The sequence below is a fragment of the Dunckerocampus dactyliophorus genome, chromosome 19 (genome assembly GCF_027744805.1).
Source record: "Dunckerocampus dactyliophorus isolate RoL2022-P2 chromosome 19, RoL_Ddac_1.1, whole genome shotgun sequence".
NCBI classification, from domain to species: Eukaryota; Metazoa; Chordata; class Actinopteri; order Syngnathiformes; family Syngnathidae; genus Dunckerocampus; species Dunckerocampus dactyliophorus.
Window position 1 is genome coordinate 15715198 of NC_072837.1, and position 242397 is coordinate 15957594.

The 242397-nt window shown below is 40.6% G+C and overlaps 1 protein-coding gene across 1 annotated transcript; it reads left to right on the top strand.

Annotated features, from left to right (window-relative positions):
- Window positions 1–85753: 85753 nt before the first annotated feature.
- On the top strand, window positions 85754–242181 carry man1a1 (mannosidase, alpha, class 1A, member 1). The gene is made up of 12 exons (XM_054760921.1): window positions 85754–86466; window positions 145404–145500; window positions 169366–169481; window positions 176498–176578; window positions 212033–212127; window positions 225941–226064; window positions 226151–226244; window positions 233921–234036; window positions 237779–237998; window positions 238062–238234; window positions 238326–238441; window positions 238535–242181. Exons 1-12 carry the CDS (start codon window positions 85957–85959, stop codon window positions 238662–238664), a joined length of 1872 nt encoding a protein of 623 aa, XP_054616896.1. The 5' UTR covers window positions 85754–85956; the 3' UTR covers window positions 238665–242181.
- Window positions 242182–242397: the final 216 nt, after the last annotated feature.

Here is a 242397-nt window from a genome sequence, read left to right on the forward strand (position 1 = left end):
AATCAGACAATTTAAAGACAAATCTTTGTGTTTTTATTACTTATTATTATCATCAGTTTAGCTTTTTCAGTTTGCTTAAATATGCATACTTTTTGTCTAATACTGTAATAGGGAGCGATCATTTATTATTTAATTCATGTTTGAAAAACTGCGATGGCGTGAGGGAGCGATGTTCAAACCGTGATGCAGCGAGTGACGACTGAATTTTTTGCCAATTTTTGCTGTGATGTTGCTGAACACCCAAAAGCTACACAGGGTGGTTTGTAGCAGTCAAAGCGTTAGCTTGCGCAAACAAACACAGTCGTCATGGCGGCCGAGGGAGTTGTCCCAAAAGGCAAAAGCAAGCAGCAGTAATCCAGGAGCCTTTGGAGGGATTTCACTCTCTTAGTGGATCACGCACACACTATCAGTCCCTGTGCATGTGCCAATTAGAGAATTGACAGTGATTGATTGATTGGCTGCCGTTCTCTTCAGGCTTTCCATCAGTTAGCTCATTACTTTACACTTCACTTATTTGGATTGCTGCTCACATTGGACACTAGACACAAACACACACACACGAGTGCTCTCATTTATAATGCATACAGCCTAATGCAGCTCCCCTAATTAGAGGCTAAACTATCTTGTAAAAGTTTTTGTCACTTTTATGTTCGTTTGTGTCGTGCAATAGTGCGGGCTATTGAGGCAGGTACTTCAACTAAATGAACTTGCATGGAAGCTTACTCGGAACAAAAAGACACGGGAAAAGACAAATATGCGTGCTCACGTCGTGCGCGACGGTGGCTCTGGCGGTGAGTGTGAGCGTCAGTTAGCTTAAAGTGGGACCCTGTGTGAGAAATTGAAAGCTACTGTTTTCCATGGTTAACAAATTACGAATGCATACCAAAAAAATCTGAAATGCAAATGCAATGTACATACCCTTACCTCAAAATAAAACTCATGTAAATAAGTGAATAAATTATAACAGTAATAAATTACAAAGACGGCAATCAACATGAACAATTTAAATAACCGCACAGATTGCACACAATAACTAAGCTATGTAAGCTTCGCTAAGTTATTAAACTACATACACACTCTGCAATAACTATATAAAACAGCTGTATGGATGATCTGTATGCAAAAAACTATGTTGAAAAATGACGTGGGGAGTGAGGAGATGTGTTATTTGTAGTAATAACAATCGAGCATTGTTTTACATTTGAATCAATGTGAGCTTTTCCATTTTAAGAGTTCATAGTAATTACTACTGTCGTTTTAATTGAATTATATCGAAGGTGAATTTTTTTCTTGATTTTTTTTTTTGGCACCCCCGCTGGCCATGGCACCCTTAGCATGCGCTGATATCGCCTAATGGGCCAGCCGGCTCTGATTATTGCCTTTGTAAAGGCAGAATTGGTGCATTGGATCTTATTAGCTGGTGTACCTAATGACGTGGCCTCCTCCACAATCTGTTGAGTCATTCGTGTCTTCATCGTTTGTGACACGCCACTGATTTCTTCCAACTTCATGCTCGATGTGCTATTGAGAGCCTCCAAAAGTAAAGACGCGCCCTCCTCCTAGCACAATAGATTGCTTGCAAACTATCGATTTTAGCCCGTGCTGCTCAAGTAGACCTCGTTAGAGACGCTCATTAAATCCTCTTGTCACTGCTGAGGCTTCTACAAAGAGCATTAACCTGCACCAACACGGACAGCCAATGAGCAGAATTCTCAAACGTGGACTATGGGGTGTTTTCATGGAATCCTCCCGGTGGCTTCCCAGCGGCGCCCCCTTGTTGTGGAAGAGGACGTGGCAAAAGAAAGTGTGTGAAAATCCCTGGAAAACTGACGGCGAGGAAGGAAAAGGGCATGCGAGATAAGGAGGAAATCATCCATAATGGAAACGGAGGGTCAGGGGCACCCACACAGTGTGCAACGTCACATTAAGGAGCGAAGGATGCTCTTCAGTCATCAGGATTTCTCACTCATCTTCAACTTATTTTGCCCCCAAGCCACAGAGAAAGTCACACAGGCTCAAAGGCCGGCTTCCAGCTAGGATGGGAACGCCAGGAGACAAAGATGAGAGGATGGAAAGATGAAGAAAGAACTGTAAAATGATCATGGGCACGCTAGACGGACTTCCTGATCAATTTAGGTCAGGCTTTGGAATGAATGTGTGACCAACCAGCTGGAAAATAAATCCTGCTTTCTGATGCTTGATGATCGGAATAGTGTCTGTCACAGTGGTTGCAGAGTTTATTCCGTAAACCTAAAGCCATTTTTTTCAGCATAGAGTCAAACCTTTGGTTTTCCAACGTCCCAGTTTTTGTATGATTTGGTTTTTTGACGAAAATTTTACTTGAATGTTACCCTTTGCCACACTGAATCTTGTGGCGTTAATAAAAATGCGCATGATACTCCCAGCCTCGCTTGTCTATTCAGCCATCTTGGATCACACACCCAACACTTAGTGTACACAACACTACATCACCCCGTGTAGCACCCTTGCAGCCACTCTACACTCTGTACTCAATCAACGAGAATGGCCGGTGCTTAGCTGGAATTATTTTCTGTCATGCCCCCCACAAATATTTTGAAATACTTTTGAGAAACTGGTAATATCTATTTATTTATCTGTACTATACCGGCTGAATTTGAAACTGAAACCAGTGAAATGCAACAAAATGAGGAGCAGTGAAGCATACAAGCGTATGCAAGAGTCAAATTGCATGCTGAGTGCGGCAAATTCTTACATGTTGGCAAGTCTGCAGTAATAATGAAAGTCCTCCCTGCCTCTCACGCCCCCTGACAGCGCACAGCACTGATTTAAATACAGGCGGATACTACAAAGGTGCACCTAATAAGCGGGTCATTCCAAATTAACAGGCAATGCTACCAAGTTGACTTACACTGGTAGTGGAGGCATTTTTCAGTGTTTCCATGATACAGGGTCCAGGGTTTACAGGGCACATGGTCCCGGGTTTACAGGGCACATGGTCCAGGGTTTACAGGGCACATGGTCCAGGGTTTACAGGGCACATGGTCCCGGGTTTACAGGGCACATGGTCCAGGGTTTACAGGGCACATGGTCCAGGGTTTACAGGGCACATGGTCCAGGGTTTATAGGATACAGGGTCCAGGGTTTACAGGGTACATGGTCCAGGGTTTATAGGATACAGGGTCCAGGGTTTACAGGGTACAGGGTACAGGGTCCAGGGTTTACAGGGTACAGGGTCCAGGGTTTATAGGATACAAGGTCCAGGGATTACAGGGTACAGGGTCCAGGGTTTACAGGGTACAGGGTCCAGGGTTTACAGGGTACATGGTCCAGGGTTTACAGGGTACAGGGTCCAGGGTTTACAGGGTACAGGGTTTAAAGGGTACATGGTCCAGGGTTTACAGGGTACATGGTCCAGGGTTTACAGGGTACAGAGCCCAGAGTTTATGTGGTTGGTTGGCTGGCGTCACAACCGCATGCCTCACCACTTTCATGACATTAGTTCCTGTTCTACAGCCAATAACAAGCATTTAATGAGCTGATAACGTTAGCGCTGACTGCTTCAGGCCCAGAGAACATCCTGATAAGATCATTGCTTTCAACTGAACAACATGTCACAGTAGTTTAGTCCGCCAGGACTTGGGCTGGGGAGCAGAAGTGTTTCCTGCAGTGAGGGGCTGCTTTCATCCCCTTTGCTTTTTGCCCGTCATCGTCGTCTTCGTCACACGACTCCGTTGGAAACTCTTGCATGTCAAACTTCCTATTGCAAAAAAAATGAAGTTGAAGTTTGAGTGAAGCTGTGTTCAAAGCGCAACAGCGGCGTCTTTGTTCCCGCCTTCCAGAGCTGTCTTTTCATTCTCTGTGGTCCTGACACATCTTTGTCCTCGCTAGCGGGACACCCCAGAAGCCTGTGGCTAATTAGCAAAGATAAGACAAAGAAAGAGAAAAAAAAAAGTAGATAAGTCACAGGGGGCCTGTGACGTTCCGCGCTCGTAAGGGACGACAAAAGCTTGTGCAGCGGTCAGCAGAAAAGAGAAGACAAAATTAAAAAAATGGAAGAAGAAAGCACATTAGATCAAAGGAAGGTTTGAGGAAGACCAGTTTTGTGTTTTCACAATGTTGAGGCGCAGGAAGACAAAAGAGAACATTTTCTTGAATAATTTTCTCTCCACAAAGTCAAGGAAGAAATACACAAGGGAGCAGGTGACTGCAGGTACCAGTTTCTTAGTGGTCGATACCAGCAGAGGCTTGTATTGGTCATCTAGGTCAGCACCATACCGGGGCATCAACCCGTGGCTTTCGTAAAAACAATCAGTGCGCTTGTTATAGTTTGACGAATCCATCCATCCATCGTCTTCCGCTGATCCGGGTTGGAGTTGCAGGGGCCGCAGTCTCAGGGGCTATCCACACGGAAACATTTTCAGGTCAAAACGACGAGTATTTTATGGTTTCAGCCTTTCATCCACATGGAAACGGCGGTCTGACCTGAAACGGTATTTTTTGAAAACGGTTTCCGGAGTGGGAAAATCTGAAAACGCCAGCTTGTTGTTTCTGTTTACTGTGTTACAGCAACAATGACGTCACAGACCCGTAGGTGTCATGTGACCAGACGTGAGCTTTGATGATAAGCCAACATAATATCTGAATATTTCCCTTCGTCGTACGTCTAGCTGAGCCTTGGAAAGCGGAAGAAGACGGACTTAAACGCATGCGTTCTTTTCTTCTTCTGTGGTTCTGTCTGCATATCTGTTCATAGTGCCATCCGTTCCCGTCTGGATGCAACTATTTACCAATCCAGCACAGTGTGGACGTGGCTTTTTTTCAACCAGCCAAAAAAAGAATGTCCCAGGAACGTTCCCGTGTGGACAGCGCCTCAGTAGGGAAGCCCAGATTTCCCCGTCCCCAGTCACCACTTCCAGTTCCACCGGGAGGACACCAGGGCGGTCCCACGCCAGCTGTGAGACATAATCCCTCCAGCGTGTCCTAGGTCTGCCCCGGGACCTCCTGTCGGCTGGGCATGCCCTGCACACCTCACCGAGGAGGCGTCCGGAGGCATTCAGAGTAAATGCCTGAGCCACTTCAACTGGCTCCTCTTGATGCGAAGGAGCAGCGGCTCTACTCTGAGCTCCTCATCCTGTCTCGTAGGGTGAGCCCAGCCACCTTACGGAGGAAACTCATTTCGGCCACTTGTATCCGCATTCAAGTTCTTTTGGTAAATTGAGAGCTTTGCCTTCTAGGTCAGTGTCAGTATGAGTGGTACAGCGCAGACACTGCATTGATCCACCTGTCCATCTCACGCTCCAACCTTCCCTCACTCCTGAACGACTCCAAGACACTTGAACTCCTCCACCAGGGGCAAGACCTCGGGAGTGACATTGCCACCACACTGACCAGGGACACCAACAATAGCCCGCTGGCCAGTCACGCTATGACCCTTCCTTCTCCTTTTGGTGAGATTAAACCCAGCTTCATCCATGTAGAAGTATTCATGGGGTCTTTCCATTGCATCCACTTGAAAAAGATTTAGAAATAGTTTTGTAAGTGATACAGAAAAAGTGATTTATGCCACTCCAGTAAATCACTCCTTCCAGTAATCAACATCGAATGTGTCTGCATATACAGTGCTCATCATTTTTTTAGTGCTTCTTTTTTTTATTACAGTGTATGAATGCTGTTACAGTAGAGAGGCGGACACTTGTTGATACCCTCAAAATTGGCACGGTCCTCAATGATCTTCTGAATGTCATGCAGTTTAATGGTGTTCTCACGGACCATATTGACGATTAGGGTTTCTTGGTGTGGGGACAACATACTGTACCTGTCCTCCCACCCCCGTGTGGCAGTCTTTCGGGGTATGTCAATTGTAATAGCGGGTACATTAATTAAAAATGAAAAACAATTAGTGACTAACACCCACAATGACGCCTGAACTCCTCACGGCGTAAAGAGAATGGAGTAGAAAGGAGACACGGTAGAAGTTGGTAATTGCTCTGTGTGCATCATATGACGAAATAATTAACTTTGATGATTATTTCGTACAGTAGGAGTGTTCAATCTTGAACATTCCATTCATTTTAGTGTTCCAATCCCTGCACGCCGCAGCCGTGCAAACCTGTCACTGTGAGTGGGGATTCCCCCTAAAATGAGGCTTTATCATTGGTTGTGCATTTTTGTCCTTCAGATACTGCTTTGTCATGATTGATCAACTATCCCCTTCAATTTGGTATCAAATTAATATGCAGACTAAACCCATAGCCATGGTGAGTGGACAAAAAAGTGAAGCTCAAATTCAAGCCATTCCAGCGGAAGGATGCCAACATCAGGCTGGAATAAAAGATATGTAGGATGATTACTTATATAGTTAGCGTTTCAAACTTCATCAAAATGTCACCATGCAAAATACGCATTTTGCACCGGAATTACAAAAAAATGAATGAACCAATTTATTATCTTGAATATTTCAAGTTAATTAAGATAAAAAGGTGTATATTTTGGAAGTGTGCAGGAGTAGGGGATACATGCCCCCAGGGCAAATGTCTTAAGGGGTACGCCACTGTAAAAAGCTTGGGAACCACTGAGTTAGACTAACCCTCCTTTACAATACGACAGTACAATGGTACAGTGATGTACTGAAACAAGGGCTGTCAATCGATTAAAATATTTAATTGCATTTTGTCCGTTGTTAATTAATCCCACTTAATCGCAGATAGAAATACGTTTTTATCTATCATAAATCGGGGTGTAAATCTCTTTGTGGGCAACATTTTGATACGCAACTACAACGATAAATACAAATTCAAAAATTAAGATACAGTTAGAAATCCCACAGTTTTTGCCTGTCCCACTTTGTTTGACAGTCACTGAACGCAGCATCTAACTTGTTGCACAGATAGACTACTATACTGTATTTTTCCCCTTTTTCACAAATGCTGATGCTAAGTGGGAATGCATAAAGGTAAGATTTGATGTGCTAATGTGTTTGGTGCCCCTTTCTGAAAAACAAAGTCTAGGCTCGTACTGGTGGATGGTGGCTCTGTATTCATTGAGTGCTTTTAATTTGATGTTGTTCCTGTCTTAGTTTTACACAATACATCATAAGATCAATTAGACGGCTATAATGTACGTATCTTTCGCTGATGCGTTGAACATCTTCTCCGGTGATGACCTAGTGCGCTGCTAATGCTATTTACATCCATTCTCGTCTTGAGCCATGGTCACATTGAGACAAGCCCTTAAATAGCTGTCCAGGCTATGCCTGCCAGTAAATAGCAGCGTGTAACCCAAATTTTAGCTTGCAGTTCAAAGCAAAAAATCAGACGAGACATGGCTCACATCCAAAAAACACTTGTTAGTCGGGACACTTGTATGCCAAGATACCATCATATAAATGACAATATAAATACCGGCAGTGCTCCAGTAGCTTCTTGCTTCGCTCTCTGGCAGATGGCGTACTCCGTGACAAGTGAAATCACAGTGACAGTAGATACAAATAACATTGGTCTTGTTGCGAGAGCCATCTGCCAGAACTCTGAAGCTAAATTTAACAATCAAAAAATGGCCACACAGTCGCCGGTGTTTCCTGAAACTACGGTGTGGCTACAGGACGTGTGCATGTTAATCACGCGTTAAAAAAAAGCAACCTTCTGGGTTGAAATAAGCTATGAAAATAAATGTTACAGAAATAAGTGTTACAAAAATGAGTATTTGAGTAATTTGAGTAAATGAGTATCAGATTTTCGTACAGTACGTTCCCTCACATTATTTGCCACAAGTGGGATCAATTTTGAATTGTTGTGTTCAATCGGTGACACTTGTGCTTTAATTGTGTGTGACTTTTGCCACCTGTGCTCACTATTATGCAACACAGGTGCATTGCAATGAAAGTGTGTTGGCAATTTGTGTCAAAACAGGTGAAAAGAGACACTGATTCAATCAGTGGGGACGGGCAACTGAGCATTTGGTTCAGACAATAGGGTTTAGAGTTTTAGCAGTTCAGAAAAACTGTGTTAGTATCAACTTCACTGTTTTGCCCTTTTTTTGCAATTATGCTGTTGTATTTATTTTAATTTTCCAAATATTTTAACTTTTTTCTTAAATAATCTTCTTAAATGTTCCTCTCGTAATAGTGTGACTTTGTCATAATATTTAACGTTATTCCCGTAATATTATAACATTTTCCCAAGCCTAATTTTCCCAAAATTACAACATTATTTTGTTTTGTTTGTTTGTCATAATATTACAACAAAAAAGCAATATTTTTCTTGAATATTTCAACTGTATGCGACTAAAATGACATCATTTTCCCTCATAATATCACACATTTATTCTCACAAGAGTGCAGCTTTTTTTTCTCTTTAGAATGTGACTTTTTCGCTTAATATTTTGACTCTATTGTCATAAAACTACAGCTGTTTTTTCCATTTCTGTTTTTTTTATTTCAACTTTCTTCTTAAACAATTGTCTTCCATTTTTTTCGTGTAATATTTATTCCCATAATGTTATGACCTTTTCCCCAACCTAACTTTCCAAAAACTACAACTTTGTTTTGTTTTGTTTGTTTCTCATAATATTGTCATAGTATTACAAGTATATTTAATTTATATTTCAACATTGTGCTACAAAAATGAGATTATTTTCCTCATTATATTACAAATTAATTCTCACAAAAGCGCTACTTTTCTTTTCGTTTTTTTTCTTTAATTATTAAATTAAAATTTAAAAAAAAATCATTTTAGTAGCATAAAATTTTAATTTTATGCTACTAAAATGATGTTATTTCTCCTTTTAATACAGTGTTCGTTCCTCTATCGCGGGGAATAGGTTCCCAAAATAGCCCGCAATCAGTGAAATCTGCAAAGTAGCCATATTTTTTTTTACAATCATTATAAATGTTTTAAGGCTGTAAAACCCCTCACCATACACTTTCTCAGACAGGCAGTTACATTTTTTCAAATTTCTCTCTTATTTAAACACTCCAAAAAGTTCAAACAGTCGTTAGAATTTTAATGATCAGCCTACAGGTTGGACACAAAGAATTAGTAAGTGACTCGCGTGTATTTCACTCCTCTGACCATGCCTCGACATCCTGGCACCGTTCCGCTGTGCTGTAGCGTTTTTGTATCCTTATTAAAACTGCTAATACTGCTCCTGTCGTCATTTTTTCATTTTATTTTTTCATTTTTGCGTTTGTTTTTTTGTGGGTATTTCTTCTTTAGGTTAATTGTTAAATTAGATTTTCAGAATGTGCCGCGGGCCGCACGTTGGGCACCCCGGAGATAGCAGAATGGAGATGAAAAAAAGCTGTGGAATCAGATTATTTTTTTGGAGCAGAATGAAGCTCTTTTAGCGGGTCTGCTGCTCGCTGGCTGGATCTATCAGCTGATGTCGGACATTTCTTTCACATCTTCTTTCTTCCTCTCACCTCTCGTCATGACGGAGCGGCTGTTCATTCCGACATCTCCTACCTTCAATTATCTTTTTCCACTCATCAACTGGAGTGACAAAAAAGGAAGGCATGGCCAACGCTCCCTCGCCTCCTCTCACGGGACTTAATGGGACTCACACCCTGAAGGCCAACTGCGACATGAAAGCAAGAAAAACCTGCTACTGTACTGTACGTGCTCATTATTATGATTATTATTATGCTAATTATTCATTCATTCTGCTGAGTATTCTCACACGGTTTTTGCCGACGTCTCAGAGAAGTTCCAGCAAGATATAGTTGGACTCACCTCGACGCACAGCAAGGGCTCTGGAACCAGTCCTCTCGAGAGGGCTTGGACTTTATTCCACTGTGGCGTTGCCAGTAGTGTGAGGCGACGGGCTGGCGTGGCAATTCCTGTTGCCCCCCGGCTCAGGGTCTGTACGTTGGAGTTAAACCCGGTGAACGAGAGGGTAGTTTCCCTTTGCCTTCGGGTGGGGAGATGGGTCCTGACTGTTGTTTGCACTTATGCACAAACAGCAGTTAGAATACCCACCATTTTTGGAGTCCTTAGAGGGAGTTTTAGTAGTATAGAGTTGCAATATGAAAGAAAAAATACAGAATACAAGTATCGATACCTGCTAGCAAGTCTAGCTAACTAGTGAACTGCTGAAGTTCAAAGAGGTTGCCTAGCAACAATGCCAAACACAAAGGAAAATGATTCTGGCTCTGAATTTTCAGAGGACGTGGACATAAAAAAAATTCCAGGAAACCTAGCAATTGAGAATCTGCATTCAATGGAGATGCATATTGCTTCATTTACAGCTATAAAGGAGGCTATATCGATTCTGGTAATAGAAGTTCAAGCTTGCAGCCTCCTTGAAGTCATCATGGATGTCAGTAATAGTATCACAAATATTATGGAAGAAAATAGAGCACAGAGCAAGTTTATCACAAATATTGTGGAAGAAAATAGAGCACAGAGCAAGTTTATCAGAAATATTGTGGAAGAAAATAGAGCACAGAGCAAGTCTATCACAAACATTATGGAAGAAAATAGAGCACAGAGCAAGTTTATCAGAAATATTGTGGAAGAAAATAGAGCACAGAGCAAGTCTATCACAAACATTATGGAAGAAAATAGAGCACAGAGCAAGTCTATCACATACATTATGGAAGAAAACAGAGCACATAGCAAGTTTATCACAAATATTGTGGAAGAAAATAGAGCACAGAGCAAGTCTATCACAAACATTATGGAAGAAAATAGAGCACAGAGCAAGTCTATCACAAACATTATGGAAGAAAACAGAGCACAGAGCAAGTTTATCACAAATATTGTGGAAGAAAATAGAGCACAGAGCAAGTCTATCACAAACATTATGAAAGAAAATAGAGCACAGAGCAAGTCTATCACAAACATTATGGAAGAAAATAGAGCACAGAGCAAGTCTATCAAAAAACTAAGAAAAGAAGTCAACAAGTTGTAAGATGAAAATGCAGACCTGGGTGCTGCTCTTAAGGAGCTTAAATACCCTTTGGAAGATATCAAGGCTCTGCAGGACGATATTACGGAACTGTTAAATGACAATGCTGCCTTGCGCTTTGCTCTTTAAAGAAGCGAAAAACCGTCAAGAAAATACAGCATTATGCAAGGATGTTGGGGTTCTGCAGGATGATATCAGGGCATTAGTGGAAGACAACGCTGCCTTGTGCACTGCTCTCAAGGAGGCTATAAACCCTATGGAAGCCACCTCAAGTACTGATCGTAAGGACGCTAAAGACCCCGGGGAAGAAAATAGAGCATTATGCAATGATATCAACATTCTACAGGATGACATCAAGGCACTATTGAAGGATAATGCTGCCTTTCGCACCACCCTTGAGGAAGAGAAAGAAGCAAAGGAGAATATCAAGGAGCCAATTAAAAACTTCCTTGACGAGATGGATCAGATGGCACGAATGAATGATGTGGTCCTCACAGGGCTCCAAATCACACCCAAGTCAGGAGATGTTCCTTCAGTAAAGCAGCAGATTGCTAACTTCCTACAATGGAAGGAGGTGGATGTCGATGTCAACAGTATTGACACCTGCGTCCCACTCCACGGCAGGAACAACACCACACCTGTCATCATTACGTTCACCAACAGAGAATTCAAAACTGCACTGCTGAAACAGGGAAAGAAGCTAAGAGGCACAAACATCTACATGAATGAGCATCTCACAAAACACAATGCCGACATCGCCAGGAAGGCACGAGACCTGAGGAAGCAAGGAAAGATTCAAAACACTTGGAGCACTAACGGGAAAATCTACATCAAACTAGAAGGAGGTTCAGGAGTTGCAAGAGTGCCTGTTGTCCAAGATATCAGCGATCTGGAAGCATATTAAAGATCACATTAGTATGACAATAAGCATAATGGAGGAAACACCCTACAAGACAGACCAATGCAACGAGGACTACATACTAATACTAATTCCATACTAATAACCTTGGCATCATTAATAAAAGGAACTCTTGCATACAAACCCAGCATCACTCGCAGTGCTATACCGAAGAGGATGTGGATATCAGCAGGAGAGAAAGGACAGGATAAATAAAAAGGGAAAAGGAAAGGAAAAGGAGAAAAAAAGGGGAAAAAATACAATTATTTTTTATTTATTTATTTTTTTAACCATGTGTGTACCTGTATACTGTATATGTGTGTACTGTATATGTATATATGTGTGTACTTGTGTAGGTGCAGATGCATGTGTATATATATGTATGCGCATGTATGTATGTATTCACATGTATGTATTAGCAATTGATGTACTACGAAGAGGGGGTAGGATTAAATAAGCTCTGCTTCTTCCTACTCCTTTTCGGACATATGCATGTTCGAAAATTAAACCAAACCAAACTTGTAATGTTGTGAAACACAAACAAAACAAAATAAAGTTGTAATTTTTTGGAATATGAAGTTGGGGGGGGGGGGGGGGGGGGGGGGGGATGTTCTAATATTGTGGGAATAAAGTCAAAATATTATGAGAATAAATCATAATATTATTCTTTAATATTTCTACTTGTTACAAAATGATGATTTGAATGAAAATGACTTTACCTCATAATATTAAGACGTCATTCTTGTAAAATTACAACTTTTCCTGTCGGATTGCAACTTTTCTTCCCTTAATATTTTGACTTTATTCTTGTAATCACGTCACTTTATGAAAGAGTTCCTGCTGAGAGCACCTGAACTCATTTGCTAACCAAAACAGCAGCACCCACCATGCTTAACACTCTCTCAAATCATATTTCCACCGTTGTTTGTCAAGCTATGAGTGCACCCTGACGTGTTCGCGGTCTTCTGGCCGTTGCGGCGTCATGGCTCCAGTCTTCTTGAAAGATGAAGGCGCAAAATCAGTCCGGAAATGAAAGCTGACATCAAGAGAGAAACCGCTCTGCCACCCCCCCCCCAGAGACTGGGACTGTAGTCCAAATGTAGTTGAAGTTAAAGTGGCAGGACGAGGCGAGCAACATCCCAGATGTGGCTCTTCATCATCATCACCGTCATCACCGTCATCCCGCACGCATTATGTATCGCCATTCAGCTTTGGATTTGGCAGCGGGGTTGCAAATGGCGTGGGAATATTTGGGAACGGTGTGGGGGTAAAGTCCCCTAAAGATGGAAGAACACGAGGGGCATCATGTTGTCATGTCTTCCGAGGTTGTAATTACCGCCTGACACGCTTCCTGCGCCCGATGAAGGCAACACTGTTGAATATTTCAAAGCTTGAGTAAGAAAACATCTGTTTGGTTTTCCGTCACGCTGCCTGGAGAGCGTCTTTAGTCCCGCACGCTTGGAAACAAGAAGTGAAGATTGTTTTTGTCAGCTTCCAGTGTGATGAGGGGAAAACCCGCAAGGAGTCTCACAAGTCACAAGTCTTCTATCGACACCTTTTTATTCCGCCTCATTGCTGCAACAAATACACTTAAAGGACGCACACAACGACATCCAATGCAAACGTTTTGCCTTTATGAAGATGAAACACTCTTACTGCCTCAAACAGGTGCTTCTAGGGTTGCGGCATTCCCAGTTTGGGCGTTTGGCGGTTGAGTACGCTCACCCGTAAATTCCTAAAAAACGGAATTTTGGTTTGTAAATCTCTTTCATGCAAAAACAAAACAGGCAACAGCAATAATAACTACGGCAGGGGTGTTCAAAGTGCGGCTTTTTATTTAAAAAAAACAACATCAAAATAAAAAAAAAAAATCAGCTGTAGAAGTGATTTTACAACAATAAAATCAAAATAGTCCGAGAAAAAAAAAATCGTAATTTTATGAGCATAATGCACAGTTTTTATTATGAGGAAAACTAATTTGAGTGGCATAAATTTTAAATATTAAAGAATTTTTTTTTCTAAGTTGTAATATTATGAAAAACAAAAACAAAACAGTTGTAATTTGGGGGAAATTAGGTTGTGGAAAAAGTTATAATGTCATGAGAATAAAGTCAAAATATTTAGAGAAAAAAGTCGTACTCTAATGAGAAAAAGTGTGGTATTGTACGAGAATAAACTGATACTGAGTTTCAATATTAAAAAAAGATGTTTTTTTAATGTTGCACTATTATGAATAACAAAACAACAAGCTCAAGTTGTAATTGTTTGGGAAATTAGGTTGCAGCAAAGGTTATAATCAGGGCTGCAACTAACCATTATTTTAGTAACCGATTACTCGGGCGATTATTGTTTTTTGATTGATCAATAATTTGGGGGGCGGGCACTTGGCAGGGTGTGATGAGTTTTCCCGGCTTGCAATGTGATCGTCAGTCGGGCGGCGGCTAATTAGACAAAACGTGGGACGTGTGCCCGTAACAGCGCCAACAGTGGTTAGATTCGTTGGGCTGAATGGCCGGCCATCATCGACGGTGGAAGAAATCAGGTTTGCAGACTGCCTGGCGTCCTGCTGGATGGCTTCTTGAAGAAGGCACCTGACCCTGGAAGCTTCACTAGTGATTTTGAAAAAGTACGTCAAATAGATTTTTGTCAAAATTTGAGTTCCCCTTTCATATCATATAGCCCAGCGGTCACCGTGGGAGCCCCGTGGGAGCCCCGTGGGAGCCCCGTGGGAGCCCCGTGGGAGCCCTGTGGGAGCACCCCACGACCACATGAGGCACCTGCAAGCCTGCTTTTCATTCAGGTTTTCAGTTAATGTGAGAACACTAGAAAGAAATGCATTCTGAAATACAAAATGTGAGCTGTGGATGCCAGCTTTTATTAATGTTAATGTTCTGGTAAAACAAGCATATTAGCTTTGTTTGGGTTGAAATAAGCTAGGAAAATAAATTGTTTTTTATTTAAAAATTCACACTTAATCTATGTGGTCAGTATTGGTCTCGGCCGATTTCACTCGTCGATGATCGGTATCGGTATCGGTATCGGCAGCATAAAAACTTGATTGGAGCATCCGTGGTGTGAATATCTTGTTTTGGCTAAAACACAAAGATAATAGGTCTGCTTTCATGGATGACTAAGGAAATTAAAAAAACATTTGAGAGGCTGAAATCAGGTGATATTTTCATATTTAAATTAAAAAAAAAAAAGATTACAAAAATAGTTGTTTCTCAATTGGGTAATCGATTTACCATCGATTCACCGAAGAACTGTTGCAGCTCTTTTTTGGTTTCAAGAATGAAGTCAAAATGTTCTGGGAATAAAGTCATAATTACAAGAAGAAAATGTACAAGAATAAACTTGAGATAGTTGCAAAATTAAAGAAAAAAGCTACAGCAGAAATGGAAAAAACAGCTGTCATTTTACGAGCATAAAGTCCAAATATTAAGAGACAGCAGTCGTATTCTAACAAGAAAAAAAGGTTGCAATTTTACTAGAATAAACTTGCAATATTTTGAGGAAAATTTATGTTGCTTAAAAGTAGCATATAGTTGAAATATTTTTTTTAAATATCGTTTTTTTTTTAAGTTATAATATTATGAGAAACAAACAAAACAAAATAAACTTGTAACATTTGGAAAATTAGCATGGGGGAAAATGTATAATATGGGAATAAAGTCATAATATTATGGGAATAACATCATAATATCACACGTTTGTTTCAGAAGGAGGAGTGAATATTTGGAAAATAAATTACAAAACAGCAAAAATATGAAAGAAACAGCAAAGAGTGAAGTTGACAGTAATAGGAGGCTTTCTCGCCGGTATGACAAAGCTGAGATGCACTTTTTTTTCGTGACATATATAAAACCTCTCAGCATATCTGCATGTGATGGCAAAGTTGCATCCTTTCATTTGTCACTGCCTGGCCCTCGCTGGAAAAACCTTTGGCCACTTGTCCTAATGTTTGCCATTTCATTTTTTGTTAGGCTCCATTCAAATGTAACCTTTGACTAAAGAGGAGATCTGAAAGGATGATTTTCAGGCGATGTGTTGTCGGCGGCCGTCTCCTCGGACACAAGTGAAGAAACTCATGAATTCCATTAGGATTTAGCAAATGTTCTCAGTCAGGGAACAGTGACCAGGACATCTGCCCAGTGTGTGTGTGTGTGTGTGTGTGTGTGTGTGTGTGTGTGTGTGTGTGTGTGTGTGCAGCTGTTTAATCACTGGACGACTTTTAATTAAAAGGCTGCCAAATGACTTGAAAGCAAAGAGTGGGAATTGTAAAGACGCGTTACTCAAGTGAGGCGTTCAGGACAACAAAAGGGAATACTGACATCTGAGTTTTTTCAATATTTTATAACTGTTTCACGCTCGGCTTGAAGGAATTCAAGGAGGTTCATGGTAGGTAGCTAGTTACTTAGATTTGTTCACTGATTGCCTCTTCACTTTGGATAGAAGGTGGCTCATGGGCTAAAAAAGAAAAAGAAACAAGGATTTGATTTTTTCACATTTGGCAGTGAAATGCGTTTGCACTAGGACCCAAATGGGGCAGCCACCCGCCCCATCCAGCGGATGGCGCTGTCGTGACGAAGGCTCAATAAAATGAGTCATCTGGACATCCAGTTAGAGCAGAGCAGGGGTGCCCAAAGGGTGTTCCAGCGAGAGCCAAATAGTGAAAAATGAAAGTATGCAACATTTGCCACGTTGATATTTTGTAAAGCAACACTTAGATATGCTAACAAGCTATGCATCTCAGCTTTGTCATTTACCGTAGGTGAAAAAGCACATTATTAATATCAACTTCACTCTTTTCCCCATTTTTGCTGGTTTTTTTTAATTTTCCACATATTTCAACTTTCTTCTCAAATCTTTGTAAGTTTTATTCTCGTAATATTATGACTTTGTTCCCACAATATTTGGATCTCGTTGATTTATTTCTATTTATAACTTTTCCCCCAACCTAATTTTCCAAAAATGCCAACTTTGTCATAATATTACGCATTTAAAAACAACTCTTTAATATTTCAACTCTATGCTACTAAAATGACGTGATTTTTTTCTCATGTTTACAGTACGTGTGTGATTTTTCCACACGTAAGTGTGTTACATCGTTTTCGCTCGGTGATGTGTTCCCGATGCAATCCGGCACAGTGTGAATGCGACTTTTTTAACCCGCCAAAAAAAAATAACAACCAAAAAACCAAGAACGTTCCCGTGTGGACAGGGCATGAGAACGCATCTACTGTATTTGTTGAACCAGTACCCTCTAGAAAGTGATGTGAATTGGCGCCAAAAAAAGCAGCGTTTGTTCCCAAACTAATCATACCCTTTCTCAACACTTGCTAGCCCAATGTTGTCAACTCAACGTGGACTCAAGTGCAGAGTATTTTTCTAGGAGTTACCAGGATAACTCCCGGAGATGTCATACACTGTGCAAAAATATGAATCATGGTCAACATGAAAATGATGTTATCAATATCTCTGAGCACAATGTCTTGCAATCCTTTGCTACGGCGACACTTGACCCTCTCATACTGCCGACACCCCGGACCTCACGTACGGATCCTTCAGACGCATTTCCATTTGTCCTGCTTCACATGCGGCGCGCATGTAAAATCAGAGATTATCTCACAAACACACACACACATGCACGCACACACACATGCACGCACACACACAGAGGCAAGTGGCTCACCCCTCTTCCTGCTGCAGACACAGTAAATAATAACCACCAAAGCCATCAATTTATGCATAAGGAGGATGTCGTGCATGAAGAGATGCACATGCACACACACACACACTCACACACACGCACACACACACACACACACACACACACACACACTCCAATCTGCAGAGTGTGGCTCTTGTGGGCACCAGACATTGAATTACATTGCAGTGATTGAGACAGCACAGACATGAAATCCAAAGTGTGTGTGTGTGTGTCGGGGGGTGGGTGGAGTCACTCAACAGTGATGTTGTTTGCATCGGTGTCAAAATCCAAAGTTTTGATGCTTGGTTTTCACAAATTGCACGACTTAAAGGTCCCCTATTACGCATACAGTAATCCCTCTTTTATCAGTGATAAGTGAATTTTGATGAAGTAGGATTCCTTATTAATAAATCTAACATTTTCGGAATTAGAGCTCATGAGCAAATATGAGTTTTAACATTATTAGAACTCTCGAGACATAAACTAACACCCGTATAGCCACCCGCACACTCGTATTACACAATATTGTCAATGTAATCAGAAAAGATAAGCCATTTAAGACATGAATAAGACTCGTGCTCATGTGTGTTGCGGACAGGAAGTGGCGTCGGGGTTTCACAGTTTCGTTTTAGCCGGAGTAATGTAACAATCCCATTTCCTTTCAGAAGTGTCGGTGCTACAACGCAAACGACGGGGGTCGCGGGAAAAATGCTCACCTGCCTCCAATACGGCTGTTTAATCAACCAAATTAATCCCGCATATGACATTCGTTGAAAAGTAGACATTCGTCCAAAAGTAGTCGCCGACAGCGGCTCTCACAAAGTCTGCCATGATTAGTAGTAGGGACGTCCCGATCTACATCTTTTGGCTTCCGATCCGATCTGTTTTTTTTATAGTCTTGCCGAGCTGAGCCGATCCGGGACCGATCCTTTTTTTCTTCTAATAAGCTTTTGTTACAAACATGAATTTGTGGAATGAAATATGGTTATGAAAACAGCTCTTCAAAGCATTAAAAATAATGCAACCGAAGTATTGCTGAATTTCCTTTGGCTTTCGTAACAAACGTCTGTGAGTCAGGTCCCTAATCCAATAAAAGATCAAATTGGAAAAAATGGGTGTTACCTTTAGGGTAGGACTAATCATTTGACACTGTTATAGATCAATTTGTGGTGTGATTTAAAATGTATTACTGTTTTTAACAAAATCTCTTCATGGGATGAATAGTAATTTATCGACGGTCCCTCGTGTACCACAACAACCACCACCCAATGAGACCATTACTCACATAGGGGCGGCAATAAGTTGATACCTGAAATGTCGAGATGGCCAGTGGGGTGGTCGGAGAGTGACCAAGGGTGGCCACGACCACCACGTAGCTCGGCCACTGCGTGCCACTGGTCACATGGCACGCTTACATCATCGCCAGGTTTTGGGACGTTCAATGACAGCTTGGGTCGTCATGGCAACATCTTTGCCGCCATTTTACAACTTCCCGATGGGGTAGCAGCGTGCAGGTGTACACCTCCGCTGACGAGCTGCTAGATGATGCTAACGAGGGACGCCTCCAGTCATGTGGACGGCTCCGCTTTCTTCTCCGCGTGATCGGCCGTGATGAAGAAGCGTGAGAGGCAATATTGATGCGAAGCCGCACTTTGACTTTGACGTGTTACATTCAGATACATATCCCCCCACGTCCCCCCGCAGCAGCGGCGGTGGAAGATAAAGCGCAGCGACGCCGCCATCAATTTGTGGATAAAAAAAACCCCGAGCGCCCATGTGCTGCTGAGCAGAGCCTCATCATCGCTTATTAACATTTCTATTGAAAGATGAGCTTCCATCAGCAAGCAGCTGCTAAATTACACTGCTAGCATACAGCATGTGTGTGTGTGTGTGTGAGAGAGAGAGAGAGAGTTTGTGTGGAAAAACAAAGAAAAAAAACGACTTTACTGCGACATGGAGCTTATTTTAGCAAGGCAAAGTCATTTGAATTACTATTTATGAGGCACAGCTTCCAACGTGCTGCTCACATCAATCAAACACAACTAAGACGTCCCTCCTCCTCCTCCTCCTTGTTGTTGCTGCACAGCTGATTGTCATGTTCTCATGCAACATCTAGCGATGTCGTTAATACACTAGAACCTTCATGCTGACATCAAATGTGAGAAGCAAAGGTGTCATTTTTATGAAAAATGCGTCTGATTGTGTCGACAGGCGTTGCAGTGTTGTTAACTTTATTCATATAAACAAGAACGGCAACAGACCTGCTGCCTACTCACACATCATTACAATGTACGCACACTCACTTCCTGTTCAGCGCAAAGTAAGCTTCGAAATAATTAACCTAATGAATGAACCTGGATTCTAACAAAATGCACGCATTTCATTTATTTTTAACACTGTTAACTATTAAAAAAAACACGTGTTTGAAAGTTTCATTGCCACTGAAGTTGTTAGGGCCTGCCCTCTTAGCAGCCCACCGACATTCTTTGGTTCTACCAGCTGTGAAATAATGCTAAAAGTCTCAAGTAAGGTTTACAATTTCATATTTAAAGGAGCAGATACAAGCGACTGCAACACCAGCGCTGGAGAGAATGGTCAGCCCACTAGCCAAGGTCGAGCGAGGTCCAAGGGGGTTGAAACCGAGCTCCTCTTCCTCATAAGCCTGCTGAGGAGGCGGAGCCAATGATCAGGTGTAGGTGCGGTTGTCTGATCTGGTTTCAACCAGTCCTTGGCTAGATGGCTGAGCATCTCAGCCTGGAGACAGAAAGGGTGACTCATCATGAAACTGTGTGTGTGTGTGTGTGAGGGAGCGAGAGAGAGAGTGCCTTTGTTGCCTTGTGAATGTGTTAGCTCTCTGCAGTAGTCATAAGCACATAGTTGTTGCAGTCCCCATCCAGAACAGAATGGAAAACATTCCATTCCTAACACAGTCAAGACATCCAAGTAAATTTGTGCAAAAGCGCTGATAAACGAGAGTATAACATAATATATGAAAACACAAGAATCTAAATAAAAATATGGACAAATGGAGGATAACCATGCCAACAATGCCAATTTTTGCCATTCCCCCCCCCGCTGGTAATCGCTTATGAATACACGAGAATGCAGGAATAATGTCATGTGCCACTGTTAAAAAAAAGTCCACAATTTTGACACGTTTGACAAGCATAGTTGCTGTGAGAAGCAAAAGTGAAACTTGTAATGCAACTTCTCATTCCATGCGTTGATGGATCATCTTCCACGATCATTGCCTAGTGGTCAGTAGCTCTACATTTCATACCTTAAACGTGCGTCAGGTGTGTGTTTTGCCAGAGTTTCGCATGGGGTGAGGAAGTAATTACCCCAAAAGTAAGCGTCTCTTCAAAGGCAGATGCGACACACACTGCTGTCATTTATCGTGTCATCCGTCACGCCGTGTGCGTGCTGGTAAAAGCTAGCTAAAGAGCCGCATTAGCGGGATATGGAGCAACAAAGGGGTGGATTCGTGTCACAGCCGTTTAAACGTGAGCAATTTTCTTCTTCCTTTTTTTTTTTTTATCAGCGCCACCGAGCATGTTGGGAAGTGGCTTTCAAATGATTTGCAGCCTATCAGCGCCTCATTTGTGAACATTAATGACTTGCCCTGCGCTTCTCCCCCGTCTGCCCTCTGTCACTCGTGCCGATAAAGCATGGCTGCCCCTACGCGCCTGTCAATCATCATTCAGCACTCAAATTACATTCGCCAGGGTCAGTGCCACTTCTTGTAGCACAACCCTGGCTGGCTGGATGGAGCAGATGTTTTGGCTTCATAGAACCTTTGGAAAAAACCTTAGCAGAAAGATTTCAAGGGAGCATTTGGACTTTTTAAGTGTTAAGCCAGTGAGATCAACTACCAAACTACCTCATCTATCATGAATTATGATCTCATTTGTGATATGAGTAAATACTGCTCGGGACACTTTCCATGTTCACTTCATCTAAGAGATGCATTTATGTGCCTCACTAGGCGCTGCTGTTTTGGGTAGCAACAGTGGTCAAATATACTAGGCAGTTAACTTGGGGGGAGTAGTGGTCTATTTGGGGAGAGGCACGCCATGTGATTAACTGACGCAGGGCATCGCTTAGCCAATCAGAAACGAGACATAGTTTGAAACTAATTTAGGTTAAGCCCAAATGAATAGAAAAATATCCTTCTTTATCATTTTTGGTATATTATTTTGGTATATATTTAGATTTTTGGTAAGTTTAGCTTCACAGCCCTGGCAGATGGCTCTCTCCAAAAGACCAAAGTTATTTTTCATCTACTTTCGCTGTGTGTGGAATGCACAGTACGTCGAGTCTCAAATGCCACTTGCTGGACTTAGATGGAGAAACTGAAGAAGCTAGAGAATGTGCTGGAGCGCTGCAGGTATTTTTTATTGTCATTTATACAATGCTACCTTGGCATGCGAGTGTCCCAATTATTTGTGTTTTGTAATTCACGAGCTGCCTCTCAGCTAAAATTTGGGTTAGGAGCTGCTAGTTACCGACAGGCATAGCCAAAGACAGCTATTTGTGTCACCTTAGTATGTAGGGACAATGGCGGAAGTGAGCGAGCACACACACAGCACTCAATGAGATGGCAGCAAAGGTGTTATTATCGTTAATTAGCAATTTATTAGCATTTGTGCTTGAGCTGCTGTGTTTGTCCGAGAAGACAGAATAAAACGTGCATGTTGTGTCATGCTTCCATGACTAAGATAAGTTTGGTAAAGTGTGTGTAAAAGAGGGTTTGTGTGTGCGTGTGCGTGTGTAAAATAGTGTTTGAAAGTGAAGTCTAAGTTATAGCTTGACGCTACTAAAGTTGATGGGTGCAGTCCTACTTCTGTAAACTACTGACGCTTCTTCAGCACTTTATTTTTTGTAAGTTTTCAATATTTATTTTTCTAAAGCCTTGTTTTCATTTCATTTCGTGGGTGGGTGCAGAACTTTATTTCTAATGTTAGGGCCCTGTCACACCTTGACGATTTAGCCAGCGCATGCCCGACGTGATCATTTTGATGGCATACGTTGAACTGTGGACGTTTTTCTCAATTTTGGGAGTACGCATAGCGTATTCATAACGAGTTCGACGTATACATGACGTATTAGTAACTTAGATAGAACGTTTCTATAACTTATAGACAACTTATACCAACAAATGCGTAGCGTGTTGCCGGCGTTCACAACTAATGCCCAACGCCAGTCTAACTTAAGCAAACCGCGCCGACGATCACGTGCGGTAGCCTATAAAAAGGCTGCCACTTGATGATGCAAATCATAACCTCAATAGACATCGCAGTGTCAACATCGCCATCATGCCGAAGAAAATTTCAAAGACCGCTGCCAAGAAGTATCAGGGCAGTGACGGAGGGCGAGGACGTGGACGTAAGAAGGATCTATCACCACCCTCTGCCTCCCCCTCGATGACGCAGGTTCTAACGCCTCTCAGGCATTGTCATTGGTATCGGAAGCTGCTTCCCCAGTGGCCTCCATCTCCTCTGAGCCAACCCTTGCCAAGAAGAGACCCAAGAAGACACAGTTTTGTCTCAATGTCCAAGAGGAGCAGCTTATGTGTGATTTCCTTCGTGAGAACACCATCCTCTGGGACACCAAGAAGACTGACTACCGGAGAGTGGACAAGAAGGCGAAGATACGTTTGATATTATCTTGACGTATTAAGACTTGTGCGTAACTTACAAATCACGTGTGTGAACGGGCGTCAACAATCGCATAACTTATTGCCCGCGTATGCGGGACGTATGAATCATACGTTGACATACGTCGAAAAGTTTTGTGCATGCACAAAATTTTTGGACGACTTGGACGTACTACGACGTATGCCGGCGTGCTTCAGCGTGCTCTTAACTTATACAAAACTTACCCATAACTTATTCGACGTACGCCAGCGTATTGGCCAAATTTTTCATACGTTGCCGTACGCTGGCTAAATCGTCAAGGTGTGACAGGGCCTTTGGTCACAATGATCTTTTGTGAGATGATTAGCTTGAAGAGAATGATACAGTATTCGAGTGATTGACGGTTTACCTTGTTGTACGTTGCGTTTGTTTGTTTATACACTGAGGTCCATTTTGTGTTGAGCAGTTTGAAAAGTTTGCATGAAGCAAACATAGAATCCTGCCTCATGTTGACGGGTGTATTCAAAACTTTAAAATGATCTTTCAAATCTACGCTTATTATAGTTTAAAAACGTCTTTCTATCTGCGATTAATTGCGGTTAATTAGGAGCTAACTATGGACAAAATGCGTTTAATCACAATTAAATATTTTGATCAATTGACAGTACAAGAAACCCCCCCAAAAACAAAGAGCACATGTCCATGTGAAGAAGAAAAAGAAGCAAACAGAGAATATTTTCCCCAAATGAACCCAATCAAGTCATCTCCCTTCAGGAGTGTGAGCCAACTTCATTTGTTTAAACTTCATTTGGCCGAACAACAAAGTCCAACGATCCGTGTTTGTTTTACAACGTATGTGTGCGTGTTAGCATGTGTGTATGTTAGCATGTTTGCGCTCTCCTTAGAGAGAAGGTCAGCTGGGATGAAAAGGCATTTAGCAGACTCTCTCTCCTAAGTTGACACCTAATAAGTGCACACACGTTGCCAACCTTTGTCAGCTTCCTGTTCCAGAAAAGGGGGCGTTTGACCTTTATCAGATGGGAGCACTAACACGTTAATAGCTCATAAAAGCTCACATTCTAATCAGAGGCGGCGAGGAAGTCACTGGCCGTATGAACCAGTGATGGCTCCAATATCAGACGACGCAAGAAGATTTGCGGTTTTGTATCATGCTGATTTTATTTCATAAAAAAAAGAACATAACATTGTTAGCATGGCGAGGCTATGTAGCAGGAAAATGACTCTCTCTGCCAAACTAGTGCAATCATTTGTGATTTATTATAAAACTCCACAACTGAAATAACAATTCCAACCCGCTGGCAGACAAAGCGTATTCTTCTTCAAGTTTCCATCACATGTTGCTAGGCTGACTTCATAAGGCACATTAAAAACACCTGGTTTACTCTTCAATTGAATGCCTGCTCTGTATTACATATAAAAAAAGCATACTGGAAAGACAAAACCCCCCCTCTGCTGGCGGAGTCGTCGTATTGTACCCTCCACTCCTCCTATCGTACTAAAAATAGAGTGCGAGCTTTCAAAGTCTCAAAGTGGAGTACACACTTGGTGAAAAAGATCATTTCAGGGCATCTGAAATCTGAAAAGGCGGCTTAGCCGGCTCAGTGCCGCAATGTCACACTCAATTTGTGGTTGTGAGAGGACAAAACCTTGGAAGTGGATCCGTGTGTCCCACAGGTTTCCTTCTCAAAGTCAATGTCGTTATTAGCACGCTTTCAACATGGCTGCCTTTCTTCTTTACTTGTCCTGGCGGTGACACCTCGCGGCATCTCCACGCCGACTGGCTGGCAACAAGCAGGCTCCTCTTGATGATGTCATCAGGAACCAACTGGCTCGTAATTGGCGTTTAATGATCTCGCTGCCGATGCAGCCGGGCGCCGTCTCCACGGATGCGGCGGTGTCCTGCGGGCCCATCATGGACTTCTGGCACCAATTTATGATCGCTTCCAGCCTTCATGTTTCTATTGATTTTCCTGCACAGTCACTCGAGACACATCCTAATTGAATATCACATAACTTTATGACAATATAACATCCCGAGGCGCCGCTCGGCCCAGTGAGTCCTCCACAAGATGTCCACATTTGTTCTAAATGTCACAAGAGTCCTTGTGCTCTCGCTCTACAACACACAGATAGGTCCAGAAAACTACAGGAAGATAACATCTAGATAAAGGAAAACACTAAACAAACTCAAAACAAAACATCAGAGTAACTTTTGGATAACATCTACATAACATCTGTAAAACATCCAGAAACAAGCAAATAACATCTAAAATCAGCTGAATAACGTCTACTTAAAATGGGTCTAGTATCCAGAGAGCATGCATTTGGATGTTGATTACAGCTTCGTAGCATTAAAAAACACAAAAAAACCTTGAGGGTGACATCCAAAAAACATCTACAAACAAGATAACGTTCAAAAAAACAGCCAGAAAACATCACAATACTTTCAGAAAGTATCTGGATAGCATCTCAGAAAACATCTGTATAAAATCCAGAAAATATTCGGTGTAAGAGCCAGAAAATATGCAGATAACGTCTCCGAAAATATCGGTATGACATCTAGATAACATCCAAAAACATCTGTATAACATCCAGAAAAGATATGTATAAGATCTACAAATATCTGGATGACTAATTCATTTTACACAATACACATAATTGGGTAATAAACTACTTTAAGACAGCAGCAAAAATCTGGGGAGCCACTTGGGAGCCCAAAGAGTCGGCCCTTTTTAGTGAGCTGTGCCAAAAGAACCGCCTCTCTAAAACGAGCCGAACTTTCCATCACTACAGCAGATGTGTGTGCGTGTGTGACTCTCCAAGGTCCTGAAACCCATGAAGAATTCATCAGAACCAAGCTGGAGCTTCCCTCTTGCATGCTGTGTGATCTTGAAGCGCTCATCCGCAGAATGAGAGGAACCACTGGAGGCGATCGATTGAAAGTCCTGCAGGGCTAGCATCTTTTACTTCCTGAATCACAACTTTTTTTTGTAACTTTATTAACAAGTACAAGTAAGAAAAAACTCATAAAAAATATCAAAATCACAGCATTGTCACATTAGCCGATCAAGTTGGTCATTGCCGTGTTATTAATAATAATTATTATTGATTTGATTTCTATAGCGCCTTTCTAGACATGTTAGCTTCTTTAGCCTCTTTGTCACCGTCACCATTTTTTTTGCTTGCTGTTCTCTGCCATTTCCTTTATTTTGACTCTGTTGTTGCCTCCCTCTTTTCATAAGCGTGTTGGATCAATGGTAATGCTGGTCTGCGTTATTTGGAGGTACTTTATAAACTGATACTACAGTAGAGTGCTAAAAAAATACACGGCCATCTTATTAGCGTGCCACCCCGAAGTCCCCTTAATCGGAACTTTGCGATGACGCAGCGCTCATCCTACAGATAAAACTTTGACGGTGTGGGGTGTCACGGTGTGGTTCATCGAGTGTGATGCAAGAAGAGACGCCCTTGGACTTTCAAATCGTGAAAATTCCCGATTCCGCACCTTCATGTGGATCCACAGCAATGTCTTTTTATGCAATTCCGAATGGGAATCCATTCAAAACCTGAGTGTAAAAATGAACACTTTTGATTGATTCGTCGACCACATGAACAACAAACAGCTCTTCATCTCGTTTCTGATCAAAGATCAGCTTCAACTTTGTTAAATGAGGCTGTGTTTGGAGCACAACCCCCGCTGAGGCGCCAGCAGCCCGACTTTTATCTCCAAGAGTGCGCAAACAAGACGTCGACATGAGGAGAAGAAAGGCTGCTTGGCGCCATAAGAGAGTTTATTTTAGTAATGAGCTCTTGTCTTGCAGCGCCATGTTTGTGTTCTTGCGGCTGTGCTGGAAGCTCACACGCTGGGAGCTGCTAGCTTGCTCTCGCTGGGATTGTTCTGCTGCCTTGCAGACACAAGTGTGGACGTGTCCTCACGAGGCCCTCTCAGAGTGGAAGTATTACATTTGGCCCCTGGCAGCATCAGCAACGTTGGACTGGAAAGTACTTTATGGCCAACCATCTCTCTCAGAAACATGACAAATCTACATTAATGCCGTGCGCACTACGAAAACATCACGTATTTTATCAGCAGATACAGTAAGTGATGATGTAATGTTTGGAAGGCAGTGACGTTATCCTTTCCCTACAATGTGAGGGATGACGAAGAAGCAGGCGATGGTTTGCTCTTATTGTCTGATTTATTTATAAGCGGCAGCAACATATTGAAAATAAAAAATATGCTATTGTGAGTCCACAGAGGTTACGTGTTAAATTTAGCCCGGGAGGAGCAGCAGCAGCGCAAAGTGAGATCAAATGCGAGCAGGAGGAGAGCACAGCGCCTCAGTGGGACTCGAACAGGCGAACATGAATGATGCAACACTGCAGCATTCTTTGTTCTTCTTGTTGGAGTCGTCCTGCACGTGCTCGCATACATTAGCCGTCAGTCAAACAGCCATGTTTGTTTGCCATCGTAATCCTAAACCTAATCTTAATCTGAATCTATATTTATAATCTACACCGAATCCTGACCCATTTGTAAGAATAATCCAAACTCAAAACCCACCATGAACCCTCGACCTAACCCTAACCCAACTTCTAACTGTAGCCCAAGATCTAACCCTAGTCCGAACATTGATCCTAACCCTAAGCACTGCACCGCATCCTAACCTTAAACTTATTCCGAACTCTAGACATAACCCTAACCTGACCCCTAACTCTAGCTCTAGGGTTAATCCTCGTCCTAACATTGATCCTAACCCTAGCAATGAACCTCATCCTAATCCTAAACCTATTCTGAACCCTAGACCTAACCCCACCCCTAACTGTAGCCCGAGGTCTAACCCTAGTCCTAACATTGATCCTAACACTATCACTGAACATCATTCTAACCCTAAACCCATTCCGAACCCTTAGACCTAGCCCAACCCCTAACTCTAGCCCTAGGTCTTACCCTAGTCCTAACATTGATCCTAACCCTAGCACAGAAACTCCTCCTAACCATAAACTTAGCTCTAGGTCTAACCCTAGACCTAACACTGATCCTAACCTTAGCACTGAACCTCATCTTAACCATAGTCACGATCATAATCCTAGCCACAACTGTAATCTAAACATGAGCCCAAATCTTAATCCTAACCCAACCCTAACCTGCTAACCCTAATCCTAGCCTCAATCCGAATGCTAACCCTAATCCTAATCCAAACCTGAACTCAAATTTTAACCCTAGCACAAACCCTAAACCAGACTCAGCTCATGCAAACTTTAAGCCTAGCCCAAACCTGGTAAACCTAACATTAGCCTCAATCCAAACGCCAACCCTAAACCTAACCCTAACCCATTCCTAACCCTAACCCTGACTGTAATCCAAACCCAAATTCTAATCCTATCCCTAATACAAACCCTAAACCAGACATAACTCATATCCAAACCCCAACCGGAAACTTAACCTAACGCTAGCCCAAAGACTAAATTGTGTCATACTTATGTAAAGTTGCCCCGCCTCCCAATTTTCTCTTCCCTGGTTGGTTCCAAGAGTGAGTTCTGTTGGCGTGGTGGCGGGTGCCAGTGGTCGTAAAGATGACTGATGCTTTTTACGATCGGCAGCGCCACTTCGTTTAAGTGTGAATGAAATTGATGGGCGGCCATAATTGACCTCTGCAGTGCTGGAAGCTACTCTTCCACTTTGACCGTCAGAGGAACTGCAGTTCCTCTTTGGGACACGTCCAACCAGGCGCTGCTGAAGGGTTGCTCATAGAAAGGAGGCTCTGTGAGGCCTTGTTTTATGTATGATTCGGTTTTTCATGAAAATTTTCATCAGAATGCTGTCTCGGTTCTCGTGTAATGTTGCGGTTGGACTTTACCTTTGGTACGTTGGATCTTCAGCTGCATGGCTTGTTTATTCAGCCATCTTGGCTCACACACCCAACACCAAATCTGCCCATACTTATGTTCACTGATGCATTTCATTCATTTACAATGACTTTGTATGGCATTCTACATGTAAAACTATCATTATTCTCTATAAAATGTATTTTTTGGGTGCCTTAAAGATATTCATTGGGTTTATATTACATTTCCTACGGGAAAAAATGCTCCAGATTTTGTACGTTTCCGTTGTTGTTGCCCTTTTGGAAGATATTAATCATGAAAACCTCGGATGGGCCTTATTTCCAAATGAGTGGAGACCAAACATTGTATGTACGGTGCAAAAGTTTGGAGACATTCTCATTCAACGGCATGAGCAAGTGTATCCAAACTTTTGACCGGTGCTGTACGTACTTCCTGTATAAGATCATGTGGAGGCAGTAAAGGACAAACTTAAAAGTTGTTGTTTTTCCCCCCTCAGTCAGCAGTCAAGCTCTTTGTTTGTTTGTCTCGGGTTCCCAGCGTTGGTTGCGTCGTGGCGGCGACAGACGGTCCCCTCCTGGCTTGTTTGCGCCCCCGCACACTCGCTGGCGTCCTCATGAATGAAACATAAGACGCGTTGCATTAATACTGCTTGATGCACACACACAAAACATCGCCTCCATTGATGTGTGCTTAGCCTGACATTTGCTAACCAGGCGCTCCTCGTCTCGCCACTGTCGCCCTGAATTGTTTGTTTTCATCTCTGTTGTGCGTGTGCATTTGTGTGTGTTTGTGTGTGTGCGTGTGTGTGCGTGTGACCCGTGCCGCTCCTTACATCGATGGGAGCACAGCTAATAAAACCTTTATGTGTTTCTACTCCTTCTGGTACCAGGACCTAAACAACCCCGCTGCATCCCGGTACCACATTTGATGAGACTGGTTGTCATGGCGACGCTGCTGCAGCATCACCTCATCTGGGACACTAAACAACAAACCCGCACAGGTAAAGTCAAAGTCAAATAAAAAGGGATGACTTGAATATACAAGCTTCCTGTCGGATGAGATAGGAGTCTGCCATCGTTGGCAGATGAGATGACAGAGGCGGTCGGCTGGGCTGACATGAGTGGAGTTTAGCCGCGGCGTGTTTGTAATCAACACACAGCCAGCTGACACGCATCCGGATTGCTGTGGTGACGCGTCGTCCTCGTTCACGTCCTCAGGAGCGTTGTCGTATGCCGAGCGCGTCTTTGGTGTGTTTGTCTTCTCCTGACAGGACACATTCATCACTGGCGGACATGTTGGCTCCTCGCCTCCGGCAGAGCCGCCGCGACAGTGACGGCTTCCACCGAGGATGAGCGCTCCCATCTTCTTGGCATAGAGACGTTTTTTCTCTTGTTGGGCTGATGATGTGCTGTAGCTTAACGCGGGGGTGTCCAAAGTGCAGCCCGGGGGCAATTTGCGGCCTGCAGCTGTTTTCTTATTCGCTCGCGGCACATTCTAAAAACACAATCCAACAAGAAAACTCAATAAAACTAAAAAAACGACAGCAAAAATGGAAAAATCTGCAGTAATCTGACAAGAATGTGTTGTAATGTAACGAGAAAAAGAATAATGTAATATTAGGGAGGGAAAAAGATGTAATTGTAGTAAATATTAAAGAAGAAAGACATTGTTTTGTAAAAGTCGTAATATGAGAAACAAACAAAACAAGAAAAAAATGTAATTGATGTAAAAGTAATTTGGGGAAAAACTACTAATATAATAACATATTACTAATATTACGGGAATAAAGTCAAAATATCAAGGGGATAGAAGAAAGTTGAAATACTTGGAAAATGTTAAAAAAAAAAAAAAAGGAAAAATGGGAAAAAAGAGCAAAGATTGAAGTCGGTACTAACAGTAGGCTTTTCCACCAATATGACAAAGCTGAGATGCAGTTTTTTCTTGAAATGTACCGTATAGAACTTCTCAGCATGTCTACTATAATATCAAAGCGGCAAAGTTTCATCTTTTCTTTTTTAACTATGTGTCCCTCGCTGGAAAAAAGTTTGGACACCCGTGGCTTAGCGGCTAGCCCTGACCTTTTCTAAACAATAAAGAATGTGAATTTAATGCAAATTTATTACATCAAGTTATCGGAATTTACATCATCCCTGTCCATTGAAAAATGGATGGTATGAACGGTATCTTGCACCAGTCGACTACGTAATGACTTAAAAGTGCACAGAACACCTCAAATTACAGATAAGACCACAATCATCAGAAATGGGAAAATATCTGAATCACAAAGAATCAAAAATGCCTTTTTGTCAATACGCATGATAAGAAAAACAATAATATTGAAACCGTGGATAGATGATTGGTACACGCCTGCTACAGACATGATATCATTACAAAGAACTGCATTTACATGAGATAATAGTGAGTGTGATCATTTAGAAATATGGGATCCATTATATGAATTTGTTGTAACTATTAAACAGATTTCGAATATAAGTATTCTTCCTTATGTATATGACTTTAAAATACGGATGAACGAATGAACGATGGCTACGGTGTGGCGCTCTGGAGAGCTTGCAAGCGTAAGCCATTGTGACTGTTATTGTTATTATTAGTGGTCGTGATGCTAGTGCTAACATTTATGGTGGTAATCATAATGATAACGGTTGTAAGGCTGTTGTAATTTAGTTCTTTGTACTTTTTTTTCTTCTTTGCTTGTTTGCTAGTTGGTTTAATACTTTTAAGGGGGAAAACGATATTGCTATTATTTTCATTGTCATTTCTATTACAGTAATTATTTGTTATAGTTGCGATTATTGTTATTTATGATCATAATTATCATTGTTTTATTGTTATACTTGTTTTTGTTTGTTTTTTTGGTGGTGTATTTGTGTGTCTGCTCTTTTTGATTGTTTTGCGTGGATTTGCATCTCTTCGGGTGTTGTGGAGCTTGACTGGGGTGGAGTTGGGGTTGTTGTTTGTTTCTTTTTTCCTTCCTTTGTCAGTTTAATTCATTTAAAACCAAAAAATAAATGGGAAAATATCACGTGCGTATGTAAAAATGTCAAAAAGCACAAACCAATCCACTCTAAACCCTGCAATGTGCATACCAGGCCCGGCGGTGACGATGCCCTCCATTTTTACGCATGGCTCTTTTTAACGTTTTTAACGTAAAAAACGATTACTACAGCTATTATATTACAGTGGAGCTGTGTTTTTTGTCATTAATCCATTCCAAAAAGGTCAAATAAGAAAGAAAATATACGAAAACTGAGGCAATTCTTCCTATTGGAAATCATGTAAATCAAATGAATCCCTTCCAGACACACACAAATATTAATTTTATAGAGAATAATTATAGTTTTTCCTGCAGAAAACAATGCAAAATAATTATAAATGGGGAATGGATGGAATTTATTGTTGATGCGGACTTCCCGTACATTCTGGTGAGATTGAATTCAATCGTGTTTCTCACCTTCTTCATCAAATCGCTGCCACTCGCAACTTTTTTAGCCCCATGGCGGGTTATTTAGCAGCCTCACTCAATAAAAATATGCACGGATGATGAGCCAGCAACGCGTAGGGTGCTTTGTTTGGGCACTTGATACGGCACAAAGCAAACGGACTAGTTTGTTACGTGCACTATTGTGCGAAAACGCAGGCAAAAGTTTTGCGAAAATTCCCAACAGAAATGAAACCGTACAAAATCTGAAGTTTGACTCAAAATGTTGGCGTTTTGCACCTCTAGAAACGCCGTCTTCATGTCAAGAACGGCAGTTTTATGATTAAACACTTGATTGTTTTATTTATGTTAATAAAACAGATCTATTCATGTAAGGGAAGTGTTTATGGGAGACTGTGACGTGCTGGAGGAAGCGTCATGGTTTTTTTATGTGCAAGAGGATGTTTTACATACAGCAAGTAATTTGCAGCAAGGACTTTCCTGTGTGTGTGTGTGTGTGTGTGTGTGTGTGTGTGTGCGTTTGTGTGTTTGTTGTGTGGTCTTCTCATTAGTCATGTTTTCTTCCAGTCATTCTCAGCCATCCATTCTTTCTCATCTTTTACTCGTCCACTGCATCATCAATCTGCATGTTTTCCCAGCGGGTCAGCTTGACAAGGGCATACAAAGTGTGTGTGTGTGTGTGTGTGTGTGTGTGTGTGTGTGTGTGTGTGTGCGTGCGTGTGTGGACGTGCACGAGACAGAAAGACATATTGAAAGAGTGTGCACATCCCAGGGCACACGGCTGCCATGATCGAAGCGCTAAAGTGGAGACTGGAAGGTTCCATCAGTGCACTGAAGACAGTTCTCTCGTCTTTAGTGCAGCAGCTTCTCGTTTGGGATGGAAAAGATATGAACAGACACGACGTGCAAACAAACAAAGTCATGCATCTCATTAAAACCCAGTAAAGAAAATCTTGCAAATGTTTTGTAGCGCAAAATGAGATGTTTGTCGCCAGGAGCGTGCACAGCGCTGATTGCCGGCGTAAATATTGGAAAAAGATGAAAGTGCATGAGACTATTTACGCCGCTGTCTTTTTTATGATTGTCTTATTGACAGAGGGATCAACAACGTTAGCGTGGAGCAATAAAATGTTCCAGTTGCACGTCGATGCCGTGATTCAAAGTGATTTTTTGGTTGTTTGCAACCACCCGTCTGCAGTTTGGAACGTGCTCGTACCGTAGGGGACAACCCATTTCACTCGTTAGTGTGAATCGCTAATCATCAAAATATCTTTCAACACGCATTCCTATCTTCACTAGAAGCTTAAGGTGTTGCATTGAAATGTCTGTCACAAAGACACTGTAACTGATTGCGACAAACGACCCCAATCACAGAGATGGTTGTCACACACTAATAGTTGAAGATAAGAAGGTACAACTACTGGCTTCGAATCTCCGTTGGGCATCTCTGTGTGGACTTTACATGTTCTCCGCCTACTCCGGTTGCCAAAAGCATGCATGTTAGGTTCATTTGCGACTCTAAATTGTGCATAGTGTGAATAGTGAGCGCGCACTGCGATTGACTGGCGATCAGCGTCCAGGGTGTCCAGCATACCCTGGTGAGGATAAGCGGCATAGAAAACGTATGGATGGAAGTCGGCAAGTAAAGATAACTCCCCAACCCCATCATGGTTGTCACACACTGGGTTGCGTGCTGACGAGTGCGGGACCCCAGGTGCAGAGGCGGTAAGACAACTTTAATAATGTACAGAGAGGGAGCAATACAGCAAAGGGCGATGGTGCGAAAAAGGCAGCAGCTAAAAAGGCACCATGAAAGAAGGCTAACAAGGAAGGGCTGGAGGGCAGGGAGCAACCGCGCCATCTTGTTTCCGTGTGTTCCACAGCGGAAGAAGATGCGAGCGTGATAAGAAAAATACATTTTGACCGTTTAATTGCATTGAGAAGTTGACAAATACATAACGTAGTGCAGCTTAACACAAAATGAGCAAGGAGGATGAAGAGGAAACCCATCTTCAAGCCAGCCTACTTTACGGTACGCGGTATGTGATATAATGTTCCTTTTTTGACCCACGGACCGGCTTGTCTTCCCACAAATCTCCCACAGACCGGGTGGGTCGTACATTATAGCGATCTAATTTAATGTATCTTATCATGTATTGTGTAAAACTAAGACATGAATAACATCAAATTAAAAGCACAAAATGAATGCCGACCCACCATCCACCAGTTCAAGCCTGGTGTTTTTCCAGAGAGATTATTACATCGCTAGCATGAATTAACTTGAGACAAATGTACACATTAGCACTCAATAAGTCATCAAAACTTACCTTTATCATTCCCACATAGTATCAGCATTTGACACCAAAAATGAGGTGAAAGAAAAATGGTAAAAATACAGTAGTAGTCTATCTGTGCGGCATGAGAGAAAGTTAGCACACGCACAATGGACATGCGTCAAGTGAGACGGATGGAACAGAGAGAATCCGGCCACTTTTCAAAATAAAACATCATTAAGACTACAAATGATTAGACTACTTGATTTTTTTTTTAAATAATGGAAATGATTTTTTCTTTCTGTGCCGCCCGGTACCAAATGACTGGACCCGGGGGTTGGGGACCACTGCTGTATATGAAGCTATGGGTATACAGTATGTGACCAGCAAACCCAAATGGAATTTCTTGCCAGCATCAAGGCTCACACTCGGGTCAAACTAGATCATGATCAGAAAGACTCTGGCCACCTTCAAGTCCATTTAGATGTTCAATAACTAACATTTGGAGGCTTGTGGGGCTCAATTTGATGAGCAACTTATAAAATTGAAGCCAAGTAATGTTCAAAACCGAAATGAGGCCGTAAAAAGCCTAGAGCGGCAGTAAACCCGCGGGGTAAAGCAGGGGTGTCAAAAGTTTTTCCACCAATGCCCGCATATTGAAAAAGAATGCAGGGGGCCACTTAGCTTTAAATATTCACTCAACCTAAAAAAAAGGGTTGCATTGTCTTATTATTAGTTATTTGTGTTTCTCTTTACATTGTGCTTATATGCACAATTTTTCGCATTTTTGCTGGTTTTTAAAATGTATGTACAAAACTAGCCGTGGACCAAAAATGGCCTGCGGGCCACAGTTTGGCCACCCCTGGGCTAACCAAACACCGAGAGAGTGAATATTTCCAATTGACATGAAAAACATGACTTGAGCTGTCTTCCTCCAGAAAGGACGACGGCAGGTGAGCTCTGATCTCAATTCTATGCATTTCAACAACCACAATTTGAGACAGCGCCCTCCGGTGGTGAGATGTAATGACGGTGACAACCAACCCGTGTGACGTTCACCCCTGTTCTCCGCTACAGAGTTGTTTTTTCTTCATGAAGGGCAGGTATTGACATCTGTTTGGACATGTCTGGCATATTTGCAGCATGATTTGACTACAGCAACACTAAATCATCTTAAACCACCTGAAGGTGCGAGCAGAAAGACCAGGCAGGAGTCCTCTGGTGGCTCCTTCTTCTCCTCTGGATGGCCGTCCCTCAGCAATGGTAATGCATCAAAGTACGACGCTCTCAGCATCTTCTCCTCCTCCATCAGCACAGCTTCAAAGTGTAAGTGACTTTCCAATTGAAATCATGATGGAAGAAGATACCTCTTGCAAGGCTTCAACATCTGTCACCTGTGGAACCAATACAGACAGCAGCAGAATGTCTTGCGTAAGAAATAAGGAGCTGATGTGATGACGTTAAGCTAATCATGATTTACATTTCCGCCATGCTTGTGAAACAACAAACATAAAGAAAATATTTCATTTAAATCAGAGAGGGTGTTCAAAGCAGCCAATGAATAATTAAAAGCAAACATGACGTGCACAGCGTTCACGAGGAAGACCCACAGCCTCCACCCCCACCCCCTGCAGATAATCATCTGTGAGTGCAAACAGTCAAATAAGTGCACGATGCATGGAAATCCGATTTGTGCAACGCACATGCACAGCTGGCGCTCTGCATGACGGCATCACGTTGAAATACGACACAGGCCATGAACACAACAGGTTTTATTTGTAAAACGTCTTCAATGTTTGCAAAAGCATCATCGTGTCCGTTAATGATTCTACATTGCCTTCCATCTTCTAGGAAAATACACTCCTAATCAAAATGTTAAGACCAGTTGAAAAATGGCAAGAATGTTCCTTTTGCACTGTTGGATCTTGAGGAGGTTCTAAGTAGAGCTTCAAAATGCAAAAAGAAGAAATGGGAGCGAGCCAAGAAAACAATTAGTGAGGTAATTTATTGCAAACAAGCATTCAAGTGAAATAGGCTGTTCATCAGCTGATCAGATGTTTAAGAGCACAGCTCAAACAACTTGAACCCCCCCCCAAAATAGAAATAAACTGTTGAAAAAAGGAGTGAGTAATGAGCAGCTGTGCCATTCTTGTTAATGAGCTGAAAAATGGGTTTGGGCATGCTTTGATGCCAGTGTTGCCAGGAGGCTAGTAGGGATGTTGCTCCAGGTGGTGAAGATGGCTTCACGGAGAGCGTCCACTGTCTGGATCTGATGGCCATTTTTGTAAACATCCCTTGCCATCCATCCCCAAATGTTCTCCATTGGATTTAGATGAGGGGAACACGCAGGATGCTCCAAAAGAGTGAGCTAATTCCTCTGGAAGAAGTCCTTTGTGAAGTGCAGCGTTGTCCTGTAGAAAAAGCCAGACGAGGGCCTTCAATCATGAGGTACGCCCCCTGCAACATCTCCACATAGCCAGCTGCCGTTCGACGCCCCTGCACAACCTAAGCTCCATTGTTCCATTGCAGGATCATGATGGCGCCCCCGCCACTGTGCCGTGTGGAAAACATAATGTTGGAAGCCATCAGAGAATCATTTCTTCTCATCAGAGAATAAAACTTTCTTCCACCTTTCAATGTCCCATGTTTGGTGCTCTCCTGCAAATTCCAAACGGTCAATTTTGTGGCGTTGAAGGAGACGAGTCCTTTGAAGAACTTTTTTCTTCTGAAAAGCCTTCTCTGGCAGATGCCATCTGATGGTTATTGGACTGCACTCGGCACCAGTAACAACCGAGGATGTTCCTGTGTCTTGACGGACAGCTAATGGGATCCTCCGGCTCACGGCTGGAGACATTTTTTTGGGTCTACCACTTGATTTTTTTGTTGCAGGATCCTCAGGATGTTTGAAGAAGTTTCAAATGACTGACTTACTGCGTCCAACCTCAGCAGCAATGGCACGCTGCGAGAGGACTTGCTTATGCAGCTCAACAATCCCGCTGCGTTCAAAGAGAGAAAGCTTTTTTGCCTTTGCCATCAAGAAATCATGACAGTGCGTCTGTGTTGGCTCTCAGTCGTACAGGAGTTGTCCATCGAGGGAAAGGCTTCTTGAGACATCATCTGTACTTCTGTGAAGAAAGTGTCGAACATTTCGCTCCTCATCCGAAGAGCTTCGTCAGCGAACTAACAAGTGCTGGTAGCCTAGGCCTTAAATACAGTAAGAGAGGGCGGAATTGGTGTGCCAACACCCTCCTCCTATGGTTCCTTACACTAAGACTGGGCGGAGTAATCCTGCCATTAGCACCTCCGAACAAAGGGAAGAGTAGCTCCCTGTAGTTGGGTATGAACGACTCTGATACTGGCTCGTTAGCATCTATTGTTCTGGCTTGGCCCTGGCTTCACCTCATTTGCAAGACTAAGAACTGTGGGTTTTGGTCTCAGTAACCTGCTGAACACAGGGTCCAAATTAAACCTCAAACCACCATTCCGATTCAATGATGGCTTCTGTTGTTTGACAAAAATAGCTTCCTTTACTCCTCTTTCAAACCATCTGTTTTCTTTGGCCAAAATCTTTACCTCGCTGTCCTCAAAAGAGTGATTGGTTGCTTTAAGGTGTAGATGTACTGCTGATTGAGGACCACTTGAATTGTCCCTGCGATGTTGATAAAGCCTTTTTTGGAGCATTTGCTTGGTTTCCCCAATGTAGTGCTCTTTGCATTCCTCATCTTTACAGTGGATGGAATAGACCACATTGCTTTGTTTCTGGTTTGGAGCCTTGTCTTTAGGATGCACTAGTTTTTGTCTCAGGGTATTTACTGGTTTAAAATAGGTTGGAATTTTGTGTTGCCATAAGATCCTCTGGAGTATTTCGGAGACCCCTGCTACATAAGGGACTACCACTCCTCTCCTTTTTGCTTCTGTGGGCTTTTGGGTTTCTTTCCCTACTCTCTTCTTTTGACATTTGTTAAAAGCCCACCGTGGGTACCCACAGGTAGAGAGCGCTCTCTGGACATGTTGTGTCTCCTTATTCTTTCCCTCAGCACTAGTTGGTATTTGTTCCGCTCTATGTTGGAGGGTCCTAATAACCCCTAGTTTATGTTGTAGTGGATGGTTTGATTCAAAAAGCAGGTATTGGTCAGTGTGTGTGGCCTTTCTAAAGACCTCTGTAAGGAGCTGTCTGTCCTCTCCTATAATTACCTTGCAGTCTAAGAAGGCTAGTTGGTTCTCTTTAGTGTCCTCGCGAGTAAATTTGATATTGGTGTCCACCGCATTGATGTGATCTGTGAAAGACTGAATTTCTTGTTTTTTGATTATGACAAAGGTGTCATCCACGTATCTAAACCAGTGCCTTGGTTTTGTCCCTGAGAAGGAAGTGAGAGCCTGTTTCTCCATCTCTTCCATGTACAGATTCGCCACTATGGGTGAGACTGGTGAGCTATGGGCTCACCAGTCTCACCCATGACATCATGACAATCATGACAGTGTGAATACCTGACACTAAGTCACATTCAATCCACATTGTTTTGCCTTTTAAAGGCTCTGCTCTGCTCTCTCAATTTTTGATCAGCTGATGAACAGCCTATTTCACTTTCATGCTTCTTTGCAATAAATTGCTCAGTCTAAACCGTTTTTTTTTGTCTTACTCCCATTTCTCCTTTTTGCATTTTTAAGATCTACTTAGAACCTCCTCAGGGTCCAACAATGCAAAATGTAAATTTTTGACAGTTTTCAACTGGTCTTAACATTTTAATCGGGAGTGTACACGTTAGATGCATATAAGACGTAAAATTATTTTACAAAATAGTAAAACTTCTTAAATGTACACAAAAACGTGAACATTTTGATTGTTAAAGACTCCATATTGTCTTTGCTGTTTGTGTAGAGGATGCTTAGTCGCCTTCAATGTTTACAAAACACGTAAACATCTTCAGGCTAGCCAAAACATGTACGTTGAATTTGTGCATTGCATTGCAGACGCTGAAAACATGAATATTATGTTTGTTAAAGACTCAAAGTTGTCTTTGCTGTTTCCGAAAACACGTACGCTGGGCGTGAAAAAGACACTCGCAAGGCAGGTTGCTGTCCTACTCATTTCGTGTGATTTTAAAATGATATTGAGTCCCAGTGATGCGCTGTAGGGAGTTTTTAAAAAGCCAATAAATATCAGGTTGTGAACCGGTCCATGGTAAACCTGCATTTTTCTCCACTTGGCTGACGTGCTCAGACTGCGTATCCTCCTCCCCCACCTGCCTACTCTGTTGCGATTGGTCAGGGTTTGAGGCCCCTGTGTGTTTTTTGTTGTGGTTGTTGCCTGTTGGCCACTGTAAAGCCTGCGTATAAATACAGAGGTGTGAAAAAGTGTTTGCCCCCGTCCTGATTTCTTATTTTTATCACACTTAAATGTTTCAGATCATCAAACAAATGTAAATATGAGTCAATGACAACACAACTGAACACAAAATGCAGTTTTTAAAATGACAAATGACAAAAACATGGGACAGTGGTGAACCTTCCCAGGAGTGGCGGCCAACCAAAATGACCCCAAGAGCGCAGCGACGACTCATCCAAGAGGTCACAAAAGACCCCACAACAACATCCAAAGAACTGCAAGCCTCACTTGCCTCAGTTAAGGTCAGTGTTCATGACTCCACCATAAGAAAGACACTGGGCAAAAACGACCTGCATGGCAGAGTTCCAAGACCAAAACCACTGCTGAACAAAAAGAACATTAAGGCTCATCTCAGAAAACATCTTGATGATCCCCAAGACTTTTTGGAAAATACTCGAAAGACGAGACAAAAGTTTTAAGAAAATGTGTGTCCCATTACATGTGGCATAAAAGTAACGTCGCATTTCAGAAAAAGAACATCATACCAACAGTAAAATATGGAGGTGGTAGTGTGATGGTCTGGGGCTGTTTTGCTGCTTCAGGATCTGGAAGACTTGCTGTGATAAATGGAACCATGAATTCTGCTGTCCAAAAAATCCTGAAGCAGAATGTTTCCATCTGTTGGTGACCTCAAGCTGAAAGCAACTTGGGTTCTGCAGCAGGACAATGATCCAAAACACACCAGCAAGTCCACCAAACAAATGAAGACTTCGGAGTGGCCTAGTCAAAGTCCTGACCTGAATCCTATTGAAATGCTGTGGATGGCCTTAAAAAGGCGCTTCATGCTGGAAAAGCCTTCAATGTGACTGAATGACAACAATTCTGCAAAGATGAGTGGGCCAAAATCCCCCCACAGCGCTGTAAGAGACTCATTGCAAGTTATCACAAACGCTTGATTGCAGTTGTTGCTGCTAAGGGGGGTCAACCAGTTATTAGGTTTAGGGGGCAATCACTTTTTCACACAGGGACATGTAGCTTTGGGTTTTTTTTCTCCCTTAATAAAAAAAAAAATCATTTAAAAACTGCATTTTGTGTTCAGTTGTGTTGTCATTGACTCATATTTACATTTGTTTGATGATCTGAAACATTGAAGTGTGACAAACATGGACAAAATGAAGAAATCAGGAAGGGGTGGTGTGAACACTTTTTCACACCACTGTATATCATTAATAGACGAAAAGATGAAGACAGAAAGGTCAGCTAAAAGGTGACATCTGGAGAAGTGTCCGGTGAGGAAGTTGATCTTGCCTGAAAGGATCCTCATTGGCTGACATCAATCCCATTCATCACTTCATTAGTGTGGAGTGCAACACTTGTACTTTATTGTGTGTGCGGGGCCCTCCTCCTGCCTCCCCCACTTTGCAAAGCTTGACACAAAGAAACACGCATGCAATGACAACAAAGCGTGCAGCTCGGCTGTGGTTTCCCGCAAGAAGAAAGAAAAAACACGCGCGGGGGAATCTTCCATGAATCTTTCCTAGCGAGTGTTTTAATATTCCACTCACGGCAAAATTGCTGACACAGACGTTTGGACTGTAAATTACCTCATAGATCAGCTGATCAGCGTGAGTGCAGGCAGGGTGCACACCCATTTTTTAGGTCTTAGAATACAAAGTATTATTTTTAATCATATTATTTTTTATTGATTTATTAATGATAATATTTGTATTCATGTTATTGCTATTATGTATGGAAGGCCGTTTCCGCCACAAAAAAAAAATCTCAATGGTAATGGTCATAATTTTGAGATAAAAAGTCCAAATTGCAAAATAAAAAGTCCTAATTATGAGAAAGGAAAGCCGTAATTACGAGAAACAAACTGCTATGTGACGAAGGCTCCACTGAAGAAGGCACATTGGCATAATAGTGCACATGCGGAATTTCAACTTTTTATCGCAGAATTTAGACTTTTTATCTCATATTTATGACTTTGTCATCTTATAACTAGGACTTTTTATCTCATTATTATGACTTTCTTATCTTATAATTAGGACTTTTTATCTCATAATTATGAATTTTTTTATCTCATAATTTTGACTTTTTATCTCATCATTTTGACTTTTATTAGATCAAAAGTCAAAATTATGAGATTAATTGCATAATTATACATCATTAATAATTATAATAATTGCACATGCATAATTTTACAAATGTGTCTCATAATTATGACTTCTATCTCATAATTATGACTTTGTTGTCTCATAATTTAGACTTTTTATCTCATAATTAGGACTTTTTATCTCATAATTTTGACTTTTTATTTCAAAATTATTACAAAATCTCATAAATATGACTTTCCCATCTCACAGTTTTGACCTTTTATGTCATATTCATGACTTTTTATCTAATTTTCATGACTTTTAAAATCTCATAATTATGACTTTCTATCTCATAATTATGACTTTTTATCTGATAATTATCACTAATCTCATAATTATGACTTTTTATCTGATAATTATCACTAATCTCATAATTAGGATTTTCCCATCCCACAATTTTTACCTTTTGTCTCATATTCATGACTTCCTTAATCTCAAATTTATGACTGTTTTTTTATCTCATAATTATGACTTTCTATCTCATAATTATGACTTTTTATCTGATAATTATCACTAATCTCATAATTAGAACTTTTTATCTGATAATTATCACTAATCTCATAATTATGACTTTTTATCTGATAATTATCACTAATCTCATAATTAGGATTTTCCCATCCTACAATTTTTACCTTTTATCTCATATTCATGACTTCCTTAATCTCAAATTTTTATTATAAATTGATTATGTTTTTTAATCTCATAATTATGCTTTTCTTAATAATGATGACCTCGCATTGGGATATGTTTTTCTTTCAGTGCATTATGGCTTCCATACTAATGTTATTATTCCAGAAAAAGCCCCTGTGAAGGCGACACGTCTTGTTTTCTTTGTGTTTGTTTTGCTGCTAAACGTTTGTAGTCGCGTCCGCTTCCTGCTTTGATGCGGTTCTGCGGGTAAAGCGAATGCTTATTTGTTCAAAGAGACAACAAATCAGCACTTGTAGCCGGAGGCCGGCATTGGCAACCACCATGGCACCACGCTGTGATGACTATCATTTGTCAACGCGCTTCCCTAAACTCATTTACTCTTCCCACTGCGGGATTCCCTCACTGCGTTTCTTGCGAGATGAGCTGTTTTTTTCTTATGATGATTTTGTGTTCATCACATAAAGAGAGTCATGTGGGGGCAGGACTGCGTACAGTCAATCATGCGTTAGGCACGTGTTTCACATGCAATAACTGCTGCATGTTTCTGTGGCAAATAAGATTACTTTTAGCCCAAAGGGAGTTTGTGTGGCAATTTTAGAGGTTGGGCTATCAAACACTTATTTAATGAAGACCTCAACTGCCTGAGAAGAATGGTTTTACATTTTTTCATTATTTTTTGCATCGCGTCATTATGCCGACATTATTCTACAGCAGGGGTGTCCAAAGTGTGGCCCGGGGAGCATTTGTGGCCCTCGGATGTTCTTTTATATTTTAAAAACATCATTAAAAACATCAAAAAGAAAGTTGGAATGTTAAAAAAAAACAACAACAACAGCCGAAATACAAAAAGCTGCTGTAATTTTAAGAGAATAAAGTCAAAATATCAAGACAAAAGAGTTGTATTGTAGTGAGAAAGAAGTCGAAATTTTGTGAGAATAAACTTAAAAATAATGTCATTTTAGTAGCATAGAGCTGAAATATTAGATTTTAAAAAACTTTTTTTTTTAATTGTAATATGAGAAACAAACAAGACAACAAATAAAATTGTAATTTTGGGGAAATTTGGTTCCGTAAAAAGTTATAAAATTACGAGAATAAAGTCAAAATATTATGGGAAATAAGTCATAATTCCATTCCATTTTCCTCTGCTTATCTGGGTCCGGGTTGCGGGGGCAGCAGTCTTAGTAGGGAAGCCCAGACTTCCCAGTCCCCGACCACCTCCTCCAGCTCCACCGAGAGGACACCAAGGTGTTCCCAGGCCAGCTGTGAGACATAATCCCTCCAGCGTGTCCTAGGTCTTCCCCGGGGCCTTCTCCCGGCTGGGCATGTCCGAAACACCTCACCAGGGAGGCGTCCGGGAGGCATCCGGACTAGATGCCCGAGCCACCTCAGCTGGTTCCTCTCGATGTGAAGGAGCAGCGGCTCTACTCTGAGCTCCTCCCGGATGACCGAGCTCCTCACCCTGTCTCTTAGGGTGAGTCCAGCCACCCTACGAAGAAAACTCATTTCAGCCGCTTGTATCCGCGATCTCGTTCTTTCGGTCACGACCCAAAGCTCATGACCATAGGTGAGGGTGGGAACATAGATCGAACGGTAAATTGAGAGCTTTGCCTTCCGGCTCAGCTCTGTCTTCACCACGACGGTCCGGTACAGCGACCGCATTACTGCAGAAGCTGCACCGATCCGCCTATCGACCTCACGCTCCAACCTCCAACCTGGAATAGACTTTCCCAGGGAGGCTGAGGAGTGTGATCCCCCTATAGTGGAACACACCCTCCGGTCACTCCTTCTTGGAAAGGGGGACCACCACCCCAGTCTGCCAATCCAGAGGAACTGTTCCCGACTTCCACGCAATGTTGAAGAGACGTGTCAGCCAAGACAGTCCCTCCACATCCAGAGGGATGTTGTATTAAGTCATAATACGAGAAGAAAATGAAAAGAACGAAGTTGAAATACTGAGAAAATGTAACATGGAGTTGAAATATTCAAGAAAAAAGATGTTTTTTAAAATTATTTTTAGCTATCATATTATGAAGTGGCTGCACGGGGGCCGAGTGGTTAGCATGTTGGCCACAAAGTCAGGGGATCGGGAAGACCTCGGTTTGAATCTTTGCTTGGGCATCTCCGTGTGGAGTTAGCATGTTCTCCCCGTGTGTGCGTGGGTTTTCTCCGGGTACTCCGGTTGCCTCCCACATTCCAAAAACATGCATGTTAGGTTCATTGGCAACTCTAAATTGTCCATAGGTATGAATGTGAGTGTGAATGCTTGTTTGTCTATATGTGCCCCTCAAGCATACCTCTGCAACCCTAATTCGGATTAGCGGCATAGAAAACTGATGGATGGATATTATGAGACACAAACAAAAAAATAAAAAAATTGGAAAATTTGGTTGGGGGAAAAAATTATAATATGGGAATAAAGTCCAAATATTGTGAAAATAAAGTCAGAATATTACAAAAAGAATAGTTGCAACAATTATTTAACAAGAAAGTTATCAGCAAAAATGGGAAAAAAGATTCAAGATTCAAGATTCAAGATTCAAGAGAGTTTCAAGAGAGTTTTATTGTCATGTGCATAGTACAACAGCAGTTATACCATGCAATGAAAATCTTATTCTGTTCATTCTCCCAAGAAAAGAAAGAAAACACAAGAAAGAATAAGAACATAAGAAACATAAACACATAAACATATATACCAATAAATTAAGCAACAACAACAGAAGAGACATTAATACAAGTAAATAATACAAATAAATAAATAAATAAAGTGCTATGAGTGTGTGCGTGTGTTGCGTGCGGCGTGTGCGAGTGCTTCGTTGAGGAGCCTGATGGCCTGTGGGTAAAAGCTGTTTGCCAGCCTTGTGGTCCTGGACTTCAAACTCCTGTAGCGTCTGCCTGACGGTAGGAGTGTGAATAATGAGTGTTGTGGATGTGTGCTGTCCTTGATGAGGTTGTGTGTTCTTCGTAGGACTCTAGATTTATAAATGTCTTGCAGTGAGGGGAGGGCTGCCCCAACAATGTTCTGTGACGTCTTGATCACCCGCTGGAGTGCCTTCCTATCACGTGTTGTACAGTTACCGTACCAAACAGTGATGGAGGCGGTAAGGACACTTTCCATAGTGCATCTGTAGAAGCAACTCAGGATTGTGGTGGACATGCCAAATTTCCTCAGTCTTCTCAGGAAGTACAGTCTCCTTTGGGACTTCTTCAGAATTTGTTGGGTGTTGTGAGACCAGGTGAGGTCCTCGCTGATGTGTGTGCCAAGGAACTTGAAGGTTTTCACCCTCTCCACCTCAGTCTCATCAATAAACAGGGGTCTATGCGGCTCCAAGAGTGAAGTTAATACTAATCGTGGGCTTCTTTCACCCATGGCAGTGGTCCCTGACCTTTTTTGGGGATGCAGATGTGGCAAAGTTGCAACACACGCACACCTCTGCAAAATTTAGGCAGCACTCGTCATGCTTCTTTTTTTCACTCTAAATCAACAGTAAATAGAATTATTATTATTACTGGCTCAAAACAATTCAATATCATTAAATATTTAAAATAAAAACAAAAATGTCAAGGCATGATAAGAAGTAAAAAGGTTTTTTTTTAAATAATTAAAAATGATAAAGGCTTGTTTAAAAAATATGTTTCTAAGTATTTTTTTTAAATAGATTAACACCGAGGCAAGGATTTTTTTGTGCGAGGGACAGATCGTAGGAAGGAAAGGAAGAGCATTAAATATAAAGATGTAAAAAAACCAAGTGAAAAGTAGGAGGGAGAAGGAAAGAAGGACAATGTTGCTTAATGAATTCTTTCATAATGAGTCCCACACCAAAGCAGTGACCCACCAGTGAACTCCTCCAACACAAACACTTTGTCGCTGTGCTCGCCTCTTCTTTCTTCTGTTTTTTTTGTATCTGCATGACAAAATGGCCTCTTGCTTCCATTCTTTCTTTCTCCATATTCCACGCCTCTCCTGGCTGATGGTGGGTGTTATTGTTTACATCGTCGCTTTTTTGTCAGTTTGCTAGCAAGATTATGTCAAAACTGCTCAAAGGACGTCCGTCTATATTGTCGACACACACGCCAAGCAAGAACTGATGAAAATTTGGTTTGGCCGTGGGTAAAGTTGCGAAAGCAGTCGCCTAGCTAATAAACACACTAACGGCAGTCATTGGAAAATGCTAACCTGGTACACAATTTGAGACGCCCATAAAAATATTTATTTTGACGCTGCAACACAGGGGTGTCAAAACGTTGTCCAGCGAGGACCACATGGTGAAAAATGAAAGGATGCTTTGATATACTGTGGGTGATTATTACCTATTATTATCAGCGTTGGTCTGTGCTGTTTTTCCCCTCATTTTTGCTGTTGTTTTCCAAAATTTTCAATTTCAACTTTCTTCTTACAGTAAATATTTTTTTTTTATAATTTTCCAATGAATACAACTTTACTTTGCTTTCTTTCTCATAATATTACAACTTAAAAAAAATGTTTTTTTCTTTTTGTAATATTCTGATTTTATTCTCATAATATTTGGATTTTTTTTTCCTCATAATATTATAATTTTTTCACCAACCTTTTTTTTAAATTTTCCAACAATGACAGCTTTATTTTGTTTAGTTTGTTTCTCATAATATTACGACTTTTAAAAAAATATCGTATTTATTCTGTAATATTTCAACTCCGTGCTACTAAAATGACGTTATTAGTCCTCGTAAAATTACAAGCTTATTCTCGTAAAATTGCGCCTTTTTTCTCATTAGAATGTGACTTTTTTTGCTCTTCGTATTTTGACTTTATTTTTGAAAAATTACAGCTGTTTTTTTGAGCTCCAGCGAATGAAAAAGCACCCCAGATCATGATGGACCCCCCCTCCACTGATCCGGGTAGAAAACATCTCAGGTGGGAATTCCTTGTCATGCCAGTAACGTTGGAAGCCATCTGGACCGTCAAGGTTACATTTTTTCTCATCAGAGAATAAAACTTTTTTCCACCTTTCAATGTCCCATGTTTGATGCTCCCTGGCAAAGTCTAAATGGGCAGTTTTGTGGCATTGAAGGAGACGAGGTCTTTGAATTCCTTTTTTGTTTTTTAAACCCTTTTCCCGCAGATGCCAGATGGTTATTGTGCTGCAGTCGGCACCAGTAAGGGCCTTAATGTGGGTCAAAGACCACCCTGTGTCTTGATGGACAGCCAATCGGATCTTCCGGCTCAGTGCAGGTGTGTTTTTTTTGGGTCTACCGCTTGACTTTTTTGTTCCATAATGCTCCATAAAAATGTAGAATGGCTGTCTTACTGCTCCCAACCTCAGCAGCAATGGCACGCTGCGAGAGGCCTCGCTTATGCAGCTTGACAATCCGACCACGTTCAAAAAGAGAAAGCTTCTTAGCTTTAGCCATCAGGAGGGCATGACAGTGTGAATGCCTGACAGAAAATGAACATTTTGAGCACATTTTGGCTTTTATAGCCTGTGGTCTTAAACTTTTGATAAGGTGATAAACAACCTATTTCAGTTTTTTTTTTTTTTTTTGTTGAAATTACAAGTTCCAAATGTTTTTTGTCTCACTCCCCCTTCTTGTTTTTGCTTATTGTAGCTCTACTTAAAACCTCATTAAGATCCAAATGTGCAAAATGCTAATTCTAGCAATTTTTCAACTGGTTTTAAGATTTTGATCAGGAGTGTGTTTCACCTTTATGCTACTAAAATGACATCATTTTTCCTCATAATATGAACACATTATTCTTTTTCTTGTTAGATTACAACATTTGTCTCTTAATATTTTCACTTTATTCTTTTGAAACTGCATATTTTTACTGGTTTTTTTTAATTCCATTTTTTAAATATGTCGCAGGACAATAAAAAAATGGCCCCCTGGCCGCACTTTTGACACCCTTGCTGTAACGCAAACCAACAGGAGATCAGCAAACCAAATGCTTCCCTCACTCACGGTGCAACCAAAAATAATACAACAAGTAACACATTTGGAAGACGACTGTGCTGCACAGACGATGTGAGTATTGAAATACATATACAGAGTACACAGTACATGCAAAGCAATACTATTGTATACTCGTGTATAACCCGCAAGGTATGCTGGGCTTGATGGACAGCATACTTCCTGTTGAGCAAGCGTGCACGTGGCCTTCCCATTAGCAGTTTGCTTGTCTTATATACAATGTAGAGCCTAGCTTGTGTGCACGGCGCTGATGGACGCTCCAGCGGGTCGTGATGCTGCACTGTGACCTGATTGGTCAGGCTGGGAACACAAGGCCACTTTCACTCTCCTCCTAATGGCGTCTTTGGCTTTAATGAAATGTTCCTGGCGGGGGCCCTCTCGTCTCCTTGAGCGACGTCCTTGCATGCTTTTAAACAAAGTAGAAACTTTCTGGGCTGTGACCAGAATAGGCTTTCCTCTCAGGAGGCTGACAGAAATCCCACTGTCATTGAACACCTCACAGATAAAAGCATACATTCAGATCTCGTAATCAATTATGTATGTTTTTTTTCAAAAGTCTTTGCAGTAATGTTCCCGTAACCCCCTGCTGTTCTGACAAAGCCGGGGTTTTACGCCGCCCCCCCATTGTCGGTCTTGGCGTGTTGGGCGTCTTTGGATACACCAGGATACACCAGGATACACCAGGATACGCTGGTAACTGTACGCTCAGTAGACACTCATGTCAGTCGCAAACATAACATGAGTGCAACTCACCTTGGAAGCCTTGCAGTATTCCAACTAAAAACTAAGCTAAGTGAATGTAAACAGCAAGACCGCGATGAGTGCGACTGCTAAATAACCCGTCACGGGGCCAAAGAAAGTTGCGAGTGTCAGTAATTTGATAAAGAATTGGTGAAACACTGTTGGGTTCAAGGAAGAACTCATGGCAAAGTCCGCTTCTCGTCTTCTTCTCCTACAAGACTCCAGCGAAGGCCACAAAGTGACAAAAGAAAGGATTCAACTTTGTCGCTTTGATATTTTGTAAAGCAACACATGCAGATACGCTAAGACGTTATACATATTTAAAGAAAAATCTGTGTCATACAGGCGGAAGCCCGTTATTAATATCAACTTCACTCTTTGCTCCTTTTTGTTCTCCAATTTTTGTCGTTTTTTTTTTTTTAATTTTCCAAATATTTCAACTTTCTTCTCAAATAATCTCTGTAAATTTTCTTTTCGTAATTTTCTGATTTTATTCCTATAATATTTGGATTTTTTCCCCAAAATATTAGAATTTTTTCACCAACCTAATTTTCCAACAATGACTGCTTTATTTTGTTTTGTTTTGTTTCTCATAATATTACGACTTAAAAAAAACATTGTATTTATTCTTTCAAGTTTCAACTGTGTGCTGCTAAAACAACATTATTTTTCCTCAAAAATATTGCAAGTTTATTCTCGTAAAATTACAACTTTTCTCTTGTGAGAATACGATTTTTTCTGTTAATATTTTGACTTTATGTGAAATTACAGCTGTTTTTTTTCCATTTCTGATTTAATTATTAATCTACAGTATATCAATTTTCTTCTTGCAAATTTTCTTCTCGTAATTATGACTTTATTCCCACAATATTTTGACTTTACTCTCATAATATTATAACTTTTGCGCAACCAACCATATTTTGACTTTATTCTTGTAAAGTTACTGCTGGCTTTTACATTTTCTGTATTGCTTTTTTTGTTTTTTTTGTTAAATGATATGTTTAGGATAGCAAAAGCCCCCTGGGCCACACTTTGGACACCCCTGCTTTATCTATTGAATTAATCATTTACGGTTTTTCACGTTGTTTTCTGCATGTGAAAATATAATTCTTCTATGTAAAATGTATTTTTTGTTTATATTTTTACATGTCTAGAAAGAAGTTATTGGATTGACATGACTTCCAATGGGAATAATTGCGTTTTGGGAACAAATGAATCACGAAAACCAAGATTATATCTAAAAAATAAACAAATCCAAATGAAAATATTGACATAAAGGATTGCATTAAGATAAATGTGATGTATTTTTTATGGTGCGAGGATGAAAAGTGTCCTTTCTGTGTAGCTTTGCCATTTTAGGCTGATTTAAAGGCAATCTTCAGAGATGTAAGAGTCAGAGGCAGCTCCCAAGGTGACCTTGAATGGATTGTGCTATGAGGTGCTTATGGGGGTGTCGGATGCAACTTTTATGTTGACAAAGTGGAGGAATGATGTCAAAAAAAGGGGTCAAAGTGTGAAAGTAATCAATGTTATTGTTTCCGCCAGACCCGAAATGTTCACGTGAGGCTTTTCGGTGTCGCTATCGGCGTTATCGAGCACACCGGAGCTCTTTTCAGACTCCCTAAGCGTGGTCTAGATGGAGAGGATAGCGAGGCCACGAGGAGTCACGTCGGAAAGCCTCAGACGCCTCAGACAAAATGGGAGAAAAGGCGCAGGAATCAAAACAGGGCAAGAGGATTAGAAATGCATAAGCTCTCCCGGGAAAAATGATGAAAGTCGGGATAACGGAGGAATGCAATCTGCGTCACGGCTTTGTAATCCCCTCACTTTAGCTTTTTCAGTCTTTTCCATTGTAAAAAACAGATATAGATACTTTATTGAACCCAAAGGAAATTCAAACTTCCAGTTGCATACAGTACATAAGACAGGACATTGGAAAAGATACTCATCTTATCTCCAGACAAAGATAGACATTATGAGAGCACAATATTATGCCGAACACACTCCACCTCCTCATGAGTGTCCTCAGGGTTTTCCAGGATGGACAGGAGTTTGTCCAGAGATCTTTTTTCTTCTTCTGCTGTATGGTGGGGATGGTGTGCTGCTGACCTCGACTCGAGATGTTGTGGACTGGCGGAAGGAATACTTTGAAGACTTCCTCCATCCCACCGACACGTCTTCCGTTGAGGAAGCAGTGCCTGGGGACTCCGCTGTGGGATCTCCTATCTGTGGGGCTGAGGTTGCCGAGGTTGTCAAAAAATTCCTCGGTGGCAGGGCCCCGGGGTGGGTGAGATCAGCCCGGAGTTCCTTAAGTCCCTGGGTCTGTGGGCGTGTCTTGGTTGACACGACTCTGCAGAGTCATGTGGACATCGGGGGCGGTGCCCTGGATTGGCAGACCGGGGTGGTGGTCCCCTTTTTTAAGAAGGGGGACTGGAGGGTGTGTTCCAACTATCGTGGATCACACTTCTCAGCCTTCCTGCTAAGGTTTATTCAGGGGTTCTGGAGAGGAGGATCCACCGGATAGTTGAATCTGGGATTCAGGAGAAGCAGTGTGGTTTTCGTCCTGGTCGTGGAACTGTGGACCAGCTCTACGCTCTCGGCAGGGTCCTTGAAGGTGCATGGGAGTTTGCCCAACCAGTCTACACGTGTTTTGTGAACTTGGAGAAGGCTTTCGACTGTGTTCCTCGAGGAATTCTGTGGGGAGAACTCTGGGAATATGGGGTACTGGACCATCTAATTCAGGCGGTTCGTTCCCTGTATGACCGGTGACAGGCGGACTGGTCCGGCGTCTGCAGTGATGCGGACTCTGCATCGGTCCGTTGTGATGAAGAGGGAGCTGAGCCACGAGGCAAACCTCTCAATTTACCGGTTGATCTACGTTCCTACGCTCACCTATGGTCATGGGCTTTGGGTTGTGACCGAAAGGACAAGATTGCGGGTACAAGCAGCCGAAATGAGTTTTCTCTGTAGGGTGGCTGGGGTCTCCCTTAGAGATAAGATGAGAAGCACTGTCATCTGGGAGAAGCTTGGAGTAGAATCGCTGCTCCTCCGCATTGAGAAGAACCAGATGAGGTGGCTTGGGCATCTGGTCAGGATGCCTCCCGGACGCCACCCGTGGGAGGTGTTCAGGGCACGACCAACTGGTAGGAAGTCTCTGGGAGTACCCAGGACACGTTGGAGAGACTATGTCTCTCAACTGGCCTGGGAACGGCTCGTGATCCGCCGGGAGGAGCTGGACAAAGTAGCTGGGGAGAGGGAAGTCTGGGGTTCCCTGCTCAGGCTGCTGACCCAAGTTCAGATAAGCGGAAGAAGATGGATGGATGAATGAATATTATGACATAATTCTCATAAAATTATGACTTTCTCTCGTTAGATTACAACTTTTTTTCTCTTCATGTTTTGTCTTTATTCTTGTAAAATTGATTTTCACTCATTTTTGCTGTTGTTTTTATTTTTTCTTGCGTCGCGAAATAGTGAAAAAAACAAATCGTCCCTTTGGACACCCCTGACCTTTATATAGGTCAAATAGATGCATGCTATCATGTTCCGCATGACAGTTTAGACTTTGGGTTTGTTTTTTTTAATTTCCGGTTCCGTGCCTTATTTTCTTAGGTCTGTTTCCTGTTTGGACTTACCTTTACTCTGGTTAGAGGGAGCTGGGGAGCACACCTGTCGATGAGTTGTAATTCGGGTTCAGTTTACTTTATCCCGTCTCTGGGTCTGTCTTCCTGTTCTTTGACGTGATTTGTCTTTTCCCTTCCGTCTCAGTGTGTTTACTTGTAGCCCAGCTCTGTTACTCCTTGCTAGTTTTGCTACTCACTACTGCTACACCTGGAATGCCTGTCATTTCCGGTATTTACGCCTCTGTTACTTCACCCCTGCGTGATTCTCCTGCAGAGCCCAGCTTGTTCTTCTTTTTGTGTTTGTTAGAATGTACCACACGGTGCTTGTTTGTTTTTTCCACCCCTTGCAGGGTCGTCCTTCATCAGTTTGTTCTTTCCACGTCTCATTGTTGTGTGGTAGTTTGTGTTTGGACCACCTGCCATTGCTTTTAATTAAAGACCTTATTGATCCAAACAGCCACCATGTCCTAATTGCATCCTGGGGGTACGCCAAATGAAATCATAGCAGAACGTGACACGTTAATGATACAGCCGAACCCGTTTATGTCGACGGCAGCAGATGGACATAGACGTAAGACATAACCCAAAGAAAAGCTATCCAGTGCTTGCACATTTCCTAGTCATTTAGGCGGATTTTTTGTTACTACAATGACAATAAAAGTTTTCATACATCGCGCAAATCTTTCTCAATTTATTTAAAATTTTGAGGCTTACTTTGAAGTCAACAGGAAGTCACTGTGTGCAAGCTTTAATGCTGTGGAAGCAGACAGTAGTTATGATGCTTTGCGCTGCTTCATGATAATGATCACGTTAGCAACGCATGTCCACATAAACCCACCATTTTTCATAGAAATGACCCTTTTGGCGCTCACGTTCTAAAAATAGAATTTAACAAAAAAAACACAAACAAAAAAAATGGAAAAATGAAGCAATTTTACAAGAATAAAGTCGAAAAATGTTCCAATCTAATGAGAAAAAGTAATAATTTTACGAGAATAGCATTGGAATATTATGAGGAAAAATGACGTCATTTTTAGTAGCATAAAGCTAAAACATTAAAAAACATTTTTTAATTGTAATATTATGAGAAACACAAACTAACGAATAAAGTTGTGATTTTTGGAAAAAGTTCTAACGTTATGAGGATAAAGTCAAAATATTATGGCAATAAAGTCAAAATGATAATAAATACATGATGGGCTTTTTTTTTTTTAAGGGCACTTTTCCTTTAAATACGCTTGTATGCTTCACTGCTCTCCATTTTTTTGCTTTTCGCTGGTTTTCGAGTTCAGCCTGTACAGTACAAATAAATATAAATAAAATAGATATGATCAAGTTCTCAATAGTATTTCAAGGCGCTGTCATCTCCCCCCAGTGGGGGCATGACAGCAAATAATTGAGAAGCAGTAGTCTAGCATGATAAAACAACAAAGCAAGCAGACAAAAGCAATCAAACTGAGAGAAAACACACACATTCCAAAGGTTGCTCTTGTGCTTTGGCGGAACAACAAGTTCATTTGTCTGCACGCCTCCTTCCTCCTCGCACGTTTCTTAAGCTAATTGTCTGGTGTCGCTGCAGATTGTTCCGGCCTTTGCCAACTCCATTATCCCGTCAAAGGCGCGTTATTAATTCCGCGCCCGTGCTCGCTGGCACACGAGCGTATTAATATCTCGCCTAACAAGATCGCGCCGTAATAAAGAGCAGCTGCGTCGATGCGTAAATAAAGCCAGCATCTCTCGCTGAATGATGGCAGATTCAAAGTGACTCTTATTTTGACAGCGGCGCGTCGTCGACGACGCGGAGGCTACCTGGAGCGCCGGCAGCTGCGCTCGCCTGCACGTGCGTTGCCCTTGGGGACGGCGTGCATCTGGTGAATGAGCTTGATAGTCGGTGAATGGGAGCTAAATGCGCCTCTTAAGCACCTGTCAGTCGAGCGCCGCCATTTCCTGCAAAGCGCTTTTTAATGCTCCCATTTGGACGAATGCAGAGGAGCTTATTCAAGGAGCTTTTAAGCATGCGCACAAAAACTACACGGCAGATTACATTTTAAGTTGACACCGTCGACATTGAGCTGCCGGGCTAATCTGCTGGAATGTAACGAGACAGAATCTTCGACCCTGGAGGAGGAAATGACTATTAGCGGTGTGGATAAATGAGGGTTTATGTAGGAAAGGAGAAACGCGTGCAAACTTTTTCCACATGCAGAAAAGTCTAAGGATGCAGGTGGCCACTTTGATGTTTTTATAGATTTTTTTAATTTATAAAAGGTGGGGGGAACTATTTACATATATTTAAAACCAGTGTTTGATCATAATTTTATTTTCTACTATGTGCCACAAATGGCTCCCGAATTTTTTTATTTTTATCATAAATCTTGTATATTTTTATTGATTTAGCGCGGACCGTATTTCATTTTATTTTTTGAATAAGCCACGGGCCGACAAAAAATTAGCTGCGGGCAGCAAATGGCCCCCGGGCCGGACTTTGAGCACCACCGATTTAGCACGTCTGAGGATTTTTCTGCACATTTTCCAACTCCAAACTGTCTATGACTGACATGAGGGGGGCCCAACGAGAGCAACACCCTATAATTTACACGAAAACTAAAAAAAAACACAGCCAATTTTACAAAAATAAAGTCAAAATTTTAAGAGAAAAATAATAATTACACTGTAATATTATGAGGAAAGTAATGCCATTTTAAACTTTATTTTCAATAAAGTTGAAATATTAAATACATTTTATTGGAATATTATGAGAAACACAAAGCAACAAATAAAATTTAAACATTTTGAAAACTAGGTCATTGTGAAATTTCAAAAAAAAAATAACAACAACTGCAGAAATGGAAAAAAATATTTAAATTTAGAAAAATAAAGTCAAAATATGAAGAGAAAAAAGTTGCATTCTAACGCTTAAAAAGTCGTAATTTTACAAAACTAAATGAATAATATTATGAGGAAAAACGATGTCATTTTAGTCACACCCTAAAGAAAAGATATGCTTTTTTTAAAAGTCGTAATATTATGAGAAGCTAACAAAACTAAATTTAGTTGCACTTTTTGGAAAATTAGGTTGGGCAAAAAAGTCATAATATTCCCAAAAATGTTACAAAAATTATTTAAGAAGAAAGTCCGTCCCCTCATTTAAATCCCGTAGAGAACATTTGGGGATGGATGGCAAGGGAAGTTTATAAAAATGGCCATCAGTTCCAGACAGTTGATGCCCTTGGTGAAGCCATCTCCACCACTTGGAGCAATGTTAACAGGAGGGTAAAGGTGATTATAGGGGTGTTAGTTCATGTCTACAGGGCTCTAATAATGTTACAAACCCTATGTAGAAGGTTGTAAACAGGTTTTCCACGCTCTAACTACCAAAATATTCTGTTTATAAATAAGGAATGGTGCTTTCCAACTGGTCTGCAGCTAGTATGTAGAGTAGCTGTTGAGTAAGGTGTACTTTTATCATTCCTACAGTAGTAAGATGCGCATGAGTGGTGCATGCGTGTCTCTTGCGTCATTCATGGAGCACAATGGGGGGAGCTTTTACCGTAATGAGAGCTTCTAGTCGTCCAGCAAAGACTAAAAATGTCTCCACACTTCTTGCTGTCTTTCTTCTGTTGCCATGACGACATCACCTGTCCTCCTCCTCTCCGGACTGAAGACTTTGTTGGACATTCTCAGACGTAACACCGCCTGCTTTTTCTTCAAGTATACATAACTTCTTAGCATATTTACAAACCAAACTACTCATTTTAGAAAATGAAAACTATCAAAATGGCCCACTGATCCTTAGATTTGGTCAGTGGAAAACGTTTCGACACCTTGCCTTAATCTCTCTTTCATGCACTAAAGACCGTCCCGAGTGTTGGTTCTTTGCTCTTTCGGCTTGGCCTCTCAAGGGTCACAACCTGATTAGAGAAGTCCATTTGGGCTCCCGGCCGACTCGTCACTTTTATCAAGCCTGACGTCAGCCGCCACTAAAAGTCAAAGACGGCGCTGGAAGGTTAAAGCAGCGCTTCTTTCTACTGCCGCACAAAGTGGATTAGAGCATTCTCTTCTCTAATACCTGTGTGTGTGTGTGTGTGTGTGTGTGTGTGTGTGTGTGTGCGTGTGTGTGTGTGTCACAGCATGTATGCAAATGACACACACACGCACGCACACACACACACACACATATGGATAGTGCTTAACGTAGCACCTGCATCAGCCTAGTGTGTTTGCAGCAATCCATCATCTCAGCCTGCCATCACTTCTAATTAGAAAGCCATTAGCCAACACACACACACACACACACACACACACACACACACACACACACACACACTTGACACTTTCAGAGACTGGTTGCAATGAAGCGTTTATTTAAGCTTCCTCTCGGGCAGGAGTGTCCAAAGTGTTTTTATATTGGCCCACAGCACATTCTAAAAAATAGCATTTAACAAGAAAAATGTTTACAAACAAAAAAAAACCACAACAGCAAAACTGTAAAAATCTGCAGTAATTTAACAAGAATAAAGTCAAAATGTTGAGGGGGAAAAGGTTGTAATCGAATGAGAAAAGGTAGTACCTTTACGAGGATGACGTAATATCATGAGGAAAAATGACATCATTTTAGTAGCATAAAGCTGAAATATTACGTTTTTTTAAAAGATCATCATATTATGAAAAACACACTTTTTGGAAAATTAGCTTGAGGAAAAATTATGGGAATAAGATGAAATTATTATAGGAATAAAGTCATATTTCCTCAATATTACGGGAAGAAAATGTACAAGAAGAAAGTTGAAAGAGTTGGGAAATTTAAAAAACAACAGAAATATAAAAAAAAACAGCTGTCATTTTAACTGTGATGTGATAAAGTTCAAATATGAAGAGAAAAAAGTCATATTCTAGCAAGAAAAATGTTGCAATTTTATGAGAATAAACGTGTTATATGATGAGGTAAAGTCATGTGTGTCACAGTTGCCAGTGAGCGCTGGTGGTTGATGTGCTGTGTTGCATTGGTACCTGCCTTGTCCTGGCCTGTTTTCTCTTTTCTTGCAGTCACACCTTGAGCAGGCTGGAGGCGGGGACGCTGGGCACACCTGTAGCTTATTAGTCTGTACCTATTTAAGCTGACTACCCGCAGCCGGCAGCCGCTGGTTTATTGTCTCGCTACGGCTGGCTACTCGTCCCAGGACTTCTACTACACAATCCTCGTGCTACGCCTTTTGGACCCTGTCGCCTCCCTGCCATCCAGCTTTACTCCCCAAGTTTGTACTGCTCTTCATGGTGTTGCCTTTATTTGTTTTTCTGTTCCTTCTTTTGCCAAGACACCATCGCTTTCTGTTTGTGGAACTGCCTTTTTGCATTTTTTGTTATTAAAAGTTCCTTTACGACCACACAAGCTCTCAGCCGCTGCATCTGGGGTCCGAACCACACCACGGACTTAACAATGTGTTTTTTATTGCATAGAGTTTCGATATTAAATCAAACGTACCTTTTTTTAAGTGGTAATATTATGAAAAACAAAATAAAGTTGTCATTTTTTGAAAATTGGGTTGATGGAAAAGTTATCATATTATGGGAATAAAGTAAAAATTTTACAAGGAGAAAATTTACAAGAAGAAAGTTGAAATAGTTGGAAAATACAACAGAAATGGGAAAAACAGTCGTACTTTTAAAAGAAAAAAGACAAAAGACGAAGAGAAAAAAGTCGCATTCTAACAAGAAAAATAACAATTTGACAAGAACAAACTGGTAATATTATGAGGAAACATATTTTAGTAGCACAGAGTGGAAATGTTCAATAAAAAAATATGTCCTTAAAGTCGTAATATTATGAGAAACAACCAAAACAAAACAAAGTTGTCATTTCAGAAAATTAGGTAGGGGGGGGAAGTTACAGTATTATGCAAGATAAAGTCAAAATATTATGGGAATAAGATTCAAGATTCAAGATTCAAGAGAGTTTTATTGTCATGTGCATAGTACAACAGCAGTAAAGTCATAATATTACCACCATTATGTGAGAAGACAGTAGAAATATTTGGAAAATTAAAAAAGCAGAAGCAAAAATGGGAAAAAGGGTGAAGTTGATAGTAATAATATGCTTTTTCACTCTGGGACGTTAGAAAGCTCCTTCGTCTGCCGGGAAGTCTCCCAGTCCTCCTCGGGTCCTCCGTGTACGATGGCCTTCATTCCGCCTGCTCCTACAATGTAAATCTAAAATGTCTTGCGTGAGTTTTGCACTTGCATTTCGAATTTCAGCTGTCTGAAGTCGTTGACCTCTGCCCTTAGCGCAGCATGTTCCTGCTTTAGCACGTCCACAAGTGCCTTTGAAAACCCAGTGACTGTTTCAGCTCCTCCACATCACGGACACTTTCTTTAATAAGTCCAGGCTTTGTAGTTGCTTTTTAAATTTTGCGGTGGAGCTTCAAATTTCTTTTCGGTCCTTAGTAATGTCGTCAGACTCACTGGAGGGGCTTAGCTGTCGTCGCCCACGCTTCTTCTCGTGTTTGAATGTCATGTTATGATAGCGCAAATCAGTTTGACCCTCGAGCAAATTCTATCTTTCCCCCAGTGGAATTATTCCCCATTGGACACAAATGTGGTCCACACTGAGCATAAAAGTGATGTCACTCCACAACACTCCTCGTAGTGACCATAAAAGAAGAAGAACGCGTGCGTGTGAATAAACGCTACCTGCGCTGAGAGTGGCGTTTTTTAATTTACACCGTGCTAACTTGTTGAGGTGCAATGCAGCAATTACTTTCCTGCTCTCTATTGCGCTGCGCTTTCTTTGGGGTGTGGCGTTTATTATTGCTGCATGCTGGAACAACACTGCTGCAAATGCTTACACTCACAGTATCAGCAAGCACTTTATTCCAGCTCAGAGGGGGGCAATACTATGGAAAGTAAACTCGGATATACAGTACAGTACTTTAGAGTAGTCCTTGTACAGCTCGTATCGCAGTATAGATGCACTGAAAATCACTCATTATTGGCTAAATATCTGGCAACCGTGGGAAACTGGGCGACAAGATAGCGTTTATACTTGAAAAACCTGAATAGCATTTAGAGTAGTCAGTGTACAGCAGGGGTGTCCAAAGTGCGGCCCGGACGCCATTTACGGCCCGCGACTGCTTTTTTACTGGCCCTCTGCACATTCTAAAAATACGATTAAACAATAAAATTTAAAAAACAACAGCACAATAGGGAAAAAAGCAGCAATTTTACAAGAATAAAGACAAAACATTAAGGTAGTAAAGTCATTATATTAACAGAAAAAAACTGCATTAAGTTGAAATATTATAGGAAAAATGTTGTAATTTAAGAAACAAACCAAACAAAGAATTAAGTTGAAATTTTAGGAAAATTAGGTTGGGCAAATGCTGTAATGTTATGATAATAAAGGTAAAATATGAAGAGAATAAGTCATATTAGTATGAGAAAAAAACGTAGAATATAGAATGTTGATATATTTGTAAAAGAAAAAAAACAGTCAAAAAGTAGTTTAACGACAAACAGTTCAAAATAATAATAATATTATTATCACGGATAAAATGGGTAAATATATTTTATATGCGTAAATATACATATATTATATATACATTAAATATTTTGTTTGGGTTGGGTTTTTTTTTATGTAAAAGCGGCCCCCGCATCTTTTGATTTTCCGGTATGCGTCTCTCAGTGGAAATAGTTTGGACGCCCCTGGTGTACAGCTTGTATAACAGTATAGATGTACTATCCACTAAAAACACGCAGCCATTATTGTGCAAACATCTGGCAACACAAGTGAGTAGCAAGAAAAGCGTGTCTTGCCTGCAGTCAAGCATGCTGGCGGTGGCGTGCACGAAGGCTGTACTGGGGGAGCTGTGGTTCAGGCACGGTTTGTATGCACATTTTCATGGCTTCTTACTTGAATTAGTGTTTAACTTTAAGACAAGGACACATTGGAGCACGACTATTTGATAACACAATAAAAATAAATGACGTCACTCACAAAGAGCTGCAGTGTATGTGTGTGTGTGTGTGTGTGTGTGTGTGTGTGTGTGCGTGCGTATGTGTGTGTGTTATCCACTCATATGTAGTGATCTTTGAAGATCGACTACGAGCTAGCTACGCGTGGAAAATGTGATCCTGCGCAACTGGCGATAGCGCTCTGGCATACATCTCCTCGCTCACTGTTAGCGAAACAAGCGAGACCGGCGATAGCGAGTCGTAATGCGGCGTATCACGTGCTAATTTTGGCATTAAAGGCGGCGATACACAAAGAGGGCCGGATTGAGGAAGTCCGTGATGGAAAAAGTAGCAGTTGGGGGAGAAAATGAAACTCTTTCTAACCAAGTCAACCACCATGAACTGGAAATGTCCCATTTAGTCCCTGTTGACATACACACTGTAAGTCTGCTGTCATCCAGTGGTATACAGGAGATGCCAGATATCACATACAACAACGTAACATTAAAGAGCAATGTTATGTTCAGCCTGGCCCTTTTAACCACCATGGTTCTTAATTTAATTTTATTTAACAATGTATTTTATTTGGAGCAATTGTAATGCCAGCGCTGGAGAGAGTCTCTCGCTGACCAAAAACCTAAATGATCAAACTTACAGCTCCCACGCCTGTGACTGACTGATGGATGGTTGGCAGAACTACGGCCGTCACTTTCAGGCATCTAGCGAAGCGTTGGGAATGTCGGGTTTTTTTCGCCTTCATGACATCATGAAAAGGTTTGAATCTTTGTTGGGCATCTGTGGTTCATTGGCGACTATAAATTGTCCATAGGTATGAATGTGAGTGTGAATGGTTGTTTGTCTATATGTGCCCTGCCATTGGCTGGCGACCAGTCCAGGGTGTACCCCGCCTCTCACCCGATGTCGGCTGGGATAGGCTCCAGCATACCTGCGACCCTACTGAGGACAAGCAGCATAGAAGATGAATGGATGGATGGGACATCAAGAAAAGACCCAACTTCAGCATCGGAGATGTTTTTTGGATTTTTCTCAAATTTTTGCTGCTGACCATTCAGGGGCGGAGCTACACCTTCACCAGCACCTTGTGTTTTTACCTGCTTATTTACCAGCAACTTTTCTACCTTTTGCTAGTTAGTATTTTTTCCTGCTACCTTTTTCTAGCAGCGCTTTGTTTCCCTTTAGTGGCTTAGCCCTGTGTCGGATTCGTGACATTTTTCTTTCTATTTTCTATTTTTTATGCCTTTTTACTCCTCTGGACTTCGTTCTTTGTATTCAACTTTTGTTCACATCTGAGCGTGTCCTCTCTGCATCTTGGGATCCAAACACCGCTTACGCCGAGTTGCCACAGTTAGAGCAGGGGTCCAAACGTTTGTCCTGCGCGGGCCACAGAGTGAAAAAATGAAAAGATGCAACTTTGCCACTTTGATATTATGTACAGCAACACATGCACACATGCTGAGACGTTCTATACGGTATATTTCAAGAAAAAACTGCATCAGCTTTGTCATATTGGTGGAAAAGCCTACTGTTAGCACCTACTTCAATCTTTGCTCTTTTTTTTAATTTTCCAAATATTTCAACCTCCTTCTTTAACAATCTTTCTTACATTTTCTTCTCATAATATTATTTATTCCCATTCTAATTTTCCAAAAATTACAACTTTATTTAGTTTTGTTTCTCCACGTCACGCCTGGTAGCCGCGCAGCTGTCGCCAGTTGCCATTGTGGCTGTTAAAAGGCCAGCGTGGTCGGGCGTACGGCGCTGGTTCGTTGTCGTTACTGTTGTCATTGTCACCTGTGTTCCTTGTTTCCAAGCCAGCGCTGTAACCTGAGACATTTACTCACCTGGACTTTTGTATCTGTTATCGCAGAGCCTTTTTCCTCTGTCGCCTTTTGTTTACTCCTGTGATACATCATTAAAGAATCTTTATTTTTTACCAGCCGCCGCCTCGTCTCTGCAGACACTCGACAGCCGCTACCGCCCCGTGACACCTATGCTGCTAAAATAACATTCTTTTTCTTCGTAATATTACACGTTTATTCTCGTGAAATTGCAGCTTTTTCCTTGTTGGAATATGACTTTTTGCTCTGAAATCTTAACATTTTTACTTTTTTTTTTTTCATTTTCTACTGTTTTTGGGGGTTTTTTTTCCAACTATTTCAACCTTCTTCTTGTAAATGTTCTCCTTGCAATTATGACTTTATTCCCATCATATTTCGACTTGACTCTTTTTACAACTTTTTGTTGTTTTCTTCTCATAATATAACGGCTTTTAAAACATAACGTTTTTTTTCGGTATTATTTCTACTTTACGCTATTTTTTCCTTGTAATATTATTATTTTATTCTCATAAGCTTACAGAGCATTTTTCTCATAATATTTTGACATTATTATTGTAAATAATACAAAAAAGTTAATTGACAAATTATATGTTTACAATGTGCCGTGGGCTTTAAATGGCCCCCCGGGCCGAATTTTGGCCACCCCTGTTTGGAACATCATTAAAAAGTCACGTTGGCGTTCATTTGACGATATGTTATATACGACTGTGCTTGTACAGCTGCACTGTATGGACTGAGAGAGGTTTCTAATACGGTGGTACCGCCGTTTTCATTATTCATTTGTTGCAAAAGGTCAGCCGAAAACCAAAATGTACAAAAAACTCAGCAATTTTTCCCCATCATGCAAATCCAATTAACGTTCCACTCACAAATATGAACAAAAAAGACATTTTATAGAGAATAATTTTACATGCAGAAAAAAAATGGAAAATAATTCTAAATGAGGAATGAAAAAAAATTTAAAATGAACATTTAACATCATTTTTACCTTTATTTAAGACTCGTGTTGGCGAATACGGCCACCTTTTTGTACTTCGCAAGCATTTTTTTTCTTAAATTCAGGAGTGTTTCTCACCTTCTTTAGCAAATTGCTGCCACTCACAACTTTCTTTGGCCCCATGGCGGGTTGTTCAGCAGTCGCGCTAAATAAAAAATGCACAGACAACGCCTCAGGTGCTTTGTTTGGGGACTCCATTCTGCAGAACGGTACCGTACGGGACAAACGGACTGCTTACTTATGCACAATATTGTTGGAAAAGTGAGGACTGACCCTCTCTGACATGCTTTATGCCAACAACGTGGGCGATACGTTCTGTGTGTTCTGTGTGAGTCATGTGACTTGTAGAGCCACAGAGCGTCTCATCCGGCCGTGACATTCCTCGCCGGCTTACCCCCTGGCCGAGCGTCATGTGTCTCCTTCGCGTGGTCAGGTGACTCGCGGTCACAATCGAGGAGGCGGCGTGTGACGTGCGGTAAAAATGACCCACTTAAAGAACACGTGGGGGGGTGGGCTAACTCTTCTACTCCTGAAGCGCTGCACACAAAAGGCTGACACTTTGTCCTAACATGACCCCCCTACCCCCACTCCCCCAACTGCGTTACGGGTGCTATTATTATTTTTTTGACAAATACGCCGCACGCTGCTGCTGTTACTGAACACCAAGTTTGACCAGTCAGTCAAATTTCTCGCACAGCTCTACAAAACACCCACTGTAGGCTGTTTAGCCGAAATTTGGCAAACGCCTCTTCGGGGACAGACAAGCACGTGTGCCAAAATTGAGCAAAATTTGCTAAAAAACATGGCCACCATCAAGCAAGACGTCTTGGCAGGGGCAAGGGCGGGACTTAGCAATGGATTGTCCGTAAGTCATTGAGCGTTTGTGTAATGATTAGAAAACTTGTGGTTTCTTTATGAGCAAAGATTTTTTTAGACGCTGATTTTAAAATTTTTTTTACATGATTTTATGCTGAAAACTTCATTGCATAAAAACTGTAAGCAAATTTGAAATTCTTTGAAAATAATTTTTTTATAGTGAATTTTTATGAGCTGAATTTTTATAGACTGAATTTTAAAACAGTATTTTAAAGGGGTGGAACGATTCATCCACTACATCGACGAAATTGGAAAAAGTAGGTGTCATTTTATGAGAATAAAATCCAAATATTAAGAGAAAACTTATTTTAACGAGAAAATGTTTTTTTATGTGAATAAACTTGTAATATTATGAAGTTAAATAATGTAATTTTAGTAGCAGACAGCTGAAATAGTAATGGAATTTTTTTTTTTTTTTTTTTTACAGTTGTAATATTAGGAGAACTAAAATGAAGTTGCAATTTTTTTTTAATTAGGTTGCAGAAAAAGTTACAATGGAAATACAGTCAAAATATGATGGGAATAAAGTCATAACATTACCAGAAGAAAATTTACAAAGAATATTTAAGAAGAACATTATAATAGATGGAAAGAAACAAAAAAAACAGCAAAAATGGGGAAAAAAGAGCAAAGAGTGAAGCAGATATTAATAATATTTTTAATAATATTTTTAATAATATTTTTCATTTACATTTTTCACCGATACAACAAAGCAGTTTTTCTTGAAATATTTATATAACTTGTTAGCATTTTGCTTTACAAAACATCAAAGTGGCAATCATCCCTTCATTTTTTACTATGTGGTCCTCGCTGGAAAACATTTGGACACCCCTGTGCTAGCATATCTTACAAAGCATTTTGACCACAACCCATAGGGGGCGCCACAAATGCCATTAGACAAAGGGACCACGAGTGAAAATAACATCCACGTTCTTGTCGTCTGTAACGCAGCGTCAATCTCTGACTCTTGCCTCGCGTCGCTAACGACGTCTCACAGTAAAAAATGGTGTCCGTACCTGAAATAAAAGGTGAATGAGAAGCGAGGCGAGGATGTCTGCGGGTATGTCACCTCTACCTCAGCCGCTCATTAAGGCGCGTGGAGATGAAACACCTCATCAGTTGGTGACAGATGCCTGCCGCCGTGTTGCGCTCCTCATGGGCAGACGTCTAAATGATGACGTGCGTTCGTGTGATGACTCTCTCCATTCCAAGGTGATATTGAAATGTCGGCAGAGACGTGGCGTTGCCGTACCAAACGGAGAGTTCTTCTCTGACAACATTTTGGAGAAGCGCAGACATCATTCTCCAGTCACCCTTTGTGCTGAGACTTTCGAAGAGAGGCTGAAGAAGCTCAAGGTGCCTTGAAAGACTCAGCAAAGAAAAAAAGATTCTTTTTACGCCAGATGCACTTCCTGGCCGGGAATCGAATCCATGTCCAAAGACGCAAGCGTGTTCCATTGCACCACCAGGGATTGGTTCACAAATGGGGGCCGATTGCACCTACAAAAAAGTAGGAATTCTGGCACTCCTACATATTTAACGTCTCCTTGAACTCATTGACTGCCAGCAATGTTCAGAGCAGAGAGCTCCATACTGCCAGAGTTTTGGGGCATTTTTGCTGAACTTCCAAGACCCACAGAATACACTAGGTCCCCAACTTACGAACATCCGACTAGCGAACATTCATGGATACGAACACAAGCTGACTGGTCTATATTTTATTTTATTTTGCCTTGTAGTCGTTCCATCAGTTTTTATACTGCTACTGTACATGCTTGACCAGTAGAGGGCACTGTGACACTGCTAATGGGACCAACAGAGGCAGCGTTAGAGCTAATGGGACCAACAGAGGGAGCGTTAGACGCTGGGGAGATAAAGCTAAATGGAAAGCTAAATTATACAACCCGGACAGAGCGTGTGATTAAAGTTTATGAAGAGTTAATAGGCCTGCTTAATTCTACACCACCCACAGAACACTACCTCTTTTAGAAGAGTCTAACGACGACGACCATTTGTCCTTTTTTTCAATAACTCCTCCTCCAACTCCACCACGACGACGTATGCTCGGCCACTCCTCTTCAAAGGTAAATAACATTTATCATTACGTATTATTATATCATTTTTATTATTGTTTTTTTCATTAATTATCCTGGTTTAATATTACTACTGCATCCAAACTCATATTTACATACATACACATATACGGTATATGTATACACGTACATGTAGTACCTATATCATTGGTAATATTACCTTTTCCCCTACTTAAGAACAATTCAACATAAGAAAGATCGTCTGGAACCAATTGTGTTCGTAAGTTGGGGACCTAGTGTATTGAGTTTTAGGACCACATAAATATTGAAACTATCTAAACAAACTTTAGACTCTCGTTCATCAGAAAAAAATGTTTGTTTCTAGTCTTTTTGGGCCTTTAGATATTGGCGGTAGAACAAAGGTTACGATCGCTAACACACTACGTCGTCATGGACTGAAATCCTGCAATGTCAAATCTGTCCCCCTGCTTCAAAAAAGCATGTGCAGGCCCGTCTTAAGTATGCCAGTGGCCATCTGGACGATCCAGATGAGGATTGGAAGAATGTCATGGGGTCAGATGAGACCAAAATCAAACTACTTGGTACAAACTCCACTTGTCGTGTTTGGAGGGAGAAGGATGCAGAGTTGCATCCCAAGAACACCATCATCCCTACTGTGAAGCACGGGGGTGGAAACATCATGCTTTGGGGCTGCTTCTCTGCAAAGGGGACAGGACGACTGATCTGCATTAAGGGGAGGATGAATGGGGCAAAGTATCGTGAGATTTTAAGCAAAAACCTCCTCTCAGTAAGCGATGAAACCTGATGATCCGAAACACACCACACGGGCAACAAAGGAGTGGCTTCATAAGATTCACTTCAAGGTCCTGGAGTGGCCAAGTCAGTCTCCAGACCTCAAATCGATAGAAAATCTGTGATCCGCCAGGAGTTGCGTAAGGCAATAGATGATGCTGATTCTGAGATGTCAATGGAGTGGTACCCTACTTATGTATTCTTGACACCTAGGAGAGGAGCATAGCAGCTATCTTTTTGGTTTTGAAAAAAGTAGAAAGTTTCCTCCAAACAAGTGGGTCCACTGCTGCTAGTCCAGACTGTTTCTGGAGGACAACAGCAGAAAAAGTTAGCAATTGCAGCATGAGTCAAAGATGTTTGTGTGTGGAGTGTGCCTCAGGCGAGTTGTTTTGCTGTGAAACATTTAAAGTTCATTGAAGCTCTGAACCGTGCTGGGTTATTTCAAAAATAGGATGTCAGGCTTTTGACTGAAGCTCGACTCTGTCATCACAAAGTGTCTCCAAACGATGGCGGCGTTTGAAGCATCAGTCTGCCACCCTTCCGTGTTGGATGTCTGCTGTCAGTGCATCGCCATGACAACCAGGGAGACAACTTCGCAAGACTTTTTTTGGGGGGGGGTTTATGAAACTAATAATGGGAATATTGTCAGCGGCGTCTGCCTTGGGAATCAACTGTCAGCCAATTTGCTGATGTGAAATAGGCCACACTCTCATTGCCCACATGTTTGATGCTCGCCACACTCCAAATATAACCTCGCCCCCCCATCTGATTCAACCCACGCGGTCGCACCCCCTGAGAGAAAGATGGACTCATTTGAGCAAGGAGAGGAAAAGCAAATAAGCAAGTGAGAATAGAAAGTCCCGCAGAGGACAAAGACGAGGGCGAAGGGGGCGGCGGCCGCCAAAAGTAAGCACCATGACGGGCGGGCGAAGGAGCAACGAGGTCACTAATTGGGTTGAGACGGAGTCCTCTCCTGCCTTCCTCTCAGATAGTATTTAATAAGAGCAAGAAGACGTTCATTTCCATCCTTGTTAATGGAAGTGCTCTTGTTGCAATTACCATCACCCATATTCTATTCTTTTGTTATTCAGTGGTCTACTTGTCATATGCATGCTTGTCAACATACAGTATATATCATATGCATGCTTGTCAACATACAGTATATATTATATGCATGCTTGTCAACATACTGCATATATCATATGCATGCTTGTCAACATACAGTATATATCATATGCATGCTTGTCAACATACAGTATATATCATATGCATGCTTGTCATCATACTGCATATATCATATGCATGCTTGTCAACATACAGTATATATCATATGCATGCTTGTCATCATACAGTATATATTATATGCATGCTTGTCAACATACAGTATATATCATATGCATGCTTGTCAACATACTGTATATATCATATGCATGCTTGTCAACATACAGTATATATCATATGCATGCTTGTCATCATACAGTATATATATATGCATGCTTGTCAACATACAGTATATATCATATGCATGCTTGTCAACATACTGTATATATTATATGCATGCTTGTCAACATACAGTATATATCATATGCATGCTTGTCAACATACAGTATATATTATATGCATGCTTGTCAACATACAGTATATATCATATGCATGCTTGTCATCATACAGTATATATTATATGCATGCTTGTCAACATACAGTATATATCATATGCATGCTTGTCATCATACAGTATATATCATATGCATGCTTGTCAACATACAGTATATATTATATGCATGCTTGTCAACATACAGTATATATCATATACATGCTTGTCAACATACTGTATATATTATATGCATGCTTGTCAACATACAGTATATATTATATGCATGCTTGTCAACATACAGTATATATCATATGCATGCTTGTCATCATACAGTATATATTACTGTATATGCATGCTTGTCAACATACAGTATATATCATATGCATGCTTGTCAACATACAGTATATATTATATGCATGCTTGTCAACATACAGTATATATCATATGCATGCTTGTCATCATACAGTATATATTATATGCATGCTTGTCAACATACAGTATATATCATATGCATGCTTGTCATCATACAGTATATATCATATGCATGCTTGTCAACATACAGTATATATTATATGCATGCTTGTCAACATACAGTATATATCATATACATGCTTGTCAACATACTGTATATATTATATGCATGCTTGTCAACATACAGTATATATTATATGCATGCTTGTCAACATACAGTATATATCATATGCATGCTTGTCATCATACAGTATATATTACTGTATATGCATGCTTGTCAACATACAGTATATATTATATGCATGCTTGTCAACATACAGTATATATCATATGCATGCTTGTCAACATACTGTATATATTATATGCATGCTTGTCAACATACAGTATACTGTATATCATATGCATGCTTGTCCACATACTGTATATATTATATGCATGCTTGTCAACATACAGTATATATTATATGCATACTTGTCAACATACAGTATATATCATATGCATGCTTGTCATCATACAGTATATATTATATGCATGCTTGTCAACATACAGTATATATCATATGCATGCTTGTCATCATACAGTATATATTATATGCATGCTTGTCAACATACAGTATATATCATATGCATGCTTGTCATCATACAGTATATATCATATGCATGCTTGTCAACATACAGTATATATTATATGCATGCTTGTCAACATACAGTATATATCATATACATGCTTGTCAACATACTGTATATATTATATGCATGCTTGTCAACATACAGTATATATCATATGCATGCTTGTCATCATACAGTATATATTACTGTATATGCATGCTTGTCAACATACAGTATATATTATATGCATGCTTGTCAACATACAGTATATATCATATGCATGCTTGTCAACATACTGTATATATTATATGCATGCTTGTCAACATACAGTATACTGTATATCATATGCATGCTTGTCCACATACTGTATATATTATATGCATGCTTGTCAACATACAGTATATATTATATGCATGCTTGTCAACATACAGTATATATCATATGCATGCTTGTCAACATACAGTATATATTATATGCATGCTTGTCAACATACTGCATATATCATATGCATGCTTGTCAACATACAGTATATATCATATGCATGCTTGTCAACATACAGTATATATCATATGCATGCTTGTCATCATACTGCATATATCATATGCATGCTTGTCAACATACAGTATATATCATATGCATGCTTGTCAACATACAGTATATATCATATGCATGCTTGTCATCATACAGTATATATTATATGCATGCTTGTCAACATACAGTATATATCATATGCATGCTTGTCAACATACTGTATATATCATATGCATGCTTGTCAACATACAGTATATATCATATGCATGCTTGTCATCATACAGTATATATATATGCATGCTTGTCAACATACAGTATATATCATATGCATGCTTGTCAACATACTGTATATATTATATGCATGCTTGTCAACATACAGTATATATCATATGCATGCTTGTCAACATACAGTATATATCATATGCATGCTTGTCATCATACTGCATATATCATATGCATGCTTGTCAACATACTGTATACTGTATATCATATGCATGCTTGTCCACATACTGTATATATTATATGCATGCTTGTCAACATACAGTATATATTATATGCATGCTTGTCAACATACAGTATATATCATATGCATGCTTGTCAACATACTGTATATATCATATGCATGCTTGTCATCATACAGTATATATTATATGCATGCTTGTCAACATACAGTATATATCATATGCATGCTTGTCAACATACAGTATATATCATATGCATGCTTGTCATCATACAGTATATATTATATGCATGCTTGTCAACATACAGTATATATCATATGCATGCTTGTCAACATACTGTATATATCATATGCATGCTTGTCAACATACAGTATATATCATATGCATGCTTGTCATCATACAGTATATATTATATGCATGCTTGTCAACATACAGTATATATCATATGCATGCTTGTCAACATACTGTATATATTATATGCATGCTTGTCAACATACAGTATATATCATATGCATGCTTGTCAACATACAGTATATATCATATGCATGCTTGTCATCATACAGTATATATTATATGCATGCTTGTCAACATACAGTATATATCATATGCATGCTTGTCAACATACAGTATATATTATATGCATGCTTGTCAACATACTGCATATATCATATGCATGCTTGTCAACATACAGTATATATCATATGCATGCTTGTCAACATACAGTATATATCATATGCATGCTTGTCATCATACTGCATATATCATATGCATGCTTGTCAACATACAGTATATATCATATGCATGCTTGTCAACATACAGTATATATCATATGCATGCTTGTCATCATACAGTATATATTATATGCATGCTTGTCAACATACAGTATATATCATATGCATGCTTGTCAACATACTGTATATATCATATGCATGCTTGTCATCATACAGTATATATATATGCATGCTTGTCAACATACAATATATATCATATGCATGCTTGTCAACATACTGTATATATTATATGCATGCTTGTCAACATACAGTATATATCATATGCATGCTTGTCATCATACAGTATATATTATATGCATGCTTGTCAACATACAGTATATATCATATGCATGCTTGTCAACATACAGTATATATCATATGCATGCTTGTCAACATACTGTATATATTATATGCATGCTTGTCAACATACAGTATACTGTATATCATATGCATGCTTGTCCACATACTGTATATATTATATGCATGCTTGTCAACATACAGTATATATTATATGCATGCTTGTCAACATACAGTATATATCATATGCATGCTTGTCAACATACTGTATATATCATATGCATGCTTGTCATCATACAGTATATATTATATGCATGCTTGTCAACATACAGTATATATCATATGCATGCTTGTCAACATACAGTATATATCATATGCATGCTTGTCATCATACAGTATATATTATATGCATGCTTGTCAACATACAGTATATATCATATGCATGCTTGTCAACATACTGTATATATAATATGCATGCTTGTCAACATACAGTATATATCATATGCATGCTTGTCAACATACTGTATATATCATATGCATGCTTGTCAACATACAGTATATATCATATGCATGCTTGTCATCATACAGTATATATTATATGCATGCTTGTCAACATACAGTATATATCATATGCATGCTTGTCAACATACAGTATATATTATATGCATGCTTGTCAACATACTGCATATATCATATGCATGCTTGTCAACATACAGTATATATCATATGCATGCTTGTCAACATACAGTATATATCATATGCATGCTTGTCATCATACTGCATATATCATATGCATGCTTGTCAACATACAGTATATATCATATGCATGCTTGTCAACATACAGTATATATCATATGCATGCTTGTCATCATACAGTATATATTATATGCATGCTTGTCAACATACAGTATATATCATATGCATGCTTGTCAACATACTGTATATATCATATGCATGCTTGTCAACATACAGTATATATCATATGCATGCTTGTCATCATACAGTATATATTATATGCATGCTTGTCAACATACAGTATATATCATATGCATGCTTGTCAACATACTGTATATATTATATGCATGCTTGTCAACATACAGTATATATCATATGCATGCTTGTCAACATACTGTATATATCATATGCATGCTTGTCAACATACAGTATATATCATATGCATGCTTGTCATCATACAGTATATATTATATGCATGCTTGTCAACATACAGTATATATCATATGCATGCTTGTCAACATACAGTATATATTATATGCATGCTTGTCAACATACTGCATATATCATATGCATGCTTGTCAACATACAGTATATATCATATGCATGCTTGTCAACATACAGTATATATTATATGCATGCTTGTCAACATACTGCATATATCATATGCATGCTTGTCAACATACAGTATATATCATATGCATGCTTGTCAACATACTGTATATATCATATGCATGCTTGTCATCATACAGTATATATCATATGCATGCTTGTCAACATACAGTATATATTATATGCATGCTTGTCAACATACTGTATATATCATATGCATGCTTGTCAACATACAGTATATATCATATGCATGCTTGTCATCATACAGTATATATTATATGCATGCTTGTCAACATACAGTATATATCATATGCATGCTTGTCAACATACTGTATATATTATATGCATGCTTGTCAACATACAGTATATATCATATGCATGCTTGTCAACATACTGTATATATCATATGCATGCTTGTCAACATACAGTATATATCATATGCATGCTTGTCATCATACAGTATATATTATATGCATGCTTGTCAACATACAGTATATATCATATGCATGCTTGTCAACATACAGTATATATTATATGCATGCTTGTCAACATACTGCATATATCATATGCATGCTTGTCAACATACAGTATATATCATATGCATGCTTGTCAACATACAGTATATATCATATGCATGCTTGTCATCATACTGCATATATCATATGCATGCTTGTCAACATACAGTATATATCATATGCATGCTTGTCATCATACAGTATATATTATATGCATGCTTGTCAACATACAGTATATATCATATGCATGCTTGTCAACATACTGTATATATCATATGCATGCTTGTCATCATACTGCATATATCATATGCATGCTTGTCAACATACAGTATATATCATATGCATGCTTGTCAACATACAGTATATATCATATGCATGCTTGTCATCATACAGTATATATTATATGCATGCTTGTCAACATAAAGTATATATCATATGCATGCTTGTCAACATACTGTATACTGTATATCATATGCATGCTTGTCCACATACTGTATATATTATATGCATGCTTGTCAACATACAGTATATATTATATGCATGCTTGTCAACATACAGTATATATCATATGCATGCTTGTCAACATACAGTATATATCATATGCATGCTTGTCATCATACAGTATATATTATATGCATGCTTGTCAACATACAGTATATATCATATGCATGCTTGTCAACATACTGTATATATCATATGCATGCTTGTCAACATACAGTATATATCATATGCATGCTTGTCATCATACAGTATATATATATGCATGCTTGTCAACATACAGTATATATCATATGCATGCTTGTCAACATACTGTATATATTATATGCATGCTTGTCAACATACAGTATATATCATATGCATGCTTGTCAACATACAGTATATATTATATGCATGCTTGTCAACATACAGTATATATCATATGCATGCTTGTCATCATACAGTATATATTATATGCATGCTTGTCAACATACAGTATATATCATATGCATGCTTGTCATCATACAGTATATATCATATGCATGCTTGTCAACATACAGTATATATTATATGCATGCTTGTCAACATACAGGATATATCATATGCATGCTTGTCATCATACAGTATATATTACTGTATATGCATGCTTGTCAACATACAGTATATATTATATGCATGCTTGTCAACATACAGTATATATCATATGCATGCTTGTCAACATACTGTATATATTATATGCATGCTTGTCAACATACAGTATACTGTATATCATATGCATGCTTGTCCACATACTGTATATATTATATGCATGCTTGTCAACATACAGTATATATTATATGCATGCTTGTCAACATACAGTATATATCATATGCATGCTTGTCATCATACAGTATATATTATATGCATGCTTGTCAACATACAGTATATATCATATGCATGCTTGTCATCATACAGTATATATTATATGCATGCTTGTCAACATACAGTATATATCATATGCATGCTTGTCATCATACAGTATATATCATATGCATGCTTGTCAACATACAGTATATATTATATGCATGCTTGTCAACATACAGTATATATCATATACATGCTTGTCAACATACTGTATATATTATATGCATGCTTGTCAACATACAGTATATATCATATGCATGCGTGTCATCATACAGTATATATTACTGTATATGCATGCTTGTCAACATACAGTATATATTATATGCATGCTTGTCAACATACAGTATATATCATATGCATGCTTGTCAACATACTGTATATATTATATGCATGCTTGTCAACATATAGTATACTGTATATCATATGCATGCTTGTCCACATACTGTATATATTATATGCATGCTTGTCAACATACAGTATATATTATATGCATGCTTGTCAACATACAGTATATATCATATGCATGCTTGTCAACATACAGTATATATCATATGCATGCTTGTCATCATACTGCATATATCATATGCATGCTTGTCAACATACAGTATATATCATATGCATGCTTGTCAACATACAGTATATATCATATGCATGCTTGTCATCATACAGTATATATTATATGCATGCTTGTCAACATACAGTATATATCATATGCATGCTTGTCAACATACTGTATATATCATATGCATGCTTGTCAACATACAGTATATATCATATGCATGCTTGTCATCATACAGTATATATATATGCATGCTTGTCAACATACAGTATATATCATATGCATGCTTGTCAACATACTGTATATATTATATGCATGCTTGTCAACATACAGTATATATCATATGCATGCTTGTCAACATACAGTATATATCATATGCATGCTTGTCATCATACTGCATATATCATATGCATGCTTGTCAACATACAGTATATATCATATGCATGCTTGTCAACATACAGTATATATCATATGCATGCTTGTCATCATACAGTATATATTATATGCATGCTTGTCAACATACAGTATATATCATATGCATGCTTGTCAACATACTGTATACTGTATATCATATGCATGCTTGTCCACATACTGTATATATTATATGCATGCTTGTCAACATACAGTATATATTATATGCATGCTTGTCAACATACAGTATATATCATATGCATGCTTGTCAACATACTGTATATATCATATGCATGCTTGTCATCATACAGTATATATTATATGCATGCTTGTCAACATACAGTATATATCATATGCATGCTTGTCAACATACAGTATATATCATATGCATGCTTGTCATCATACAGTATATATTATATGCATGCTTGTCAACATACAGTATATATCATATGCATGCTTGTCAACATACTGTATATATCATATGCATGCTTGTCAACATACAGTATATATCATATGCATGCTTGTCATCATACAGTATATATTATATGCATGCTTGTCAACATACAGTATATATCATATGCATGCTTGTCAACATACTGTATATATTATATGCATGCTTGTCAACATACAGTATATATCATATGCATGCTTGTCAACATACAGTATATATCATATGCATGCTTGTCATCATACAGTATATATTATATGCATGCTTGTCAACATACAGTATATATCATATGCATGCTTGTCAACATACAGTATATATTATATGCATGCTTGTCAACATACTGCATATATCATATGCATGCTTGTCAACATACAGTATATATCATATGCATGCTTGTCAACATACAGTATATATCATATGCATGCTTGTCATCATACTGCATATATCATATGCATGCTTGTCAACATACAGTATATATCATATGCATGCTTGTCAACATACAGTATATATCATATGCATGCTTGTCATCATACAGTATATATTATATGCATGCTTGTCAACATACAGTATATATCATATGCATGCTTGTCAACATACTGTATATATCATATGCATGCTTGTCATCATACAGTATATATATATGCATGCTTGTCAACATACAGTATATATCATATGCATGCTTGTCAACATACTGTATATATTATATGCATGCTTGTCAACATACAGTATATATCATATGCATGCTTGTCATCATACAGTATATATTATATGCATGCTTGTCAACATACAGTATATATCATATGCATGCTTGTCAACATACAGTATATATCATATGCATGCTTGTCAACATACTGTATATATTATATGCATGCTTGTCAACATACAGTATACTGTATATCATATGCATGCTTGTCCACATACTGTATATATTATATGCATGCTTGTCAACATACAGTATATATTATATGCATGCTTGTCAACATACTGTATATATCATATGCATGCTTGTCATCATACAGTATATATTATATGCATGCTTGTCAACATACAGTATATATCATATGCATGCTTGTCAACATACAGTATATATCATATGCATGCTTGTCATCATACAGTATATATTATATGCATGCTTGTCAACATACAGTATATATCATATGCATGCTTGTCAACATACAGTATATATTATATGCATGCTTGTCAACATACTGCATATATCATATGCATGCTTGTCAACATACAGTATATATCATATGCATGCTTGTCAACATACAGTATATATCATATGCATGCTTGTCATCATACTGCATATATCATATGCATGCTTGTCAACATACAGTATATATCATATGCATGCTTGTCAACATACAGTATATATCATATGCATGCTTGTCATCATACAGTATATATTATATGCATGCTTGTCAACATACAGTATATATCATATGCATGCTTGTCAACATACTGTATATATCATATGCATGCTTGTCAACATACAGTATATATCATATGCATGCTTGTCATCATACAGTATATATTATATGCATGCTTGTCAACATACAGTATATATCATATGCATGCTTGTCAACATACTGTATATATTATATGCATGCTTGTCAACATACAGTATATATCATATGCATGCTTGTCAACATACTGTATATATCATATGCATGCTTGTCAACATACAGTATATATCATATGCATGCTTGTCATCATACAGTATATATTATATGCATGCTTGTCAACATACAGTATATATCATATGCATGCTTGTCAACATACAGTATATATTATATGCATGCTTGTCAACATACTGCATATATCATATGCATGCTTGTCAACATACAGTATATATCATATGCATGCTTGTCAACATACTGTATATATCATATGCATGCTTGTCATCATACAGTATATATCATATGCATGCTTGTCAACATACAGTATATATTATATGCATGCTTGTCAACATACTGTATATATCATATGCATGCTTGTCAACATACAGTATATATCATATGCATGCTTGTCATCATACAGTATATATTATATGCATGCTTGTCAACATACAGTATATATCATATGCATGCTTGTCAACATACTGTATATATTATATGCATGCTTGTCAACATACAGTATATATCATATGCATGCTTGTCAACATACTGTATATATCATATGCATGCTTGTCATCATACAGTATATATTATATGCATGCTTGTCAACATACAGTATATATCATATGCATGCTTGTCAACATACAGTATATATTATATGCATGCTTGTCAACATACTGCATATATCATATGCATGCTTGTCAACATACAGTATATATCATATGCATGCTTGTCAACATACAGTATATATCATATGCATGCTTGTCATCATACTGCATATATCATATGCATGCTTGTCAACATACAGTATATATCATATGCATGCTTGTCATCATACAGTATATATTATATGCATGCTTGTCAACATACAGTATATATCATATGCATGCTTGTCAACATACTGTATATATCATATGCATGCTTGTCAACATACAGTATATATCATATGCATGCTTGTCATCATACAGTATATATTATATGCATGCTTGTCAACATACAGTATATATCATATGCATGCTTGTCAACATACTGTATATATTATATGCATGCTTGTCAACATACAGTATATATCATATGCATGCTTGTCAACATACTGTATATATCATATGCATGCTTGTCAACATACAGTATATATCATATGCATGCTTGTCATCATACAGTATATATTATATGCATGCTTGTCAACATACAGTATATATCATATGCATGCTTGTCAACATACAGTATATATTATATGCATGCTTGTCAACATACTGCATATATCATATGCATGCTTGTCAACATACAGTATATATCATATGCATGCTTGTCAACATACAGTATATATTATATGCATGCTTGTCAACATACTGCATATATCATATGCATGCTTGTCAACATACAGTATATATCATATGCATGCTTGTCAACATACTGTATATATCATATGCATGCTTGTCATCATACAGTATATATCATATGCATGCTTGTCAACATACAGTATATATTATATGCATGCTTGTCAACATACTGTATATATCATATGCATGCTTGTCAACATACAGTATATATTATATGCATGCTTGTCAACATACAGTATATATTATATGCATGCTTGTCATCATACAGTATATATCATATGCATGCTTGTCATCATACTGTATATATTATATGCATGCTTGTCCACATACTGTATATATTATATGCATGCTTGTCATCATACAGTATATATTATATGCATGCTTGTCAACATACTGTATATATCATATGCATGCTTGTCATATATGCACAGCGTTTCAAGCACATGCTCACAGATTTCCAGCAATTTCAACACACATATTCCATAGTGATCAGCCCTCTCTTATGCCAAGTGACTTTTTCATCATGTTCTACCATCGCTTTTCAAGCTACGGCAATTTATCACGTCATTAATGGAAAACACCTCTTTTGAGACCACCTCTGACCCTCTCTTGCTAGCTGAGCCCGCCCCGGTAGATACGCCTAAAAGCAGGCTTCTCTACAATCTGCAGCATATCAATATCATCACCATCAAGAAAAATAAACACATAGTAGTTGTGGCTATATTGCTTGGTAGGGGTGGAACAGTACACAAAAGGTTTTTTGAAAAATGAAAATGAAAAAAAAAGAAAAAAGACAACTATGAAATATCTTGTGCTTCATCAATAACTTTATTAAAACACCACAACTGCTTTTGCTTTGCTTTTTTCCCCCACATTGTTTGAATGAAAACTAAATACACATTTAGAAATACATTCAATGAAAAATCCTACTGTTTGGAATGAAAAATAGAAATTAAAATTGTGCTTTCAGACATTTGTGCTCCCGTAAAATAGTGCAGTAAACAAAACATGCTTCTGCATTGTAGGTGACACCATCTGAGTTTTAAGAGTAGCGTTTAACACAAGGGTGTCCCAAGTGTGGCCCGGGAGACATTTACGGCCCCGGCTGTTTTTGTGTTGGCCCTCGGCACGTTCTAAAAATACAATCAAACAAACCGCAAAAGTGGAAAAAATAGCAGTAATTGTACAAGAATAAAGACAAAATATTAGGTCATAATATTAGAGAAAAAATAGCATGAAGTTGAAATATTTAAAAAAATACTAAAAATGTATTTTTTTCTGTAGTAAAATTCTGAGAAACAGACAAAACAAAGAACAAAGAATACAATTTTAGGAAATTTAGGTTGGATAAAAGTTATATAATATTACAACAATAAAGTTGTATTAGCCGCACAGTGGCCAAGTGGTTAGCATGTTGGCCACACAGTCAGGAGATCTCCACTTGGTGTGGAGTTTGCATGTTCTCCCCGTGCGCACATGGGTTTTCTCCGGGTACTCTGGTTTCCTCCCACATTCCAAAAACATGCATGTTAGGTTCATTGGCAACTCTAAATTGTCCATAGGTATGAATGTGAGTGTGAATGGTTGTTTGTCTATATGTGCCCTGCGGTTGGCTGGCGCCCAGTCCCATGTGTACCCCGCCTCTCGCCCAAGTCAGCTGGGATAGACTCCAGCATACCCCTGCAACCCTAATGAGAATAAGCGGCATAGATGGATGGATAATATCGTATTATACTGTATATATTAATTATTAAATTATATTCATATATTATTAAATAAATATTATGAGAATAAAGACATAGTAAGAGAAAAATGTAGTTTAAATATTTGTAAAAAAAAAATATATATATATATATATATATGTATATATATATATATATATATATATATATATATATATATATATATATATATGTATATATATATATATATATATATATATATATATATATATATATATATATATATATACAGTATATATATATATTTGTAAAATGGGATATATATATATATATATACTGTAAGTATATATATATACAGTATATATGGTGAAAAGATCATTCCCACTAATGGTACTAATGCTTTGTCAGCAGTAACTGCTGAGTAAAAGAGGCTCATCATTTGATTTTTCAGTATGTGGCCCTCACTGGAAAAAGGTTGGACACCCCTGATTTAACAGAAACAGCCCCCCCTTTCATTTCACCCATCATCATCACCAACTTTCATGTTTTTAGCCAGAAAAATGAATTTACGGACGGAGTACGGTCGTCGATCCGCCGTTTGTTTTAATGACAATGTCCCTGTAGAAAAAAGTCACTTTTGGAGTCCGAAGACCAGAAGCTGGGTGGATAACTCTAGCTAGCTAGTTATCTAGCTGCCGCCATTGTTATGCAGAGTGACAGCCAGGCAAGGTGAGTAAATAATGCCAAAAAAAAAAGTGTAATGGCAGTGAGTTTGATAGGCGAGCGATCAGACACGCTGGTGTCAATGGACTCCAGTGACATTTTACAGACTAATTTTGATTCTCACAGTAATAAGGGACAAAGTGCGTCCCTTGTCAGCTCAATACGGGACTCACAATTAGTCGCTGTTGTGTACTTGTTTACCTTTCATATGTTTTATTTATTATTTCATGTGATCTATTTGTTTTTTTGTATTTGGTGTGTACATGTTATTGTCATTATCATTGGTGTATAGTTTTTTTCAACTATACAACTTATTTGTCTCAGAAGCAGAGCTTATTTAATCCTACCCCCTCGCTGTATCACATCAATTGCTTATACATATGTTCACTTCCTGTATTCAACATATACTAATTCACTGTTTACTAATTCTTCCATACAATGAAAGCAGATATATCATAAAAATAATAATTATTATTATTACTATCATCACTATTATCATTACTATTTTTTTAAACCCCCCCCAAACAATCAAAAAAGTTGTTCCTTTCTCCCCTGATGATATCCTGATAGATAATTGGGTTCCTAACTCCAGTACTTTGTTGAGCAGGTCCTTGCAACGATGATATCAAAAGTCAAATGATATTGAATGTAATCTCTCCAACGACATGATTCTGATTTTTTCTTTGTGAGTTGTATCCTCCATTTTCCTTATAGTCATGGTAATATGATTTTTAATATGTATCCAGATTGTTCATATCTTTGACAACAAGCACTCTTGCTTCTAGTGGTCCTCCATTGAGCTTGATGTAGATCTTACCGTTGGTCCTCCAAGTGCTTTGTATCGTTCCTTGCTTCCTCAAGTCTCGTTCTTTCTTGGCGATGTCAGCGTTGTGTTTTGTCAGATGCTCATTGATGTACTATAGACGTCTGTACATTTCAGCTCCTTTTCCCTGTTTCAGCACTGCAGTTGTGTAACCCCTGTTCGTGAACTTAACGATGATGACAGGTGTGGTGTTGTTTCTGCCATATAGTGGGATGCAAGTATTGATAGTGTTGATGTCTACATGTAGGGAGTTGGCAATCTGTTGCTTTGTTGAAGGAACATCCATTTCATCTGGTTCTCTTCTGTTTTGGACTGCTGTGTCTTTTGACCTGGGTGTAATTCGGAGCCCTGTGAGGATCACTTTGTTCATTCGTGCATTCCGATCTATCTCATCAAGTATATTTTTCATTTGCGCAGTGACATTTCCCTTTGCTTCTTTCTCTTCCTCAAGAGTGGTGCGCAAGGCAGCATTAACTTCTAATAGTGCCTTGTTATCGTCCTGTAGAACGTTGATATCATTGCAAAATGCTCTATTTTCTTCCATAGGGTTTTAAAAAAATAACCTCCTTATGAGCAACGCACAAGGCAGCATTATCTTCCAATAACGCCTTGATATCATCCTGTAGAACCCTGACATCCTTGCATAATGCTGTATTTTCCTCCATAGGGTTTTTAGCCTCCTTAAGAGCAGCTCACAAGGCAGCATTGTCTTCCAATAATGCCTTGATATTGTCTTGCAGAACCTTGATAACATTGCATAATGCTCTATTTTCTTCTATAGGGATTTTAACCTACTTAAGAGCAGCGCACAAGGCAGCGTTTAATCTTACAACTCTTTGGTTTCTTCTTTTTGTGCCTTGGTATCCTTGATCAGTGCTCTATTTTTCTCCATAAGGTTTATGACATCACCGTGGACCCCCATGATCATATCGATGAGGCTGTGATTGCAGACACTTAAAATCTTACTTTGTTTGTGATTGCAGACACCTAAATTCTGTCTAAACTTAGCGACTAAGGTTCCCCCAATAGTCTGTCAAAGATGGGGAAGCAGGGGAAGAAGAGGGGAAAAAGAAGAGGGTGAAACAAGAGGGTGAAACAAACAGAAGGGTGTCTGTGATGGTTTTGTATGCTTCAACGCAGATAAATATATTTTAACACTTTATGAGCCTTGGACGGGTTTGGAACCTTAGATTGTCATACAGTATATTGCTTGATTGTTGAAATTGTTGAATGTTGAAAATGATCAGCACAAAGGACACTAGACTTACATTGGACTGTTATTTCTTATCCACTTCTGTAGTATGCCTTGCTTGGGTTTGGCCTCCATGATGGTCAGCAGAATCCACAAACATTGCATTGTAAACATGTCCTCGGTACACTGCCATTAAGCCATTAATTGCTCTAATAGATGGTTCAAAAGACCAGATTGGGTCATTTTTCAAGTTCCCCCAAAACAAATACAGGTATTTATCATAAAAATGTTGTAGATCTGTAACACTCATGGTTGTTGTAAATAAGCAGGACATTGGACAAGACTCATAGTAGAAGGATCACAAAGTGTATATTGTGTTATTCGGTGGTACTCCCATGCAATATAGTTTAAAGGTAATTTGTTTCTCTGGTTGATTCATTGAAATCGTGGCAAGTCAGTGATGATGATGATTTAGGTTATAGTCGATGAAATGTATTAACAATGCCATTACTGAAATAAATGTTGCATTGTGAAAATACTTCCAGATACTTATCCATATAACAAAAGTATTATTTTGTATGTTGATTGCCAGTCATTGGTAACACTGTAAGGAAGGAAAAAAGCCTAATAATGAAGGAAAAAGTTTTTCATTATTTCTGCAGTAAAATGGATTTTTACACATTTATATATGTGCAAATATATTCACTGTGTTCAGTAAATAACATTCATCCATAGTATCAACGTGTACGCACAGTATATCCATAGTATCAAAGTGTAAGCACAGCATATAAATTTTATGCTTTTTATGCTTTTGTATAACTTTTATTCTGCAGTAAAATGGATTTTTATACATTTACATATGTGCAAATATATTCACTGTGTTCAGTAAATAACATTCATCCATAGTATCAACGTGTACGCACAGTACATCCATAGTATCAAAGTGTACGCACAGTATATAACTTTTATGCTCGGCTCAGACTATCGTGAATACGTTGTACACTGTTGTACACCGCCCACCTCTCTTGCTCACCATCATGGCGGACTTTCTGCTCCATGGCGTACTACACTCAGTTCCATTAATTGACTATACCAGCATATTTAAGTCGAGAGTCTTTAACCAGCACTCAGGTGCATGGCTCTCCTCCTGGGCAGTTACGTCTGGTGTAGCCACGCCCTATCACTGCTCCCACTTGGCAGAGGTCGAAAGGTGATTGGCTGTTCATCACAGTATCGTCCCGCCTTTTCCTGTGCTTACTGTGCTTGGGGTTGTTAGTCGTGTAGCTTCGCTATTATGAGCGACACACTCGCGCACTCTCAGCAGCCCCTCCTCAACTTTAAGTAGGCTTTTTCTTTCGTCTTCTCCGGCGTGTATGCTCCGGAGTTGGACATCTGAGCGGATTACGCCCAAGCCAAAGCCACCGTGATCTGATTCAAGCCCAGAAACGATCTTTTTTAGTGTCTGGGGAGAGGAGCAACATGCCTGTCCCAACTCTTTTGCCTTTTACCACCACCCCGAGTCGGAAGTCAGCCAGCCAGACCTCATTCAGGCTGACGGAGAAATTCATCCTGCTTCTGGTCTTCAGCGGCTTCATCACGCTGTGTTTCGGAGCTATTTTCTTTCTGCCGGACTCCTCCAAGCTGCTCAGCGGAGTTTTCTTCCATTCCTCCGCCGTGGAGACCAACACTCGCACCGGTCCGGATGGCGTCGGTGACCTCGGCTCGGCTGGAAGTGACGAGAAGGTCCTGGTCAAGATCAAGAAGGACCATGAAAAAGCCCTACTGGAGGCGAAGGATACTCTACAGAAACGTCCTGATGAGATCAAGCATGACATTTTGAAGGAGAAGGAGAAAATTGCCCAGGAGAGTTTGAGTCGAGGTGTGAAGACCAATGATTTACCTTACGTCGAGTACCGGCGACCCCCAGGGGCCACCGGACACGAACCACTGGACTCTTCCACAAGGGTCAAACGGGCTAAAATCAAGGAGGTAAGAGGGCACCAACTTCACACCGAACCTCATGCTAGAATGTGTCAAATGAGATGCGCATTTGTTTTTTTTTATTCCTGTTACCACTTAGCCGTGCCTGTTTGATACAAGCTACTTATTCATGTACACTGTTTGATTCGGCGTGCACAGTAAACCCACAAAGACCATCGTACCACAGAACCAGACTCTTTCCTTAGTAGACAGCTTGTTGTGCAGTGTCATATCCACAGCGATACACAGTACGTGTATTATCGCATACACGAAGCGGCTACGGAGTACCAAACTTCTCATTTAGCCTGATTTATGGTCGACGGTGTAAAGAACCCACCGGCACCAAATGAAACACTTCAGCACGTCATCGACACATACACTGGCTGCAGGACATAATATAAACTGTACAATGTGTCATGTTCTCAGCGGGATTCGCTACGTTATGTTTTTTTTTTCCAGACATGCTTAACAAGTTACGTTAAGAGACATGGGTCATGTGGTTAGATTTGCACAATTCAATATTCCTGAAAAGGAGTAGAAAGAAGCGGTGCTTCATCCTATCCACACAACAGTATGCTTCGTTACAGTCACGTCCACGCGCTCGGGTCGGTGTGCGTCATCAATTCTGCACATCATTTGACGCATAAAGCGATCGTTTTCATCACTTGACGCATAAAGCGATCGTTTTAATCACTAAGCTTCTTTAGGGCGTCCACTTTTTCTTCCAGTCTTTCGATTTGTTCACAAAGTCTTTCAAGTTGTTTACAAAGTGCTGTAGTATCATTCATCACTTCCTTCATTTGTTTTGTTAAGTCATGTACTCTCTATTTCTCGTTCAACCTCCCTCTCATGTAGTACAGGCTGTCTAAGAAATAAAACTTTTGATTATCTACAAAGTAGAAGCAATTGGTCGTTCATTAAGTGAAATGTTTTATTTTTCTATTTATAATTGATCTTGAACCATGCATAAATGTGTTGTATCCGATTACTCGATGGATCAAAGGACTTTTCATTAGAATACTCGAGTACTAAAATATTCCATGGCTGCAGCCATACTTGGTAGCGATCATAGGCAGTCGTAGCTTGTTTTCTAGACGATAACCCGGTACTTTTTTTCCACATGTTTTAACTCTGGAGCTTAAACAATGATGCGGCTGATTTATGGCAAAAAGAATTGTCATGACGTTTGAGTGCAGAGTCAGGAAGTAGTGAAGTGGACACTAATATGACGTTTTGGAAGTCTTAAGCAGCGATGAGGTTTTGATCTGACGAATTAAGTTTGATCAGGAGTAGAATTACTACAGCTTCTGCTTGGACTGCTTGGATAGCAGCAGTTGTTGAAGTCCGATGGGGAAAAAAGCGTCTCACCGGCATTAACAAGTGACACTAGGAACGCCAGGAAGTGTAGGTAGAATTGCAAGATATAAAGTGTGTCTGTCTGCGTAAATATCCCATTTTACAAAATATAGACACCTGCAGCTTAGACAAGTGTGGCCTGCATTTGTACAAAAATTGTGTCTCTTCAAATGTAGTGGGCCCGGCTCAAATGCAGGTGCTCTCATTAGTCTGGAATTTACATTAGTTGCTTGTTTTCAAGTCAGTGGTGTAGTCAAAGTGCCAAAAATAGTCAGAAACTTTTGAAACTGTGCATAGCTTCTTCAGTCCGTCCGTCCTCACAGGAAGTGACAACAAAAACTACCTGTGTTGTTATTGCCTCGGGTTCATCTACCTGTGTGTCATATTTGATGGTGAAGTTTGTACAGGGATAGTTCTAAACCAGTTTTTATTGTGGGAACCCTGGGGGCTCTTGCAGGCAGCCTGGCAAACACACAGGCTGCTCGTGCACAAAAATGTTTTGCAGACCAATAAGTGTTTTTTGCTGTGTTACGTGAAGGCCTCTGTTGTCTTTCATGTTTATTGTTGGAACTGGTGTGTGTGTGTGTGTGTGTGTTCCCCAGGTGTTTGATTGCAGTCAGATTTGGAGTGTGTATCTGTGCATAGAACACTGTGGAATTCTGTGGAAAGTACAAAAGGTGGTTTCAGGTGACGACTCCACTGGGACACATTAATGGTTCATCCTTTTCACCACGCTGCCTAGGACACATTTCCACAATGTGGAACCACTAAGGTCATCTAGAAACTGCTCGGACCCCCGAATTTAGCATCAGGAAATAATGAGAATGGAATTAATCCTTTTCAGGGTCAAACTGTCCCCATGTGGAACCTTTATTTACCGTAGAGGAAATGTTTAAAATAACGTTTTAGCATTCTGAACTGTCACACAAGTGTTAAAAACAAGCCAGGCCAAAGATCTAAGTCAGGGGTCGGGAACCTTTTTGGCTAAGAGAGCCATAAAAGCCACATATTTTAAAATGGATTTCCTTGAGAGCCATATAATATTTTTTAACATTGAGTACAAGTAAATGTGGGCATTTTTAAGGAGGACCTCTAAAGTTATTCTTTTTATTAACATTGTTACACTGAAGCAATCCAATAATAAATAAATTACTTCTTACCATTAATGCGACTTCTGGTGCTGCGTGCTTTTGCACCGTACTCCGTATCTTTTTCTTTTTCCAGAATTAGCGATCTGACTATTTGATTTAAGGAAGGGAAGTTCATGCGAATAGGCTACCGCGAATAGGCTACCGCATTATCCAGTGATAATCGAATTTTGGTGTTTGACCCGGAAAATATTGGAAGGACAGCTGGCACTGGCTCTGGCCACCCGCATTGTGGTAGAAAATGGATGGATGGACTAAAATGCATAACAAAGTTTTATATTTTGAGTGTTATTTTTAACACTGTGATTTCTGTAATGTACATTAAAAGGTCAGCGAACAAAAAACCAAAAATACATTTTTATCGTTTTAAGACATGTTTGAGAGCCAGATGCAGGCATCAAAAGAGCCACATCTGGCTCCCGAGCCATAGGTTCCCTACCCCTGATCTAAGTAATGGGTGTGGTTCACACTTTTCTGTTTATCAGTCCGACCATTTTCTTCTGCTCATCCGGGTCACTGTGAAGAAGTCCAAATTGGGTCACGGGGGCAGCGGTCTCAGTAGGAAAGTCCAGACTTTCCAGTCCCTGGCCACCTCTTCTAGTGCCACTGGGAGGACACCAAGGCATTCCCAGGCCAGCTGAGAGACATGCTCCCTCCAACATGTCCTAGGTCTGCCCTCTGGCCCCCTCCCGGCTGGGCATGTCCAGAGCATCTCAGCAGGGAGGCGTCAAAGAGGCACCCAGACTAGATGCCTGAGCTATCTCAACTGGCTCCTCACATTGTGAAGGAGCAGCTGCTCTACTCTGATCTCCTCCCGGATGACCGAGCTCCTTACGCCATCTCTTTGGGTGAGTCCAGCCACCCTGAGGTGGAAACTCATTTCGGCCACTTGTATCCGCAATCTCGTTCTTTCGGTCATCATCCAGAGCTCATGACCATAGTTGAGGATGGCAACATAGACTGGCCTTTGCCTTCCGGCTCAGCTTTCTCTTCACTATGACAGTCCAGTACAGAGACTGCATTACTGCAGATGCTGCTCCGATCCACCTGTAAACCTCACCCTTCAGCCTCCCCTCACTTGTGAACAAGACTCCGAGACATTTGAACTTCTCCATTCTCCAGACCTCACTTCCAACCCAAAAGGTACAATCCACCCTCTTCCGACTGCTCAGATTTGGAGGTGCTGAGTCTCAGCCCAGAAGTTTCACAGGTAACAGGCCCGACCTGCACATGGCAGTACTAACCAGGCTCCTGTTAGAGTTGTACATGGACCAAATGGCAGTTTTTCTGTGCAATTTTGTATTTTTCCAGATAACGTTGGTTCAACTCCCGATTTCTTAAGACTGCCAGTGCTTTGAACTTTAGAGGCTCCACAGTGAGGTGCTTTCTAGCCAAAAGGTAGCATCGCTGTAACCTTAAAAAGACTTGCACACATCACACGCTTTTAACGCTGATGACTACACTTTAGTTTGTTCTAGCATAAACAGATGGAACGATTAGATGCCCTCATGTTGACACATGTTGTTCCAGTTTCATGTTGCCATCTTATCTCACATCTTATTTTTGCTTCGTACGCGTGCACCAGTGTGTTTGTTGGCAGGCAGACAGGAAGTGAAAATTGGATTTACCTTTTGAGATGCAAAATAAGCTGGTGTCGCACTTGTGTTTCATTGGAACTTCAGTGCCGTGCTTTATATCGCACTCCTCTATTCCAGATTTCTATCTCTCCACTCTAACATTTAAAACAGCAGCCGGTGACTTGACTGAGGCTGTTTTTGTGGAAAAAAACACTGGTGACACAAATGGTCTTGCTGGGGGATATTTTGTTAAATCATCAAATATTAATAAAGCCCAAGAAACATTACTTTGGCTCAGGGAGTCCATTTTTCATCAGTTGACAGCAAGTGGGCTTCTGTCTACATGCAGTATATTTATGATCGTGTGCAACATGGATAAAAATGTTGATGAATTCATCAATGCAACCTTGCACGTCTTCATCTCAGCAAGACTTTTTGGACTAGAAGCCCACACAAAGAACTAGAAAAGTGGTCGAGAGCCCTCGAGCCCTCTGTCAGGTCTCTCTGGGACGTACGACCTCACTAATTACACTCAATCTTTCAGAAGGTCTTCACAGAAGACTGGAAGCTGTTCTAGCAAAGACATTTTCTGCACTTCCTGCTGTTGTCCCAATACCTTTGTCTATACCACAGGTGTCAAACTCAAGGCCAGGTGGCCAGAGTCAGCCCGCCACATCATTGTTTGTAGCCTGCGAAAGCCTGCAAATGATGCACGTCAAAAATGAAAAAATTTGGACTCCATGCTGTTCTGAGTTTTTGTTGTTGTTGTTGCTGTGGTGGTTTGGCCTTTGTTCCACCCAAAGGACTGTCATTGGCAGGCAGAGGCTTCACTCTATCTTAAAGACTTGTTTTGCGGCACAAAAGAGTGAAACTAGTCTTGGTTGGGGTGTGCCTCTACCTTTGAGAATAAATCCTTGGATCTACTTGTAGCATCATCCTCTCAGAGGCTATCCACACGGAAACATTTTTGGGTCAAAATGGCAAAGTATTTTATTGTTTCAACCTCTCATCCACACAGAAATGGCGTTGTTGGTGTCCTTAAATGGTATTTTTTTAAACTGCTTCCCAAATGGGGAAAATCTGAAAACGCCGACTTGGCGTTTTCGTGTCGACAGAAACAACTAAATCACCGACCCACCACAACTCTGTCGCGGTCGCGTGACCAGAAGTGAACTTTGACGACTAGCCAAAATAATATCTGAATGTTTCGACTAGCCTGACATCACCCCTGTCGACATTCTCCTGATATTTTGTTTGCCTTATACTCCATCACAGAAGTAATATCACTTATATCAATATCACACAGACGACAGACTTATGCACATGTGGGTGACTCTAGGGGTGCTATTTCATGTCTACAGGGCTCTAAATGATAACATTTTATTTCGAAAGTCATAAACAGGTTTTCTATGCTCTTAACTACGAAAATATATCATTTATTAATATTTAGTCCAATTTTGCAGAAATTCACTTATCACGGTTGGATCTGCACCCAATTAACTGCCATAAACGAGGGACAACTGTATTGTCATGCATGTAAATGTAGTTGTTGTCAAGTCGGATTTACTCAGTGGAGTTTTGATCAATTTGAAGACATTGACCTGAAACGAGCAGCATCTGATGCGTGCATTAGCATTGATAGCAGTCCTAGATTGCCTTAATTCATGGTGGGAATAAATGGTCAGGAAAGGTCACGTTGTTCCGACTACGAGGCTGAATGTCAGCGCCACAGATGGTGAAATGTTAGCCGGGGTAAAGTCTGCAACGCCCCCGTCAATACAATTTCAGGTCAGTGCCATCGTTTTGTTTTTTTCTTTTAAGAAAAGCACAAAGCTGCAACTCAGATGTTTTGTTCCAGAACAGAAAAAGGACAGAAATCACAACCAATGTCACTTTTCCAGCCAGCATCTTCCTCACTAAAGAGCTGTACAACCAATGAAAACACTGTTCTACTTGTAGAAACAGCTTTTTTTATTTGGCTTTTATTGCTCCTGCTAGATCAAAGTGGCAGCTGGCTAATTTGTACATAATGACCAAGCACCAACGAATGGACCGTGTGGTCTATCATCATCCCACTGATGAGACCAAAGTTTTTGCATTGTGTCCTCTTAAGACCCTCGGGTTTTTTTCTTAACTGTTCAATTGTCAAGAAGTCATCACTTCACTTTTAATTTCATAACAACGGAATCCCAGCACGTAGGCCATGAGAAGAATGCAGATTATTTACCTTGTACACAACTTGAGATTTATGGAGTATTTTATGAAAAGAAACTTACTCTAGGGATCCAATAGGGCCCCTTTAACTAATTTTACTCAATTTTTACCTAACAAGTGACAAGCAGACAGTAGTGTCTTACTAAGTCTGTAGCTTTTATTGGTTGTTCTTGTACTCCTCTCACTTTTGGAATACATATCGCAAAACAAGGCAGAAGAGTCTTGACCATCACAATGATTGTGCTGTCAGGTTATTTTTTTTGTTTTTTTTGTTTATAAAAAAAAATTGTTTATAAAAAAAAGTTTTGTTCTTTATTCATATTTATTTTAAGCATTTATTTATTTATTGATCTATTATTATTATTATTATTATTATTATTAATGTATATGTATATATATGTATAATGTTGTTTTTTTTCTTTGGGAGGGGTGTCTTAACGTTATCTATTATGTATTATCCTAACTATCACAGAAAACATGGCATGGAATGCAGGAAGTGAACTATATGTACTGTACTAGATGTAGAATGGATGATGGGGGGTAGGATTAAATAAGCTTTGCTTCTTCCTACTCCTTTTGGACATGTGGAACTGTGAAAGGATGATTCATGAGATGTATTCTATTGTAATCTTCATGTTCAAATAAACTAAACCAAACCAAACCAAAAAGATATTTGGACTCCAAGTTGGTGTCCATGGTTGTTGCCTGGAAAAGGGTGGTGTGCCATTTCCCGGTCGAGGATGAGGATCTTGTTCATGGGTGAGGGAAGGATGGAATGAGAGATGGACAGGCGGATTGGTGCGGCGTCTGCAGTGATGCGGACTCTGCTGCTTGGTTGTGGTGAAGAGGGCGTTAGCCGAAAGATAAAGCTCAGTTTACCGGTTGATCTAGGTTTCTACCCTCCTACTGACTTATGGTCATGAGCTTTGGGTAGTGACTGAAAGGACAAGATTGTTGGTACAAGTGGCCAAAATGAGTTTTCTCCGTAGGGTGACTGACTCTCCCTAAGAGGTAAGGTGAGAAGCACTGTCATCCGGGTGAAACTCGCACTGAGAGGAGCCAGATGAGGTGGCTCAGGCATCTGGTCAAGATGCCGCCCGGAGGCCTCCCTAGAGAGGTGTTGAGGCCACGTCCGACCTGTAGGAGGTCTCGAGGAAGATCTGGGACACGTTGGAGAGACTATGTCTCTCAACTGGCCTGGGAACGCCTCAGGATCTGCCGGGAGGAGCTGGATAAAGTGGACAGGGAGAGGGAAGTCTGGGCTTTGCTGCTTGGGCTGCTGCCCTTGTGACCCGACCTTGGATTAGCGGAAAAAGATGGATTGATGGATGGTATTGCAAAAAGAAAAGCCACAAGAAAACTGAGTTAATCCTTCTTTACTAGCTGGCTCGAGCTTTCGGAAGGTACTCTATGCTTCATATAAGAAAGTTTTATGCAACTTTTTTTTTGCCAGAAATTTTGAAATATTTAACCTACTATTTATATTGTGAATTGTTTGTACTCTGCTCTGGTTTAGGATTAACTTGAAATTTCTCACACAGCTAAATGCGCTTTGTAAAACACTCATTGTAACTTCATTTATTGCCGTGCGTCTGGCAATGATGCAACCTTGAAACTCTGAGTGGTCGTCCATCAACTTGAGCTTGGATGTTTGCAAACAAACCCGCGTGTATATAACAAAGGAGTGTGGCTGTGAGGATTCTTTAGCGACCGCTGTCTGAGCCCTTCATTGTTGAGTTGGCCCTGCAGTGTTGGTGAGGTGTGGTGACCTCTCCAAAGACGATAAACATCTTCTCACGAGTGAACACCACAGTCCTGCAATCAGCCAACTGTGTTAGCAATCAAAGGTTCTCGCAGAAGAGCCCGTCCTCGCTGCTATCGCTCAGAAAGCCTTTGGGGGCAAGACCGGCAGGGTTCAGGATGAAATAAACGGGGATAATAAAGGCAGACGTGGCCTCTCGCTGCTGCAAGGATGGCATTATTTGTCATTGATCCTTTTTTTCATCTGTAACACCTTTCTCAGCTGCTGTCAGAGCTGGTGGAAAATAAACATGCATGCCAGTCGACATATTACGGATTAAAACTGTTTGGTGTTTTCATGCAGACCTTTCCGCATGCGCATCACACAAGAAGCTGTTTAGCCACTTTGCTAACCTTTTAGAGCCTGAAATGGAATTTCTCAATCAGCCTAACCCTCCTGCCTCAAAGTCCTATTTCTGTATCGACCACTGAACTAATTACCCCTGGCTTCTGGACCTACTTCTTCTCCACAAGTGTGTGTGTGTGTCAGATAGAGTTACTGCTGAACCCTGAAAAGACTCCGTTTAATCGTCTAATGGCTAGAATAGCTGTGACTCCCTGCTGTATATGGCCCCTGAGTGGTTGCAGTGAGCAAAACAAAACATTTGTAGGCCACAAAGTTGTACTGCATGTATACGACATGAAACCTATCATGCCTGTGAATATTGTTATTCATGCAGGTTTTTGGATTTTCAGGGCATTGAATCCATTGCAACTGGGGTGTCTGAGAAGACGTTGTGCCTCTCATAGGCCTGTACTACCTTGTGAGACTAGTGTTTGTTCCACCTCGTCATTGATCATGGACTATGTCAGAGGAAACCATTTGTCACATCCCAGACTCTACCAGAATTTAGGAGGATTTTGGTCAAATAGTGACGTACGGTAACTGGTGGAAAATAGAAAATTGGGTTACTTGAAAAATGTAAAACCCAGATCCTGAACAAAAACGTCCTTATTAAAACATACATTCAGGCATCATTCATTTATTGTACTATAGTACTATACTGTATTGACGCATTGAAATGGTGATAAACACTGGCGAAAGTTGGCAGAACCTCCTCTTACGGAGCTAGCGAGGTTAGCTTAGTTTAGCATGCTAGCGCGGTTGTGTGTGTGTGTGTGCCTCACCGTTTTAATGTAAGGAGCATTTTACAATGCTGGATGGCTAATTGGGCAAGAAAATTGTCCGCTGATGTATTGCATCAATAAATATGAGGATTTTTGCAAGACATTTTATTCACTAAACCATAAGCTCACACGCTACTCCAGTAAAAATAAAGTGTAAAATGTAAAAAAATGGAATTCTAAAAAATTAAAAAGGGAATTTGAGAAAAAAATAAAACAGAATTTGGGAAAAAATTAAAGTGATTTCATGGGGCCCTATGCATGGTCCAGCGGTGGCAGAAAAAGGCAGAGCAGAGACAACAAAGGAGAGAAAAGGAGCATGGCTGAAGGCGGAGGAAAAGCGGAGACTATATAGACGACGAAATTGTTGCTAAACGGGGAGGTACTGCTGTAATATGGAAGTGGTTTGGTTTTGATAGAGCAGAAGTGGAGCAAGAGACCATAATACGCAAAGTTTGTAAAGCAACGGTGACGGCAAAAGGTGGGAACAACAAAAGTTTGTGCTACCATCTTAAGCACAAACACAGAGTTGAGTACGAAGAGTGTGTCATGAAGCGTGAGACGGAGTGAGCGAGCACATCTACACTTACCCAGTCAAAAATGCAAAATGCTTAGTTTGGTAGGCACTAAATGCGCTTGCTGTATTGTACAGTTTATGACCAATAAATCAATAAATGTGTATTTAATGATATGGATTAAGGTTTGTAGCTTTTTATGCAAGACTCCACTGAATTTAATTATGTCGTCATATCGTGATACATGCTAAGGTCCATATCGCCCAAGCCTAATATATATGTATGTATGTATGTGTAAAAAGCTTTTTAAAGTAAAGTAAAAAGTGATTGTTATTTAACACTAGAACTACCGGCCTCAACCTTCCCACCCTAGAAATACCAGAGAGGGCCAAAATGGCCCTGTGCATTTGGATTAACAAGTTGATAGTCCTCACCAGTCAGTTTTCATATGTAAATTCAAGATTCAAGAAGAGATTCAAGAGAGTTTTATTGTCATGTGCATGGTAAAACAGCAGTTCTGCTATGCAATGAAAATCTTATTGTTCATTCTCCCAAGAAAAGAAAGAAAACACAAGAAAGAATAAGAATATAAGAAACATAAACATATATACCAATAAATTAAGCAACAACAACAGAAGAGACATTAATACAAATAAAAAAATAAATAAAAAATAAATATGAGTGTGTGCATGTGTTGTGTGCAGCGTGTGTGAGTGCTTCGTTGAGAAGCCTGATGGCCTGTGGGTAAAAGCTGTTTGCCAGCCTTGTGGTCCTGGACTTCAAACTCCTGTAGCGTCTGCCTGACGGTAGGAGTGTGAATAATGAGTGTTGTGGATGTGTGCTGTCCTTGATGAGGTTGTGTGTTCTTCGTAGGACTCTAGTTTTATAAATGTCTTGCAGTGAGGGGAGGGCTGCCCCAACAATGTTCTGTGAGGTCTTGATCACCCGCTGGAGTGCCTTCCTATCACGTGTTGTACAGTTACCGTACCAAACAGTGATGGAGGCGGTAAGGACACTTTCCATAGTGCATCTGTAGAAGCAACTCAGGATTGTGGTGGACATGCCAAATTTCCTCAGTCTTCTCAGGAAGTACAGTCTCCTTTGGGACTTCTTCAGAATTTGTTGGGTGTTGTGAGACCAGGTGAGGTCCTCGCTGATGTGTGTGCCAAGGAACTTGAAGGTTTTCACCCTCTCCACCTCAGTCTCACCAATAAACAGGGGTCTATGTGGCTCCTTTTCCCTTGTTCTTGGGTCGATGATCATCTCTTTAGTCTTATCTGTATTGAGAAGGAGATTGTTATCACGACACCAAGCTATGAGGTCCGCCACCTCTCTTCTGTATGATGTTTCAACACCACCAGTGATCAGTCCGATGACTGTAGTGTCATCCGCAAATTTAATGATGCTGGTGTTGTTCTGGGAGGCCACGCAATCATAGGTGAAGAGCGTGTAGAGGAGTGGACTCAGCACACACCCCTGTGGGGTCCCAGTGCTCACAATTCTTGAGCTGGATGTGCGATTGTGGACTCTGACTGACTGGGGCCTGCCTGTTAGAAAGTTAAACACCCAGTTACAGAGGGAGGGAGACAGGCAAAGTGTGAGGAGCTTATTTGTGAGTTTGTGGGGGCTGACTGTATTAAAAGCAGAGCTATAGTCTATAAATAGCATTCTGACATATGTGTTCTGGCCCTGTAGGTGAGAAAGGGCTGTGTGGATGGCAGTGTTGACTGCATCATCCGTGGACCGGTTCTGGCGATATGCAAACTGTAGCGGGTCCACAGTTGCCGCCGGATGCTCTTTTTGATGTGGGTCATGACTATTCTTTCAAAGCACTTCATAACAATAGGAGTGAGTGCTATAAGGCGATAGTCATTCAAGCAGGTCACGTTGCTCTTCTTGGGTACGGGCACTATGGTGGTGGACTTAAAGCAGGTCGGTACAGATGCTTGTGCAAGCGACAGGTTAAATATGTCAGCAAGCACATCAGCTAGCTCTGATGAGCAAACCCGAAGTGCACGGCCTGAGATGTTGTCTGGGCCTGCTGCTTTTCGTGGGTTTGTTTTGTTCAGAACCCTGCGCACATCAGCTGATGTCACCATGAGAGGTGAGTCCTGTGTGCTCCCCAAGTCCAGCCACCCTCTCTGCTCATCAGGAGTTGGGGTGTCAAAGCGGGCATAGAACTCTTTCAACGCATCTGGAAGTGTGGTATAGCTGGACGTGGCTACGCTACTCTGCTGTCGATAGTCTGTGATGTGCTGGAGCCCCGCCCACATGCGCCGGGGGTCTGAGGTGGAATAGTAGCCCTCCAGCTTCTGTCTGTACTGTCTTTTGGCCTCTCGTATGGACCTCCTCAGGTCATATCTGGCCTTTTTGTAGTCCTCAGCGGTGCCCATGACAAATGCAGTCGAACGAGCACGTAGCTTAGCCCTTACATCACAGTTCATCCACTGTTTTTGGTTAGGGTATTTTCTGTAATACTTGGTGGTGGTAACAGTCTCTATGCATGTGCTAATGTAGCCAGTAACAGCAGAAGCATATTCATCCAAATCAACAGTACAATCTTCCCTCCCAGCTGCAGTTTTAAACACATCCCAGTTTGTGCAGCCAAAGCAGTCCTGAAGTACTTGATCAGTTTCTTCATTCCACACTTTAACTGCTGTACTTACAGGGGGAGCTTGTTTAAGAAGTTGTCAGTATGTTGGATAAAGGAATATGGAGATGTGGTCAGCCTTTCCAAAGTGGGGTCTTGGAACAGCCTTCAAAGCACCTTTCATGTTGCAGTAGACTTGGTCCAGGATGTTATTTTCCCTTGTGGGAAAGCTCACATGCTGGTAATATTTGGGGAGGACAGTCCTGAGGTTACAGTGGTTGAAATCACCAGATATAATGAATACAGCGTCTGGGTGTTTGGTCTCATGTTTATCAATGACGTCATGCAGGAGGCCTAGTGCGTTAGCGGTGTTAGCTCGTGGTGGAATGTAAACAGCAGTTAAATACACAGCGCTAAACTCACGAGGCAAATAAAAAGGTCTGCATTTCACCATCAGCAGCTCAATGTCCTGCGAGCAGTGCTTTTCCATCGTCTGTACGTCTGTGCACCACCGTTTGTTTACGTAAACACAGACGCCGCCACCTCTGTGTTTACCAGACGCTAAAGTCTGATCTCCCCGGTAAGCAGCAAATGTTTCCAACTGGATCGCCGAGTCCGTTATACCCTCGTCAGCCAGGTTTCTGTGAAGGTGAGGACACAGCATTCCCTGATCTCACAATGAACTGTAATCCTTGCTCTTAGTTCGTCCATCTTGTTTTCGAGGGAGCGGACGTTGGCTAGCAGCAGGCTTGGTAGCGGTGGCCTAGTCGCTCTAGCTTTTAGCCTAGCATGCAGTCGTAAATGCAGGAATATGGCTCAAACTGAGGGGGACGGTGTGGCAACTGTGGAATGCTTTCCAACACTTGTGTTTCAGTTCAAGACGAAGTAAAATTTTCAGAAGAGAAAGCTTTGTTGGAATGTAAAGTATCTTTTTGCATGAGAATTGGGAGGGGTTGCACATTTTAGTAGTGTGTGTTGTTTTACAATTTTACTGTTTAAGTTTTTTGTAATTTCTTTGTGTAAATTTGTCATTATTTAACCCTTTGCATTTGTTGTATTTCTTTTTTTGTATTTTGTAAATTTTGCTGCAATTTTGCAGTAAGAGGTTGACACATGTTTTCCATTTCTTCCTGTCATTTATTTATGATGCACAGGATTCAAACAAGAGTTATCAGCTTTGAAATTACAACTATGAAATATAGAAAACACGCAAATGCACTATATACTGCAAATACAGCCTCTGTCCTCTATACTGCACAGTCATGGCACTTCCAAACCACCTCCTTCCTGCACCTGCCACAAGTCGACCCATCTCTCCTTCACACCCTAACGCTAACACTAACCCTAACCCTAACCCTAACGCACAGTGTATTCCCGCACCATCTGGTCCATCACATCGACTCCACATTTCATGGCATTGTAGTCTGTCACTGTATTTGGCTTCTTCTTGCCAGTATCGCCAGTCTCCACAATGCTATGCATGCTGCTAGCATTCTGGTGTGGCATGTTGTTGCGCCGGTAGTTCTAGTGTTAAATGAGGGGAACATGCAAGATGGTCCAAAAGAGTGATGTTATTCTCCCTGAAGAAGTCCTTGGTGAAGCGAGCATTGTGAACTGCAGCGTTGTCCTGTTGAAGAACCCAGCTGTTACCACACAGACGAGGGCCCTCAGTCATGAGGGATGCCTGCTGCAACATCTGCACGTAAGCATCCACCGTTTCATGACGCTGCACCACCTGAAGCTGACTGTCTTACTGCTCCCAACCTCAGCAGCAATGGCACGCTGCGAGAGGCCTTGCTTATGCAGCTCGACAATCCGATCACGTTCAAAATGAAAAAGCTTCTTAGCTTTAGCCATCAGGAGGGCATGCCAGTGTGAACGAACGCCTGACAGAAAATTAAAATTTTGAGCAGATTTTGGCTATAGCCTGTGGTCTTAAACTTTTGATCAAGTGATACGACCTATTTCAGTTTTTGGTTGTTTTTTTTTTTTTGTCTCACTCCCCCTTTGTGTTTTTGCATATTGCAGCTCTATGTAAAACCTCAATAAGATCCAAATGTGCAACGTCTACCAATTTTTTTCAACTGGTCTTAAGATTTTGATCATGTCTGTGTCTCTGTGTGTGTGTGTACACACATATATATGATGTAAATGTCTTTGTGAAAGGCAATTTTATTCAAATCTTGATACAAAAGTTACTATACGATTCAAAAATGGTATATTTTAAAACAGGACGATTCAATATGATTCGATGCAGAGTACAAAAGAGCACAGCATGTCTGTGTTGTGGCTCTATGTTTAGCCTGCTGGAGCGACAAATCTTACTCCTGCGGCACACGTCTTCAAAGTCATGAGTATACAGCACCCTCTGCTGGTAGCAGTAGGAGATACAGTAACAGACACATGAAGCAGAGCACCGATAGATCGCTCTAATACGCCACAAGGATGTAGAACACTGTGCGCGTTCATACGCTGTTAAAGAAAAAATACTCAAAATTGCACTTAAAAAATCTGCGAAACAGCGAATCCGCGAAAGGTGAACCGCAATATAGCGTATTTAATCAAGCGTATTTAACGTTGTAATTTAAATGTCAAGAGCATATAATGAACAACACTGAGCGTGCACCATTATATTAACTTTGCCGACCAAAGGCCTCAGTAAGCGTTGACTGCCAGGGTGAAGGCTCTGCTGCACGTGCAGTGATATTTTTTTCCCCAGTTGGGAAAATTGGACAGGATGGTTGTGTTTGAGGTGACATCTCAACGCTTGGCGAAAAAGCATTATCAGTACAGCATAAACACTAACATGCATTTGACATGCAATTTGACATGCCTGTACATGTGCTGTATATTTTACCTGCATTATCATGTATTTATAAATCATTACCCACTGGCAGTGTGAACGAGATGTGTTTTCTGCGGAATAAACTGCACATTTTGGAGAAGCAAAATACTGCAAAAATTGTTTGACCAAAATCTGTGAATGTGCAGGACCGTAAATGCTAAATTGTGAATGTGCGGGGATCCACTGTAGAAGTGGATGGGCATGCTGCAAAGGCCATAATGAAGCGGCGTCCTCTGATTGAGTTGTGGGCCGAGTGCACTGCCAGGCTCGCCCTGGGCTACGACTCAACTAGTCAAAGGTCACAAGAACGCACACAGAATCACCCCATCAGTTACTCAGGAAGTCTATATACCCTCATGCAGCGTCACGGGAGCCTGCAGGCAGCTCGCATAAGATGTGGAATGATAACATTTCCCCCGGCGAGACCTACTCAAACCACCGCCACCCCCTCACATAAGAACACAACCACTGGGCCATCCAGGATCCAGTCGTGATTTTCCTTCCAGCATAGCTGCGCGAATCCACGTTGATGTAAATAGACTTTCCTCCCAGGTGATCCATATATTCGTAACGTGTTTTCATGCAATAATATTCATTCCTGGGATCATTTGATGCATTTTAAACTGCTGGGATGTATCAGGAAGCAGCTTCAAAGATTCAAAGCAGAACAACAGCGTAGGGCTGAGCAATATATCGATATTTTTCAAATATCAATATTTATTTGGAGCATGATATCAAAAACAAACATTATCAATCATATTCGATACAGACTGCATTTGCGATGTTCTTTGGTATCGTGACACGGAGGTCTGTCTCACTCTGCTGTGTGTGTGTCAGCGCTCCTTAGCGAGGCTGCTGCCCCGCCCCGCACCGTGCTCCGTACTAGATCAGGCGACATTCCAAAACCTCTTGGCGACATATTTTCTCAAAAGCAACTAACGACAAATCGAGCTTTTTCTGGCGTCGTCAGAGAGTTTCTGATATTTGGGAACATAAAAGTTAAAGTAAAGCTCCCGCTGTACATTGCAGGATCCACGCATCCTTGACGCGCGGATAGTAATCTTCATTACTACTACTCATTACAATATTCATTACTACTCGTCACACTCATTTGGCCAATTTTTAATTAATGAACTAAGAATGAAGTTTATTTGTAGTTCCAAGCGTAATTAAAGTGTTTTTATTCACGTTTTTGTCTCTCTTACGGGGTCCTGCTTTCTAAAAAGAATAATACTGTTCCAAGTAAAGTATTTTGGATTTGCTGCTGACATTTAAAAATGTCTCCTTAAACTGAGCACTTTGTTTCATATGCTGTTCTTTTGTGTTATTGGTATTAGCTGAGGATTTGTGCATAGCTAAAGGTTTGTTATAATGAAGAGTGATTATTATGTTTTTCTTTTTCTATATTTATTTCAAAAAGGGAATGGACAATTTTAGTTTTTGATTTTTTGTTTTTGTTTTAATGAAACAACTTCACACGCATATTTGACTGTGACTTTGTCTAAACTCACTTTGCGGAAAAAAATATCAATATATCAATATTCGACATAAATGCACTGTATATCGGGATATGAGTTTTAGTCCATATCGCCTAGCCCTACAGCGGGGGCCACCAAACTTTTTCCAGCCTAACCCTAAACCTAAGAAATTAAAGGATGTGGGGGTGCACTTTGATACATTATGTACATTAAAGAAAAATTGCACTTTTTAAAACATTTTGCCCATCATCCACAATCCTTATGTGAAACATGAACACACGTCTTTCTCTTTTCTGTATGCTCCAAACAGAGAAAAACAGCTAGCATGAAGCAGCTAAGAATGCACGTACTGGGTCATACGTACTCCGCCCTCTAAGAAAAAACAAAAAAAACTCAAAAAATGCCAACAACGTTCCATTTACATGACGTTAAGCTACAGCGACATTGTTATCGTAGGAGCTAACACTAAACAACTACTTTTATGCCACCAGCCACTACCGAGCACTGATGTGCGATACCATTGATTTCTTTTCCAATTCGATACTGAGTAAAATTCAGGCTGGTATCGCCGATACCCATCCGATACCAATACTTTGTGCAGATACACCTAACATGTCGGGTACATTTTTAAATATGTGTATTTCAGATCGTAGCATAACTCATGAAATAAGGAATATAAGATATCATGAATTTATTCATTTATTTTAATCAACTGCATGTCATTTAACAAGGTCTCAATCATTTTGCTACTTTCCACTGTGTTCCTGTTAATGATATACATTACTTCAAATGACATATCAAAGTATCCGTATTTTGATTTGAGAATCGATTTTAGAGCCTAAATATTTGGTCTCGGAGGTGTCGCTATTTCAATATCATTCCGCACATCACTACTTCTGAGATGAAATGTAAGCGAATGGCGTTGCTGAGTGGCCTGTGAGTGAATTTACCAGCTCAACGGGCAGCACAAGACTTGTGCTGAAAGTTACAGCCATCCCATCAGTCGGCATTCCACAGAGAAGCTCATTTGTCAATGAAACGTTTAGCACTAGTGCTAAAGGCTAATGCTATGAGAATGGCTGAGTAATACTGTAAGTATTCCACGTTATCATGAATGTGCCTGCTACTACACGCTCACAGCATGGATATAAAACTCTAAAACCTTGTTGGAGGCTTTTGGAGGTGTTCTAATAGAGGGCTGTATAGGCGGACTAGGTGAATCCCATTACGTGCATTGTAAGCTGCCTCGTGCAACAGTTGATCTCTATTTAGAAGGCTAAGAAAAGAGAAAGACGTGTGTCATGTCTCACATAAGGACTATGGATGATGGGCAAAAATTAAAAAAAAGTGCAGTTTTCCTTTCAAAGATGCAAAAAACAATCCAATGTATGACAATATATGCTAAGATATCTGTATAGGAGACAAAGCTAATCATTTCTGTCAGTAATGGTGAATTATTTGTACTTTTAGAACATGCCGAGGGCCAACAAAAAAGGGTGTCTGTCCAAGCCCAGGTGCCATTTTGGCCAGCCACTCAGTTTTCATTGGCCCTTTGCATATTCTAGAAATAAAATTGATTATTAAAAATATATATTATTACATATTAGGCTAATTTACTTTGTCAGCTGGAACACAAAGCTAAGATGCTTACATATTTCTCATTGTACTGACTTCTTATAAAATGTAGCACTGAACCGTAAATCCTCGTCCTCATATAAAAAGCGCTACATGGCCAGGCATCATTGCACCTTAAAGAGCTTCTGTTGCCTTATCAACCTCGTAGCATGCCGCACTCCCAGAGCTTACATTTACTTGTGGTTCCAAAAACTGAACCCCTTGATGCACCAAGCTTCCCTTTCCCCTTCGCTGTCTCTCTCTGTCTTCATGCTGTTTGTTACTAATCCAGTTCTGTTTTTTTTGTCTCTCTCTCGCCCCTGTGTTTTGTGCCCCCTGTGCCAGTGGTGCGGCCAGCAAGACGCCATTACACCTTCACACTTACCTGCTCGTGACTGGTGATGGTGGTGCTGGGAGCGGACCATTACCCTTGCTGCTGTCATCATGAGACTATTATTATTGTTGCTGTACCCACTGTTCTCTCGACACTCCCCCAGTCGCTCAACCCCTCTATCCTGTTTTCTCTCTATACCCTCTATACTCCTGAACACCTCGGCTCGCCTCACAAGCACCAAGCGTGCAGAGGTTGGGAGGGAGAGAGGGAGTGACAGAGCGCAGCGATGTGCCTCAGCATACAACAGTCGTTAATGTATGTTAATGTGGCTCAAAATCTGCCATTGCTACCTCAAAATTAAGGCAAAAATAGAACTCCATAGACGTGCACCTCCAAAAAAACCCTTCAAGCTCTATGTGGCTCGTTTGGACTGACTGTCGTAACGCATTGACCAGCCCCTCTCTCCTCAACCACTATCGCTCGCCCACGACACTTGAGCCAGCAAGCCAAAAAGAGTTGTAGTTTGCGCATAGAGCCCACGGCACAAGCTCGACCCCGACGAAATCTACAAAAGTAGGAATGCCCAAAGTGGGCATCCGCGGCCCGTGGCTCATTTTCCATTGCATCACTGCAGAAACAAAATAAAATGTAAAAAAAAAACGCTAAAATGTAAAAAAAAACGCAAAAATGTTAAAAATAGAGCAAAAGGAACAATTTGTATAATAACTTTGTCTTAGAGCAAAAGGAACAATTTGTATTATAACTTTGTATTTAAAGACAAGGCTTTAACACTAGAACTACCAAGAAGGGGCCAATTTGGCCTCCGGCCCGCGAAATACCAGAGAGGTCTGGTCAGTTTTCATATGTAAATGCAAGTTGATAGTCCTCACCAGTCAGTTTTCATATGTAAATGCAGTCATTACCCGTGCATCAAAACAGTAGGCGGAATATGGCTCAAACTGAGGGGGAAGGTGTGGCAACTGTGGAATGCTTTCAAACACTTGTGTTTCAGTTCAAGACAAAGTAAAATTTTCAGAAGAGAAAGCTTTGTTGGAATGTAAAGTATCTTTTTGCATGAGAATTGGGAGGGTTTGCACATTTTATTAGTGCGTGTTGTTTTACAATTTTACTGTTTGAAAAATAAAATATTTCAAATTTTTTTTTGTAATTTCTTTGTGTAAATTTGTCATTATTTTAGCATTTAGCATTTAGCCCATTGAAGGTTACTCCGCATAGGGACAGCCAGCTGCTCCGGTCCGACAAAGAGGGACGACCCGTTTACAGAGTTTCCTCTGTTTTATCACTCTGGACATGCTCCGTTCTATTCAGCAGTGGACTGTTCAGCACGGACAGGACACAGAGGAGAACTGGTTTGTGTCTGTCCCTGAGCTGATGGCATTCATTGGCATCATCTTCTTGCGGGGAGTTACCAAGCTGCCAGCCAGCGCTGCATGGTCAGAAAAACTGATACTGATTCAGTGTTCTATTTTCTACAAGCAGCACAGTATATGGTGCATTTGCGTGTTTTCTATATTTCATTTTCTATATTTCCTGTGCATCATAAATAAATGACAGGAAGAAATGAAAAACGTGTCAACCTCTTACTTCAGTTTTACATTTGATACTGATTCAGTGTTATATTTTCTACAAGCAGCACATACGTACATGCTATGTTATAACAAATATTGTTTGCACACACACACACTGTAAAAATCGTAATTTTGTCCTTTATTTGTGTTAGTATATAATTGTCAGTCAAATTAGCAGCAGTTTTTCCAAAGTATTGATATAACACATTTTATTAATTGAAAATCTCTAAATTACTCAAAATAGAAGTAATCAAATCTACAATTTCAATGATATCTGAAATATCATTACAAGTGTGTAATTCTGGGTGTGGACAAATTTGCGAAACAAAGTAAAAACAATTTTTTTTACAAAAAGCTAAAATTACAGCAAAATCTACAAAAAACAAAAAAAGAAATACAACAAATGCAAAAGGCTAAAATAATGACAAATTTACACAAAGAAGTACAAAAAACTTAGATATTTTATTTTTCAAACAGTAAAATTGTAAAACAACACGCAACACTGTTTTTTCTAAAGCGGGGGGCCAAATTGGCCCCTTCTTGGTAGTTCTAGTGTTAAATCCCATAGAGAACATTTGGGGATGGATGGCAAGGGAAGTTTATAAAAGTGGCCATCAGTTCCAGGCAGTTGATGGCCTTGGTGAAGCCATCTTCACCACTTGGAGCAATGTTCCCACTAGGGACCTACTGTTCTACTGCTTCTACTGTATCCCCTCTTTGTCTCACTCCAGTACATGCAAATTTAATGGATGCCAGTTGCTAGGGGTGTCACAAGACACCCAACTCACGAGAGGAGATTGTGTCCACGAGAACGAGACGATGTTTCAACATTCATTTTAAGTAGGACTGAGCAATATATTGATATTTTTAAAATATTGATATATTTTTAAGCACAATATCAAAAACAAACATATTGTTGTTATGGATATATACTGCATTTGCGCTGTTCTCTTGTATCTTGACACGGATGTCTTACTCTTCACTCTGCTGTGTGTGTCAGCGCTCTGAGTAGGGCTCCTGCTTCGACCCCCTCCGTGCATAAAGGAGGAGAAGAGATGAGGGTGGGAGCAGACGCTCCTGACGACAAGCTACTTTTTCTGGCGTCGTTAGAGTTTTCTGGTATTTGGGGACTTAAAAGTCCAAGTACATGTTGTTGTGCAGTTTGTGTGTTGTCACTGAGCAGCAGCGGGTTTTCCTGCGTCGCCCACCCCGCCCTTAAAGCAGTCACAAGCCGTCCGTGCAGCCTTCAGCTCCCTCCCAAACACATTTTCATTAAATATTAAACATGATTAATTGGTTAATTCATTTTATAGTAAGTAATTCTGGTTCCAAAATTTGTCTTGTGCATGGTCAAATTTTGACAAGTTTTACATGAGCACTGATAAATAGAGAAGATTTGAATTTCTCTTGGAGATTTTGGGAACCCAGGCTTTAACTCATTGGCTATCGCTGCTTGACTTCACTTTCCTTGTGTGCTCGCCAGTTTGGGCTGCGCTGCGCTGGTGCCCACTGGTGCACGCAGTCATTGAGCGTTGCTTCTGAAAGGACCACAAGATGAATTACACGCATTTAATGTTTGCGCTGTAGGTCAGAGCCAGAGCGAGGCTTTAACCGTGAGTGGGAAGCCTCGTAAGTGTGTAAATTTAAAGTGTGCAGTGAGCTTGAATGCGCTCAGAGACTGTGACCACCGCACAACGGCCAGCCAGCTTGTTTCCCTCGTGCCTTTGGGCACACTTGGGGTGTTGTGATGCATGCGAGTGTGGCCGGGCATCCCATTTTGGACATTTAAGATGTAACGTTTTAAGCGCTCTAAGTGCGTTATTAAATTTAAATGACACATTATGGTGTCGTGTCAGCTGCAAACTGCTCAGGAGGGGTGAATTGAAAGCTGCCCAACTTTTGCCCACTGGTGGTGGTCATGGTGGTGGAAGACTCACTAAATATAAAAGATTTATTCTACGATAAACCACACAAATGGAGTCTTGTTCAGATGGGAACGGCTTTTGTGTGTTCAGGTGATAGACATCCATGCCTTAAAAGACTAGCTAATTGAAATGTCGGTAACGAGCCATCAATAAGTAGGAAAGATTCTCTTTAAATCTCTTCCTCACTTGTTTTTACAACCAAATATAAATGACTTGGCAGGGACAGGAGCTACTTCTCACCCAACAAAAGTAAGTTCTGCGATGCGTGAATAAACAGGAGGTTACAACCATAGGTGTGCCCTACTGCCACCTACAGGACTGGAGTGGAATAAATGACGCTTGATATTGGCTTTCTTACTGATATGCTGATATTGTCATCAATCTATACAGATATTGGCAGCAGCGCTTCTCCCAAACTAATGCCAGGTCACATGTTGTTTGAATGAATGAACACGTGATGCTTCTTTTACTGTGATTGCATCTCATAAAATAAACACAGTCTGTGCAAAATATGCAGTAGCAATCGTAGTGTCACGAGATCTCGCAAGATTAAAACGTAACAGGAGTTCTCATTCAGGAAAAAAAACGTCTCGCAATAATAAATGAATGAATCACATGATCGATGAAGAAGGAATGTATTGCATGTGCATGTGAGTCTGTTTTCCTCGTCTCTCGCCTCCAAAAAGGCAGGAAAGGAGTTCACTCCGTGCATTGGTTCAGCTCCTAGACACTTCATAGAACCACAGCGTTCCACAGTACAAGAGCGAACAGAGTGAGACCTCTTGTCAGTCATTCAGTCACTTTGTCTCTGTGGTGGGATGTGGGGTCACTAGCATACACACAAACATCAAAAGCAATACAAGGTAACGTTGCAGAAGTTAGGAGGGAAAAAGATGCTTGCAAAGCCAAATTCCACAGCCCCCAATTTTGGAATATTAAAATGACCAAGGTGAGCCCATCAACATGAACGAGCCCGTATGTCCAATTTATTTGAAAGTTGTCGCAACATAAAAAGCAACAAAATAAACTTGGATACGACCCGACCCGGTTTTCCCATCAGGAAAATTCCCTTTCCCTTTGTCCCGACATTCATCACTGACTGAGACGTTTGTTTCGCGAAGTAAATACAAACTGAACAGCGCAAAATGGTGTGCATTCACAGAAAGTCATCGCAAAAGAAATGCTGCTCTTTGATACAATTGAAAAGCCAGCATTTCAAGAAATGCTGCAAATGTTTGACAGAGAGTACCAATTGCCTGTGAGAAAATGCCAATTGCACGCCAACTCCACAACTTTACAGAGTGAAAGAAGACAAATTATATACTATTGCATTATTCTGATATATTATTGATTGATATTGTTTAGTGTCAATTTGTGGGACAATCAGCATTTCAAAACACTTCTGCATTGTTTTGTGACTCGGTTAAATAGAAAAGTTGGTTTGTCCGGCATATTGTTTCATTGTCCTTCTCTTAAACTGAATCGTCTCGTTGTCGTGGACCCAATCTCATGCATTGTCTCATCTCATGAGATGGGTGTCTCATGACACCCCTAGAAGACACCTTAGTCCCAACCCCAATCGCTGAAAATTGCAGATTTACAACCTGGAAATAATTCCGTGGACATACTGAGCTTGCAAGCTTGTTGTCTGTGGATCATGACGTCATCATTCGCGTTGCGATATCATTACCAGCAGAAAAATGGATACTGACTTGAACCAATGAATCTCATTGCTAAGCCAATATCGTCTGTATTATCGGACATCCCTAGTTTGAAATAGTGACAGGAACTCTCTTTTTAATGAACGTCTGTGTACTTTTCGTGTTCCCGTGTGTTTCTTGAGTCACAGCTTTATTGCTGTTTCAAACCTTTCAAAGAACTTTGGCTTTTTTGGCTGAGTTCACATCATTGGAGAGAATGAAATAAAACAATGTAGCTTGACTCAGGCAACACATTGCTTTTTGCATCATTAGCAGTCCATAGCGGCGCCGCAGGATTATGAGCGTCCTTCCCAGCCGCCGACACCGACAGTGATGTATGCCGAGCGGCGCGACCCCTCCGCCCCATCGGGTGAACGCAAACATGTAAAATCTACGGGGCGAGGTCGCCATTAATGACCGAGCCCTGCGCGTTTGTTGCCGCCCCGTTGGATTAGCGAAGCGAGGCGGTGCCATTTGTCTTGTCTCCCTCACGACTAACAAACACGGCTAGCTCATTAGCATTCAAGAGGATCGATTGTGTTATGTGTAGCACTGGAGTTTATTTACACAGTGCACATAAAACCCAGGCAAAGTGTAAAACTTTAATTGGTCAAACTTGAAGAGTCAGGCTTTATTTCACATGAAATAATAAATGATGACTCATCTCCTGTGGGTTTTTTTATGCTTCATTTGTACGTAGATCACTTTCTCCCTTCTTTTGCCTCAAAAGTGGCAACCCGTAAGGTTTTGTTTTCTGGCACAAATGAGCTTTGAAACACTTGAGGTGGTTTTGATGTGGAGCCTGTAAGGCAGGGGTGTCAAACTCAACCACACAGGGGGCCAAATCTCAAAACCTACTTTAGGTTGTGGGCCGAACTGGATATTTTTGCATATTCACAGTATTAAAAACCTAAATACATTCTTGTCCTTTTAAGCAACATAATTGGAGAATGAAGCACACTCATATGCATCAATGGTGCACACACAGAGATGCTCGTTTGATGTTGCCAACATGACAAGGCATGCCCCAATAATCCAGGCTGAAAAAATAGCAGTTGGTATGGTCAGATTTTGAGGAAATGTCTCATTATCGCTGACAAATACTGCAAGTGAGCAGCCTGCACACCTTTTATCCCGGTTCCCCATGTGCAGTGCCGGGATTTGAACATACAATATAATGCACCCCTGCTTGCGTTTTCAGGTTGGGACAAAATGCGCATGACAGCTGGTGAATGTGTGTTTATGTGGACAAGCTTTGTTTAAAACTTGTCTCGTGTGAATGGACAGGAAATTTCCTGTCCATTCATTCCTGCTTGAAATCTCTGCTTTTTGATAGTTTTCAGATATACGACTATGGTTGTTTTGACGTATTTGTTTCATTGTTAAACGACCACCTCTTCGTCATTATCCTAATGTCCGGTTAAACGCTACAGTATTTGATATCAACACAAATATATCACTATTTGTGAGATGTGTGACCCGGAACAGGGTGCTTTGTTGTAGTTAAAATGATCAATTTTGTCTGTGTTATGCCTCTTTAAGGTGTTATTTTGTACAGACAGGGTGTAATAGATAAAGTGCTGCCGTTTTTAGTCATGCACAGTTATTATTATTTTGACTTTTGGTCAGAATCTGGCCTCCTTATGAGGAGTGGTTGTGAATTTCGTGCTGTATACAATATTTTTTCCACTTTTAAAATGAAAATCCCAGACTAGTAGTTTATACCGGAGGAAATGCTTAGTTACTGTATGTAGATCGCTGCCAGCCCTTTGTTTGATAAGGTCCGCGAGGCGGGCCAACTCAATGCCATTTTCCAAACAGTTCCGCAGGCCAGATGAAATTGCAGCATGGACTGGATTTGGCCCCCGGGCCTGAGTTTGACACGTGTGCTGTAAGGGTTTGTCTCGGGCAGATATTTAATGCCTCTTGATGGCGATGCAAGGAAATGGTTTTGGATATTCACTATTCCAGTGTCCCTAGCACTCCGGGGGTCATGGACGGTTGATTTTCTTTCCCAAATCCAATTCAGTCTAATACCGCAAGTCAGCGGCTGTCAATCACATAGTCAATTTATTTTTCAATCTGCCCAGCATGAGCGAGCTACTTTTTTTTTTTTTTTTTTTAGCATTGCAAGCCATCCTTGCATATTTTATAATCTAAAGAGGAGCGTGTAATCTCCTGGTGGGATGGCTTGATGTCCAGAGCATGGAGTTGCAAAAGCCAAAGCTCATCGCTTGTTATTGCTTTTGCTATTTTTTTTTTTTTGAATAATTAGCAGCTGAGTAGAGTCGCAGGCAATTGCTTGATCAGCAAACAGCGCCAGCCTCTGGGCAGTAACGCGATGGAGAGCCGAAAAGATGCAGCAGTTTGTGTAAGATCAGCAAGAACGTAAGTCAGAAAGCATCAGTGAAAAAACCATCTACGAGAGATTGGCATGATACATTTTTGCCAACTTTTGACCATTACTAATTTAGAGCAACCAGAGGACACATTTAATGAAGTTTGCTTCCTAAACAAGCTGCAACAAAGTGGCTACAACTCAGATTGGTGGCAAGTAAATGAGTGCAGTTTCCCAGGATGGTAACGTCAGCATTCGTTATGACTACATCAGTCAGTTTTTGGTGCCTTGTTAGCAGAACGTTTCAGCTGCCGACTCTCAACAGAACCCTTTGAAATATTCTGAAGCTGTATAATTATTTTAAAAACACATTTTTCTATGTGTTAAAAGTGACATTTTTGAAAAATTCCGGCTTCAGCTTTTTGGTTTGTGTCTCAAGAAATGTGTTTTAAACCTTTTTTAATACGGGTGACCTCAACCGATATTGATGTTGGATGTCCGTCTGATATCAGCAAAAAACAAATACAGTAATCCCTCATTTATCGCGGGTAACCTGGTTCCAGACCAGACCGTAATAAGGGAATTTTAGCAAAGTAGGATTCCTTCTTTGTAAACTGAAAATGTTTGTAGTTGGAGCATAGAAAACCACCTTCAGAATACAGTTTTTAACATCATTAGCACCCTCTGGACATGAAACAACACTCCTTTACACTCCTATTACCCAACATCTATCCATCCATTTTTCTGTACCGCTCGTCCTCTTTCGGGTTGCGGGATTATCCAACATAGTAGACATCCTAAGAGAATACTAGACATCATAAGAGAACACAAGACACAAGACATAATAAAGACTTGCACATTACACGCCTTGGGAGAGTTCCTTGAATGCTACATTTTAGGGGTGTCACGAGATCTCGTGTCTTGCGAGATTGAAACGTGATATTTCTCGTTTAGCTGTCTTGCAAGAACAAGGCAGCCATAAACCAGTCAGACTGAACTATGGCATCGCTACTATGAATGATAATACACGTAATACGGAAATGCAGGCAGGTTTGGGAAGCGCACATGAAGTGCTCTACGCGCACCTGTACACCTTGCAGTCCAACTTACCTTGGTGTTCCCAGAGTCACTCGTCACTTGGCAGGTGCTTTTTTTCATCGGAGTTCAACAGCTGTTGCGGTGTAATGTCCAAGAAGAATCTGTAGTAATTCTACATTTCATAAAACTTAGTTAAATTTGACGATCAAAACATGTGATACCAGTGTCCATTTTGGGCTACTTTGAACGTATTCACTATTTCCTGGTTCAGCACTCTAAGCATCATGGGAACTGTAGTTGATTTAGTGTGGATGTAAAAATAATCTCCTGCAACTAAGGATTATTTCAATAACCGATTAATCGGTGGATTATTTTTTTGATTAATCAGATAAACACACACACATTTTTAATTTCTGCCTCTTTATTCAGAAATAGAAGATTTGAACTGACAGACCATATAAGTGCACAGACACCAGGTTACCGCTTGAATACTCTATTAAAATAATGTTAAATAATAAAAACTCTAAATGTAAAGGTGATATAGGGGTGTTATTTTATGTTTAGAGGTCTCTTATGATGATAAAACTACAAAAATATTCTATTCATAAATAAGGAATCCAACTTAGTGGAAATTCATTTATCACCGTCGGGCCTGGAACCAATTAACCGTGATAAATGAGGGCCCACTGTACTGTATATTGATGAACAGATTTGTTATAAAGTGTGACCAAGTCAGCTGTGGTTGCCTTTTCAGCTGCCAAGTGGACAAAATGCACATGGCAGCCGGTGAAAATGTTTTTATGTGGAGGGAAGTTTTTAAATATGGCACTTGTGTGGATGTTTTTTGTTTTTTTTAACACCCTAGTGGGTGGGAGTATGCTTTTTTTTTTTTTTGGAAAGATCTGTGTTCATGTGGACATATTCAAGCTGATCACAGTCACTTTTCCCTAAATGGGATCCACCAGCGTTAGATGAAAATGGGAGTGCGCTGCTGTGGAGTTTGTGTATCGAGCCCGTCATGTGCGGTTTGATTCGCGTTGGCGTTGACAGGGCAGTTAAAGGGCGCTGACACACAAAAGCCACGTCAAAGAGCCGGCGGCAGCCGAGGGCGACTGTCGCGACTGTGCCGCCGGTGTCGATGCCAAAACGTGGCACACAAACGGAGACTTGACCGAGTGTGTCAGCGGCCGAGTTTGCGGTTTGAGGTGCAGTTTTGTTGCGGTCTCGTCTTTGCAGCGAGGCCAGGTTGTGTGTTGTGGCGAGTACGCACACTAAATTATTCAGACAGAGTTTTGTAGTCGGTGTATAATTGATGCTGGGAATTATTCACATTTTTATACTGTTGGTCACTTATTTGCATGAACATGAATTGGGTGTATGAACCATTTGTGTGCCTTTCATGTGCTGGAAATGCAGATAAATAGTATCTGGCGTGTGAAGACCCGGCGAGAGGCGAGATCTTTGCTTACAGGACAAGCGTGCTTATGATTAATCATGCAAAGCTACTCTCGGGGAGTCCCGCACTAAAAACACTGAATTTAAAGGGCATATTATGCTAATTCTCAACTCTATTTGAGTATGAGCTCCAAATTATACAGATGCAACTGTAATGCAAATGATGACATAATTACGGCTTGGAATATCCTGGTATTTTAAGGTAATACATTTGCCCAAAAGTTAATGAAATACTCCAGCAACTTTACCATCCTTATTGAATGTGTGGCTTAATTAGTCAGGAGCGGAACGAATCTAATTGTGTCCGCCTTGAGATGTGGCATAATTACTACATTATCACGCCTTTAGCTGTCATCCAGGATGAAATAATAGACACTGACTCTGGCGAGGCGAAGGTGCACGAAATGAAAGGGCTGATGATCTTGTTGTGTTGAGTTGTAATCGGGTACCAGTCTTTTGACAAGTGGACAAAGCTTGCGGCCTTGATGGATGGCGTAAGTGTATTGATCGTCATGGACTCGGTCATCGGCATTGTTTAAGTGATTGGATCAGCAAACATCAAGTTAATGACGGCCTGCTGAAATCGCTGCTGCGTTGCCGGACACGCTACTCCATCAGATTCCCAAGATTGGTTGACAAAGCATTTTTGATTTTGTGAGCTCTCTGACGTAAGATGGGGTCCAAAGTGTCCGTGTATTGCCCACGGCTGTTTTTTATTGGCCATTGCCAATTTCTAAAAATACAGTTCAACTGGAAAACTAAAAAAAATAATAATAAAAAAAAACACACACAGGAAAAGTGGAAAAAAGACCAGTAATTTAAAAATAATAAAGACAAAATGTTAAGATCGTAAAGTCGCAATGATAAGAAAAAAAAATAGCATACAGTTGGAAAACAATTAAAAAGTTGCAATTTTCGGATAATAAAGTTGGGAAAAGTCAAAATTTTACTATAATAAAGTCCAAATATTATGAGAATGAAGTCATACTATTTCGAGAAAAAAGGAACAAGAACAAAATAGAACTATTTGTAAAAACTTATAATAATAATGTCAAGAGAAAAAGATCGTTCTAATATGCTTTGTCGCAGGCTGTTTTTTTTTCTTTAAATATAAAAAAACGGTTTAAAACGGGGGTATCCAGAGTGCGGTCCAGGGGCTATTGGCGGCCTATGGCTGTTTTTTTATTGGCCCACGGCACATTCTGAAAATATCATTCAACAAGAAAGCTTTAAAAAAAACACCCACAACACAACAACAGCATAAATGGAAAAACTAGCAGTAATTTTAGAAGAATAAAGTGAAAATATGCAGAGAAATTGTAATTGAAAGAGGAAAAAGTCGTAATATTACGAGAATATATGAGGAATTAGTTTTAGTAGCATAAAGTTCTGATATTAAAGAAAAAAAAACGATTTTTTTTTCAAGTCGTAATATTATGAAAACAAACAAAATCAACGACTAAAGTTGTCATTTTTGGAAAATTTGGTTGTGGAAAATGTTTATTATGACAAAGTCAAAATATTATTGCAATAAAGTCATCGTTACATTGAAATAGTTGGAAAATGTCAAAATAAACTTTTATGGACTTTTATGAGAATCAAGTCAAAATCTGAAGAGAAAAAAAGTCATATTCTGAAGGGAAAAAAGCTGCAATTCAGCGGGAATCAATTTGTAATATTATGGAGGAAAAATGATGATGATGTCATTTTAGTTGCATCGGGTTGAAATGTTAAATAAAAATTTGTATTTTTTTAAAAGTTGTAATATTATGAGAAACAAACAAAAAGATAAAGTTGTCATTTTTAGAAAATTTAGTTGGGGAAAAGAAAGCTATAATAATAGGGGAATAAAGTTAAATATTATGGCATACAATTTCAATATTATGAGCAGAAAACTTTCAATTACTGAAAAATGACAGTTGAAACATTTGGGGGGGGGGAAAAAGAGCAAAGAAGGAAGTTGATATTAATAATATATTAATATATATAACTTCTTAGCATATCTACATGTGTTGCTTTACAAAATGAAACAAGAATTCTGTTTGTTTTTGTTGATAGAAGACACTAAAGCTTTTCTTATTGTCTTATCTCTCCCATCTTGCCTTTTTTTATTTTTAGTTTCTTATGTCACTTTTGCAGAGTTGCTGTAAATGTGAATTTCTCTTGGAGATGAATAAAGTATCTAGCTATCTACAGTAGTTGTTGTTTTCAAATTCTGCTGGATGCCGCTGATGATGCGTGGATGTCAAAGTGATTGTGAAGTCATGATTTTATGAGATATTTGATGACAGATGGCTGAGGTCACCTTCCAGCAAGCAGTTTTCTAACCTTCCTGAGGCCATTTGGGATTGTTGTTGTCAAGGAAGTCCTAGATGTCACCTCCAGTAGATCCTCCGCAAACTATTCCTTTCCATGCAATTATATTTACTGTATCACAATATATTTTTTTGCATATGTGCATGGCTCAGATCAAGGGTACCCTTTGCTGTCTTCAACTTCACTTGTGTAGTATTTGAAATTGTTGTTCTAACAATGTGTACTATCCCTATCACTCTGACGTTTATAGAGTGAGGAAGCTTACCAAACCATAAATCAAGCCCGTTCATGTTTTTATTTCGCGCTAGCACGGCTGTGTTGTAAAAAAGTGTCTATATTTGGACATTGAAATGTTACATGTAAAGCATGTCTACTTTTGTTGTGAAATGAACAATATTTTCTCTGATAATTTGGTCATGATTTCTACTTAGAATTAAAGAATGATGTCTGAAATTGGTTTCTAATGTGTTTTATTCAAATATTCTCATTGTAAAAAAAAATAACTATCGTGTAATCCTTAGTGAAAAGTACATCACCTTTGTGTCCGCCTGCCGATGAAAATTTTGAAGAACATAATTCCTTGGAAAAACAAACCCCATGATGATTACAATGGCATATATTCATGGAATAATTACTCAACTCTGCAACTAAAGTGATTTTTTTGTGTATAAAAGAGGAAAATAAGATTATTTGAACAAAAGTCTAACACAGAGTGGACACAGAGTTATGTACATTACATTTAAGAAAGAGTGAACTTCGGAGGGTTGCTATGGGAAATGGAAGATGTCTCGAGCTCTGGTATGCTGGGTGTGTGTTTTGCAATGTTTGAACATTACCAATGTCTATCCACCAGTTTGAAATTTTAAATGTAACACTTGGGTACCCTTGATCTGAGCCATGCACATATGCATTTAATAGAAGGATTTCCTAACAGGTTAGCGACTACCAAGCCTCCTTTACACATTCTTCCATTGTGTTTTACCAAGCTGTGCTGAGCTAAGTCTCCATTGTTGTACTGTACAGGTATCTGCAGTATTGATTTGACCTTTGTCTCGCATGTAGGAAGCAGACCAATTGAGTTTGACCCAGCCACTTGACAAAAGGCAAACTAATGAAGACTTTGCGAAAGACGCATTGATTTTTCACTCCTGCCCCTCCATTACGCCCACGAGCCGTGCGTGGAGAGAGGCGGCCGGCGGCAGCCACGGCCTCATCACTCACTCGTCCAGCATGCAGCACATGCTGTGCTTTGTTCAGACGAAGCCAGAAATGTGAGATTTGACTGGGCTGCATTGGGAGAACATCTGGAAAGTGGCGTAGGAGGCAATGTCCATTTCATAATCACGCTGAAGAGCATTTCCTGCTTGTTTTCTCTCTGCTGACTAGCTGTTGTGAAGTAGGAGAAGGCGGTACGATATACGACAGAAATGATGTCGATCTGGCCCACAATTGTAATCGAATGAGGAAGAATAAGAAGAATAAACTCGTAATACTATTGGGGAAAATAATGTCATCTTAGTGGCATTTCACTTATACCGCAAAGCTGAAATGCATTTTTTTTCTTGAAATCCATCCATCCATCCATCCATCCATTTTCTATGCCGCTTATCCTCACTAGGGTCGTGGGCATGCTGGAGCCTTTCTCAGCTGACTTCGGGCGAGAGGCGGGGTACACCCTGGACTGGTCGCCAGCCAATGGCAGGGCACATATAGACAAACAACCATTCACACTCACATTCATACCTATGGACAATTTAGAGTCGCCAATTAACCTAACGTGCGTGTTTTTGGAAACCAGAGTACCCGGGGAAAACCCACGCAGGCCGGGGGAGAACATGCAAACGCCGCACAGAAATGCCCAACGGAAATTCGAACCCAGATCTTCCCGATCTCCTGACTGTGTGTGTCGTGTGCTACACGATCAAATACCTTCTTTGTGCTTGTTGCGTATAAAACACGATCTGAGGTCATTTACAGCACATTTGCACATCGTCCTTTTAAAACAATGAAATAAATAATACAAAACTACGGAACTTACGTTTCAGTGATTTCCGAAACATAACACCTTATTGTGAACCAAATGCATTCTGCTGCATCCAGGCCTGTCACAAGCCACTAGATGGTACTCAAGTGTAGTGTATGATGCCTACTGTAGCACTAACGAATCTCATGGTGTCACCGCTTCACATACCCTGGGGATCGCGAGCTCGCGCCTCCCGGCACCATACATTCGCCTCGCCGATCAAACGGCCCTGCAAGCGCCAACCGGTGGGACGAATGCCCCATAGCACATCTACTCTGGAACTGGCATTCGACTTAGAAACTATCGCTTTTGTGCTTTCATTCATATTAGCGTTTGCTTGCTAACTGCTAGCTAGCACTTCGTGTATTCAGTCACTACGGAGCTAGCCCCCGCCTCCACGTACTGTGACAAAGATGCTGAATAGCTGACAGGAGGCTCACTCTTTCCCTTAATTTGACTATACAACCAATGCGCTCAGACACAAGCACCCTCTTGTCATCCAGCCTGTGTGCTACAGCAAAACGAGGAAATGGAACAGGCATACGTACATGTCGCCCATGTCAATTTATCAAGGCGTCAAAATTATCAATCTCGTTTTTTTTCTATCGTTCGATTATCGTGGCAGGCCGACCTGCCTCCATCATGTACTTTGACCTAACTCCGACTAAGCGTTACACCCCATTCAAAGTAAACAGCGTATTCCGCACACAATCTTGCTAAAAGTGAATCCAGTAAGTGTATATGAATCCAGGAAGTGTATATGCAAATGAGCTGACGTCTGCAACTTCAGTATAACTTCAGTATTTTCGGGCTATTTGTCCATTTTTTTGGCAATATGCAGACAATAGCGAAAGTGACACTGATTCAAAGTCAGAAATATTGTGTGCAATTTTTGCTAAACGAGACAGTCCATTTTATTTCCATTGGGGTTTTTTTGGTCTTTTTTTTGGTTTGTTTGTTTATTACGTTGTTTAAATCATTTTATTTAAAAGCTCTTGACATTCCAATTACAACGTTAAATACTCTTGAGAAATTTAAGCCCTATTGCTTTTGATATTGTAGACTTGCACTACTATGCCATATTTTATTATTAAATTAATGAAAAAATGGTCTCAAAATAATGTTGACAATAAAATCGTTTATGGGCAATAATTTGTAGGTCAATTATCCTCCAGCAAAATTGATTATGGTGACAGTCCTGGCTGCCAGCATTATTTCATTGGATTCTTATTTGTGAATTTATTAAGACTAACCTGTCTTACTGCACTTGTTGATAGAACATATTTTATTTGACTTTTGCTCACATTTTGTTTTCATGACTATTGTGTTGAGACAAAACATTTCAAATAACTATGGCACTTTTTCTCTTGCATATTGCGGCATTCGTCTTATTTTGCCCAAACAGTGCTTCAAGTATTTGTTACATGCCGTTTGAGGGAAGAGCTGCTGTCTCTATCGATATCGGTTGATATTGGTATTGGTTGATATTTGTATCGGAAATGAAGCCCTGGACAGTAATGGTGAACTTTGCTCTATTCACTTTATACCTAGCTTCTTTTTTTTTTTTTTTTTTACAGTGCAGTCGTCCCTCGTTTATGGCAGATAATTGGTTCCTGACTCGACCGCGATGGCTGAATTTCCGCGAAGCAGGGTTCAATATTAAGAAGCTGAATATTTTCGTAGTTAGAGCATTGAAAACCTGTTTGTGACTCTCTTAATAGGGGTTTTAACATTATTAGAGCCATTCAGACATAAAATAACACCCCTATATTCACTTTTACACTCCTGTTATTTTTTTGTTTACATCACATCGTGCAGGCTATGGGATCTCTGCAGGGACATAACAGACGGCTGCCGCTAGCATAGCAAGCTACCGAGCCAATTAGTTAGTTAGCCGTTAGCCCATTCTAAACTTAAGTGTTTCAAATGGAATGGGGAAGAAGGACAAGGAAGCCAAAAACTTAAAACCACTTCCACACAGAATGAGAGGAGAACCTTTTTTTTTTTTTGTCAGCCATGGCATGTCTGCCGGGTTTTGCTGGTTCAGTAGCCAGTCTCCATGCAGTGTGAAAGGTAATGTAAGCTAACATCATGTCTCCTAACATTACTGATGCCTAGTGACCACAATAATACAGTAGTTGTCTTTCAATATTTTTTGACTTGGCCATAGTCAACCATGCCACAGTGACCATTTGTTAATTATTTTTTTGGAAAAAAAAAAACGCAATATAGTGAGTGAGCTATATTCGAACCCCAGTATATCGAGGACGGCTGTAGTTCCAAAACGTCTTCCTGTTTGGATATCTACGCCTCCATGCCTCCGTCGCTTGAAGTCGTGGCTGCTGCTTGATATCCAAGTCACTGATAGATGAACGGAGAAAGGATGAGGCCAAGGATAAGCACGATTCAGAGTACAGACTGAATTACCCGAACCAGACTCATTCTCCGTGCTCCTACATTGCAGCCTGATGAGTCATGTTTAATTAGAAAACATTCATAACAGCCGCTCTGGCTTCTTTTCTGGATACCACCCAGACATCTGTGTTCAGGTTTTATTGAAACATCGTTCTCTGCAATAATTGCGTTCCCGACGGAGTGTTGTTTTACTACCAGAAACAGTTTTTTTAACTAAGCAGTCATTGCAAGGTATAGATTTTTTGAACGTTCCTCTATTTCATCATCCCGTGCTCCCTCCTCCCCCAGACAGCCATCAGCTAATATTGATCAGAGTGTAATGTTGCTTCGCAGGTAGGCTCACCGTGCCCACGCCGCTATCAGCGCCGTTAAACGCCAATCGGGCTCCTGGGATTCGAATCGCTTTGTGCCCCTCACCCCAGGCGGGATTGGCTGGTTAGAGTGTATGATTGTTTGCAAAGACTTTGTCTGCTGAGTGTGGATTATGGCGGATTGTGATCTCCAGAAACGTGGTTCCCTCGCAAGCAAAACGATCCTGAGATGTCATACAAGGACAAAGATGATGTGTGCTTGTACTTAATAGCGTCAGTCTTTGTCCCACATTAAGTGTCCAAGCAGCAGGGAAAAAAAGGTGCATCATTTCACTTTTATCGTCTTCTACTTATTTCATATTTCCAGTGAAGTGTTAGCATGAAGTCATTAATACCATTAGCATTGCAAAGCCCCCCATGGGTTGGCGGGGTCATATTGTAGTTACGGACCTCGTCTTAAGGGAGGCTATAACCACAGATTGCAGTCATTTGTGCATGAAGACAAAACATGTACAACCAGAGCCCTCAGTAGAGCACACGCTTCTATCAAGGCTGGAGCTGCAGTTCCACTCCATTCCTGCAGGTGGCACTAATGCAGTTTGCACAGTAGCTGACACATTAGAAGCAAACACTTACACGCGCCGACTCCAGTGGGTCGGAGTTAACGGGTGATAAATCAGGAGATTCCTGGATCAGTGACCCTCATGGACCAGGGCACACCCCCATCACAAAACAACGTAGAAATTGGCAAAGTAGATTTTTGTTTCTGCCGCTAACATGTATGACAAATTACTTGTGCGACAAGCAGCTAAAACCCAACAACCTATCTCCTATTTTACTCTTGGATGAGGTCACAAACCAAAAAACTATATGGAGTACTAGACACAGTACTGTTTGCGTTCTCTCGACTGTTTTCTTTGGAAAAATATACCAGTAGCACTCAACTTGACATCTCGGGACCTCAGCAAATCATTCAAAGGATTGAATTATTGGAGTTTTTTTGGTCCTGTAGCAGCAGTTAGCTTCTTTTTGCACTTCTGAACGCGTGAGGCGACACAAATCACCTTTGTTTTTTCATCTTGAAAGGTTTGTTGTTTTTGCCTGTTAATATTGATGTGGGTCGCAGCCAGCTTCTTTTTACACTTGCATGACAAGTTAAGAGTATTATAACAATGTTTTATGTTTTTTTTAATTTATTTTTTATTTTGTTGTGGGTAGTGGCCAGATTCTTTTTACACTTGCATGACAGATAAGAGCATTAACAGTGTTATATTATTACATTGTTGTGGGTCGTGGCTAGCTTCTTTTTACACTTGCATGACAGTTAATCGCATTAAAACAGTGCTATGTTGTTTTTGATACTTTTGAGGCTAGTCGCTAGCTTCTTTTTACACTTGCATGACAGTTAATCGCATTAAAACAATGCTATGTTGTTTTTTATATTTTTGAGGCTAGTGGCTAGCGTCTTATTAGACTTGCATGAAAGTTAAGAACGTTAAAAACTGTTTTATTTTTATTGTTGTAGGTCCTGACTTGCTTCTTTTTACACTTGCATGATAGTTAAGAAAGTTAAAATACTGTTATTTTATTTTTAATATTGTTTTGGGTCGTGGCTTGCTTCTTTTTTACACTTGAATGACAGTTAATCGCATTTAAACAGTGCTTTGTTGTTTTTTATATTTTTGAGGCTAGTGGCTAGTTTCTTTTTACACTTGCATGAAAGTTAAGAACGTTAAAAACTGTTTTATTTTTATTGTTGTAGGTCGTGACTTGCTTCTTTTTACACTTGCATGATAATGAAGAAAGTTAAAATACTGTTTTATTTTATTTTTAATATTGTGCGTTGTGGCTTGCTTCTCTTTTATACTTGAATGACAGTTAAAAGCGTTAAAAACTGTTTTTTTCTTCTTCTTTTTTTGCACCGGGTGTCTCATGGGTTTGGTGCAGCAGCTGCAGCTGTCACGGCAGCACACTTTCCTGTCTGTAACCGCACAACAACGCAACACTGACCCGAAATAAGGCCGCTGATTCCTCAAGGTCGATACCCGAGGCAGGCAGGGGGGACAATGCAGTCCTTCGTCTCACGATGGGGGTGAAGATGTGAGGAAACGAGGTGGAAGAATGCACCAGTGTTGAGTTTTTCTGTTTTGAAGCCAAACAGCGGGTCTAAAAGGAAGTGTTGTAAGCACAAAAGTTCAGCGCTGTTGCAGGCTGAACCTCCTGTTGGTTTATACAATGTTGACTGCGCTGTGGGAACCCCCCTCCCCACCTCCTCCACTCCCACCCACGCTGCACTCAAGTCTCCACAGCGGAAATGTGCTGGTCCGGCTATCACGGCTCACTGGTCCTTAGACTAATGGTTTCTGTCTTCATATTGGACGTTAGAAATCCTTCTGGCAAACACAAGCTAACTTTAAATGTGTGATGCACTCATCAGAGTCATTGATCAAAGTCGTGCCTGTCAACTTTAAAGCCCAGATGTTCTTGAAATGCCACAACCCCTCCAAAGAGCTTCAAGGCACACTTCTACTCCCGCTTTGAGACCTCCATTATGAGCACAGAAAGGAGACACACACGGACCACCCAACCCTCCTCTCACCAGCCGAGGTGCATAAACCCCTGAGGAGGATCAATAACATACCCGGACGTGCCCTCAGGGCTTGTGGTTCTCACCTCCATCTTCAACCGGCTTCAAGTCCACAACCATGACCCCTGCCCCCAAGAGAAGCCCACCGACGAGCTTCAATGACCACAGGCCGGTAGATCTCAGTCCAATCATTATGAGAGAGCCCACATTGGCAGCATAATAGACCCAGGTGTGGACCCAAATTTAGTTTTTGATCCGCCTTGATCCTTCAATGACTTGGGGCTTGACTCTGACTGCAGTCTGGTGACTTGAAAATACTGGAGAGTTTCCCATTCAAAGTATTCTAACTAACTAACGTGATGGTTATTTTTCTAGCATGACAACATATTTTCCTTTTAACCTTCCTCATTGATTGCGTCCATTAACGTTCTATTATGTTGATAAACAATTTTATTTGCTAAACACGAAACATTGCTCATGACTTGGAAGGACTTGACGTCTGCGTTGATACACAATGTGAACTTGAGAGTATTTCCGGGTTATTTGTCTCTTTTTTTTCAATATTCAGACAATAGTGAAAGTGACACTAATTCAAAATCAGAACTATTGTGATTAGGATTTTTACTGAAATGCAATTTTTGCTAAAAGAGACACTTCATTTCATTGGGGTGTTTTTGTCTTTCTTGTTTGTTTTTTGTTTAATTTTATTTAGCTCTTGACACTCCAATTACAATGTTAAATAATCCTGAGAAATGAAAGTTTATTGCTTTTGACGTTGTGTACTTGCATTATTATGCCATATGTTACCATTACATTCACGGAAAGATGGTCTAAAAAAACGTTGACAATAATATCGTTTATCGACAATAATTTGTAGACCAAGTATTGTCCAGCAACATTTGCTTGTGTGCCGCGGGCCACAAGTCCACCCCACATACATAATTAGTGCGTGTCAAGTTCTTTAGGACTTTCACCAGCCTTAACTTCAGAAGGCCGAGAAGATTGCAGAGGACGCTTTATCAAGCCAACTTCAGCAGATTTTCTCGAGTTTTATTTTACACCTCAACTATGTACAGGAGCACAGGTTAGGTTGATAACCTTGGAATCAGAGAGGGATAGCATCAAATTATTACTCATTACTATGCAGTTTGTAACTCAGGAGCAACAATAGCTGTCACCTACCAGTGGTCTCTCCCGTCTTCTCTTGTTACATTCATTTGAATCGTTGGGACAAAGATACTCTTTGTTCTTCTTTCCCATTTGTTTACTTTGTACAACCCACAAGTATTAATAATGTGTCATAATGTGGGTCGATGTTCTGTCACATAAGTATTGAAATTCATCACAATTGCCACATCAGTTCTATCCGTTCTATCAGTTCTATCTCATCTCCTCGTCTCAAATTTGCACCATTTTCTCAGAGGAAATAACATCACTTCCAGAGTGCAACTGTTTGCAGTGTAAACGAAATGTCTTAAGCCAATTCAAGTGTAAAAAGAAGTGAGCCTAACGTTTGAGTATGAAGAGGTAAAAACTATAAATCGCATATTCACCCTTTTGGCGTACACACATTTGCTACGTTCGCACTGGAGGTCAGTTCAGATTTTTTTTGCTCATATGTGACCTGGATCTGATTTTTTTTTTTTTTTATGTCAGCGTGAACAGTACAATTCACATTTTTTCAAATGCGACTCAGGCCTCTTTCATATGTAGATATAAATCCAATATCTATCCGATGCTAGTGCTACGGATCTTGTATATCCGACCAATACGTCATCGGAAGGCAACCAACGTCACAATTCGTCAACAAAATAAAAGGGGGACGAAGAAGCCAAAAAACGGTCAGTGGTGAAAACAAGATGGATGTATGGATGTATGCTTCAGGGTTTCTGCTACATGTAATCCATCGTGGCGGCCTTCCACTACAAGATAAAAGCCACCACACCTTAAAATTTTCCTTGAAAACAATGTTAAGTAATATATTGTATGAATGTACATACTGCATATGCTATAGAGATACATATATAGATTATTATTTACGCACATTTGACCACAATTAGTTTGAAAACATTTAAAATATCTTACAAATATTTCACTGCGCTTTATTTTGACATGCACCGGAATTGCATCTCTGCTGTGTCGGCACTTGCTCATATCGCAGCACAACGCAGCACTAGCGGATTGTGTTGACGTTCACTGTGTTCATTATTATCGTGCAAATCAACAGTAGTCTGTAAAATGTGTAGTCAATTGAGGCCAGCTTGTCACATGTGAAGCCGATCTATTCCTGCGTGTGTGATCGCTCACGTTTCAATCTCATTTACCCATTTGCACTGCCTCTCTGGCGGTAGCTAGCTCGATCACGGGCGAGCTAGAAATAGCTATGACGTTCATGCTAACTGACTTTTTAAAGCGTCGCTTAACAATCTTGCGCTCTTGTTATCATTAGAAGCTTGTCTTCAAAACACACGTTGTGTGTCTAAGTCGTTCAACATAAACACGCAGTGTGTACAGCTTTAAGATAGTGACGCCATCACAGCGGTCTCCAACAGGAAGCTCATATGCTAGCGGTAGCTCACCAGCTGATATTGAGTAGTTCACCAAAGAATATTTGCTTCACCTGTTAGTATTTTTACAAGTGTTCTATTCAAACGTGACACCTGTATTTAATGACAAATGAGTGGAGATGTGCTTTGTAGATAAACTACAATTAAATGTTGGCAGTCACATAAAACACAAATAGATCAAATTTAGGTTTGTGTCAAACGGTGCAAAATGTTGTACTTTTGTAGTAATTGGCACATAGTACTATTGGACTAAATAGGTCAGGTCACGAAAAGAGGCTCGACATTTTAAACTCACTTTCAGTGCTCTCAGCAACTTGCCATTAAATTAACAGTTTTGCAATGTTCTCTGTTCATGTTCTGCTGGTTGTTGAAAAACGTTAAATAAATAAGTTAAGAAATAAATAAGTCATAAAAAAATATTTGTCATAATAAAAAAATAAAAACAACGGCACGACACAGCGGCGGCAGTCCCATGCAGCCCACCACCACAGCACCACACCACTTCAAATTGGTAGAGAAGAAAACAGTTTGAAAACAAGATGTTTCGGAAGTGATTGCTTCTGTGTGTCCCTCCCACATCCACCCACACGCTCCTCGGAGCAGACGTCATGCCACAAACTGCCATAGCCGATATCTGTGCTTTTTAATCTTTGCCCCTCATCCACAGTCCTTATGTGAGACATGAACACACGTCTTTCTCTTTTCTGTGTGTTCTAAAGATATAAAAAGAGATAAAAAAGAGACAGCTCATTGCTGCATGTAATGGGACACATCTATTCCACCTACAAAGGCCCCTATCACGGAGCAACACAGAAACAAACCCCGACAACTAGCATTGACTTTTCCAAACTTAGAAATAAAACACAGCAGCAGCTTCAATATGTAGGTTTACCCTTCGGTAGTGGCCCGAGACACTGTGAGCGCGTTGTGACGCTCTGTGGGCGAGTGTGTGGTGGAGTTATTCACTAGCTGGCTAGTAGCTAGCTGGAGTGGTGTGGCAAGGTGTCAGTACGCCAGTAATGTAGTTTGATGGGTGTAACAATGGTGATAAAAATATTAACAATGTTGCTGTAGCTTGGTTAATATGCACGTCACGGTATATGCAAATGGGGCGTTGTTGGCACTTTTTGCAGTTTTGTTCAGAAGGCTTTTAGGCGGAATACGTGTTTCCCATTATGTGCATTCTAGCTCTGTCTTTTTATCTGTTTTTATATCTTTAGAACACACAGAAAAGCGAAAGACGTGTTCATGTCTCACATCAGGATTTGCACCAAATCCTCCAAATTGCCACGAATGCGCCCCGACTATAACGAGCGGTCATGTTTACTTCTGCAAACACACAGCGCAGCACATGACGTTGTGTTTTCTGCATTCCGTTCACGTTACGCACATACAAGTCACATTTTTGGGGGTTAAATCGGAATTGGACGTCGTTCCCTGCAGTGTGAACACAGCCATTTTGACTTGAGTGTTTTGTTGTTTTCATGTCTTGGCATGAAAGCAGAGCCCGACCGATATGGGATTTTTGGGACTGATGCCGATACCGATATTGGGGGCCGGAAAAAAGCCATATCGGATATACCGGCCAATGTATGAAAAAAGAGCATTGATATAGACATGATGTATACGCTACACGAACGTACCCAAAATATGATTCAACGCAAAGAAGCAGAGGACTACCAAATTAAAATAAGGAAGTTCAATTAGTAAGACTGTCAACATAAGGACATGCCTCTTGGTGATTTACTTTTAGGTGTTGCCACACATTTGTAGTGTTCTTTGTTTTGCGAGTGCTGGAGCCCCGGATATCTTGCACACGTCACAGGCTGCATTGGGCTGGAAGTGATAATACTTAGGCTAATGTCAGGTGTTTTGCAACTAACACATCATGTGCTTATAAAAGGCTGAGCGCAAAGAAAATTGATGGATGGATAAGATGGATATTGAGAAAAACGTGTTAGCAATATCAATTAGTCATATTTACTAGCTATTGAAAAGATCCATCTGCAGCCACTGAGTATTTGCAAACAGCTGAGAACCACATGCTGAAGCAAACATTAAAAACTGGAAAAAAAAAGTTGACTACAGAGAAAATAAGAAATGATGAAAACATGCATCCCTTTACTAGACTTAATAGAAGGGACTGAACTACTGAACTCCATTTTATGTTACAATGTAGCTGCTTTCAAAACATGCAATATATCAAATGACAACTAAATATATTACTTGGAACATTTTCAAAGTGATTTACATGAAAACATTAACTGGTGAATGTATGAGCCCCTGGACACCCTGCATGGAAGTATGGCGTGAAATTGGACGCTGTTTACATCTGCATATACAGTATCTTTACTTCACTTTAAAACGTGGTATAAAGTCTTAGATAATGCTTAGATAACACTTGCATCTATAGTTATCTTACAGAGATGGAACTTATATGCCATTAAAGCGCTGTAATACGCTCTCCTTGACGGGCCCCGACAGCGTGGCACTTAACGCTAGTGTTATATTGTTTTACAAAGTCACAGCTTACCGTGGTGTCAAAAAATCCAGTCTTTTCATACGGCAGACTGAGTGACTGAGAGAGCGAGAGCGGCAGAATCAAGATCGCCGCTCTGTTGTCAGGGGGAGGGGCCAGGTACTCACGCAGGGAGCAGCACAGAGACACAGAGAGGGATTGACTGAATGGCAGCACAGCAAAAAAAGGTTTTATCAGCTACATATCAGCTACATTTTCACCGATATTGATTAATTGGTGATGCATCATAATCAGCCCGCTGATATCGGTCAGGCTTTACATGAAATGCTTGTTGTTTGTCTATACGTGCCCTGCCATTGGCTGGCGACCAGTCCAGAGTGTGCCCTGCCTCTTGCCCCACGACAGCTGGGATAGGTTCCAGCATACCCGCAACCCTAGTGAGGACCAGCGGTTTAGAAAATGGATGGATGGATATTTTGGCATTAACTGTGGTAGGCTTATTTTTACACTTGTAAGACAGTATTAGCATTGGACAGCTGGAACTTTCCAGTGATGCAAACTTATGAACACGCATTAAAAACACAGCCGCCTGTCACTTCTGATGAATGTTAACATTGACTATTAACAGCGTGTCCTTGTCGTCTTGTATGACGGTAATGAATGTTAAAATCTTGCCAGTTTGACCCTGGAACAGATTATTTCTAGTACTTAGTGCAGAGAGTGTTGTTTCCCCTCCCCGGTGCTAATAGAGCTTTTATTTCCGCCTCCTCACGCTCTGCTTCACGTCCCCTCTTCATGTCGTACGAGTGCACTTGTCAATCGGGCAAATTGTGCTTCTGCTGCTTTTTCGCCAAGCGCAAGTCTGCACCGGCGAGACAAGGATTCATTTCCCCGCCATTAGGCTGCAGACGTAGATTTGTGCCACCTGGGTTACTGGCCATTATGTTGGTGCTTTTGTACGTGTAATTATACAGGATAGCGGCGGGTAATGCACACAGGTGCTGCACAACTCTCACTATTGCGTCTGCATCGTGCCCAGGAAGAAGGCTTTTCATGTGGCCAACACGCCGCGGTGGTTCCCTACGAATTAGAGGCCATTTGTGATGGGAGCTGACAGCACGAGGACAGGAAAAAAAGGGAGCTGGATGAATAAGAGCCAAACAGAGATGACAAGCCTTTTAAATACTGGCAGCTAAATCTCGCATAAATCCAATTGTTAGAGCCATCCAGCGCAGCGGAACCTCGGAACTCAAACACGCTTTATTGCAGGAACCTTTCGTTTCTTTGTTTCCGATGTTTCCTAAATAATGCAAGGAGAATAAATCCAAGGCTGTCCATTGTATAACTGTCGAGTTTTAAGTATCATAGTTTAGCGAAAAGATGTAAACATTTGTTGGGGTGTCACAAAATCCTGCGAGATTAAAACGTGACAAGAGTTCTTGTTCATAAAAAAAAAAGTCTCGTGAGCACGAGTCCTGGAACGAGAATAAATAAAGTAATAAGTCACTTTTACTTGTTCCTTTTCTGAAATGCAGCATTACTTTTACGCCAGATGTAATGGGACACACACCTTCCAAAAAGTTCAACTTTTGTCTTGTCAGACCACAGAATATTTTCTCAGAGGTCTCTCACTGTGGTTTGCTGGAGTCCCAAAGCTTTAGCAATGGCTAAGAAGGGATAGTTGGGATGAAGTTGTATGACATCCCCATCATCAATGTAGTACATCGACAGCGACTTACCCCATTTGGTCCCCTAAGTGCAGTTCTGATTTCAGTGATGAAGAACGTACTTCCAGGTAGTCGCTGGGGTTACACAAGTAAGGTGCTTGGCTTCTCAAACCAATATGCGTTCAGAAGAGTAACACATTTGCATCACAAAAATGCCTCCTCGAAAAAAATCAGATCTCACATATTGCTCTGCGTTTTCCACCGTATCCCTGCGCACTGTCACCTGTCCATTCTTGTGTATGTGACGAAGACGCTCGCATCTTCTTCCGCTGTGGAACACACACGTAAAGAAGGTGGCCGCGGCGCTCCGTCACTGAAGTAGATGCGAGCGCCTTCGTCACATACACAAGAATGGACAGGCGACGGTACGCAGGGAAATGGCAAGAGACAAATATAACGCCGAGCGATCTGATTTTTTTTAGGTGCAAGTCTCTGTTGATGGACTACAGTGCTGTGGGGGATGTTATTGTCTTCAATATTGAGTAATATTTAAACTTGTTTGATGGTCTGAGACATTTAAGTGTGACAAACATGCAAAAAAAAAAAAAGAAATCGGCCACTGTATTCTTTGAGATTTCAAGTTTCACGTTTGTCTGCTGAGATGAGTTTTTCGACATTCATAACTTCATTGGCAAGTACCTGACGTCTGAAATGAACTTTTGCTTTGCTTGTATTGATTTGACATTTTATTTATCTCAGCATCCTATCTTGCCTATTTTTTTTTTGTGGTTAAGTTTCCCGCCAGGCAGCGTCTGGCACGTTGTGTGCTTTTGATGATGCAACACCAGGATGGTTTGTTTTGTTGTTATTTTTTTTCCCCCCCATCTTGATCAAAGTGAATCTCTAATGATCACACATGGGCTTGTCTTTACAACACGTCAATCAGCTACAAAGGTGAAGACGTTTTACGTGGAGACCATGTATGACCTGGCCAACAACACGTCACATGTTCCTGCACATAAAATGAACTTTGAATTTGGCAGGTCGCTGTTCAAACATGGAGTGTTTGTGCCTCTGATAAATTGTGTTGAAAGGATTCACTGTGCAAACTGTGCATGTTTGACTGATTATTGGTGCTTGTTAGCTGTTAGACCACACCAGAAATAAGCACATTTGTTCGTCTCGAGTGTGTCCCCTCCTGAGACCACGACTAGGAGGGTTCTGTTGCAGTGCAGCTTGGGCAAAACAAGCAGAAGAAACAAGGTCAACAACACTTCAACCTTTGAATGGTGGTTAATGATTGGCATTGTGGTTGTGTGCATTTAGTTTGTGCTGGCAAACACTCTCTGGACTTCCCCAGGCAGATTGGTGGACCTTTGACTCGGTTCTGTTAGCTGACATTTATTTCCACGCCGGCAGAAGGAATCCTGGCAGACACCGCCAGGCTTGGAAAGAAACTTCACTTAAGCCACTGTAGAGTAGTGATGTCATCAGATTTGCATAATCGGCCACGATGCATGAGCATGTGCATGTGCAGGTAATGGACGCTGTAGGAGACAAAAAGTGCGTAGAAAACATGAAAAGCACAACAAATATGTTTGGAACTACAAATTACCTTTCTTATTTTCCTTCTTTGTAGTGTTTTTTTTTTAATATGTCACAAACAAGACGAAGCCCCCTGAGAGTGCTTTGAGATGGGGGAGGGGCCCACAGCTGCACCTGCTGCTCGTTGAGAAGAGCAGTACCCGCTTTCATGTCGGAGTCTCTCTGTTCAAAATCCCACAACTTTGACATGTTGAGAATGTTTTTTCTAGGCATTAACAATCATTTTTTTTCAAGCCGATACCCAAAACTGACAACTTTTTCTATCTATTATTTTTTAATTTAACATTTAACTGTCGTTTGTGCACACCTGGAGGTAAGAACGGCTGTCCTAGAGAGATAAAGGTAGATGCATTCGTCCGTTGCCACACTGGCGTTCCCTCACTCTATTACAGTTTTTCAAAAATTACTTGATTAATAAATGATCACTGTGTCATGGTTGACTATGGCCTAGTATAAGTCTAAAAATATCGAAAGACAAATTCAATGTAGTCTTCTACACTGGTCACTAGGCGTCAGTAAGAAACATGACATTAGATGAAATTACCGTCACACTGCATGAAGTCAGTCATGGCATGTCCAACATGACAGAGTGAAAAAAAGTTCTCCTCCCGTTCTGTGTGGAAGTGGTAAGTTTTTGGCTTCTTACTTTGTCCTTTTCCCCCACTCCGTTTGAAACAGTTTTGTAAGTTTAGAATAAATAAATGGGAGGGTAACTAGTTAGCTCGTTAGCATTCTAAAGCTTAACGGGCAGCCGTTTCTGCAGTGATCCCGTAGCCTGCGCATAAGTGTTGCACAATGTGGTGAAAAAAATCGGGGTGTTATTTCATGTCTCTAATAAGAACAGGGCTCTGATAGTGCTAAAACTTGTATTTAGAAAGTCGTAAACAGGTTTTCTGTGCTTTAACTACGAAAGTATTCTATTTATTATTCATTTATGATTTAATATTTATTATTTATTTATTTATTGAAGCCTACTTTGTGGAAATGATCGTGGTCAGGCCTGGAGCCTATTAACCACATAAACAAGGGATGACTGTAGATGTTTATTGTCATTGCACACAATAAACAACGAAACTTGTTTCAGTGGCTCCGTTCCATTCCTAAACATCATGACATCATCACAATTAACAAAACATAAAAAATAGCGGCAACCCAAAAGTACAAACCGTGGCTCTGAGTGGTTCGCTGGCCGACAGGGGCCGGTGTTTTCAGGGGTGGTGGTGGACGGTCCTTGGCTGCACCACAGTTGAATAAATCCGCCAAAGAAGACTGCTGTGTTCTACCCTATGATCTAGTTTATCTTATTTATCATGTATTGTCTGCGATTGGCTTGCAACCAGTCCAGGGTGTACCCCGCCTCTCACCCAAAGTCAGCTGGGATAGGCTCCAGCATACCCGCGACGCTAGTGAAGATATGCAGGATAGAAAATGGATGGATGGATCATGTATTGTGTAAAACTAAAACTAAGACAGGAACAACATCAAATTGAAAGCACAAAATGAATGCAGACCACCATCCTCCAGCAGAGCCTGGAGGTTTTGTTGTTTTGTAATAGGCACTGTGCTAGCATGAATTAACTTGAAGTTGTGAGCAAATCAAGTGCTCCTTTTTTATCCTGCCTGTCATAACTTCCTCTGAGTTCACTTGTAAACAAACGTTCATTTTCCGAAGAAGACACTTTACGTGTAAGTTGTACCAAATTCTCCGCAATTAGGGGAACAAAAACCCATCGAGCACACAAAAAACTTTATCAGCCACCTGAAACGCCAGCGCCGCAGCGTTTGAAAAGTGTAAAAGGTTTGCCAGAGAGTCACACGGGCTGCTCGGAGTGTGTGCCCGAATACAGTGCACCTTGCTGGACCAGAGCAGGTGGCTCCTCCCGCTCTATACTCTGGTTCTCCTGAACCTCCGTAGCGGCACACCGGTTGCTCGGAGCGTGTATCCAAATATAGTGCACTTTTCTGGGCGACAGCAGATGGCTCCCTCCACTCTATATTGTGGTTCTCCTGATGGTAGTACAGTGCTCCCTCGCTCTATCGCACTTCACCTTTCGCAGATTTGCTGTTTCGCTGAATTTTTTTGGTGCTTTTTTTATATCATTACATCATTCGAACGCTGTTACAGGCCGAGCCTGGCCCTTTAAGAACAATTGCATTGTGTGAAGTTGAGTGTCTCTCTTCCCTCGCTCGTCTGTCTGCACATTGCCCATTGCTTTCTGCGTCCTGATTGGCTCTAGACCATTGTCAATCAATCTCCCTCGTTCCGCCCTGCGTGTCTCCTGTGTCATCGCTAGCTTGCTTGCTAGCTTGTAAATGAATCTTGGGTTCTAAGGACAATGTGTTTTAACAATGATGCAAACATGCTACAGTACAGCGCAGCGGCACCAGGACGAAAAGGCACGATCACAGGACAAAAAATACGCATGTATGGTGAGGGGTTTTACAGCCTTAAAACATATATAATCATTGTAAAAAAAAGTTAGCTAATTCGCAGATTTCACTTATTGCGGGCTATTTCAGGAACCTATTCCCCACGATAAATAAGGGAACATTGTAATGTGGTCGTAGTAATGATTATCGCTCAATCACTAATCCATACCTTGAGCACCACTTAAATCCCAGGAGACATCTCACCCTTTTCCCGGCCCCTCCCTTTTAGTCTCTCGCGATATGTCGCTAGTTGCTTCTTTTGAAAAAGAGTATGAGAGGCGTATGAGGTGTGTTAAGTTACACAGACAGTCACATGATCATGTGTTTATGAGCAAGGGTGAACAGGTAGCGCCAAATCTATTTGTGACGGTCCAAATGGTTTATTTGTGGCGGGTGGGAAACACTGCTCCTGTTCTGAGTGCATTGTCGTTTCTTAGGAAAGCCACCAGACAGTGCAGTCATCCCTCGCAATGTGGCGTTTTTTCAGAAATGAATTAATAAATTATGACTTTTTTGTGGTTGAATATGGCCTATGATTAGTTAAAAAAAAAAGCATATTTAAGCACATTGTACTTATTCTTGGCCTAAATTCATGAATATTCAAATGAATATTCATATTCAATGAACTAAGTAAATGAAGTAAAATACAAATACTAGGCAGAAGAAGCATTGTAATTGTGACTGTAGTACTCTACATTGGCCACTAGGTGTTCGGTGAGGCACTAGACTTGTTACTAAGGTTCCTTAGGGCAGTAGTCCCCAACCCCCGGGCCATGGCCCGGTACTGGGCCATGGGTCATTTGGTACCGGGCCGCACAGAAAGAAAAAATAATTTCCATTATTTCTTTTTTTTATGTTTTATTTTGAAAAGTGGCCGGATTCTCTCTGTTACATCCGTCTCACTTGACACATGTCCATTGTGCGTGTGCTAACTTTCTCTCATGCCGCACAGATAGACTACTACTGTATTTTTACCATTTTTCTTTCACCTCATATTTGGTGTCAAATGCTGATACTATGTGGGAATGATAAAGGTAAGTTTTGATGACTTATTGAGTGCTAATGTGCACATTTGTCTCAAGTGAATTCATGCTAGCGCACTGCTTTTAGTACCACACACATCAAACAGCCATGTAATAATCTCTCTGGAAAAACTTGGCTGGAACTTTAACTGGTGGATGGTGGGTCGGCATTCATTTTGTGCTTTTAATTTGATTTTATTCATGTGTTAGTTTTACACAATACATAATAAATAAGATAAATTCGATCACTATAATGTACGAAACCCCCTGCCCTGGGGGACACAGTTACTGTGACACTGCTCGTGTATTTACGTCTCACATGGCTTATTTACTCTTATTCTGTCTACTGTTGGGTATGATGAGAGTAAAGCTATTTATCACCACAAGGAAGTACGCTGTCCAGAGAAAAACTAGCAACTTCTAACGTGTCAGTCTGTTATCTATGTTTAATATGTCTTATTTTCTCTGATTATATCTACTATATTGGTTAATAGAAATATAAAAGTGACCATAAGGGTGTTATTTCATGTCTTGAGGGCTCTAATAATGTTTCAAACTAACTATTTCGAAGATTGTAAACAGGTTTTCTATGCCATAATTACGAAAATATTTCATTTATTGATATTGAGTCCTACTTTCGCTGAAATTCACTTATCGCGGTCGGGTCTGCAACCAATTAACCGCCATAAACGAGGGATTACTGTTGATGGTTTAAGAAGAGACAGACGGAACACAGTGATAGTTTTTAACATGCTGTGTTTTCTTCCCGTTACGTCTCATTGTAATGCGGAACCGTTGACAGCATACTCAACCCTTGTTGGAAAGTATCGGATATTTAGGATATTTTTTTCCAGTGGCAACACCGAAAGGGTGCCAAACTGGCCCCAACCGTGCTGCTTGGTGGAAATGATGCTTGAGATCAACAACATTGCTGGTTTGTCAGAATGTTGTTCCCCAATGTTTACTGTACTGAATGGATGCTATGGATGGTTACTTTATTGCTATCCAGTATTGGTACTGGTATGGTTTTTATTTGCAACGTCTATTTTCTGTGAAATGGGTGATTTCGATAGATAGGACTGTGAATCTTAGTTGTGTCTGGTAGATCCAAGCTTCTAAAAACACAACAAAGCTGAAAGATCATCTCCTCCTTCCTTCCTTCCTTCCTTCCTTCTAAGCAGAGCTCGCGTAGATGTACTGTACTTACATGGTTGGTGTTGCTGCCCCGGAACCGTGTCGCACCTTTTAGCGCAGAGCCAATTAGCGTGTCTGAAATAGCTCGGGCCAGCGGGTCCTAATAGCCGCGGTCAACCTGCAGAATTCTGAGCTGTTAATCCAATTAGAGGCAGCACATAGGGATGCCGACCATGACGCCCGTAACACACAGGAATGTTTCCCCCTTTGTTGCATTTGCATTCATGCTCTCAATTAGCGCTTCGAAGCTCGTTTGCTAGCGATTGATTAAGGCTTTCTCTGCTGAGGCCGCACGTTTGACATTCTATGCACGTCCATGTTGGAGCCACAATCTTATTATAACAAGCGTACTTTTCCTTCACTCTGACTTCTTGCCACGGCGTCTTTTCCTGAAATGGCTTTCTTCAGGCCTCTGATTGGCTAAAATGACCCCGGGGACGGAGACTATAGCGCCACCTGCAGCTGAAACACAGTCATGAACCAAGAAGGCTGGGAGTGATGAGTGAAAAGCACAAAGAGAGGGGAATTACGGAGAGATTTGCTGCACACATGCAAATGCATCCTGATGTTCATGCAGCGTGACAGACTCTCTTCCATCACGGAAGGTCTTCACTGGGTTGCATCACGCGAGCTGAATAGCTGCTGATTTCATGCGCCGCTCGCAGTCATGTGTCGGAGGGGCGTAGCGGGGCCTAATTAGCAGTTAACGCCCGTACTATATGCTTATCCCGCTCGTAACCTCCCATGGATGATGTACAGTACTGGCACAGTATAAGGTTCAGTACCGGCACCTGCGACAGGTACCACCACCTGGCAGGGTGGAAAACATTCACACAGATAGACCTTGCTCATCTGCAAATACAGACGCACAACAAATTTATGGGAAGAAACGTTTGCTTAAGCTCACTCTTGTATCAGATAGACAGCCCACGACAGCTTCCGCGCCGTTTAAGCCCGCTAATTAAAGCCAGTGAGGCTGCTAATTACAGCTCCTCGCCACGTGTCAACTAGCGAGACGTGCTCAAACGCTTTCCACTGCGACACCAGAGGAGGTCGAGAGCCGCCTTGCTGGCTTCTCCGGGATCTCTGCCATGCAGGCCTCGTGTCGCGCCAGCTACAGTACATAGTACGTCAACACGTTAGCATCTGGAGTATGATATCTGCTAGCAATACACACCTAGAGGGCAGGGGTGTCCAAAGTGTGGCTGGGGGCCATTTGCCGCCCGCGGCTATTTTATAATTGGCCCGCGGCGATGAACAAATGTATGTAATTTAACAAGAAAACTACAAAAAAAATGTAATCTAAAATTTAAATGTAATGTAATCTAAAATGTAATCTAACAAGAAAAAGTCATAATAATAGAATAATAAAGAATAATTTCATCATATGATGAAATAACGTCATTTTTGTAGCATAAAGTTGAAATATTAAAAAAATATATATTGTTTTTATAAGTCGTAATATGATGAGAAACAAACAAAACAACAAATAATGTAATTTTTGGAAAATTAGGTTGCCAAAAAAAGTTGTAATGTTACAAGAATCAAGTAAAAATATTATGGGAACAAAGTCATGATTACAAGAAGAAAATTGAGCAGATAAAGTCAAAAATTGCATTCTGACAAAAAAAGTTGCAATTTTACGAGAGTAAATTTGTAATATTATGAAGAAAAATATTTGAAATATTGAAGAAAAAAATAAATATTTTTTAAAGGCTATAATATAAGAAACAAACAAATTGTACTTTTTGGAAAAGTCTTTTGGAGAAAAAGTTATAACATGGGCATAAAGTCAAGATATAACGGGAATAAAGTCATAATACGACAAGAAGAAAATATATGACGCTTATTTAAGATGAAACTGTAAAAATCATTAAAAACGAGCAAAGACCAAAGGTGATCCTAATAATTTTTTTCATTGCAAAGCTGAGATACAGTTTTTTCTTGAAACATATATAACTTCTTAGCATATCTGCATGTGTTGCTTTACAAAATATCAAAGTGGCAAAGTTCCATCCTTTCATTTTCACTAAGTGGCCCTCGCCGGAAAGCCATTTGCACACCCCTGAGGGAGGAGATGATGGAAGATGTTACCATTGAACTAATGTCTATGACGTTTACTTGCACGCAATATGTTGACGTGTTTGCGTCCGCAAGCAATGCACGGTGATCAGCATATTCCCAATATTGTTGGTAATGTTTTTTTTCCACGCCAAAACACATTTTGTTGCCTTGGTGGTTTTGCCTCATATGCTGATCAAAACAATTACCCTAAAGCACCGTGTATAAACCGCACTTTTTTTCCACTGGTAAGAAGCAAAAAATCGGGGTGCGGTTTATACACGATGACAGGTCGGTGACCAGACGCAGAAATTGACGAGAAGCCCATTTTTAGAATAGCCGTCTGTGGGTCAGACATTTGCTTTGACTTTAGCGCCCTCTGCTGTACAGTTGCTGAAAATGCTTGTGTATGCAACTAACTTATCTGACGGCTGTCTGTATTTTCACACAGTGAAACCATCTCTATATACACTGAAGCTAACCTAAGCTTCCAATGTAAAATACAATACAACGTTGGAGTTTATTCAAATTCACACTGAAGCAATGCAATAAAATAATAGAGAAAAAGAGAAGCAGTGAAAAATAAGATATCAAAACATCTCTGAAAATTGCAAATTTCTTACGGACAAAACCGGCTTATTTACATTTTTTCAGTTACATACAGAGAAAAATCTTACTGTTCAGCTAATGCACAACCATCCATACATTTTCTATGCTGCTTATCCTCACCTAGGGTCACGGTGGTATGCTGGAGCCTATCCCAGCTGACTTTGGGCGAGAGGCGGAGCACACACCGACTGATCGGCTATTGCACATAATAATAATATTAAGTTTTAAGTAGGGTTGGCCGATAATTTTTATATACCGGTATAAATTCTTCCAATGATAAGAAAATGACTAACACCGGTATAAATGATAGTTGATTACGTGTATTTCCTGCGACAGGGCACCGTGGCACACTGTATTTGATCATAGCTAAAGGCGGAGGAGAAGCGAAGACGGGGAGGTACCGCTGTAATATGGAATTCGTTTGGTTTCGATAGAGCAGGGGTAGGGAACCTACGGCTCGGGAGCCAGATGTGGCTCTTTTGATGACTGCATCTGGCTCTCAGACATTTCTTAACACCATAAAATGTGTTTATTTAAATTTGTTTTCCTGACATTTTCAAGTAAAACATGACAGAAATCACAGTGTTAAAAACAACACGCAAAATATGCATCCATTTTTTTCCAGCTGTCCTTCCCATGTTTTCCATGTCAGACACTAAAACTTGATTATTATTGGGGTTGTCCCTCCTTTGATCTTATAGTCAGCTAGCTAATTGTGCAGAGACAACCCTTTTGATGAAAAAGGGCGCAAAACCATGCAGCACCAGAAGTCGCATTAATGGTAAAAAGTAATTTATTTATTATTGGTCAGCTTCAACATAACAACATTATTACAAAGAAGACATTCAGAGACTTATTATATTCTAAAATTGTTAGTCTTCCTTAAATATGCACACATTTGGTTGTATTCGGTGTTAAAAAATATGATATGGCTCTCACGGAAAGGCATTTTAAAATATGTGGCTTTCATGGCTCTCTTGGCCAAAAAGGTTCCCGACCCCTGCGATAGAGCATGCAAGAGACCATAATATGCAAAGTTAGCAAAGCAACGGTGACGGCAGGTAGGAACACGCCAAATTTGTTCTACCGTCTCAAGCAGAAACACGAAGAGCTGTCCTGAAGCGTGGGAGAGCCAGCTGGCGAGCACTCACCCAGTCGAAAATACAAAAAACATTTGCTCATGGCCTTCCTTACGACAAGAAAAGTAAACAACGGCATGAACTGACTGATGCAGTCATATTATTTAGCCGATGACACGACGCCTTTTCACTTGCTCGAAAAGGACACTATTTAGCTGTATTACTGTTTTGAAATTTGCAGTTGCTACTAAACTGTATGCTTGAATTCTGAATACTTTGCACCGATCTAGTTTGGTAGGCACTAAACGCAGTTTGTTACCAATAAATCAATAAATGTGCTTTACAATTTCCGTGTATTTAATTATATGGGTTAAGGTTTGTAGCTTTTTATACAAAACTCCGCTGAATTTGATTATGTCGTGAAATCGTGATACATCCCAAAAATATTGATACATGCTAAGGTCCGTATCGCCCAACCCTAGTATTAAGTCGTAACACGGAAGTCTTAAAGGATATCTATCATTATATTTGTTTCCTCTTCACAACAGAAATGTAAACCTTTATCGCCTCCTTTCGCCGCCATGCCAGACCCAAACAAATCCCACAATCCTTTGCAAACTGAGCAGTGAGCAGATGCATTAACGACTCAATAGTCCGGTCGGGTTCCTTGTGTTTTTATGTCCTAATGTTTGGGTCGACGCGGGCACATGCCAATAACCTGAAATTACCTTGAATTGGACTTGCCAATGTGAAAAAGGTGTCTACCTAAGAGTATTCACGAGATTGTGGTACATTCAGGAATATCGTGCGCTTGTAAACATAGCGACTGTTGGGTTTTTTTTATTTTGGGAAGAAGCATTCGTGCAGTGGTCATACAAGTGTAAAAAGAAGTAGAGCTGTGTTGATGATAATAAAAGATAAAAACAGAAACAATCTGTTCAAACCAACATGGCGCATTAATACTTTATACTACCTTAGATGTTCCAGTGTATGTACTGTGCTGTATATCAATGTGTTTGAGTGTGCATGTTGCAGTTTTGATGAAGTTTTATCCTTCAGCCCCAACTGGACTTCAGCCTGTGTGAGTCGTGTAGTCAGCGATATTGTATTTTACTTGAGCTCTCCCGAGCCGCTCTTATCTTTGTTTGCGCAGTCAGAGTGTGACAGGTGAGAAGCTAGCAGAGCTGAAAATGTGATTTCTAAGCTGGTCGGGGCCGCCCGATTGACTGCGCAAGGGGCGGACATCGAGCAGGTGTCTCGCTGATAGGAGGACCCGCCAGTCCAGCTGGTGTCTCACACCGGTCACTTTTAGCTGGCTAATTAACAGTAAGTGACGCAGGAGTGCGCTTTTGAGGAGGGAGTCGGCGTGGAAAATGAGAAAGGTGTCGCTGGCGTGCGACTGAAGGAGAGTGGGGGGAGTGCAGGCTGAAGTGTTTTAGCGGGCCTAATCCACAAACCCGCAACGGGAAACTGTGGGGATGCTGTAGAAGCGGGATTAAGCGGGTCGGACGCAAGCGGCGCTGCATCCGCATGTGAGATGAGCATTCACGCCAGCCAAACGCCGCCGTGAAAATAAGATGATTCTCGAAGGGAATAATGGCGGCTCAGCACAAGTGGGTGGCTGCTTGGGTTTGGATTTTAGCAGAGTTGTGCTAATTAATCTGCCAGCCGTCATAATTAGCATTTGAATCGGTCATTTAGCGCCCCCATTCAGAAAACATCATATTAAAAAGCCAATCCTGCTAGAACTTTGCAATTATAGCCAACTTCTATTTGTCTTGTGACTCATACAGAAATATGTCATGGCTCACATTTATTTGAATATTCTACGAAAAAGTATGACTCAAGTTTACAGAATCCTTAAACAGTCACCAGTCAATAATTCAACCTGTCACATTTTTGGCTGATGCAATCAATAAGGAGCTCAAAGCAGGTTCATTTGAGCAGGAGAAATGATCATTATCTGCAGTTTTGTATTCAGGTAGTTGTATTCAGGTAGCTATTCAAAAACATGACAAAAATGCTGTCAGGTGCTGGCAGTGTTACACTCAAAGATGGTCTTATCCAAGCACGAGTGATGCTAGTTCATTTCATTAAATGTTGTGTAGCCTGCATGTACACCATCCATCCATCCATCCATCCATTTTCTTCCGCTTATCCAGGTACAGGTGGCGGGGGCAGCAGTCTTAGTAGGAAAGTCCAGACTTCTCGGTCCCCGGCCACCTCCTCCAGCTCCACCGGGAGGACACTAAGGTGTTCCCAGGCCAGCTGTGAGACATAATCCCTCCAGCGTGTCCTAGGCCTGCCCCGGAACATTCTCCCTTCCCCTTCTCACACCTGGGAGACGTCCAGGTGGCACCCGGACTAGATGTCCGAGCCACCTCAACTGTGTCCTGTCTTTGTGAAGGAGCAGCAGCTCTACTCTAAGCTCCTCGTGGATGAACGAGCTCATCCTATCTCTTAGTATCTGCAACCTCATTCTTTCGGTCACGACCAGCAAGCAAAAAAAAAAAAAAGCCAAAAAAAAAAAAGCCAAAAAAAAAAAAAAAGCCAAAAAAAACCCCACATTCCTTACAAAAATTGAATGTCATTTTATTTGTCGAAGATGTTTCACCTGTCATCCAAAAGGCTTCGTGACGGTCCTGCATAACAATACGTCAAAACAACTCATTATTCCCCCTCCTTCCCATCTTATGTGCAGCGCAGTGTTGCCAACTTCTCCCTAAATCTGGCTACTTTTCAAAAGCAATTAGTGACAAATACAGAGACATTTCCTGGAGTCATTGGGAGACTTTTCTGGTATTTGGAGACTTAACAGTGAAAGCACATGTTCTGCGGCTGCTGCCGAGAGGTACGCCCTGCCTCACAGCAGTCGCAAGCGGTCCAATCAGCAGTGAGAACACGGTCTAGATGCATTCACGAACTTGCAGTGTTAAAAAAATCACAGCACTTGGCGAAGGGAGCTGCAACAAGTAGGCTGAAGAGCCGCATGTAAAGAGCCATGGGTTTCCGACCCCAAGAAAATAATTGTGAGACTCAACAACTGCAAGTCTGAGTCCATGGTTCTCGCCCAGAAAAGGGTGGAGTGCCATCTCCATGTCGGGGATGAGATCTTGCCCCAAGTGGGGGAGTTTAAGTACCTCGGGGTCTTGTTCACGAGTGAGGGAAGGATGGAACACACGATTGACAGGCGGATTGGTGCGGTATCTGCACTGATGTGGACTCTGCAATTGTCCGTCGTGGTGAAGAGGGAGCTGAGCTTTGCTGTGCTTTGGATAGTGATCGAAACGGCAAGATGGCGGGTATAAGCGACCGAAATGAGTTTTCTCTGGAGGGTAGCTGGGCTCTCCCTTCGAGATAAGGTGAGAAGCACTATCATCCGGGAGAAACTCTGAGTAGAAGTGTTGCTCCTCCGCATTGAGAGGATCGAGATGAAGTGGCGCAGGCATCTGGTTAGGATGCCTCCCGGACACCTCCTGGGGATGTTCAGGGCATGTCCGACTAGGAGTAGGCCTCGGGGAAGACCCAGTACACGTTGGAGAGACTGTCTCTCAACTGGACACGTTGGAGAGACTTTGTCTCTCGACTGTCCTGGGAACGCCTAGGGGTCTGCCGGGAGGAGCTGGATGACGTAGCCGTGGAGAGGGAAGTCTGAGCTTCCCTGCTTAGGTTGCTGCCCCTGCAACCTGACCTTTAAGATTACTTACTGGGCCACAAGTAGTACCACTTTTGAATACATACCTTGACCACTAGGTAGAGCAGCTGCACTCTAATTGTGCTTTCGTCCGCTTGTGTATTGGAATGCGGGAGAAAATCTAGAAGATGTCCGGTGGGATATATTGTGGTGGTCTACAGCTTGTGCATATGAAGTTCCATTATTAAGTTGCTCTTAATAACTCACATCACATCTCCTCCTCTTCCGCCGCCTCTTTGCCAACAGATGATGAAACACGCGTGGGACAGCTACACACGTTATGCCTGGGGTTCCAATGAGCTGCGGCCCGTCTCCAAGCAAGGCCACTCCAGCAATCTGTTTGGTGAGTCCACACACACACACGCACGCACACTCACAGATTGATGTGGCGTGGCAGCCACCGGCAGCCTTGGCCTTTCAGATTAGCAGTCAAATTGGCCGTCATTTGGAGCCGTCCACCTATGGATGCTGCTAAATGTCAATGTTATCGTATATTCATATTGAGGGCAGCTGTCTGCGCCTGTCCTGCTAATGAGGGCGAAGATGGGGGGACGTTTTGTGTTTCGCACGCCGCCAAACCGCATTCCTGCCCCTCGAGGTGGATAATTGACCGAATCCGTCATCCGAGCATTGCATAGATCTTGGTTGCTAAAAAGGATGGTAGGAAGGTGGTAAACATGACAATCATGTCATACTTCAACGGACTAGCTGTTCCTGTGCCTAGGCTTGGGAAGTGTGGCCAAAAAGATCGGTTCTGGGACTTACTTTTGCAGACCCGCAAGCTAATGAAGAAAATTAACAGTCGATTAATTCTAGAGATGCTCGATATTGGCTTTCCTCCTGATATCTGATATACCAATTCTGTGCAGCACTTCATTATTGATATCGATTCTGGCGTTTCTATGTGGCACAAACATCCCTGAAAGTAGTTAGCAAAGTATAAAACTCTGAACTAAAACAGTCAGTGAAATTTTACACCGGGCTCAACCAGTCATTTGTTATTTTGCTGTAGGTTCGCTAGCTGCATGTGACTCCAAGTGATTCTTCCTAAGGTGTGATATTAGATGAGGAGTACTAAAGGAAGACATCTTTCTCCAGCTGCAAATTGCATATTGACAATCCAAAAGCGAAACTTGGAAATAATTTCAGACCGCCAACATACAGAGCAAGCAAGCTTGTCGCTGTGTGGAGCACGACGTCATCACTAGAAAAAAACAATACCGATATGAACAGATGTCTCAGCAGCTGATAATATTGGACATCCCTAATGAATTGTTATTTTTGAATTCAAGTATTGTTTTTAATGGGATGGGACTACTTTGTGAATGTTCCGAACTCCCGATTCCATGTCAGTCTTTGCTGCGATGGTGGACGTCTGCATGGATGTACAATCGCTCACACTATCAGGGCTGATAGTTGATACCGTCTCAACAGCGCCTCTGTTGGTCATATCCAACAACTGCACTCCATCAATGTGTGCCAATATTGAGAACAACTTGTGTTATTATACTGGTTTTATTTCATTGCATTCTAGAGAGTGGACAGAAATAAGCCTTTTTAAATTCACGACAGTGCATGATATGCTGTTTGTTGCTACTTTGGAGTTAGTGCACATGTGGATGTGCTAGCTATGTTGGCATCCTGTGACCAAATTATGGCTGACTTTTTTTTTTTTTTTGCCTTCTATTACACTCTGGACGTATGGACGTTTGTACGGAGAAAGGCTTCTTTTTTCATGATAGTGCATGATATGCTGCTTGCTGGTAGTAGACACGCATCATGTGATCAGCGTGTCTGTGTATAAAAGTTTATTACAACTGAATGACCTCACAAAAACAGTAAAATCTGGTAATATCGTTAAGTAAACATTGTCAATCAGCTCAGCTCATAATTGTGGAATAGATTGGTAAAGTGCATTTGGTGCAAAGCACTTTGTAGACATTAAGTGTTGGGGAAAAGGCCAACGCCCCCCCCACATTATGTAATATTCCAAATTAATTGGCTTTAACCATGGCTTTCTCATATTTGGTCAGCTTCTTGTAAATTCTGTCCACTCTTTCCATTACGGGAAGTCTCATTGTGTGCCGGTGAAGCCGTGAGAGAGGAAAGCATCAGCGAGCATACTAATTGTTAGCGTAGCCTGATCATGACTGGTGCTTCCTGCTCTCCTCCATCCCTCAAGTCTCTGCCTGGAAGACGCAAATACAGTTGATCCCTGCACATTCATGGTTCAGCATTCACAAATGTGCCTATTTTTGGTTTAAAAATGGTGATTTTATTCACTCTTCCTCAAATATTGCAATTTGCAAAATAAAGGGAACACTCATTTCACACTCAGTCAAAACTGCTGCGCCGTTATTCAACCTGTCCACTTTGGAAGCAACACAGATTGACAATCAATTTCACATGCTGTTGAGCAAATGGAATAGACAACAGGTGGTGTCTTTTTCCACTTTAATTTTGAGTGTGACTCCAAATCCAGACCTGCATGGGTTAATAAATTTGGTTTCAGTTGATCATTTTTGTGTGATTTTGTTGTCAGCACATTAAACTATGGAAAGACCAAAATATTTATTAAGAATATTTCATGAATTTAGATCTAGAATGTGATATTTTAATGTTCCCTTTATTTTTTTGAGCAGTATATATATATATAAAATGACAAGTCCTTACTGTAAGTACAACAGGCAAGCAGTGTGGATTATGTTGCAGAAGCGCCTTTGCTACCCTGCTAGCCTCTAGCGCTAGCCTGACGACCAGGCTCAAGGCTACACCGAGACTCCCATTCCACGTGTTCATCCATCATCTTACATTATCACTCATTAGTGGTATTTACTGTATACATTTTATACGTCAAAAGCATTGAATAGGTGTGTGAGGCATATTTAGGGCTTAAACCTGGATTGTGTCACCAGTGAACAACGGCAATTGAAGAGAGAAGGGTAGGGTTCTGGAGCAGCTGAATCTAATAATTGCATCAGCCCCACTGCACAGTAGGGAACAACTCTATAGTAGTAGCAATTGATTTATGCCATTTCCACACAAACACTGATATTTTCAAAAAGGCCCATCTGCCCTTCTACGGTGTCAAAAAATGCCTATCCACACGGTGACGTTTATAAGTATTTCTCCACACACGAATATGCATTCACAGGCGGTCATGCGCATGCCAAAGTAAAGGTGGCACTGCAGCCATGGACGATTATGGCAATTTTAAACAATCAGATGCGCCGGCGACGTCATTTCTGTTGACGCACCACAAAAAACATGGCGATGCACAGGAGAAGACACATATGGACTGCTGGCGAAGTAGCGTTCAGTACGTTATTTCACATTTGTCAGCAAAATGTATGGAATATAAAACTGAAAATGGATGAAATATGTTCTTTACTACAATGCTGTGAAGTGAAGTTCATTTTATCGATAAAGAAAGAACCCCATCGGCAGGCATATATAACATATAAGACAGGCACATATAAGAGAGGCACATATAACATATAAGGCAGGCATATATAACATATAAGACAGGCACATATAAGAGAGGCACATATAACATATAAGGCAGGCATATATAACATATAAGACAGGCACATATAACATATAAGGCAGGCACATATAACATATAAGACAGGCACATATAAGAGAGGCACATATAACATATAAGGCAGGCATATATAACATATAAGACAGGCACATATAACATATAAGGCAGGCACATATAACATATAAGACAGGCACATATAAGAGAGGCACATATAACATATAAGACAGGAAAGTAGGTGTATGTTTACTCTTATACACACAAAGTCATTTCATCACGCTTAAAAGCAGCAATGTTATGTTTGCCATTGCACACATTCACCAGAGTTTTCAAAAATCTTCACCCTGTCCTAAAAGCTCAATTTTTAAGGATAAAAAACTCAGTTTGTGTGTGGATGAGAGGCCAAAACGCACAGAAAAATATGCGCTTAAAAAGTACGTATCTGTGTGGTCATGGCCGTAGAATATGTTGTTTGTCCAGTAGTATGTATATATTACTTTGCACTCTGCGTCCTGCTAGCGGTAATTTATGTGCATTTATTGGTTAAATGAGGGACTCAAACTGCTGATGAAACTTCTCAGCCATCCAAGAGGTTGTCTGCCTCCTCAAACTGATCTTAAATCATGTTTGACAAGTGCAAAGATGTTAAAGAGCAATATTAATAGAAGGGCTCGATTTGTTCAAAGCAGGAGAAAGCGTTTGATTCAAGCCTCCTCTGAGGTCTGATTTCTCTTTTCATCTCATGTTTAGACTCGCTGCAACTTTCCTTCTTTTTTTTTTAACTCACCCAGCGTCTACTGGATTGTCATGCAGCATGTTTCTATAAATACCCCTGGAATGGCTGGGACAAATAAGTCCAAGTACAGACACTAACTGTCTTATTCTTGTGCTTGTAGGCTACAATGCATGCTTTCACTCTCAGTGCAGACTAAGGGGTTAACAATGTACAGTTATCATTCCTCACATTCCTCGGTTCACTTTCATTCTAGGGTACAGTAAGGGAACAAAATGCAAAACATAAAATTGCTTAGCTTTTGTGTAAGTAGACCGGCGACGATGAGGCGTTATACTTCCTTAATATGTACCGTGTAGGAACTCGATACCTCTGTACCATACGGAAAAATCACAAGACAAATACAATACATGTATCGTTGGAGCCCTCAATACAGTCAATACCGTGCCCTCCAGAAGTATTGGAACACTGAGGACAATTTCGAGGTTTTTGTTGTTGATGACTTAAAAAACATTTGGGTTTGACATCAAAAGATGAATATGACACGAGAGACCAAACCCAAAAAAAGTTGAAATTAGGGATGCTCCGATCGATCGGCCACCGATCAGTACTGGCCGATTTCCGTGAAAAATCACCTGACCGGCATATGCAGATAATTGCCTTTCAACGGCGATCATAAAAGCCCCATGCGTGCAGTGTAGTGTCGTGCCCTAACTAACATCTTGGGCATCGTGCTCCCCCCACTTCCCTTCACAATGCGCAGGCCACACAAAAACAATCATGTCTGCCGTGTGGAACTTAACTACCAACACATGCCATGAAAACTATCTTGCGGGGGTAGTAGCACTTTAATACGGCATTTGAAGAACAGACACGTGACTGAGTATGGTGAGTTTTGGAGGCTCACGGTGTGATCACCAGTCAAACAGCAGCTATGGCATCCATGTGGACACTCGCCCGTATGTGCGTGACAGTCAGAAGGCTAAGCAAATAAAAAATAATTACATTTATCTGAAACGATGAGCAGCCTTTCTCAGGGGTGGAAGACACTGGGTTCTCCGAGTGCTCTCTCAATTACCTGGATGTCCTGCCAGAGCTCCACCAATGTACTCTGACATCCAAAGTCTCCTTAAAGAAGGCGTCCCATCCTCTGTAGGATTCACCAGTGATATATGTTCTCTTCAAAAAGTAAGTCAAACATGTTTTTTTTTAAATTAAGGTGATTTTGTGGTTCCTTTTTTCATATCATATGGCCATAGCACTTATTATAAATAAATGGAAAACTGTTTTTATCAATAAATGGAAAACTGTTTAATTAATCCATGTGATCGGTATTGGCCGATTTCAGTGCTGGATGATCGGAATCGGCAGCATAAAGCCCTGATCGGAGCGTCCCTAGTTGAAGTATTTGGAAAGACAAATAAAATACAGCAAAAATTTGAAAAAAAACAGCAAAGACTGACGTTCCATCCATCCATTTTCTGTGCCGCTTATCCTCATTAGAGTTGTGGGGGTATGCTGGAGCCTATCCCAGCTGACTTCAGGCGAGAGGCTGGGTACGGCAAAGACTGAAGTTAATACTAATAAAAGGTTGTTGTTTTTTTTTCCCTACAAAATATCAAAGTGGCAACGTTGCATCCTTTCCTTTTTCACTATGTGGTCCTCAGTGTAAAAAGTTTGGGCACCCCTGTGGTAAGTAATAGTCAGGAAAAGTAACTGCATCAGCTATTGTGCACTTGTACTGTAGCATAAGGTGTCCCTCCTCTTGCATGTTGTGTGTCAGTCTGCTGGTTGTTGTTCATAAACTGAGCGCAGACGCGGCCCTCGTCTATCATATCATCAAATGTCTCCGGGCTGTTTTCTTTTCCATGTTTCTCCTTGATTCCCTCATGGCTTTTTATTGCCAGAGCTTCTACCAACATAGCAAAAAAACAAAACAAAATTCAAGCGTTGCTCTGTTCATCCTTTAATATTTCCTACATTGTCCCCTTGTTTGTTGACGCCCAAAGGACACAAGTGAGAATGACGGGGATCCTTCTTTCTGCGCATCATCCCGTTGGCATCTTTCTTCCTTATTGCCACGATGAACACGTTAGAGCAGCTATGTTTTTTCCCCCATTGGACCCCTGTGCTCCAAATGCCTTTTAGAACAAGTCCTGGGGCTGTTTGTGGTCAAGTCCCTTTCATTGTAAAACCAACAGGAGCTGTATCGTATAATGTCATCCATTTTTCATCCCAGGAAGGTCGAGGAAGACAATCTGCCTTAATAGGAGCACAGCGGCTGCAAGGTCAAACTTGGAATAAAACAAACATTGCACCTTTTAGCTGCATTGCAATAATTACAAGAATAATATAAGATACAGGAAGGATTTAGCTTTTTTCTTTTTTTTTGTGGACGGCCCAGTTGTTTTGTTAGCCACCCTTAGCACAGCCCTGTCACTATTCACTCCATTATTTATTTATATATATATATATATATATATATATATATATATATATACTGTACTTTATTACGGAGTCAGCTAATTACTGTTACTATTACACATTCTTTATCCTATTCCCCTATGGTAAAAAAAATGGTAACCTGGTACATGTTCAACACAAGAAGCGAACAAACGACCAGTAAATGCTGAAACACATGTTCCTACTCCTTTTCGGACAAGTTGAATTGTTGTGAATGTGATGTTCTTTAGTGTGACTTATTTAAGCATGTTCAAACTAAACTGAACCATTATCATATAGCCTAGCCGAGTTACCGGGGTCAACATTCTACCCAACCATAATTCTTCAATGTTGAAGGAATTGTAATGAATCAATAAATATACAGTGGTACCTCGGGTTTTCAGGGAGGCATAATTCATTGGTTGGTTGGTTGGTTGGTTTAATTTATTTCGAACACGCATATGTCCGAAAAGGAGTAGGAAGAAGCAGAGCTTATTTAATCCTACCCCCTCTTCGTAGCACATCAATTGCTAATACATGTGTGTACATACAAACACGTGCATACATATATATACACCTACATCTGCACCTACACAAGTACGCACATTTTTACATATACAGTATACAGGTACACAAATGATAAAAAAAAAAGTTTTTTTTTCCCCTTTCTCCATGTTTTCCTCCTTCTCCTTTCCTTTTCCCTTTCTATTTATCCTGTCCTTTCTCTCCTGTTGATATCCACATCGTCTTTAGTGTTGCACTGCTAGTGATGCTGGGTTTGTATACAAGAGTTCCTTTTATTAATTATGTCGAGGTTATTGCTGTGGAATGTAGTCCTTCTCTGTCTTGTAGGGTGTTTCCTCCATTATGCTTATTATCATAGTAATATAATGTTTAATATGCATCCAAATCACTGATATCTTGGACAACAAGCACTCTTGCGACTCCTGGACTTCCTTTTAGTTTGATGTAGATTTTCCCGTTAGTGCTCCAAGTGTTTTGAATCTTTCCTTGCTTCCTCAGGTCTCGTGCTTTCCTGGCGATGTCGGAATTGCGTTTTGTGAGATGCTCATTCATGTAGACGTTGGTTCCTCTTAGCTTCTTTCCCTGTTTCAGCAGTGCAGTTTTGGATTCCCTGTTGGTGAACTTAATGATGACAGGTGTGGTGTTGTTGTGTGGATCACCAGCGCATCTTTGGAGCCGTCATTTCACCCCTCTTAAGATGAGGACCCTGTTGTAGTTCCCCTGGAAGATGACTTGGAAAAACACCTTTAGTTGCAGAACAGTTTGTAGCTATCGATGCGCTTGAGGTCTCGGGCTTTGGATCAGACTTTAGTGGGTTAAACGGGTTTTATGAGTGCTCAACCGTCTTTCTACCCTCAGGTCTTATACTTGGTGGTTGTACTTCTGCAGAGCAGCTTTGGATGCTTTGTCCATGATTGATTTTTGTTTCCCGTTGGGTCTGCTGAATGTGACGTTGTAGATACCTTTGCTTCCAACTTCTATGGGAAAGTAGAACACAGTCCATCCTCTGTTTTCACATTGGGCTACCAGGTCTTGGTTTTTACACTACTTCCTGGCATATGTGTTGGCTAGGTTTTTCCTCTGATGGTGTTACAACCCAGGAGAACATAACATATTGAGTGATGACACAGGAGGCGGGAAAATCAAGTCACCCGAGTTTATTAATGAATAAACTAAATAGATGAAAAAAAAAACTTCCGTTCCTTCCAGTCCAAACAAACAAAAAAACTTGAGGTGAACAGGCCAACCCTATATAAGGTCATCATCCTGTCCCATCACTGCCTCTAAATAAGAAAACACAAACACAACTAAAACCCTAAACAACAGGTGGTCACACCAGGACAAACAAGAAACTAGCGGAAGAAAACCCCAAGGCTGCTGCTCAGCGTCACGTCAGCAGCCAGCGAGAAGCAGCTGAATAGCCCTGGAGCAGGGCGAGATGGAGACAAGCCTGCAGCGGACGAGGGCCGCACGAGCGGAGGAGCGAGCAGAGAGAGCAAGGCACACTGGCACCCATTTATATGCTCCAGAGAAGGCAGAGCCAATCAGCTGCTTTCTGAAAACACAAGGAAAAAAGCACATAAAGTGCCCGTCTCTAACAGATGGGACTGGCAGCTCAACGAGAATGATGTTTTTGGTTGACCTTGAGTAGTATCAGGCCGCTTGGTAGGCTCTACTATTTCTGGGGGAAACACTATTTGACTGTGCTCCTCATCCATCCATCAGGAATAACTAGTCGCAACATCTTTGACTTCATGTTTTGGTAGCGGTCGTACTGCGTTCTTGTGAGTTATGCCACCTGCTGGACAGAATGTGATTGTGGGAGTAAAGCCTGAGGCTTACGTTGTTGGTGCCTTTCTGTTGTTGGCTTATTTGATGTTTGGTGCCAATCCGAATGTGTTCTTAAGGTGCGGTCATATCGCCAATGTCGCCAGCATAGTGCTCTTTTGGTGGTTGCACCGTTGGCGCAGTCCTAAAGTTGGTCTTGCCCCATAGTCTTGGGATTGAAGCTGAAGGGGGTAGATTGTGGTTGGCATTGATCTGGAATGACATAAGTTGGGGAAGCTTCTTTCATGATGTGTCAGCTTGCATGGCAGACTCCAATCTTCTTGTTTCCATTCTTCTTGTTTCTCACAGCCTTAACACTAGACTACGATAGAAATCTCTGACAAATAGAGTCATTTTTCCCATAGGAAATAATGTAAATGCAATAAAAGCATTCCAGACACCCAAAATATGAATGCAAAATATACTTTATAGAGAATAGTTTTAAGTTTTACTTGCTAGAAAACGTAGCAAAACAATTATAAATGAGGAATTAATTGAATAAATGAACATTTAACATCACTTTTTTACCTGATAAAATCTTCATCAAACTAAATGGAGGTCCAGGAGATGCAAGACTGCTTGTTGTCCAAGATATCAGCGATCTGGATACATATTAAAGATCATATTACGATGACAATAAGGGCAATGGAGGACACACCCTACAAGACACAACCATGCAGCTAGAAGGACTACATTCAGTAACAATGACCTCGATATAATTGTTGCAAAGGCCAGCTCAATAAAGAGGAACTTATGTAACTATCCTCGGGGTCACTCACAGTGCACCAAAGACGGAGAATGTGGATATCACCAGGGGAGAAAGGATAGGACAAATACAAAGAAAAGGAAAAGGGAAGAGTAAAGGGAAAGGAAAAAAATAAATAAAAAATAATTTATTTTTTTAAAAACATGTGTACCTGTATACTGTGTATGTGTTGTACGTGTATGGACATATGTGTGTGTATATATACTGTATGTATGTATGTATGTATGTATGTATGTATGTACAGTATGTATGCGTGCGTTTGTATGTATACATATGTATGAATTAGCAATTGATGTGATACAAAGAGGGGGTAGGATTAAATAAGCTCTGCTTCTTCCTACTCCTTTTCGGACATGTAAAACTGTGACTTGTAACGTGGAGCATTCAATGTATGCTGTATGCATGTTCGAAATAAATTAAACCATAACCATCACCTCTACTGAAGTGTCTTGGGTGTGTCATTCAAGATGACTGAATAAACAAGCAATGCTGGGAGTACCATCCTTCTATAATAATACCACCAGATTCAACGTTCTACATTACATGCAATATTGTACCGTAACTGAAACAAACATTTTGTGAAAACTGAATCATATAAAAGGTACACGGTGGCTGAGTGGTTAGCATGTTGTTGGCCACACAGTCAGGAGATCGAGAAGATCTGGGTTCGATTCTCCGCTTGGGCATCTCTGTGTGGCGTTTGCATGTTCTTCCTATGCGTGCGTGGGTTTTCTCCGGGTACTGAAGTGAATTAATAATGGGTTCACTTCTTTGTGAAGCGCTTTTGGGTACCTTGAAAAGCGCTTTATAAAATCCGTTACATGGGGGGTGCCCATGGCTGCTGGTGAGCGTACATTTTTACAAAGAACTTCTTTATTTTTGTTATAAATAGCCTATTTTGATGCAAAAACACTCTGCCTTGTGTGTTTAACAGAAGACCTATACAGTACTTACTACGCATGAATAAAATCACTCGCTTCAGTGGCACAATCCAAAGGAGCTGAGGTGAGCGCTAGCTTTGAACCTTAGAAAGATCATCGGAACCGACAGAATGGAACCTAGGTGACAACCGCGCAGTGGGCCGTGCGATTTTTGGCGTTCCCCAAAACGCTGGGTTTTGTTTTCTTCGTGGAGAATGTAGTTGCGGTGACCATGAAGGAGTAAGATCTCGACACGCATGGAGGACATATGTGGGGTGCACGTGTGGCGCACAACACACACAGGAGTCCGCAAGTGCGACGTAGGAAAACATTAACATTTTGCCCAAACCTGACACCAGCTAAACGTACGAAAGACACACATTGGCCGTACGGACTACGCACGAAGATGTATGAAGTGCGTAGGTTTGTCTTGCAACCTGAAAAAACACGTACGCCAGGGAGTGGGACTAGGAGTCGAGCACGCTAACCGCTGGGCCAAAAGCTTGGACTGTCAACCCAGCGTTCAGCTAGGCTCTTGAAGGAAAATTGCACTTTTTTTTGGACTCATCCACAATCCTTGTGTGAGACATGAACACACGTCTTTTTCTTTTCTGTGCGTTCTAAAGATATAAAAACAGATATAAAGAGACAGCTTAATGTACGTAATGGGACACACCTATTCCGCCTGCAAAGCCTGCTATTAAAACACCTAAAAAAATGGTTTTATGGTATTAAATACATGCTGTGAGCATCTAGTAACAGGGACATTTATGATGTAATATTTGCAGTATTTTGCCGTGTTTTGGTCTTTTAAGCATTACTGGAACGTCCTTCCTGGGCGCATTGATTTCACATAGCAACACAGAAACGGTCCGCAGCCAGTCTACGGCTCCAAAATCAGCCCTCCATGCATTTCTTGCGTTTTTTTGCATATAGATCGGCCGTAGGAGCCCGTACGACTGGTTGTGATGTAGGCTTTAGTGGCTCATAGCTGCTACAAAAAAAATCATGCAAAGTGTGGAAGTGTTAGGTTAAAGATGAGGCCAAGAAAGTGAAGTGCAACCTGTGTCAGTCAGCAGCTTCTTACGTACCATGCCACGACAACCGCCAGCGTATCATTTAGTGTTTTCGTTTCGGTTTTGCTTTCAGTCTCACAAAATAAATGAAGGTACTGTTGTTGCACCCCTACCATGTTTACATATGCATGTTTTAGCCTTTTTAGTTTGAGGTGTAATAAGTTGCAAATGAGATCTGTTTATTTGTCGGTTTTGCCGTTAGCTGTGCTCTAATGAAAATAAACATTCTAGTCTACAAGACTATCGGGTTTTGAATATAAACATGTTACGTGGAAGACAGCCCTAACTCAACCTCAAGTCATGTGGTGAGTAGCTTGTTAAACAACTAGCAGTTGTGGAAAAGATGTTCATGTGTTTCTGAAAGGTCAAATTATTGGCGTGCATCAAGCACGAGAATGAGGAGATTGCTGAAACTACAGAAATCGTTTTAAGAACGGTCCAAAGCTTTAAAAAAAAAAAAAAAGTAGGGGGACAGTGGGGAAACTTTGCTCCATGGTCCCAATCTTCTGTTATCAATACAATATCTTTCAACTTCCGCAGAAGCTTGCGGAAACGATGCCACAGCAAATGGGTGCTGTAATCTAAGCTAAATGTGGTCTAAGGAAATATTAGTGTTGTCTGGGCAGCGTTTGACTAGGATGCAGAGCATAGGCCTCTGCCAAGGGCAATATTTTGTGTTTATGTGTCCATCTGTTTGTTTGTTAGTCTGCATGAGCTGCCCTCCTATGGAGCGTAGCTCTTTGTTTTCATGGCATGTATGGAATAGTGGCTGCGACAGGCTGCGGTTTGTCTTCTGGCTCCCGGTCACTTCCGTCGCAAAACAAGTCAAAATTCATGTCGGGCTGCAACATTGAAGCTGGCAGGCTCGCGTGTACCTCTGCTGCTTCTTCCAGGGCAACATCCTTTCACTATTGAAGCACATTTCAATCTCATCCTCGGAGGTGGGCGCTGTCATGGGCAGCACAAAAATATTTTTATCATGCACCCGTCTGAAAAAGCTCAATGTTTTGGCCTCTTTTTCTCTCCTTCCTATTTCCAGACAAGCCATTTACTGAGTTATGTCATTTGACATTGAGTCCGGGGCCTCGGCTGCAGCACGGCATTGTGTGTCTGAATCCGATATTCAATCTGTGTAATTGAGATGGATGGCGTAATTCTGCCATGGCCTTCCCTCAGGTTTTCACGCCGGTTGTGTGAGGAGGGAGGGGGGAGGCTGGAAGGAAATGATGTGAACACATACTCATCTCTGGAGCTTACGTCATGAAACTGTCATCTCTATGCTCACATTAGTCTAATTAACCCACCAACACGAATCTTCTCAGCCTGAAACTGGAACCGTCTCCCAGGCTTACAACCACATGACGTATTGTAGATCTCGTACCGCTCAAGACGCCCAGACACACTTCTGAGGATGTGCTCACTCCTGTCATGTGGTCCTCAGCTTGGGAACTAAGCACATTGGGGCATTTGGTCCTGATTGACTTAGGTTAGGTTCATACTGCTACTGATCCAGACCAAAGTAAAGATCCATCATCTGTGCGTTTTGTCAGCTTCTCTTCTCTTTCACCTTATGGTTTTTTTTATTATCATCCCAAAAGCTGTCTGGTTGCCATATGCAATTAGTGACAACAACCTGATTGGACTGTGGTACTGAATAACAGTGTCGCGAGAGCTCAAAACATGCCAAGATTACTCGTTTGGAGAAAAGTTGTATCCTGAGAACAGGGCAGACAAGCCAATCAGACTGTGAACTGTGACATGGCCACTAAGAATGATAATACAGTGTAATATGGAAGTAGCAGTGTGCAAGGCATTATCGAAAGTGCACATTAAGTGCTTTAGGTGCACTTTGCAATCCAACCTACCTTGGTGTTCCATGTTTAGCGAGTAGGGGTGCACATTAAAAGTGAAAGTGAAAGTGTTTCTGGCTTGAAGTATCTGCTGCGTGCACCTCCACTTGTACTCAAATAGCACCATGAAACGCCAGTTTGCCGGTCTGAAAGCTGCATAAACCCCTTGACAATGCAGCCCAACCCTTGTATGTAAAAGTGTAAGAGCGTCAACTTGTGGGACAATAAACATTTCAAAAACGCACCTGCATTGTGTTGTGAATCGGTGAAATAGAAGGTTTTTGTCCAGCCATTTTTTCATTGTACTTTTCTTAAAATTAGTGTTAAAATGTCGTCTCATGCATCATCTCTCCTCGTGAGTTGGATGTCTTGTGACACCCCTAGTACTGATGTATTGTATTATGCAGTCATGTGGCAAAACTAGGACTTGACTGAATGACATTTGTAGCACCCCCTATGGGTCGTGGTGAAAATGCCTTGGAATACATGCTAGCATACATGTAATACAGATATCCTTAAAGTCTTAATAGTCATTGGACAAACAGCCAATGACTTATGGACAGTTTAGTTGCCTGTGGCCTTGCAAGAACTTTTAGATTGATGTTTTTTTTTACCAACCCTTCTCAAATTTCACACGCTGTTGTTGTCAGTCCCCTAAAGGTTTGTACTGAATCTGGTGATGGGGCAGAAGACCTTAAAGTTACAGTGCTGCGTGTGAAAAATGTCAAGTCAATCCCACTTATATGGCCAGTCAAACTTTGGGGTTTACTGACAGCGCCACCATGTGGCGTATTTGTGAGGAAAATAATAGCACAACCCCCACAGTGGGGGTAAATGCTTTTCAAAAAATAAAAAATAATTTTCATTTGAGCCATTTGGGAATAGCTCACTGTTGAAACAAGTTGAGATGCTGCAGAAATCCTCTAAAACCGGTCTCGGTCTATTTAGTTGGTGCTCACCAGGGTTTGGATGGTCTTCACAGATGATGAAGGAAACCCAAGTATCAGAGAAGCAACACAGCCGTGCCGTTCAGCGTTCAGTGTCACCTAAGAAAAGTTGAGTGTCTGGTAGCAGCAGTAGCAGGACTCAAGTTAAACACACTGCGTGCTTACGCTTTCTGCCTGCCATAACACGATTAGCTGACAGCTGAGCCATCACTTTCACTCCTCCTCCAAACCCCTTATTGATGGCTTCTCAAAATCATCACCATCCGCAGCGAGGACATTGGGAAGTGAGGTTGTACGATTCACGATGAGACTTCAAAGTTTGAGCTAACAAGACAAAATGAAACAGCGGCAACAATCTTTTTAATATCAGTGACACTTGACTGCTGAGTCAGGATGCAGCGCCGGTATTCATTTGTCTTTGCAGCGAGATCTGGAGAGAGATAGAAAGAGAGAGCAAGGTTGTGTCTTCACATAAGTCATTTCTGAAAGTGTGAGGCCACAGAGAACCAAGAGGAAAATAACAGGAAGCAGAAGCGGAACTCACAGAGGAACTTCTGACACGGTACTTTGTCCTCCAGCACACTCGTGACACAACATTGCAGTTCTCTGATGTAAGCCTCGTAGACAACATGTCAGTAATAATACAGAGGGACCGCTCATGTCCAACGCTGCTGAAGTCACAGCAATCATAATTTGCCTGAAAACTTTGCGGAAAATAGTTCAAGCCACTTGTTAGCAAAGTGAACAGACTGCTTTGTTTTTACCTTTGACTGTTCTTCTTCCACTTGGGTGACAGTTAAAGGACTGTATGCCACTGGCGCAAGATTGCATTTTTCTCAACCCAAAAATAGAACACCAACACCACCGGTTGAAAGAACAGTTTGTACCAAATTTGTACCAAATTTGTACCAAATGAAACCTGCATAAAAATTGGCGTCAATTTTTCCTCCGCCGCTGTCTTAGACTAACAATTTTTTCGTCGAATAACATTCGTTGTTTGTGGTATTTTTTTTTTCTTGTGAGAGCAGAGCTGATGGCAATCCCGACAAACAGATCTCATTTGCGATATTTTTTCCACCTCAAAGAAACAGACTAAAACACCCAGATAAGCAAATAAACATGGTAGTGTGCAACAACAGTGCCTTCATTCATTTAAGTGACACAGAAAGCAGGACGAACAAAACCAAAACACAGTCGCTGTTGGTGCACATCATCAACTTGGCAAAACTCTGTTAGCAGCCTCATTTCTTGCATTAAAATTCACTGTCTGGATATAAAACCAAGTAAGAGCCTTACCTGTTTTAAATGATACGCCATGTTGGTTGCTGTGGTGTGATGTGTAAGAAGCTGCTGACACAAGTTGCACTTTCTGGCGTCATCTTGAACCTTTTCAAAAGACTCCCACACTTTTTAGTAGCCAGTATGAGTAGGGTTGTGAACGATAAACCGATGCGACCGGATATCCTGTTTGACAAGCACGCGATACGGCTGCACCGGTAGAAGGCTCTTGGATGGATAAGAGTCCTCCATAAATCCTTAGATTAATGGAATGTCTAATTTATTTGAAATATCACCCAAATGGGTCGCATTAATTTATTAAAAAAAAGTTCTGTTTGTGTTTTTTTTAAATAAAAGCATTTGAAATCATTTTTTACTGCATTTTTTGTACCGAAAATTAACCAAACCGAGCACTTGAAGAAACTGACCTGAACCGAAAATACATTATACACATTATACCAATACACCCCTAGTATTTATACATAACTACTGACTTGGGGTGAATGAGATGCGTTTTTTGCTGAAAAAACTGCCCATTTTTGCAAAATACTTTTTTTTTAACCAAAAATGTATGAATTTATAATGAATGGCGAATGTGCAGGGATCCACTGTAAAATGTTTTTCTTTGCATCTACAAGCTGTGAACGGGTACATATCTACAATATTGGATACAATAAGGGTAAATGAAGATAGAACTATAATATACAGTATGATTATACTTGCGCTGTTGGATCAGTGTTAGCTTTCAAATGGTGCCAAGTTTATCGTAGCAGTTGCTTGTTTTCACATTTCTCTCAGTGTTTGTGCTTAGAAATGACTCATGCTTTCTTTAAATTGGTATTGTTGAGCTTTTGGATGACGTTCTTCTGGTTACGTGGATGTATAGCATGCGTTTATTCATACACACGCCGCACAGCAATTACCATCGTGACACAGGCGCCACACTCCTTCCCCCTGTACTGGCTTCTGTAGGGTTTAGCAGGCTTGCATCTCCTGGCAGTAGTCTACAATAAGAGCTAATATCTGATTATATAGCAATATTTATGTTTTGACCAAGAAAAGAAAGCCCGCTGACCTTTTCTCTCTCGGGCTGGCTGTCCAGTAAACAAAAGAAGGGTGTCGTGTTTTGTCATGCACAGTAAATATGTCGCGTTTACTTTCCGAAAGCCAGCTGCTCACTGAGAAGAGGAAGTAGAAAAGGCCATCTCAGATTGAGTCACATTTCATGTTGACCTACAGTTTCAGGCTAACTTCAGTGCCGCTCCGCACGAGGATGCGGCGGCACCGTGGCGGAGTCAGTGGTGAAAAGGCGATGAGCTCAGCGTGACCCGAAGCCGGAGTGACATTTGTTTTCACGCCATGATGATGATGAGGTCATTGCCACGCTTGGTGATGCTCACCTCTTGTCACAAAACAGAACCCACTGAAATGACCTGAACAAGTCAGAGGGGCACGAGACAGCCTTACATCAAGTATGTGATGAATTCTACTGTTTGCAGCATGATGCAAATGAGTGTGGAGCTGACTCTTTCACTGATGCTACTGTTAAAAAAACAAACACATGTTGTCCCAAAGCAGAGATGTCCAAATGTTTTTCCAGCGAGGGCCACATAGCGAGTCATGAAAGGATGCAACGCAACCACATTGATATTTTGTAAAGATATGCTAAGATGTTATATACTTGTATACTTCAAGAAAAAACTGCATCTCAGCTTTGTGATGTAGGTGAAAAAGCCTATTATTAGTATCAACTTCACTCTTTGCTCTTTTTTCACATTTTTCCTGTTTTTTGTTGTTGTTTTCTTTGTCCAAATATTTCAACTTTCCTCTGAAATAACCTTTGTAAAAAAAAAAAAAAAGAAAAAGAATTCTGCATATTATGACTTTATTCCCATAATGTTTTCTTTGTCCAAATATTTCAACTTTCCTCTGAAATAACCTTTGTAAAAAAAAAAAAAAAAGAAAAAGAATTCTGCATATTATGACTTTATTCCCATAATATTTTGACTTTATTCCAATACTATTACAACTTTTTTCCCCAACCTAATTTTCCAGAAATTACAACTTTATTTTGTTTTGTTGAACAACGTTACATTTTTGTTTTGTATTGTTTAATAATATTTAAATAATATTACAACTTTAAACAAATATTTTTTTTGTTGATATTTAAACTCTATGCTAATAAAATGACATTATTTTTCTTCATAACATTACGAAATATTCTCTTAAAATTGCAACAATATATATTTTTTTTAACTTTTTTTTAATATTTGGACTTTATTTTTATTTATTTATTTTTTTGCTATTTTTTTTTTCCTGTTTCAACTGTCTGTAAATTTTCTTCTCATAAAGATAATATTATAATATTTCGTTAATATTTCGATAGTATTACTCTTTCAGCAACCTAATAAAAAAAAATTACAATTACAAAATTACAATTACAACTTCATTTGTTTAGTTTTTTCCTCATATTACAACTTTAAAAAATATATTTGTTGTTTAACGTTTGAACTTGATGCTACTAAAATAACATAAATTGTCCTCATCATATTACAAGATATTCTCTTAAAATTGTGACTATTTTTCCTGGTTAGAATGCAACTTTTTTCTTGAGATGTTTTGACTTTATTGTCGTAAAATTACAGCTATTTTTTGCATTTCTGTGGTTGTAGTTGGGTTTTTTTTTTCTAACTATATCAGTTTTCTTCCTGTACATTTTCTTCTCGTAATTGTGACTTTATTTCCATAATATTCCACTCTTTCCACAACCAAATTTTGCAAAAATTACGACTTAATGTGTTGTTTTGTTTTGTCTGTATTACAGTACGACATAAAAAAAGTTTTTCAACTTGATGCTAGTAAATTGTTTTTGGAATGTTATTCTTGTAAATGATTAGTTTTTCTTGTTAGATTACAATTTGTTTCTCTTAATATTTTCACTTTATTCTTCTAAAGTCACTGCTTATTTGTCCTTTTTTTTACATTGTTGGGGTCTAGTTTCTTTTAAAAAAAAAAAACATTTTTTGAATGTGCCGCGGGCCAATAAAAAAACAGCCGCGGGCTGGAAATGTCCCCAGGCCACACTTTAGACACTCCTGTCCTGGAGGTTCTTCTACCCTTGGTGTGAAATCTATAGAGGATTTTGGCTTCATCTTTACATGAAAAAAAGGCCCATCTCTGTTGTGTCATCCCTCGGCGCCACCATAAACAAAGAAAGAATATAACGATTTGAAGAGGGAATAGGAGCTAGCGTTGTATCGGCACGTAAATACACTCGGAGCTCAATTGTTGTTATTCATCCGTTCCAAAGGGTCCAAAAGTACATATGTATAGTACATAATACTACATAATATAATAAGATAATACTTATAAGTCTGCACCAACATACATATGTATTTCTGTTAATACATTCATGTCACACTGACTTGCTGTGATGATCCGCTTGAGGCGAGAGACCTCTTTCTCTAAAGTAAGTCCTCCACATGCTTATCACCTGATTCAAATAGCCTCTGGGCGACCATCAGCATCAAAAGAGCCATTTTGCCTCATCTTCCAGTAAAGAAAAATGGTCTGGAGCCAGAAAACATTACACCGCTTATAAACCTTTGCAAGTTTTTTTAAAGGTTACCTGTTACAACAACAGAATTATTACTTTGCCTACTTGGAAATCATTTAAACGCTAAACTCTGTAGGCTTTTTTCGAGTCATTCCTGTGTTTGTGTAAAATTAAAAAAAAATGTTAGCCAACTTTAATATAAAAAAAGCTAATCAGAGTTGAGAGTCGGTGTGTCTGTTCAATATGCTTTACTTCACTTGACTCATCACAGGCAATTCATTATTTTTTTTTTAATTCGGAGAATAGATGCTGTGATAATTTTATGAATGATTCTTTCAAGTATTCTCCATCTATGAACGGCTTCCTTCAGACGATCTCCAGGACAGTCACAACGATTGCAGCTGTAGTTGAGTTTGGAGTGTTCATCCACTTCTTGAAAGTATGTTTGCTCTGCTCAACCTTCCTGAGTAGTTCCGACATCACTCCCTTACGCACATCTGCAATTGGGTGCTTTTTAGAAAAAGCTGAGTGCTTGTTTTTATAATGTCTTTCAACTAGGGATGCTCAGTTCGATCGGCCACTGATCAATATCTGCCGATTTCCGGAAAAAAGCATGTGATATGCATATGCCGATAAATGCCTTTCAACGGCGGTCACAAAAGCCAATCACCTCTGGCTCGTACTATTGCAGCATGCAGCCTGTAGCAAGCGTCCTGTCTACTTTCCTTCACACTGCTCAGGTGTGCCAAACCCAAAGCAAACTAGCGGGGTAGCACGTTAAAAAGCTTTAAGTTGAAGAACAAACACTTGAGTATGGTGGCACTCACTCGTACGTAAGTCTAAAGCAAATAACCCGAAAAATAATAGAATTCATCCGACCAGTCTTTCTCAGTGGTGGAAGACACTCGTGATGGAAATTCTGGCTCTTTTGGCTATGGCCGCACGGGGAACTAGTGGTTAGCATGTTGGCCACACTCAGGAGATTGGGAAGAGCTTGGTTCGAATCTCCGTAGGGCATCTCTCTAAATTGTCCATAGGTATGAATGTGAGTGTAAATGATTGTTTGTCTATATGTGCCCTGCGATTGGTTGGCAACCAGTCCAGGGTGTACCCCGCCTCTCGCCCAAAGTCAGCTGGGATAGGCTCCAGCATACCCGCGACTCTAGTGAGGATAACTGGCATAGAAGATGGATGGATGGATGGTTCTTTTGGCTCCGTTCACTAAAAAGAGCCTGCTCTTTCGGCTCACAATTGGCTCTTCAGATGTTTTTGTTGTCTTAAATTAATTTATTACCAAATTATGTGTATTGTGTAAAAAATACATCATATCAAATGTTTATTATTGAAATGGATTTATTTAAATCCTCAAGATTACAATACAATACAAGACCCATCTCAATAGACAAGGTCAAATCTTTGCATGCAAATTTCTAACTATTTACAAAGAGCACAACATCAACAAACACCACACAAGAAAACACACATTAAAAAGTGCAAAACAAAAAGAAAAAGCATCCTCTAGTTGTCTTTACTGAAGAGTGGCATTCAAAGACTCCTCGTCCATGTGCTGTGTGTGTTTAACTGCGCCCCCATGGCATCACGCAAAACAGGAAACAGGAAAAAAAAGATGAGGAAAAACAAATTGCCTCTCAATTGGCTCCTAACGACCTGAGCCGGCTCCTGTCGTTAATTTCAAAGAGACAGCTCGTATAGCTGATTCGTTCGCGACCGACACATCACTCGACATTCTCCTTCAGGAGTTTTTGCTAGACAGCAGAGTTCATGGTTCCATTTATCACAGCAAGTCTTCTAGGTCCTGAAGCAACCAATCAGCCCCAGATCGTCACACTACTACCACCATATTTTACTACTGGTATGATGTTCTTTTTCTTAGATGCGGCGTTATGTGAATTTTTCACACAGGGCCATGTAGGTTTGGATTTCTTTTTCTCTCTTAATAATAAAGTTTCATTTAAAAACTGCATTTTGCGTCCACACTGTGCCGGATTAGTCAATAGCAGGGGTGCATCCAGGAATTCTGAACCCCGTGAAAATAAAAAACCCCGCTTTTTATTTTTTAATAATTACCTATATTTTGAGGCCCCTTGCAGTCAGGGGTCCTTGGAATTGTCCTAACTTTCTCTGCTCATCCAATCAGCAGTCAGAACGCAGGGTAAACGCAGTCACGGACTCGCGGTGAGTCGGATAACTCTTTTCGAAAGCACACATTTCCTCCACTTTGACGTTAAAAAAATGTTTCAGAGCTTGGGAGCAGCAATAAGGAGCCTGCGGGTTATTTGTGGGTTATTTTGCAGCCGTGGTCAATAAAAAATGCAGAAAGAGATGATCGTGTAGCAGTGCCACAGTTTTTCTCTTTGCAGCGTGCGATGCCTTTGATTTAAAAAAAGAAAAATAAAAGAAAGAAAGACGGAGCTGGTATTAGTATTCAGGTCAGCATCTCAGCCATCTGTATCGCTCTCATGGACACTGAGTGGGGAAAAAGGAGGCGCATTGAGGGGGAAGGAAGCACGCTGACAAGACAATAGACACCAGGAAAAGCCTCTTCACCTCCTCGTGCGCCCTCAGAGGTTTTATGTAGAGAGAAAGGACAAGTCACACGCTTGAAGGAATATCGTAAAGACAACCGGTCGTCCTCGGCGGTGGAGACGGGATAATCAAGCGGGAGCAGGAAGTCTCCCGGGAGGACTTCATCACATTTCTAATCAATCAATATGTACAAATCAATCTGTCCGACAGGCGCTGACTGTTTGTTCCTCTTATCACTTCTCATGCAATCACAGTCAATCACAAAGCAAAAGAAAACACACAAACACGTACCTGACATTGTTTCATCTCCAGGGGATACTTTGCATAGCATTTGCTCTTTTCTACTTTTATTTGGTGCGTTGATAAACTTACCTTCTCTACGTGCGACTAGAAGGGTTTTTAATCAATACATCAGGTTATTTTTTTATACCAGAGGTGTCCAAACTTTTTCCAGCGAGGGCCACGTATTGAAAAATGAAAGGATGCAACTTTGCCAGCTGCTTTGATATTTTGCAAAGCAACACAAACAAGTTATACACAGTGCTGTAAAAAAGTGTTAGCCCCCTTCCTCATTTCTTATTTATTTGCATGTTTGTCACACTTACATGTTTCAGATCATCAAACTAATTTAAATATTAGTCAATGACAACACAACTGAACACAAAATGCATTTTTATTGAGGGAGAGAAAAAAAAATCCAAACCTACATGTCCCTGTGTGAAAAAGTGATTGCCCCCTAAACCTAATAACTGGTTGGACCCCCCTTAGCAGCAACAACTGCAATCAAACGTGAAGCACGTTTTTAAGGTCATGCCACAGCATCTCAATAGGATTCAGGTCAGGACTTTGACTAGGCCACTCCAAAGTCTTCATTTTGTTTTTCTTCAGCCATTCAGAGGTGGACTTGCTGGTGTGTTTTGGAAGTTGGTTTCAGCTTGAGGTCACCCACAGATGGTCGGACATTCTCCTTCAGGAATTTTTGGTAGACAGCAGAATTCATGGTTCCATTTATCACAGCAAGTCTTCCAGGTTCCGAAGCAGCAAATCAGCCCTGGACCATCACACTACCACCACCATATTTTACTACTGGTATGATGTTTTTTTTTCTGAAATGCGACGTTACTTTTACACCAGTAATGGGACACACACCTCCCAAAAAGTTCTTTGTCTCATCAGACCACAGAATATTTTCCCAAAGGTCTTGGGAATCATCAAGATGTTTTCTGGCAAAATTGAGATGAGGCTTAATGTTCTTTTTGTTCAGCTGTTGTTTTGGTCTTGGAACTCCGCCACGCAGGCCGTTTGTTCCCAGTGTCTTTTTTATGGTGGAATCATGAACACTGACCTTAACTGAAGCAAGTGATCCCACTTTTCCATGGTTCACCACTGTTTCATGTTAACGCCATTTGTGGATAATGGCTCTCACTGTGGTTCTCTGGGGTCCCAAAGCTTTAGAAATGGCTTTATAACCTTTTCCACACTGATAGACCACAATTGATCGCAGTTGTTTTTTTGTTGTTTTTTTTACAGGGGGGTTGCTATACATTTTTCACACAGGGCCATGTAGGTTTGGATCTGTTTTCCTCTTTTAATAATAAAAAGTTTCATTTAAAAAGTGCATTTTGTGTTCAGTTGTGTTGTCATTGACTGATATGTACATTTGTTTGATCTAAAACATTTGAGTGTAACAAACATGCAAAAAAAAAAAAGAAAGAGGGCAAACACTTTTTCACACCCAGTATTTGAAGAAAAATCAGCATCTCGGCTTTGTCGTATAGGCAAAAAAGAATATTATTAATATCAACTTCACTCTTTGCTCTTTTTGTCCCATTCTTGCGGTTGTTTTTTTTTTTTTTTTTTTTTTTTTTACATTTTCCAAATATTTCAACTTTAAATAATTTTCTACTTGTAATATGACTTTATTTCCATAATATTCGCACTTTATTCCCATATTATAACTTTTTCCACAACCTAATAAATTGTTCCTGTTACGTCTTTAAGAAAAACGAATTCTGACTTTTTCAACTCTATACTCTACTCTACTATAAAATTGTCTTCTTTGGCCCTGTCTACCAAAATAGGCTGCAAATCTGCAAAGTAGCCAACTATATTTTTTTACAATTATTACATATATTCTTAATTCTGTGGTGATTTGTCGGGATGCAGGACTGAATGGATGTCCCTCGTGTTTGTTTTGCAGGAAGCATCAAAGGAGCGACCATCGTGGACGCTCTGGACACGCTCTACATCATGGAAATGTTTGAGGAATTTGACGCTGCCACCGACTGGGTGGAGAAGAACCTTGACTTCAACGTGGTGAGTGTGTGTGCGTGTGATTGTGATTATCTAGTAAATAGATGGAACGAAAGGTCGCAACCCCCCCGTGGTGAGCCATAATTCAGTCAATAAAGGCTGGGATCATCGATCTGAACAGAGAGGAGCCCTGCAAGGCCGACCTTCATTTGCATGCCTTCTGCCTAATGAATGTCAAAGACGCGGAAAATGTTTGCATCGTGATGATGCAAGCGAGTCCAAAGACGTGCGGTGGCGGTGGCGGTGGCGGTGGCGGTGGCGGCGGCGGCGGCGTTCCGCGAGTGAGGAGGTGAAAGTCAGAAATAATTTAGCAGCTTGCGGCGCAAATGAAGAAAGGAATGTCTTTTGTGGAGGGGCACCTCACCTGAATGTTAAACATGTTGCAACACTGCAGTCCAAGCGCTTTGTTCTGCTGCTCGCTTGCACGCTCCCTGGATGCACGCGGACAGAAAAAAAACCCTGCAAAATGCCCCCGTAGAGATGACGGCGCTTTGCATTGTTATTGTCATTATCAAAGCAATGCTTAGTGCTGCCTGCCAGCAGGTTATGCAAACATGCAGCATGTGTGTGAGCTGGAATTAAGGAAGAGGAGATAATTCACTTTCAACATGCATATAGAGAAGAAATATTGCATGAAAAAGCAACACACACACACACACACACACACACAGCCGTGTCTCTAAGACGGAAACGATAAAGACAACAAAATCTCTACCAGAGAGCCATTTTATTGTCATTTCTATGTCGCCATTGATGCAATCTCTTCTCATCCTCGGATGCTCCCAGAAGAGCAGACGGCGTCTTCTCATACTTATTACATAAAATAACTAATATTCAGTGGAACCTCAGTTTTTGTCATGAATTCGTTTCAAACGATCAGACAAAAACCAAAACGTATGAAAACCTAATCACTTTTTCCCATAAGAAATCATGCAAGTCCAATGAAACCGTTTCAGACACTTGCAGTAATTATATCAACACACAACACATTTTATAGAGAATAATTACAGTTTTACATGCAGACACAAAGTGAAATACATACAGTGGGAAGAAAGTAGGTGAACCCTTGGGAATTTTCCGATTTTTTTGCATAAATTCGTCATTAAATGTAGTCTATCTTTATCTAATTTTTTCTTTCTGTGCGGCCCGGTACCAAATGACCCACGGGGGTTGGGGATCACTGCTCTAGACTACAGATTGTCGTAAATTGTCCCAAGTTCCGTTTTATTTTCACCTGAATTCTGTATTTTCCATTTTAATGTTTTTAAAAGTCAGTTTTTTTTTACTTTTTACACTTATTTTATCACCATAGATTGTGTTTTTTTTGTATCAGTGAATAAAATGACTGTTCGAAAAAAAAGCAAAAATCTGTACATTTATTGATGGAATAGATCATTGGACAATTTTATCCAGAATTTCAAAAACGGATGTACTGTACTGCTTTGCTGACTTTTCCAACTTTTCATTGCTTCAAAATCCTCAACCGTGCCTGTGGTTAAAGAAGACGTAATTGCATATGCAATTGTTATAGCTTTATTACTGTGATCTATTTTTTATGACACCCTTATTTTATTACCACTATTAGACAGGATGTCCGCCGCTCTTATTTCGAAGGGCGGAACTGTGGTGTGTGTGAAAATGTGTTTTGACTGTTGCGAGTGCCTTTGCAGGTGTGGCTGTTGTCCTTATTTCACACACAACTTGCACAAAGTCAGCGACCATCCTAAAACGCTGGCTTAGCAAGCACTCAAACACAACTCTTACAGCCTGAGTGGCACACACAGCCGCATTAGCATGCGCCGTTAATCTTAGCTAACCCAGCTAGCATAGACCGGCTATTGCTGTGCGCGCACGCTTGGTGACAAGTAAGACTTTCAATGTTTTTTCACCAAGTTAGCCGATGCTTCTGGTTCCTTCCCCGACATGTTTAGTTAAGGAGGGGGCTGGTTAGTGTTTGTGAGGACATGCCGCTATGAATGAGCGGTCCGCTGGGGAAATACTTCCCCACACCAACGTTCCTTCTCCTCACGGTTACAGCATTTCAACCTAGAGTCCAACCAGTGAGACAAGATTGGAGGTGTGGGTCAAGCATAGGTCACAACCGGAAGTACGATTTTTTTTGGCCGTGCGATTTTTGGTGTGCCTCAAATCGCTGTGTTTTTTTTGTTTGTTTGTTTGTTTGCCGAAAATAGTTGTGGGGACCATGAAGGAGTAAGATCTTGACACGCATGGAGGCCGTACGAAATATCTGAATGTGCGTTGACACATGTTGGCCGTATGGCCGAAGCATGAAGACGTACGAAGGGCGTAAGTTTGCCTTGCAACTTGATAAAAGGTAAGCATCCATAGACGGAGTTTGTTAAAGAATCTCAGCAGCCGGTCTACAGCTCGAAAATCAGCACATCACACACACGCCCTCCGTGCGTTTCTTTGCACATAGACCGGCCGTGTGACCGGTTGTGACCTAGGCTTCTAAAGTTGCTCTGGCCAATAGAACCCCCCCCCCCTCGCTCAAAAGAGCTCTCAGAAGACCTACCATGAACAAGTGTTGACTTGTATAAAGCTGGAAAAGCTTACAAAGGTATCTCTAAACGTCTTGATGTTTGAGCAGTCCACGGTTAGACAAAATTGTCTATCCAGAGGTGGAAAAGTTCAGTACTGGAGCTTCTCTTCCAAGGAGTGGCTGTCCTGTAGAGATGAGAGCAAGAGCACAGTGCAGAATGCTCAGTGAGGGCAAAAAGTACCCTAGGATGTCAGTTGGAGACTTACAGGAATGACTGGAATAATTGGTTTGGTTTGGTTTAATTTATTTCAAACATGCATATGTCCGAAAAGGAGTAGGAAGAAGCAGAGCTTATTTAATCCTACCCCCTCTTCGTAGTACATCAATTGCTAATACATACATGTGAATACATACAAACGTGTGCATACATATACACAGTAGTACCTCGCATAACGTAAACCTCCTTTTACGTAAATTCCACTGAACGTAAAGAATTTATGTAAAGTTTTTGCATCATATTACGAAAGAAATTCCATATAACGTAAAGTCGGTGCAAGTTTGTTTTTTGTTTTTTTCAATCAACTTTATTAATGCCTCAAGTCAGTGCAAGTTCACTTGGTGACGCCTTCTGACGCTTCGTGCTCTCAATGGCTGATTTTCGGGGCATCGCCTCCGCTCTCATCTCATTGGTTGATTATCGGGGCACTGCCTCTGCTCTCATCTCATTGGCTGACTTATACAGCACGTACGTGAGTTTGTGTGTGAGACAGGCTTCTCCCTTCAACCTCCCTTTCTCTTCGTAGTCGCCCTTTAACTAACTTAAACAATTAAGTTAAGTTACAAATTAAAATTTTGCACACAGCATTATCGTGTAGTGCGTGTGCCTTTGTCTGTGAGATCAGCTGACTCTTAGACTCTTTGAGTTGCGTTTCGACTCAGGCTAGTCCTCCTCCTCCTACTCCTCCTTCCTGCCTCCACTTGCGTGCTCCTGATCAAGACATCTCGTTAACGGTATGATTGTTTTTATTTTTCAGTTTTATTCATTTACAGTAATCTTATTTATTACCTTATTTTATATTGGAATGTTACTCTACTATGTTTATGCTAATGTTTTCTTATATTTTCCCACCATATTTGGGGGACTTGAATATTTTGAAGGGGTTTGGGAAGATCTTGGAACGGATTAGGCTATTTACATGTATTTTACGCTTCCTATAACATAAAAACCTTATAACATAAAGGTTCTATGAACGGATTATTTACATTGTAGGGGCGTCTACTGTATACACATACATCTGCACCTACACAAGTACACATATATATACATATACAGTCCACACATATATAGTATACAGGTTCACACGTTTAAAAAAAAAAAATTCCCTTTTTTTCCTCTTTTTCCTTTCCTTTTCCCTTTCTATTTATCCTGTCCTTTCTCTCCACATCCTCTTCGGTATAGCACTGCAAGTGATGCTGGGTTTGTATGCGAGAGTTCCTTTTATGAATGATGTCAAGGTTATTGGTATGGAATGTAGTCCTTCTCGTTGCATTGGTCTGTCTTATAGGGTGTTTCCTCCATTATGCTTATTGTCATACTAATATGATCTTTAATATGCTTCCAGATCGCTGATATCTTGGACAACAGGCACTCTTGCAACTCCTGAACCTCCTTCTAGTTTGATGTAGATTTTCCCGTTAGTGAAAGTTGGGAATATGCCAACATCTCTGTTGACAAATCTACGTAAAACATGAAACAAGAATGGGGTTCAGGGGTTCAACACCAAGGAGGAAGCCTATGCTGTCGAAAAACATCATTACAGCACGTTTGAAGTTTGTTAAAGAGCACGTGGATGTTCCACAGCACTACCAGCAAAATATTGTGTGGACTGAATTGAGGAACACACAACGCCGTGTGTGGCGGAAAAATGACACAGCACACCAACATCAAACAACAACCAACATCCCAGGGGTGTTCAAACTTTTTCTACATTTTTTGCTGCACTTTGATGTGTATATATATTTTATTATATTTTGTAAAAAGTTTAAACAAAACGTGCAGTATTTCAGACACAGCTGCGTGTTATAATTTGCTAACAGTGTCAATATTCAAGCTTTTCCACAGGGCCTTTAGCTCTACTTTCCACATTTTTGATGGAGTTTTTTTGGACAACCCTGGTCTAAATGAAGAATGAAGAAACGTGATCTACTCAAATGTAGGGGTGTCACAATGTCTCCTGCCACAAGATCTCGCAAGATTAAAACGATTTTTTGCTCAGAAAAAAAATATCTCGTGGGCGCTCGGCCTGAAACGATAATAAATAAGTAATCACACAATAAATTAAAATGAACTGGATAATTATTCCGGCCTCAATATGTTGACATGTGCATGTGTGTGTGTTTTCCTCGTCTCCCGCCTCCAAACAGGGAGGAAGAGGTTCACTGTGTGCATTGGTACCAGCACCTTGGCACATTTGTTTCATAGAACAACGGCATGAACGATCATGCAGTCTCTTTGTCTCGGTGGATGGAGGCGGGGCCAGTAGAATACACACAGTGCAGAAGAGTGTAGCCTCGTCAGGAGCAATGGTAACGTCATAGAAATGAAATTAGCAGATCGCAATACATTTTCATTTTTGTGGTAATTTCGTGCAACCGGAGTCAGCGTTTGCTCAACCAAATTATTTTGCAAAGGAGATAAAGAAAAAAGTGTGCAAGAATTTGGGCTGTGGCAGTTCGTGGGGAACTTGCAACGACGTGTGTTCTGAGGAGCGTGTGGGTGGATGTCGGAGCCAGGAGCCACTGACAGATTTTAAAAATCATGTTCAGATGGCAAGAAGAACTTTTCTACACCTGTGAATACATTTCCCCCAGCAAAGCATGCCTTTCCATGTCGTGAGACTTACATCTACGTACCAACAAGGCATTGGTCGCATTTGAAAAAGCCAGAATTGTACAGATCACACTGACACGAAAGAATAACATACAGGTCACATTTCAACAAAAACATTGGACTTGCAGTGTGAACGTAGCCTACGGTGCGAAGAGTCAGCTTGGCTAATTAGCTTCAAGCAAAGCCCCTCCTACCAGCCTTGGTCCTTCAACCATCCCCCAGTGGAAGGTGAGGAATGTCCAGAGGAAGGAAGCATATCTACGCTTAGTTCTCGCTTTGCAATCCGGCGTCTCTTTGATTCCGCCATTGCTGGTTAACCTGAACAACTTTATTCTGTGATTGCTTTCCTTGCGGAGACTCTGCCTTGTTCAAGACAGTAGCTCCACATTGTGTTTAAATCTGGGGTGTCCAAAGTGTGGCCCGGGGGCCATTTGCTTCCCACAGCCATTTTTTTTATTGGCCTACAGCATATTTTGTGAATTCTGAAGTTGTAGTTTTGGAAAATGTTATAATATTATGGGAATAAAGTCAAAATATTCCTGAAATAAAGTCATAATCACAAGAGGAAACTTGAAGAACTTTAAAGAAAGCTGACATATTTGGAAAATTGTGGGAAAAAACAGGAATTTTACAAGAATAAAGTCCAAATATTAAGATGAAAAAGTAGTTTTCGAAGAGCCGCGGGGTCACACTTTGGACACCCCTGGTCTACATGGTATTTTCAATAAAAATAGCACAAAATGAAATGTTTTCCTATTAGTTTAAGAATACTCTTGTTTATTGTTTTGATTTAGGTGAAGATCAGACTACATTTTATGACCAATTTATGCAGAAATCTAACTTTTTCTTCCTACTGTGTAAATGAGGAAATAAATGGATCAATTATTTTACTTTTATTGACTTGTTGGTGAACACTGATGGGTGGAGAGGGGGGCGTGGGACGGTTGGAGCTGTACCCTTGCTCACTTCAGCAGCAGGTGGAATCTTCATTACACACTCTGCCCCGCTTCACTTTCTGTTCTCCCTTAAAGCCTTCCCCTGCAACCGGTGTGAACCGGGAACCTTGACATTACAATTTTATTGGAACAGTCACTTCCTTCCTAGTTTGCTACCACTTAGTGACTCATTTTGGTGACTACAACCACAATTATAAAGAAAGTTTTCATTGGGTGGCCGATTATAGCAGATGAAAACATCATTTGCTGTTTAATTGATCGCTAAGCAAACTTCTACAAACTTCCTTGGCAAAGTCTGTTTTCGTCACCATTCATGGATTAATATGTTTTCCATTCTGTCCTGAGCTGAAAACATTGTGATTCAGTGCAGTAAAGTTATGTCATATATTCCTTTCGCCTGCTTCTGCTTATATTAGTTGGGGGTTTTTTTAGCCGGGATTAATTAGCTCGGCAATCCAACCATTCTTTTTCCCGGCATTGAATCTGTTGTGTTGACAGGACGGAGAGTATTGTCTTATCTGTGCGTGACAGCACGGCGCTGTCGGTCACAATAAAATAAAGCTGCATTGTTCCTGAGCGCTGCAAACTTCACATTGGGGTTTTTGTTTGTTATTTGCACTTTTCACTTCCCTCTCCTCGCTTGTTACTGATGTGCATTTTGTCTCCGCAGAACGCAGAAGTGTCCATCTTCGAGGTGAACATCCGCTTTGTCGGAGGCCTGCTGTCGGCGTACTACCTATCCGGGAAAGAGGTAAGGATCGGGGGTTGGCGCGAGATGACATCGTTTAATTTGCACAATTGGCAGTGTGTGTGTGTGTGTGTGTGTGTGTGTGTGTGTGTGTGTGTGTGTGCGTGTGTGTGTGTGTGTGTGTGCGTGTGTGTAGAGGGGTACAACAGACCTTTTGGTTTGTTATAAGAAATGTGCAACATGATTTGATGATTTTAACTAGTCAGCTCAGTAGCTAGCGCTGCTAGGGTTGATACGATCTATTGCATGGTGTTGGAACGCCAAGCTATGCAGACGCTCCAATGCTAATGTGTTTGTGAGTGAGTGTGAACACATCAAATCGAAGACAACAAATAGGAAGTACCGTTGCGGCGAGCTGCCACGATACAATGAATGGATGGGAAACGCTGGGCATACACGACTGGTCGAAGGTTTTAGAACACCCGAGTTTTTCCAGTTATTTACTGAAATTGGACTTGAGGTTGCTCAAGTCCAATGAATAGCTTCAAATGGTACGAAGGTGAAGTGTCAAAGGTTAAAAAAAAATGAAAAATGATGTGTATTTCAGAATGATACAAAAAGGCCTGTTTCAGGGACCGCAAAATGGGTCAACAATTGAAAGCTGTTGTGCAGAAATGGAGGTTGATCAAGGCTTGGCAGTTGGTGCAACCAATTCCTACAGGTGTTCCAGGTTGTGGAGTACTTACTACCTCCTCTGTCTGCATATGAACAGTGTTCGGAACACACTGTGGTACTATACCCTCGTGAACATCAGTTGAACAGCATGGAACTGGAAAAAGTAATTTGTTGCTACAAAAATGGCAAGAAAAAAGGGAATTAACAATGGAAGACAGACAGACCATCTTAACACTTAAACATGAATGTTCTAAAACTTTTGACCAGTCGTGTATGCTGTAACTGCAGTATGCATGCCAGGCCAATAGGTGGCAGTGCCACCTCTGATCCTTGTAAGTCAAGTCCTCTGCTTTTGACACTTTTCAGAGTTGTTGTCCACTTTGAGGCCCTTTTGAAACATGTGAGACACAAAAGCAACAGCATTTTGTTGGCGTTATCAGATTAATAAGGCAAAAATCAAACAGCGAGCACACATTTTAGCTACAACCAGTACACAAAAAGGTGCAAGGAAACAATTGATACTGCAGTATGATCTGGTAACGCATAAAAGCAATGGATTGGTGTAAAAAACTGCTCCGGTCAAAGGAATTGTGGTTTCTCCACATAATAGCCACAAACCTGTGAAATAACTCGCATTGTACATTGTACACTATTAAAAATGAGCTTTTGGCTAAGACCAAGAGGACAAACGGTAAACGCCAGTGTCTTCAGTGCCTTTTTTTTTTTTTTTTTTTTTGCACTTTCTGTACTCTGACTTGAGTGTGACACGTCGACAAATCTTCACAGCAGATTTATTCCGTAAAACGATGGAGGAAAGGATTTCCTCCAGGCTTCTCACTGTGCTCGCATTACTCTGCTGTGAGTGTGTGTGTGTGTGTGTGTGTGTGTGTGTGGGTGTGTGTGTGTGTGTGTGTGTGCACGGTAACAAGAGGCTGCGAACGTGACATCAGACTTTTACTCTGATCTCACTCCACGCTGCCAATGTGGGATTTTCCTCCTCATCTGGCCTTTTTATTCTCCGCCTCCTAATGATATGCATCTGTTCCTAATTAATTATAAGTTTGCGCTGAAGAGTCAATAGCTCCACGGCCTGTAAATCCCCTGTCGGAGAGCTTTTTAAAGCCTCGCGGCTACGGCGCAGGTTTTGTGAAAAAGAGGCTAAATCACCAGAGACTCGGCTGCAGCCTTGATTGTCAGTGTTGTTCTCCCTTTAAGCTGCAAACATTCAAACGTTTGGTGTCTTCACTGAGCCAACAGGGCCTTCATTAGCACCCCCCCCTGCCCTGGAAAAAGAACAAGGGGGGAAAAAAACAGCAAATTTCATGCTCAGTCAGACTCTCGGAGCTTCAACACGTAGATTCAGAGGACGGTGGGAAGCAACTTGGAAGGCTTGCCTCGTTTTCTCTTCATCAGCCACAACACAGCACCAAACTCCTCCGTTTTAGACTCCCTTTTTCTGCCTTGTTAAAAAATTACATTTACAGTTTACAGTTACAGCACGGGGAGAGTTACACAGCATGCACTTTTAACACATCTTGTTTCAACCCAATCCTCCATCGTCTATTTTCATGACAAAACCAGGGTTTTACACCGCCCCCCGTTTGCGCGCCTAGGCGTGTTATACGTCATTTGAAAGCTTATTTTGCTGATATTATACTTATATACACCATTTCAGTTTATAATTATAACTGCAAGGTCTATGGACGTAGTAAACATGAATGAAACTCACCTTACATTTTTCCAAATGCACAGCAAAGTCCGACAAAGAAGGTCTTGTTACGTGGGCAATGGTCCAATATGTATAGAGTGCATACCAAGTCCAGCCATCCATCCATCTTCTATGCCGCTTATCCTCACTAGGGTCGCAGGTATGCTGGAGCCTATCCCAGCTAACTTGGGGCGAGAGGCGGGGTACACCCTGGACTGGTCACCAGCCAGTCACAGGGCACATATAGACAAACAACCATTCACACTCACTTTCATACCTCTGGACAATTTGGTCGTCCACTATCATCAGATGTGCATACTTTCCACATATTTTTGGTCGTAAATTCAGTTAGCATGGATGTATTAGCCACGTCACGCTGCCTAGTGAACTCTGAAGCGTGCACTGTTGATTGGCTCCTCACTCAAGCCAATAGACAACATTTGAACCCCTCTGCTGTAGCACAATCAACTTCTGTGTACAAATAAGTACCAGCCCTTCCTCTAACATGCGACGCCAATCACATCCAATCTTAATGCTGATGACTGCATTGAATAGCCAATGAAATGATGGAAACACCAATATGCTGGTTGATGGGTGGGCTTTTGTCATAAGAGCAAGGAAGTTCTTTGTAATGGGGAAAAGGAAAACGTGTCGAGTGTCAGGAAGCCATGCAACTTTGTTTGCCTGGAGTCTGTGAAGACTTTGACCAAGTGTGACCAAGGATCTCCAAAACCTTTGAAACACATGATACTAACTTTTCAAGAAGAAGAACCTGCGTAAAATACTCCATTTTTGTAGCATCATTGTTAAATTTGAAATGGGATTTGGTAAGAACTCAAGCTATGACCATCATGTGTTTTCCAGTCCATACCACCAAACTATTATTTTAAAGGCACATTTAAAAAAAAAAATAATATATGCAAACCTGATAAAAAATTCATCTTCCAGTGTACTGACACTCCTGTTTCTTTTAGACACATTCCGAGGGGGATAAGAATTGAGCGTTAGCTTTCAAAAGAGCCCAAAACCATGCCTCTTCTCGAAATGGATCAATGACAGCTTTGCATTTACTTTGGTTTTGACTTTTGTTGCCATTTTAGCTGAAAAAATCCCAGAATGCTAAGGGCACGCAGAGGTGCGTACCGCCGCTAGACGCTTCAGAGGGAGATGGTGTCACAGGAGACGGAAGCGCGCTTTCACAGTGAAGACAGGGCTTCCATCTTCAGTCCTGTTGATTGTATTTCATTATGATTGCCATTAGTGGAGCGTACTTTACATTTTATACTTTAAAATATGCTTAGGGTTAGGGTTTTCCTAACCTTTAGCATCAAAAGAGCATTTTGCTCTGTTTTCATCCCATATTTTTCTTCTAGGGAGGTATTCCGTGGTTATGGTTAGCTTACACTCTTTAGACGTCTTTTCCATGTCTCACTGAACAAACTGACCTCCCTCCCCATTCCCTTGCTTGTCCAATCAGCAGTCAGAAGGCAGTGTAGATGCATTCACAGACTCGTGTTGAGTCGGATATTTCCAACTCTTTTTGAAAACGCACATTTCCTTTGCTCCGGATCGCAGAGCTTGGCATGGGAGCCGCAACATAGTGAATAATGGAAGATGCAACTTTACCATTTTGATAGTTTGTAAAGAAATACATGTCGATGTGCTAAGAAGTGATATATTTCAAGAAAAAAGTGCATCTCAGCTTTGTGGAAACACATTTTTTCTTTTTTTTTCTTTTTAATTTTCAAAATATTTAAACTTTCTTCTTAAACAATCTTTTTCAAAACATTTTTTCGTAATATTATGATGTTATTTCCACAATATTTTGACTTTATTCCTATAATATTATAACTTTTTAACCAAGCTAATTTTCCCAAAAGTACTTTATTTTGTTTTGTTTTTCATTAAAAAATTACTTATTTTTTCTTTAATATTTCAACTCTGCAACAACAAAAAAATTTCCTCATAATATTGTCTTCATATTTTGACTTTATTATTGAAAAATTACACAGCTTTAGCCTGTTTTTTTATTAACTATTTCAGCTGTCTTCTTTTACATATTCTTCTCGTAATTAGGATTTTATTTCCATAATAAATTGACTTTATTCTGGTGACATTATAACTTTTTCCACAACCTGATTTTCCAAAATATACAACCTTATTTGTTGTTTTGGTTGTCTCTCACAATATTGCGACTTTTTAAAAAAAGTTTCTTTAATATATCAACTTTGTTACTCTCTTAAAATTCCTACTTTTACTTGTTAGATTACAACTTTTTTCTCTAACATTTTCAGTTTATACTTGTCAAATGTTTTTGGGTTTATTTATTTTAATTTTCTTGTTAAATTGTATTTTGCCGACCAATAAAAAAAACTGCCACGGACCACAAATGGCCCCCGGGCCGCACATTGGAACCCCCTGCCTAACCCTAAACCCTAAACTCCACACATATGGGGGATTTACTCTAAAGAGGAGTTTGACAGTTTTTATCAAGTAAAGTTAGTGTTAACGTGCGACGTAATCGCAAGTGTCTCTGTGCTGTAAAAAGTCTTGGGTAAAAATAAATGCGTTTTTCTTACCAAGTTAAATTGTCTCTCCGACGTGACGTGAGCGTAGTCCAATATCAACTTTCTTGCCACCGCAGAAGAGTTGAAAAGGACATTTTTCTTTTTTAAGTGCTGTGAAAAGTTGTTAAATTTAGACTTCCAACAACGTGACCCACATCTGCATGTCGCCACACAGGGAATGAATAATAATCATTTTCCCGGCAGCTTGATTGGCGTACGGAATGAGGACAAAGAGCTCTTCACGGGGAACAGTGCAGGTAGCGGATGATTTGAATGTGTAACCGCCTCGCTGTGAAAAACACTGGGCGCAAACTGTGACTCGTTATCATTTCTCAGCAGTCACTCAGAACTGCTTTCCTTTTTTCTGTTTTTTTTTTTTTAATGAGCCAATCAATGCAGCACTCAAAAGTCTTCACACGTCTCTTGCCTCCAAGTCCAGGTCCTTAGGGACGACACGGCTGATTGGTGATCTTTTCTGTGGCTCAAAGTCGCTGGTGGGAGTTAGCATAAAGATGCTAACATGTTCACTGACGATGGGGATGAAAATGACACTTGAAGAGTGAACTTTTGACGTTTTTTGAAGGACGTCAGTCACCGTTGCACTTTGAGTTGCCAACTCGCTTAGGTTGGATTAGCGTTTGACTGTATTAGCTTAGCCTTCTGCTAGCCGGAAGGTTTGGCTAACGGGTGCGTCCCCTGAGGTCGTGAACACAAGCTTGGTGTCTAGCGAGCATTACTGAGAAGAACCAAAGATGTTTATTGTGTTTCACACATTTAAATGGCTTTTAGCTTGCTGGCCTTACATCTTGGTCCAACCATCCATTTTTTTGTTTTTTCATTGGCCAGTGTCACATTCTCTAAATAACAAAAATGACAAATCAGTAATTTCATTACTTTACCATAATAAAGTCAAACTATTACAAGCAAAAAGGTGTACTGTAATCTAACAAGAAAAAAGTCATAATTTCATGAGAATAAAGTAATATTGAGTAAAGTAGTATAAGGAAGCTGCAAGCTTAAATATGCCTTGTGGCGTACCCCAGGGGTCAATACTGGGACCAAAATTGTTCAACTTATACATTAATGACATCTGTAAAATCACGAAAGACCTAAAGCTAGTATTATTTGCAGATGATACTGCTGTATTCTATTGTGGAGAAAGCACACAAGCGCTAATAAAAAAAAAAAAGATTATCTCTGAACTTAAGTAAAACTAAAATAATGCTATTTGATAATAGCAGAAAGGATACTTATGCGCAAATAAAAATGGATGGTGTGGACATCAACAGGGTGAACAAAAAACATTTCTGGGAGTCATAATAGATGATAATATCAGCTGGAAATCTCACATTAAAAATATACAACCTGAATTGGCAAGAAAAACGTCAATACAGAATAAAGCAAAATTTGTTGTGGACCAAACATGACTCCATACTCTGTATTGCTCTCTGGTATCACCATATCTAACTTATTGTGTGGCGATTTGGGGAAATAACTATAAAAATACACGTCACTCTCTAAATGTACTGCAAAATATCAGTTAGGATAATGCATAATGTGCTGCTTAGAGAGAACATACAAACCCTTCACTTCAAAAATCACAATTATTAAAATTTGCTGATCTGGTAAACTTTCAAACAGCTAAAACTATGCATAAAGCAAACAATAACCTGCTACCCAAAGACTTAGAACTATTCTTCTCAACAAGACAGGAAAAATATGGCCTCAGGGAAAAATTAAAACTTAAAACATTTATACGCGAAAACAATGTTAAAAACCTTCAGCATTATTCCACGGTATGCGGAATCAAATTATGGAACGGATTGAGTAAATAACTCAAACAATGCACTAAAATGAGAGATTTTCAGCAACAGTACAAGCAGTTGATGCTTACAAAGTACAAGGAAGAAGAGTCCTGAACCACTGCGTACATAGAATACTATACGACTACACTTATTACTCACCGCAGTGTACATACTGTATGATGCTATGTTTAACCACTACCACACTTACTGTATTACTAACCCTGTATTCATATGATGCTACAGCATGTTTAACCACTACCACACTTACTGTATTACTAACCACTGTATTCATATGATGCTACAGCATGTTTAACCACTACCACACTTACTGTATTACTAACCACTGTATTCATATGATGCTACAGCATGTTTAACCACTACCACACTTACTGTATTACTAACCACTGTATTCATATGATGCTACAGCATTTTTAACCACTACTGCACTTTCTACTGACTCTTTTATTTTTCATGAGAACATTGTACTCACTCATCAACAAACTATGTTTTTGTCAACTATTAACCCTTTCATCAGTTATTATTACTATACACTGTATTTATTGTCACTGTTATATAATTTATTTATAGTGACGACAAACCTTGACTCCTATTTTATCACATTGTCATATTGCTTTAGCATTTTCCTATGTATTTAAAATTGGCAAAGAGTACATTTAAAACACAGGAAGTATACAAATGTAATGTGAAACAGATGGTGAGTAGGGTTAAATAAGCTTTGCTTCTTCCTACTCCTTTTTGGACATGTGGAACTGTGAACTGTACTGTGAGATGTATTCCAATGTAACATGTATGCATGTTCAAAATAATTCAACTATTATGAGGAAAAATAATGCAATTTTAGTAGCATGAAGTTGAAATTTTAAAGAAAAAATACGTATTTTCAAAGTCGTAATATGACGAGAAACAAACAAAACAAGGAATGAAGTTGTAATTTTTGGAAAATTAGGTTGGGGAAAAAGTTTTAAGATGGGAATAAAGTCAAAATATGGGAATAACGTCATCGTGTTGCGAGAAAAACAATTACAAGGAGAACGTTGGGGGGGGTTGATGCACTACACTGCTTCTTGATCAGTCCCAGGAGACATAATGATGGCTTCTACTGCATACTGTGCTTGCAGGGTGTGCTTGCAGGGGATGTCATACGACTTCGTTTAAAAAAATCCCAGTTTTGACGTTACTCTTTCAAAAGGTTGAAGCTTGAAAATGGTTCGAGATAAAGGCATACTGTAAATGAGGAAAATCATCACTCATCTAATGTGCATGTTATGATTTGTCCAGTTTGTCACATCCCTGTCTCCACGATACCCGTTCATCAAAATGTCTGATCCACTTGTGATACTCTTCCTCATCTCTCAAGCAAACACAGCCATCATCATCGTCGTTCACAGTGGGATCTTGAACACCACTGCTACCTCAATGGCTATTATTACATAGATAAATCTATCTGTCTGTCATGCCTGTGAATATTCTCATTCATCCAGGTCATTGTATTCTCAGGTCATACCTATCATTCATCAAGGTCATTGTATTCTCAGGTCATATCTATCTATTAACTGTATTTTTGCCAAGGAGTGTCCCACGGATCGTATCGAGTATGCCGCTATCACCGCGGTTTTTTACATTCCCGCTACCCCTCTCACCATCAGTGGTGTTTTGACAACCCACCACGCCCCCTCCTGCCATCCCAAACACGCTTTAGCAAAGCATCGGCTCAAGTATTATGCATGTGGACTGTCATGGCGAGCCGACTCGCTGCCGCACGCACAAGGGGCTTCAAAGTCTATAAACTTACAGACTTTACATTGGAACGCCCGCAAATGTTGCTCAGATTGAAGTTACAGATGTTCGCCATCTCCTGCTGTAAAGTATTGACGACATGAGGCACCATATTTACAGAAATGGCTGGTTAAATTCAGCAATGATGCTTGTCACAATTTTGATGCTAGCTGGTTAGCTCGCTAACTCTCGAGTCCCTGCAGCATCAGAGTTGCAATGTGGTGTAAACAAAGAATAATAGGAGTGTAAAGGTGACTGTAAGCATGATATTTCATGTTTAAAACCATATTTAGAAAGTCATTTAACACTTTTTCCATACTCTAATTGTGAAAATATTCAATTTATTAACATTGAATCATAAATGGCGGTCGGGTCTGGAACCAATGAACCGCTATAAACGAGGGACGATGACCTAGTATTAATGTTGGCCCATGGTTAAAGGATAATGAGATAGAAATGCGGTGAAGCTTCAGGCTTCCTCCGTAGCTCCAAATTGTAGACGACCCCCAGCTGACAAAGACACGTGTCAAGAGCCCCCGAATGTGACGTTGCAAACATGGCGTCATGGCTTGGCTCCATTTTTGGATTTCATGAAAGCAGTCAGATCTTTGGATGCTCATCGGTCTATACGCAAGGCCAAGCTGTTGCTATATTTGCATCACAGTACAAAAACAATATTCATCTTACTGAAAGACAAAAGCACCAGAATCCATCGCATCCAAGAAGACTCCTCAAGTGCAGTGAGATGGAGAGAAATACTGCGACGTGAGAACACAAATAAGAAGTAATAACCTAAAAACCTTGAGGGGAGCGTTGCAGGCCAGCTCTGAGCGAGTGACTCAGATGATGGAAAACAGGAAGCGAGGGAGTGCAGGCAAGGAGATGATAAAAGAGTTTTAAAAGAGGAGACGTGTCGGAATCACTGAGGGTGACAAAAGTCCTCCTAAAACGTCACTTTATGTCCCTCCAGACTGATGTTATTCAGCATTAGCTTGACAAAAAAGAGGCTTCCCTAAAACCTGGTTAGCTGACACAACAAGGAAGCCTGTTTTTCCTCACTGTCTTTGTTGTAGTAGCAGCTTATAGATTTTGGTCCCTTCGGCTCAGCATTGATCGCACTGTCCAAATGTCTTCTTGTCGTAAACACATCGACTGTGTGGCAAAGATCCAACTCGAGTATGGAAAGAACGCTCCAAATATTAGAAGGAGCTGTCTGTGAATATTGTCATTCATGCAGGTCGGTGTATTGAATCAATCACAACCGTCTCAGGTTGTCTTAGAAAACCTTTCGCCTCTCATCCAAGCACGCCTTATCGGTTCATGCTCAAAGACTAGATAGGACAGCTCTAACCTGAGGGGATGGTGCAGGATTCAAAGAAGGGTTTCACTTTTTTGTCGTTAGATAAAGTGGAGTGAGGAACAATCGTGGGTAGAATCCCCAGGGGGGTCCAAAGTGTGGCCCGGGGTCATTTCGGGCCGTGGCTGTTTTTTTGTTTTTTGGCCCGTGGCATGATCTAAAAATATAATTTAACAAGAAAAGTATAAAACCATATAACATATTTCAAGAAAAAAAACTGCATCTCAGCTTTGTCATATACAGTGGTGTGAAAAAGTGTTTGCCCGCTTGCTGATTTCTTTTTTTTTTTTTTAGCAGGTTTGTCACACTTAAATATTTCAGATCATCAAACTCATTTAAATATTAGTCAATGACAACACAACTGAACACAAAATTCAGTTTTTAAATGAAACTTTTTTATTAAGGGAGACGTTAAATCCAAACCTACATGGTCCTGTGTGAAAAAGTGATTGCACCCTAAACCTAATAAATGGTTGGGCCACCCTTAGCAGCAACAATTGCAATCAAGCGTTTGTGATCATTTGCAATGAGTCTCTTACAGCGCTGTGGAAGAATTTTGGCCCACGCTTGGAGTCATTTTGGTTGGTCGGCCAGTCCTGGGAAGGTTCAAAACTGCTCCATGTTTGCGTCATTTGTGGATAATGGCTCTCACTGTGGTTTGCTGGAGTCCCAAAGCTTTAGAGATGGCTTTATAACCTTTTCCACACTGATAGATCTCAATTAATGTCAGTTATGTTATGTTTTAACGGGGGGGCAATCACTTTTTCCACACAGGGCCATGTAGGTTTGGATTTTTCGTCTCCCTTAATAAAAAAAGTTTCATTTAAAAACTGAATCTTGTGTTGTTTTCATTTTTCACCATGTGGCCCTCAGTGGAAAAGGTTTGGACACCCCTGTGTTAGAGGCTAAATGATTAGGAAAGGATGAGAGGGCATCATTGTATGTGGGGCAGAGGTGGTGTTGCAGCCCTCAACTGTAACGCTGGTAGCCTTTCCTCACTCTCCTTTAAATCCATCTTTGTTGTCTGTCCAGGATATGTACATATTTGTCCTCAAAAGAGTGCTGTTTCTCTTTTGAGGTGCAGGTATACTGCTGAGGCTGTGGCCGCTTAGCCTCCCCAATATACAAATTAGCGAGGAAAGGAATCTTTAACGAATCTTTAACGACTGCCGTTTTGCACCACCAAAGAGTCAAACCATTCTTGGTTGGGGCATGCCTCTACCTTCAGATCCTACCCTGTCGTTGAGCATGAACTGTTGAAGCCATAGACATATATAGTCGCCACATCGAGCACTGAGCCGTACGTCAACGTCGCCGCCATATTGGATATGTCAAAGCTGCGCTGTAAATGGATACAAGTAAATGTACTACTGTACTTTCATAAAGCGCCTTTCTACAAAGACATTTAACTTAATGCCTCTCGTTTACACTCGGGAAACAGTTAGGCACTAAATGCCCTGAGAAAGAGAAAAAGTTGTCAGTATTTGATAGTTGTACACCACTGTACCCTGCAAGCACAGTATGCAGTAGAAGCCATCATTATGTCTCCTGGGACTGATCAAGAAGCAAATTGGATGAAGTTTTACGGAAAACCTTGCATTGGCAGCAATGGCTTTTATCGTAACATGATCGCTTGCCTCCATATCCCGGCAACATTTGAGTCCCTTAATTCCATAAAAAGAGTCGCTGATCAACTGTTGATAAGTGCTGTATTGAAAGGCTATATTTTAATCATTTTGGGCTTTGCTTCAGGGCACCAATTTTCCATATTTGTGGTCCAAAGCCAGGGGATCCACCAGGCAGTACAGTTGAGTTTGGTTGAACATACATACGATTGGGATTGGGCCATTTGAAGGCGGGGCTAAGCGACTGTGATGTGTGATGAGACATCGTCATTTGCTGATGAATTTGACAAAGGAAGAGAAACATTTTCTGTCAAACAGTCGCACAAAAACAGGCAGCGATTCTATGGCGTTATTTTGGAAATGTTGCTTTTTGTTTATGGTCCTTTTACAAAGCATGTTTTTAAAATCATAAACCTGACTGAAATAAAAGCTGTATCATTGGCACAAAGCCCCCCACTGTGGAGTTGCTGGCCAGGCAGGTCCTCCCTACAAGCTGCCCCGCTGACCACCGCCAGCTGAAACCACACACGCACACACTCAAAGACTGAGCGCTGTGGGATGTGCTGCAAGGAGCCGATAGACAGCTTCTATCTTCTAACCTCAGGAAATGCCATTCACTCGCTGAGAAAATTGGCTTCGCTGCCGGGTGGCACCGAGGAAAAACAGCCACCCCCATTCGTCTGTTTCCTCCTGCTGCTGGCCGCCGTCAATGTGCTGCTTCTGAGGACAGCAGAGAGCCTTAAACCTGCACGCACGCACACAAACACACACACTCACACAAACACACACACATACACACACCAAGCCAAGGAGAGGTTCCTTACAGAGCGTGGACAATTAATTTGCAGGATATCTTTCTTAATCTCCTTTCAGCAGCTCAAATCTGTCCTGGCCAGAGAGAGTTTGGCTTCACAGTAAAGGAGGATTAAGAAGTGGAATGACTTGTGTCAGGCCAATATGATGTTTACTCTTCCATTACAACACCTACAGAAAGTAGGAAGTGAAGAAAATGCAACATCCACTCTTCTGGGAAGACTCCCCACAAGATTTTGGAGTTTGTTAGAAGTCCCTGATGTTGCCGTCATGGGCTTTTTGTCCAAAATGTCTCGTCAGTTTCTAATTAGTGAAGACGTGTGCCTTTAGTTCCACAATGCCTTTTCAACAAGTATTTTATTCCATCTTGTCAAGGGACAATACTAAAGAAAGTAGACTTGGTTCCTCGATTTGTCGGATTAATTTGTTCCCTAATGTCAGAGGAAAACTGAAGTGTACAGTATGTAAACTGAATCGATGTTTCCCATAGGAAATAATGTAAATCCACTTAATCCCTTCCAGACACCCAAAAATATTTAGGTCACTGACATGATTTATCAACCTTGGTTAAATATGTTCTATATTGTTTGTAATTATGTTCTTTGTTGTCCATTTTATGAAAGCAAACGGTAAATTCTCAAAAACTACATTTATTGTTTGTAACGTGAGCCATGACGAACTCCAGTCGCAGAAAAGGGGCGTTTCCCAAGTGACGTCAGCACAATCGAACACAGGTAAACAAACATAGCGGAATACGAGACAGTGGATGTTTACAGTTATTATAGCAAAGATTTGAGCGATATTTCAATAGTTTTCGAGGAAGAAGAAACATCTGGAGATTAAATAGAGAACTTGCAGAACGTAAATTAAGCTGTTTTTATTTGAACCACTGACAATGAAACTCGCGTGTATGATGCGGAGGTGTCCGATGACTCAGACTAAGATGAAGATTGGTTGTCTTCAAAACACAGAATGGTAAGCTTGGAGTTGCTTATCCTTCAATTATAAATTGAATTGAATTGAATTGAATTTAAATTAAAATTGGCTTCTTAATGAGCGTAAAGTGGTCTTTGGAGCCTTTTTTATTGTGTATTTTGTCGCATTCGCCGCCCCGTCCCGCCCCGCCCCCCACCGTCAACATATCGCTGTGAAAGTATGTTTTATAACATGCGTAGTGTTTTGCTTGTGCTTTGAATGTTTGAATGGTGGCATAGTGTTTAGAATACAATATGTAAATAAGACAGGACTTACTCTGTTCTGTGGCAACTTTGACATCGTTCTTCTCCTTTTTCCTGTGTAGCATAGCCTCTTAAAAAGCAGCGGAGTGGAGAATCATTTGGAACCAGAATCAAAACGGGGAATCCAAATCATATTCAAACCATGACCAACCCTACTTATTATTATTGTGCCTGTTGTGAGATCATTTAAAGCGGTAATAAAATACTGTTGTTTCGGTGATCAAGTCTGGTGCTTGTCTCTCCGAACAATTACCGCCTGGTACCACCTGGTGACCAATGTAGAATAGTACATTCACATGTTGTGGTCTTATATGGTTATACTGTATTTGTATTTTAGTTCATTTAGCCATTTTTATGCTTGAAAATGCTTCATTCGGGCAACAATTTGCCTAAATGTGTTTGTTTTGACGAATAATCGGCCGAAGTCAACCACAAAACAGCGCCCCTTTATAAATGAATACATTTTAAGGGAGTAAGGGAGCGATGTTTGAATCGCGCTGTAGTGAGGGTGTAGTGAGAATGACAGTATAGATGTACTCCCCAGCCAACACACAGCCATTATTGTGCAAATATTTAGCAACACGAGTAGCAAGATAACTGTCTTGCCCACAGTCAAGCATGATGATACCAGCCCCACGGACCGGGGCTGCGTGAGTGCTGTCTGCTCCAGGGGAGCTGTGGTTCATTGTGGGAGACATGAATTCCAACATGTGACTCAACTTGGTCTCCTTATCATGTTGGAAAACTGCCATGAAGCCCAGATTCCGCTTCACAATATCACAGTACATGCCGTAATTCATGTTAATCCACAACGAACCGCGGTATGTGACTTTACCACTTGTGTTGCCAGCTTTTTAGACAGTAATGGCTGTGTTGACTCATTTGTAGCGGATGCTGTACAAGCTGTACGCTGACTACTGTACAGCATATCCAAGGTTACTTTATGCAGTGTTTTCCCCTCAGAATGTTGCTGATATGTGAGGGCTGTACTCCCTCTAGTCAAATACTGTACAAGACGTATTAGCAACATGCATAGCATCCTTTGCAGCATCCAGCACTCAAGAAGATGCTAGCAGCTGCAAACATATCCTAATCTTGTTGTCCATGTCCAAGTCATTGCAGGCCACACAGGCTCTTCATCTCAGCTGTCAGATGTAATGGGATTAGCCCGCCAAGCAGGAGGCAGACTGGCGCTGGTAATGATAATAATCCACATGCAAACACAATTCTCATTCTGGGAAGTTGGGACTCAAAAACGCCGTCGGCGTCCAGCATCAGGGTGAGAGCATGTACAAGACGAGCTGGCAAGGAATGAGAACAAATCTGTTTGTGCTGCACTGCATCGAGCTTATAATGGATGAGTTAACCTTAAGTTTATTCAGTAAATTGAGAAGAATGAGTTTCGGTGTTGAAAGTTGAAGTAAGTCATGTTGCAAGTCGAGAAGGAAGGGTAGGAAACCTTCCTCTCTTCCGTCACTCAGGGGTGTCCAAAGTGTGGCTCGGGGGCCATTTTGGGTCTTCAGCTCATTTTTTTTATTGGTTCGCAGCATATTGTAAAAATAAAATAAATGAATCCGGCCCGCTGGATGAATTTTGAAAGTAAAAAAATGCATAAAATACATACATTTGAGATTCTTCATAAAATGCTGTTTTTGAATCATCTGCAGGGGTGTACTGTTTTAATCAGAGTAGAAGAAGAGGCTTGGTGTGTAATCAACAAATGGCTGTACTCACGGAATATAATACACGGCGCCACCGTAAGACTCACCACGGTGAAAGTCTTGCAAGGACAACTGGGGAGACAGAAGATAAATGAATTGCTGGCATGTCTGAGGTTTCACCGGTCAATGAAGCAGCAGTAAAAAGCCAGCTACCTAATAGCTAATTGTTAAAACATATGTTATGAAGGCTGGAGAACGTGTCTCGAGAAGTGACAAGCATTTGCCAACATCGCAACTATCGGCACACATGAAAACAAAGGGAAAAAACGTGGACTCATTGTTATTTATCGGTAATTATGTTACGCTTGCGCCGGTCTGGCCCGCTTGACGTCTAATTAGGCTGTAAGTGGCCCCTGAACCAAACTGAGTTTGACACCCCTGATTTAAAGATAAAGAGAGAGAGAGTGATAAAGAGGCTACTGTTGACCGACAGCCATGCCAAAACAACATCAGCAAACTCAACTCAACCTCTCTGCACGCACACTCACAATCAGGACTCATGTTATGTTCACAGACAGCCAGAAATCACAGGTCGCTGCAGTTTCCTAATCGAGCATGTTGAAGGAGCTGCTCCTATGCAAGTCACACTAATAATTAAGCAGTGTAGTGTTTTTATTCCTCAGATAGAGCGGTTGTTAGTGCTTTGGTTTTTAGTTGTTATCAATGTTTTGTTTAATTATGGTAATTAGTGTTTTATTAGGGTATTTTACGTCCTTTTATGTGTTTAGTGTGCATTGTGGGTGACTTGAATAATAATTTACAAATCCCCCAGTTTTGCATGTTCATGTTGTCTGTTGCAAGCGACGGCCGGTCCCACTTTCTTCGATGGTCCTTGAACGCTTTCTCCCACGTTGCACAGCTAGACTACTATCACTACGTTTATCACTACGTTTACATGCAGTCAATATTCGGGTTAAGGCCAATATTCCGGTTTATGAAACATTCGGCGTAACCCGTTTACATGTGTGGGACAATGTCTCAACGCAATGCTCGTCATTTCTTCGTCCTGTATCCAAAAACAACAACAACACCGGCATGGTGGATAATGAACGCCTTTGTTTGCGCTTTGGTGCTGGTACTGACCCGCCACCAGTACTTTACACTATTCTGTCTCACTTTCTACATTAATGGAAGGCGAGAACGTAAGAAATAGGAACTGGAGCCGGAGCTGTGCCATCCATATCCATGCTAACCCCCTCAGGCACTTTTGAAGGTGTGTTAGTACAAACCCTGCTTCTCCTAACTTTTCGCTAATTTTCTGATAGATTTCGCTATTGCCGTACTTTCTATTGTCTTTCACCACACTAACGAGGTGGCTTGTTTCCTCCTCCCTCCAAAAGTGTGGGGTTTTGCGTGTCGCCATGTTTACAAGTAGTTCCTGCCAAAGACACAAGATTCCTTTTGAATAGGACATGCACAGAACACCGATAAATGTTCCTTTTGATGGAATATCCCGATAGGCGTATACATGACTCAATTTTTGGGTTAGAAAAGGAGTAACCCAGTGGTGATATTTGCGTTTTTAAAAACCGTAATATGAACATATTCCATTTTTTGTTTTGTTTTTTGTGTTCACAACCCTAGTAAACAGCAATGTTTATTTTTCATTACCTGGATCTTTGCAGCCAGCTGACCTTGGCAGCTTTGTTTTAGTGCATAAAATGAATTGTTCAGGACTCGTTGGCTAGAAAGAGTCCTGCTGTAAATGAGAGCAAGGATTTTTGATTAATATGTTCAACACAATGGTAGCGTTTGAAAGAAGCTGACTATTATTCATCTCAGTCATTTGACTCATGTCATCATAATACGTTTTTGTCAAAAGAGATTAAATCTATCTGCTCCAAGCTAAATAAATAATCACTCTGCCGGTATTAAATCCCAGTCTCATTGATATGAAATGCTGCATTTTAATCACTATCACTATCTTCCCAGAGTATTAATCACGTAAATATATCAGACAACACCAACTGGACTGTGAGCGTGTTTGTTTTGTTGCACACGACCCTGAATTGCCCCCGTGACAATATTGGATGTGTTTCCACCTGGTGACCACAAGGGGGCGAGCTGCTAACCAACCAAAATGCTTGGTGAAAGAACAAGATCAGTGGCAACGAAATCCCTATGAGGTCATGTTAATGCTAGTAGATCGTAGTACACGACGCTGAAGTTGGCTTTGGATTCACTAGCTTCTGATTCGCACTTAAGGAGAAATTCAAGGTGGAACGGACGGAGTAGGCACGAAATTTAAGGTGGAACGGAAGTATTGAGCAATGCGTGTGTGTCCTGATTGTCTCTTTTTTCCCCTTCTCTTTCTCATCCAGGGTTCTGAGCATTTGAAACAGGGTACGGTTAAATCTTTCTGCTGGGTTACCCTGGTGATGGTAGGGGGTGGTCCTTGAATGGCCAACTCCACTGTATCGTTGCAGAGTTTTGAACAATTCATTTTCAAATTCCCTTTCCTGGTCATGATGGAGCTTTGACGGGTACCTAAATCGGGGAATAAGGTCTTCGAAGAGCTTCTCAGCAGCTGTCTTTCCGGATTTGTTTCTCGTGGCGCAAGCTTGAGCATATCTGGTGAAATGGTCGACCAAAATATATTCAAAACCGCCCTTGCTTGGCTCCAAATGGAGATAGTGAATGGAAACTAGCTCCATGGGTGAAGTTGAAGTGATTCCTCCCATCGACGCTCTGACGTGTGAGATACGTTTCTTCTGCTTGAGGCAGGGACATTTCCTTGTTACATAAGCGTCAACATCATTTGACTCTTTCTGGAGATGTTTCAACACCAGAGATCGGTACTGGTCAGGCTGGATGAGTTGGCTTCGGTGACTTGTTTTCCAATATAGCAGGTCGTTTTCAAGGTGAAGCTTCTCCCACTGGTAAAGGAGTTTTCTTGCTGGGCGTGTTAGTTGTGCAAACCAATTTGTGATTCACGAGGACCAGTTTGAGCATTAAATGTGTGGCTGTGTGAACGCCCTGCGGTGGTGAGTGTGGTGAACCATCAACATCAGGTACAACAGATGTAACATCATCACACTTGCTATGTTTAGCAATCATGTTATCAATGATGTCTTGCAGCTCTAGTAACTGTGACATGCCCTCATCTTCCAAGTTCAACAACACAGAGCTTCCTATTTATGCATATGCATAATCAGTACAGCTTTCGTCATCATGTTTGTCCAACTTAGCTTGCTCCGAAGTGTGTGGGGTGATGGTCGCCAGCTGTAGCAGCTCTGCTGAAGACAGTTGGAACAGCTTCCTTTTGATTGTCCACGTCGGGCCCTTCCTCTCGTTGTCTGCCATTATGAACACCAACCAGACGCCCTCAGCTCCTGCAGTCACTCGCTCTGTCAACAGTCAGACGTCCTTGACTCTCGTAGCTCCTCGCTCTGGTGGCGCAACATGTTGGCCCACTGATTCAGTAATCACAGGATCGATGTTCCACTCCAACCATGAGATGGTGCCGATCCCGGACGAGCCCCCAAAAATCTGTCACAGGTCTCAGTATGAGATCCCATGAAGGGATTATAGTTCAGCTGATTGTGGAGGATGTAAGGGTCTGTTAAAACAGGGTAAATAAGTGAGACGTGCAAGCAGTGTCTTCTTCATGAAGCCTCCTCAGTGGAATTTATTTACATTCCATTAATAAACATTGACATGCAATATTGGCTTCTTCTGAGTCATCACATATCATGTCAAATTTCTCCAAAATAAACTCAGCATTTCATCAAAATAAGACAATGCACCGCCCCCTAGTGGCGAAACTAGGAATGTCCCATTAATTATGAGGTATTTGACAAAAACAACTTGTTTCAATGAAAGTGCAAGTTTGCTTCCAAGAACAATGTCCCAAAACATTTACAATTTCTCTGTTGTACTCAAACAGAATGAAATACATCTCACCAAAGTGACCATACATTTTGTGTGCGTCACAAAAATCCAATCTAGTCCGGATTTGAGAAGTCTGAGCCTTGTGGTTTTCAAAGTGGACCAGGTCCAATATAGACTAGAGCTGGAAAACATAAGGAAATATACCTTTATTTTATTTGTGAAAACCAATAAGGGTTTCACAAATCACAGACTGTGCTTTTAGGAACCTTACCCGACGGTAAGCAATGTTAAACAGACTGAATGGCACCTTACTTTTTGAAGAACATAGATTGGAGTTTTGGACTTTTTCTTTGTTTTTTACCGTTATTTCCTGTTTTGTGCTTTTTGATTCCTGTTTGTTGCTGAATGCAGTTACCTTCACTCTTGTTAGATGGAGCTGCGGCGTGCACCCGTGGGTGATGACTTGTTTTGATTCTATGTAGCTCAGGTGAGGCTACAGCTACTTGGTGGTTGTTAGCAAATGTTTCTTTCCGTATTTGTGACATTTTGGAAGGGTAGCTGTATTTAAGTTTATAAAATCAGCAGCTCGTTTCGGCCTGGCGCCGGGGCCCACGGGCTCTCGCACTTGCTTCCAAGCCGCTCCAGTAAACGCTGTGATTACAAAGCTAGCACTTTTTTTTCCCCGGCATAAACGGTGAAATGTCAAGCGTTTCTGCATAGTCTGCTCGCTTTTAAGCCTCGACTCCAGCCAGCATCGTGTAAACGTGGCATTAGAGCGCAATCAACCTCGGCTCTGCTCAGCGCCGTGGAAAGAGCGAGTGTCTCCCCGGGCCAGGCCCGAGGGCTGCAAGCTTTACCCATCAAGCTGCCTCTCTGAGTGTGGCAAAGAGACAAGAAACGGGAAGCCTTGTCGTTGGTGTCTTCCTGGCTTTTGCTTAACACCGTGAAATGGCCTGGGCAGGAATAACTTGACCCTGCTAGCAAACCCACGCAGCCTTTTTCCTTAGTGCACAGGTGTCCAAAGTGTGGACAGTGTTATGTATAATTTAACAGGATTTTATAAATTTAATGTCAAAATATTAAGCGAAAGTTGTAATTTAACCAGAAAAAGTCATAAATTTACAAGAATAACATAATATATTAGTAGCATAAGGTTATTTTTTTTTAAGTCTTCATATTATGAGAGACAATAGTATTAATAATATTTTTGTAAAATTAAGTTGCAGAAAAAACTACAAAGTTCCAAGAATACAGTCAAAGTGTTATGGGAATAAAGTCGGAATTGTGAGGAAAAATTGTACAAACAGAAAGTTGAAATAGTTGGACTTTTTTTTTTTTTTTTTTAAAGAGCAGAAATGGATAAAAAAAAAAACACACATCTGTAACTTTACAAGAATAAAGTCCAAATATCAAGAGAAAAAAGTTGTATTCTAACGAGTAAAAAAGTAGCAATTTTATGAGAATAATATAATGTAATTTTAGTAGCGTAGAGTTTAAATATTAAAGAAAAAAAATATTTTTTGAAAGTCGTAAAAGTATGGAAGTGCGTTTCTACCACCGTCAGAAAAAAAAATCCCAATGGTAAATCAGAATTAGGAAATGATGACTGAAATTATGATACAAAGTCATAATTATGACATAAAAAGTCCAAACAAACGGGCTTCCGTATAACAAACAAAACAAGGTTGCAATTTTTTGGAAAATGATTTAGATTAAATTAAATTAATACCATAAAGAAAATAAAATTTACAAAGATTTAAGTTGAATGAAAAAAGAGCAAAGAGTGAAGTTGATATGAATAATGGGCTTTTTCATCGACATTACAAAGCTGAGATGATGTTTTTTTCGTGGAATGGATACAACTTCTCACAAAATATCAAAGTGGCAAAGTTGCAACCTTTCATTTTTCACGATGTGGCCCTGGCTGGGAAAACCTTTGGCCACCCCTGGCTGAGTGTGATTGTTCATTGCTGTCGCCATCATTTAAAGTCACAGCGCCCGAGCTGTGTGATCCATGAATGGATGGAAAAATGTCCTGCTTGAATTTCAATTGAACGTACTTTGGCATTGCTGGCCTGCAAACAGAATGCTGTCAGGTTGAAGTGGCCACTGAGCTTAGAGTGTCATCAGCAGGTTGCAACAGACATACGGAGACCCTGGAAGAGTCACAGAAAGACATCCAGTTTGCATGGAAACCATTTTTTAAATGCGCTGTAAATTAGCATCCTTAATCCATCCAAAATGTATGAACGTGACCCCCGCATCCTTCAAAAAGATCTTGCATTGGATCTCATGAGAGTGTGTTCATGTTTCTGTTGTTTGTTAGCAATCATAAAAGATGATTTGCATTTTTACAGGCAAGTTGTGGCTTTGCTCCTGGAACAAATGATCATTTTATAGCCAACTTTATTGCTCGCGGCAACGGGAGGGATGCGTTTTCATGGCTTGTTTGCTTGTTGGTGAGCGAGGTAGCACCAAAACCAGTTAAGTCATTCGTCTTGGGAGGCGGAATGGGCCAAGAAAGAAATCATTTTCTTATTGTTACTCATGTTGCTTAATACCACATATACTCCTTCATTCTACATGGAATGCATACTTACTGTACATTCTATTGCTTCCTGCATTTACAAGGCCTTTACTGGCTTCTGTTGTTGTGCTGTAGTGGTACTTTCCGCTTCTTAAACCGTGCCTGAACCACTGCTGTCCAAAAACAAAGCCTCTTCATTTTGATTTTGAGACATACACACAACACACACAATTCGGGATGTCCGATAATATCAGCCCGCCGATATTATCGGCCCGATATTGCCATAAAAATGTAATATTGGTATGAGAATTTTTCCCTATAATGAAAGCCAATAATAAACATAAGGCTGTAATGCGCCCAAATGATGACATCATCAAACTGCCTCTCAGGCGTGTAAACAACCGTGGGTGGCTCGTATCAAGCTAGCTCTCTCCTTCCATCCATCCTTTCCATGCTGCTTATCCTCACTAGTAGGAATGTTACACTTCCCGGAAGTAAGCGACGATAAAATCTGACACTGTGTGTGCGTCCTCGATTAGGAGACTCCGTGGGGACGTCTGTGAAAATGCTGCTTTTTCGTATGATATCGGGTGTATTTTCATTCGGATACGTTTTTGTTAGGTAGATTACTTTTCCTTAACCTTTCAAATTCATGGTTCGGAGCTTCAGGACAAGATAAAAGGTATGTACGATGTAAGCTCACTTTAATATCTAACTGCAGATGAAATTTCATTAAAATCTGATTTCTGAGGTTAATTTTGGCCCGAATTCCTGTGTACATGCAATTTGTAGTGTGGCGTGGAAACCAGTACAGCGTGCTGCTGCACTAAGAGATGAAAATGATGACACTTGATTTTCTTCCCTGCACTTTTTGATGATCAAAATAATGTAAATGGCTACTCTGTTGACGTTTGTCAGCCACGTTGAGAAGCTAATTGCTGATGCTGTATCCATTAGCTTCACAACAGATGTGTGTTAATTCCACGACAGGAGATATGTGATGTTACACATATTGGTATCGGTAGCGGTATCGACTGATATTGGTATCGAAAATTGAGAGTTGGACAATATCGGCTTATCGGATATTGACAAAAAAGCCAATATCGGACATCCCTACACAAAATGCAACACAAAACACTCAACAAACACAAAACACACCAAACAACACGCACACACACACAAAATGAAAAAAACGTCTGTCCCCTAGGGACTGCAAAATAATGGAGAACCACTGATCCAGAGATATATGAAGAGCAGACATGGATTAAAGTATTCCAAAAACATGCTTGAACAGAGAAACTACCTGAACTTAACTTGCTTGAAAAACTGGCAGGAACGTTGGGTAAACGTTTGGTAAACATTTGGTAAACAATGCTAACGATAACTAACACTGCCGTCTTGCTCCGTGTGACCGGCTGTCACAGATGAACACAAGCCGTCACAAAGCGGTGTGATGGATTTTCTGACAAGGCGGCTGTTTCTCTGCCTGTAAACGATTTGAAGATTTTTCGGGCTCTCTCGGCGTGACAGTCGGGATGATATCTTTAAAGTGAACGTCAATCAAAGTCGGCCAGCGGTGGCGGCAATGCTAATTTTATTGCTCTCGCACGGGAGGTTTGTCTTTCTGGAGGTTCTTTGAAAGATCCGTCAGCGGGACGGGACGGCTTGAGCCTGCAGGCCCCTCACTTCATCACAGCGCTGCACTTAGCTGTCACCTGTATCTTAACTTTATGACTTAACCGTGAGCATTGCAACAAGTTTGTACGTGAACGACAACAATAAACACCCACACGGGAACCTCGGTAGCTGTGCAGGGGAAAATATGCTTTCAAAGTTGCACACAATAGAGAACACAATACATGACAAAAGTTGCTTTTTCTTTGGCTTTTTAAGCTTTTCGGATTCCAAAACAGGAAGAGAAGAAGAATATACACTTAGAATATATGTAGAATATACACATAGGTGTTCTTACTATAGAGCAGTGCTTCTCAAATAGTGGGGTGGGTCCCCCTCGGAGGGGGCGCGGTGAGCTGTCCGGGGGAGAGTGAGAGGTAAGGAGGACTTTGAATATTAGTGCAGACCTGCCAACATGTATGAATTTGTTGTACTCTCATTGACCTGATTGGTCTCTGCACATTTTCATTGGTGCTGTTAATGGTTCTCTCTCACATTGGCTGTCCTACGCTCACACGGCAACGTCGATGCCCGCCTTCCCTCTTAAACACGTCTCCCCACGCCGGGCTTCCACCGAGGTGGCACTTTTCCATGGAAATGCTCGCTCTTCCTCTCCACTAACAGCTGACGGTTAAAATTGTGCCGAGTCAGCAGGCAGGCCTCCCAAAAGAGAGGTGAAGGGGATGATTTTTGGTGTGTGTGTGTGTGTGTGTGTGTGTGTGTGTGCGCTTGCTAGCATTAAGTCTGAATGCAAATTTTCACGTCTATATCTTCCTGTCTCACAGTGCATGTGCGTCTGGTCTGTGTGTGTCCACGCACGGGGCGGTGTTAGCTCACCGTGACTCACGTTGAGGCGAGTGTAGAAGCCGCATCCCAGCTGGAGCGAGATGTCTTTTTAGACGCTCAGGTCGAGCAAAGTGCATGAACACTCATGCATTATTTACGGCTGGAAGACAGCAACAACACCGCTGCAAGGAGCGCCGACTCAAGTGTGGAATTGTGGACAAAAATGTGGAATTTGGAAAATTATCTTGAAATGTACTCCCAATAGCTGTCTTAGTGAAATGTGCACTGTCAAGGCTGAACTGCTCTCCTGCCAAAACAGGCTGCAGCAGTGACTGAATGGAAATATGGAAAGTTGCGGCAGTATTGCAGCAGCAGTTCTTACCGCAATATTTCCTTTTGTCAATAATATGCAGTTTGTGTTTCATGAGTAAAAAGCCATCTGATATTTTTGTAGGGAGTTAATAAACCGGGGTGTCCAAAAATATATATAGAATTTTACAAGAAAACTAAAAAAAAAAAAAAAAAAAAAAACAGCCAACAGCCATGGACAAATCTGCGGTAATTTTACAAGAATAAAGTCAAAATATTAACAGGAAAAAGTTGTCATCTAACAAGAAAAAGTGCTAATTTTACAAGAATAACGCCGTAATATTAACAGGGAAAATAATGTCATTTTTGTAGAAAAACAGAAAAGATGTTATTTTAAAAATATTATCAAAACATTATTGGACTTGGGCTGCACGGCGGCTAATTGGTTGGCATGTTGGCCACACAGTTAGGAGATCACGAAGATCTGGTTTCGACTCTCCGTTGGACTCCAGTTTCCCCCCCCTCCCCTTCAAAAAACAGGTTGATTGGTGACTCTAAATTGAGAAGATTATTGTATTTCTTATTTTTGAGAGAAAAAAGTATTTTATGTATTTTATGTCATATTAGCAGCATAGAGATAGAAAGAGAAATATTTTATTTACTTATTAAAGACCAAAGGTATTTGTTATTAAAAGTCGTAATTATGAGAAACATGGGAAATTAGGTTGTGGAAAAAGTTACAATGTTACGACAATAAAGTCCAAATATTATGGGATTAAAGTCAGAATTCTGAGAAATAAAATTTACAAGAAGAAAATTGAAATAGTTGGGGAAAAAAAAAAAAACATCAACAAAACAGCAGAAATGGGGAAAAACTGCTGTAATTTTACGAGAATAAAGTCAAAATAAGAGAAAAAAAGTTGTATTCTAACATTTGAAATATTAAAGAAAAAGTATGTTGTTTCTAATATATATTTTTTGTAATATTATAAGAAACAAACAAAACAAAATAATTTTTGGAAAGTTGACGGAAAAAAGTTATGGGAATAAAGTCAAAATATTATAGGAATAAAGTCATAATATTACCAAAAGAAAATTTCTAACAATTTATTTAAAAAGAAAGTTGAAATATTTGGAAAATAATAACAACAGCAAAAATGGGGGGGGGAAACTGCACAGAGTAAAGTTGAGATGCGCTTTTTTCTTGAAATATATGTAAAGCTTTCATTTTTCGCTATGTGGCCCTCACTGGAAAAGGCTTGGACACCCCTGGAATAAACGATTGTGGCAAAGCAGGGTTTCTTCTCACATGAGGAATGAAGGAGTTATGATGGGATCATTTGACTGACCTCAATCAAGCAAATATTTGCAAGACACGGAGGTGGTAAATGTAGCATAGACGGGAGGTCCAACGTTTTCCAGTCGATTCGGCTCCGGCTGCGGTTCCACGCATGGAGGAGGACTTTATCTCGTGTCACGCGAGGTCTTCGGCTGACTCCTGTGTTACTTGCAATTACGGCCTGCTCGCCTTCAGGCCCTGACGTCTTCTCTTCTTCGCCACTTCCCCGCCTGAAGCCAGTTAATAGACCTGCAGAGAGACAGAGAGGAGCGCAACCATTGACACAACAGAGAGCTTCTTGAGGGCTGAAAGTTGTGTTGTCTTTGTGTGTGTGTGTGTGTGTGTGTGTGTGTGTGTGTGTGTGTGGCATCTCCCTTCGAGCTCATTCAGTTGATGCTGAGACAGTCAGCCTCTCAACCGTATCCTTCCACGTCCAAGCACACTTTAGCCGCTTGGCTTCATTGAGCGTGGAGGTCGCTTTCGTATCAGTTCTCATTAGATGGTGTGCCTAATGAAGTGGCCAGTGAATCATTCTCAGACGTGCCACAATGGTGTATTAGAAGCGTGTTAGCCTTGATACTGGAATGTAGACAGTTTGAAAGTGCTTTTAGTCAGCCCTTCTGGCAACACGCCTGTTTGTGTGCCTGTAGCTTTAATGCTAATTAGCAGTGTTTGTCCACACCCACTTTTACACTAGAACACTTCACTTGTTCAATGTAATAAATGGCCATAATTTCTTTTGAATATCGATAAAGTACCTATCTATCTCTATCCCATATATCACATACAATGTAGTGACATTAAGGACTGGGAAAGACACAAACGTTAGCAAGACCAGCATAGCTACGTTAGCAACAGCGCTAACATTTTAGCATCATACTAGCTTAGCCTATTCACTGAAGGAAAGCAACATGATCAAGCGTACAGCTGACTAGGATTGTTGGTAGAGCTCCAGGCTGTGTTTTAAGATGTGTAGTAAAGCCTGGGGTAGGAGTTATTTTCCCCTAATGACGTAATGAAAAGCCTCAAACTGAAAAGCGAGTGATTTTTCTCACGTTTGGCGCTCATAAACAGGCTGTAGTGACACATCTTACTGCTAGAACATCATCATGAAGTGGCTTTTGCATAATAGATTGAATAACAATAATGACTTAAGGTAATAACACGTAACACGTAACATTTAACTGAGGAAGGGTCAGAAGGGAATAGAAGTATAGCATCACGGCTAGCCCTGCCCCCCACCACCCAAGCACACACACACACACACACACAGATTCGATTGTCTTCTGGGCCTGCAGCGGGGTCACCATGAGGCATGGCGGTGTGATTCATCTTAGTTAGCGAGCTGTCCTGGAAACTCTCTGTGGACTGCAACACGTAATCACACACACACACACACACACACACACACACACACACACACACAGTGGCAGTTTGGGGAAGTGTGCAAGGCTAAAGTAATACATCAAAGGTTATAAGTCTGGACAAAGCATTAGGTACACAACCTAATGAGAGACAAACATTCTTACAGTTGATGCATCTGCAAAATTGTCTATTTTTAGCACATGGCCCACTCCACCCCCTTCCAAACCCTGACGTTCTCTTCCGATTTTGGATCAACCTTTGTCATAAAAAACTAATAGATTAGATTAAGCTCCAGAACCCTCCCCTTCTCTCTTCAATTGTTCCCTAGCAACAGAAGCTAACAAGCTAAATGCTAAACGAACAGCCTGGGTTTAATCCATAAATATGCCTCCCATACTTATTAAACCCATTTCAAGTGTAAAATGTATAGCTACTTCCCACTAATGAGTGATAATGGAGGTTGATGGATGAACACATGGATTGGGAATCACGGTGTAGCCTTTGGCCTGGTCGTCAAGCAGGCTAGCAGGCTAGAGAAGGCATTTCTCCAACAAAATCCACACTGCTTGCCTGTTGTACTTACAGTAAGGACTTAGCTTCATATATGATATATGATATATGATATATTCACCTAGCTGCAACTTTTGAGTTTTGAAGTTAATGCTAACAAAGCCAAACACACTTTTGCCTCTCCGCATACAATTATGGTGCGTTTAAGGACAAAATCTCATCTCTTGACAAAAAGAACATTATCAGTGACATAAAGACGAAATAAAGATATGAAAATGATGGGCTATCTAACAGTGGTACATGTATGATGTATATTTTATCTCTTTTATCACCTTAATTCATATGTTTATTGTTCTTTTTCTGTTCCAAATACACGAAGCAGCTCCCAAACTGCACGAGACGCTGACTTCCAACCCACCTACTCAATAAAAAGACCCTCTAAGAAGGTGAGGAGCAGTAGAAGTTATCTCGTGGGGGCCGAGAAGGACATCTCCATAAATAGGATGGCTTTTTTTATGAGTAGCATGCATTTTCCCATCGTTTATTATTAGCTCTGAGAAGGTCATCTAAAAGTGCATCCAAACAATAAACTAGAATGATCCTCTCAGTGTCTGCTGGGAAGAGAGCGAGAGAGACAGTATAAAAAGTACAAAAAAGAAAGACAAATAAAAAGCGACACACTGTGATTGAGGTCAGAGAATGTGGACCAGCAGACAAACACTGGAGGACATTTGAAAGCCTCCGAGAGTCATTAGCAAAAATGTCCTACTTTTGTTCCTCTCTGGACGTTTTCTGAGCATCACTTGCAGAGGAGGGCGTTGAAGGTCCTTAAGCCACTTGCATGATGCCTGCATGGTGTACTGTAAGGGACCATGCCCATGCAAGCCAATTATCTGATGGACTATGGGAAACCGTGACCAATTAATGACCAATTAATCCATTTTCATTTTAATGCGTGAACGCTCTTTCTGAATTCCGAATTTCCTGTTTCAGTGTGGTAAAGAGCTGCCTGGAGGGTCATTCCATCGGTGACATTTCATTGTTGGGCTCTAATAATGTTAAAAACCATGATTAAAACGTCCGAAACAGCTTTTCTATGCTCTAACTCCCAAAATGTTCCATTTATAAATAAGGAATCCTACTTTGCGCAATGTCACTTGTGATCGGTTCTGGAACCAAATAACCGCCATAAACGACGGATTACAGTGGTGCCTTGGTTAGCATCATTAACCCGTTTCAGAGGGTCCGACTCAAACCAAAACAGACTCTAACCAAGGCAAGTTTTCCCATTTAAAAAAAAAAAAAAAAAATGTAAAACCCATTTTTAACTCAGAACTAGGGCTGTCAAATGATTAAAAACTTTAATCAAATGAATCACTGTTTTCAAATGAATTAATCATGATTAATCACCATTTGCAACAATGTTTGAAATACGCCTTTTTTTTTTTACTGTATTTTATGAACAAAACAATAAGTGACGTTATATATTTGTATGTATTAACAACTCCAAATGAACTGGAAATGTAAATCATGCTAAAAGATAGCACACATCTCTTTAATAGTAGCACAACATTTGAATCAGACTTTAACAGGGTTATTATGCGCCATGAGGGGTTGCGTTCAAAGACACCACGTCATTTTTTTAAAGCTGAATGCACTGTTTTGAGTGTAGATGTATTTTTCTGGGATTTCCGAGCATATTTAAATTAGCAAATTGTACTTCCTTAGCAAGAGTTACGCTAGTGAGTGACAAGAATATCCACTGACTGTTTTTCTTAGACTCTGTTTATTGAGACCAAATATACATGCATAATAAGGACGTTGTTGTGATGTCCGGAGTGTCCGTGAATGCACGGGAGTAGTCGGTAGTGTCGTTCCGAGGAGGACTAGAGAGGTGTGTGTGAGCTGGAGATACATATATGGTGTTGGAGTTGCACTTCTGTTGATGTGTTCAGGTCAGAATGAAGTTAGAAAAGCACATCAGACTCTGGGGGGACGCTATTGTGCCCTCCCTCTGTCGCCATAACAGAGAGGGGCGGCTTGACAAGGGACGCATGCGTTAATTAGACGGTCGCTATAGGCTGGAATGCGGCAATAGGTGCGGAGCTGATCGGCGAAGGTGATCAGCGTTAAAAAGCAAGTATCGGCATATGGCAGTACCGTGCTTTTTCACGGAAATCGGCTGATACTGATCGGTGGCCAGTCGATCAGACAGTGTTTCAGAGGCGGGGCTGCTGCTCGCAAATCTAACAAAAGAAAATGACTGCAACAAGTGAGTCTTAAGAAAAATTAAAGGTGAGCAGATGCTGGTTCCAAAATAATAATAAAAAAAAAAACAAAAAAAAAAAAACAGGCATACCCAGCATCGTTATGCATGGCGAGGCGAGTTGTGGATACCAACATTTTGTTAAAGTTCTGGCAAAATCAGCATATTCACTTTGTTTGGGTTGAAATAAGCTATAAATGTTACAAAAATGAGTTCTTGGCCATTTTCATTTTGTACAAGTAGCTCTCACAAGAAAAAACGCTGGTGACCCCTGATGTAGCCAATTGTGCATTTAAAAATGTACCCTTCATCTATGTGATCGGTATCGGTATCAGCCGAATTCACTCAAAGATGATCGGTATTGGCAGCATAAAACCCTGATCGGAGCATCCTTAATATATATTATATCTCTTGGAGATGAATAAAAGTATCTATCGGTACATCCTACTGAGATCGGCAACACAGACGCCATCATCGAACTTTGTGATGACTTCTTTCTTGAATTCAGTAGCGGTCTTCACCCTCTTTGGAATGTTGCTGTCACTCACAACCTTCTTTGGACTCATGGCGGCTTATTTAGAGGTGGTCGCACTCAATGGAAAAAAATGGAGTCGTCAACGCCAAGTGTCCATTGTTTGTCCTGATGCCTTTCATCTAAGTGCCTTCCAGGCTGCCGTAGTAAAGCGTGAAGTAGCCAGATTTCATCTTGAGCACGTGATGGCAAGATGGCTGCGTGAACAAACCAAGCGCAAATACAACAGTTTGTTACGCGCGTCATATTGCGCGCTAACTAGGCGGGCGAACGCGAACCAAGGCAAAATTTTACCACAAATTGTGGATGTTAACTGAAAAACACATTAACCAGGGCGGACATTAACCGAGGTGCCACTAGACTTGGTTTATTTTGGTGCTGCCTTTATGCTTGGTGACCAGTATTACATTTGACCACTGGGGGCGCTATTAAGGGGTGGCATATCAGTGCAGAAGTGACATGGTTGGGTTTGGGTGACGGGAAGTTCTTATCGTACGCTCCTGGCGCACCTCCGCACTCTACATCCATCCAACCTGCCGCCACACACCTCCGCCCTCGACCACGGATTTACTCCTTCATTTTCGTGCCGTAAATGAGAACACACCCCAACATAATCTTGTGTCTGAATGTTCTTTCTTGAGCGCGTTGTGACCTGGATAGCTGCTAAAATGCGAGGACGTGATAGTCGGGTTTAAAGGCTCGGTGAGCAGCTAGCCTGCCAAACTGTCTGTGCTGATGAGGCTTTTAGCTTTCCTGAGAAACGATCCTGAGAGCGCAGGCCGAGTGCCATGCGACGTTTCCTTCATCATCCACGTCACTCCTTGCTTCTTTTAAGGACAGTTTGGACCCTCCTCTCTCATTTGGAAGCAAACTCTCTCGCTCACTGGATTAATGGCTCCTTCAAGCAGCTACTGAACTCGTAAAAGCCTTGGGGGTTGTCCTGAATGTGACCCCGCCCCACCCGGTCTACAGGATTGACAGATGCACTGGCACGTTCCGTCACAATGTTGTTGCTTCTCCTGGTGGATGTTTTCACACGAGCATCCAGGTGTGAAATGTGATGATTAACATGAGTTTGTTTTTTTTTTTTACTAATGATATCAGCCCGCTGGCATCACGCTGGCGTGCACCTCCCTCGCTGTGTAATTCATTTGCTTATTAAGCTCGTTGGCACTTTGCTTGATGGCCTTGGACACGGGGCGTGTTTAATTTATTCTTCTGTGCATCCCTGCAAGTGTTTTTATTCTCCCCTGCAGTGTGCTCCCTGTGTTATTAAAGGCATTAATCACTGGGCTCTGATGCCTTGTTGCAACACTGCCCCCACAGTGCACACACACACACACACACACACACACACACTGTGGGAGGGTGTCCAAGGTGTGGCCCAAGGCTGTTTTTTAGTGGCCCATGGCACATTCTAAAAATAGTATTAAAACAGGAAAAAAAAAACAGCAAAAATTGAAAAATCAGCAGTAATCTAAAGTAAAATCTAAATATTCAGAGAAAAAATGTGTAATTTCTACACAAATAATGTTGTAACATTAAGAGGATAAATAACATCATTTTAGTACCATAAAGTTGGCATATTAAAGAAAAAAGAAGCTGCAATATTATGAGAAACAAACAAAACAAACTTTTTTTGAAAATTAGGATGCGGATAAAGTTATAATGTTAGGAGAATAAAGTCAAAATATTATAGGAATAAAGTCATAATTGTGAGAAGGAAATTCACAAGAAAAAAGTTGAAACCCCATCAGAAATGGAAATAAACATCTGTAATTTTACGAGAGTATTAAGGGAAACAAGTTGTATTCTAACGAGAAAAAAAGTTGCAATTTTTACGAGAATAAACTCATAATATTCTGAGGAAAAATAACGTTATTTTAGTAGCATAGAGTTGAAATATTAAAAGTATAGTTCAGATTTATTTTTACATGAAGTTGTATGACATCCCCATCAGCATTGTAGTCCAATAACAGCGACTTATTGGTCCAATAAGGACCAGTAAGACCAAGTCTGAGGAGACTTGGTCTCCTCAGTCCCGTTCTGGTCAGATTTCCGTGATGAAGAACGTAGTTCCACTTACTTGATGGGGACAATTAAGTCAAGACCTTGGCTTCTCAAAATAATATGCGTTCAAACGATGTGCATCACATAAATGCCTTCTCAAAAAACTCAAACCTCACAAAACACTTGGCGTTATATCTGTCTCCCGCCGTATCCATGCGCACTGTGGCCTTTGCGTTCCTGTGTATGTGACAAAGACACTCACATCTACCTCCACGACGGAGCGTCGCGGCCATCTTGTTTACGTATGTGTTCCACAGCAGAAGAAGATGCGAGTGTCACATGTCACATCTGTCACATTCACATGAATGCGCAGGCGACAGCGCGATGTCATACGATGTCATACAACAAGTATGAACTATCCCTTTAAAGAAAAATGTAAAAAAAAAATTTTTTTTAAATTCATAATCTTATGAGAAACAAACAAAACTAAATAAATTACAAATTTTTGGGAAATTAGGTTGCGGAAAAAGTTACAATATAACGAGAATAAAGTTAAAATATGGAAATATAGTCAGAACTACGATAAGAACATTTTCAAGAGAAAGTTTAAATAGTTGGAAAAAACTGTAGAAATGTGGGGGGGGAAGCTGTAGTTTTATGGGAATAAAGTCCAAATATCCAGAGAAAAAAAGATGTATTTGTATGTTTTTATAATCACGAACACCCGATCCCAACAACGTATTTGTACGTCTTTTACGTTTTTTTGCACGAGAGGCAAAAAGATGTGAAGATGCAAAACAGCCACGAGGCAGAAGTGCATTTGATAAGAGCTCGGCAGGGTCATTTCAATGGAAGAATCACACACGACAGGAAGGACGAAGTGAGAGAGCATGGAGGAGTGTAGCGTGCAGAGGGTTACGCATTTTAGGGAAATTTTAAGGCATGCACATGCACGCACACGTGTGCACACACATAGTTCAGTTCCAAATGTGAAAATTATGTTAGTTATATTTGTTAGTTATATTTGTAAATAAATGGTTCTTTTGATGTAAAACAACCCATTTTTTGTATTGTTTATGTTGGTATAGTTGTTTAGATATTTGCACTGTCACAAAAGCGAAAAATATTTGTGCCAAAGCGAAGGGGTATGCTTGAAATGTATCTTTTCACAAAAAGCTGGTTTTCTCCCTTTTCAAGTTGGTAAAAAGGTAGAAACAAACTTTTTTTTCTGATGAAAGACGGGGGTCTTATTCTTGTTTTGGTCAGTTCCATGTTTGTATAGCCATAGAACACAATAGTCTGTGTGCCTTGAAAGATCACTCCAAATCGTCTAAAATGGCCGGTACCAAAGGGGTTGTCTTTTGAAAAATGACTGGGATTGAATGACTTAATAAATCAAAATATTATGGGAATAAAGTCATAATATTACGTAAAGAAAATGTACGAAGATTATTTAAGAAGAAAGTTTAAATAATTGGAGAATTTTTTAAAAAAGCAACAGTAAAACGAGCAAAGACGAAGTTCATATTAATGCTCTTTATCACAAAGCTGAGATGCGTTTTTCTTGAAATATATATAACTTCTTAGCATATCTTTGCAAAATATCGTAGTGGCAATGTTGCACCCTTTCATTTTTCACTATGTGGGCCTCGCTGGAAAAAGTTTGGACACCCCTGCACCCTGCACCATGGCGTATTCTTAGCATGAAAAGTTTATACCAGGAAGTCATTTGAATGAAAAAGCTAGAATCCATAAGCTGGTATTGACTTTTTCATCAAGGCTTTTTGGCTATTTTTCAAGGAGGCAGCACTGTATCTCAAATTTTTAACACCTTATACGTATTATACTGTATATTTACATCCACTACTGTATATACAGTACACTGTGGCCTTGCACCAAGACAGAAATAATGCCTTCAGAGCAGAGGAAATAGTTGACACCATCCTCCGCAGGAGTCGCCAAAAGGCCTCCTGAGCTTTCCTTTGCGTCTTTAACGCCCCCTGCAGAGGGCTCCCCCTTGAGGGGGCGAGATGTCTGGGAGTGGATGCTACAGATGACACATGACGGAATAGATGACACTCTTTATATTTGATGCAATGGAAGGCAGCGCTGCCAACATCTACGCATATTTCATACTCCCTTTTTCCCTTTAATTACCATTGTTTACTGAAGATGAAGCAAGCTAACAAGCTTAATAGTCGACGAGAGTTGTGGTTGCTCACAGAGCCGACGTCTCGGGCTCGACCCTGATCAAGTGCAATAAAATAAGCGGGGGTGTTGTTTGTTATTGGCCCGCAGCACATTGTCGAAATAGAATTATACCAAAAAAAAAAACAACAACAGGAAAAATAGAGCAAGCGGCATAATTTAAATACAAAATGCAGAAATTTAATCATGTAAAATTTATCATTATATACAGTATATATAGATTTTTTTTTTGCCAGCATTATATATGTATAAAATATAAAAATATCATCTGTATTGTATCGTATACAGTATATAAAGGGCTACATTATATATTTTTATATTTGTTTAATTTGGAAAAACGGCTGTGACACACACACATATGTATACACACACACACACACATATATGTACCCTTTTCTCATTCTTGCTGTTTTTTTTTTTTTTTTTGAGCCAAGAAAATCTGAGCAGCAGGCCGCAAATGGCCCCAGGGCCGCCCTTTGGACAAATAAAATCCATTTTGTGAGGGTGAAATAAAATCCATTCCATCATGTGAGAGGTTTTTCCCATCTTCCTCTTGCATTATTGTACTAAAATTGTTGTTGACTTGAATTTCGTAGCCAGGAGAGACACACCTGTCCCTCTTTCCTCCATGACCATAAATTGCGTTTCCTGCTCTATATCTGCTTTTCCGTCATCGTGGCATCACCAAAGACAAAGTGAAGCAGGCTGGTGGGCGCAGTGGATGTGCTGAAGTCTAGAAGAAATGCAAAGTTTTGGCATGAATTTTCATGAAAATGTTGGTCGAATTCCAAAACGTCTTCCCCATGTGTGTCTTTGGAGCAGGAATAATGAATTTGTCTCTCTGCCGTCCTCAGGTTTTCCGTAGGAAGGCAGTGGAGCTGGGTGAAAAACTGCTTCCAGCCTTCAAAACACCCACCGGTGTCCCTTGGGCGCTGCTGAACCTCAAAAGGTAAGATGCTCGCCCAGCCCAGCGTGGTCCACCGTGGTGGCTGCTGGTTTGTTTTCGTGCTGTAAAAGTTTAAAAAGTGTGCTGGTGGTGGTCCAAAGTGTGCTGTGTAACAGGATAGAGACATACTGGACTTTTTGCTGTTTGTATTCCACATTGTCGTACTTCATTATCTCATGCTCTCCTTTATTACTCCACTTTTACTCCAGTCAGTGTATGAACTACACAGAACTCGTAGAAATCCACTTGCCAATCATTGCTGGCAGCCTTTTTGTTCAGCGCCTTCTATTAACTGCACCTAATAAAGAGAACCCCCACCCCCACCCCCACGCCTCACCAGAGGGAATCACGACACGCCACACTTTGTCAGCCGTTAATTAAAAGCGCGGTCGTCATGGGGATAAACGTGCCGTAACAAATAAAGTTCCCCTCTGTTTACACGGGCGAGGAAGTCTGGATTGAGAAACAACCCAAGAGGAGAAGGAGGAGGCGTGGGGAGCGATGAGGATGATCCTGAGAGGATTTGCAGTATTTTGAGTGAATTGCAGGCATGCCCGCATAACTGCCTGCATTCACACTCTTTTTTTTTTTTTTTTTCTTGAAAGTGTATACTGTGCTGAAAGATGCAGGTGACATTGACATTGAGGAGTAAAAAAGAGATTTCAAGCAACGTGTTCATGAGGAGATGCTGTGCTTCCTGTCGGGACCTTGACCCACATAGGAGGAGGAAGAAAGAAAGACACACTTACACACGTTTCTAGTCTGCAGGTGCTTTCATTGCTCCCTGCTGAATTCTGCCTTCTGTGCCCTCCATCTTTCCCAGAGTGACCCGATATCTCCGTCACACATACCAGAAAGTTCTCCAAGTAGTTCTTATTAATAATATTGCAACTTAACCACAAGAAAACACATAGCAAATATTAGTCTCAGGTCAAGTGTGTCCAAAGTCCGGCCCATGGGCCATTTGTAGCCCACAGCTCATTTTGTATTGGCATGCTCTAAACCAGGGGTATCCAAACGTTTTTTCCAGTGAGGGCCACACAGTGAAAAATGAAAGGATGTAACTTTGCCACTCTCATATTTTGTAAAGCAACACATGCTAACAAGTTCTAGACATACTGTATAGGTGTTTTTCAAGAAAAACAACAGCATCTCGTCTTATTTTTTTATTTATTTTATCTCGTTTTATTTTTTTGATGCCAACACATATGAGCAACTTAAAAGGCACCCATCCAATAGGTATAAGAAAGAAATCATACACTGTCTCCAAAAGTTAGAGAAGGAAGAACTAATTGACAGACAGATGTATCATAGGTTATACCCTGGGGAGGCTACACCATGTATCTATGGCCTTCCAAAAATTCACAAGGAAGGGTTTCCCCTCAGACCCATTGTCTGTAGCATTGACTCTACCACGTACAATGTAGCAAAATATGTAAAAACAGTCTTATCCCCATTGGTAGGCAACACTGATCATCATATAGAGAACACAAAAGGGTTTGTGGCGAGCATCAAAGACCTCAGATTGGAGCCAGAGGAAACTTTGGTGTCTTATGATGTGACTTCACTTTTCACATCCGTCCCCACCTCAGCAGCAGTCTCGGTGGTGAGGAAGAGACTGCTCGAGGACTCAACTCTGCATCGGAGAACAAAACTTAGTGCTGACCACATCTGCCAATCATTGGAAATTTGCCTTAACACTACATATTTTCAGTTCAGAGGGAAATTTTACAGACAAATCCATGGTTGTGCTATGGGCTCACCAGTCTCACCCATAGTGGCGAATCTGTACATGGAAGAGATGGAGAAACAGGCTCTCACATCCTTCTCAGGGACAAAACCAAGGCACTGGTTTAGATACGTGGATGACACCTTTGTCATAATCAAAAAACAAGAAATTCAGTCTTTCACAGATCACATCAATGCGGTGGACACCAATATCAAATTTACTCGCGAGGACACTAAAGAGAACCAACTAGCCTTCTTAGACTGCAAGGTAATTATAGGAGAGGACAGACAGCTACTTACAGAGGTCTTTAGAAAGGCCACACACACTGACCAATACCTGCTTTTTGAATCAAACCATCCACTACAACATAAACTAGGGGTTATTAGGACCCTCCAACATAGAGCGGAACAAATACCAACTAGTGCTGAGGGAAAGAAAAAGGAGACACAACATGTCCAGAGAGCGCTCTCAACCTGTGGGTACCCACGGTGGGCTTTTAACAAATGTCAAAAGAAGAGAGTAGGGAAAGAAACCCAAAAGCCCACAGAAGCAAAAAGGAGAGGAGTGGTAGTCCCTTATGTAGCGGGGGTCTCCGAAAAACTCCAGAGGATCTTATGGCAACACAAAATTCCTACCTATTTCAAACCAGTAAATACCCTGAGACAAAAATGAGTGCATCCTAAAGACAAGGCTCCAAACCAGAAACAAAGCAATGTGGTCTATTCCATCCACTGTAAAGATGAGGAATGCAAAGAGCACTACATTGGGGAAACTAAGCAAATGCTCCAAAAAAGGCTTTATCAACATCGCAGGGACAATTCTAGTGGTCCTCAATCAGCAGTACATCTACACCTGAAAGCTACCAATCACTCTTTTCAGGACAGCGAGGTAAAGATTTTGGCCAAAGAAAACAGATGGTTTGAAAGAGGAGTAAAGGAAGCTATTTTTGTCAAACAACAGAACCCATCATTGAATCGGAATGGTGGTTTGAGGTTTAATTTGGACCCTGTGTTCAGCAGGTTACTGAGACCAAAACCCACAGCTCTTAGTCTTGCAAATGAGGTGAAGCCAGGGCCGAGCCAGAACAATAGATGCTAACGAGCCAGTATCAGAGTCGTTCATACCCAATTCAGGGAGCGACACTTCCCTTTTATCGGAGGTGTTAACAGCAGGATAGGATTATACCACTACTGCACCCAGGCTTAGTGTAAGGAACCTATAGTAGGAGGGTGTTGGCACACCAATTCCGCCCACTCTTACTGTATTTAAGGCCTAAGCTACCAGCACTTATTAGTTCGCTGACGAAGCTCTTCGGATGAGGAGCGAAACGTCCGACACCTTCTTCACAGAAGTACAGATGACGTCTCAAGAAGCCTTTTCCTCGATCTCGTCTTATTGTTAGTATGAACTTCTTTGCTCTTATTTTTTTCGTTTTTGCTGAGTTTTCTTTTTCCAAATATTTCAACTTTCTTCTTACGTAAACTTTTTGTATTAAGACTACACTTTTGACTAATTCTATAATACTTTTTCTCCAACCTAATTTTCGAAAAAAGACAACTTTATTTTGTTTTGTTTGTTTCTTATAATACTACAACTTAAAAAAAGAAACATTTTTCTTTAATATTTAAACTCTGTGCTACTAAAAATTTCCTCATAATAGTTTATTGTCATAAAATTGCAACTTTTTTTCTCATTAGGATACAACATTTTTCTCAATATTTTGACAATATTCACGTAATATTAGACAGGGTTTTTTTCATTTCTGCTGTTTTTCAATTTCATACTATTTCAACTTTACATTACATTTTGTTTTCGCAATTATGACTTTATTCCCAAAATATTTCCACTTTTTTCTCATAACGTTATAAGTTTTTCCACAACCTTGTTTTCCAAAAATGACAACTTTATTTTGTTTTGTTTTGGATCTTAATGAGGTTTTAAGTAGAGCTACAATATGCAAAAGCAAGAAGGGGGAGCGAGACAAAAAGCATTTTGGAAAAAGTAATTTATTGAAAACAACAATAAAACTGAAATAGGCTGTTTATCAGCTGATCAAAAGTTTAAGACCATCACTCAAAAAATAACAAAAAACTCTCCAAAGCAGAACAAAAAATGTTCTCAGTAGGAGTCAGTAATGAGTAGCTCCACCGTTCTTGTTAATCACTTCAAAAATTGGTTTGGGCATGCTTGATGCGAGTGTTTCCAGCAGGCTAGTGGGAACATTGCTCCAAGTGGTGAAGATGGCTTCACCAAGGGCATCAACTGTCTGGAACTGATGGCCATTTTTATAAACTTCCCTTGCCATCCATCCCCAAATGTTCTCTATGGGATTTAAATGAGGGGAACATGCAGGATGGTCCAAAAGAGTGATGTTATTTTCCCTGAAGAAGTCCTTGGTCAAGCGAGCATTGTGAACTGCAGCGTTGTCCTGTTGAAGAACCCAGCTGTTACCACACAGACGAGGGCCCTCAGACATGAGGGATGCTCGCTGCAACATCTGCACGTAAGCAACCGCCATTTGACGACCCTGCACCACCTGAAGCTCCAGTGTTCCACTGAATGAAAAAGCACCCCAGATCATGATGGACCCCCCTTGGCCTTGCTTATGCAGCTCGACAATCCGACCACCGGCTTCTTAGCTTTAGCCATCAGGAGGGCATGACAGTGTGAATGCCTGACAGAAAATGAACATTTTGAGCAGATTTTGGCTTTTGGAGCCTGGGGACTTAAACTTTTGATCAGGTGATAGACAGGTGATAGACAACCTATTTCTTTTTTTTGTTTTTAGTTTAAATTACAAGTTCCAAATGTTTTTGTCTCACTCCCCCTTCTTGCTTTTGCTTATTGTAGCTCTACTTAAAACCTCATTAAGATCCAAATGTGCAAAATGCAGATTCACATACTGTAGGTACGTGTGTGTGTGTGTGTGTGTGTGTGTGTGTGTGTGTGTTTGTTTGCTGTTGTCTTTCTCATAATATTACGGCTTTAAAAAATAACTTGTTTTTTCTTTAAGATTTCAACTGTATGCCACAAAATGATATTTTTCCTCATATCGCGACGTTATTTTTGTAAAATTACAACCTCTTCTCGTTAGAATACAACTTTTTTCTCTCAATATTTTTTCTTCATTGTTATAAAATTACTTCAGATTTTTATTTCTTGTCAAACTATATTTTTGCAATATGTCCTGCGGCAATTTACAAAAAAAAAGTCACAGATAGCCCTCTGCGCCTCACATCAGAATAATTCCATAATAATCATTCATTCATTCATTGTTTAATCATTCCAAACCTGTCAACATTTGTGCATTTTTTCACCAGTTTACGTCTCTGTGCGTAGCGTGATGTGTACCTCCAAAATACATTTGTTAAGGCTGTGATTGGTCAGCTTGTAGTACATTGTTTCCTGTCCATATACGACTCGTTCAAAGGACGGCCCGCCCACCTCCCACCTCAGATTTGAGATCTGAGTGTTGTCACGCAATAACCACTCCCCTTCTCTCTTTAATTACCATTGTTTGCTCGCTACAAAGGAAGCTAACAAGCAAAATAGTTGAGAGTCGTGGCTGTTCCGTGAGAGCTTCTTCCCGCTTAATGGTGGATCAGCAGGAGATAGTCAAGCTTCTACAAGCTTGTATAACTCTGTGCTGCGCCACTCCAATAGCCTCGCCCAGCCATTCACACATTGATTGGCACTAACTGGAAGAGTAACGCTGCCTTTATCACATTGATTGCTCGGTCCCGGTCAGACCGGAGCTGCTGGATGGAGGCAAGAAAATTTGTCCCTTGCTTTTCATTAAAAAAGTCCACCCATGCTAAGGTGTTGCCTCCCGTGTGGGGAAAGAAATGCTAAAGGTTTTAGGTGTGTGCCTGTGTGGCCTCCTGCAGGGTTTTAGCTAGCACTGCATTGGGGGAAGCGGAAGATGTCCGTGTATGGAAAGCATTCAGCAGCCATTATCTTCTGTGGCCAGCGTGTCCTACAGCTTCGCTATTAAGATTCAGCCTGATAAAGCGCTTTACCACGTCACTCATCAGCAGGAAGCTTTCTCTGACCCTACCGTGTCATTTCTCTCACACTTTGCTTGCCCCCAAATACGCCCTGTGGGCTCAAGTCATCATTATTCCATCAGCTGTCCCTGATTTTGGATAGGGATGTCCATTATCAGCCGATATTGGCATGAAAATCGCTCACTTGTAAACAAGCATTCGCTTTCAGAGACATTTTGCGTGTTAGTTGTTCCAAGTGCTCCACGATGGGGGGGAAAAGAAATCCGATCGAGCACACAAAAACCTTATCCGTCACCTGAAACACCACATCTCTATCAAACCGGGTGCTTGTTGTGCCGCGGCGTTTGAAAAGTGCAAAAGGTTGCGTGGCACCGGAGCGTGTGCCTGAATACAGCGCTCCGGCTGCTCGGACCATGTGTCCAAACACAGTGGACCTTGCTGGGCTACGCCAGGTGGCTCCCTCCGCTCTATATTATGGTTCTCCTGATAGTAGTGCTGGTCGGAGTGATGTCATGATATTTGATGAGGACAAATCAAAAAGTACAGTTGGTCAAATCCTAAATTTGTCCCAGTCCTTCTTACCTCCACGTGTGCACAAACTACACTTAATTCTAAATCTAAAAGTACTGTAAATCCCGGTGTGTAAGCCGCACCCACTAAATATAGAGGAAAAACCAGATTTGTACATATATAAGCCGTAGCGGACTATAAGCCGCATATGTCTGTGTCATAAAATGGCATATTGTGGCACACACGAGTCCATGAGGACCAGGAAGCTCTTTATTTCACAGGAGCCAATCAAGAGCTATAAAAAAAAAAAACAGAGGAAGAGCTTGTCAGCTCATTGGAAATTGCTGTTTCAGGTCACCCAGAACGCCGTTTCTGTGTGGATGAGAGGATGAAATCATCAAATAGTTTGCCGTTTTGACCTAAAAACGTTTCGTTGCGGCTAGCCCCTAAGGAAAACCAAAACTCCAGTACAACCTGTTGTGCGGAACATAACATAAAGCACAGGGGGCAGGAGGGCGTCTAATATCGCACCTCAGGAAGAATCACATGTAGCTTTTTGGCCCTTTTTCTAGAACTTATGTTGCATCTTCCAGTATTTGTCTTATTTTGCATACACAGTGTTTACTTGTAAAGAATAAGCATCATGTGTTTATGACACCACATTAGTTTGAGGGAAGAGCTGCTGCCTGTATCGGTATCTGTTGATATCAGTATCAGTAATGAAGCACTGGATGATATGGAGCACCTCTGATTACTGTATGATCTCCAACACTTTTGGAACGTTGCATTTCTGCCCTGTTGTGAATGTTCTGTTGCGTTCTGAGCAGACCGAGCGTGACTGCGATGAAGTGAGCTCGTTCTCTCTCTGGCTGTGACAAGCCGCTGTAGAAAGTGTCAGTTTATTTGACAGATTTGCTCCTTCAGCCGCAGCTCAGCTCAAAGGCTAAAGCAATCAATGCTAAGCTCCCGGGGTCTCGCTGCGTGATTAATAGGCCTAGACGCTGAGTGGCTCCATTAGCGCGGCCTCGTGGGCTCGTCATCCGGGCTTGACCCACTTGAGCGCCGCTCTGTCCCGTCGTGGATGCGATAGCAGAGAGTTGTGTCTAATGAAGACTGATTGCATTAACATTTTTGGGGGTCTAAAATGTGTCTTACGACAGAGGAGCAGTGTAGCGACGTCACAATCAAAATGTAAAGAATTGGCGTTGAGCTTGTAGTGGCATTTTATGAATGAAGGCTGAGGGCTGAGCTCGTGACTTGCAATTCTTCCAGGGCTGTCCAAAGGTTTTTCCAGCCACATGGTCAAAAGGATGGTCAAAAGGATGCAACTTTGCCACGTTTGCATGTTCTCCCCGTGTGTGTGTGGGTTTTCTCCGGGTACTCCGGTTTCCTCCCACATTCCAAAAACATGCAGGTGAGGTTCATTGGCGACTCTAAATTGTCCATAGGTATGAATGTGAGTGTGATTGGTTGTTTGTCTATATGTGCCCTGTGATTGGCTGGCGACCAGTCCAGGGTGGACCCCGCCTCTCGCCCGAAGTCAGCTGGGATAGACTCCAGCTTACCCCCGCGACCCTAATGAGGATGAAGCGGCATAGAAAATGGATGGATGGAAGTGACAGTGTTTTTTTTCCATTTAACCATTCAAACTTTCTCATGAAAATTTTATTCTCATAATATTTTGACTTTATTCTTGTAACATAACTTTTTAAACGACCAAATTTTCCAAAAATTACAACTTTATTCATTGTTTTTTTTGTCATAAAGTTACGACTTATTTTTTTTTAAATATTTCAATTTTATTAAAATGACATAATTTTTCCTCATAATAAAACAAGTTTATTCTCTGAAAATTGCAGCTTTTTCTTGTTAGAATATGACTTTTTTTCTCTTAATAGTTTGACTTTTTGCTCATAGAAAGACAGCTGTTTTTTCCATTTCTGCTGTTTTTTTCAATTTTCCAACTATTTCAACTTTCTCTGTGTGAATGTGCTTCTCGTAATTATGATTTATTCCCATAATGTTTTGACTTTTCCACAACCTAATTTTGCATATTTGTCTTAATATTCCGACTTAAAATAAATAACATATTTGTAATAAAATGACTTTATTTGACCAATATTTTGACTTTATTCTTGTAAATTTACTGTTTCCATTTTCCTGTTGCCACGCTGTGTACTTAGGAGTTATGAAGAATGGCAACTAAAGCAATATTTAACATTGTGGATCTAGATATCAGTGTATAATAACAGGCCACGTTTCACTGTCGCTAACAATAACAGCATCCATAAAGCTGCTATTTTTAAATGCTGTTACCATAAAGCTGCTATTTTTGAATGCTGTTACTCCCGAGATCGGTGTTGACAAACTTAATGTTGCATCCTTTTGCAATGCACTGTCGTGCGGCCGCAGGGTCTGCTGGCCGTGATTTAAAGCCTCTAATTAAGTCGCTAACTGTGAATCCATTGCAATTCACGTTTGCGCCCTTACTCGCCTCGAGGAGGAGGAAGAGAAGGAGGAGGGCTGCAATGGATTTCAAGCAGAGAGGAAGAGCTATGGAGGGAATAAAAGAAGCAGAACATATATCTGGGCCAACGTGCGCGCTTCATCTGAGCACACATGAATGGCAGAGCGGGGGAGTGCCTTCCCAGGGAGGAGCCGGGAGACGGCGCGTCCCTTTGCCACACACTAATTTATGGAGATGGGATGCCCGCTCTGTTTTTCCAGGTTGGCGCGCCGCACCGCGGCATTACGCTCACCGCGGGGCGTCGCATCAGCAGGCCGTGATTGGTCATTTCACTGCCGGGGAGGAAACGACTCTCGGGTTGACGCGCAGGACGAGTGGTCCTTCCACTAAGGACAAACACGGCGAGCGAGGAGGCGAGATACGTTCTCCAGGCTCAGAACGCAATTCTTCGAGGTCACGAGCTTCTATTTGCTGGCTGATGAGCATGTGACGTGTCTTCATGGACGTAGTTTTCACATGAATAAGACGAGCATGCAACAAACGTCAGGTCTGCTTGGCAAATTCTCAGTCAGTCAATGACAAGTTTTAGCTGGAAGTCACATGTTAACAGTGTAAAAAGAAGTCACCTGCTGTCACACAGCGGATATTTTTGCGGGGATGTTTTTATTTCATGTATTTTGTCTTGAAAAACAGGCCATTTTTTGGGGCAGAAAGCCCATCTCATTCAGCCTAAATGGGAACTAGTTTAGAGATCTGTGATAGTCAAGCATGAATGTACAGCATCCGTGGATGGACAAAGTAGCCACGTGGCACTCGCGCTACCACTAGCTTCAGCAGTCAGTGTTGACGTTGCTTACAGAAACACCGTCTCCGACCGCTAGCCAAGACGACTCAGCAGCTACGTCGGGGGTGTCCATATGTTTTTCCAGCAAGGGTCACATGGAGATATGCTAAGAAGTTAAATATATTTCAAGAAAAAACTGCATCTCAGCTTTACTCTTTTTTTCAAATATTTCAACTTTGTTCTGAAATAATCTTCCAAATATTCTGACTTTATTCCCATAATATTGCCACACTACTATAATTAATAACTGCTTTAATTTATCCTCATAAAATTGCAACTTTTTTTCTTGTTACAGTATGACTTTTTTCCTCTTAATATTTTGATTTTTTTCCTCATAAAATAACAGCTGTTGTTTCCATTTCTGCTGTTGTTATTTCCAACTATTTCAGCTTTCTCAGTGTAAATTTTCTTCTCGTAAATATGACTTTATTCCCATGATATTTTGGCTTTATCCTTGTGTTATTATAACTTTTTTTTGCAGCATAATTTTTCATTTCTCAGAATTATGTGACTTAAAAAAAAAACTTTGATAATCCAACATTACAACAAATTCAACATTATTTTTCCTCATGATATAACAAAACTATTCTCATTCTTCTAAAATTTATGTTTTTTTGTTTTTTTAAAATTGTTCAAATCTATTTTTAGAATGTACAGCAGGTCAATAAAAACCGTGAGCGCTAATGGCCCCTGGCCTGCAGTTTGGACACCACTCAGGGCCTCATACTGAAACATCAAAGGATGCACGGGCCACTTTTGCATTTCGAAAATGTAAAACCCATGTAGTAAGGCAGAGACAGTTTTTATATTGAAAGAAAAATGCATCTCATTCTTATCGGTGACAAAACCTATTAGTAGTTTTTCTCATGTAGCGCATTTTTGCTCATTTTGTCTTTTTTATTTTTATTTTTACAGATATTTCTTCTTTCTTCTTGTACATTTTTTTCTTGTAATGTTATGTCTTATTCTCATAATATTTTCACTCTGTTATCATATTTTAATTTTTACCCAACCTAATTTTCCTAAAATTGGAAAAAAAAAAAAAAATTACATATTTCAGTCTTTAATATTTCAACTTTATGCTATTTTTCTTTTAATATTATGACTTAATGCTCCTAATACTTTATCTTTATCCTTATAAAATTACTGTTCTTTTTTCCATTTTTACTGTTTTTTTTTTTGTATTGTCTTCTTTAATTGTATTTTTGGAATGTGCCGTGCGCCAATAATAAAACAGCTGTGTGCCATAAATTGCCCCCGGGCCACACTTTGGACACCCCTGGCCTAGCGTGTCAAAAATAGCACACTTTTACGGGTATTCCAGTTCCACGTGTTTATTTGCTATTCGCAGCCGGATTTGCAACACAATCCGCACGGATAGCGTGGAACATCTGTACCGCTTTCCTACGTCGCAGTAAGTTCCACTTCCTGTTCTGCTGTCATTGGTTCCTTCCTACCGTGGGTGACTCATAAACCATTCCCGGTCGGTCAATGAACTTTTGAAGCTAGCAAGTTGCATTTGAAAGCCTTAGCATAGATGGTATTTTCCACCCGTACGTTACCAGTGAGCGCTCGTTCCTCCTCCGCGTAAGCGACAAGCAAAACCCGCAAGGTGAAAACCTCCTAGGTGTTTGCAGGCGATAAGCAGCTCATTCCGGGAGGCAACTTTTCTGTCACCAGAGGTACGTTTTATCTCTCCTCTGTACAAAAAAAAAAGACAAAAGTTGCACAAAAGTCTGGCCTTAAGCTTTGTTAGGCACTTGATGTTACGTAAGGACTTGAGTGGCCGTTGAAACGCACACAATGCTTTGACAGCTGCCTCTTAATTAGCTTGGATGCAGCCTGTGGAATAAATGTCACATTCTTCTCAGCACTGCTCTGTCTTCGTCTACGCATGTGTGCGACGACATTTGCTGTGGATGAATCCACTAGAGTAGGGGTGTCACATGGTGCCACATGGTGCCACATCGTCAAACATAGAAAGGATGAAACTCTGCCACTTTTTGACATTTAGCTGTTGGTTTTTTTATTTTCCAAATATTTCAACTTCCTTCTTAAATATTTTTGGTACATTTTCTTCTTGTAATATTTTGACTTTATTCCCTTATTATAATTCTTCCCCAACCTAATTTTCCAAAAATTACAACTTTTATTTTGTTTTGTTTTCAACTTTAAAAAAAAATGTGTAGCATATTTTTTTAACGCTATGCTACTAAAATTACATTATTTTTTGTCATAATATTACGAGTTTATTTTCATAAAATTGGGACCTTTTTCCCGTTATTAATAAGGTGTGACTTTTTTCTCTGAATATTTTGACTTTATTCCCATAAAATTACAGCAGTTTCTAATTGTTTTTTTTAATTATTATTATTTTTTTTTAACTATTCATGTATAAATTTTCTTCTTTATTCCCATAATATTTTTCTGCAACCTTTTTTTTTTGTTTGTTTCTCATAAAATTACGACTTATTTCAACCTGATGCTAGTAAAATGACATTATTTTTCTCATAATATTACATTATTCTCATAAAATTATGACTTTTTCTCATTAGATTACAACATTTTTCTCTTAATATTTTGGTGATTTTTCCATTTCTGCTGTTATTTTATTTGAACTATTTCAAGTTCATTCTTGTAAATTTTCATCTGGTAATTATGATTTTATTTATTTATTATTCTTCTAACAGTATAACTTTTTCCACAACCTTTGTTTTTAGTGATTCAACGTTATGCTACTAAAATGATGTTTTTTTTCCCCTCATAGTTTTACGATGTTATTCTCATAAAATTACGGCTTTTTCTTGTTAGATTTTTTTCTCATAATATTTTGATTTTATTCTTTTAAAATCATTTTTGCTGTTGTTTTGTTGTTGCTTTTTTACTTGTTAAATTGTATTTATAGAATGTGCATTGGCCCAATAAAAAAAAAAAACACAAATGACCCCCAGGCCGCACTTTGGACGCCCCTGCAAAAGAGTTTCGTTCCACACTTGCGGGCGATTTGCCGGGGAACCCTCAATATTTACTCAATAGCGCCTCCTATACATTTTTGAAAAATGTGTTTCAGTTAAGTTTCAGTTCCACAAATCGTCACCAAATTTGGCAGGACGCAGTAGCTCTTGTTCACAAACAAACAGGAAGTTGAGCGTTATGGTTTGGACGGGCCATTTAGGCCCAAAACCAGGGTTCGTATTTTGACAAACACCTGGCAAGGGTGTCCAAAGTGGAGGGAAGGAAGTCAGGCTGGGGAAAAAGTTATAATGTTGCAAGACTAAAGTCCAAATATTATGGGAATAAAGTCATAATTTTGAGAAGAAAATGTTCAAGAATGATGTTGAAATAGTTGGAATAAAAAAAAACCAGCTGTCATTCTATGAGGAAGAAATATTAAGAGTCTTTGCAGTTGCATAGAGGTGAAATATTAAAGACCAACTGGGGGTTCAGTCACTGTTGATGTACTACACTGCTGATGGGGATGTCAGACAAAAATCACAACTATCCCTTTACAGAAAAATTGTGTTTTTTTTCCTAAATCGTAATATTATGAGAAACAAGTAAAACAAAATAATTTAGAAAAATAGGTTGGGGAAAAAGTTGTAATATTATGGGAATAAGTCATAATATTATGAAAAGAAAATTTACAAAGATTATTTAAGAATAAAACGGAAAAAAAAGCAACAGCACAAATGGGAAGCAAAGAGTTAAGCTTAAAGTAATAAAGTAAAGTAAGAATGTTTTTTCACCTACAGGATATGACAAAGTCAAATGCCTTTTTTTAAAGTGGAAAAGATGCATCCTTTCATTTTCTTCATTTTTTTCCCTGTGGCCCTCGCTGGAGACCTTTGGACACCCTTGTCCTTGGGACCATGACCAAATGAGCCCAAATAAAAATCAGGGTGCTAGACAGATGGACGATAACATATTGCCAAGCATTTTAGGCAGCGTCATAGGATGTGGGCGGGACTTGGCGACAAACCTTTATGGTCGGTGTGAAAAGTAGACGTTAATAAGTCAGATGTTGATAATCATTGGTGTCTATGATGGTGATGGTGATGATGATGACGACACCCCGAAGCGATGCGGTTCTCATTTCCTGAATTAGTCACAGCGCCACGCAGTGGTAACAGGAAATGATAACTAGATGACTCACTTGCATGAACCCCGAGTTGCATGGGTAGGGGTGCGAGGGCCCGTTCAATGCTGCTCACAGCTTTCATTTTCATTTTGTGTTCCATGTGCCTTGTTTGTGCGTGCAGTGGAATCGGTCGAAACTGGCCCTGGGCGTCTGGCGGCAGCAGCATCCTGGCGGAGTACGGAACGCTGCATCTGGAGTTCATACACCTCAGCAAACTGTCGCAAAACCCAGAGTTTGCTCAAAAGGTAGGAAGACCGTGGATTTTAGAGAGCCAGATTGACATTACCTGTTACTGGTTACCTGTTTGACATCTTTGGCTGCCTTTGTCTAGGTCATGAACATCCGCAAAGTTTTGAATCGTCTAGATAAACCGCAGGGGCTCTACCCCAACTACCTGAACCCAAACAGTGGCCAGTGGGGGCAGCGTAAGTACACCTTGGCTTGCCTCTTGAGGAGCAAAGTGATATCGCGAAAAAGTTGATTCATACTAACAGTACGGTTCGTCACCGATAACACAAAGCTGAAATGCTGGCTGTTTTTGTTTTTTTTTCTTTAAATGTAAAAAACGTCTCTGCATACCTACCTTGGTAAAAAAATAATAATAATAAAGTGTCCTCATCGTTTGATTTTTCAGCATGCGGCCCTCGGGGGGAAAAGAAAAGCCTTGCTCCAATAGTGGGAGTGTCCCGATACAAACTCATTCACTTCCGATCCGATTCCCAATTTGCAGCCTTAAATATCAGCCGATACTAACATCATTCCGCTATCAGCATAGATCCTACATACTTTTATGACTTGTTTAGTAGTGTGCGATGTTGGAAAAGACTTGATCAAGTGATATTATTCAAACAGAATAATCGTCAGCAACAGTAGCCATGAGAAAAAGTGACCCATTTACTTGTTGATGCATGTGGCGTTTAGTTTTATGCACAACAGGCATCATGCAGCGAGGCTCGACGTGCTCAATGAAGCGTTTAAACCCGACATTACTCACCACCGACTGGGGCCGGCTCTTTTCTCTTACAGCCAGTGACTTTTCGTAGTCCTGTGGAAGTTTCTCACGCTTTGCGAATGTGTCAAACAGCGGTGCATGTTCCAGGAAGACGTGGGGTTGCCAACATTTCCTCGAATGCGCAGTGAGGTTGGTGGTATTAAACTTCCCCGGGCCTGTGCCGGCACGAGAAACCGTGCATGACGCGTCTTGTACTCAGCAGTCTTTTTCGGACTTGAACGAAAAACACAGCCTGACATCACTCCTCCTTGCTAAACACGCTAGCACGTGCTGTTGTGATCACGTGGGCGCTGCTGCTGGTGCCGAGTCTGGAATGGACCGCTCGTAACAGAGTGCTGATATCTGAGAGTTTAGATTTTGGCTGATATTGGACCGTGAAAACATTTCTGGCCCCCAGTGGGGGCATGACAGAAAATAGAGGTATTTATTGGGAAATATGCAAATTGGATGATTTTCACTTCAGAAAATGTTAAAAACGATTGTAGTCATACAGAAAATACATTTCTTACAGTTTAAAGAACAAATATGAATATTTATTTTGTTATCATTATTACTGTTATTTTTTTATTTGTCATGATTTTTCTCTTGACCGCACGGCGCTGATGTACTGTATCATTATGCTGTATTATTTATATATGATAAATAATGATAAACGAATGATAAATGATGATTACAGACTTAGGTTGAATGACGAGGGCTTTCTGCCAAAAAAAGAAAAAAGGTTGTATTTTCAGAAAGAAAAGTACATGAATGGACTGGGGTTCCCGCATGTAAAGAAGTAATACTAATGTAATTCTTTATGTGTGGGAGCACACGCCAAATATAAATCGGCGGGGATTTCCTTGATGTTCCTTTACGTGCAGGACCTTCGTAGCATCTTAACTAGGAGTGAAACGAAGCTAGTGTGAATATTTCCTTGGATAACAGGATGTAACTGTAACATGTAACATGTGTGTGTCCCGCCATGGGACACACACCAACACGGCAGGTGCGGTAATGCGCCTCAAAGCTGGTTGCCACTTGACTCCCGCCACCTGGAAGAAGAAGAAAACAAAACACACCCATGCAGACATGTCCGCGGTGTACCGTGGGGAAGCTAGTTTCACGTTGGACGTCTGATATTCGGCTCTGTAACTACAGCAGTAGTTCCTCCCTCGCTGTGACCGTGACCAGCCTTCGTCACTCTCCGGCCACCCCACTTGCCATCTCGACATTTCAGGTATCAAGTGATTGCCACCCCATGTGAGTAATGGTCTCACATTGGCCACCCCAATGAACTGTTCTAACCCCTGGTTGTTTACTAGGGACTGTCAATAAATTACTACAAGTATTACGCTGAAACGATTTTGTTAAAAAAATGTCATATATTCTAAATCACACCACAAATTGATCCATAACCACGTCCGACGCTAAAAGTATTTTGCACACCCATTTTTTACAGTTGTATGCTGTATCGGATGGACTTTTTATTGGGCGTATCTTTTATTGGATTAGGGACCTGACTCACAGAGGTTTTCTACAAAAGCCAAACATTATTGTTGGTGATGCTAACAAAAAAGTAAATTCAGAAATACTTTAGTTGCATTATTTTGAATGCGTTGAAGAGCTATTTTCATAACCATATTCAATTCCACAAATTCATGTTTGTAGCAAAGCTTATTATTGACAAGACTACAAAGAAAAGAACGGATCGCCTCAGAAGCCATAAATGTGGATCAGGACATCACTACTGCCACACCTTAAAAATTAGGTTTTTTTTCTTAAACTTAAAATCAATGTTATGCATTGTATGAATGGATATACAGTGTTTGCGGGGGATAGGTTCCCAAAATAGCCCTCAATAAGTGAAATGCGCGAAGTAGCCAACTTTATTTTTTTTAGATACCGGTATTGGCTTTTTTCCCGATAATGAAAACCGATTTTCAAAAAATGCTGTAAAGATGGACATTTTAATGTTCGCATGGCCAGGATTACGCCACATTTGTTCACATACGGTGCAAGCCCACCTCCTTTGTGCTTTCCACCGTCTCTCATGTCCCTGTCCTGTAGCATCTGGGACGCTAGCTGTTAGCCATGTTTCAGTGAAGCCAATGTTCAATCCCTGAAGGTCTTGACCTTCTTTGTCAGCTCGTTGATCTTGTTCAGTAGCAAATTCATCTTTCCCATGATGATAGGAGGTTCCGAAGGCTTGAATCTCCATTTCCTTGCTGGCCGCTTGATTTTCATCTTAGGCGCTGCCAAATTGATACTAAACAGGGAATCACATCGATGCTGGATGTCGCTCGCATGGCATGTAAAGATGTGCTTGAATAAACACGTCTCGACGTAGACGAGTCCATTTCCATAGGATAGAATATATTACTTAAAAGATGGTAATAGGAGGAGAACAAACATAGCTGCTTGATAGATAGATACTGTAGATAGATACTGTAGATAGACACTGTAGATAGATACTGTAGATAGATAGATACTGTAGATAGATAGATACTGTAGATGGATAGATACTGTAGATAGACACTGTAGATAGATACTGTAGATGGATAGATACTGTAGATAGATAGATACTGTAGATAGATCGATAGATAGATAAATAGATACTGTAGATAGACACAGATAGATACTGTAGATAGAAAGTGTCCTTATAAACGTAATCACTCAAAAATAAAACAAAGCAAAATAGGAGAGTTAAGAAAAATAAGAAAATAGAATAAGATTAAATGAATAAATAGGTAACAGATCACTTCAATTTCAATAATACATCATAAATAATAATAATACATACATGATGATAATAATAATACATAAGTTCATAATTTTTTGAAAGGCAGCCACCTTGGCGGCACCTGTAAAATAAATAAAATACAAAAATTACACATACCGGTATCGGTTGATATCGAAATCTGAAATTGAGAGTTGAACAATATTGGCATATTGGATATCAGCAAAAAAGCCAATATCGGACATCCCTAATTATTCTGTTTTAAGGCTGTGAAACCATACACTTTTCTCAGGCATTAACATTTTCTCACATTTCTCATGTTGAAACACAAAGTTCAAGCCTTTGTTCCAGTTTGAATGATCAACCTACAAGGTTGGACACCATAAATGATTAAGTGGCTCACACGTATTTCACTCCTCTGACCTCTGGCCTCTTTGTGCTGCCGCCGTTCTGCTGTGCTCTGCATTTTTTATCCTTGTTAAAACATATTGCTGCTGTCGTCGTATTGTCCTCCTCCTCGACCTCCTCCTCCAACCGAAGATTCATTTATTCCGTAATGGCGCCCCACAGCCGCAACGTCTACCTTCCTTCAGCATGTCCAGAAGTCTAAGTCGTACATTATAGCCATCTAATTCATCGAATTTATTATGTATTGTGTAAAACTAAGACATGAATAACATCAAATTAAAAGCACAAAATGAATGCTGACCCACCATCCACCAGTTCAAGCCTGGACTTTTTCCAGCGAGATTATTACATGGCTGTTTGACGTGTGTGTTAAAAGCAGGCTAGCATGAGACAAATGTGCACATTAGCACTCAATAAGTCATCAAAACTTACCTTTATCATTCCCACATAGTATCAGCATTTGACACCAAATAAGAGGTGAAAGAAAAATGATAAAAATACAGTAGTAGTCTATCTGTGCGGCATGAGAGAAAGTTAGCACACGCACAATGGACATGCGTCAAGTGAGACGGATGGAACAGAGAGAATCTGGCCACTTTTCAAAATAAAACATAAAAAAAAATGAAATAATGAAAATTATTTTTTCTTTCTGTGTGGCCCGGTACCAAATGACCCAAACGGTACCAAATGGTCCAGGGTTGGGGACCGTCAGTCTACAGAACCTTAGCCAATCAGGATGCAGCCACAACGCGTGGGTTCTCCCTTCGCCTGATATTCTTTCAAAAACCCACACATTCGTGTGGGTTTTTGATGCAAGATGATGCGTATTCAATGTTGGCTTTCGGCCTTGTCGCTTACGTGCAGTGATTTGTCCGGATTCTCGGAACCTTTTGATGATATTATGGACTGTAGATGATGAAATCCCCAAATTCCTCGCAATTACATTAACACGTTCAGAAACGTTGTTCTTAAACTGTTCAATTATTCGTTTGCGCAGTAAGTGGTGAACCTCGCCCCATCCTTGCTTGTGAATGACTGAGCATTTCAGTCATTCACCCACCTGTTCCCAATTAGCCTGTTCACCTGGTTCTAGGTGTTTGATGAGCATTCCTCAACTCTCTCTGTCTTTTTTGCCACGTGTCCCAGCTTTTTTGGAACATCTTGCAGGCTTCAAATTCCAAATGAGCTCATATTTGCAAAAAATTACAAGGTTTACCAGTTGGAAGATTAAATCAACATAGGTTGAAAAATAACTTGCAAATCATTATATTTTGTCTTTATTTACAATTTACACATTGTCCCAACTTCATTGGAATTTAGTTTTGTAGTACCAAATGTAGTACTGTTGTACTAATAGTCACATACTGTAGTACTAGTGGACTAAATAGGTCGGGTAACAGAAGGAGACTCGACATTTTAGAGTCAGTTTAAGGGCTCTCAGCAACTTTGCCATGAAAGTAACAGTTTTGCCAGGTTCTCGGGTTCATGTTCTGCTGGTTGTTGCAAAAAGTTCAAATAAATAAGTTAATAAGTAAATGAATAAGTCATTAAAATTGTTATTTGTCATCATAAAAAAAGCAGAGGGAGCAGTGGCACAACACAGCGGCAGCAGACCGCCGTCCCGTGCAGCCCACCACCACAGCTGCAAACGAAAACCCCTACAATATGCTTTGTGTCTTTACTGGAGCAGAGCCACTTTATCACAGAGGATTAGTGAAGTGCATCATCTATTGATCCAACATTGGATTCATTTCAAGTCTTCCCTTTTTGCTTCCCGAAAAAGCCCATAATGATAATAATGATAATCCTCAGCATTTTGCATCAGCAGTGGGACTTGCTGAGAAAATGCTGAGATGTTTTTTGGTTTCATTCCACTTCAGCTTCTTACAGTGAAAAAGACAATTTTGTGATCATTTTTATTATCTATTTTATTATTATTGTTATTATCTTTTTTAATCTATTTTTAGGCTGAATTATTCTGGCCTTTGTCCTTGTGAAGACGTTAATTAGCTCAGGCTGCTCTGGTTTTGTTAGTTTTTTCTTCTGCTATATTAATATCGACCTGTTGTTGTTTCTGTTGCAGCGTTTGAAGCTCAAATGTGTACCCGCACCTCTTGATGGTGTCCTCCGTACACATTGAAATATTCATCGCAAGCAGTGGACACCGTCTCTGATATCAATATATATTTTTTCTGTATATGATCGTGGCTTCAAACAGCAAGTTTCAGCAAAACCAGCAGCTTTCGTGCTTATTTTCCCTCCACAAAGTTGTTACGTAATTGTGATGAAAACGCATTTGCTGCATCATTTATGACCGGGGGTGGGGGTGTGCGGGGGTGTCTTGCTGGGGAAGGAACATCCATCCTCCACATCGTCGTGTTCTTTGTCTTTATGAGCAATTCGTCCACGGCTGAAAGCGCTTCATGACAGCTGCAGCAGTGGCAGCAAGTCATCTTCCGTTCTACTTGCGATGTTTCTCCAGTTATTATCATCAGCGGTCCTTCCCAGACATTTTTTTATTTGTGGCAGCCCAAATGCCACAAATGGATTTGGCGCTACCTGCTACACATAAACACATTATAACGGGACTGCCTGTGTAGGCAGCTCGTGGTTCCAACGCCGTACAGTAGATGGCGTCGTAACTCTGCTTCTTAGCACACCTCGTCTTGCTGCATCGGAGCAGCTTGCAATGGCAGAAAATGTTCAATTTCCCAACTTTCTTCCAAAAATAATCTTTTCTTCAGATTATGACTTTATTCCTTTAATATTTTGACTTTATTCACATAATAATTATTATAACATTTTGCACAGCCTAATTTCCTAAAAATGGCAACTTTATTTTGTTTTTTTAGGTTCTCATATTATTTCAAAAAATATTTGTAAAGATTTTTTTTTCATGTAATTACATTTTCAATATTTTTTTTTATTTTTCATTTTTAACATTCAATATTTCAACTCTCTGCTACTAAAATAACAATATATTTCTTTATAATAATGTGTTATTCTTGTAAACATTTGTCTCATTACAATACAACTTTTTTCTCTTCATATTTTCACTTTTTGACTGAAATAACAGCAGTTTTTCCCCATTTCTGCTGTTTTTTTATTATTATCAATCTATTTCAAATTTCTTCTTTCTAAATTTTCCTCTCTTAATTATGACTTTATTCCTATAATAATATTTTGACTTTATTCTTGTAACATAACTTTTCCCGCAACCTAATTTTTCAAAAATGACTTTATTTTGCTTTGTTTTTTTTCTCATAATATTATGATTTAAAATTTTTTTATATTTTTTTTATTTTTAACGTGTTTAATATTTCAACCCCATGCTACTAAAATGACATTAGTAGCATGATATTTGGACTTTATTCTTGTAAAATTACAGCATTTTTCCCCCATTTCTGCTGTTGTTTTTGTTTGTATTATCCAACTATTTCAAATTTCTACCTGTAAATTTTCTTCTGGTAATTATAACTTTATTCCCATAATATTTTGACATTATTCTCGTAACATTATATACTTATATATTCCTATATTAAATATTTTTGCACAACCTGATTTAAAAAAAAAAGACAACTTTGTTGTTTTGTTTGTGTATCATAACATTGCAACTTGTATTTTCTTCAGCCTTACGCTACTGAAAATGACGTTATTTTTCCTCCTAATGTTACGGCGCTATTCTCTTTTTGTCGGTAGATTACAACTTTTTTCTCTTAATATTTTGACGTTTTTGTTTTTTCTGACTTTTTTGTGTAAAATTACTGCAGATTTTTCCATTTTTTTGCTATAGTTTTTTTTTCTTGTTAAATTCTGTGTTCAGGAGGTGCCGTGGGTCAATTAAAAAAACAAACTGGGCCCCCCCGTGGTGCGCTGAGATGGGTTTGTGTGTGAAGGTGCTGCAGCAGCGTACCGTGGAGGAGAGCAGGAAGGACAAGTTGATGGTGGTTGTTGTGTTGCAGATCACGTGTCTGTGGGCGGTCTGGGTGACAGCTTTTACGAGTACCTGCTCAAAGCCTGGCTCATGTCTGACAGGACGGATGAGGAAGCCAAGAAGATGTACTATGACGCCCTGCAGGTGACACACACACACACACACACACATTCCTAAACACGCACATCGCACATAAACGTCACTGGAAGCTCCAGTATTCATACCTGTCAGCTTTTGCATTGGAAAAGAATGGAAATGGTTTTGTGAATTTCATAGTGTAAACACACGATTTCCTACTGTGGTGTTTATTTCACTGCCCTGTTTCTTTTATTGTGAAGGCCTGACTTTACCGGCTACAGGATGTGCTGCGTGAAAGTTCAAATATGGGGAAAAATGTGCATAAGTATTGAAATGTGAGGGCACTGTGGAGGAAGGGAAAATATTCATGATTAACATTATTAGGTTATTATGTCAAACGCTGGAGCAGTAAAATGTGTCCCTGTCCAAAGTGTGGCTCGGGGGCTATTTGCGGCATGTGACTCTATTATTGTTGGCCCGCGGCACGTTGTAGAAATGAAATTAAAACACTAAAAAAGCTGCAAAAATTGGAAAAATACAGCAAAAAGGCACAATGTAAAGAGATAAAGCGGAAATTAAATGAAAAAGTGTTTTTGCTTCTCTGGTTGTTCCCTATGCGGCCCCCAGTGGAAAGATTTGGTGCCCTAGAGTCTGTTTATGAGCAGGAACATGAGAAAAATGTCTCATCTCCTTCACTTGTTTGCGTTACTGTGGAGAAAAGAGGCGCTCACACGCCTGAAACACACGTTTCAGCTTGCGCCTTTGCGAGACGCTGTGAAGGAAAAACCTCCTTCCTCATGGACCCGCCCCTAGCTAGATGAGCCCGCCACATTTTGAAAAAAGCAGGCTTCTCTACACATCTGAAAAGGCAGCCTGCGGCTCTGCCGAGTATCTTGTCAGTCGGCGACACGCGTGGGAGCTGCAGGTTTGATGAGGATGTTTTTTCTTCAACGAACAGGCTAAGCTAGCTAGATGGTGTTAAAGTGTAATGTTAGCATGTAGCGTCACATAGCTATGCTAACGTTTGTCATCCTCTTCCAGTCCTTCACGTTGCTACGTTGTACGCGACGTATGGCATCTCTGACATTGCTGCAGAGTTAGAGTGTGAACGGCAGGGGGGTCCAAACCTTCTTCCAGCGGGGGCCACAAAGTGAAAAATCAAAGGGTGCATGTACATATGCTGGGACGTTTTTTATATTTCCAAAAAACAGCCTGCTTCTCAGCTTTGTGTCATCGGTGCCAAAGGGTGTTATTAGTAGAAATGAACTTACATGATCCCTTTTTGCTCCTTTTTCCATTTTTTTCCGATTTTATTTTTACAGAGAATTTCAACTTTCTTCTCATACAGTTTTTTCTTTCATTATGTCTTTATTCTTGTAATATTTTGACTTTATTATTGTAAAATTATAACTTTTACCCTACTTAGTTCTCCTAAAATTGCAGCCTTATTCTTAGTTTTGTATGTTTCTCATATCATCATGCCTGTTAAAAATGAAATTTTTCAGTTTTTAGTAGTTCAACTTTACGCTATTTTTTTTTTTTTAGTAATATGACTTTATTCTTGTAAAATTACTGCTCTTTTTTCCATTTTTCAATTAAAAAAACCAGCAGAGCCTGTAAATGGCTGACACAAGTGTGTCAAGTACACAATAGTGGGCGTGGACAAACACAGCTCATTAGCATTAAAGCTACAGACACACACACTGGCGTCAGCCCTTGATGACTTTTAAAGTGCGCAAGTCCCAGCATTAAAGCTAACACACTTTCATACATTATCGTCTAACTTGTTTTTTATTCCTCGTTATTAAAAGTTCATGTTTTGTTCAGTGATATGATTGGTTGTCAGGCGTCGTCATCGTCTTGGAGCGCGCTCAGTTCCTCCGCTGATGGATTCTGGGAGACGTTGCATCGGAGCAGATGGTGTCGTGCCAGCGTAGCGACAGCTGACACACACACACACACACACACACACACACACACACACACACACATTTGCATGAGAAGACAAATCTGATTAATCTGCTCGAGCATGTGATGGCACACACACTCCTCGTGCGTCCAACGCAACTTGGGTGTGCGGCGTTGTTGTTTGGGAACGCTACGCGCCGACTTGAACGCAACGTTAATCTTGCGGTGGATACTTTGCCCATAATCCTCCTGGATGCTGTGGATTAGAAGTGCTTTATTTGTGGCGGGGATGAGAGTCTCACTTAGAGCAAACGACGACACACATTGGAGCTTCAGTTGGCTCCTTTCAACTAAACTGTAGCTTTTATGCTAACGAGCTGCAACCCATGGATGCCGTACGGCGCACGCAACAGGGGTGGCGGTTTTCTTATTGGCGCACCGCATGTGCTAAAAATATCCTTTCAAATCTAGAAAAAGTGGACACATTTTACAAGAATAATAGTCTAACCAAAAAAAATAGACTTCAAAAAATACCACAATAAAATGAGGAAAAAGAATGTCGTTTTAGCAGCATAAAGTGGAAGCATTGAAGGAAAAATGACCCTTTTTTAAGTCAATAATATTATGAGAAACTAAACAAAGAATGAAGTTGGAATTTGGGGGAAACCAGATTGGAGGAAAAGTTGTAATATTATGGGGGTAAAGTCCAAATATTAGGGGGATGAAGTCGCAGTTATGAGAAGAAAAGTTACAAGAAGGAAGTTGAAATATTTGAAGAATTGTAGGAAAAAAAACAGCAGCAGAAATGGCAAAAACTGCAGAAATGTGACGAGAATAAAGTAAACATTTTAGGAGAAAAAGATGGAGTTGAAATATTAAAGAAAATAAGACTTTTATGAAGAATATTATGAGAAAGAAAACATTGAATAAAGTTGTAATTTGGGGGAAATTCAGTTGGGGGGGGGGGAAATTTGCTAATATTAGAAGAATAAAGTCAAAAAATAAAAAACAGCCGAAATGGAAAACGCAGCTGTCATTTTACGAGAATACAGTCTTATTCTAAAGAGGAAAAAAGTCTCAATTTAAGGAAAAAAGACATTTTTTAAAAACATATCACTGTATTTAGAATATTATGAGAAAGAAAACACGGAATAAAGTTTAAATTTTGGGAAAATTGCGTTTTGGGGAGGGGTGGGGGGGTATAAGTTAAAGGAGTAAAGTCGTAATTACGAGAAGAAAATGGGAAGCCAAAAATTAGTTGGAAAATAGAGAGGAAAAAAAACAGCCGCCATTTTTTCGGAACAAAGTGAAATTATTAAGAAATGATGAAGAAACAAGAAACAAGTTTCAGTTTTAAGAGAATAAGCTTGTGATATTATAAGGAAAACATAATATCCTTCACTTTTGCATTGGAATATACCGTTTATAACGTCTTAGCACACAATATACCACGTATAAAATGTACAAATACTCCCCAAAATACACCGTAGTATCATGAAGGAGTGGGACACCAGCACTGGCATATAGATGGATAGTTAGCAGAGTTCCAGGCATCATTTTCAGATGTGTAGAGAAGCCTGCAGAAACCGATACTAGCATAGCCACATGTGAGCTACAACGCTAACATTCCACTTCAACATCATGCTAGGTTAGCTTGTTTGCTGAAGAAAAACTTGCAGCTCCGGCGTCTGTAGCAGACCGACAGATCTCTGGCAGAGCTCCAGCCATCATTTTTAGATGTGTAGTGAAGCCCGGAGAGGACAATTTTCAGTTCGTGGCGTTATGAAAAGCTGCAGCTTCAAAAGCGTGGAGCAAACGACGACGCGCTGCACCGTTACGTGGCTAAACGTGACTTTTTTGCGGGGAGTCTGTAAGCGGTGTTCGTCTGCGTCCGTCCCAGGCCATCGAGACCAACCTGATAAGGAAGTCGAGCGGCGGGCTGACGTACATCGCCGAATGGAAGGGGGGCCTACTGGAGCACAAGATGGGTCACCTCACCTGCTTCGCGGGCGGCATGATGGCGCTCGGCGCCGACGGGGCGCCCGGCGACAAGACGGGCCACCAGATGGAGCAAGCCGCCGAGATCGCACGCACCTGTCACGAGTCTTACTCCAGAACCGGTAACTCATCAGGTTCTCGTTCGAGACGATCTTCCGGTCCTGACGGCTTTGCTTTTTATTTAGCTTTAAAGTTGGGCCCGGAGGCGTTCCGCTTCGACGGAGGAGTGGAGGCCATCGCCACTCGGCAGAACGAGAAATACTTCATCCTGCGCCCTGAGGTGATCGAGACCTACATGTACATGTGGAGGTTCACCCACGACCCCAAGTACCGGGACTGGGGCTGGGAGGCCGTCCAGGTGAGGGACGCTAACAGCTAGCTCAGCCACGTCAGCTAACACAGCAGCAGGCGCATTGTAAGCTTTATAACCGCCGGGACCTCGTCTGCAGGCCTTGGAGCAGCACTGTAAGATGGAGGGGGGCTACAGCGGCATCAGGGACGTCTACGCGGCCAAGCCCAACCACGACGACGTGCAGCAGAGCTTCTTCCTGGCGGAGACGCTCAAGTGAGACACACACACACACACACACACACACAGATGGCATTTTGATGTCCTTCAAAGGACTTTGAAGGTGAGCGTTGTGTGCGTGTGCTTCAGGTATCTCTACCTGCTCTTCTCTGATGACGACCACATTCCCTTCGACCACTGGGTCTTCAACACGGAGGCCCACCCTCTGCCCGTCATCAGGAGCGAGCGGCAGACGGAGCAGAACAACGAGGTGGAGTAGCCGACCATCCGCACCGAGAACCTCGGATCTCGTAGACCCGAGCCCGACGCTTCGGATTTCTCTGGACCGGAAGTTTGTTTGCTTTGGAATTCATGGGGTCCAAGTGGACTTTCACTTTCCACTTGTCTTCTGTGGGATATTTTCACCACTCTAAGGTGGTCCAATGTTCTCTTCAGAACCGGCGCCAGACGTGACGCTAGTGTGCTAACCGGTGGCGCCAAGGAGGACGATCCCGGACGCCATCTTTGTTTACATTCGTCTTCTCCCCCCTCTGCTGTCCCGCCTCAGCATCCGCAGGAAACCACGTTTGCTCTTTTGACCTTCAGGACGGATACAGGATGTTTTCCAAAAAAAAAAGGACAGGAAACCACGTTTGCTCTTTTGACCTTCAGGACGGATACAGGATGTTTTCCAAAAAAAAAGGACATCTCCTGAGGGGGGTGTGGCTTGGGAACTGTAGCCACGCCCTCTCATGACCTGCCAGTAACGTCGCATCCTGTGATCGTGTTTACAAGAAAACGTGCCCGAAATCTATCCCTCGTTAAATACTCACCACGCAACTTTCGAAATTCTTCTCAAAAAAACAACAAGGCGGCGCGAAACCACACAATCCAGGGCAGCGACGCCCAGGCTGCTTCCTCCGAGACCGCGTGCAGGAAACATCAACCATGCAGGAACCGCTTTTCTATTCACCTCTTTTTTTTAAATTCCAAAATAATCCAAAATATGATCAGAAATGAGAATTTTTCTAGCTGACAAAGCCAATATTCTTTCCTATTAGTCTGACGTTTCTTTTAATATTCCACATTTCAACTTATTTCCCAGCTTTTTGTTTTCTTTGCAGGCCTTTAAAACAATAACAAACAAAAAAAAGTATTTCCAGAAAAAGCAGCGGTACAATAAAAGACACAAGCTGCGGGCCCGGTTTGCAAAAAGTGGGACAAAATGACTATCTCCGAAAATGAAGACAAATTGACCAGTCAGTGTTGATGAAACTGCAGTACCAGCCCTTACCACTATGTGGTGCAGTGACACGGGGGCCGTCTAAAGTGTGGATCGATTGAAATAATGTTGGGAAATGGAGGGAAAATAGAGCAAAAATGGAAAGTTTTTGCGTATGCGGCCACACCCCCAAAATGCACTCTAAAAAAACCCGAGATGTCAGGTGGGATACCTGGTGGTCGTCTACCAAGCATAGTTTATGTAAGAATTTCTTCCTTGGCGCTCATGCGTGTCAAAAAAAATATATATAGTTTTTTTTATTGGGGGCGGGGAGGGTAAACTTTGTGCTAGTTTGTTTATTGTTTTTGGTTTTTTTGCAGTCTTTGTTTTGGATGTTGGTCGTCTTCTTGGGTGGTTTTTCTGCCACGTGAGGAAGGCTGCCAGACGCCCCCCTCCTCTATGAGGAGACACACACGTGCTCACACACTGGAAGCCATAACAGTCCTTGTAGTTCCGCTTCTCAATGCATCATTCTCCAGATGTTTTTTTTATGGGCGTGTCCAAGGCGACGCCTCAGAAGCTAGTTTGAACTTGTGCCTTCGCTTCTGAAGTTGCTCCCACAAACAAAGGCTTGGTGATCATTAGTGGTAGATATTAGTACTGTAGCTTTAAGAGAGAGAGTGAGAGAGACATGAGGATGCTACCAAAACAACAACAAATCATCCTCAGGTGATAGTTGGTGTAGTAGTGCCCCCTCCTGGCGAACATGAAACGTGCAGCTGCTTTGACGGGACCAGTGGAGGGTAAACGTTGTGCAACACTGACACCAAGTGGTGAGAGGTGTACATTACAGCGATCCACTGCTCTACGCAAGATGGCTTTTTACAACACAAAACATATCTCAGTCATGCACGCGCGCTCTTGTTTGATTTCTGGTCCTTAATTGATTAGATCACATGATCAATCCGGACCAAAAGGACCATCATACCTTTGACGTTATTCACTCCGTGGACATTTCATTAGGTACATCAACTGTGTGTGTGTGTGTGTGTGTGTGTGTGTGTGTGTGTGTGTGTGTGTGTGTGTGTGTGTCTGTGTGGTGGGGGGGAGGGATTTCGCATTCATGTGAATTGTCGACATTTTTCTTTATACAAACGCGACTTGCTTGTGATCATGTTTTCAGTACAATATTCGTCCCATCAGGAAGCAGCAGCTATAATGATGGCTAGCAATCGTGTCAAAATAACAATATACGATAAATACACACATTTCTGTATCCACTTTAAAGATGAGATGGTGTACCTAAGGAATGGGGATCACTTCTCTCGTGTACGGCATCCGTTCGGTCAAAAATGTGGTTTGACAAGCCGTCCCATCAGATTGTAATCAGTGACAATTAATTTGTGTTGACTTTGCGTTTGTATCCATGCAATGATGGATTTGAATGTCTTTAATTGTGTTAACTTATTCGGGACCTGCCGATGGTGTTGTAGCGTTACAAGCTGACCACCAGGGGGTGCTGTTGTTGCAGTCTAATTAGTAGGAGTGAATAATCGTGACGAATTAGCGACTACTGTCGTAGTTGATTGGTTCATGTCAGCGAACAGCAGGAAGTACACGTAAAGTTTTGGAGAGAAATTTGTGAATGTACCGGCTAATGTGAAGAAGTAGTATTGTTTTCGTCTCAGCACAAATGAGACGGCGACTTCTTTGTCTTCCTCTTTTTTCCCGGTCTGTTCTTCATCTTACTTTTTCCTGTTTTTTTTCATCGTTGTCTTCTTTTTCCTCACATTTGTCTTCCTCGTCTTCCTCAAATGAGACGTTTTCGCTGGCATTTTTCCGTGGCATTTCTTAATTTCAGTTCCAATTTGGGGCGTTTTAATCTGGAAACCCGTGGATAGATGAAATATTTATCTATTGTGATGTTGTTTACCCGCCCGACAACATTTCACTGCTTCGGTGAGGACAACTTTGCTTTATTTCAATCTGCGTTGGTAAACCTATTTGGCAGTTGCAGTGTATCTTGGTAATACATTTGCTGGAGGATAATTGAAGATATTTGTAGGCTGGAAGCTCCGTGAGATAATTTTAATTACATTACATTACTCTATAATTGTGGTTAAAAAAGGGTTTAAAAGAAAAAAATTGCATCTGACATTCATTTTTGTATCCTAAGATTGTTTTTCTAGCTAATTTCAGCTGATGTAGGCAGAAACGTAGCTCTTGTTTTAATAATAATAATTTTGTTTAATTTAATTTTAATTTTCCTGTTTAATAAATCAAGATTTTATGTGACAGCAATCATTCCATTGCACACAGTTTACTCTCTTTTTTTGGTCTTCATATAAAATATTACTTTGTGGTAATTTTTTTTGGTGTTGTTCATAAAATGATGGTGATTATTAGAAATATTATGGAGAATTATTGCAACTATTCCATAGTGGCAGAGAGACCACTGGACGTTTATATAAAGATATTCTGCGCTTTGTGGATTCAAATTAGATGAATGAGCTGCAGACTTTTTAATATACTATATTTGTTACACTTCTATTGTGAATAAAAAGATCTTTTATTATGTGGTTTGGTGTTTTTATTTCACTATTATATTTTTTTCACTTTTGATGCAATGCAATATTTCAACCACCAGGGGGCCACAGAGGACCGCAGCATTTCTTTACCACAAGAACACGCTTATTATTTGGAATCACGTTTTAAAGTCACCTCCTTACTATGTAATGTAAGCTCATATTTGTTTATTTGTAGCTTCAAGCAACATGTTTAGCCTTTTTTT

Coding starts and splice junctions, on each gene's coding strand:
- man1a1 (XM_054760921.1), top strand. CDS start 85,957: ATGCCTGTCCCAACTCTTTTGCCTTTTACCACCACCCCGAGTCGGAAG. Junction 145,501..169,365: donor CCACTCCAGCAATCTGTTTG/GTGAGTCCACAC, acceptor TTTGTTTTGCAG/GAAGCATCAAAGGAGCGACC. Junction 234,037..237,778: donor TGTACTATGACGCCCTGCAG/GTGACACACACA, acceptor CGTCCGTCCCAG/GCCATCGAGACCAACCTGAT.